Source organism: Cupressus sempervirens, chromosome 5, assembly GCF_028749045.1.
Source record: "Cupressus sempervirens isolate cs-2001-9-10 chromosome 5, ASM2874904v1, whole genome shotgun sequence".
Classification (NCBI taxonomy): Eukaryota; Viridiplantae; Streptophyta; class Pinopsida; order Cupressales; family Cupressaceae; genus Cupressus; species Cupressus sempervirens.
The window spans coordinates 323659347-323947704 of NC_143122.1; the positions used below are offsets into that span (position 1 = coordinate 323659347).

The 288358-nt window shown below is 35.0% G+C and overlaps 1 protein-coding gene across 2 annotated transcripts; it reads right to left on the reverse strand.

Moving 5' to 3' along the window:
• Window positions 1-57665: 57665 nt before the first annotated feature.
• On the reverse strand, window positions 57666-175707 carry LOC149555970 (diphthamide synthesis DPH2 family protein). 2 transcript variants are annotated; one of them, XM_089830095.1, is made up of 10 exons: window positions 175573-175707; window positions 152139-152380; window positions 124049-124157; window positions 119506-119926; window positions 105865-105934; window positions 105577-105644; window positions 77385-77500; window positions 77147-77253; window positions 74846-74985; window positions 57666-58320 (listed from the first exon to the last, which is right to left on the reverse strand). In XM_089830095.1, the coding sequence occupies exons 1-10, from the start codon at window positions 175663-175665 to the stop codon at window positions 58079-58081; spliced, it is 1608 nt and encodes a 535-aa protein (XP_089686221.1). In that variant the 5' UTR covers window positions 175666-175707; the 3' UTR covers window positions 57666-58078. The 2 variants fall into 2 exon arrangements, with proteins under 2 accessions (XP_089686221.1, XP_089686222.1); XM_089830096.1 differs by lacking the exon at window positions 175573-175707 and adding an exon at window positions 126075-126198 and having other exon boundaries at window positions 152139-152313.
• Between the last annotated feature and the right edge of the window lie 112651 nt (window positions 175708-288358).

The following is a 288358-nucleotide window of genomic DNA, read 5'->3' on the forward strand; positions in this document are numbered from 1 at the left end:
AATGCAACCAAAAGAAAATGAGTGCACCCACCTTCATGCCCAAAAATAGGAAGTTTTTTTTACCATTTGTTGTTACATTATGGCATTGAGTTGTAAATAATGAAAGAAAATGGTTGGCATTCATCATAACCCTGCATTGTAAAAGAAAAAGAAAAGTTAGCAATAATGAGAAGAAGAAAAAAAAGATAGATGCAATAAAAAAAATATATGAAATAAATAATAATAATAAATCTACATAAGATACATAAGAGATCTTTATGATCATTCTACCTACAAACACATTAATGAAAAGCAATCTCTCCATTGCATGTTAAAAAAAAAAGAGAAAAGAAATACAATGGGAGAGTATGAAAATGAGACCCTAGGGAAGCAATAGAGAAAGGAAATGAAATAGGAGAGATCAAAAAGTTTATCCTCTTGTAAAGATAGTGAAGCCCTAATTAGGGCATGTTGTGAAATGAGGAGGGAAAAGATTTTTTGGCTTATTTTGAATTAAGCATTGTCATTTTATTTTATTTGAATTTTTAATGTCTTTACCACTTTAAAAAATCTTGTAATGTTAGAAAGTTTTGATTTGTTTCTTTTATTGTTTTGTTAAGTTTTTGTAAGAACTGAAAATAAGAAGCATTACCACATACGCAAACAACCCCAAAATGTGAAATTTGAAATTTGAAAAGTCAAATGTCGACTACATAGGCACTTATTTCCATTTCATAAAAGTTGAATATAATTTTACAGTGACATTCAAATGATTTTCATCATAAATATCATAACTTGAACATAATTAATGTAGTTTAAATCCAATACAAAGTCGATCACATGTTAGTACTAGAACGCATAAGAAGCTGAAATATACACATAATCATGTTTATCTTAAGTCACAACTATGTCGACCTACATGCCAAAAATAAGCATAGCATCATTACATCATATGATATAAAATGTATATATAATAATATAAACACAAAATTAACATGCCATTGGACTTGAGAGTCCATCTACACATTGTCCTATCTCCAAGCCATCGGATCACTATCCATCCACTATCATGAGATGCAAGAGTGGTCCTAGCACTTTTACCATCCAACCATGGAGTGGTTAGCTCCTGAGGTTCTCCCATTAAGAACTACCCAAACCTGGTATGAGTAGGTTAGCAACTCGGCATAGTTGGATCAAAAAGATCATGTGCAACCAAGTGATCAAATCTAATTAAAACCTATGTCTAGTAGATGCATTCACAAGGATATGGAAGAGGGAAAACAAAATAAAATAACCTTTTCATTTCAATCGTATGAATAAATATTTTATAGAGCTTGGCCAAGCATCATGAACCAATTAAAATGTAAAAGACTGGTAAGTAATATATACAAAACACTAACACAAGTTTCCAATAATTACCCTCCTCTTCAATCCCACATTCAGAACCCTTCCCAAAATCAAAAATATTACTTCCAAATACAAAATATAAGAAAATAAGTAAATAAGTATACAAAATGGTTGAGAAAGAGAGTTTAAGAATTTACTATTTTAAAAATTTTGAACTACTGTACTCTTTAAATGATAAAATTAACTTTTGTTACACAAGCACTAAATAACACTTTGATGCAAGTGATCCTTATTCATCCATCCTATACAAATTTTAAATAGTTTCTACATTAAATTTTCTATGATACTCAAATTAGAAGCAGCTTTTCATACTTGACAATAAAAAAATAGAACAAAGAGTTTCTTTAATTTAATTTATACTACGTTATTGTTAATGTGGCTCTACTTCTAGTCATCACTTTCATTGTCTATATTTAGAGCTATGTAAGCTGGAGTATGGGGTTTGGTAACTATACTCTATTTATGCTTATATCAACAAGTTGTCTTTGTTGCTAGAGCCACCTTGCCAGAACATTCCACAAGGTCATCCATTCACTAGATTTACACAAAGTTATAGTAGAAAATTCAGGAAATGGAATTTATCTCTATCTTCAGATGCTACAAAACTTATCATGGTCAAGGTCGCTCCAAGCCTTCTCTCATTGACCAAATTTGGTAATTTACTAAGACAATTTTTCCTCCTTTATTCAAAGAATATAATACATTTATTTAGATACTTTTCTTATCAATAGCCAAAATGAAGAAATGAAAAATGTCTTCTTTTTCCTAAAAATTTTAGCCAATCGGTTTCACTAGAAAAGAAAACAATTGCATAGAAAATTGTCCATGAACTGATGGAGAAATAATCATATAAGAAAAATATCAAAAGTATAGTAAAAAAAGTAAAGATTTCACCTACAAATTTATGTCAAAATTCTACTGGCATGCACAGCCTTAAAGAAAACAATAATATGGATGAAATTATCACTCTAAATATATTTCCTAATGTTAATCTTTTCTTCTAAAACTGGTAGGTGTGTTGAATACTGTGAATGGAGAAAATAAACAAAACAAAACAAAAAAACATAAACCATCTAACATAATTCTCAAGTTCATTTATGAGGAATACGTTGGTTTCTAGAGCCTCCCTTCAACAATTGACTTCTCTCACAAGCCACTACCTCCTCCTTCTCTCAAATCACTCTCCCTTACAACACGTCTCTCCTCACTCCATAAACCACTACCAGCCCCCCTTTCTTCCTTGCAATTTTTAGAAGGAATTAAATATTTCTATCTTTCCTCCCCTTTCCCTGCTGCTCTTGTTTTTTTTTAAAGAAATCTTTCCTTCCCCCACAACAGCACATCTTCTCCCCCCTTTCACAACAACACAACTCCCTCTCCTTTAATTAATAAATCTTCCTTAATTTAATGTAGATTTGTGCCTCATTCAACTTCCACATCCATGTCCCCTACATTAACTGTCATTCCTTTTCTTCAGCCAAAACATAATGAACATTAATTTAACTTGTTAGTTTTTAGATTCCATTCCCACCAATCTTGGAAAATAACTCCAGTTATGCACGTGGATGAAAAATTCACTTTTAGTTCTATTTATTTACACTAAATTCCTCAACATTCAAATTATTATTTTGAACTGGAGCATAACAATTACTAATGTAGAAATTAGAAGCCTAGTATTTATTTTAAAATCTAATTTATAATATTTCAAAAACAATAGACAAATCTATGGAATTTGTAAATAAACAATCTACAAATTCTTTTTATTTCAAAATTGAATTAACTAAAAAAATTAAGATAATAGATTTAATATGAATAAAAATATCTATGTGTGTGTGTGCATACACCATGAATATTCAAGGCCAACCCTACAGAGGAGCTAAACTCCTCTACCTCAACCACTCTTCTGCCTTCAATACCTGCACACTCACATACTCAACATCACGCATTGAGTCAGTAACAACATCACCAAGATAAATAAATAACATCTTAAATACAAATTTTGTAAACATTCATCTTACATCATCAAATATAAACATATAAAAACAACGATAATTTTATCAATCATATCAAAATCTCATATGATCAATCATATAAAAAAATCACTATATCAATAGCTATTGAAATTTATCCATCTAATATCATCATCTAATAAAGTCTAAACAAAAATATAAAAGTATTCGACTCAAGTCAATTCATACATAGTCTTAGTCAAAAAGTCAATCAACGTAATAAGTCTGAATAAAAAGCATGTCAAAATTTGAGTCATGACATCCCTACGCACTAGGAAGAGACATTGACATGATGTCCATCAATATCCAATGATCAACATATCATAAAAGAAACTATAGTAGCAATAAAAATCATTGATGTAAGTAAAAAGATGTGGAAAAGACTGATGCATATCATCAGCATCCTCCCATGTAGCACTGTCAATAGAGAACTAGTCCCATTGGACCTTATACTACAAGATGTCTATGTCATGTACTATAATAGTGTGCTTATCCATGAGGCAGGTAGGTAACACCTGCACCACCCCTAGATCCTGAACCTACAAGGCACACCAATCAAGAATATGAGACACATCAAAATGATATGGCTTCAACAATGAAACATGAAAAACATTATGGACACGGGCTAGAGATGGTGGTAGAGCAAGTTAATAAGCCACATGATTTATGACCTCCAAAACATCAAAAGGTCCAACATATCTCGGTGCTTTCTTAGAAGACTTGTTGAAAGAGATTGAACTCTTATGTGGATTCACACATAGGAAAACTTTGTCCCCAACCTGAAACTATCTAAAAGTATGCTTCTTATTCGCATAGCTCTTCCATCGATCTACAACTTCCTTTAAGTGAGCACGAATCATAACCATCTATTCTTCCATTTCCCTAAGCATCTCAGGACCAATCACAATTTGATCCTCCACTTTATCCCAATTGATAGGTGTGTGACATTTATGTGCATAAAGTGCCTCAAAAGGAGTCATTCCCAGAGATACATGATAAGAATTATTATATGTGAACTCAACCAAAGGTAAGTATTCTTCCCACTTATACTGATGATCCATGCAATACATATGAAGTAAATCCTCTACAACCTAATTCATCCTCTCTGTCTAACCATCAATCTATAGATGATAAGTAGTGTTGAAATTTAACTAAATCCCCAATGCAGTATTCAAGGTCATCCAGAACCTTGGCATCATTCTTGTGTCCCTATCAGAGATTATAGTCTTAGGTACACCATGTAACCTAAATACCTCTTGTACAAACTTATTGGCCAATGCTAATGATCCATCCTTCAAACTCCCTAGTATAAAATGTACAACCTTGGTCAACTTATCAACCACAACTAATATAACATCATGCCTCTACCTAGTCATAGGTAAACCTTGTATAAAATCCATAGAAATCACTTGCCATTTGTACTCTAGTATGTCATGAGGATACAACAATCTTGCTAGATGAATATGCTCAGCCTTAACTTGTTGGCATTCTAAACACTAAGCAAAAAAAGTGGCCACATCATGCTTTAACCCAGGCCAAAAGTAAAGTGGCCTCATATCTACAACCATCTTAGTCACTCTAAGGTGACCCAAATAAGGAATACTATGCATTTCCTCTATCATAATTTTCCTCAACCCTACACAATTGGGAATATACAAATGACCCTACTATCTCAAAAGACCCTCTATGTCAAAACTGTATCCATCAAAACTATGATCAAATGGATCAGTGTGCAATGTGGTTTTAACCATCTCATAATGGTCATCACCTATGAGGTTTTCAACAACATGCTCTTTTAGTCATGTTCTAGTAGTAGATATAGCAGATATATGCCTTCTCCTACTAAGAGCATCAACCACCCTATTCTCTTTACCCTTAATGTACTCAATATCAAAATCATACTCATTGAGGAATTTGAGCCAACGCCTCTATCTAGCATTCAAAATTTGGTTGAGTAAAGATGTATCTCAAACCCATGAAGCTCTGAATAACTGGCCATTCAAGAATAGCCCTAATCTTGGAAGGATCCACTAAAACTCCATCAGTAGTGATGATGTGTCCAAGGTAGTGAATTTTTTCTAATAAAAAGTGCACTTGGTAAGCTTTGCATACAACTTCCTATCATGAAGGCACTACAAGACAATACGCAAGTGTTCCTCATGCTCCTTCATAGTTTTTGAATAAACTAGAACGTCATCAATGAAGATTTCAATAAACTTATCTAGACAATCTTGGAACACACTATTCATTAGATTCATGAATGTTGCAGGTGCATTTGTAAGACCAAAAGGTAAAACTACAAATTCATTGTGCTTATACTATGTCCTAAAAGTTGTCTTAGTTATGTCTTCATCCTTAATCCAAAGTTGATGATACCCAAACCATAGATCTATCTTTGAAAATACTTTAGCTTCCTTCTTCTGATCAAAAAGCTGATCTATCTGTGGAAGTAGATATATGTTCTTTATGGTAACCTTGTTTAACATCCTATAATCAATGCATAGACGCAAGGTTCCCTCCTTTTTCTTTACAAAAATCAACAATGCTCCCCATGGTGACACGCTTGGATGAATAAACCCTTTGTTCAACAATTTTTGCAACTGAACCTTGACTTCGTACATCTCAGTGGTGGTCATCCTATAAGGCATCTTGGATTGTGCCTCAACTCTTGGCTTAATATCAATGGAGAAATCAAACTTTCTCTTAGGAGGTAACTTGGGTAAATCTTCAGGAAAGACATCCCAAAACTCTTGCAACATTGGGTAATTGTCTATGGAAGGTATAGGATCTTCAAGATTTTTCACATGTGCAACAAAAAGATGACAACCCTTCCTCTTAGCCTTCTTCATCCACATAGCTGAAATATGCCTAAGCACTATTGGCCTCTTAATCCTGTTCACTATTACTGGATTTCCAAAGTCATCGAAGTATTCAACTAGCTTATCTTCACAATTTACTATTGCCTTATGCTTAGTAAGCCAATTTATACCAAGTATGGCATCATATGACCCAAGTGGAGCTACCTATAAATATACTTGTGTGTGAAAAGTTGGAAGTCCTAACTCACTATAGGATAGACATTGCTCTATCAATGTTCTGTCTGAGTTCCATACTCAACTAACCAAAGTTCATCCATATAACCAGCTTTAATTAGAAGTTTAGCTACTACACTAGGATCTACGAAAGAGTCTATAGCACCAATATCAATCAAAATAGAGACTTTGCAATCGTAGAGCTTACCAATCAATTGCAAAGGAGCTGCATGAAACTCTGTCTGCCTATGGTCCACACATCTGCATGAATTTGGTGTTGAACCTTTGGTCCATTCCTAGGTGTACTCCTCTGAGGACATCTAGCTACATAATGATTACCTCCAGGTAGTGCCTACCCCTAGTTTACTTTTTTTGCTATCATTACTGAACTCTTTTAGGCCATTTTATGCTTGATGATTAGTAGCATTGTTTTGAGATTATCATATATTGTTTCAGATTCAATTGATTATGATGAGATTACTTGGTACTCTATACTTCATGTATGCATGATGATTGTTATAGTATTTTCAATTATTGATGATGATTAGTTAGATGGATTATTATATGTTTTTTATTATGGATACTTACCCTATACTACATGTGTATGGTGTGTGTGTGTGTGTGTGTGTGTGTGTGTGTGTGTGTGTGTGTGTGTGTGTGTATGTTTTCTTTATGTATGGTGTTTCTGATGTGGTTAAGGGAGTCGTAGTCACTTGCTAGTTGAGATCTACATGATGCACCACTTCTGTCATTGTTTGTTTAGCTTAGAATATATGTGTTTGTACATGTATGAATTTTATGCAAATTGTAGGTACTGGGTATTAACTTCCCTAAATTGCCAGGATGAGTGTATCCTATTGCATTATCTCAATGGTAAGAGAGGGGAGATAAATTCTTAAGTCCAAATCCTAAACCTTTAAGCTATTTGTCATAGAAAATTAGGAAAAGTATCTGAGTTGATTACCTTTCGAATGCATTGTATGATGTCAATTTATGATTATAACCCTTTAGTTTGATCTTGTATGTGTTTTCCTATGATGGGTTTTCGTATTTTGTTTTATAAGTCTTTGGTGATTTTTCTATTAATTAAGTTAAATTAAATTATTAAATTAATGAATTAATTTAATGGAAATTTATTATGGTATTTTTAATATTTAATTATATTTAATTAATTGGGAAATCAATTAAATAAAAAAGATTAAATTTAAAAATAAATTATAAGTTTAATTTTAAAACATGATAATATATATTTAATTTAATAATAATATGTTTAGAGTTCATTTTTAAATAAACACTAAATACTATTATTATTTAAGTTAATAAATATTTTATCAATTAACATTTCAAAAATAAATTAAAAAGTGAAAAAATATATTAATTTATTAAAAGTTTTAAGATTGCATCAAGTTTGCATGAGATTAAAATTTAGTAAATTAATTAAAAAGAGAAGTCAAGTGAAATTAAATAAAGTTATTTTATAATTCAATAAACGTGCATGAAAAAGATAAAGTTATAGTTCTAATTTTGGTATTTTATATTTATTTAATTTAATAATAATTTATTTAGGAGTTTTATTTTAATTAATAAACTCTAAATAATATTGTTAGTTGAATTAATAAATATATTATTAAAGAATCTCATGATTTAATAAGAGAGAGAAAACATAACTTAATAAAGTTTATTTGAACTAGTATAGATATCTTAAACAAATCTATCTAAAGTAATGCCAATAGATATCCACTACAAAATAATTATAATTTAATTTACTACATCTAAAATTATTAATATTTCCTTTATCTCCATTTGTAGATTTTTTTATTAACTTAGTTTTTTTATTTTAATCTCTGAAAAATGATATTTTCAAATATTATAATTTAAATAAATATTTTATGTGGTATTTATTAATTTATTTTTAAAATTATATTATGTTTATAATAAGATATAAACTTTTGACATGTAGATGGTTGTCAAATTTAACCTAAAAGAATAAAAGTTAACATTAGCATGCTCACACCATCCCATTTCATCCATTCTGTCATTGTAGAATGTCTATCGGCATTAATTAAATTGCATAAAGCTTATGCATGAAATTAAAATATAATAAATTAATAAAAGAGAGAGTAGGCAATTATTTAATAAAGTTTGTTTTAATTAAATTGCATAAAGCATATGTATGAAATTAAAATATAATAAACTAAATTAAGGAGAGAAAGCTAATTAATTTAATAAAGATATTTTAATTAAATATCTAAAAGTTTGTGCATGAAAAGGTAAAAGATAACAAGTAATAAACAATAATTGATCAGTGAGTTCCCTCGCATGACTACACAATTAGAGTCCCAAATTAAGGGAGAACTCTTTATCAAAGATTGTGTGATTGCATAATCAGAGCCCCAAATTAAGGGAGAACTCTTTATCAGAGATCTATAGCTCATTATGCAATTACATAGGTTTTGGAGGAGCAATTTTGAAGAGGAAAGTTTTCAAAGAAAGGGGATTGTTTTGCGTGCTTCATGTGATTGTTGTTTTAACATCAGATCCAAGTAGGATCTCGTGGTTTATTTGTACAGTGGTTTTTCGTCCTTTGAATTCCTGTCTTCTCTATTTCTATTTTGTTTTAGATTTTAGAATTATTCTGAGTTGAGACCCTTGTTTTGCATATTTATTGTTCTTCATTTTCAAGAACTTCTGTAAGCAATTTAATGATTGAAAACCTTGTGTGTGGATTTGGTCATTCATCATTCTCAGGAAACATCTGTATACAAATTGGAAACTACAAAACCCTCGTGTCAAGATTTATTGTTCTCTCTTCTTGAATACATCTATGAAAGAGTTAAATTGAAACCCTTATTGTTAAATTGAGGTTTTGTATATGGAATTGTTAAATCGGGTTTTGGGTTCTGAAAAGAAAACAAATTTCATTTTATAGAATTTGACTAGTTGGTTCAGATTTCTATATCAAGTCTATTTTGGAAAGTTTATGTTTTTAGTAGGTTTCTATTTTTAGAAAATCTCTATTTTTAGCAAGTTTCTATTTTTAGTAAGTTTTTATTTTTAGAAAGTCTCTATTTTAGCAAGTTTCTATTTTTAGGAAGTTTCTATTTTTAAAAAGTCTCTATTTTAGTAGGTTTCTATTTCAAGAAAGTTTATATTTTTAGCAGGTTTCTATTTTTGGAAAGTTTATGTTTTTAGTAGGTTTCCATTTTGGAAAGTTTATATTCTTAGTAGGTTTCTATTTTTAGAAAATTTCTTTTTTGAAAATTTTTTTCCTAAATTTAATTAAATTAAAATTATTATGGTAATAATTGATAATAATTGTTATTAATAATTTTAATAAGTATTTTTAAAATTTGAAATTTAATTATTTAAAAATTTGATTTATTACTTTATTATTTAAATATAATTCTAAAGTAAATTAAAAATCAAAGAAATTAATTGGGAGAATTATTGTTTTCTTTTATAAACTTGGATGTGTTTATATGGTTCAGATATATGAAAATGGTTTGTAATACTAGGAAAATTTTATTATTCGAAAACATTAGTAATTATAATACTTTGAGAAAATGATAACTGAAACCTTACTATTAACTCAACAATGTGTTTTCAAATCAAACCAAATTATGAAACCTACACTTTGTTATCTATATGTTGTCTATGTTTTGGGTTTGGTTTGACTAGAGTGTTGACTAGTCTTACGATGTTAACAAAGGCTTGGGAGTTCTGCATTTGTGAAGTTATGATGATTTGATTTCAATCTTTTATACTCAACCATAGTAATGTGTCTGGTATGCTCTATGATGTGTATTGATCTATTGATTGTAATTGCTTTCTAGTGTTCTATTGTGAAACTGAGGTGAAAGGTGTGACCTATCTGATATAATCATTTTGAGTCTTCAATCAGTTGTATTTGGATTGCTTTCTAGTCGCTTTTATAGGACTAAGGTGTTTGGTATGATTTGTTCTTGGTGATGTCGTGCTATGACATATTTGACTTAACCATTTTGATTCTTCGATCTGTATTTTTGGGGATGCTTTCCAATTGCTCGTAGAGAACTGATGTGTTATTGTGAATTATCTTTTGATGATTTCCAGTCACTTGTATAGGACTAAGGTGAATTTTATATGATTATTTGATTTATACTTTTATGAGCTTCGGGTAGGTTATCTATATGTATGTCGAGAAGTGTCTTGCAATGGACCCTAAGTGGTTGCTAAGGTAACCCATTGTAAATTGTTTAAGAAGTGAATATACTACACTAAATGAGAGTAAAATGAACCTAATAAGAGTCTTTGTATGTTCTTGCCCATGCCTCGAGTGCTAGTACAAACTAGGATGGGAGTAGAGAGAATGCTTGGTTGTGACCTTGCATCATTACTATGCCTTGTCAGTACAAGAGGACACTAGTACCACATATGGATCACTAGGGGGCTAGGGTCCTAAGAGACTACCAGAGTAAGTCTAACATTGATTTGTGCGATGACACTTGCCCACTTACATAGTAGATTTCCTATGTGTCTTTGTGTGCCTCTAGGTCTAGATGTCTATTTATCTTGGAACCTTTGAGATAGATTACTTTTAGAATTTCCTAGACTTGGAGAGTACTTTTGATATTTGGATTATTATCCTATTTGAGATTTGAGACTATCTCCTTAATGCAGTGGAAGTGGGCCTTTTTAGGTTACCACATGGTCAGGTGGTAGTGCTTTTTACTCTTACCATTGAGATCTGTCTGTTGATACTGTGGCTGGAGTTTCCTTGTCTGCATTTCCTTTTTGCCTATCTCTGTCTCTTTATGATGGATAGTTATATCTTTATGATGGATGGTTTCATTTACTATATTGCACTTTGTTCATGGATACGAAAATGATAATGTAATCTATTTTTATAAATGTATATTCTTTTAGCCTTTCATACCTTGTGACATGTATAGTAGATGATTGAGCATTCCAAATTTAATTGTAAATAAATTTAAATGTGACTCAATGTCTTGGGATCCTTAAGGAATGTAATTTGTTATGTTTGCTTCTATATGATTGTATGTTATTGCTTCCGTTACTTTATGTTTGATGTGATTGTTATTCTTTCTTGTTAAAAAAAAATGTTTGGCAAACTTATTAAAACTTTAGGTTAATTCTTTTAGATCCTTTGGTGGGGTGTTACAGTCCACATACAAAGAAACCATCATGAGGTCCTATTTGAGTTGTTGATTTATCATTCTTGTTCCAATTCCTATTATTGTTACCATTGTTGTTACCTCTTCTACCCTTGTTTTGACCTTGAAAATTCATGTTATTTCCCTTTTGTGATTCTTCTTGTCCTTTTCCTTTCATGTTATTCACCTTCTATTGACCACCCTATTGCTTATTATTATCCTAAAATTTTCTCTTGAAAGATTAGTTATTGTAGGCTTTGGCTGGAGTTGAATCTTTAAATCATTGTTCTTGTTTTAGTGCCTTTCTCAATGCATAGTCAATGGAATCTGGCTCTTGCATCTCCACTTCATTAAAAATCTTTGGACATAGACTCATGATGAACTTGCGAGTCCTAAACAAGTCATCATTTTGGTATTGAGGAATGTATTTAACCAAACGGCAAAATTGTTCATGATACCGTGTGATTGACATGACTCCCTGAATCAACTTATAGAACTCTTATGCCTTCTTATCATAAAATAGATGAGGCAACCATCACTTTTGGAAATGCTACAAGAATTCTTCCCATGATATTTGATCATTTTGTAGCTTCTTCTCAGCCATAACATTTTCCCACTATGTTGTCGCTTCACCAACCAACTAAAAGGTAGCCCATACTGCTCTGGACTTTCCGATGAAATTAAAAACATGAAAATACTTTTCCATGGTGGCTATCCAAACTTCTGCCTCTTCACCTATAGTCTTACCATTAAAGGTAGGAGGTGTTACCTTGTTGAGGTCCTTGCTGAAATATTCTATGATTTGGACCCTATCATGAACTAATCCAACCATCCTTTAGTTAACTTCTTCCTTCTGTTGCTCCTCAAATATTTGATCTTCCTCCTATTTCCTTTGAGCCTCAAGCATTTGGTCCTCCTCTCTTCTCTTATGTGCTTCTTCCTGCTAATGCAAAGCTTCCCTGCACTCATCTTCCTTAGCCTATCGTCCTCTTATGGAATCTTCCATGTCATCCATGTGCTATCCCTACTAAGTGAGGAGTGCCACAATATGGTCAAGCCTTTGGTTTCTAGGCTCATCCTAAGGACCATTGTTGCTTCTACCCCTATTGTCTCTATGAGAATACATGACGATATATTACTCTAGTTCCAAGAATAAACTATGCAACATTAGCATTAGTAAGACTTGAGGTCCTAGTGTTTAACATTTTCTCTGATACCACATGTAAGAATTGAAAATTAGAAGCATTGCCACATACGCAAACAACCCCAAAATGTGGAATTTAAAATTTTAAAAGTCAAATGTCAACTGCATATATAGGGGCACTTATTTCCATTTCATCAAATTTGAATATAATTTTATAGCGACATTCAAACAATTTTCATCATAAATATCATAACTTGAACATAATTAATGTAGTTTAAATCCAATACAAAGCTGATCACATGTAGGTACTACAATGCATAAGAAGATGAAATATACACATAATCATGTCAATCTTAAGTCACAACTATGTCGACCTGCATGCCGAACATAAGCAAAGCATCAGTACATCATATGATATAAAACATATATATAATAATATCAAACAAAATTTAACATGCCATCAAACCTAAGAGTCCATCTACACGTTATCTTGTCTCCACGCCATCATATCGCTATCCATCTGCTATCATGAGACAGAAGAGTGATCCAAGCACTTTTACCACCCAACCATGGAGTGGTTAGCTCCTGAGTTTCTCTGGTACCCTGGCACGAGCAAGTTAGCAACTTGGCACAGTTGGATTAGAAAGATCGGGTGCAACCAAGTGATCAAATCTACTTGCACCTATGTCTAATAGATGCATTCACAAGGATATGGTAGAGGGAAAACAAAATTAAATAACCTTTGCATTTCAATCATATGCATAAATATTTTACAAAGCTTGGCCAAGCATCATGAACCAATTAAAATGTAAAAGACTGGTAGGTAATATATATGAAACACTAACACAAGCTTCTAATAATTACCCTCCTCTTTGATCCCACATTCAATACCCTTCTCAAAATCAAAAATATTACTTTTGAATACAAACTATAAGAAAATAAGTGAATAAGTATACAAAATGGTTGAGAAAGAGAGTTTAAGAGTTTACTATTTTAATAATTATGGACTTCTATACTCTTTAAATGTTAAAATTCACTTTTGTTACACAAGCACTAAATAACACTTTGATGCAAGTGATCCTTAGTCATTCATCCATCCTATACAAATTTTAAACAGTTTCTATGATACTCAAATTAGAATTAGCTTTTCATATTTGAAAATAAAAAAAATAGAACAAAGAGTTTCTTTAATTTGTACTACATTATTGTTAGTGTGGCTCTACTTCTAGTTGTCACTATCACTATCTATATTCAGAGTTATGTAAGCTAGAGTGTGGGGTTTGGTAACTACACTCTGCTTATGCTTATATCAACAAGTTGTCTTTTTTCTTGAAGCTCCCCTACCATGATAGTCCATAAGGTCATCCATTCACTAGATTTATACAGGGTCAGTGGAAAATTCAGGAAATACAATTTATCTCTATCTTCATAATTGGAATTTATCTCTATGTTCGGATGCTACAAAACTTATCATGGTCAAGGTTGCTCCAAGCCTCCTCTCACAAATAGACTTTGGTAATTTACTCAGACAAATTTCCTCCTTTATTCAAAGAATATAATACATTTATTTGGATACTTTTCTTATCAACAACCAAAATGAAGAAATGAAAAACTTCTTTTGTTTTCTAAAAATTATAGCCAATCGGTTTCACTAGAAAAGAAAATAATTGCAGAGAAAACTATCCATAAAATGATGGAGAAATAATCATATAAGAAAAACATACAAAGTATAGTAAAAATAAATAAAGATTTCACCCTACAAATTTACGTCAAACTTCTACTAGCATGCACAACCTTAAAAAAAACTATAATATGGATGAAAATTGTCACTCTAAATATATTTCCTAACGTTATTATTTTCTTCTAGAATTGGCAGGTGTGTTGAATATTGTGTACAAAGAAAATGAACAAAGCAAAATAGTAAAACATAAAACGTCTAACATAATTCTCAAGTTTATTTCACTTTAATTTATTCTACAAAACTCCAAAGATATCAAAACTTAGCGATAAGTGTATAAGGAACCTGGGATGTTTTTCTTTCTGGGGAATACGCTAGTTTCTGGAGCCTCCCTTCAATAATTGACTTCTCCCACAAGCTGCTGCCTCCTCCTTCTCTCAAATTACTCTCCCTTACAACACATCTCCCCTCACTCCATAAATCTCTACCTTCCTCCCTTTCTTCCCTGTGGTTTTTAGAAGGAATTAAATATTTCTATCTTTCCTCCCCTTTCCCTACCCCTCTTGTTTTTTTTCAAGAAATCTTTCCTTCCCCCACAATAGTGCATCTTCTCCCCCCTTCTGCAACAACACAACTCCCTCTCCTTTAATTAAGAAATCTTTCTTAATTTAATGATGATTTGTGACCCAATCAACTTCCATGTCCCCATCCCCTAAATTAGCTATCGTTCCTTTTCTTCAGCCAAAACATAATGAACATTAATTTAACTTGTTAGTTTTTAGAATTCCATTCCCATTGATCTTGGAAAATAACTCTAGTTACACACATGGATGAAAAATTCACTTTCAGTTCTATTTATTTACACTAAATTCCTCAGCATTCAAATTTTTATTTTGAATTGTAGCATAATAATTACTAATGTAGAAATTAGAAGCCTACTATTTATTTTAAAATCTAATTTATAATATTTCAAAAACAATAGACAAATCTACAAAATTTGTAAATAAACAATCTACACATTTTTATTTATTTATTTCAAAATCAAACTAACTAAAAAAATAAAGATAATAGATTTAATATGAATAAAAATGTGTGTGTGTGTGTGTGTGTGTGTGTGTGTGTGTGTGTGTGTGTGTGTGTGTGCGTGTGCGCGCGAGCACACACATACACCATGAAAATACAAGTGCAACCCTACCGAGGAGCTAAACTCCTCTACCTCAACCACTCTTCTACCTTCAATACTTGCACACTCACAAACTCAACATCATCCATTGAGTCAGTAACAACATCACCAAGATAAATAAATAACATCTTAAATATGAATTTTTTAAACATTCATCATACATAATCAAATATAAACATATAAAAACAATGATAATTTTATCCATCATATCAAAATCTCATATGATCAATCATATATCAAAATCACTATATCGATAGCAAGTAAAATTTATCCATCTAATATCATCGACTAATAAAGTCTAAACAAAAATATAAAGCTATTCGACTCAAGTTGAGTCATACATAGTCTTAGTCAAAAAGTCAACCAACATAATAAGTCTAAATAAAAAGCATGTCAAAATTTGAGTCATGACAGTTTTATAGCTTTTATGTGGATGTCAAATTTTAGATGTTTTATGACAAGTAATTTAAGTATAATATTATTTTGAGTTTTAAGTTTTCATTACTTTTATTGAAAAAAGTTATTTAAAAGGGATTTGTTTTTTTCTTTAACTTTTATTTCAAGTTAAAGTTTTGACTTTTATTTTATTTTATTAGTTTTATTAACTTATCCATAGAAAAAATATTAATAGAGTAGTTTAAGTTTATTTTATTATAAATCCTTAAGTTTTAATTTATTTATTGGATGGTAATTTCAAATGTTGTTAAATTAATAAACTCTAGTCTTGGATGGATTTATTAATATTAAGCTAAAAAGAGTGTGTTAGTGAACAAATTGTCCTTTGAAGAAATGCATGCAAATCTGACTCTGAGTGCCCAAGTGAAAGGACAAACTAACACCAATAGTTGGATAAGTTATCATGGGATTGATAACCTTCCTCTGAATTTTTATCAGGTACAGCTCTCCGTGTGAGATATTCAATGAATTTAAATATCCTGCACTTTTACCTGAAAGTACGAAAGGATCTCTCACAGATTTTTAGATCATGAGGTATAGATTATTTCTAACAACAAAGAGGTGTTTTAACTAATCTACAAAAATGAATAATAACACTAATCTGCAGTAAGGATAGTAACCATATATGTAGAACTGATAAATCAAGATTCACAATGTAATACTAACTTAACATGCTTGAACACAAGTTTTCTAAGCCATATTCAAGAAGATACATATATAGACATCAAATCTCTGTATGCACAAAGTCATGCAAAAACTCAAACACCCATATCATATCTACCAATTACTGTCATTACAATATCTGCCTATCTAAAACTCTAACCATTCTACCCTCCCCTTTGCAGCAACATAAAATCCCTTGTAAGGAAAAACCAGAACTCTCTGCCCAAACTCTCCTATACTGTAGCACCAAAGTCTCTCCTACAGAAAAAAAGTGGAACCCCTTTGTCTTGTTTTTGCTGCCCCTTTTATCTTTTTTTTTGCTGTCGGTTCTTGTTCATCTTCCGGTAACTGATTCTTGAAAATCTTTATAATCATTCCTTTGGAAACTTTTTAATTTTTCTACCTTTCTTTAGGTGTTTATATCATTATAAAAATAGTCTTATATCTTTGCAAATTTTTGGCCCCTATGGTATACTCATGCTAACAAGTGGCATTTGCTAGTGATGAGGTTCTGCTATGACTTTATAACTGTCGTTGACAGTTTTGATAGTGTTCTACTCAGTCGGTTGTAACTCGTGAACCAAGATTAATTTTGAAGGTTTCTCTAGTTAGAAAATGCATAACTTTCCTCTTAAAAACATATCCAAAATTGATCCAAATCCAACAGTGCAATTGGAAGTTATGCCCTCCGCATTGAGACCCAATCTAGTTGTCTGCATTCTGTAATTGTTAATTGCTGAGCCGATAGAGGTGTGAAAAGAAACCCATAACTCTTGATCAATAATTAATATTATAAAAATATTTGGATAAGATTTATATAACTAGGTTTTCCAAAAAATATCTTAAATGCAGCATGATCCAACAGTTGGATTGAGAGATATGGCCCTTGAAATATGACTATTTTCTACCATCTGCAATTTATGACTGTTATTTCTGATCCTATAGTGGTGCAGTCAAGAACCTGTAACTTTTGATCCATATGAAATATGAAAAAATGCTTTGGTGAAGATTTAGAGAACTAGGTTTTCCAAGAAATATCTAAAATTCAACTAGATCCAACAGACATATTGGGATTTATGACCTCAAAAATATGACTACTTGTTTGTCATCATAGAATCTGTGTTTGCATGTTGTATTCTTGCATGGTGTTTCAGGCTTGTTGTCCTGGGAGCACCGAAACTTGTCTTTATTAATGCTTGTAGACATAGGCTCTATTGCACATTCTATCAAATAGTTTTCTACCATTTCCATTGATTATAGAAGCTAGCGCATTGAGAAGAATTGGTTATCGAGTTCTTCACACAGGGAAGGATGTGCTGAATAGCATGTTGAGGATCTAAACTTCTACAAAACTTTGTCACCTTTCTTGCAGCCACAATACGCACTTCTGCTTCATCATCCATGAATCATTCACCAGTAGCGAGCCTCTTCATAGGTGGAATAAACCAATCGATCAAATCACCCTCCTTCATCTGAGAACTAATTTGGAATAGTGGTTCAACATTTTGCTTTTTGACACTAATTCCATCCTCCAGTTGGTGGTCGATAATCTAGACCAGTAGAAAGAAAGAGTGGCCAAATGATATATATAAATAGAACTCACAAAATAGTTATCTAGTTCTCTAGTGAAGTTTTATTCAAATGACCATGACTCAAGTCTTGTGGAGAATATATAGTCAACAACAGAAATTTACTGAACCCAGCTGCAAACCCTAATGTAGAATTATTGTCAATGAAATTAAAACTACCATTGAACCATACATGTGAGCTTCTCAAAATAGATCATCGAACCTCTAAATTACTCCACTGAATCATTGAACTTGACAATTTTGAGCCAAGACTTGAATCTGCAAGATGAACCAGTGAACCACCTTGTGCTTCTGAACCATTGAACTACTTTGAACTACTTCAAATTTTAATTCGAAGTGGTTCAAAAATCCTAAACTTGAAGTTTTACTTTGATTGTATTGAACCTGCAGGATGGGTTATTTGGACCACTAAACCATTCTGAATTACTTTGAACTACTTCAAACTTTAGTTCGAAGTGGTTCAAAGAGGTTCAACATCTGAAACTGAAAGCTTTAAAACTGTGACCGTATCGGGTACTAACAGGGGCTCTAACTATGGGACCAATTTTGATGCAAAATCAGAGAACTCCAGCAATCTTTGGGAAAGAATAGTGCCTTATCCATTGGGAAAATAGAGTCAGCAAGAGAGCTTCTTGTAGAGAGGGCAGAGGGGAGCAGGGAAACACCAACAAACCAAAACTGACAAAAAACACCTAAACTACCAGCAAGCACAAGGCTTGCACATTATTCCAACTACCACTACACACAAAAAAAAAAGCTTATTTACAATATTTACAAGGGTAGGAAAGAACCTACCATAAAGACTGGAAGAAAGAAGAAGTTAAGTGAATCCATTTACCGGTTGGGAGAAATAGGAGCCTTTCTGAATCAGTAGGGCATACCTCAATGGAACAGCTCCAAACCATTGCTTGATGATGGCTCTTTCAACACCAAACCTTAGACCAACTATGTGCATGCATACGTTGACCCAACATTCTTTTTCGAACAACCACAATTCATCATAGTAATCACCTTCATTTAAGAATTGATCCTTCACACTATCAGTGTTATACTCTGCTTCAAACTGAAAAATATGAAATGAAAAATCCTCAACAAATGATGATGTGTAACCCTCAGAAATATTGTCGTGTAAATTCAACTCTTGTGCATAGTCATGATCAGTTTGTAGCCATGATGATGCCTTCTTTAGCATAGGATCAAACCTCGGATAGATGTCTTCTTCATTTCTTTCAAGGAACTAATTGGCATCAAATATACCATAAATTCCATCCCCTTCTCTTCTTAGAATGTCATCACACTTTTCAGCATTTCTTCCACAATCCCAATCGGTAACACTATGCATAGATGGATGAAGAGGAAAAATATCAAGAGATGCTTCATTCTGAAATTGATATAAATAGGTACTTCATTCTGAAATTGATATAAATAGGTACTTGAGATATTATTGAAGAAGTCTCCTGGATTGAGTGATGACAGAAATGTGTTTATGACTTCCTCTCCTTCATTAAGAATTTCATTCTAAAGCATATCAATTGATTCACTATTTGACCGAGGGTCAGCTTCATATTTCTTTGTCTCAACTAGGAATTCAGCAGGGGTGTCTTTTTCTAGAGGCATCTTTCTCTCATCTCCAAGAAGAATTGAATCACCATAAGAAGGACTTGTTTGAGAGACATCTTCAGGCTGAAAACATAGCAAAAATTCAGCAACGACCCTTTCTTGTTGATCAAATGATATTTGTTTCCATGCTTCAACTAGGCAGTTTACAGGCTAAATGCTGATTTCAGCACTTTCAGAATGAAAAAAGAAACTCTTCTTAATGCACTTTCACCTTGTCATAGTTGCAGATTTCATCATCAAATTCAGACAATCTTTGCATGTGCTGATTATTAGTTTGCAAGCATAAGGAATCATCTTCTTTCTTCATAGAAATAAGAAGTTTAGTCTCAGGCTACATACTATCCTGAATTTTTTCATCAAGAAGGTTTTCCAAAGAAAAATGATCAACATCAAAAGTGAAAGATTGAAAATCTAGAGGCAAGTTGTCAACTTTCTCATTAATAGGGACTTTTGAAATAGGGAGATTATCAACATATTTGAAACTGAAACTCTTAGGATGCAAAGAAAAAAATTTGAATACACCTTCATTAAAAATTGTATCACCTACAAGGTTTGCTGTTGTAAAATCTTCGAAATAGAAAGATTCAAGAATAGGATCTCTTTGAACATTCTCTTTCAAAGGATTAATACCTTCACATTCTTTTGTGGCATTTAAGGACTTATCTTTAGAAAGTATCTCAATAGAAACTTCAAGAAAAGAATAATCACCCTAACCTCCTACTGTAAAAATTTCTGCATGAGACAAAGAAAGATCTTGAGGCAAGATTTCACCATTATTACTTACCCTTACTCCGATGTTGTCATGGGTATTCTCTTTTTGTAAAACTAGATCAGCATGACGCTAGAGTAACTCTGGTTGGATTTCTTCTTCACTAAAGACTAAATAATTGCATGATATAAAATGAGATGAAATCACTGGGGCTTCCTTGTTGCTAACATCCAATTCTTCTTCAAGCTGCCGGACTTTTCTCTTGTGTATTTCCAAATCTTTCAATTTATGATACCTAGCACAGAGGTTTTTCCATAGCAACCAAGGTAGGTCATCATCTTCAATGGGTATATTGTTCCGGACACCCCGAGAAATACTTTTTTTGAAGTTGTCCACAAACTCACGCAATACTTTATCATCCATTTGATAAAGTTCTGGGAGAGAAGGGTTTGGCCTTAATCTCCTCATGACTTTTATGGTCGACATGGTCTTGCAATAGAGTTGTCAATCTCCTACACATAGAGATAATCAAAAAATTGAGGAAACAAATGTTAATACTAATCTTTGCTTTCGATCCCCAGTAGACTTGCCAAAAATCTGTTAGTGAACAAATTGTCCTTTGAAGAAATGCATGCAAATCTGACTCTGAGTACCCAAGTGGAAGGACAAACTAACACCAATAGTTGGATAAGTTATCATGGGATTGATAACCTTCCTCTGAATTTTTATCAGGTACAGCTCTCCATGTGAGATATTCAATGAATTTAAATATCCTGCACTTTTACTTGAAAGTATGAAAGGATCTCTCACAGATTCTTAGATCGTAAGGTATAGATTATTTCTAACAACAAAGAGGTGTATTAACCAATCTATAAAAATGAATAATAACACTAATTTGCAGTAAGGAAAGTAACCAGATATCTAGAACTGATAAATCAAGATTCACAATGTAATACTGACTTAACATGCCTGAACACAAGGTTTCTAAGCCATATTCAAGAAGATACATATATAGACATCAAATCTCTGTATGCACAAAGTCATGCAAAAACTAAAACATCCATATCATATCTACCAATTACTGTCATTACAATATCTGCCTATCTAAAACTCTAACCATTCTACCCTCCCCTTTGCAGCAGCATAAAATCCCCTGTAAGGAAAAAGCAGAACTCTCAGCCCAAACTCTCCTGTACTATAGCACCAAAGTCTCTCCTACAGAAAAGAAGTGGAACCCCTTTGTCTTGTTTTCGCTACCCCTTTTATCTTTTTTTTGTTGTCAGTTCTTGTTCAGCTTCCGGTAACTGATTCTTGAAAATCTTTATAATCATTCCCTTGGAAACTTTTTAATTTTTCCCCCTTTCTTTAGGTGTTTATGTCATTATAAAAATAGTCTTATATCTTTTCAAATTCATGGCCCCTATGGTATACTCATGCTGACAGGTGGCATTTGCTGGTGATGAGGCTCTATTATGACTTTGTAACTGTCGTTGACAGTTTTGATAGTGCTCTACTCAGTCAGCTGTAACTCGTGAACTAGGATTAATTTTGAAGGTCACTCTAGTTAGACCATGCATAACTTTCCTCTTAAAAACATATCCAAAATTGAGCCAAATCCAACGATGCAATTGGAAGTTATGCCCCCCGCATTGAGACCCAATCTAGTTGTCTGCATTCTGTAATTGTTAATTGTTGAGCCGATAGAGGTGTGAACAAAAACCCATAACTCTTGATCCATAATTAATCTCATAAAAATATTTGGAGAAGATTTATATAACTAGGTTTTCCAAAAAATATCTTAAATGTAGCATGATCCAAATTTTGGATTGAGAGATATGGCCCTCGAAATATGACTATTTTATGCCATCTGCAATTTATGACTGTTATTTCTGATCCTATAGTGGTGCAGTCAAGAACCTGTAACTTTTGATCCATATGAAATATGAAAAAAATATTTGGTGAAGATTTATAGAACTAGGTTTTACAACAAATATAAAAAATCCAACTAGATTCAATAGACAGATTGGGATTTATGACCTCTGAAATATGACTATTTTTTTGTCATCTGAGAATCTGTGTTTGCATGTTGTATTCTTGCATGGTGTTTCAAGCTTGCTGTCATGGGAGCACCGAAACTTGTCTTTATTAATGTTTGTATACATAGGCTCTATGGCACATTATATCAAATAGTTTTCTACCATTTCCATTGATTATAGAAGCTAGCACATTGAGAAGAATTGGCTATCGAGTTCTTCACATAGGGAAGGATGTGTTGAATAGCATGTTGAGGATCTGAACTTCTACAAAACTTTGTCACCTTTCTTGCAGCCACAATACGCACTTCTACTTCATCATCCATGAATCATTCACTAGTAGCAAGCCTCTTCATAGGTGGAATAAACCAATCGATCAAATCACTCTCCTTCATCTGAGAACTAATTTGGCATAGTAGTTCAACATTTTGCTTTTTGACACTGATTCCATCCTCCAGTTGGTGGTCGATAATCCAGACTAGCAGAAAGAAAGAGTGGCCAGATGATATATAAATAGGACTCACAAAATAGTTATCTAGTTCTCCAGTGAAGTTTTATTCAAATGACCATAACTCAAATTCTGTGGAGAATATATAGTCAACAACAGAAATTTACTGAACCCAACTGTGAACCCTGATGTAGAATTGTTGTCAATGAAAGTAAAACTACCATTGTACCATACATGTGATCTTCTCAAAATAGATCATCAAACCTCTAAATTATTGTATTGAATCATTAAACTTGATAATTTTGAGCCAGGACTTGAATCTGCAAGATGAACCAGTGAACCACCTTGTGCTTCTAAACTCTAAACTTGAAGTTTTACTTCGATTGTATTGAACTTGTAGGATGGATTATTTGGACCACTAAACCATTCTGAACTACTTTGAACTACTTCAAAATTTAGTTTGAAGTGGTTCAAAGAGGTTCAACATCTGAAACTGAAAGCTTTAAAGCTGTGACCATATCAGGTACTAACAGAGTGTTAGCAAGTAAAGTTTATATTAGATTTCAAATTAATTTTATATATCCAACTAAATGTAATATTTGAATAATTTAATTATAACTTTAAAAAAGGTGATAACAATTATCAAAGTTTGACCCGTGTTTCTATTAGCTAACCTTAGAAGGAGGTTTTGACATGTCAAGTGGTTTATTAATAATAATAATAATTGCACTTTATTGAATTAGATTACAAAATGTAATAAAGGATTTATTTTAATAAATTTGTTTAAGATGACTTGTGATTAGGATAATTAATTTAGTGATATGATTGTTAACGTGTAAGGTAAGACTGGATTAACTCCTCCAACCTAGATATTACATTAGCCGTCAATATGGAATAATATTTAAGAAATAATAGGATACATTCTTGGCATTAAGTAAATCAAATATTGGAGTCAAATGCCTATCTAGATTAACCTTTAAAATTATAAGATTAAAAGGGTTAGGTCAAACTCTTGAAGAAGGTTGACTAACTCAATTGTGATGTTTAGACAACCATGTCATTGATGTTGAGTCAATGTGCCCCTCATATATAAATTATAACTATCATATTTCACTATTGTAATTCACAAACAACATAGCTTAGAAACTTGCTGACAATCCTAAGGAGCTGAATGCCCTAAAAAAAAATGATATGTTTTATGATCTGGAGTCTATAATGAAGATTTGGAGGTATGTTTTGTGCGTTGTCATTGAGTACATTACTCTTGACCCTAGGTTTGATCATGTTTGCACCCACCATTTTGTTCTTTTGAATCATTTTTGTCATGATAACAAAGTTTCTTTCCCTTTCTATTTGTTGAATTCTATGAGCAAGGTAGTGTCAAGCTTCAAAAAGAAGCCCTCTGCTAACCCTGCTCTGCATGAGGGGTGGTTATTGCTCATCTATGAGCACTTCAAGGCTCAGACGATTAGTAACATCCCGTCGCAAGCTGGGAATGAGGAAATCGATAGCTCTAGCTATTCCTCTGACTCAGATGATATTAAGAGCATTAGTTCTGAGGAAGGAGGGCTTACCTTTGTGGGTAAAAAGCTTTGCCAAATGTTAAGAAGTCTCCCTCCCCCATCATCCCTAGAAGAATTAGCCCTAGAGATCATGGTCAGAAGAAGACTGAGAAGGAGGAATAGGACACCTGTGATGAAGAGGAGGTGATGGAGTCTAAAGATGAGGAAAAGGAAAGGAAGGAGGAAAAAATGGATTCACAAGGTGGGAAGAAATGCAAGAGGGTGGGCATGGAGGATGAGAGGTTGCAGTAGGACCTGGATTCTTCCCCGATCCCTCTCTCCCCTGTCCATCCCTAGGCCCATCCGGAGGAGCAGACTCAGGATAGTTTTGGTGTTGAGTGTGGGGAGGTGTTGGCCAAAGATAGGAGGAAAGCATGGAGAAATTTTAATGTGAGGACCTCAAAAATGGGTATTTTCAGGGAAGTGATGAACCCCCAGATCCTGATGGACAATCAAGAGGAACCGCGTCTTGAAGAGATCATTAACCCTACAATAGTGGCTATCTCTGATAATGCCTAAGAATCTGGGATGAACCTCTTGAACAATGCCCGCAACAGCATGGTTGGTAATTTCAGGTCAATCAAGTGGCTTTTTCACGAGCTACAGGAGGTTAAGGAGAAGGTGGTTCAAATGGAAGGAGCTAGGAATCTTAAGGGCCTGGAGAAAGGGACAGATTATGATGATAGGCATAGCCTGGCGAAAAGGAGATCCACAATCTGGAAAATTATAATCACAATCCGTCCAGCTAGATGATCTCACTGCTCAACTCGATCAATAACAACATTTTATCTTTAACTAAGTGGCTTAAAGATAGAGGCATGCAGGGGGATGTGGAAGGAAAAGACAGGGATAAAGCCAGATCCGATGAAGACAATACCACTCGTATCACCTTTTCTACTCTAGACCAGGAAGATCTCAAGACTCACCAGCAGGAGGCCGAGGAGAACAAGATGGCACAAGAGGCTGCACAGGTCATGCAGGAGCTGGAAAGAAAGATCAAGGAGTAGTTCCTATTTTTTTCCTTTTTGGCTGGCTTTTCATTCTAGCTTTTGGCTATTTCATTTTGTCTTTTTGGTTTGGCCTTTGTTTATTTGGCTGGGCCTTGTGCTACTTTAGCCTTTAGACTTGTTTCTTTTGTGGCTGGGCTTCTAATGCTTATTTTTAGCCTGATTTGTATTAACTCTCAGGTTTTAGGATCCCTGTAAAACCTATTTATCTAATCAAAAACTTTCAACTATTGATATAGTAAACATTAAAGTAAAAAAAATTATGTTGGTGTGTTGTGCCCTAATTTTTGGGCATGACAAGTAATTGATTGCTTCATTTCCATAAATCATTTTTCATATTTCTACTAGCACAACCAATTCTGGATACGCATTCAAAGCTTGATCTATAAAATAGCATTCCTCCTAGAAATTGATTCTCTTGTCATCATGCAAAACCCATTCCATACATTGACCAAAAATATATTTATCTATCTAAATGTTGCTCCACATCTATGATCCACTTATAATTTGGTTATTCAAATTCAATTATATATATACGTGTATATATGTATACGTGTGTGTGTGTGTATATATATATATATATACATGTATCTATGTGTGTCTATATCTATACATTTATATGTATGTACATATGTGTGTGTAGATATATATGTATGTGTGTGTGTATATATATACATATATGTGTGTGTGTATACATCTGTATATGTGTGTGTGTGTGTGTGTAGAGAGAGAGAGAGAGAGAGAGAGAGAGAAATTAAAATTTGGAGGGATGAGTTTGTGGACCCTCTAATACCTCTTAGTAGAGTATTGATCATCATTGGTATTAGACCACCTATCCCGATTGGTGCTATCATACTACCTTACCCCTCCAATGTAGGCCCCTCGTTAGGTGGTACAACCTCGAGCTTTCCCTTTGGGGTTGTTAAAACATTTGTTTAACTTCAAATTTCTAATGCAAAAATTATATCAAATCCATTTTAGGTTTTCTTTAGGTCTTCCTATTTGTGCAACACTACTAGCTTATTGTCGATGAACCATGCAAGGCGGTGCCACCATTAAAAGGTCATCAGTGTGTTGCCTTTACTTTCTCCTTATATCAAAATATAGCCAAACACTTATTTTTCAAATTCAATTATAGATCTTGGAAAAGTGATTTTGAGTAGTACATAATGGTATGATTTATTTCTCTAAGTCACTAGAGGTTAGTTTGTTTTATTCTTCAACAATTCATTACGTTTGTACATAGAGGAGGATTTTGGTCTTCTCATAGAAGAAAAAAAGCTTGTTCCTAGCACTAACTATTATGAAAAGATCTATGTTTTGTTATTATCGAAGTAGTAAATGGATTCTCAATACCATGGTGATTTACATGAGCTTGTAGAAATCTAATGTTGGTGATTTAGTGTTTGAATCATTGTATATACATTTGAGCATCTTATATTACTTTCATTTGACGTTATTATATGTATATTGTTGGAATTTTAGGTTAGATTATTGGGTTTATGGTGCATAGTGGTGTAGGTGGTTTGTACTTGTAGGTTTTAGTTATGACTTAGATGTAGTTCTATATACCCATAGACCATTTAGTGTTGATACAAGTTTATATTAGTGACCTAGCTTTGTCACTTGAGTTTGGTAGTTTGTTTATCATGTCAAATAGAATTGGTGATACCAAATATAATCATAATCTAGATCTATATTATTGAATATGTATGATATTGACATGTGACAGAATCAAACTTTGGTGTTGATATAGTTGTTGTTGACCAGGGTATGATGGATGTTCCTTGTGCTTTAGGAATTTGACATGATGTGATTGTTTATGCATGTGCATTATTGGTGGTGTTAGATTAATTCCTAATCAATGATAGGATTGTGTCCTTTTGTTTAAGGATCACAATTTCACTTGTCATTTTGGAAGCTCGTGTTGAGCCACTTAAGCTCTTTGAATGCATGAGGGCCTTTTGTTGATCTTTATTTAGGATCTTATTGTCATGATGTATTAGATAGAGATTACACACTTAAAGGGAAGCTTATGACAACAATTTGTAGTGGTGTCATACCTTCTTAATTTGGCTCTTCCCTTTGGGAATCCTTAGTGATGAGCTATTAGATCATGTTGGGGTCATCGATGATCTTCAATGAGACAATGATTGTCATGATGTCACAAAAACCTTATGATAACAATTCAATGGGAAATTATGGTAGTTATACTGGACTAACCATTTTGGTCATGAATGATCCCTTATAGTGACAATTGGTGTCATGGATGGACTAAGTGATTTAAAGATACTGACATATTGGGGATGTATTGGTAAATGAATTTGTCACGGAAAAATAATCTTTAAAATTGACTAGCTTCTCCTTGTGAATAGTGACAATTGTGTCAATAATTAGAGAGACTACAACTAATCACTATCAATCTTCAATCTTCCTATGCATTTAAGAGGGGTAGCTACCTCGTATGATTGGGGTGGTATTTTCATGCACTTTTTACTTGAAATTTCAAAAAGGATGGAAACGAAAACTAAAAGGAATTGATCGATGAAATGCTAAAATTAGACATATAAATATCATACAAGAATCCCAATGGATAGCCAGTTATAAAGGGGATTAAGTACAAGATATGATGGATATGTGAAATCAATGACAAGAAGAAACATATTTTTACATATGAGGAAACAAATAACTTCACATTTTCTAACCAATATACCAAGGTGTGAATATGCTTCATCTTTTACATATACCCAAAGTACTCAAAGGAATTATCAATTTAACATATGAGAAACTGATAACAATGACTACAAAATACATCTGACATTAATTAAATGCATTCATGGTTATTCTTTTGAAAATATAAAAGTACAAAACCTTCAAGTACAAAATATGATTATCAACTCCCTTGTATGATTGGGGTATTTAGTATTTTCATGTATGTTTCGCTTGAAAGTACAAAAAGGATGCAAAGAAAAACTAAAAGAAATTGATGGAAGAAACTCCAAAAGTAGATATACAAAGAGCATATGAGGTTCCCAATGGATAACCACTTACAAAGGGGATATGATGGATACCTGAAATCAATGACAAGAAGAAAACATATTTCTACATACAAGGAAACAAATAGATTCAACATTTTCTAACCAAGATATTGAGGTATGAACATGATACCCAAAGTACTAAAAGGAATTATCAATTTAACATACAAGAAATCATTAACAATAACTGCAAAATTCATCTTATACATATGAATTAAATGTGTTCATGGTTATTCTTTTGAAAATATATCCCCTCCCTTTGCCTCCTTCTTCCATACCTCCCACCCTCCCCTTTTACATTACAAGTGACCTTGCACTAATAGGATAACTACTATAAGTAATTAGTTAAAATAACTCTCTTGTTGAAAATAAGTTAGGATTCATCTAACTTTTACAATATAGATCTTAAAAATTAGCTTTTTAATTACAAAAATACATGGTCACATTTACAAAAGGATAATATGAAACTTGTTCCTGGCCAAATAATTTAAAATATAGATGTTGGTGGAGTTGGAATTCAGTACTTCCTTGATTCAAAAACCATTTATTCATCATAAATCACCTTGAAGAAATTGTTATTTGTTTGAATTGTGTAACAACTCTTTTCTCCTTTAAAGGTACAATACATTCTTCAATTAAGATGATTATATAATAAATGATTATTTCTTTGACATTCATCTTCATTTCCATTTTGAATATCTAGATAACCATCTTTGGAAGAATACTCACTATTGCAAAAATATTGCACCATTGTATGTGCTTTCCCTAAAGAAATTGGTGGTACTCATATATAGTAATTGATGATTCCTCCCCAAGTGATGGATTCATCAAGTTAATGATGTTTATGTTACTTATGAAAAATGTCAAACACAAATCTCTACAATTCAATACTTTTGAGAGAAAGCTCTTGAATCGGGACCAAGCATATGTTGACTTGATAGTTAGCACCTCCTTCAGGTTCTGCGACATGGCTTAACCGCCTCTCATGGATCTGGGTAAGTTTGGTGTTTGTGATGTTCATTGATAGCTCAAGCTTTTGGTGCAATGCCAAGCATACCAAAAATTGTTATGAGAGCCTTGGGTCATGGGTTCGAATCTCGGGAGGTCTCCTTCATTCCGTTAGTGCAGAACCCTCAGTTAGTGTTGAGGGGGAGATTGTTGACTTGGTAGTCAGCACCTCCTTCGGGGTTCACGACATGGCTTAACCGCCTCTCGTGGATCTCGGTAAGTCTGGTATTTGTGACATTCGTTGATAGCTCGAGCTTTTGGTGCAACATCAAACATACCAACAACATTTACACTGAATGTTTCAGCACCACCATTTTAATGAATCTTCTTAAATGCTATTGAATTCCATGAGACAACATGTCTTTTAGTCACTCCATTTAACAATTCAAGTTCATTCCCCAAGATTCCACAATTTTCAAATAAAAATGGTCATCCTTAAACATCATACATTAAGCAAGAAATTAAGCTTGAAAAAATAAGTCAATTTTGACTATTTAACACTTCTAGTCTAAGAAATGATATTTAAACTTTTAATTCAATAAAGAAAAACCAATCATGTGTAGAATCATATTTACACTCGGTCAGCTGCATTTGTTGAGAGTTTCTAAAGCCATTTTAACAAATCCATTTTGAGTAAATTTTGTAGTCGTCGCATGCCATGAGATATTACCGCTTTGAGTGATTCTAGGAAACAAATTGCTTGCTATGGCTATTGGATGCAAAGTTTGTAATGTCAGATTAAAGTATTTTAGTGTCATAACTGCCAACTACGTCTCCTGAAAAAGTTCTAAAATTTCATTGGGAAGTCCATCCTCAGCATACATGTTATAAATATATTTCAGTGGATACATGAAATTCCAATCCGCTTTTTATTGTGCTTAAATGCACCCAGAGTCGTCACACGCGGCAAGCACACTCACTCAATGCAATAAATAACAATATAAGTTTCCTAAGCTTTCCTTGATCTTCAAATTTTAATTATTTGGTTAACAAGATGGTTAAGTTATTTGGAGATGTTGACATTTTTTATTTCAATTTGACATGTTACTCTTGTTTGGTAGGACATTTGCAACCGTGTCATGGTATACTCTTGTTTAACAATATAGAATTGACATAAAATAGGTGCTTAATATGTTTATTAAGGCATATGATCTTTTAGGAAATTTGAAGTCATGATATCATGATGCGCTCCTAGTTTTGCAATTGTCATTTAAACATGATCTTCTTTGGCTCTTTGTATTGAGTACAGGATCATTTTCTTGAGAGCTTCATGATGGTGATTTGATTGAATTGATTGGTTATAGGTGTTTACATGTATAATTGGAGACTTGGTTAGAAACGTGTTAAGGTGATTATTCTTGGTGATATTTTAAGTATGAAGTCTTAAGGAATATATGCCTTATATGTAAGCTCAATGGAAACATATTAGGAGATTGTTCTTTGATGAGTCATTAGTGCTTAGATATCTTGGAGCACTCTCATTCCTCACTTATGGTCTATTTAGTCATTTATTATTTTCTAGAAGGTTCATTTAAGGAGTCCAAGGCATATCTATCTCCATACTAAGTTTGAAGATGGTATTGGACTCGCTCTCTTAGATTGTGAGGCCTACATATATGTTGGTTACATGGTATATGCTTTATTTGATCTAGGAGATTGGATGGATGTGTTGTTAGTATTATTATATTTGGCCAATTGTGAAGATCTTTCATGTTGTAGCTTAATATTTAGAGGTGTGTAAGTTTTAGTTTACAAGTTATCTTTGGTCTTTGTTATCTTCTTTGGATGTCACATATGGTGCAAGGGTACAAAGCAAATATCAGGCATATTTGAGTTTAAAATCTGAAATTTGAAGTGAGTGTGTGTGTGTGTGTGTGTGTTTAGAGTTTTAGAGTTTTATGTTTTAAAATAAAAGTCATTTTTTTCATGTGGTGGAAATATTTCGGTGCCATTCTTATAAGCCTACCCAACATTATCCATGTAGGACTTAGTATGCGTTTATTGTGTGTTAAAAGTCTTTAATTTTTGAAAATGTTTTATAGGAAAAATCAAAATGATGAATATTCCTAAAGCATCCGTGTTGGCTCAAAATATAATTGCCATTAGAAAATTATGATGGCTTCTCAAGGAGATACATTAGAAAGATTTTTCAAAAGGGGAAAGGAGATATATTGTAAAGGGAGATTTTTGGGAGAAAGTGAATAGAATGAAGTCCTTGAGTTTTTCTGTGATTTTCTAGAGTTTTCTGTGTTATATGGTTGTGATTGTGTAGTATTCTATACACATTTTTCTATTTGTATTCAGATCTTTCTTTTGGAAGAAATCGGAAAATCAAATCTCAATATCTTAGCATTCTTTTTTCTTTTCTCATTTCCTATCAGTCTGAATTCTCTGTTGTTTTGAGGGTGGTCTTTGCATAAAGGTTTTCTAAAGATCCTCCAACGGTCTATGTCAGCCATTGGAGGATCCTCTTTAGTTTTATGCATTTCTTTGTTTCTATATTATTTTCCCATATTATGTTGCAGGAAAGCCAAGTTGTAATGCAGATTTGAATAGGCAACATCTTCATGTGTTGACCCTCATTTCATTAAATTTATATGCATTTGTTGAAATCTGCATACAAGCATGTGCAGCCTGAAGTTGTATATTGATATTCTAAAGATTTTAAAATCCCTCTGCATCATTTTTGGTATCAGAGGGAAGGAAGTAGATCCTTGGAATAGTTGTATAAAAGAATAAGAATGGTCTGAACTCTTGTTGTGTAAAGAAAGAAACCACACGCATGCATGCCAACATTCCACAGAATTTGAAACTTTTAATCACTATTTCTAATTTTCGGCATCATATGTAAAGGGTTTTTTGTTTTTTGTTGCAAGGGGTTAGAAAGAATGTAGTGGAAAGAGATCTGTCAAAAATATTGAGAGAAGAGGGAGAAGAAAAGCCTCCATTCGGCCATACAATAAAATGGGAAGAGGTGAATTCTTTTTTGGCACACTCAATCCACATTGTTGACTGCCCCCATTAAATGACTTGAGAAAGATTTGATATAAGATATAGAAGGGGGATAGAAAGTCATTGCATGCAAGTATTTTGGTTGGCAGATTCGACCAAGATTATGTAACGCATTTACCTATTAACCTTCAATCGCAGCAAGATCGGCTCCTCGATTAGTAGAAGTGTATGTTGTATGGAGTTTTTGGAACACTCTGAAGTTAATTATTGCCTGCATAATGCCACACAAAAGAAGGAAGTTTTTGTGTGAAACCAGCTCATTTGTGTGATCTTTGGCGGTGAAATTGGATTGTTTCCCATATGAGGGCCCCTGTACAACTCAGTTGTGGTACATTTTGTGTTAGAGTCTATTCATTTGAGATTAGTTGCAACCGATTTTAGATTGCTTCCTTAGTTTGAAGATTCTACAAGCTAACTAAGTGTTTGGGTCTTTTGGACCGAATATTGGAGGCATTAAGGAATTTAAGAGTTGTTTATAACTTCGTAATCGAGGGAAAAATATTTTGTGGCTGTGAGAATCTATTTAATAAGCTATATAGAAACTAACGTACAACTTTCCTTGAGTTTTCTGATACAGTTAATGTTCAAGAATTTAATTTGTGGGGCCGAGGATTAAAAGAATAAAGGGATCTAAGTCTGGTTATAGTTTTTAAATCCAGGGTGAAGAACGAAATTGCAGAATTGGGAGAAAAATCTTGGCCCTCTGTTAATGTTTTTGTAACATTTCATGTTCCTGTAGGGAAACACAAGATGGATAGAAGAGTTTGGAAGTCTCCAAATTGACGAGTGTGCTCCTGTAGCAGAATAAACACAGAAAACAAAAGGTCAAGATTGCAATTTTAAATAAGAATATTTGTTTGTTGTTCCTGAAGCATTATATCCTCCTGTAGTAGAGTTTGAAGTGGGAATTATAACAGAACTTATGTTTATGTCATATGTTCCTGTAGCAGAGCATGTACCTATAGCAAAATACAATATGTATATTGTGAAGGTTTTCAGATTGATGAGTGTGAGCCTTTGAAGCAACCCTCCTAGTTGAGTATATCCACGAAAGGTTTCTAAAATGTAGCTCTGCATCATTATGGAAGAAGAAGAAGCATAAAGACAAAGACATTCTATATTCCGAACAAAGAACAAGGTATGTAAAATTGTAGTTGACAGTGGTTCCTTTGAAAATATAATCTCAATAGAAATGGTTGAGAAACTGAATCTTCCAAGAGTACCTCATGATTTATCTTATAGAGCATATGGGTTAGGAGATGAATGGTGGATTGATGTCTTTAAAAATTCACATGTTTCTTTTAATATTGGACCATATTTTGATACTTGAATGTGATATAATGCCTTTAAAAGATTGTCACTTGATTTTGGGAAGAGCATGGCAATATTTAGGTCAACCATGTATGATTGTAGAGAGAACACATGTACCATCAACAAGGATGGAAAGAAGACAGTGTTGTTTCCATTGAAAGATGATGCAACATGGAAGGACTCAAGAAGTCTAGAAATCTGATGAGTATGTTGTATAGTGTTGATGTTTGGTGTACGATAGTCACAGATGACCTCTGATTGTCCATACAGTAGGGATACAATGGGGGCAAGGTCATACGGCAATAAGTCTTGAGAATGTAGGTCATACGGTGAAGGCCAAGGATGTCGAAGGGTGATATTAGAGGTCATATGGGGAAGGCCAGGGAAGTTGTACAGTGATATCAAGAAACTATATGGTGAAGGTCAAGGAGGTCGTACGAGAATTCCAAGTGTTTGTACGATGTCGGGATTGTGTACAAGGGAGTCCTAAACAGCAAAGGGAGTGAGTTGGAGGGGTTGTATGGTAGAAAAGATGAAGTGTACAATGGAAATGAGAGTAATACAAGCAGTTGTATTGTGGTCGTAGAAATGAAGAGTGTAGCGAAGAGGAATAAAGATGTGCAAGCTATGCAAAGAGTGAAATAACAATAAGTACTAACCAATAATGATAATGTCAATCATGCAATTAACACTAAATGAAAAATTAATACTTGCATATACCAAATAGATGTTGTTCTAACCACAAAATATAATTGCATACATATATGGTGCTCCAGATGTGTCAGATCCGAAGAAAAGTAATACACAGACAAAATAGGGTGAGGTTTAAATCCCACTGAAACCGAAGAAAGCCAAGTAGGGAAGATCTTTCACTTCCAAAATGGCGAACAAAGAAATAATCCAAATCACATAACAACCACTACATACATGTCCTGCTTAAATACCCTTTGGAGGAACTCCCGAGGGTTTACAAAGATAGCCAACAACACCTGTGGAAATAATTAAAATTAAAATGGGTTCAAAATATACTAAATCAATCGGAACCTCAAATAAAAATATTATTAACTTGGGCCCCATACTAATTAATTAAAGTAACTAATTAAAAGTCATTTTATTATATTATTTAAATTCAAGGACCAATCAATTAATTAATTTAATTTAATCATTACATTAAAATTTGGGGACATGACAAATCATTGTTGCCCAAAGATTGCTTGCCCTCAAGCAATCCGTCATTAGACAAAACACCAACAGCTCCAAGGTCCCAAATCAAAGGCGCAAGTGAGACAAGTGAAATGACATCAATCCTTCGCAATAGCACATTGTCATCAAACTTCCATTGCACCACTCTGATATAAATATTGTCGTAGCCTTCAGTGGGATCCCAATGACACAAATTGATGAAATATTTCACATCATTATGTTCAAAAGTCTCTTTGGTTATGATTATGCACATAGACATCGATGCTGGCACAAACTTAGCCACTGAGACAAACACGACCACTATTATATTCTTGACAGATGAAACCTTGGCGAAGAGAGCTTCAATGGTGAGAATTTCGATGAAGGGGGGCTTGGTCGTTAGTACCTCGGCGATAGGAGCTTCGACGAAGGGTGTCGCAATGATGGGAGCCTCAACAAAGAGTACTATTGTCACTTAGCTTTGCACCCTTGTCCAAAGCCTATGCATGAGGACAACCTAGTGAAACATGGAAACAACCTCCAAGCTGTGGGACTTGAATAGTAAGGTTGAGTCTTCGGAGAAGGCCGGCTTCCTCTTACTATCAAAATGCACCTAACTACTCTTGGAGAGGAAAAGGGAGAAGGAAAGCATGGAAGAAAATCTACCTAATCTAATCTAAAGAGGTGATGCACCAAAATAGAGTGTTCAAACCAAACTTTACCCATATATGCACTATTGAACCAGAATGAAACTAAGGATATACACATTCAAACTTGCTTTAATCTAATAATCACATGCAGATCAGAAGACCAAGATGAATGACATAAGGAAAGAGAGATTCACTTATATTATCATTTATAGGCCAAGGAGATACAGTCATGTAGATCATAGATCTCTACAAAACACCAGTAAGAGGCAAAGGGTTCTTGCACTTGCATACCAATGGTTGAAAGAGATAAGGCAGAAAATCATGTAGTTCAGAGGCACAAGGGAATTTATACTAAGAATTTGCAGAGCAATAACAGAGAAAATAGAGAAAGGTCGACCCTACAAAATTCATAAAATTTTGCCTTTATAGCTCAAGCATAATTGGGGCATCCTCCAACTACAATTACTTCGCAACAACCTTCCATTAAGTCCTACAGAGAACAATCATGGAGAAAATCTGATCTGAATATAGCTTTTTGGTACCATGAAATCTGATTTTTAACTAAAATAGGGCCTCGAAAAGATAGAGGCGGCGCTATAATTGTGCTCTGACCAAATAGATAGATTAGATCGGGGTGGTAGAATGTCTTTGCATGCTTCACATTCACTTCTGGTGGTTGGAATCGATCATAAGATTGAATGCATGCAAAACCTCGATTTCTTATCACTTTTGGTGCATGAATCAGTAGAGTTAGCGAGTCAGTCAAACACTGTAAGCGAAATAGGCCACATGGACCAATCAGTTCATTTCTCTTTGTCACCCAAAAGGTCTTCCCGAGGTTGACCAATCTTTCTTTACTAAATGTGCCACCTTACAACCTTGACCACGATAGTCACATTAATTGTCGGTCGCTAACCGTAACTACTTCCATCGGACCCACTGGGACATGTGTCACTGAGGTGCTATGTCGCTATGCATATCCTCCGAGAAATTTCCCATAGCGAGATAGCGCCTACCGTCGATGTCCTTAGATCTACGGTGATCAACAAAATTGTACAACTACACACTGAGTTGGTTGAATGGACCAATGAAATATCACCACTGTACTATGACCCACCTGACAACTGCCACCGAGGATGAGCCATAATATTATTTTGGAGAAGGGTGGGCCCATTACGTCATCTGTGCCATGCATCGCCAAGGCGCTATGTCACTATGGATAATATCCTCGCAGTTTTCCATAGCGAGATAGCGCCCACCATTGATTTTTGAGATCTGGCGGCGAGCAAGATGGCTCTGACCTATCAGTATACCAACCAATAGAAATTGGCCACGTGCCAACCTGTCTGAAAAATCCTCGTTTGTGGCCCGCCAAGTGAAGCAAGACCCACATTCTACACAGTTATACTTTAACCAATGAAAAAAATTGACCAACTGCCAACATGTCTGAAAAATTTTATCACTGATATTCGACGAGGCATACTTGGGACCCACCTTCCTTCTGATGTCACCGCAGTATTAATTTCCGTCTGGGTGCTATGTTGCTAACGGCGAGGAACACAGATTTTTCGATAGCACCATAGTGCCCACCGTTGATTTAGAAAAACCTGACGCCAGAGAAATAACAAGGAAAAGGAGGACCCACTTGACATGCGGCCAAAAGGCGCTATGTCGCTAAGGTAAAATAACGTGCAACTTCCCATAGTGAGATAGCGCCAACCATTGATCATTCTCGATCCAACAATGGGGACTTGCGGGCCCGCGGAAACAAAAAAAATGCACAGGGAAAGAAATATATGAGGTTAGCATAAAGTATTTCGTGCCCTTTTGAATATTTGAATATTTAAAACTTGTGAACGTTACTACATTGAATTCAATTGCGATGATTCTGGCGGGAAGGCAAAAATGACCAACAAATTTGGCGACTCAAAGGGGATGCAAGCCAGCTATGCATAGACCAGTGACATCATGCATCCATTGGGCTACAGAGTCAAAAAGATGTGGATCCTATGTATACTGTGAAACCCTAACCCTACCTCTGAGAGGGAAACCCTGAAACTCCTGTCTCTGCAACTAGAACCAGAGACCAAAACCACCTTCTGTAATCTTCAAAATTTCAAAACTTTTTGTCTCATGGAGACAATCCTATGCTCGTGCAATTCTTGAAAAAGTGGGGAACAAACTAGAAATGAAACTAAGCTAACTATGTACATGGAATCTCAAACCCTCAGAAACATGGCTTGAGATAGATCCCATTGACTGGGATAGGCAGAATCTCACCACCAGGCTTACTTAATTGGAAAGCATTGGCCTACTTGCAACTGACAATCAGATAGGGACCACTCCATAATGCATCAAACTTTGAGTGTCTTCCTGATTTTGCCCTATCTGCATCCCATTTCAAAACCAAATCTCCCTCTCAAAAGATTTTGACCCTAGCCTTCCTGTCAAAACTCTTTTTAACTTGTTGTTGGTGTGTCTCTAGGGTCTGCATGGCTTTACTTCTCTTCTCTTCCAGCTCCATCAACTCTGCCATTCTTACTGTCATGGCATCATCTTCAATCAACTCCAACTTATGAGCTAGCTCTAGGGATGGCAACTCCAATGAAATTGGAAGCCTTACTTATCTACCATAAACTAACACAAATGGTGAATTCCTTGTTGACCTTTTAGGAATTATTCTATCAACCCACAGTGCAGTCTTCAATTTTTTATGCCAACACCTCTAGTTATCTTCTATTGTCCTTTTCATGATCCTGATCAGGTTCTTGTTGGAGGACTCAGCCAAACCATTACCCTGAGGATAGTAATTTGAGGATGTGCTCAAATAGATATTATGATCCACTGCCCATGCACAGATCTGAGCTCCAACAAAAGACTTTGCATTATTTGAAATAATGGTTGAAGGGGCACCAAACCTGGTCATAATTCCATCAAGGAACTCAACAACTGAAGATTCAGTGGCATCCTTCAATGCAATTGTCTCTGTCCATCTAGTGAAGTAATCTGTAGTAGCAAAAATCCATTTGTGACCTGAATTAGAAGGAGGACTGATAGGGCCTATGAAATCCAATCCCCACTGAACAAAAGGTTGATCCACCTGGACAAGATGAATGGGAAGAGCTGCGAGTCTTTGTTTGTTAGAGAAGAAGGCACATTTTTTACACTTCCTTACATACCTATGAGAGTCATGGAACAAAGATGGCCAAAAGTAACCAGCCCTCATGATCTTCATTACAGTTGTTCTAGCTGAGAAGTGACCACCATCAGGACCATCATGAACTTCTTTGATCATTCTTTCAGCCTGGTTTGTATCAAGGCATCTTAATAGGGCTCCATTAAAATCTTTTCTAAAGAGGACACCGTCAACTATGACATAAGGAATTCACTGTAATCTATACTGTCTCCTTTTAGTTCTATCTAATCCTTGAGGGTATCCATTGCCTAATAAGAAATTCATCATATCATCCATCCAACTCCTTGGGTCGCTATTTCTTACCTCTTGTTGCTCTGTCAGTATCATAGCAGCTTCCTCATCAGGTTCTTGAGATAATAACATCTGTTTACACAACCCCCTCCCTCTTACCAGCTTCTCAATCTGAATGTCAATATCATATTCCATCGCTTTAGTAATCCAACTAGCTCTTTTCTCACTAATATCTTTGCTCAAAAGGAAATCCTTCACAGTGGCATGGGGTACTAACAAATGAATCTTATTATGAGATAGGAAGTGTCTAAATTTTTTTAAAGCTCTGATGACTACAAGGGCTTGCTTCTCTACATAGATGTATTTATCTTCATATTCTTTAAGCCCTTCACTAAAGAAATCTATGGGCTGCTCATCACCTTTATCATTCCTTTGAGTCAGGATAGCAGAAATGCTTGACTCACCACCTAGGGTATAAAGGATGAAATTTTTCTCAAAATTTGGATTCATGAGAGTAGGGGCTGAGGCTATGGCTGTCTTGATCTCTTCAAAACTTTCCTTCCCTTCCTTGGTCCATGCGAAGACCATACCTTTCTTGAGCATAGCTGTAAGAGGTTTCACCATGGTAGCAAGATTAGGGATAAATATTCTCACAAAATTTATCCTACCTAAGAAACTATGCATCCCTTTCTTGTGTTTAGGAAGAGGAAGGGAAAGTATTGTTTTTGTTCTCTCTGGATCAATGGTTAAGCCATCCTCAGATACAATATGTCCTAATAATTTTCCTTGGTTAGTAGCAAAGACACACTTGCTTGGGTTAAGGGAAACCCCAAACTCTCTACATCTTAGATTATCAAAATGATCCTCTGCATTCTTAGAATACACTGTGATATCATCAAGGTAAACTAAGACAAACTTGTCAATCAATCTTTTGAAGGTCATCTCTATTGCCTTCTGAAATGTAGCACTTGCATTGGTTAGTCCAAATGGCATTTTACAATAAGCATAGGTACCCCATTTAGTGGTAAATGCAATCTTGTACCTATCTGACTCTTTAACTAGCACTTGATTGTAGCCAGAAAATCCATCAAGAAATGAAAACCTCTTTGATCCACTGACTTTGGACAAAATCTGCTCCATAGAAGGGAGAGGATGGTGATCTTTAAGGGAAGCTTGGTTAAGGTCCCTAAAGTCCACACACAATCTAATTTCTCTGTTCTTCTTCCTAATAGGGACAAGGTTTGCTACCCATGATGAGTGTTTGATGGGAAAAATTATATTGGCCTCAATCAACTTGGATAGCTCCTTTCTCATTAAGGGTTCAATCTTGGGATTCACTGGTCTCTATTTTTGTCTTACTGGTTTTACATCATTAATTAAATCTATGGTATGCTGAAACAACCTTGGGTCAAAGCCCTTTAAGTCATCATATGTCCAAGAAAATACATCATTAAATTCTTGACATAGATGAATAAAATTTTCTTGTTCAATTTCAGAACATACCTTCCCCATGTTTAAGGACTTTCTATCAGCAATCATGACTAGGGTGTAGTCACCTTCATCAGCAGCTAGGTTCATGGCCTTGCCTCTTGCTTGGTCATCAGGATTAAAAACACTCTCTAGAGTAATGAGACCTTTAGGAAGCTTGTTGGAGCTGAGGTTAATGATTTGGTCACCATACTGATCCTGCAATCTTGACTAATTTCTCTCTAAAAATTCTACCTCATTCTACAAGAAGCTCACAATTTGCTCATCAGACTCAAACACTTGCCAATGGATGTTGTTATCAGGGATAGCAGGTCTTCCTACCACTCTGATTTGTTGCTTCTCCTCCTCCTCAAGATTCCTTGGCACATCATAAGATGCACCTATTGCTGCAAGTCTATCAGCATGTTTGTTTTTTTTTCTAGGGATGCTTTGAATATTAAATGCATTGAAACCTTCAAGAAAATTCAATACCCTACTTTTATAAGACTTGAGCAAACCATTCTTGGTGGTATTCTGATTTCTCACTTGATTAACCAGCAACTCACTGTCTCCATACACCCTTAAGGCTTGGATTCCTCTTTTTTGAGCAAGTAGGAGACCTTGAATCAAGGATTCATACTTGGCTACATTATTAGTGCAACTGAATTGGAGCCTAAAGGAGAAGTAGTACCTTACTTGTGTAGGAGAAATCAACATCACACCAGCCCCTGATCCATTCTTATTCCTTGAGCCATCAAAGTACATACTCCATATCACACTCATATCTTCTTTAGTCTCCACAAGATTGGGAACTAGAGCATCTTTCTCCAATATACAATATGTACTAAGACCTGTCTCAAGGGTTTTTGACATAGGATCAAATTGATATGCATCAGCCCACTCATCCAAGAAAAAATCAGGTATCTCTGCTAGGGAAGTAGTGGGCTCATTCACTATGTCATTCTCATCCATCTCTAGGATAGGGCAATTCATGTTGATGGAATTAGGGGTGTAAGATTCAGTATGATGGAGGGCTTGAGGCTCTGCTCTAATTGAAGAATTAGCTCCATATCTTGTTTTAAAATACATTTATGACCAATCAGAAGATATGAAACCACCTATTTGGGCAGTAAAGTCTCTTGACAGACAGATGGCAAAATATGGCTTGACCTCAGCAACAGAGATATCTTGGGTTACAGTATAACTAGGGCATGCATGTAAGGTCATCTCCAAATTCCTAAGGATCCCTACAGTCTTGACAGTACTACCATCCAACTGTAATACATCCCTAACAATGGGCTCATATTTAATTCTCAAAGCATCAGCAACACACCTAGGCATCACTGAACTGCTAGCCCCTAAATCAATCATGCAATTATGGACTGGTTTGCCCCCTATAATTAGAGAAACATAGAATGGAGGAGGTCTAACCTTTTTATTTGTTTCTACCTCCCTTGATGATTGTACTAGGCTTGTGGCACTTTCCATGCTGAGTGTCTGATCCTTTGGTTCAATTCTTTCCAATTCTTGCTGCAACAACCTCTTTTGCATAGGTATAGTAGCAACAGTATCCCACATGGAGATATTCACATTTGTCTTCTTCATTTTCTCTACCACACTGAATGGCATGGCAGGTGTTTTGGTAGAAGCCTTGGGAGCTACAATTGTATGAGATTGAGATGGAATAACCAGAGGATCACTTGCATCCTTTCTGCCATGATTTTGCCTTTACTGTTGAAAGGTACTTGATTGATTATTTGTTGCTTGCTCATGAGGTATCGCATTTGAAGTTGAGGCTTGATTGGGAGGAGGGGGGACAACATCTTCCATAGCTCTTCTTTTGCTTCTAGTGTTATGAGCAATGGAATCTTGGTTTACATTACAATGCTCCTCCATCTGATGATTTATAAAAGAGCAATCGCTCTGTCTTTGCATATCTGAGGCATCTTTAAATTGGTTCTCCTTGTATGATTTTTTTGCTGCAGGTTCTTGGACTGTCAAAGCCATAAAATATTCAGCCTTCTGACACATACAATAGGCATAGGAGTAGTTATAGGAGGGACAAAAATCTTGATCTTGAGCCATATTGTTTTGAGAGACTATGGCCCTACTTTGGTTTACATTTGAGGTTGAAGCATGGCCGCCCTGCCTACTCTTATCAAAAGAATTGTTCCAATGATTAGGATTTGGAGGTCTACCACTGCTTGGAGTTTGATAATGCAATTGATGAGGCTTACTACCTTGAGCTTGTTGTCTTTCTAAAGTCACCACCTTGTTGTTCACTTTCTGCATCATAGAGAAATTATCCTCCAGCCTCTTCCCTTGATCTTCTAACTTCTTCCCTTGATCTTGCAATATTTTATCAAGGCTCTTCTCTCTCTTGTCCATGTTCTGCATCAGAGATTGCATCATCTCTTTGATTTCATCTATCCCATTTGGAGATGTGGAAGCTCGAGGGACTGGGCCAAGCGATTGTGATGTAGAAGTTGTGGGAAGGGGAGCCATTGTTGGTTGATGATTTGGAACATCAGGGAAGAAAGGCATAGGAGGCCTTGGAGCTAGCTTACCTCCTTGTATTAGGATGTTCTCTGATTTTATTGCTATGTCATAAGCATTAGGCAAGTTATCTCCTCCCATAGTTTGGATTGTAGTGGCAATATCACTATTAAAAGCTCTAAGGTAATGCAAGAAGGCATTACCAGGGGTAGGCTTCACTGAAGTAGGTATTCTATCCCATGTCTTTTGAAATCTATAGTTGAAATCAGTCATACATTCATGGGGGGCTCTTTTTATAGTAGTCAACTACTCTAAAAGTGACAAATAGTCACTTTTATCCTCAAAATGTTTGCACAATCCTGCTCCTAATCCATCCCAATCTGTTATAGAACCATGAGCTAAACCTCTATACCATTCTAGTGCTTTTCCTTTCAAGGATGAGGCTAGGAGCCTAACTGCAACATCACCCTCTGTAATAACATGGATATTGCAGACATTTGCAACCTCTTGAATGTGTTATGAGGGAGAGATAGAAGTTTCACCAATAAACTCTGGTATACTTTTGAGTGCAGCTACTGGTATGTCATGTCTTTGGGTAAGAGAGGGCTTCCACCATTAAAGGTGGCGAAAGAATGAGCTCTAGGCAACGCCATATAGACAAGTGATCTATTGATTTGTATTGATGGCAGTCTAGGTTGAGATCTAACAGCAGGAGGAGTAGAGATAGATCATGTAGGTGTATTTGTTACTATTGCACTCCTGACTAGTGATAAAGATATTCTAGTCTTTCGTCTTCTAGGGTTTGAAAATGAAAGCTCTTGATACTGAAACATGGAAACTGAAAGTTGTTCACTTAGGTTTGCACCCTTGTCCAAAGCTTATGCATGAGGACAACCTAGTGAAACATGGAAACAACCTCCAAGCTGTGGGACTTGAACTGTGAGGTTGAGTCTTCGGAGAAGGCCGGCTTCCTCTTACTATCAGGATGCACCTAACTACTCTTGGAGAGGAAAAGGGAGAAGGAGAGCATGGAAGAAAATCTACCTAATCTAATCTAAAGAGGTGATGCACCAAAATAGAGTGTTCGGACCAAACTCTGTCCATATATTCACTATTGAACCAGAATGAAACTAAGGATATACACATTCAGACTTGCTTTAATCTAATAATCACATACAGATTAGAAGACCAAGATGAATGACACAAGGAAAGAGAGATTCACTTATATTATCATTCATAGGCCAAGGAGATATAGTTATGCAGATCATAGATCTCTACAAAACACTAGTAAGAGGCAAAGGGTTCTTGCACTTTCATACCAATGGCTGAAAGAGATAAGGCAGAAAATCATGTAGTTCAGAGGCACAGGGGAATTTACACTGAGAATCTGCAGAGCGATAATAGAGAAAATAGAGAAAGGTCGACCTTACAAAATTCATAAAATTTTGCCTTTATAGCTCAGGCATAACTGGGGTGTCCTCCAACTGTAATTACTTCGCAACAACCTGACATTAAGTCCTGCAGAGAACAATCATGGAGAAAATCTAATCAAAATATAGCTTTTTGGTATCATGAAATCTGATTTTTAACTAAAATAGGGCCTCGAAAAGACATAGGTAGTGCTATAATTATGATCTGACCAAATAGATAGATTAGATTAGGGTGGTAGAGTGTCTTTTCATGCTTCACATTCACTTCTGGTGGTTGGAATCGATCATAAGATCGGATGCGTGTAAAACCTCGATTTCTTATCACTTTTGGTGCATGAATCAACAAAGTCAGCGAGTCAACCGAACATTGTAAGTGAAACAGGCCACGTGGACCAATCAGTTCATTTGTCTTTGCCACCCACAAGGTCTTCCCGAGGTTGACCAATCTTTCCTTACTAACTGTGCCACCTTACAACCTTGACCGCGATAGTCACATTAACTATCGGCCGCTAAACGTTACTGCCTCCACCGGACCCATTGGGACACGTGTCACTGAGGTGTTATGTCACTATGCGTATCCTTCGAGCAATTTCCCATAGCGAGATAGTGCCTACTGTCGATGTCCTTAGATCTACGGTGATCAACAAAATTGTACAACTGCACACTGAGTTGGCTGAATGGACCAATGAAATATCACCACTGTACTATGACCCACCTGACAATTGCCATCGAGGACGAGCCGTAATATTACTTTGGAGAAGGGCAGGCCCATTACGTCATCTATGCCATGCATCACTGAGGTGCTATGTCACTATGGATAATATCCTTGCAATTTCCCATAGCAAGATAGCACCCACCATTGATTTTCGAGATCTGGCGGCGAACCAAGATGGATCTAACCTATCAGTATACCAACCAATAAAAACTGGCCAAGTGCCAACCTGTCTGACAAATCCTCATTTGTGGCCCGCCAAGTGAAGCAGGACCCACATTCTACACAGTTATACTTTAGCCAATGAAAAAAATTGTCCAATTGCCAATGAGTCTGACAAATTTCATCATTGATATCCGACGGGGCATACTTGGGACCCACCTTCCTTCTGATGTCGTTGCAGTATTACTTTTCTTCTGGGCACTATATCGCTAATGGCGAGGAACACAGATTTTTTGATAGTGCCATAGTGCCCACCGTTGATTTAGCAAAACCTGGCACCGGAGAAATAACAAGGAAAAGGAGGACCCACCTGACACGTGGCCAAAAGGCATTATGTCGCTATGGTAAAATAATGTGCAACTTCCCATAGCGAGATAGCACCAACAATTGATCATTCTCGATCCAACGATGGGGACTTGCGGGCCCGCGAAAACAAAAAAAATGCACAGGGAAAGAAATATATGAGGTTAGCATAAAGTATTTCGTGCCCTTTTGAATATTTGAACATTTGAAACTTGTGAACGTTACTACGTTGAATTCAATTGTTGTGATTCTGGCGGGAAGGAAAAAATGACCAACAAGTACCTTAGTGAAGGGAACCTTGATAAAGAGTCACTCAACGAAGGGAACCCCGACCATGAGTACCTCAACAAAGGGAGCCTTAGCAGAGAAAGCCTCAACAGAGAGTATCTCAGCGGCAAACAAAATTTTTTCTGTAGATAAAACCTCGGTGGCACATAGAACCCCGACTAAAGCCTTGATGATGGATAGAGTGTCGACAATGAGCAACATCTCAATGGCGGAAAATGTAACTACTGCAAAGGATGCAACCACAATGACGAACACACAATGATGACAAACACAACCATGGCAACGTCGACTAACACAACTATGGCGACAAATACAAACTTGACGATGAACACATACTTGATGCCGATGATGGACACAACACTCAAACACAACATCGATGATGGACATGATGATGGACTCGGCAAAAAACATGAAAACAGTGACGAAAATGGACATAATGAAGATGACAGGCATGGAGATGATGAAGGTGACGAACATGACAATGGACTTAGCAATGGACACAATGGTGATGATAAACATGGTGATGGTGAGAACAACGAACACAATGACAGTGGAAGACATGGAAACAGGCACAATGATGATAACGAAAACAAACACAACTACGATGATAGACATGGCGACGGACATGGTTATGGTGACGAAAATAAACACGTATATGGTGATGAGCACAGTGATGATGACAACAACCACAGTGACTGACATACAACCTTGGCGAAGGACATGACCACGCTGATGCAAATAGCTTCGGTGATAAACACACATCCTCGACAACAAACACGACCTTGGGGACAAACACAACCTCAATAATAGATTTAGCCTTAGTAATAGACACAACTTTTATGATGGACAGGACCTCAACAACTAATAGAATCTCCACAACAAATAGTGCCTCGGCAACGGACACAACTTCGGTGATGGGCACAACATGATCTACCCATGTCTTCAAAATATCCATGCAAGTAACATCTTCAATTTTTAGGTGTTCTACCCATGTTGGTGTAGTAGAAAGATTTAGGAAATCCTCCTAGAGAAGTCCTGTAATCATGCCTTTAGTCTCCTCGTGTAATGCATCTCCCTTATCGTTGTCATCCATTTTATCCCACTTATGCAAATGAGATATTAGTTGTTCTTCACAAAGATTGAAAACATTACTAACCAATGCATATGCTTCTATAGAGGGGATACATTCTAGATTACGAACAACCCATAACATAGATGTGATGGGTTGGGATGATTCATCCATCTCTTCAGTGCACAAGACTCTAGAAGCTATCAACTATCAAATGCAATATCTCTATCATAGTGGTATCATCATATGGTGCTTTAAGAGCCAAAATTCTCAAGACCTCACTGAAACATGCTACAACCGCTAACCTTTTTTCCCTTGTCATGGTGTCTCAAAAGCCTGGGTTGACTTAAGGCATCCTTAATCGGTGAGAGGATTCTCTATATAAATCTTGAAGGTAATTGGTTAACTTTACACAAACATACTTCCAATATATCTAATAGAAGATCAACACCCTCATCAAGATCTTTGCAAATCTTTTGTAGTGCCTTCAACCACCACTCTCTATCATTATTCAATGTCATAGTGTGATCCAAATACCAAAATCTCTCAATCATCCAAGCAGATTGGCAAGATTACCATCTCTTATACCGATGTAATGTTCTGAAGGAAAACTTGACCTAAAGGCAATCTCAATCCAAAGGAAATATTGACCTAGATGGGATTTCGTCCTAAAGGGGATCTTTGTCTGTGGGAAATCTTGACCCAAAGGGAATCTCTATCCAGAGGCAATCTTGATCTTAAGGCAATCTAAGATTGAAAGGGATCTCGACCCAAAGGGGATCTCAAACTAAACACAATGACTCCCCGAAGGGGATCTCAACCTAAAGGAAAAGACTTCCAAAAGGGGATCTCGACCTGAAGGCAATGACTTCTTGAAGAAGATCTCAACCCGAAGGGGATCTCAAGCCGAAAGGGATCTCAACCTAAAGGCAATGTCTTCCCGAAGGGGATATCGACCCAAAGGCAATTGCTCTAATACCATTGTAATGTTACAAAGGCAAACTTGACTTGAAGGTGATCTCAACCCAAAGGAAATATCAACCTGAAGGGGATCTCTGTCCGGAGACAATCTTGACCTAAAAGGAATCTTTTTCTGGAGGTAATCTCGATCTGAAGGCACTCTCAACCCGAAGGGGATCTCAAATTAGCGGCAATGACTTTCTGAAGGGGATCTTGGCCCGAAGGCAAAGACTTCCCAAAGGGGATCTCAACCCGAAGGCAATGACTTCCCAAAGGGGATTTTGACCTAAAATGGATCTCACCCCGAAGGGGATCTCAATGCAAAGGGGATCTCGACCTAAAGGCAATGACTTCTTGAAGGGGATCTTGAGCCAAAGGATATCACTCTAATACCACTGTAATGTTCCGCTTCTGGAGGGCACTCTGTTGGCATACGATCTGATATGAGTATGTCATATAGTGTTGATGTTTGGCACATGGTAGTCGCAAATGACCTCTGATTGTTTGTATTGGAGGGATACAATGGGGGGCAAGGTTGTACGACGATAAGTCTAGAGAATGCAGGAAGTCATTCGATGGTTTCAAGAGGTCATGCAGTGAAGATCAAGGAAGTTGTACCATGATACCAGGAGGTCATACAGTGAAGGTCAAGGAATTCGTATGATAATATCAAGATACCATACGATGAAGGTCAAGGAGGTCGTATGGGATTTCCAAGTGTCTGTACAATGTCAGGATGGTGTATGAGGGAGTTTTAAACAAAGGGAGAGAGTTGGAGGGGTTGTACAGTAGCAGAGATTAAGTGTACGGTGGAAATGAGAGTGATAGGAGCAGTTGTATGGTGGTTATGGCAATGAAGAGCGTAGCAAAGAGAAATGGAGATGTGTAGGTTACGCAAAGAGTGAAATAACAATAAGTACTAACCAATAATGATAACACTAATCATGCAATTAATACTAAATGAAAAATTAATACTCACATATACCAAATAGTTGTCGTTCCAATCATGAAATATAATTGCATACAAAGATGGTCCTCTAGATGTGCCAAATTCGAAGCAAAGTAATACACAAATGGAATAGGGTGAGGGTTGAGTCCCACCGAAACCAGAGAAATCCAAGTAGGGAAGATCTTTCATTTTCGAAATGGAAAACTTGACTTGAAGGCGATCTTGACCCAAAGGAAATATCAACCCAAAGGGGATTTTGTCCCGAAGGAAATCTCTATCTGGAGGCAATCTCGACCCAAAGGTAATCTCTGTTTGGAGCAATCTTGATCTAAAGGCAATCTCGGTCTGAAGGGGATCTCAAACCGAAGGCAATGACTTCTCAAAGGGGATCTCATCCTAAAGGAAAAGACTTCCCAAAGGGGATCTCAACATGAAGGCAATGACTTCCCGAAGTGGATCTCGACCCAAAGGGGATCTCAAACCGAAGGCAATGACTTCTCGAAAGGGATCTCAGCCCGAAGGAAAAGACTTCCCAAGGGGATCTCAACATGAAGGCAATGACTTCCCAAAGTGGATCTCGACCCGAAAGGGATCTCGACCTAAAGGCAATGACTTCGCAAAGGGGATCTTAACTCAAAGGCAATCACTTTGATAGTATTGTAATGTTCTGAAGGTGAACTCAACCTGAAGGCAATCTCAACCCAAAGGAAATCTCAGCCCAAAGGAGATCTCTGTCCGGAGGCAATCTTGATCCAAAGGGAATCTCTATTCGGAGGCAATCTCGATCTGAAGGCAATCTTGGTCCAAAGGCAATCTCGATCTAAAGGCAATCTTGGCCTGAAGGGGATCTCAAATCGAAGGAAATAACTTCCCGAAGGGGATCTCAACCCGAAGGCAAAGCTTCCCGAAGGGGATCTTGACTCAAAGGCAATGACTTCCCAAAGGGGATCTCGACCCGAAGGGGATCTTGACCTAAAGGTTATGGCTTCTCAAAGGGGATCTCGACCTAAAGGTTATGACTTCCCGAAGGGGATCTCAACCCGAAGGCAATCGCTCTGATACCACTGTAATGTTCCACTTCTAGAGGGCACTATGTTGGTTTACGATCCGATGAGTATGTCGTATAGTGTCGATGTTTGGCACACAATAGTCGCAGATGACCATCGCAAGTCTGGAAAATGAAGGAAGTTGTACAATGGTTTCAAGAGGTTGTACTGTGAAATCCAAGAAAGTTGTATGATGATATCAAGAGCTCATAAGGTGAAGGCCAAGGAAACTGTAATGTGATATCAAGAGACCATACGATGAAGGTCAAAGAAGGTCATACAGGATTTTCAACTATTTGTACAGTGTAGGTGTCATGCCCAAAATCTAGGGCAAAACACACAAATTTTATTTATTTTTTAATTATTATTTTTTAACTTAAATTCACTAAGTTGATAGGTTCATAATCAATTAAAGACGAAGTTACATTGCAAGACGGATACCAAAACCTCTTATCAAACTTTTAAGACTACAACTCAGTTTTGAAACATCTTGTAGTATTCGGTTGTTTTAAACTTAGACATTCATTGTTAAATCAAGTAGTTAAAATAATTAAAACTAAATTCAGTTAATTAGTAGCACTTAATTATCTTTAATTAGTCTTAAAATAATACTTTATTGAAACAATAATACAAGCTTAGAAATTAACATATTTTACCATTAATTTAAATCACATTAATTAATAAAAAACCATTAAGCAAAATATTAATTGATGATATAACTGATTTATTTGAGTATTTATTTAATTAACATAGATCTAATTATTTCAAACATTTGAGATGAAAAGAATTACAAATTAATATAACATTACATTGTGATTGAACTTCAATGCTAATTACAAATTTTACTTGAATCTGTAATTCACTAATTAACCTTAATTTATACTAAAAATTTGACTTAACTAACACTAGTTTTCTATCATCATGATATTTAAAACTATCTCCTTAACAAATCAAATTAAACAACTAACCTTTTAGCAACGTATTAAAACTGATAATAGAACTACCTTTTCTAACCACTTAAAATAACTCTCAATATTTACTTGCACTCATATTCACCTTGATGAACGCTAACTCTAACTACCATTGGAATTTAACTAGCTAATTATTAACTGCCATTATAAAAGAACACAACTATAATACATTACTAAAATTCGACATGTATAACTTAATTTCTAAATAACATAACTACAAAACTATCTTAATTTTAAAGAAACTTTGATAGCAAAATAAATAAATTAACAATCTAAAATAATTTAAAACTTACTTACATTAACACTAACTTAAATTAAACTATCTTAATTCCATTAATTAAAATATACTAACATTACTAAATCTAACATTTAATTATCACTAATTTAAAATTAAACTTCAACTAAACTAACCTAACTCACCAAGCTAAGGCCTACCAACTAACCTACCTTACTAACCTAAGGCCTAACCCTCACCCCCCTCCCACTTGGCCACCCTGTGCCATAATCCAAATGAGCTTGGGCGGACCCCAAGGCATCCTAGCGCAGTCCCCCAAGTCTGCACTGCACAGTACTTGTCCCCCACCAAAACGTGAAAGCCACGCCTTCCCAAACATGAGCGATAGGATGGAGGAGGTTGGTGCTTAAAGGTTGAGCAATAAAGTTTTTGTTAAATGATTGCATGGGAGTTGATTGCCATCTTTTCGCTCCCAACGACATCTCCAACTAGGCACTCCATTGGAGGATAATAAATGTGACAGCGGGTTGCGTACATACCATGCACTAGGGTCATGGGATGGGTGTAAGGGGAGTAAGGTGGGATTTTGGAGAAGGGGGAGAGTAGTAAAATCTAAAAGTTTATTAGGTGAATTTTAGGATAGAGATATCTATTTTTATTTTTATTTGCATTATTTATTTGTTTTGAACAAAACCTTCTTTTTCTTTATATACTTAAAGAATTTTGTAATAAAATTTTAAAGAATCAAATGAGAATATTCTTTGTTGCTCCAATGAATTAAATTTTCCTTCTCATACAAATTCCAGAGAGTAATTTTGCTCCTGGGGGTGTATTTTTTTGTCAAGCCATTTTTTTTTCTGAGTGTCAACTTTTGTTTTGCAAACTAATTTTATAACAAGAGGTCTATATTTTTTTCTTATCAATTTGGATTTACCATTTGCATAGTTTAACAAGATGGTTGAACAATTCGTTTTATCAACAATGAGAGATTTATTGTATCTCCTAATACATATGAAATTGGATTGAAATTTCAACATAACAAAATTTCTCTTCCTTAACATAATTGAAACTAGAAGATTGCATAATTTCGAAAACCTCATCATTTAATCTAATTTTCCACACACATATACATGAATCGAAATAACATAAGATACAATACAAGGAGGTTTTCTCAATCTTTTCTCTCTATTAATCAACATGGTTCAAGGCTCCATCGGGAAAGAACCAGTAAGAAAACTCGACATCCTTGCCAAATACATCAAAATTTAAATACATTTTTACATAATGTTACAAGTCAAATAAATCCCCTTCTATGTCTTTCACAATAGATCCTTTCGAATATCTTCAATGCATCAAGGGAAACATGGGAAAGACAAGAACTGACCCCGAGGTAAAACAACATAATATGATGAACAATTCAAGCATGCATCCCCAACCCGATTTCGCACAATAGGTTCAACATTGAACCAGGCTAGGGGGAGGTGAATTTTCTCAATAGGAGACGTCAATCACCATACCATAACATAGCCCTTCCGAGGCTAAAATTCAAGAACTTTCATTCTTCTACAAATGCCCTTTCAGGGCCAATACAACAAGGATTTTCATTCCTTCCCTTCTTCAACAATTCAAATTTTCAACATGGTATGTGATGACAAGTAGGGGCCCATACACCCTACCCTCCTTCCCTCTTCTCACCATGAGAGGAGACTCTACACTATTGAGATCCAACTAAGGTCCTTCCCCCGTACATGGCTACTTCTTTCCTATCCAAGGGTGAGTAATGCCAAAACAATCCCTATGAAATCCCCTCAAAATTTTCAAAGCAAAGCATAAGAATGACATCCAAAAATAAGTTAAGATCCCTCCCCAAACAACCTCAACACACATACAAGCAATACAAAAACAACACAATGCCTTATGCATGAATCAAAGTATGAACAATATGAAAAACATGATCAAAAGAGTGAAGAGCCCTACCTTCACAAAAAAAGTTATGGTAAAATGACAAGTTGAGAAGAGCTTATCTTTCATTTCCTTCAATTTTCAAACTTCTCTCAAAACTAAAGATTGGGTAACAACCCCAAAACTTCTCCAAAATGTCTCTAAATATGATCATAACTCAACTAGACTTTAGGTAACCCCAAGGTGGAGTTGAGTCACCAACTCATGAAGGAGACAAATCAATTTTCGCAATCAACCAAAAGTAAGGTTTTTGAGTGACCCTAAAAGTCAACCCAAGAGGCTAAAGGGGTGGAAAGTACTCCCAACCCATATTCTTACCCCTAGGGTACTTAAATTTAATATTTTTAGGCCTTAAAGACTTAATGGAACCCAAACAAAAGCTAGAAAAATAGTAAGACCCAATAACAACCTTCAAGGAAGACAATGCAAAATAGCACAAATTAGCAAGGGGTTCAATTCTGTCTTTCCATTAGATTTTTCGACTAAATATTCTGCACACTCATTGCACACATCAGTAGCTCAAGAAATGACATGCATATATGTAAATTACGTATTAGGTAAATTGTGTAAATTAAAAACATCCATTTTTCTAGTAATCAATTGTTCATCTCATTCTACTCATATTTTGACCATTTTAAAAAAATTGCATAATCAGAGTGTTAGTTCTGCATTCATTTACTTCATCATTATACATGTTCATAAAGCATTAAATGACGAAATAAAATATCTGAAAGTAAAGCATCACACATCATAAAATAGCATAAGAATGTTTAGTGCATCAAATAGTGTCCTGACATATCGAGTCATGAGTATCAAAATAATAATGTATCAACTATGCTACGATGGGTCAGGGCGAGGCCTCACATCCTCCCCCACTAAACATGAACTTCCTCTTGGAGTTCATCAAAAAGATATGGGTACTGAGATCGCATATGTGTCGCATCCTCCCATGAAGCCGTAACCTCATCATAGCAATCCCACTAGACCCTAACCTGATCCAGCTCTCGACCTCGAAGTGCTAGGGTCCGTCGAGCAATAATACGGATAGGCTCCAGCGCTAACTAGTCGTTTGACTCCACCTGCAAAGCATCCCAATCTATAATATGAGACTCATCATAAATGTATCCTCTAAGTACTGAAATGTGAAACACATCGTGGACGCGTGACAGGCTAGGTGGCAAGGCTAAACAATAGGCAACTGGTCCTATCCTCTCTAGGATCTCAAACGGTCCAACGAACCGAGGTGCCAACTTAGAGCCCTTCCCGAAATGAATCGAACTCTTGTGCGGTCGCACCCTCAAGAAAACTCTATCTCCAACCTGATACTCTCAATCTATCCTCTTCGCATCAACATACTTCTTTTGTCGATCATGTGCCTCTCTCAAGCGTTGTCTAATAAGGGTCACCTGCTGCTCCATCTCCTTAACTAACTAAGAACCAATAGATGCTCGATCCTCGATCCTGTCCCAACTCAAGGGTGTCCTACAAAGTCTTCCATACAAGGCCTCATAAGGCGGCATACCTATGGAGGAATGGTGTCCATTGTTATAGGCAAACTCGACAAGATGTAGGTATTCCTCCCACTTGACCTAATTGTCCATTACATACATACGTAACATGTCCTCCAAAACTTAATTCACTTGCTTAGTCTGAGGATGGTATGTTGTACTGAAATTGAGCCTAGTGCCCAATGTTGCCTGCAACTCTCTCCAAAAAGATGAAGTGAACAAGGAGTCCCTACCAGAGATGATGTTACAGGGAATGCCATGAAGTCGAACAATATCCTGCAGAAACACCTGAGCTATGTTCTGTGTTGTGAATGTAGTACGCACGAGAGAGAAATGGGCAACCTTGGTCAACGTATCAACTGTCACCAAAATGGCATCATGGCGACGAGACGACAAAGGGAGACCAACAATAAGAAGTACTAACCAATAATGATAACGCCAATCATGCAATTAACACTAAATGAAAAATTAATACTCGCATATACCAAATAGTTGTCGTTCCAATCATGAAATATAATTGCATACAAAGATTGTGCTCCAGATGTGCCAAATCCGAAGCAAAGTAATACAGAGACATAATAGGCTGAGGGTTGAATCCCACCGAAACCAAAGAAAGCCAAGTAGAAAAAATCTCACTTCTGAAATGGCGAACAATACTGAACTTCAACTGAAATTCACAATACAAAAAAATAATTCAAATCGCATGACAACTACTACCTACAAGATGTGCTTAAATACCCTTCGGAGCAACTCCTGAGAGTTTACAAAGATAGTCGACAACAACACCTACAGAAACAATTAAAATAAAAATAGATCCGAGATATACTAAATCAATCATAACCACAAATACAAATATTATTAACCTGGGCCCCGTATAAATTAATTAAAGTAACTAATTAAAGGTTTTTTATTATATTATTTAAATTTTATGATCAATTAATTAATTAATTTAATTTAATCGTCATATTAAAATTTGGGAACATGACATCATATTATGAGACAGTGATTACCTTAATTCCTGATCTAGATACTTGATGGAGCATATGTAGCATTTTGATTCCTTACTAGTATGTGTCTATAACATTTGTCCCCTTTATTCATGTATGGATGTAAATTTTATCTTTTCAATTTTAAAATAGCTTGTTCAAACAAAAATAATATATGTACCTTGTAAACCTAAAGTTTGACCCAATAGAATTTTGAAATAAATTAACTAATAATTTCCAAAATGATAGTAATGCATTCCTTAAATCTTGGGATACTCCCAACTTTGAATCCACCTTTTGACCATTGTTTGTTCCCCAATTAAATAATCGCATGCAAACCCCAAATATAGCTCACCCATACCAACTTGAAACATCATTGAACTTTGTATAGAAAGCAATTGTTCTTTCGAATTCGATGTTTAAATTACGTTGATCAATCTTCTTAAATGTAGCTGTCTTCAATCCCTTCATTTATGGTTGATTTTCAGAGGACCGTTGCAAATGTAATAGCATTGTCATAATGTGTTGGTATGTGCTTTCCAAATGGCAGCCATCTCTCTTTATATTGTGGATGGTATATGGATAGACATGTCCCATCATGTCCCATCATGGGACGTCTGTCCATTAACATTAAATTAATATAACAAATTTATAATTTAACACCACACACACACACACACACACACATAACTTCATTTTAGTCTCTTGAATTTATCCTACTGGAGCTACCAAACATTACATTCTGGTTGATGGAGGATAAACTCCACGGGCACGAGATGCGTGGCATCCATAAATTAAAATACCATGATAATTGGCCAGCTCCATTGGTGCCATTTCATGATAATTGGCCAGCTCCATTGGTACCATTTCATTCACTTTTAGGCCAAACTTGATGATCTCTTGAAGTTCCATTGAGCTTAACTAAATCTATGCATATCCATATAAACATTGAGGTAACTACTATTTACTTTACCATGTAGTGGAAGCACATTTTCCCCAACCTATTTCCAACTATTTTCAGCCAATTCTCGTCTTTCTAAGACGAACCATGCAAAATCTCCTTATTTAATAATTTTAGTGTCCAAAATGTGGAATAGTAACTAATGTATTTATTTTGTTTAACGTCTATTTGTTAAACCTTCTTGCTGACCTTTCGGAAATGGAACGAAATCAATGACTCCTGTGAAAAGAGGCAAATTTCAATGATAAACAAATCTCACCCAAACAAACATCAACTTGGAAACCATACAACTAAGAGTAAGCATGAAAATATATAATGACAAATGCAATTGTCTCTCCTCAATTAACAAAACAGCATCAGCTGAAACTATGTAGACCTGCTACCTATACTAGTTTTTAAAAACTATAGCATGCGCTTCTGCCGTGTGTATTCATTCACCATAATGCATCTTATGTTTTATTATATTATAATCTACACTTTCATTAGACAGAAAAAAAAAAAAAAAAACATTCACTGGATGCTAAATTCATAATCCACTTTGAGGCTCATTGCAATTTTTATATAGATATATTTGTTAAAAGAACTTGTTTCAAGACACATGGTACTCTTCTTGATGTTGATTAATTGGTATAAAGTGAACCTTACATTTAATTGTGGAGATGTAGATAACTCATTAACTCAATCCTTTATTTTAACGAGCAATGCTTTAGTTTGACTAACAACTACATAGTTGAATCCCGATAGCAATATCACAATTTGACATGCTGTATGTAGAATCCCGATAGCAATATCACAATTTGACATGCTGTAAAAACTAACTCTTTATCAACGCTTTAGTTTACAAGAATTTTTTGTCAACATAGACTAGGTCCTTTTGGCAGATAAAATATACTGTAGTGTTTGTTAGAAATATGTGAAGAATATGGACTGCATCCCTGCAAAGGGAGCACGAATTTTGATCTAAAATAATTAAGACACCTACCATGTAAAAAAGAATACAATAACCCACCTTCATGGCAAGTTGCATGAGCACATAAAAGTAACACTTATATAAACTCCAACAGGAAAATCATTTGCATGCATCTCAGGACCATTTTCTTATATATAATACAGATGTCCATCCTGCAAATCATTGCAGATGAACAAAGTTTTATATTACAGCTGTTCATCCTACTACAAATCATTGTGGATGAACAGAGTTGTCAAAAATTGGCATTCATTTATTTGTTTCTTCTTCATACTCCCATGCTCTTCCACTCCTGCCTTTTATATAGGAATAGGACAGTTCTCTCTCTCCACGCATTTCCAATCCTTGATAGCTTCTCAAGGAAAGAAATTCAGCTCCAGATTTTGCACTATTTTTCATCACAAGAGAATTTGCAGAGTTTTCATGGAATTGAAGAGCTTTTTCCGTAGCATTTGCAAGAATAATGGCTCTGTCCTCTTTCTCAACATCATCTGCATTGAATAAATAATGAGAATAAGCAATGACATTTCAGATAATTAAAAATTCTAAAAGTTAAACGCAATAACATTTTGATTTAAAAAGTTGTAACTGCTTGAAAGAAAATAAAATGAGTGCAAATAATGCTAAACCAAAATAGTAAATATTAAAAAAATTAAATAAAACACCCTTTCCTGAATATCCATGACATGCCAGGATATATTGCATTAGTTGACTATCAGACTAAAGATCGCTCTAATGTACGCTGGACCATTTTGACCTAAACGAGGATTGAGAAGACACTCCAAAGAAGCAATACAATTAACATGCAACAAAAGGATATCAATATCCAATGCCTATATTGACATTTATAAGAAATGCAGACTGTACTCTGGAGATGTTCGTTGTCCCATGTAAACATGGACATCTCAAGAGCTTCAAGACAGAAAAAATCATTGCCACAAAAATATTCAGGGAAAAATTTTGGTGCACCGAAAGTTAAGGCTTCAGTCTAAAAACCAAGATAGTCTTGTCTCCAAAAAAGTAGAAAAATGCAAAGTACCTTAGTTATGAATACCCAAATTTTTCCCTAGATCACATTTTTTAATCAAAACAAGTAGGTATTAGAGATACCTTTCACTTTGATTGAGACTCTGCAAGCAAGTTAAGAATCATTTATAATCATAATTCATAAAATAGATCTCTTTTAGTTGGAAATTAGCATATATTGGAAGTGTGTATCTAATCACTCGATTGCTTACAATTTAAAAAGAATCAACCATGGAAGATATAAGATATGGTGACTTGAGAGGGTGCCCTAAAGACCCTCTAACCTAGGCCCAAAAACAGATATACCATACCTCTTGACCTCATGTGGCCCATGTGCATATGAGGGGTACCTAGTGAGGTGTCTTTAACCATTCCCCTCAACCTTGCCACTTCTATCCTACTTCCAATTATTGAACATCCTTAATGCATTCATTTGCCATGATAGAGGGTACGAGTATTCAAAATAGCATTCCCAGAAAGTCCATTCTTTCTAAGCCCAAAGACTTGTACCCCTTTGGCCCCATTAACTCCCCGTTCATATACCATGAGGTGGCATGCTTAGAAGGTGACCCCATCACCGTTCCCTTATTTGTAATCCCGCATTTCCCCTATTATGGCTGATTACAGCAATCAGAGAATATAACTATACATAACATCTTACACACATTTCCAAAATTAAACCATTCATGAATCAGCAATATATCTATGATACTAGGCAGATAATCATAAAATGCGATTTTAATTCAAGGTTGCAAGTGTACACAGAATTATCCTATTATCTTTGGAAACCATACCACAATATATAGCTCATACTTTATGTCTGCCTTTCTTGTGATGCAATTCTCTTACCTCCTTCCATGCCTTCCACCAAAGGAACTTCTACCTTATATAGCCATTGGGATGAATGTCAATGAGTTGCAACCCAAGAGGGGTATCGTCTCAAACTCACCGTTGCCTCCCCAAACTAATTTTGTGCCTCTTCATCAGTATCATGGCTAATGCTTAATGATTGGTTAAGGACTTGAGATACTTTATAGAAAAGGATTATTGTGGAAGATGAATAATTTAATCGGCTTCATGATTAAAAAAAATTAACTTTTAGTAATATATATCTCCTTTTACCTTATCAAATCTGCCGGCTATCTCAAATACTCACTTCCTTCATTGGTGAGACTGATCATACAGATTGTGAGAAATGGCAGAAGCTTTATTTTGCAATGGTTACTTCAATCACCATCCGATTGTTGACGTGGATGTGAACGCATGTTTTATTATGGTATAAATTGTGAAGTTGCACTGTCATGAGGCAATTTCTAATCAAAATAAGGCCAGGGTTGTGACATTTAATATATAATTATCTAGTATTCCAATTTGATGATCAATTGATTGATTGCTGAATTCAATCCTTTGATATGATGATTTAAGGTATTGGTGACTGATGATTAGGTGGTTGCTGATTTAATAAATTGATGCTTGACTGCAGAATTGTTTGCTTCCTTGATCCCAAGGTGAAGTGATGGTTGATATGGCTTTAATGATTGTTCGGTTGATCTTGCTGATTGGTTGATATCACAAGGGATTAGTGATTGCTGGATCAATAAAGGGATTGTCTTGATGGATTCCTGAGTGATGATTGCTAGGTGGTCCTTTCATGCTTAAAATGAGTTCTCCCTTATACTTTCTACATGGAAGAGTCACAACCTTCCATAAAGTTTGAGAAACCACTTTTCGTCATTGTTTTTAAGAACAGATAATTTTCCATATTCATCTCTGTTGGATGTCCTCAAAAGAATCCTTCTCCCTTTTATATCTTCCAATGAGAAGGAGAGTTGCACCTCTTCACCATGCCTGCCCTTTGCAATGGTCACACCCTTCTTCATTCCCACCTTCAAAAGAGTCACAACCTTTCTTAATTACCATTTTTTGAAAGAATCAGAACCTTTCATACACTCTCCATATTCCAATATTCTTCCATTATCCCTTAGTTCCTGTTGATTAAGTAGGATTGTTTTTCTTTCTACAAATGTAATAACACTGCCATTATATTGTTGTGTTCCAATTGCAGATTTGAATGATATATAAATATCCATAGAAGAGACCTATCATGTGAGGAGACATGTCTCTTTGATAATTTATAAATTAATCACTAATTAAACAATATATATAAGTAGATATTTATTAGTGCTTCTCTAGTTTATGATTAACCAACAACCATAGAAAGATTATCACTTGGTCAAGTCAATCAAACAAAAGCTACAACCTTAACAGTCCTTCTTAGCTAGGGAGGATTGCTATAGAACACATATGCTCTCAAGCATATAGGAATATCATCTCAACATGATATTCTTGAATGACATATTTAAGGATATCAGCATATATTCATCAAAACAGATGTTATCTTTCAATATCCTCTGAAATATAATTCAACAAAGAATACAAACCATATGATATTTGTCAATCTCATATTCTTGTGGTAAGTGTACTAGCATCAAATCCGTGATGCCTACCAAGAGAATATGTTATATCTAGTAGGATATGAGTTATCTTATTTCCGGCACTCCAAGACAAGTTAATGTAGTCTATCAGATAATAAGTAATCAGGGTGTCATGATCACTATCATGACAAGTATCATGGCTTCTGGCACAATCTAATATAGCAACTTAGTGTAGTCTGTCATGATACATTCATTATCATGATTTCCGGCACTCTGGGACAACAACTTAATGTAGTCTATCATGATAACAGGCCAAACTATTGGTAAGATCATCACTTTACAATCGCGACATCACACATCCATCAATGAAAGATCATTACCTTTCATGACATAATCCACATGCAAAATAGTAACTCACATGATATCCACCACGAACCATGTCAGAGGGTGGATCCACCATAGCTACTCCTAGAGGGTAGAACAAGGCTTTTCACCTCAAACTTTTCTCTTATAGAAAAGAATGCAATACAAAGAATTTTACCAAGAACTTTTCATGGAGAAGAACTCGTTAACAAGGAATTGTACCTCCAAACTCTCCCTGTTAACAAAAGATCCTGGGAAGTCAAGTCCTCTAGTTGCTCCCTTAGAAGCTCTCTTCGTTTAAGGATGCATGTTATAACCTATTAGACTCCCTCTGATTCTGATATCAATCTTCTGACTTTCTGGTGACAAGTCGTTACTTCCTTATGATGTACACAGGGGTAGGCCCATCAGAATCATGCAATCACGCATGTATTTTTAGACTCCCTTTGAGTATCAACTTTTGCACTCCTTGTTCAAAGTTACCTCTGATGAAGTGCTAGATGTCAAACTCCCTCAGGTTAACTAAAACATATCCTCTATATGCTCCCTCTTGATATAGAACGATACTCATAATCTTAATCATCAAAGATATTCGCTTCAAGAGCCTCACTTCATCCAACATGATCATCAAATGACTAATGAATTCTAGATAAAAACTTCTTTGGTGTTATTGTCACAAGATTGAGTTTTGCATAATATTTGGTAGCATGTGTAAAGTACCAACCTCCTTTTCCTGCAAGAACAAACTTAGAAACAAAGGAAAAGATCAAGGCAAATGGCTCTTTATCGTACATATAAAAATACAATTAACAGAGAGAATAAAGTGAAAAAATAAATGTAATACTTAGAGATAAGAAATACTTATCTACACATGAACGGAACATCTCACTGTTAAGGATGGTTCAAGTGGGAGTGAAACATTGTTTATCATCCCCCACCCCCCTGCCCCCACCAATAATGTGAACTCTTATATTGTCGGACAATTTTTGCATCATTTTCAAATATGAAAAACTTCTTAGTTGTTTTGTCAATGCCAATAGATCACTCCAAGCTACAGTCATAATTTACTGCTAATAGGATATGATTACTCTTTTTAATCACTCTTGCCTTGAATGATGACATATGGCGAATGAACTATTCATTATCATCAAAGACTGCTTCAATTGTAGATATCCATAGCTACTAATAATTCCTTAGGGACATCAGATATTAAACACAAGTCTTTAATCTTCCATCCAATGCTAGAGGTCAATGCTTCACTATGCTTCACTATAGAGTATTTCCAATTCCTTAAGTTGACTAGCATCAGACTTTTCCTATGGTTTCTATTCTTGAATATTAAAATTACATTTAATTATTCTTATCTTCAAGATATTGATGAGGTGGCAATATATTTATTTGTAATTTAAAGGGAACTTACACGGCCAGCTTTGTGCTATGATCTTCCAAATATTTGAACATTAATATTCAGTGGTTCCCAATGAAAATGTTCCGCAAATATATTGAATTGATCCCCTTTATAATGTTACTACTGGTCCATAATAGGGCAGGTTTCTCAATGGTCAAGTATATTTTATCTTCCTATTCAGAAACTATAACTAATGATGGAATTCCTACGTCAAGAAGCATAGTGGAAGTAATGATTTTCCCCTTCCAGGATAAGCAATGTAAACATCAATAAGACCGGAGGAAGTTGCAAGTTATGTGATTGTAATCCTGGGCATTTTGAAGATTTCAGAATCAAGTGATTGATTGGACTGTATTTCTCACTCTCAGCTTATCCCTTGCCTAGAATAATACTTATCCCTTGCCTAGAATAATATCTAAACTCCACCAATCATCAACATATTTTCACTAAGTTTCACATAATGATTGGCAGTGTCAGTTGTTGGAAATGCTTCAATCGAGCTACTATCTCTCATTTGTACAGACTTGTCCCATTCTATTTATATGCAATGGATTTAGAAAAACATCTGTCATGATGTTACCTTTTGCAGTTGAAAGTTAAGCTGACTCAACATCACGAAGTTCTGAAAATGATGGAAGTGATGAACAAGAACAGAAAGCGATAGCTCATATTTAATGACTAGACACATGGAAGAACACGTAGAATTGCTTCTCATAGCCACGTAACTAGAATCAGTGTCTACCCCAACTCAAATGGTTTGGGACAACCTGTCTCTGATGTGAATTTCCCCAACAATACAAAGGCCTGGGTTGCAGTTGAATTCAATGGTGATGCACACAGAATAATCCTTCAGGATGCAGGCTGTTTTATCTTCCATACACACTGCTTGATAGTCAAACTTCAGTGGCTGGTTGCGGTCAATTGCTTGAGCACATGCTATCAGTGGATGGTTAATCCATATCTCAAATTTTGTATATGTATGTCTCCATCGTTATTTTTCCCAGTTCATGGCTCGCTGACCATATAGTCCATTTCCCATGTTATAGCTTGATATGGAGAGTCCATGTCTAACATCCCTGGTTATTTAGTTGTACTCACCCTGATCTCTATTTGAGGTAAGTAATCATGACATCTCTCAACGCGATCATGCAACTCAGCATGATCCTTTCTATCTATTTATTGCTCTCTCTTACATTTGCAGTCCAAAATTAATCTCCATATTCATCTTCAACAACCATATCAATCAACCCTGTTTATGGTGTAAGTTTTTGATTTGTTGTCTGTGTTACAGGATTCATGTTAACTGAGGAATCTTGATTTAATTTGCTTTTGTGCACTGACTGTAATTATGCAGTGCTTCTCTTGTTATTTCGAGTCATCTCCTATTACCTTTTTCGCCACCACATAACTGTCATTTATAGAACGTCACCACAGTTCTGTAATAAGTTTTCAATTTATCGTTATTATGACATTCCAGTTGAAAATAGATTTGATTGACAAATCTTGGTCAATAGATTGAAAGGGTGTATCTCTGAATATGCATCCTTGTAATAAGTCATAGTGATTATTTAACCTTTAGGTAACTTCATCAGCAAGTACGATTACATCTTAGTATTTTATAATAATAATATCTATTATAAATGAAAGACTGTCATATAACTTGAACCATTAATTGCATTTGCTCGGATGCTTGAACAGTTGATCCCTAATCTCACTAGGATACTGTCACTGCTTTAGATGATGTCTTGAGTTTCTTTCAAGGCTGATAGGTTGTTCCCCAATCCTCCGCCAATGCTCTTAATCTCATTCTTTGTATCCTTAGCGCTGATCATGTTTTGCGTCTGAAATATTAATACTGGTGATTTAGTAAAATCTCCCGGTATGAATAGAGTTCCCACACCTTGTTTGCCTTCCAAGTATTAATATTGTTTTCTGACTTGGCAACGAATTCAACTATCCGCAGTGTATACATTGATGTGCTCACAGATTATTGTAGTTCATCTCCAGAACACCTGTAGCTATATACTTTGCCCCTCTATTTTTTTTATCAGTGTTATGCCTTTGGTCGTTACAATATCAATTTTAATTAGTGTTCATGCTTAAAATCATCTCCTTGTCTGTCAATTGATCCTTTCTGGCTTGCCCCAACACATCTAAATCCTCCACAATGACATCAATGTCATCTGGCAATGCCAAAATCACAATCCTTGATGAAATAATTTACTGTGGTTCTCAATTTTTAATATTTGGATGCTAAAATCACCATAACTAATATTAATTTGGAAGCTTTAGTCATAATATCTATAGTTTGAAAGGGATAATTTTAATTCATAGCCAGCCACCATTAGAATAAATTAGGTGATGTCAAAATACACCAGATTACAATGATATTTCAATAAAGATTGTCTATGATGGCAGATCATGAATCTGGCTCTGATACCACATTGATTTTGTAGGATTGTTTTTTCTTTTTGCAAATGTAATAACACTGCCATTATAATGGTGTGTTCCAATTGCAGATTTGAATAATATATAAATATCCATAGAAAAGACATGTCTAATGAAGAGACAAGTCTCTTTGATAATTTATAAATTAATCATTAATTAAACAATAATATAATCTTTATATATATTTGTGCTTGTCTAATTTATGATTAACCAATGACCATAGAGGGATTATCTCTAGGTCAATTCAATCTGACAGAAGCTACAACCTTAACAGTTCCCATGCTCCCTTCTTTTCTGTCTCCTTTCAAATGAACTCTCCTCCCTTTTATATCTTATGTTATTGCAGTAACTAGAGGATTCGTGAACAAATAGCAATATCTTATTTTCTGTATATTATTGCTATTTATTTATTAAATTTATTAAAAATTAAATAACATAATCATTTTATAATTAAATTTAAATAGCAATAAGGTAAGAACTCTCCTTTATAATGTTATTGCTATTTATTTATTAAATGTATTAATTATTAAATAGCGTAATAATTTAAATTTTCATGCTGTAACTTGAGGATTCATGAATAAAGCAGGGTTGATGATAAGCAGAGAGATATCAGGAAGCGGGAGCAAGTAAAGGTTTGCACAAGATATCCAATAAAGGTTGGTAAGGTGATTACCAAAGACACTGACGAGCAAGAAATGCAAAGAACAATCAGGACTTGTGGAGAATCGTGGAAAAAAAAGGCAAGGAAGAGAACTGTGATCCGTAAAATACCAGTTAAACATGAGATTCTGGACGTCAAAAAAGAGATCCTGACCATAAATATTTAAATAATAATTTGAATCTGGCCGTAGAGGGGTTGAAATGGAGGTTGATCACAGCTAAGTTTATCAGAATCTGGCCTACAAAGAACCTAATTAAACCTGAATGTGACAACATTGACCAGATTGGCCCTCTCCATTGATCAATTTTCTTGCATTGAAAATTTTGCAAATAACCTTACAGACCAAATAAGATATGACAAAGAATTGAGGGGAAGGCTGTGTTTTATTGGAAACCCGGGCTTGTACCTGCATGCGTAGTCCCTAGGCTTTGATCTAGCTGGGGAATCTATGCAAGACGCACCACTGCAGCTCAAGATGTAAAAGCTTCCAAATGAACTTCCATCACAAGAAAATTTCAAAGTTATTGGTAACTCACTAGGGGAATAAGTTTGTAGTTCTGCTAGAGAGTAAGAGATTGGAGGAACCTTGTACTAGAATTTCCATGAAAGTGAATATGGGTAGGCCAATACATCTGCAATTAATCGCAATTCTTCAACAGGTTCATGGCTGCAAGAGTTGGACCATGAATGCTTGCTAATTCAGTGTTTTAAGAGTTGGAAAATTCTTTGTGTAGTGACAGGGTATGAAGGAAAGGTCAAGTGGAGAGCTCAAAAGAAAATTCAAAAAGATCGGAGGGCACAGCCTCAGCAGTGTAATAGAAATCAGAAAGTGAATTTTGGCAAGGTTGATGAAAGAAAGAAGCGACAAGCCACAGAGAAGGCTGAGAGGACAAACCAAAGTTAGTATACTCAACAAAAACTTCTTGGCGATGTTGATGGGTGTTTCATGACACTTCTAAACTGACAGTAAACCTCAAATGACAAACAATAAGACAATGTGTGCAAAGCAACCACAAAGTTTACATTATGAACCCACAATTTTGTTGGATACAACAAAACTGAATTTGATGTGATAGTGCTGGCAATCACAAAAGGGACTTATGCTATTCTTTTTGGACTAAATCTACTATTTTCCCTCAAAATAATTGTAACTTATATTCAAAACTGACTTAAACTTCAAATTAAAAGCAAAAAGAAAAAGATAAGGCTTAGATAATCTATGTTATTTCCAACAGCGAAGGGCAATGATCAATGAATGCTGCTCAGATAAATGCATTCCCTGGACCTAGCTTTGCTTCGCCATAAGGAAACTACTATACAAAGCTTGGTGCAATTTCCACGGTAACAAAGGGTTTTCATATTGTAAACGTTCATCAAAACACCCATTACTAGTACAATCCAAATGAAAACCCACAATCAAACTAATGCTTAAAAGGATTCAAACTAACAATACACTGTAATTTGCAATCAATAAACTACAAATGGTATAAACCAAGGAATTCAACATATATTTCTGCATTTCTCCATTAAGATCAATGTCCTTCAACTAAAACTTTGAGAGGTATAAACCACGCAAAATGCTGAAACCACACGCAAAGATCCATCATATCTTCAATCAAAACTGTACATTAACTTCAGCATAAACTTGCAACAATTTTTTATCTCCTACTACCTAAGATATGGATTCGTCCCCAAATCAGGTGGATTTGGAGGTGGATACATTCAGATTCTGGATGCATCTGAATTCCCTGTGGATTCTGGGCGGAAGTCAGCCACAGGCCTCCGGATGCATCTGGAAGCGAGATACTGGCCAACCATAGGCCTCCAGATGCGTCTGGAAGCCAGATACTGTCCAGCCACAGGCCTCCGGATGTGTCTGGAAGCCAGATACTGACCAGCCACAGGCACCGGATGTGACTGGCTTCTGGCCAGAATCCACAGGGAATCCAGACGCATCCGGAGGAATCTGCGGGCCAATGCCCAAAAAACTAATAAAAAATGACCAAATTTGAGTTATTTTTATTTGCATGTGCTCCAATGATCTTTCAGCAGTTGGAGATGATGATGAGAATGTGGATTTTCTTGTGAATCCTTATGATTCAAACTCTAATGCATATTAGTTGATTGGATCTTCCATCATGAACTAAGTTTTTATTTTGTTGAAAACTTGAACATGACCATTGAACTTATTGTCTAAGACTAAACTCTAATGTTGAACACATATTGATATATCATATGGATTTTGAACTATCTTCAATTTTGATAAAGGTGAAGTATCATAGTTATACTATCAAATGATTTGTTTTTGTATACACACACACACACACACACATATACATACATACACACACACACATATATATATACACACGCTTCCATATCTGCATCCAACAACAAAAAATTCCCCACATCCCGTATCCGCATCCAAATCACTAACATAGTCTACTACTACTATTGTTACTTTCTTTGATCCTATTCTACGACTACTTCTAATGTTCTAATTCAAATACAAATGAGAAGGCCAAGCTTTTTACAGATTTCCCAGTTACAAGTGAAGCCCCCACAGATTGATTCTTAATCAACAGTCAAGATAATATCATAATTCCAAGCAAACTCTAATTAGAACATATTAGACAATGAGGATAAAATCAAGAAGTAGCTTTCATGATTTTTTATTTCCATTCACTCAGTTCCTTTGCATGTTGAAGGATAGGCAGCTCGACAGATCAATATAATAAAACAGTCATAGTTCAGACTCCAGAGTACAGATCCAAAAGAGTCAAAGTATGCATCCTAGCCATTATCTCATTCCACACCTTAATATAGTTTTTCCCAAAACAACATAAAATATTTAATCTTCCTTGTTCTGACATCACTCATTTAATTCCTGTCCAAGCAGGGACCCTCCGAAGAAAGCTAATTTTCTCTGCACAGGATAGTGTATTAGAGTACTGATTTCAATTCGCAATGCACTCAGACAAAAAGAAGTGTTTCGATTCTGTTTGAAACAAAATGAGGTTCTCATTTGTAATGCACACTGAGGTTATGTTTATGGTTTTTTGAAGAATTAAGAAAGTTGTTTGGGGTGATTCAGAGTTCAGGAAGTCAACAAAATTTAGGGACAAAAATTCTGAACTCTGATCAATTCTACCCTGATTCACGCTTTAATGAAGTTTTGGACCTGAGACTAGCCCAATTTTGACTATATAAGTAACATAGTATTATAATTACAATATTTTACTTGCTTCTCTGGTGTAAAAGGTTATTTAGGCATGTAGCAGATGTGAGTTTTTTCTAGGTGACTTCAACAACATACACTCAAGATCAATTGTGATTTTTTCAAATGTTTTCTTCCGTGGATGAAATATCCCAACCCCATTCCCGTGTGAAAGCAGAAAACATGGATGTTCCTAAGACATCTCCGATTTGGGGAACATTTATGTCAACAACTCGTCACTATGGAATGCCAAAGTGATGCCCTAAAATTTCCAGGGAAATAAGGACCTCCCTAATGGCCTAAAATTTTAAAACAGACAAAAAGGAAATGAGAAACACTTCTACCAAGAATTATGACTACTCGCAAGGTCTACTATCTTGCAAACAAGGTTAGGATTTTCTATAAACCTAAATTAAGAATTCCACAACCATCTGTTGAGTCTATGATTAAATAAAAATTTCAAAAAAGGTATGGTCGTCTAGCATGATGGAAAGTGGAAGGAGATTTATTCAGGGCTTGAGGACAAGGTCCAGAAAGGTGAGTAGCACAACTGGTGTTTCATTCTGCCAATGCTTATTATTAAGCACATTTCATTTCATAGACATTTTAATTTGTTACTTAATTCTTCAAAACAAGTATGGACTATGGCACCACTGATGAAGATGTGCATAGATATTTATTTTTTTGGGACTTAACTCTTCAAAATTACATATATATATTCCTATATATATCTTATATTAAATCAGTATAATCAATATATGTGTGTGTGTGTGTGTGTAATCAGATTAATATACTGAGTTAATATAAGATATATATAAGAATATTTATTTATATTAAATTTAATTTATATCGTTTTGCATTGAGGTGTGGTTACATAGGTTCACAACCCTACGTAAACACATCTCAATGCACATATATATATATATATATATATATATATATATATATATATATATATATATATATATATATATATATATATCTGTGAATTCTGAAAATATATCAATAGCAAGGCATTACATTCTCAGGCACATTCAGATCTACACACACACATGCTTAAATAAATCAGAACTTACATATTCAAGAAGATCTGAAATCTTCACATAAGATTCATTATTTCAATACAAGTCTCCACCAATAAACGATCTTAAAACTTTACATGGTATCAGAGCCAAGTTGGTAGAGAGACCTTCAAATTTAAAATCTTGAAACAAAACTACACAATATGTCGAACAATGTGAGAGTAGAGGACAGACTTGAAGGAGCGGCAAACTTCTTCTCATGAAAAATACGAATTATTACAATTCTCGAAGAATTAGAACTAGAATCTTTCATTGAATCAGATATCTCAATGGCTGAAGATGAGACGGAAAAAGCCACTTGTAAAAGAAAGCATTCAAAGTTTTCAAGACAATTAAGGATACATATGAAATCAACAATTCAAGCAGATTGATTACATTAAAAAATCAACTAATGAATACTAAAATGATTAAAGGAGAATCAATTTCATCCTACTTTGGAAAAATCTCCGAGATAAAAAATCATCTTCTATTGGAAGCAAAGTAGAAGACCAAGAACTATCTATAAGAGCACTGAAAGGATTACCCAAGTCTTGGTGTTAAAGCATGTAGCTTCGGTCTGACAATAACTGTGATCATCATATATATATATATATATATATATATATATATATATATATAATCTAAGATTTCATTTTAGACATGATTGAAACTTATTTTGTTTCCTTTGATTTAAGATCACTATTGATCTATATTATATCGGGTTGTAGTTCATAATGATTGGTAATACATGATTAAGACTTGTGTTACGTCTATAACAAATCGGGCATGATTAATCAACACCAAACCGGTGTGATGGTGAATGTTCATGTCTCCATTCGGAGACAAGCCCATTCACCCTCGCACCCCTCTGTGTGATATGTATACTTGATCCACCCAATATAACAAGGCATTGAAATCAATTAATGCAAGCACATCAAAGGATCGTGAGCATCTCAAGTTCAAGAACATCTTTGTTATCTCTGTTATTTCTGTACTAACATATACAGATTTTGGAGCAAATCAAATTCATTGATGTCAAAGTTCAAACCTGCAATCAAAGTTGTGAATCAGTCAGCCTCTTAATGAAATCTGGTAAGAAACTTTATATGGTATTAGAGCCTTGTTAAGTAGAGATCTCGTTAAGTTTAAGAGATCAGATTTCACATTAAGTTGCAGTCACTTATTATTCTTCAAAGATGACAAACATGTTAAGATTCAAACACCACCTTACAAGTTCGATGGATATGTGAATAGACTAAGAAAACCAGATGCTATATGATATAGATGAAAGTTTGGTTTGTCTGGAAGTACATTTCTTGTGATCAGCTACATCAAAGAAAGGTGTTCATTCTGAATTATACTGCTTTGGACTATGAAGAAAGTCAACTATTTTTATTTATACTGTATTAGATTTGGAATTATTCTCAACTATCAAACATATCAGAATTTCAATTCTTTGATATCTGCATATAGTTTGGACCCTTTATATTCCAATGGACTGTCAACAGTACATATTGTATGCTGCCTACAAATGTGAAGATATTAAACCCATGAAGATGTGGTGGCAATGTATTTGTGGGAAAATATGTAGATGTGATGTCATGGATACTCAATAATCAAGAAATATAATCAACACTAAAAGATATGAGTTCAACCTGTCATTCAAAATCAGAAATTTTCAAATTACCTTGCAATAAATCATTGATAGCTATCTATACACAGAGAATTGTACTTTATCAGCAATTGAATATAAAGACCGAGTCTAAAATCACTGTAGAAGTTTACAGCTATATCGAATAATTTTTATTTGCAATGATGAGAAGTGATATATATTTAGTGCATAGTTGGGAACATAGGTTATTCACCAATCTATGATTGGAAGATTATCATAGTTGATTGTCATGCTACTAGTGCATAGAAGTTCCTGTTTTTAAGTATATTCAAGGGATAGTTAAGAGACATTCATCCTACGTTTGAATATATCTTTTGGCAGTACTTCCAAATTCATGTGGCAAGAATCTAGGAAGAGATCATATAGCTGATAGAAGTTGCTATCACGTGCTCTGTATTATGGTTGTGTTGACATTTACCGAGGACCATCATGACGTGTTGTCAAGTTCTACAACCATTTTTTCTTTTGCCTTCTACTGTGCACAGAATAGAGGAATAACTAATTATCCAGTCGAAGTTGGATAGAATGGGATTTCAGGAATTACAATATTGATTGGAATTTCAAGAAATGCCATAATAGTTGCCTATATATTGGCCTGTATGCATATATCAGAGATGGTAAGATTCATCTTAACTTTTGTGGAAAATTGAAGCTACATCCTAAAGAGTCTAACCATTATAAAGTGTGACTACTTTGTGTTGAAGTTGAACATTACCAAAAGATATGAGTTTCCTGTAAGGCTCTGGTGAATTTCCAAACATATGATACTGTTGAACACATCTTCCACTCATTGCATGATATTCATAATTTGGAAGGTCGAATTGACCCTTATATTAGTATGTGCCAAATACAACAGAATAATGTATAATCTATGGAAGTTAGTGAATCAAAGGATTGGCACCTAAATGATGCTTTTGGGACAAAATGTCTAAGGTTACAGATTCACATGAAACTTTGGACATTAATCATGATGCCGAGGTGAGAGACACTCTTTGTACTAGTAGTAGAGAATGATGGTTCATCCATCATGAATCTTTGGACAAAATTCAGACCCAATTGAATTCTTGGAGCAAGATATGCTTCCGTAAGAGAAGGGGCAGCTAGAGGACCTGCTTCAATGACTTCTGAGGAACTTGGTACTACTGGCTCAAAGGGAGTGGACCATGTTGCTACCACCTAAGACATGATAGATGCGTACTCTCTAAGCTTGAGATTCCTCTTATTATGGATGGGTGAAGCACCAGGACTTCCCGGGAGGTCACCCATCCCAGTACATGATAGATGCGTACTCCTGAGTAGATGCGCTCAGGCTGGAGTAGTACTGGGATGGGTGACCTCCCGGGAAGTCCCCGTGCTTCACCCCTGTGAGCATCACCTAGATCCAATGAGTGCTAAGTGTTCCATTTATTCTCATGAGAGATGTATTCATGTTGAATCACTACTCATGAAACATGGATCAATGAGTTTGACTCGAAAATCACACAGTTAAATCCTGATAGCAATATCACAATTTGATTTGCTGTGGAAATTATCTCCTACTTATCAAATGACAATCCATTGTTATGATTCTTCGGGCCAGACTTTGCTGGACACCATAATTTTGATTAGACCATTTCAAAAGGTGGTACATAACCTCGTATTATATTTTTCAATTTCCCTCATTGCTAAAGAGGGAGTGTTAAGAAGATTAGCTTCAAAGAAATTGAAGCAAAATTATGTATATATATTCTTATATATATCTTATGATAAATCAGTATATTAATCTGATTATACATATATATGTACAGGTTTATTTATATTAATTTATATTGTTTTGTATTGAGGTGTGGTTACATAGGGTCACAACCCTACATAAACACATCTCAATATATGTGTGTGTGTGTGTATATATATTTGTGAATTCTGAAAATATATCAATAACAAGTCATTACATTCTCAGGCACATTCAGATCTGCATACACACACATATATATATGCTTAAATAAATCAGAACTTACATATTCAAGAAGATCTGAAATCTTCACATAAGATTCATTATTTCAATACAAGTCTCCACCAATAAATGATCTTAAAACTTTACAAAATTGAATTTCATTGCAGAATGGCTGTTGGTAACGGTCAAGGAAAATGAACTCAAAAAAGAATGTGATATAGCTGACAGCATATGCAGCTGAATGGTGGAGTGAGATTGACACAAAATCCCAAGGTGCTGAATGACTGAATCAAGAACTTGTAACCAAAATCTGGATAACAAAAGATCAAGACAAAAATTTAATAAATCCACAAAGCATGAACTAAACAAGATAGATCATAAGACAGTAAAGAAAAATCACAGAAACATTTTCAGAGTAATGCCACATAAGAACAATCATAGAAACATTTTCAGAGTAATGCTACAAATGGAGAAGATCAAAAGATAGAATAGACAATGTCTTTACTTTGTTTTCATCATCTGGCCAATATGTGCTCCCGACCATGCACTACTTGCATTATCAAAAGGCAAGATTGTTGGTATTCTAATTTTTATGTAATGAGTTGCCAGATTTTGAAATTAGTGCATTTAGTTCAAGCTAAAAAGTTATACAAGAAACAAGTAATGCTGATCTATAAACCCCAGTAGTACCCTTTTACAATAGAGCATTCTATGCACAGATGAAGAGAGTTTTTAAAGCATGAGCAAATATATGTAGATGTTCACATTTGGCTTTACTTTTGATGAGTTTACCTGGGCATGCATCATCACCAACATATCCACCTTTAATAAATGAAAAGTGCGTTTCTTCGGATCTATCTGTGGCCATTACTGCAGGAAGCTCAACTAATTTTTTAAAGTCGAGGAAGTATGAGCCTGTCCATTGGCTTCCCCTATGCAGAAAAGGTTTTGCAGATTAGTTTTTGTCAAAAAAATTAAAAATGTTACAAATTTTTTACTGTTAAACACAATACAAGCTTATCAAATAAGCCATTTTTTAAAGCAAGAGATTCCTATTAGATGGAAGAAGTCTCACTGATATACTCCTTCATACATACTAATCCTATATATCTAAAAATAGCATATAAATGGTTAGTGAAGCAAATTAAAGCCACGTATTGATAAATCAAGGTTTCAAGTGCTCACAATGGAGATGGCTTGTCTGCATAAAACTATATATAATCGAAGCACTTTTTTTTAATTGGAATTGGAAAATGAGTATTCACAATTATGATTTCAAGCAAAATACAATATCCATTTCCTATGGGTAAAATGATCGTAGTCTCAAAGAAAATTGCTTTAGGAGTTTGTTTTAAGTCTATCCTGACCATTTTGTTCCTTCTGATGAGGGTAACTTAGCAGTATATTTCAGGATATGCTGCTATAAAGTGAGCATCAATTAGTTTTTGAAAAACCCAAACATGTAAGTTAATGTAATTTCATCAAACAGTAATTTTCTTCAAGTTTCTTTCCTTTAACTTGTGTTGACTTTGCGGACCAGACTAAGTCGACTTAGAGGCCGACTGCGCGTCTGATGTCAGAGATCACATCAACTAGACAAAGCTATATAACCATAACTGATCTGACCTCTTGACTATTCTCTGCTGTGTTGACCAAAAGACATGCTTTTACAGATTTAAGCTGCATTGACTGTTTTAACTGCTGCATTCATTAGACAAACATTTTTTTGCTACTGAGCAGTGATGTTGGCATTTGATCATTATATCACAATGTGATTTGTATTATCAATTTATTTGACAAGTGGTTCATACTGATGACAGAATCTAGTGTAATCAAGGAGTTTCTATACCATAAATACTGTCATAGTAGTCAACGCATGAATAACACAAATTTGTATCCTAAGACAGAACCAGACCATGGTGAATTTCATCAAATATAAGGCCTCGTTACCATGTTTTTTTTCTTTTTCTTTTTGGGTCTTGTGATCAAGCCAGTTCTGGTAATTTGCTCAACTCCTTGAGATAGGACACAAGTTGCTAAATATTAAAGCTAAGTCCTGTCCTTGATGAACTAAGACCTCTCTTGGCTCCAACTGCACTACAAGGTCAAAAACAATATGATAAAAAATCACTACATTTAATTCAATTTAGGAAGGGAGAACAATTTAAGTCCTAAGCTAGTGATGCCTCATTGCAAGAGCTGTCTGTCTGCAAGCATGTTTTGCTGGCAATATTTATCCAAACTAGACCCATTAGATTGCATGATCTTCCTCAGAGTTAGACCTGCTATTGGAAATTTAGAATTTACAACAGTTTAATTTTCTCCAAACCATTGACCATGGCATATAGGAAAACAAGTGAGAATTGCATAAAGAAGAGATCAATCAGTAGATGATAAGTTTTGTGAACTCAGTGAAGTCAAGATAATACAGTTCCTGCCACAGTTTTGCATCTCAAGGATCAAAGTCAAAGAAGGAATTTATACCCACAACTTTATAGGACCGGTCAAAATCTAAGAATGTAATGAACAAGAAATTTTATAGACTTGGAGCTTGAAACAATAGACAGCATCATAATATTATTAAAAAACAATGGACAATGAAAAAGTGAATTCCCTTAAGAGACTCCACAGTCATGTAGCCCTTAAAAAGGTAGCAGAAGCCAACGCATTTACTCTTGAAATAGATAAATCCTAAACAATTATAAACAAAACCGTCCTAACTGTAACTGATGCCCATTATTACATATCTTACTGCTTGTACTTTGGGAGTTTAATATGCAGCTTTAATGTTAACTTTTGACAACATCATGACTGTCATATTAATTTATTCTAAATCTCTCTTAGACAGACAAAACTGACTGAAAAAAATGAAGTGCTCAATGTCTAACAGATTAAATTAACAAATGAATGATATGAAACAATAAAATGTCAAACAAAGTAAAAAAAAAATTGATGTTTATTTTATTAAACTCAAGAGTCAAAAACAAGTTAACAATGCCTGAATGGAAAGATAAGATAGCCCTTACATTATTCTCTGAATGCTACTCCATTAGGAAGAACAAAGAACAAAAACAGTATTTTGGAATGAATTACCTTTGAAAAGCAAGTACAGCTTCAAATGGTGTAATAAGAGGTGCCAAAAACTCTTTGTTGTCTAATAATGCTGTTTGTGCACAGGCCACATAAACAAAAATATTGCACTGCCAAAAATATAATATCAAATGCTTAGATGACACTCATGCAGTAACTTCTACAAAAAGAAAAGTTATATAAAAAATAGTATGCATCTTAAATCTGGGTATTCTGATCCCATGACAGTATGCTAAGATACCTCAGGAAAATTTGCAAGCTTGGCTGGATTTGGTCGTCCCATTACAAAAGTGTAAGATTTCTTTCCTGCTCCCTTAATTAGTTTCTTCAGCTGACAAATAGCTTCTCGATAGCCAGCTGCAATGACATGTTCAATAAGTGTAATTATGAACAGATAGTATAATATAATTAGTCAAGCCATTTCCAACAAGTTACCAATTGAATTATGCAGAAGCGAATACAAATAAGTACTGGAAACCTTGGCGCAAGTATAAAAGAAACAAATATTGAATTGTACCACACAGCTTCATGGCCGTGCATGGTGTTAAATTTAAACCCTCCACTTAAGGGTGAAAAACCAAGAAGCAATCCTTTACTGAATAATAACAGGGTCTAAATACAAAGCTCGCAAACTCTTAAGTCAGCACACACTTAAAGATTACACAGTGCTCTCTTTACAATAATAGTGAACCTGCAACTGGAAGACCTGCACACAAAATGAACTCTGCGTAGAGTATAATAATGTCACCTCACATACTTGGACACAATTAGAAATGTCTGAGACAGAATAGACATAGACAATAGCTCTGCAAGCAATCGGTCATCACAATAACATGCAGTTCACTGAGAACAAAAATTTCATACGATATCTTCACCGATCGATCAACCAAATGAGCTTTCAATACATCTGGAAATAACCTGACGAAGAAGCATAAAGAGGACAATTCTTCATTGCCCAAGACAATGAAGAGTCTTCTGTAATTCATGAATGGCAAGCAGCTGAAAAGCCAATGTTACACATCGCCACCTCAGCAGAAGCCACCAGCGACACCCCTTCAGTAGATGCCAACAAGGCTTTGGTAATGGCTCATTAAACCTCACTGCATGATAAGAGGAATCTGAATAACAGCCTTGAATAACCAATAAAGGATAAGCCAATCAGCACACATACGTTGACCCTGTAATATGAATAGCATAAGAAAATTAAGTGATGCCACTGCAGGAAGGAAAGCTTCCCCAACACTACAAAACAGCATACTTTAATCTGAGATAAAACATCAACACATAGAACCTGTTTTGCTGATCCACAGGGGTATGCAGCTGGATGCAGGTCCAGTTCAAACCAGGTTCGTGGTTTGGGCAAGGAACAAGGAAAATACTGTGGGGTTTTCCTAGGCAGATTAAACAACCAAAGAAAACGTGTGGCAAAAGTGCCTTTTTAATTGTGTGTTTTTAATTTTTTATGTTTTTTTTATTTCTTAACATGGACTTAGAGTATGAGATACTAAAAACAGATCTCTAACCCTAAAAATGCCAGCTCTTGAGACACTACAACAAACTCATCTAGCCTCATTTTGATTCCAAAAGACATACATCATCCTCTTTGTTGAACTTTCATGTTTGCTCATTATTACACAAAAAGAGCTGAAGATGGACTATTGAAGGTTCCAAAGAGGTTGCATTGCTATTTCTATGCATGTGAGGTGTCCATTAGCTACCAAGATCATAAAATGACATTTTTGGAAAATGAAGATTTTTTAATTCCCGTGTCAATATATTTATTAATATAAATATATTTTGATATATATAATATATATTTATTTAATAAACAATTATAATATAAATACTATATATTATCATATATTATCAAATATCTTATCATATATTATACTAACACAAATATTTGATATACTCTTATAAATAATAATATAAATACAAAGTTATATATATTAAGATACATTATAATCCAAAAATATAAATCGCAAAGATAAAAGTTCTGATTCACGTAAATGTGACTCAGTCAGAGGTCACAATCTGAAAGAAAAGGTGTTTCCTTTTAGTACCCTTCAAAGGTATAAGTGCGAGAAAGGAGGGACCAATGAAAGGATTGTGGGTTGATACAAGAAAATGTACAGCCAAGCATCACATGAGTGTATAGGACAAGGAGTTGTTTGAATACTCACAGAGAATTTAACATTATCACCTCAAAAGATTGAACATAAAACAACACAAGATAGGAGAAACCAAACAGAGAATATATTTTATTTTAATCAGCAACAATAGTGACAACCAGACAATATACAGGTGGAGGCATCTATTCAGTGATTTAACAGCAGGTATCGAACAAAAGGGAAAAGGCATTCAAAATCTCATTCAGCATTTACCACCAATAAATATATACAATCAACGATTATTGATTACTGATATGGGAGATAAGCATCCCTCAGGGATAAAAAGACAATACCTGCAAATCATTTATTCTTCCATCATTACACATGTTGCAGCATCAAGTTAAAACATTCCACACTTGGTGACACAAGAATGCTCATACATAAAGAATTCAATCAGAGACAGGGTATAAGGATACACTGTATAAGCAAGATATATCAGTCTGAAATAGTGGTAACCCTACCGATTACAGATTCAAAAGAAAGTAACTATTACAGCAATTAGGAACTAATCACTCCCTTGAACCATAAGAGATTGTCATTAAATCAGATTCCATGCATAATTAAGAAGTATATTTGGGGTGGTAATAATCAAGATTATCAATTGGATCATTGAATACACTATTAGACATAATTTGAGAGCAAAATTCACAGTAATCCTTTGATTCCTATTGGATCATAGATCTCCAGGATCGATACTTATGTCCTGATCAGTATGCTTAGATTGATGTAAATTATACAATCTTGATCAATATCAGATTGATATTTACCTTAACAATTATTGAAAGATCTTTAATCATCTCCAAATTAGCATGACGCATACAATCTCATCTTATTCAACTAAGACTTATGTCTCCAACTGCATTTTCACTCTTTTTTTCATTTTTGGATTTGTGAACTTGGGACAAAGAATAAGGTGATCCCAAAGGGAGACATTACATTATGATAAACTTCAAGAAGGATGCTCATAATTGGCGGTTCTTCGTTGGCCAACAAGTCCAATACCTAACACCTTTTCCAATCAAAAAAAACCAGAAGTTCATTCAATAACTTTACTCTCTTTTTTTTAATTCTTAAGCCCCATTTATAAGTTTTAAAAAATTTAATTTTGATTACGTACAACTCTCTCTATACTTTGTCTTCATAGCTTGCAAATTTATCTACATTTCAGAGACATTGGAGCACATAATCCTTCCACCCAATAAAGTACAACTAATTGACTCGAAAAGGGTAGAGAACTTAGTATATGCATATTCCAACTAGCACCTCCTTTTGCATAAACAACATGGCTATAACAAAGGGGGGACAAAGTTGTGGGACTGGGGCATTGTAGGATATGGAACCCAAATAGACCAACTTAGCTACTTCCAATTTCCAACAAGCTACATTTTAAAAGCCGAATAGTGAACAAACTTTTAGTGTGAGTAGCAATAACTCTATTTGTGGTTCTTCAGATGCTCTATACCATTTTATAATTTTAGCCATTATATCTAATATCTCTTGTACTGTTTAATGCATATTTTGACAATGTGCAAAGTCTTATTTGTTCTAGATTTTCATACTTACGCAATTTTGAATTATGATTTTCTGTCGGATAAATATATTGTACCATTAAGTTATTTTAGAAATATATTGTACGTAAGTAATAGTAAAATTACATATTATAAGGTCCATATCCCTCACATCCACCATCAAAATTGAAACATGGTCCTTATCTCTTATTATCTGGAAATGCTCTCTTAAGGCACCTCAAGTAACATCCTAAAATGACTTTCGTAGTCCTGAAAATTGATTTTCAAATACTCAAAAAAAAAATGATAAGAATCTACAAGTGCACATAATAACTATTGTTTAATGCATATATTCACAATGTGTAAAATTTTAATTGTTCTAGAAATTCATACATTTGAAATTTTGAATTATAATTTTCTGTAGCATAAATATATTGTACCATTAAGTTATTTTAGAAATATATTGTATCAAAGTAATCGTAAAATTACATATTGCAAGGTCTAAATTGTTAACTAACATGAATCGTTTTCTACAAATGTACTAACATTGTCAATGTTATTGATGATTTCCAAATGCAGATTTGGATCTCATATAAATATGAGAGGAGACATGTCTCTACAATTGATCATCACTAGTTAACATATTCAAAAGTAATATAAATAACCATATATGTAATATATTATAATAATATAATGATATTATATATTATATAATACATATATAATATTTATTTTAATGATGATTTACCATCAACAACGTATCTCATGATAAAATCAATCCGAAAGAAGCTACAACCTTAACACTCCCTCTTAGCTAGGGAGGATTTCTAGAACACATTACGCTCTCAAGAATATGATGACATATCATCTCAGTATGATATTCAGTTCACTAGGAGGCTAAATTTCTCACCTTCCATAACACACAATTTAAGCAATTTCCATAACTTTAATATAAGCTTAAACACCACCTTAAGTATTAAGATAATATCTTATACTTTCTATAATAGTCAACTACTTGTCTATAGTCCGTCTTTCAGGTCTAGATAGGAATGTTTCCTATCCCGTCTCTTTTTTCTTCAGTCCAGATAGGAATGTTTCCTATCCTGTCTCTAGTTTTGTTTCTAATTCCGTCTTCAATCTATGTTGTTTCTTTTAGAAACAATGTCCTTGTAATTCTTTATAAGGAACACATTTGTTCCTCTATTGATCAATGAATCATCCGAAAATCCGTTAATCTGCCAACTCTTCTTGAATCTTGTAACATGGTATCAGAGCTATTACTTAAATTTTTTCGAAAAAATTTATAATTTCTTCGTGAAATTATTTGTTTAAATTTTTTCAAAATTATTTCTGATGAATTTCTCTAAAACCCGCTTAGGGTTTTCGGCCTAGAGAAATTCCCGAACTCGGGTTTGCCTGTGTTTGTTCAGCACACTCTAGCCCCATTCATCCATGCACATCGATCCTTGAAGAAAAATTTGCCATTTTTATCAAGAAATCTGAAATTTTTTCAAGCTTTTTTAAGCTAGGGCCGTTTTTTTTCGAAACCCTAATTTTTGGGGTCAAAAAAATATTTTGTTTGCAGATTCTTGGTGGGTTTTAAGAGAGCTCAACTGGGTTGTCGTCCGTTTTTTCTGAGTGCCTCGATTTTTGTGTCTCAATTTTTGAGCCAGCGGATTCAGAAAACGACAGCAGATTCCTTCTGAGTTTTTCGAGCTCTCTTCTGGGTCATTCTTTGATTCTTCTGGGTCTTTCGAATTTTTGCCTCGAAGAACGTGCCTTCACAGATTTTCACAATTTTTCATTGAAAAACGTGCCATGGCATCTCTGACAAATATTCTGCTCGAACATAATTCCAAATTCAATGGTCGCAATTATGGAACCTGGAAGCAGCGCATCATCGCAATCTTCGAATATCGAAACACCGATCAACTTGTTCTGGGTGTTACGCAGTGTCCGACTTCTCCGGGTCCTGATCAAGGCGAAGCTGCATTTTTCGCCTTCTGAATTTGTTTCTGAGATTTTGGGTTTGTTGATTTTCTCCTAAAAAATCATTTCAAGTTGTCTGTAATACACAAGGTTTCGTGAGATTCTGGGTTTGTTGATTTTCTCCTCAAAAATCATTTCAAGTTGTCTGTAATACGCAAGGTTGCGTGAGATTCTGGGTTTGTTGATTTTTTCCTCAAAAATCATTTCAAGTTGTGTGTAATACGCAAGGTTGTGTGAGATTCTGGGTTTTACCGTTTTTTCCACAAAAACGAAGTTTTGTAAATGCAACTTATTTTGAGTCATAGCACTCTTCTGGCAAAGCTTCTTGGTTTCAGCATTCTGTAGATCCAAGGAGGGTCTCAGTTATCACAGAATGTTCCGACATCCGTATGTTGACCATTAAGGGAGGGTATTAAGATAATATCTTATACTTTCTATAATAGTCAACTACTTGTCTGTAGTCCGTCTTTCAGTCTAGATAGGAATGTTTCCTATCCCGTCTCTTTTTTCTTCAGTCCAGATAGGAATGTTTCCTATCCTGTCTCTAGTTTTGTTTCTAATTCCGTCTTCAGTCTACGTTGCTTCTTTTAGAAACAACGTCCTTGTAATTCTTTATAAGGAACACATTTGTTCCTCTGTTGATCAATGAATCATCCGGAAATCCGTTAATCTGCCAACTCTTCTTGAATCTTGTAACATTAAGTGTGGTCTATAATAGAAATTGTGTTATAGTGTCACACAAGATTCAGCCCAAAGAACCATAACAAGTTGGTTATCATGGTGTCAGGCAAAATCCGGCCCAAAGAACCATGATGAGTTGGTTATCATAGTGTCCGGCAAAATCCAACCCAAAGAACCATTATCACAAGTCTACCATTTATAAGATCACCACCTTACAATGGTTACCTTCTATCTATTCGTTATCATGACTTCTAGCACTCTGGGACAACAATTTAATGAAATCTGTCATGATAACAAGTCTACCATTTATAAGATCATCATCTTATAATGGTTAACTTCTATTTATATATGTCAATGAAAGATCGTCACCTTTCATTACATATTATATGTGAAATAATAACCACCATGAACCAAGTTAGAGGGTGGCGCAAAGGCTTTCACCTCAATTCTCTCTCATAGAGAAGAATGCATTTCAAGGAATTTCACTTAGAACTTCTTCTCATAGAGAAGATATCATTCACAAAGGATTGCATCTCAAAATTTCTCTCTCTAAACATCGCTTCTGAGAAGTCAAGTCCTCTAGTTACTTCCTTAGAAATTCTCTTCACCCAAGGATGCCTGTTGAACTCACTCTAAATCAATTGTCTAAATTTCGGGTGATAAATCATCACTTCCTCATGATATACATAGGAGTAGGCTCATCACATCATGCAATCACCCACATGTATTTCTAGACTCCCTCTTGAGTATCAATCTTCTAAGCTCTCGTGTTGCCTTAGAAAAAGTGTCATACTCCCTCTTAATTTAGAAGAATCTCATAATCTCAATCATCAAAGATGTTTGCTTCAACAGCCTCACTTTATCCATCTTGTTCATCAAGGTCTTTGGAGCTATTATCATTAGATTGAGTCTACACAATATTGGTAGCATATGTAAAGTACCAACCTTCTTTTCTTGTAAGAATATCCTCAAACACAAAGGAAAAGATCGAGGCAAATAACCCTTATAGTATGTATAGAATTACAAATAAGAGAGAGACTACAATAAGCAAGTAAATATAATAATAAATACTTATCTGCACAATAATGTTCTTGATACAAGTTGCTCCAATAAAGGTCCATATGCAATAAATCAAAATATCATCTCCATATAAGCATTTTTTAAATAGTGGGAATGAAACATTGGTTATAATTCCCCCCACAATGTAAAATTCCCACTTACTCCATTTTATAGGGTTTTCAATCACTCTTTAGTCCCATGACTACACACATCAAATTCTTTCTTCCTTGATTGCAATCTTTTAAACTTCTTCGTTTGTCATATTATATTCATGCTTAATCTCCACAATGTTATAATGAAACTTCTAATAACATCATCTAAATGTTCCTAGTATTATCCCATACAAAAGGTTTTATATATATTTGTGTGGATCCTTAAGATAATTAGTGCTTGGTGATATTTTGATTACCCTGATGTCATACGACTGATGTGTTTGGGTTCAACAACAATATTTGATTTGTTAAGTTTTAACCTCAGCTTGTCATATCCCACTTGTGTGTTTATTGTACGGAGTTGTCATCTTCCCATTTTGACTTGTCTTCTCTTTGTAATCCTTAAGTTTTGTGTCAATATGAAAAATACTAGTGTCAGCCACTACCCACCCGATATCATAGTCGAATAAGTTGACTATGATCAAAGATCTTTCGACAATTTGAAGTATTGCTTTCCATGTTGAACCAATTAAGAATCTCCTCTTTATACTCCCTTTATGTTGGACTAGACTCTGATACCATGTTAAGTAACATGAATCGTTTTCTGCAAATGTACTAACATTGCAAATGTTATTGATGATTTCCAAATGCAGATTTGGCTCTCACATAAATATGAGAGGAAACATGTCTCTTCATGAGACATGTCTCTACGATTCATCACTAGTTAACATATTTAATAGTAATATAAATAACCATTTATGTAATATATTATTATATTATTATATAATAATATAATGATATATAATATATATTATATTACATATATATAATATATATTTTATATATAAGATATTTATCTTAACGATGATTTACCATCAACAAGGTCTCTCATGATAAAATCAATCCGACAGAAGCTACAACCTTAACACACATCCCTCACATATGTTAAAGTTAGTAGCTGCGATAGAGATGATCTCTAATTTTATGAGATTGAAATATGCTTGTTATGACAGTTATGGTCTTCTTCAGCTGAAAGAGATATTTGTGATTATATTTAACGTTATACAAAAAGACGTGTCATAGGTTATGCAAAGAGGCATGTGTATAGAAATGTGAAGTGTTAAATATGTGGAAATATGAATGGTCTTATTTTTGGACTCAAAGAGAGCTTCATGTGAAAGATGAAGGGTCTTATGCCGTCCATTTATATGATTGCTCAGTATATTGTAAGTCAGTCAAGTGAAAGCATTGTATTCAAATATTTATTATTAATAAAAGAGATATTTTTCTGGTATGGCTGGGTTTTTTCCCTTCAAGTGGACGGGTTTTCCCAGCATAAGTGTTTGGAGTCTTTTGTGTATTATTTATGCTTTTCTCTATTGTTGTTTATCATTATTTATGGGCTAAAAAATTAACATGGTATCAAAGCAAGGTTATAACAGCAATTTAAAAAATCCTCTTTTTGAGTAGAACAATATTTTGTTCGTTTAATATTACTCTTTCCCCCTTATTCGGGCAATACTATTTATTTGTTTATCTCATCTATCTTAGATTTAAGTTTCTGAACAGAGTAATGGCATTCAATGCTTGAGTTATATTGTATATTCGTTGTTCAATATATATTCTCAAATAGTTTGGTTGACTCTACTCTATCTCAGTTTGGTGGACCCTGTGTTGTTATCCATGATAGATTTTGCATGGCCCCTAGTCTCATTTTTTATAAGGGTCCACTTGGTAACAAAAAAGGTTGGTCAATGAGGTCAAGGTTCTTCTCTGAAATCTTGAAATCTCCATCTTGTTTTTCAGATCATCATGTTAGTTTTAGCATTCGCTTATACCATTGCAAAGAGCATCGAGTAGTTATAGTATACACGATCTGCTCTCTTCCTTAAGTCCTCAGTTATGGTATGCTATCGATATTCATCTTCAGAAGCAACTGGTGAGAGTTGCTTTGAAACAGCTCTGAGTAAGCAATTTGCATGATGGCTGAAAATACACATGTAATAGTATGTAATGGTTATGTTCTCCTCGTGTGATTGCTTTCCTTTGCCTTGTTGTATCATCCTGTATACTTTGGGCCCCAGAGCTCTGCCCCCCTCAATTAGTTCGAAGGCCATGGAGATTGTGGCAGTAGTTTTTGGACATAGCCCAGTCCACTTTGCAGTTGTGTGCAGAGATCATGCTGCTTTGAGAAGGATTATAGCGTCTCTCCCGAGGTTGCATAAGGCAGGAAATGTTCAATTAGAAGATGAATCACTGGCTAAAGATCAGAGCAGAAGCCATAGCAGCAATGATCGATTGAAGAGACGTGGCAAAGAGGGGAAACACCCTTGCTTTTGGCTATGTGAATTGGGAATGCAAAAATTCTTCTCCCCCCTATCTCCACCATGGGGTACGAAAAGGCCATCTAGTACCACTCACTCTAGATCGGTCAAACACTGGACCAGTCTTTCCAAGCAGCGACACTCCTCCAACAATTCTTGGCGACGACCTAAGACTCTGGATCGTCCACGGTTATACCCTTCTATGACTGATTTCTTTGTACCCTTTGTCGTTACCTTGGTTTGTCTGGTTTCATGTCTTATTTTGTTTCTTCTCAGTCACCGTTTGGTGCTCCTGCTTTGGTTGTCTCTTTTGTTTGTATGCTCAGTCCCATAAACCCTTTCTATGGTTTTTTTGTTGGACATTAATATTATTATCTTATCTTATCTTATCTTATCTCCGCACGATCGCGAATATTTTGAGCGTCAATGATGGAGTTCTCACCACCAAGCTCATAGGTATTAGCCAGTCTTGGCAATTTTCTTCAAAAGGTTGCTTGAGATCATTTTTGCAGAGCCCACACTATTTGGTGCCCAACGACCTTCAATGATCACTCTGATAAAACATGAGGAGCTAACTAGTCTCCATGCCGGATACTGTCATCTCGAACATTCACTCATGAAGTTTTTTGAATCTCAAGGAAGCAAAGAAGATGATTCTATTGTTCTTTGGTTGACCAGAGGTCCTAGATGAAGCAACAATCTAGTTGTGTTTTTCAAGATTACAAACATTTTGACTATGGATGGGGCAACATGCATTCTCCTTACCACGTTAGAATTGATATGCAACTATTTGAAATCTTTGTTAAGGTAGATGGATGCTTCTTTTTAAACATGTTAGGTTATGTTATCGGGTGGTAAATTAGTGGAACCAGACTTGCAGAGGATTGTGGAGAATATAACGAATATGGAGCAGAAAGTATTGTTATTCAAAATAAAGGCAAACTTCAATGCAAGTTCTCGATGGAGTTCTTCATATCCTTTCGGTTGTTTATCCTCATCACCAATTTCCTTCTTGATTGCCATCATCTCCTCTTCCATTCATCTGTTTTCTTGTTTATTGCAGAGTGCATTTACTCATTTTTGGCTTCATGTAGTATTCAATTCAGGACTATTCATGTTGATAAGTAGGAGATAATTTCATGTTGCCCTGATTGACATGAGATAGTTTTAGAGTCGAATATGTCAAAGTGATGGTCACGAGGATTTTGAAGGTGAATTTGATCTTATTTTGATTGCCATAGTAACTTGGCATCTACAGATTTGATAGAAAACGTCTACAGGTTTGATAGAAGTCTCCTTAAGGTTCTGTTTTTTTTAATAATTATGTGTTCAGCATATACAAAATTCCTTCAGTCTGTTCATTCTAGTAATTTCTTGGCTTCATTATATTATTTATTGTATTTTGTCAAAGCACATCTGGTGAAAGCAAATGAATTTTGGGCTTGAACGTTTTGTGTTGCTTGTGCATCTACAACTGCAGGTCGATATATGTAGACTTTGGGTAATTCTTTCTCTGACAGTTTATATTTGAAGCTCTTCAGTTTCTTTATGCATCTTCGGTTCTTGCATTATTGGCATCGTCCAGCATGAGTCACCATTCATATTTGACTCGAATTAATGAGACTGTTCATGTTTATTTTCTTTATACTGAAGCGCTCAAGTTGAGTAATTGTTGAGATTCATTGCAGTTTATGGTTTGTTGAAACAGATCATTAAAAGATGTGTTTGTATTGGTTTTGCGTTGAGCATTTGAGATTCGATGTGTACGCACACAGAGGAAGTGGATTTGCTATCGTGTGCCCAGAAAAAGGGCACAAGAACAAGAAGACTCCTTGGTCAATAACAATGGTAGACGTGGGCATTTTACAAGGGCACATCAAGATGAAATGAGGTAATGAGAGATTGTTGTAGTCATGGGACTAAATCTTCATTAAAAGAGAAAGATCTTATACAAGAAATGAATTCCTGAGCAAGGCTACTCGACCGAGGGAGATGTCTTTGAAAGCCCATATGGAAACGAAATTTCTTTTGTTGATTAAATTATGATGAAATATGTCATGTTGAGATTAGAGCACAAAGAGATAAGTATTTATGATTATATCTCTTGAATATTGTTTTTTTTAATAGTAATTTCTGTTAGCATTGATTGTCATGAGTTATTATTATCTCTCGTGGTTGCAGGATGCAATGGATTGGTGAGAGATAATGCAATGTTATTTGCAAAGTTCTGGCACTTTATTAAAAGAAGAAGATCGTATTTAGAGAGAGACTATTCCTATTCAAAGGTAGACTATTCAGCTTCAAAGGGAGATTACATGAACAAATGGAGATGTCCAACCCTTTGCAAGTTTATTCAATCGTTAGTCATCTTATTGTGGTGATTAAAGTTGTCTCTGTTGAGAGACAGTCTCTATTCTTAAAGTTGTCACTGCTGAGAGGGAGTCTTTGTTAAGAGAAAATCTCATTTATTAATGAATTCTTCTCTTGGAGAGGTTTGAGGTGATATCCCTTGTTCCACCCTCTGCGAGTAGGTATGGAAGACCACCCTCTACGAGTAAGCATGGTGGAAATGTATTCTTCTCTAGGAGAGGTCTGAGGTGAAAGCTCTCGTGCCACTCTGTGCGAGTAGGTATGGTGGACCACCCTCTACGAGTAGGCGTGGTGGAAATGTATCCTTGTATAGAAAAGGTTTTCAAATAAAAGTCCTTGTTATACGCTCTACAAGCAAGCATGGTGAAAGTCATGTGTGTGACTTCATTCTATGTGCTTATGAAGTAACTATGGTGGATTATATTATGTTGAGATAGCATATGTTATGTGAACTTATCATCTTTGGTTGCAGTTACATGGGCATGCCTGACTAAAGATCTCTCTCTCTCTTGCTAAGAGAGAGTGTTGGGATAGAGATGTTCATCTCTGATTTTATGATATTGAAATATGTTTGTTATGACCATTATGGTCATCTTCAGCTGAAAGATATATTTGTAATTATATTTAAGTTAACATTATACAAAACGACGTATCAAACGTCATGCGAAACGGCATGTGTATAGAAATGTGAAGTGTTAAATATGTGGAAATATGAAGGGGCTTACTTTTGGGACAGTGTTAAATATGTGGAAATATGAAGGGGCTTACTTTTGGGACTCAAAGAGACCATTGTGTGAAAGTTGATGAGCCTTATACAATATATGTATATAATTCCTTGGCATATTGTAAATCAATCAATTGAAAACTTTGTACTCAAATATTTTATCATCAATAAAAGACAGATTTTTCCTACGGGGCTGGGTTTTTCCCTTCAAGTGGAAGGATGTTCCCAAGATCAATGTTTTGAGTCTTTTGTGTATTATTTAAGTTTTTCTTCATTGTCATTATCGTTATTTCTAGGCTAACAACTTAACAACATCCACCATCAAAATTGAAACATGGTCCTTATCTCTTATTGTTTGGAAATGCTCTCTAAAGGCACCTCAACTAACATGCCAAAAAGCCTTCCATAGTCCTGAAAGTTGATTTTCAAATGCTCGGACATTAAAAAGCTCAATAAAATGCTAAGAATCTACAAGGGGACATAATAACTATTCAACAAAAACAAGATAACTCAGCATGGCATGCCCAACAAGTACAAAACAAAATTATTAAAACCCAACAGATATTTTTTTGATGAAAAAATATTAAAAGCCTCCCCATAAGGGAGTCATACCCAGATCGGCTCCTATTCTGGGAATAGGAAACTTTAGAAAACATAATGAAATTGCATTAACAATATACAAATATAGAGAGTTTATAGACATTATAAAAATTGTTTAAAAAGCAGAGTTGTCTAGGTATGGTAATTCTATCAATTACCTAATAACAGACTGTACATGTCTTGTGGTCATTAAAACTTTAGAACATTTTGTTGTTGTTGACACCCTCCCTAGTATCTTGCGGTCTACTTTAGGATGCCCTACTCATCTCCAACAATTTGTAGGGTTTGTCGATTTTTCCTCAAAATCATTGCAATTGTTCCCAATGTGTTTGAAATGCTTGAAAATGTTGAAACACATAGTCCAACTATAACTTGAAAAATGAAAAAAAAACTGTCAAAGAAAAATATGAAAAACCCTAAACAGGTTTACGGGTGGAACCCTAATTCCAAAAAATGATAAGAAACCTAATTGCTGAAATCAATTTTTGGATTAGGGTTTCATTGATAAATCTGGAAAAAATGGCAAACAATAAAATAGAAGCTACGTAGGTTTGAAAGATTTGTGATGCAAAAAATGTCATTTTTGACATGAAGAAAGTTGTGCAATTCCTAAATGCTCAACTTTGCAAACAAATAGATGCCTTTGATTTTGTAGTAGACTTTAAATGGATTTGAACCAAATTACAAATGAAAAATATATTTCAAATTTCGTCATAGAAAAATTTGCCCAAATAATTAATTGCTTCTAGATTAGGTTTGGAGCATACTACAAATGCAAGGCATCTATTTGTTTGCATAAGTTCAAGGTTTAAGAATTGCACACCATTGTTTGTGCCAAAAAAACATGTTTTTTGTAATATGATTTTCTACATGTTTTTAGCATTTGTTCCTCAACCTGCGAGACAAGTTCTTTGCTTGCATTATTTGTCAATAAACCCCAACTTTTGTTTTACAACCAACAACCCACATGTCATTTTCTAACCTACTATTGGGAGTATTCTGGTGGCTTGTGTCAAACAGAGTCGTACAAAACAGTGATGGTATTTTCTACACCAGTGCCCCAATATTTGTGGCAATTTTGACATTTAAAAATTGTTGTTTATTGCCTCCTCACAATTTTTATGACACGATTTTTCCAAATATTTTGTGCCAATTATCTGTTGGATTTTAATAATTTTATTTTGTACCAATTATCTATTGTGTATTTTTTTTTAATTATCTAGGAGTCAGATCAAGATAAATGGGATTATTATAATTGGGAGGTTATCATGTTTATCAAACTCTTTGTTGCAGATGATTAACGCTATCTTGAAGGATCTTTATGAGACGTCTGAGAAGAGTTTACCCAGATCCACGAGAGGTAGTTAAGCCATGTCGCAAACCCCGAAGGAGGTGCTGACCACCAAGTCAACAATCTCCCCCTCAGCACCGATTGAGGGTTCCACACCGACGAAAATGAAAGAGACCTCCTGAGATTCGAACCCGTGACCCAAGGCTCTAATACCAATTGTTGGTATGTTTGTCATTGAACCAAAAGCTTGAGCTGTCAATGAATGTCACAAACATTAGACTTACCCAAATCCACAAGAGGCGGTTAAGCCATGTAGTGAACCCCGAAGGAGGTGCTGACCACCAAGTCAACATATATATCGCATCAAGTGGTAGGCATTTGTACACTTGAACTTTTATTATCAATAAAATGATCTTTTGTTGTGTGGCTGGGTCTTTCCCTTCATTCTAGAAGGGTTTTCCCAGGATATCTTCTGGTGTTGATTTTCTCTCTTATGATTTTTTTATTGTTGTATTCCATCTTTAGTTTCTTAGCTCTAGTTTTAACACGGTATCGGAGCTACAACTCTCAAGCCCAATTGGCTCAGACTCCTCGTTTTGATGTTATTCTGAATAGCTTGAATTGATGCGCATAGAGGAAAGGAAGGGATTCAAACCCTTGACTATGCCATATCTATATAGCATTGAGTTAGATCTTCTAATCACCTTCTCTGTTCTACTCTTCAAGATTAGCTTCTTGTGTTCTCCATTCTTTAGCGTGAGCTCATATTCAGCATGTACGCACATTCAGCATGAGCATTTACATATTTCATTTTTTTAGTATTGTGCGTTTGACCTCACATTTTTTTGTCTTGTTCTGGCTGACATGGTCATTGAAATTTCAAATTTTTGGATGGTCGGATAATGGAAAAGATTATTATGCATATTCTCAACTTGTCTACTTCTGTAATTTATTGTGTGTATCTCATACAAATTAGTATGGGGTCAAAGACTCTTGCAAGGTACATCAGTTTTCTTCAAGTGTCTTTCTTTCATCGGAGGTGTTATTACTTTGGCGTACGCCATGTTTTCTTCAAGTCTTGCTTGGCTATCGAGAGATCTCGGCAATAGACAATATTTCAATGATTCAATACAAGCTTCCCTTTTGTATTGAATCTCTAAATTATTCTATTTTCTTGGTACCTAGCATATTGTTGTAGGTTATCAATTGTTACGTGTCCTTTCTAAAATATGAGGTGTCTTCGCATTGTGAGCTTGGAGGGTACGATTGCCAGAAGGTCAATCGTGGATGTTGGAGTTTGCATGTGACTCTCTTTACTTGGTGCAAGAGAGATTCGAAATAACTTCAGACTTCATAGTTTACCATGACATTTGTTAGTTCTTGGCAATGAGATTTTCTTGTCCTGAGTCTTTCGGGTGGTGCTTTGCAAGAGCAAATTTGAACAATATACTTCTCTTATTCGCCTCCTCTACAAAATGTGAAGATAAGTTTTAATTGCTATGCTTTTTGTTTGTTCTTGGCATTATTAGTATATCTCATGCCACCTCCATCTATCTTTATCTTTGTTACCTTCGGTTTCTCATTCTCTCCTTAACGTCAGGGTTTTTTAATCCGTTATCTTTCTTGGGTAACGTCAAGTCATTCGTCGATTCTCACCTTTTGATGCATTTATTTGTATTCTAGCGATCGTTCTTTAAATTGATTATGGTTTCCCTCGTATTGGCTCCTTCATTTTATTGCAGGATCTTTTCAATTTTTTTATTGAATCTCGTATTCTTTACTCATCTTTCTACACGTGTGATTCGAAAGGGCAGGAGATAATATTATCAAAACTCGTAGTAGCAAAAAAAGAACAATATGCCAAGTAGGAATACCTATCACGTTCTCCAACCAAATCTGCAAAACCACGCAGGTGATGAAGGAACCAAATCAGATCAAATATAGCCGCAAGACTGTAGGGATGAGCACCAAACTCAACAAGAATGATACTATGAGGAGTGAACCTGTGGCATCTGATGATGTGTCATAAAAGCAATGTTTGAACCCATTCGATTGAGGCCCAATCAAAACCAAAGAAAGAAGGCCCCCAAACCACTAAGCCATAAAGAACAGTCAACCGAACAAGGGAGTCCAAGAGGGAAGACTTAGACGAGGTATCCTGGAAATGGTGTCTAAAACATTGTTTCTCAAGCATAGCAAGAGAACCCATACCCTTACCAACTCTAGACTGAATCACCAATCTCATACAAAAGCGGGGCCTAGAAAACTTCACTCCCAGATACATATAAGAAAAAGTGATCTCAATCTCCTATCCCTGAAAAAAGAAGTGAAGGTGAGAATTCTTTAAGCAATTAAAGACCATAAACCGAGCCTTACTCAAATTAACCGCAAGCTGTCTCTGAACACAAAAGGAAGCCAAACCATCCAGAAGCCTCTGTAAACTCTCTCAAGAAGAAGCAAGAAGAACCACATCATCCACGAAAAGAAGAATGGAGATCAAAACCTAGTGTAAGTAGCAACCGTCACCTAGGAGCGAAGACTTCAAAAGGAAATCCTTAAGCTCATCAATATACAAACCAAACAAAGTGGGCGAGAGAGGACATCCTTGTATATGGTTGCATGCATTATCAAGATGATTATTCTTTAGTAAGATAAGTATTTTGACTTTTATATTTGGAAAGTATGTTTAATTTTTTTTTTGCAGGATGCATCAAGATATGAATTATAGCTCGAGGGGAGATGATGAGCTTTAGAGGGAAATTTAAGCTTCAGAGGGAAGCTTCATAATTAAGAGGGAGTGGTTATGGAATCCCCATCATTTTCATGCTTGTGGTATTTGTAAAATTTGAGACTTAAATGGAACTAAATCTTATTTTGTTATGCCTATTTCTATTCTTGTGTGAATAAATAAGATTGTAAGATCAGCTATGATAACTCTTTCACTATGCGATAGTGAACATCATGTTGAGAGAGTCCATGATGTCATCACGTTGAGAGAGTCCATGAACATTATGTTGAAAAAGTCCATGATGTCATCATGTTGAAAGATTTCGTAATGGGAGTTGGATGTCATGTTGAGAGATTCCATTACAATTCACATTGAGAGAGCCTGTGATTAAAGGCTTCACTGTGAATCTTACAAATCCGTCATGTTGAGTGATTCCATGATTATTAACAATAAGTAATTGTTACAGGTTTTCATGTTTGAGTGATTCCATGAATATGAGTAATTGTTACAAGTTTTCATGTTGAGTGAGTCCATGAATTTTATAGGATCTATATGATGAGATTTTATCATTAACATTGTGGTTGTAGTCTTGTGTGATTGTTCAGCTAAAGATCTCTATGTGGCTAAGAGGGAGTGTTGAAGATTGTAACTGCAATAGAGATCTTTATCTCTGAAAATATGGACATTATTACCGTTATTGTCACCTTCGGCTGAAAAGGACACTTATGTTGAATTATAATATTAAATATAATGACGTGTGTGTTGAGGCATGGAAATTCAAAGAGTTGTAATTATAATTGTTATAAAGAGTCGTTTTGGGAAATTGGAAAGACCTTCGGTTGGAATGTGAAGAGTCTCTCCTTAAGTTATATATATCGCATCAAGCGATAGGTATTTGTACACTTGAACTTTTATTATCAATCAATAAAATGATCTTTCGTTGTGTGGTTGGGTTTTTCCCTTCATCTAGAAGGGTTTTCCCAACATATATCCTGGTGTTGATTTTCTCTCTAATGATTTCTTTATTGTTGTATTTCATCTTTAATTTCTGGGCTCTAGTTTTAACATGTGCAAGGGCACCCTGAGGCCCAAGTTTTAGGGAGAGATCCAAGCCACCTTCATTTGCATTATATGCATAAGCATGCACACTCGCTTCGCCATAGTAATGACAATGGTATGAGAGAAGAGCAAGATGAAGGCGGTGGTGATAATGATGGCATGAATGCTAATATCCGGCCACAGGCCACTAATCTGCTCGCTCTTTCATATCAAGGAGAAGTATATGTATTTGATAGTGTGCCATCAAGAAGCTTCAATCGGTGCTTTTGCTCCTAGTGAGTGGTGAACTATCTCCTAGCATATCAAGCTATTTACACTCATCAACATCAAAAAGTTCTGGCAGATATTCCACAGCATTTGAGCCAGCCACAAAGATTCGCATTACTTACTAGATTTAGAGAACAAAATAAAAACAAGGAGCATTGTTTCATAAGAAGATTTGTCTCACTGCATGTAAAAAAAATTGATGTTAGGGGGTGCATAGGTTCTGATTTTGAAAGTAATGGTGGAGAATGCACCATCAGTCTTTAATATACATGTAGCTAAATTTGTTGAAGTTGTGTAGGTTGCACTTCGAGATCCAACATTGGTTGTTCATGAATGGATTGTTGATGCCTTGCACGCTTGTCTTTGTGTTATTGAAAAGAGAAAGACATGTTGACGGGTTCAATGGAGGTGCATGGGTTGGAGGCTCTCTGCTATGCTCTGATGTGATGAGGCGTCAGGATGATGAGATCTAATCCTTCAACTTTCACAAGGACTCTCCTTGGATCATAACACTCTGTCGGAATGGAGTCATTTGCATAACTGGTGATGTGAGTAAAAAATAAGATGTTGGGTAAGCTCTACAAAGAACAGACTGTATTTTTCAATCTTGTTCTGCATGTCAGGTAAAAAAATGCTTCCAGCAGGGCGGACTATTCAGGTTAATATAATCAAAACTTAACATGTGTTGAAGGCTCGTTATAAGCATGGTGTGAGGAGACTTGTTTATACAAGTACATTAAACATTGTGTATGGGTTTCCATTTCCGGCAGAATTTGTTCTTTCACTTATTCACTCTTATTTTCTTGGCATTAAAACAATCTTGTTAACTGCCATGGGCGCCAATACTTTCATCCATTTGTGTCATATATGTCTTCAGGTTTGAGTCTTTTCATAACTGGTGATGTGAGTAGAACAAGGATGTTGGGTAGGCTCTACAAAGAGCAGACTGTATTTTTTTTATCTTGTTCTGCATGTCAGGTAAAGAAACACTTTGAGCAAGGCGGAATATTAAGGTGAATATAATAAGAACTTAACATGTGTTGAAGGCTTGCTATAAGCATGGTGTGAGGAGACTTGTTATACGAATACATAAAACATAGTGTATGTGCTCCTATTTCCGGCAGAATTTGTTCTTTCATTTATTCGCTCTTATTCTCTTGGCATTAAAACAATCTTATGACTGCCATGGGTGTTGATATTTTTATCTGTCTGTGTCATATATGTCTTCAAGTTTATAGTTTGAAGGTTTTTGTTGTTTCCTCTCCATTATGTCCATGTCAAAGGGGATATGGAAAGAAAAGTAAAGGGAAAAGCGTGGAGTCTTTCATGGCAGAAGCTCTAGTTCTACACGGCAAAATGGAGGAGCCAGAAATTCTATTTTCAGGGCTCTGCAATTTTATTATATGGAATACCATGCACAGGCCTGCAGGTGATATTGTAGCAATTTTTTTCGCCATTGTGCCCATATGATTCTTTGTCTCTAGCAGAGATCTCTTATCTTCAGCATCTGTCTCTAGCAGAGATCTCTTATCTTCAGCGTTTGTCTCTAGCAGAGGTCTTATCATCAGCGACAATTGTCTTAATGAAAGGGAATCATGCATATTTATCTCCCTTGACAATTCTTTCTTGGCATTTATTTCATTGTAACGGCACCTGTGACAGCAGTTTTATTCAAGAGCCTCGGTCTTCTTCAGAGGCTCCGTTCATACTGTCTCGGAGGCACCTAGATCTGAAAATGAGTATTTTGCTAGAAGGTTGGGTATAAATAATTGGGTCACATTGAATCACAAAGGTGTTGCTAATATTGTGAAGAAGATAATTGCAGACTTGTTCATTTCAATATTCCATCCAAAACTCTTGTAGCAGCTGGTGGTCATTCTTGTGGCATAGAACTCAAGGTGCTTTAGCCAGTAGGAGTGAACGAAAAATTTCAAATTGAATGGAATTATTGGGTGGAATAATTTTTTAAGAACATTGTACTGCAAAGAGATAAGTATTTTACTTTGAGTATTTGATCATGAGTCTAATTATACTAGTGATTTCTATTAAAGTTGATCTTATAAGCTTTTAATATCTCTCTTGCTTGCAGGATGCAACAAGAATTAATGAGATGAGGATGTTGCTTATAATTGAATTAATAATATATTTTTGCATATGGGATTCAAAGGGAGCTTCTAATTTAGAGAGAGATGTTCAGCTTCAGAGGGTGTTGTTCTTAGTTGAAAGGGAGTTTTTATAATATCCCTACCTTTCTTATACATGCTTTTGGTTTTGTTTGACACTGAAACTCCTGTTGGAAAAGAGTTTTTAGTTGTGATTTCCCTTCTTGTTAGATTTTGAGATTCTTGTTGGAAAAGAGTTTTTAGCAGTGACTTCCCTTCTTGATAGATTTTGAGACTCTTGTTGGAAAAGAGTTTTCAGCTATGATTTCCTTTATTGTGAATTTTGAGACTCTTGCTGGAAAAGAGTTTCAACTGTGATTTTATGAGTTGTTACTCATGAGAAATTGAAGATATAAGGTCAACCTGATAACTCTATCACTAATGAGAGATTCATAGTGAGCATCACATAGAAAGAGTCCATGGTGTCATCATGTTGAGAGATTTCATGATGGAAGTTGGAAGTCATGTTGAAGAAGTCCAAAACTGTACCATGTTGAGAGAATCCGTGATAAAATGTTGGTTGTAAACCTTACTAACTTGTCATGTTGAGAGATTCCATGAAAATCTCATGTTGAGCAGGTCCGAGATTAAAATTGATTGTGATTCTTGCAGGTTTTTCTGGATGAGAGATTCCATGACAGCATCACGTTGAGTGATTTAGTGATGAAAGTTGATTGTGAGTTTTGCAGGTTTTTCATGTTGAGACATTCCATGACAGCATCATGTTGAGTGAGACCGTGATGAAAAGTTGAATGTGATTTTTGCAGGTTTTTCATGTTGAGTGATTCCATGAACCATGTTTTGGATCTATGTGATCACAATTTATCGACATTTTCGGTTGCAACCTTGTGTGAATGATAAGCTAAAGATTTCTCTCTCGCTAAGAGGGAGAGTTTGTAATGGCCCTTGTGGACTAGCTTGTAATATTGGAATGATGTTCTCAAAACTTTAATTTACAAGAGACTTCTTCCCAAAAAAAATTTCAAATATATAAATTTAGTTCTCTCAAAACTATGAGATGTTTTTCTTATTCAGCAATTCTTATAGAGATAATATTGTCTATTTAACTTAAAACATCTTAATTTGGGCATTAATATGTTTATGGAATGTATTGTAGTGGAATGTTGATATATATAATGGGCCTGCTTATTCTGATATGTAATGAACCCAATGTGTGTGTAGTATTTATATACTAATGTAGTTATTTGTTGTACTTAATGTCTTAGAATTGATTGCTAATTATATTTCTTTGATATATGCTGTTGACTGCAATTTCTGATATTGCTTCTCCAGAAATGATTAGAGGTGTAATGTATCAAATGTATGTTGTTGGCAAACTTCCCAAGTGTGATGCTACTGCTTACAGTACTGTATAATCTACTAACTTATATCCTCTTATTTCTCCTTGATACTTGTGCAATGTCAGTATACTGGTCTGTGATTAGGATTATCATTTCTTTCCTATATTCTCTCCTTATTAATTTCGTGCTCTGTCTTCCTCTATCTGCCTTCACCTCTGAGTCCACATCTAGTTATCTGATGTAGTACTGGTACTGGCGATGATCTGGTTTTTTGGGAAATCGTTGATGCTTATGTGCTGTTAGATCCTTCTCTTCAAATATTCATTGAGATGCTTGAAAGATAATATTCACGTGTGTTTCTCCAAATGATAACCATTATTCATACCCTGGTATATTGATGGATAATCTCTTTGATTAAGCTCTGAGTCTGCAATTATATAATTCAATGTTTATACTAAAAACTGGATAATGCTTCCGAATGCATAGATCACATCGACCAATAGCAAGGAATCACCTAGGATCCGCATACAAGATATCTATTGTATATCTTCTAGCACTCGAGACTTAGAGAATTGTTCTGGTGAATAGATATATCTTATATACTGAATTATTCCACAGTTTGTGTAATGGCCCTGCCAACTGGACTACCAATTGGTTCAACAGACTATGATAAGGGAATCACAAATATTCCTCCTTACATCCACGTAGCTATAATGGTAATCATATATATCTCCTTCATCGTATCCTTTTCTATCTCTATTTCTTGCAATGAATTCCTCTATCTCTGTTGCCTTGATTCATGTCCACGCTCTAAATTCTCAGCTTCTGTGCGTATGACTAGCTTCCTGAAAAAATGGGTTATTGGAGACTCTTTTATGCTCTGATTTATTAATCTTGATGGTATTCTTTGCTCCCTTCATAGCTCTCTCCTTTGTGCGTATGAATAAGATAACTCCTATATTCTCTTGAGCTGTCACTTTCTACCCTTTTCCTAATCGATGTCATTGATGGAGATCTTTGTGCCGTTATTATGGTTTGCTAGCTGCTTCTGATGAATCTAGGATGATATCGTTGTTTTTAACTAATTCTTCCTGTATGTGATTTTTATCCTAACTCCCCCTTTCTGTGATTGCCGTAAGTCCTTTATACTTGTGCTGGATGGAAGAGAGAGGCGCAACTCTTCAGAGGTTGTCATCCATCAAAATTAAATTGCATTTTAACTATAGGATTACTTATATTTATCATTTAGATATTATTATATATCGTTGTTGATATATATTATAATATATTTATATTGTAGATCTTCAAATTATATTAATATTTAATTAATGATATTTATTATAATAGTGATGGTATTTGAAATATTATTTAATGTTATATATTATTTATTCTTTAATTATATAATTCTTTTGTTATTATTATAATAATAATTTAATCAAGTATATTGTATTTAGTATTAATTTTATATATATATATATATATATATTCTTTAATCTTATATTTAATTATTATTATTAAATTTTGTGCGGAAAAGGGGACATTACAGAGCTTGAGATTGTAGCTATGCTGGAGATCTTTATCTCTAGAAACATGGACATTATTATCATTATGGTCACCTTCACCTGAAAAGGACATTTATGATAAATTGTAATATTAAATATGTAAGACGTGTCATACAACATGTGCTGAGGCATGGAAATACAAAGAGTTGTATTTGAAAATAAAGAGTCACATTTTGGGAAATTGAAGACCTGGTTATAATGTGAAGAGTCTCTATATGTAATATATATTGTATCAAGCAAAAGGCAATGTACACATGAACATTTTATGATCAATAAAGTGATATTTTGTTGTGTGGTTGGATTTTTCCCTTCAATTTTGGAAGGGTTTTCCCAAGGTAATTTTTGAGTCTCTTGTTTCAATTTTGGTTATTCCTTATTGTTGTTTATCATTGCTTTCTGGGTTAAAATCCTAACAAGCCTTAGTTCTCCTAGTAGAAAGGATCAAGTGAACCTCCAACATCTTCAAAGAAGTGTTCAATGCAATTATTGTCACAAATTTGGTCACATGAAAAAAGATTACAAGAAATGATTGGCAGCCATGTAATCTTCATAGGAAGCATTTCAGCAGAAGGCCCTAGTTGCTCCTCATCCTGATGAGGTTGCCTCCTATGCATTTTGATCAGAAAATATTATGGGAGGGATTTAATAATTTTTCTTCAAAATTATGTGATGGGTTTTTATAAGTTTTTCTTTAAAAGAATTGTGAGATTTTGCCATTTTTCCTCAAAAACGGAGTTTCATATTCTCTGATTCTGTTCCAAGTTTTGATCGATTTTTCACCTCAAAAGTCATGTTTTGGTTGATATTTCACCTCAAAATTGTGTTTGGTTTTGGTCAATTTTCCTACTCAAAAATAATTTATAGCTTTTTTAATTTGCGACGTTTATGTAGGATTTTCAATCAAGGATTTTTGTTTTAAGGTTTTGACCTTTTTCCAAAAAAAAAAAAAATTGTAACTTCAAATCAGGCATCTTGCAACCTATTTTGGGGCATTTGGCAAATCTGGAACAATTTGGAAGGTTTGTAGATTTTTTCTCAAAATCGTAGTTGTCGCTCTCATATATATCTTTCTTTACAAGGAACGACAATTATGTTATCTAACATCAAGTTGGACATTTTCTAGGTGATTTCTAGTCAGAGGTTTTGCACATTTTGGGAAGGTTAGTGGCAGACTCATCTTAGTGGTAGAGTCAATGGCAAGCTCTTGTCTCTTGTCGCAAACCATTTTGAAGGAGAAAAACTTCTCTTCTTTCCAAGATACTATTGGTCATTGCAATTCTACAAATTCAAATTTGGGGACTGCGAAAGAATTCATTTTCTTCATTTAAAAAAAAGTTTTCTAGGTTTTCATAATTTCAAAAAATTATTTGGGAGTTAGATCAAGATAAATGGGATGAGCATAATCATTACCCATAAACTGACGAATCTGACTAAACATTTATGTAGGATAATTACCTTTTGCGTACCTTAAAACACCTAAAAGTGACAATTTAGATGACAAAATCCGTTGCTCACTCCATAAAGCTAGGGTTCACTACAAAATTCATAACAATTAATTTTTTGGGCAATTTTTTTGTGGAAAAATTGAAAATTTAATTTCCACCATTTTTTTGTAATATGGTTCAAAGTTCAAGCCTATATAGGGTTTACTGCAAATATTAGGCATTTATTTGGTTGCAAAAATAGGCGTCTATTTGGATGCAAAAATTTGAGATTTAAGAATGGTGGAGCTTTGTTTGTGCCAAAAATAAAAAGTATTTTCTGCAAGTTTTTAGCACTTGTTCCCCAATCTCGTGTGGCATGTCCTCTGCCTACGTTATTTGTCATCAATCCCTAACTTTTGTTTTGCAACCAGCAATTCACATATTGTTTTACCTACGATTGGGAATCTTTTGGCAGCCCAAGCTAGACAAAGTCAAACAAAAACACAAGATTTCCTGCACCAATAATTATTTTTTATTTTTGTGTGATTTACACATTTTAAAATCATTGTTTTTAACCTCCATCCACTATTTTTATGAGATTCAAAATTTTCAAACATTTTTGCCACAATTTCCAAGAGTTTTCGACCAGTATTTAGATCTACTTTGTACATTTGTGGCCATAGTTACACCGCCCTAGGGGACAAAGGGATAGGGGAACAAGGTTTCCGGGAGGGGGGGACGGCTGAGGGACGGCGGCAAGGGACTGCGGGGGTTATATATACTGTACATATGGTACTTACCATGCTAGTTATGAAAAGATTCATTGCAATATAAGATATAAAGACGTAAAAGAGTAAATACTTTTACATTGCAATGAATTGGAACATCAAACAATGCACATAAATAGTCAAATCAGCAAATAGCTAACACCAGGACATCCCCCCTTCCTCAGCAGAGGTGGTGGAATCGAGTGGCACCACTGGGGACAGGGGAACGGAATCCCTGAGTCCCTGGTGCATCTCCATCCTCAGTGAGTGGGGCAAAAGGGGGGGACGCATCCCCATGTTACTATGCTTGTGGCTATTCAGGTAGTATGGATTTTTGCCTCAAAAAATATAGTTGGGGTTTATAATTTTCACTTAAAAACTATTTTTCTGATTTTATGAGTTTTTTCCCGTTATAACATTATTGTGTGGGGTTTTCATAATTTTTTGTCCTTTAAAAAGTTATGGGGTTTTCATAGTGTTTTTCCTTAAAAGATTCTAGCAGGGTTTTCTTCCTCAAAAATTAAGGTTTGCTCCTATATGATCTAGTCAATGTTCCCACCATTTGAGAGGGTTCTCTGGTTTTGGAAAGGTTTTACCGCTTTTTCCTTAAAAGCAATGTTCTGTATGCTAATTTGTGTGTCAGATTTTATGCCAGCAATCTCTTTGGGTTTTTAATTCTATTTTCAAAAATAGTTTTGGAGTTCTCCAATACACAAAGTTGTGTGGGATTCCTTTCTACAGTTTTATTCATTTGAAAAACCAATGCTTTGTAAACTTCACTTTCAGGGTTTTGTCGATTTTTTTCAGACATCGTGGCTTTTTGCAGTATGGTTTTTAGTCCTAGTGTTCATCTACAAAAAGTACTTAGCTAATCATGGTATCTTGCAATCTTTTGGGGCGCATCGTTCTCATCTACAAAATTTTGTAAGGTTTGGTATTTTTACTCGAAATCGTGGCAATTGTTCTTAGTGTCTTAATAAGGAAGGACAATAATGTTATCCAACATCAGGTTGTACATTTTGTGATGATTTATGGTCAAAAATTTTGCAAATTCTAGGAGGGTTAGTCGCAGAATCATCTCAGTGGCAGAGTTTGTGGCAAGTGCTTGTCTCTTGTTGTGGAGCATTCTAAAGAAGGGGGCAACCTTCTATGTTCTTTTCTAGATGAATTTTGGCTACTCTTGGTCATTGGTGTTCCATTGATTTGGGGAGGGTCTCAATAGCATCAAAATGTTCTGAAGAATTTATGACCACAAGATATGTACAATCTTTTGCAAGGTAGTTGATGGAATGATCATTAAGGGAGGGTATTAGAATATTTTTAGTCTCCTAGGTTCTCACTATGTTTAGCTTGTTATTCTAGAATCTTAATTAATGTTCATTTAGGCTTTATTATTAGTTGTCTTGATCTGATCTATTTCTAGACGTCTTTATTTAGACAACTTTTCTTTTTAGTAATGCTCTTTAATAATGTCTATAAACTCTATATATTTGAGTATTGTCAATACAATTTTAGTCTGTTTTTTAAAGTTCCAGTCCTGCCATACTTGTGAGCCAAGGGGCCAAATGAATCTGAGGTTCATTCCATACCCTTGGGCGTAGATGGGAAAGACAATCTCCCAAAGTCCTATTCAACTTTTCCATTGGATACCTAATATGGTTTACTATGGGAACAACTACAGGCCATGAAATGAATATGAATACTTTAAGGTTACTTTGATTTTAATAAAGATTATTTGTATACGGTCGCAGAGATGTTAATTAATATTGTTTACGGGACCTAACATAGGATTTTCTCTTAGTTGGCATTACAATCATGTAAATTTGTTATAGAACTATATTTGTTAATAAATTGCATTTGTTGGAATTGTTATTTTTACAAAAAATCAGGTAATATCCCAAAAGGGAACAATACACAACAACAGACAGAAAATATAATAGATTTATAATTTTCCATTAAGCAAAAACATTTAAGCTTTTCTAATTCAACAAAATATATCAGTACAGACACAACACTGCACACCTTCCCGTATAAAAGTAATAAAGTATAATATGTAATGATGTCCATCTGATAAAGTTTACCACTTAGTTGAATGACAACACCAAGTACATTAAACAGACAAGCCTGTGGTGCTTAAAGAAAGTAAAACTGAATTGAAGTCTTGAGCATATTTGTGGAAATTTTGCAGAAAACATGCCAATACGAAGTGTACCAACAGCCAACTAGTGCTTAAAGAAAGCAAAAACTGAATTAAAAAATTTAGTATAGTTATGGAAATTTCATTGAAAACATACCAATACCAAGTGTACCAACAACAATACCAATAATATCTGCATCTTTTGCTCGCTCTACAAGATAATACCTGAATCATTACCAGAACATAATGGTAACATAAGCTTATGTACATGCTTGTCATAAATAATGACATAACCAATATCAGTACAACTAATTATCTTGAATTGCTAACCAAGGAAGACAGATTTTGAAAATGCAGCATCATTAGATAGAAGACTCGGCAAAACTCCATATCTACAAAGAATACCAAAAGAATCAAATACTTTCATATAAGCTGATCTACATACCTGCGTTTTAAGGTCTTATTCTGGCTTGGAATTTCTTTCAACAAAATTTTGGACACAGGATCATATCTAGCTGCAAAAAAGTCATGAAATTCATATTAAATAATGCTCCATTTACAGTATAGCACAGGCAAATATTTAATGCTCTGAATTATTGAGATCATTACACAGGTCAAGGGGACTCAAAAGCAATCAAATTGAGAATTACAAGTATAGGAATACCAAAGGATCTCCAAGAATTGAACATGTATATCACAATACGACGACAAAAGAAACTGGAGTCTGAAGCAGGGTGCCCAAGATAAGTTTGAAAAATGATGCCATTTAATAATAGTAAACATATCTGTGTAAATAGATATTCTCAAGAAAAGTACACAAAGGAGCCCATTGAAGCTGAGGAGATCAGGTGTTGCTCTATTATATATAAAACTACCCAATGGAAGCAGTTTTCAGATCCACAATTAAACACCTCCTAGATTTCTAAAGACTAATACATGCCCAAAAGCTTCAGTTTTTTACAGCAAAACCTGACTAGTGGACATAAACTCAAACCTAATAGATTTGGAAAAAAAAGTTGGCATAATGATGATGCGCAACAAGGATATAAGTGTCAGATTGATTGGATCTGTTAAGTTAGATTAGAATTATTGTTGATTAGTAATACTGATATTTTTTAATTTTATTATCTCTAGAATAATGCTCTTACTAATTTATAATTCTTTGCAGGTTGCTGCCATAATAATGAGGCAATGATATTTCACAAGAAATGTAGATAATTCTGATATTGATAATACTTCAATTATTTCTGAAATTGAATCACAATTTGTGAGTATAAGGAGAGATCGAACTCCAAATGACTTGCACTAATATTTTTGTACTTGTCATTCATCAATCTCATTTGATATATATATATCTTGATGAGACATGTCGATGTATAGACATGTCCATATTGTTATCTCAACCGATTGTTATCGGTAACGTAACAAACATAATTAGATACAAATCTGATATATAATCAATGAAATTTATGTTTATCAAAACATCATATTGACAGCAGTAATCATGTTCAATATTGATTAACTCGATACTCATTTAGATGTCAATGATAATCATATTCAATATCGACTTAATGCAGATCAATGAATACAGATTTATATTTGGAAACTAACAGTAATGATAATTATTCATTAGGTTGATTGTCATGAATGGTAATTTAATTCTCAAATAATCGATATAATGATTTATGATTTAATATTTATTTATGTATGTATGTATATCAATATACTCGATGTATATTGATATACATGCATACATAGAAACATAGATCATTCTATTGATAATTATCATTCATGTTTATCTGACCAAAGCTATCATTATTAACAAGATCATCATACTAGCATTGTCATTGCTGCCAACAATATGATCTACAGGTCATAGATCAGCTATATCGATGGACAGTTTGAACAAAAAGACAGAATTGTAAATGTTAGTGTACCGGGTAAAACACAGTCAGATGTAGTAAACTAGATGCGCGGTAAATGGGTGATGAGCTATGATGTGTGGTTGATAGAATATGTCTATCAGAGGCATGTGAATGGGTTTGTGAAAGAATATCTACCGGAAATTCAGTTGAGGTGAAGATTTGATTAAATCTATAGGTCATAATATAAAGAACAAGTAACCAGCAAAATATACTTCTCTAGATCCAGTAATACAGTAAAGACTATGTTGTTATTTGAAAAGTAAAGTGGTTAGTTGAGATTGTGCCAACATCAAGGTACAAAATTCAAGGATATAGTGCTTGCTCATGAAATTTGAATTGCTTTTGGGAATACGGATAACATGTTCAGGGTTTTTCCACCACCTTAAGAACAGTATAAAGATCAATGTACGGTTATGCAAGATATGCTTAGTTACCAATTCGCAGCATCCTGGCTTAGAATCGGAAGCAGATTCCTTCTGATGCGGATGCACACGCTGGTGCCCTATGGATGGGTGCAGGAAGCGCATCTTGGGCATTTGTGTGCATCCACAGGCCCAACATCAAAAGTGACGCACTTTTTTGATTAAAAAACAACTTATTAGTATTATGTGATATACTTCTTTTTACAATGTACAGTCTGATGACCTAAGCTGCTGAAACTTGTCAACCTTGATTACTCAATGTAGCAACTGCTTGTATTCAGACTAGCCTGACGTAAACTCGCCGCTTATTTTCTGAATCTTGTCAATTTTCTTGCTCAACTTGGCAACTGTTTACATGTAGACAAGGCTGGTCTAAACTACTAGAATGAGTACAATATGTCTTCTATTTTTAAGCTGTTCTAGATAATTAAAAATATGTTGTTTACTTAAGTTCTTCTAGGTAAGATCAAATTCTAGAAAACCAAAAACAAAAGCAAATAGTCCTAGAAAAATTGAATTTACCTTTTGCAATTGAAATTGCACTCCACAAAGTAGGCTTTTGCAACATTCTTAATTGCACATCATTCTTGTATTGTCTTCACAATGCCTGAGCCATGGCTTTCAGCTTGATCACTTTTGGCTAGACCGTTTCTATTATGCAATTTGTCAATCTTACAAGTAAATAAACTTTTGCAATGAAAAATCTGATGACATGAGTTGTTGAAACTTTCCAATTTTAATTACTCATCTAGAAATTTCTTCTATGCAGACCAGCATATGTAAACAGCTGCTTAGTTACTCGAAGTTGCCAACTTTATTGATTAACTTGTCAATTGTTTATGTGTAGACAAGACCGATATAAACAACTGTCAGATTGAGCACAATATTCCTTCTACTTAACCTGTTCTAGACAAGTAGAACTGTTCAAAACAGCTTAACTACAGTATTGTACTTAAGCTGTTCTAGAGAACTGGGTACAAATGTTGAAGTATCATACTATCAAATGATTTAATTTTGTATATTTCTTGCATTTCTTTATATGTGTGTGTGTGTGTGTGTGTGTGTGTTTGTGTGTGCATGTTTATGTGTGTGTGTGTGTGTAACCCCCGAAAACAATGTGTGCATCTATGCACGTGCATCAACATTTGCACCCAAATCGACAACTTAGAAGATATGTTCTTGGTCCTATCCCAACCATGGTTAGAATTTATAGTAATAAGATCTCCATTCAGAATATTTCTGAAGTACTTTCTTGGAGACAATCCAATATATATGCTTTCCTCTATTGATATTCCTAGACATTGTGCCATATGGGACAAAATGTAGGAGAAAAAAAATCCCAAAACATAATCATTGGAATTTCCAGAATGATAGATTTACCTCTTTATGTCGTATTTATTGGTTAAATGATAAACTTCTCTAATATAATCCATCACTTTGAGGTTATCCAACTATCCTAGAGATAGCAGGGTCCTAAGAAAAACAATTATTGGAAGATCCAAGAAGAGAATCTCCCAAAGTTCCCCAATATTACTATTGAAGCTTTTTCTAGCATCTCTTCTTTGTTGCATTGTTTCAAGCTGGTTAGGGATAACCATCTTTTGCATAGCTTCACCTTGGGAGTGGCATCTATTGAGTGATGAAGGGATACTACAATGTGGTGAAGTTCATGAATGGTAATGTGTCAAGTTCCTCCTAGCACTAAATATAGACATCCAAAGCTTGGCCTAGCTAAATTCCTTTTGTCATTGATATGTCATGCTAAGATTCTCACCAAGGAAACAATCAAAAGGAAAGCTACTCTAGTCTTAGTAAATGTCCCTTTGTCTAGTCAAGGTATAAGAAAGTAATCACTTAAATTATATTTGCAATTATATCAGGTACTCCAAACAACTTATTGGATAACCCAAGACTGAAATGACTAACTGGGAATTTCTTCAAAAATCATTTTGAGTACTTAAGCACCCAATCAAACTCAATATTCTTAAAGGTTTTAGCGATTGGTGTCAAGTATGAGTGGGTTGAAGATTTGATTGGAAAGTCAATGAAATAATAGAACCTTTAATAGCAAGGAAAATTAATGGACTAGTTACAATAAGAGGTGGTCATGACATGTCCCTATAGTCGCACATTCAAATGATGCAAAAATCTAAAGAAGCCAACCCACTAGAAGTGTCCACTTCTAGAAACTAAATAGAGTTAAAAACTGCTATGATACAACACCCCCTAAAGAAGGAAGAAATAAAGCATCTAACCCTTGAAATCCCCTCCAATGGGATATATTAAATTAAATTTGTAGTAAACTGCTTAAGGGAAACCTCAAACTTTATGATAGAGAGCTCCTCCCAAGTATCACGATGAAGAAGTGCTAGCACTTGACACCTATTCAACCAACAACAACAACGACATTTTGGAAGTTAAAGGAAAGGAATGGATCTTGAACTACGAGTTCAAATTTAAGTTTGTAATTTGATAGTTAAAAGAGATTTTAGAGTTATTGGTATCTTGAAATGTCAGAAATAATACCCATTAGAGGCTCTAAATATTTTCCAAGAGGTTAGGTTTCTTCTTAGACTTAAGGAATATTATGATAATAGAAAGCTTCTATTATTATCTAATGGTTTTCTATTTGTAATCTATTGTAAATATTAGAATGTTTCTAATATTTAGTTAGTTGTTAGTTACCTGATAGCTAGAATAAAATGTTACTATTCTTTACGATTGTTTCCTAAGGAAACATTGTTTATTGATTTGTATATACTATATATTGATCTATTGATCCCTATTAATAACAAGCTAATATTTTTACCAATTACTTTGTTATAAGGTATTAGAGCAAATACTCAAAAAATCTTTCATTTTTTTGAAAAAATTCGAATGAAGTTTTTTCTGTTTCTGTGAAAAAAAAAAAAAAAATTCAGTGCATCCTTTTCAGGGGTGTGATTTGAAAACAACAAATAAGGTTTTTTTTTTCTAGGCATCATTCTCTTCATTGTTGGACCACGATTTATAGTTTTTTGGGTACCTATCTGCTAAACCCATTTTTTCAAATACATGGCTCTTTTTTTCCTGATTTTTCAACCCTCTTCATGGTTGTTTTTTGGTCTATTACAGAAGTCTAGGATTTTTTACCAACCTCTATTCTTAATACACGTCTAGCAACTGTAATATTTTCCTACAAATTCTGCCATTTTTTAAGCTTTTTTCAGCCCAGGCCAGTTTTTTCAAAACCTTAGTTTTCTATACCAGATGTGGATTTATCGACAACTCAACTGGGTTGTCGTTCATTTTCCTAGCTGCCTCGATTTTTGTACCTTGATTTTCAAGCCACCATATCCAAAATCAAACAACGTATTATTTTGGGGTTTTTTGAGCTCTCTCCTAATTACCTCTTCATTTTTGGGGGTCTTCTAAAACTTTTCCTCGAAGTACGTGCCTTATAGATTTTCATAATTTTTACAGAAAAATGTGCTATGGCATCTTTGACTAATATTCTGCTTGAAGGAAATCAGAAATTCAATGGTCGGAATTATCGCACATGGAAGCAATGGATGCTAACGATCTTTGAATCTCAAAATACTAATCAGATTGTTGTGGATGTTAGACAACGTCCGGCTATAACTAGTACTGATCAAGATACATGGAATTAGGATAATCAAGAGATGGTAATGCTTCTCAAATTATTAGTAGTTGATGATCAGATTCCTCAAATTCCATCCAACAAGACAACTATCGAGCTATGGGAACATCTCAAGAAACTCCATGACTTCAGACAAAAGCAAGGCCTTCTCAAGAACTCTTTGTTTTCTATTGTCATGGATGAGCAAAAATCGCTCCAGGAACACTTGAATAAGATTTGGGATATCTGTGATCAGTTGCTTGTCGTTGGACATAAGATGGAGAAAGAGGACATTGTGGTAATAACCCTCAAAAGTTTACCCAAGTCCTACAAGCATTTTATCGAAACTCTCAACATCACTTCTACTGGTGTTGATCTAAAGTTCATGAATCTTTGCACACTTTTGCTTCAGCAAGATCGGTGGAAACAACAATTCAATAGCAGTTCCAGCTCCACCTCCACAGAGCAAGCGTTTGTTGTTAAATCCTTTCAAAAGGATAAGGGCAAATCTCATTGATAGCAATCTTCTCAGCAGAAGTCATCTGCTACAGCATCAGAAGGCTCCAAGAAGAAAAACATTCAATGCAACTACTACCACAAGTATGGTCACATAAAGGTTGAATGTCGGAAACGCTTACCTGCCCAAGCTACGCAATCTAGTTCGCAACCCAAAGCGAACAACACAGAACACACTGAGCAGATAGAATTTTCCTTTTATGCCTTCATGGCTAAAAGACCTATAAATCATGTGAAGTTGTCGGCCTAGTACGTTGATTCGAGTACCTCTCATCATTTCACCCACCACAAACACTAGTTTACTAACTAGCAGCCTTTCAGAGATTCAATTATTTTTTGTGGAGGGGAAGAGTACACTATTGTCGACAAAGGCAACATTCAAATTCACTCTGCTGGGAGGAATCTTATTTTCCTCAATGTGTACTATCTTCCAGGGATGGAACTCAATCTACTCTCAGTCAGTCAAATGTCGTGACACTCTCCATGGTTGGATATCACCTTCAATTCACATCAATGCACCATCGCTGATAGCGATAATTAGTCTGTTGTTGCAGTTGGCCTTGAGGATTATGGTCTTTTCAGACTTGTTGATTCTAGTGATTCTCAGGACCCAACTATGGTTGTTCGATGGTCTTCTATCAGCTCACTTTTGCATCAGCGGTATAGGCACTTAAATGTGCATTATCTCTCTCAACTTGCTCAAGAAGTGCTTGTCTTTGGTTTGACCGAGATTCAAACTCACCTTGGAGTTTGAGATGCATTTCAAGCTGGGAATCAAAACATGGAACACCTTTTCCTATTGGTGATTCATTGCGCGCTTCTCATATAGTTCAGCTTGTTCATGATGATATCTACAGCCCTAGGGCTACACGTTTTCTTGGGTCCAAGTATTTTTTGTTGTTTGTTGATGATTTCAATAGAAAGATGTGGGCATATTTTCCTAAAAGGAAATCAGATATGTTTACAATATTTCAAAAGTTTAAACCTTATTTACCGAATTCGCATATCGAATTCCGGATCCAGATCTGGATCCGCAAGTGGATCCATCAAGATCCACAAGTAGGATTACGGATCCTACCCGAATCCTCGAGGATCCATCGCAGATCCATGCCAAAGGAGGCAAGAAAAGTTGTAAACAGTGGGTCATCAATTTGTTTTAAGTTTTTTTTTGTGCCTAAACCCTAAAAACGACCCTCTAAGTCATAATGCAAGTTCATTTACTCTCTATTTTGCTCTCTCATACTTGCTAGTTTGAAGTAAAGTGCTTGGATTCGAAGGAGATCGGTTGTGGAGCTCCAAATACCTTGCAAGAAGTGTTTAAAGTATGCATTTCAACCATATTCTTGAGTTCTTTCATAGATTAATGATTTATTTTTTATTTTCCAAATTTTCAAATTTTTGTGCAAGTATGAAGCATGGTTTTCTTTCATTTTTTTCTAGATTGCAAGAATAGAACAATGAGTAGTCAAGGCTCAGTGGGTGGAGGTGGGGTTGCCTCCCCAAGCTTCAAAATTGTTAAGGGGTCTCCTTTATGGAGACACACAATGTCCTAGGTGTGGGGCATACAGATGGAAATGTAATTATTGCAATATACAACATAGAAGCTCCTATTCCCGAGTGAAACTACATTTTTTGGGCCTTGCGGGCGAAGGAATTAACATATGTCAGGGTAGTGATAAGAAGGGATTACCAGCTACACAAACAGCAGTGTTAGCAAAAGAGCAAGATGATGCTGAGCTGTTGCAAAAGCAAAACGTGGTGCTTCCAAAAGAGCAAATACACCAACATCATCATCCAATCAAACAAGCACAAGAACACATCCTTTTTTGCCTATGCCAACTACAAATGATGAAGATAAAGACCCATCTCCACTCACCCGCAAGAGAGGCCTACTAGATAGGGCATTCCAAAATGAAAAGAGAGACATTGTTGATCACAAAATTGTTGTTTAATTACAAATGGCATTTCATTTTATTTTTTAGATAACCTTATTTTAGGGAGACAATGGAAGCAATAAATGAAGCACCCCATGGTTACAAACTGCCTGGTTATGAGAAGTTGTGCACTACCATATTACATGATGAGAGGAAATCTGTAGAGGTTGAACTTCAACCAATAAGAGATTTTTGGGTTCAATCGGGTGTGTCTATTATTTCGGATGGGTGGAAAGATTGTAGAAACAGTCCATTGATCAATGTTATTGTTGTATGCCCTGAGGGGGCAATGTTCTTGACGGCAATTGATTGTGAACGGCAAGTGAAAAATTCAGAATTTATTTCACCCATTCTCATTAATGCCATAGAGTCAATGGGTCCTGATAATGTTGTCCAAGTGGTCACGGACAATGCAAAAGTTTGCAGTGCTACATGAATAATTGTAGAGTCTAGATATGACCATATCTTTTGGACACCATGCACCGTCCACTCTCTCAATTTGGTGATGAAAGCAATTGGCACCAAAATAGATTGGGTGAAAAAGATATATGAGGACGCTGAAGAGATTCAAATGTTTGTGACAAATCCCCACATGTCACAACCAATTTTTAGGAGTTTTTCGGACTTAAAATTATTGAAGGTAAATTTGTATATTTAATATATAATTGAATATTATTGGATTCCATAATTTTTTTTGTTGTTTACATTAACATGTTCTAATTTTTAAATGTATTACTAACGTGAGTTTAACATGTGCTTAGGTTGCTGAAACCCACTTTGCCTCTGACACAATCGTCTTGAGACGACTTGTGAAGGTAAAAGAAGCATTGAAACAAAACAAATGGTCATTAGCCCCCAATGGGGCATTTGGAAGAATTCCAATATAGCACGGGCCTTAAATGTGAGAAGAATGATACTAGATGAGGATTGGTGGGGTCTTGTGACTTATGTGTTGGAAGTCACCAATCCAATAATGGCAATGCTTCACTTTACAAACAGTGATGAGCCATGCCTTGGGGATATTTATGATTCCATGGACACTATGCTAGAAAAAATTAAAATGGTAAGTTCTACGCTATTTTACAACAATTTTTTATTTGAGAGATATCTAGATTCTAAAGTTTAAATTGACATATTCACTAATTATAATTATTATTCATATCTCATATCCTAGGTCATATAGAGGAGGGAGAATGATCATGAGGATACCCTACAAGAAGGTGGAAAAAATTGCTCATCATCGATGGAACAAGATGACCAACCTTTGCACCTCCTTACATATGCTCTATACTTGAGGTACTGTAGTTCTTATCAAATGCTTGTGCTTATTTTATCCAATGTTTGTGCTATCGATATTTGATAGTGTTCAATTGTCTTTTGTTATCCCCAGGTACTACAATGCAGATGTACTTCACCTTCCAGGTAGAGTATCACCATTTAGAGATGCAGAGGTTGCAAATGGGTATAAGAGGGCACTAGCTAAAATTTTCCAACATCCAGAAATTGGGGCAATTGTGAGGAGTGAATTTTCTGCCTTCATCTCAAGTGAGAATTTCCACCCTATTGCCATAGCAAACCAAAGCAAGATGGATGCCATCAAATGGTGGTACCTTCATGGGCAAGCCTTCATGTACCTCCAACCTCTTGCCATAAAGGTCCTATCCCAAGTAACTTTGTAAAATTTATCACCTAAAGTTGATTTATTAAGCTTAAGGTCAACACTCTCAATTCCTTGAATTTATTATTTTATTTATTTATCTTGGTTGTTGTATTGATAATTTTTAATTTCTCTTTAGGTTGCCAGCTCTTCTGCAGCTGAGCGGAATTGGAGTACTTATTCATTTATCCACTCAGTCAAACGCAACCGGTTGGCTCCAAGAAAAGCAGAAGACCTTGTGTTCATTCACAACAATTTGCAATTGTTGTCACAGAAGGATCCAATATACAAGAAGGGGCTTGGAAAGCTTTGTGATGTAGCACCTGAGACTCCTGATTTAGATGACCATCCCAGATCTTGCTAGATCCACTTTGATTGATGTGGATGATGAGAAGGATTATGAGTTCACAATACCCTCTACTACTAGTGGTTTGGGTTCCTCTACTGATATAGATGCAGCACTTGCAGCTCATCAGTACAAAGAGTCAAAAACTCATAATAGTTGAATAAAATAGTCTTCACAAAGCCCATCAGTTGATCAACACTGAGATATCTTGTCTCATGTACAGTACAATCCCGATGTACTCTTTGTTGAGAAGCGAGGACCATTCATACATGTTTCTCCTATTCCTAATCCAGTAGATCAGCCTATGAAGGCTCATGATTTGGGAATTCCGCTTCCATTAGGTCCACTTGATGGGAGGTCACTAGCAGGACCGACCACTTTGTTTCTTGATAACGAAGGTGTTATCAAATTAGCACGGAATCCAATCTTCCATGAATGAACCAAGCACGTGGATGTTCACTGTCACTACATACAATAGCTGGTTAAAGACGGGACAATAGACTTGCAGTATGTTCCTACAACAGATCAAACTGCAAACATTGTCACCAAGCCTTTTGGTCCTATTAAGTTTGTCAATTCTGAGGGCAGCTTGGTGGCATAGATAGATTAACCATTAAGGGAGAGTATTACGATAATAGATAGCTTCTATTATTATCTAATACTTCTATTTGTAATCCATTGTAAATGTTAGAAGGTTTCTAATATTTAGTTAGTTGTTAGTAAATTGGTCGCTAGAATAAAATGTTTCTATTCTTTACGATTGTTTCCTAAGGAAACGATCGTTTATTCATTTGTATATATTGATCTATTGATCACTGTTTATAACAAGTTAGTATTTTTACCAATTGCTTTGTAATAAGGAACACTTTCATGCTGTGTTACTTAATGGCAATGGCAATACTTCGCAAGGCAGCCTGTAGTGAATGGAAAGGAAACTTTTTTATCCCTTTTAAATCCTTTCAATTTAGCTCTTTTGGGTGTTGATTTTTATCCACTTTCAATCAATTTTCAATTTTTAGCGATCTGAGAAAGCAGATTTTCTCTTTCTTTCCAACTTAGGAAATCAATCAATGAAAAAAGGCAAATTGCACTCCCACCTGCCTTGTCATTAAAGCATGTGATTTGGCTATGAAAATACCTCAACTGAGAGAGAAAATCAAATCAGATGCCACTAAAACTGGCCCCACACCCATGACTGAAACAAGGAACTTAAATTCTTCAGAAAAACAACTCGTCCCCCTTTTATTAATTCATTGGCTCCATGTTGGGGACATTACATTTCTTTCCACCCCAAGATTGTTTGCCCCACCCAAGCAATCACCAAAGTCAAATTTGATTAGGATGAAGTACATCATTTAATTCTCAGAACTCAAAAAGTCTTCGTACATTGTAATGTCCCCTATTCCGAAGGGAATTAAATAAATACATAATAACATTAAAATATGATACTGAATAACAATTATTATATAAGTGATAAATAACAAATAATAATTAAATAAACTGATCCAAAAAATTATTATTATTTTAAATATTAGACCAAATATGATTAACATGTACAATTAGGTAAGTTTAAATTATCTATTGACAAACATAATTAGTTAAAGAATGAGTATAATATAACCTGCTGCTAATTTTAATAATATAATAATATAAATTATAATAATAATGAATCTTAAAATTATATGTATAAATCTTGTAAAACTAAGATATAAAACAGTTATATTAATCAAGCATATTGTATAAAATTAAATACACTAAAGTCACATTTGATAAGAGACGTAACTCTTTGTAATTTCTAGCATTTAGACAGAAAAAAACAATAATGGTAGTGAGATGATAAAAGCTATGGGAGATATTCCAGAAAGTCAAATCATAAGCCTGTTGCAAAACTGGTGCAAGACTGAACAGCAACCCCAGCGAAACAGAAACCCGGTCAACAATTAAAATAATTCAACCCAAACGGCAAACCATTATTCATGGATACCTGGAATGGAATAGGAGGAAATGGATCAGGAAGTTCATTCAACAATGTATCAACCGGTATGAAGATGAAAATTACAAATAGGAAACATCAATGCCAAGAGTCTATCCCATCACATGGGAATTACAAACAAGCGCAGTGACTATCTAAATAAGACAGCAACTTCAAATTATAGGTGGGACAGCAATTGTCATCATATATGGAGCAGTGCTGATTTTTAAGTTCGGCAATAGATAATTTACCTTATACAGAGTCTCAAGTTCATCTTTGTGGGTGGATCCTCTTAGGATGGAATAAGAGTATGTAAATATGAAGTCTGTAAGTATGTAAGTATGTAAAGATGTAAAGTATGTATGAAATATGTAAGCATGTAAAGATGGATAAGGTGGATAAGAAATTGGAAGAAGTTGTGAGAATTATTAATTCGTATATTAATTTCTGGATGAGAGAACTTTGGTGAAGGAAGTTGGAGAAGTTTAGAGCAAACAATGGATCAGCAATGTTGGACAAATGTCACCATAGGTCCAGAATGATGCTGAATGAAGTGGAAGAAAAAGTATAGAGAGGATAAATTTCTGATCCATGACCACAGTGCAGGAGCATCAACAAATCAGATTAAATGCAGGAAGGCATTTCAATCATTTAGCAACGAGGTGCTGTTCCAAGGTCTATGCACAAACGAATTTGTGGAGTTGACTAACAAAGCCATTAAGCAACTATCATTAGAAAATGATATGTAAGACTTAAAAAACATTCCCAGCAGCCACATAGGCTAGGTAGTTTTGAGAACCAATTGTAATGGTTTATTCTGGAAACCATAAAACAGAAAGATCACACACAAAGGTTGATAAAAAAGAATGGGATAAAGGAAAAAAGAAGAAGATGATGGAAAGAGAGGAAGAAAAATCAGGAGAAACAGTCATTTCTTTAGCAGGGAAAAGAGAAAAAGTCTGGAGAGTCGGCAACAAAGGAAGAGATGTGGAACTGGGCATTGCCCAACGGAGAAGAGGATGCTTTGATTAGAGTTAGAAGATTAGGAGGGCAGCAGAATGAGCAGAGCAGTATTAAAATTAAGAAGGCCTGCAAAAAGATCTAAGTGAAAAATAGCAGAGAAAGTGTTCAGAGATATGAACAAAGCACAAGGACATTGAAGAGTTGCAGAGACATGGTGGAATGCAGAGGAGGCTGGCCAAACTGTGTATGGCCAACATATTTTAATGAAGACATTTGTCATTGAATGTAATCATCATTATATGAGTTGCAGTAATAAAGTTTATGTTTGGGTATGCATTATTTGTATTGATGATTGATAATGTTGTTTCCTAGCTTTTCTTGTAATGTAGTGCTTTTTAATCAGTTCAGTTGTTCTTAGTTCCTGTCACCAATATGTTTTGTTATAGAAACTCGTTTTCTGTTCAGGTTACTGTCATTATCGTAATACAAAACTTGTTAAGTCTGTTGTTGTTTGAAGTCAAAGTAAATGTAGGTAGGTGTAAGCCATCAGTCGGTTTCAGAGATTAGAGATGTAAGGATTGTTGACATCAGATTTCAATGCAGATAAGAATCAGTTTCATAGATAACTTAAGCAAGCCCCATAGTATAAGACAAATTCTACACTGTTGAGACAGATTTCCAAATGAATAAATGATAAAACCAAAGGAATATAAAAGTGGCAGTAAAGGCTACCTACACCACATGCATTGTATGTAAGCATCACATTTGCAAGAGCTGGACCTTCCTGCCCAATCCAAGCAAGGTGATAGTCCTCCATTTTCTGATCTTTGGGTAGCTCCCAATTCAAGCCACCAAGATGATAATCAGAGGCATGCTTCAATCTTCCAATTTGATTCAGATCGGCCAGCTCATTGGGAAACCCTATTTCACTGCCACCTGAAGGATGATCGCTATCAACTGCCGCATTGCTTGAACTTTTGCTTCCATCTTCCCCTACAATACTATCAGCATCGGGTAATGAAGGATTCATCTCTGAGCATGAAGCTTCTCCAATTTTGATCTCTGGAATTGATCTATTTCTGGTAAGTAAAATTGTACGTATTTCCTCTTTCAGCCTTCCCATTGCATAGGCATACTCCAACCCAAAGAGAACCTGTTTAACAGAAGAAAGAGGAGAATAAAAATAAAAATATAGAATAAGCTTCTGAGTGTTTTCTCAATACTTATTGCAAATTTCACACTGTTTCGGGATTAAAAATGAATGCATTTGAATGTGAAAATTTATCAAGTTATGGGCATCTCAAATATGAGACACAAATTGTTTATCAAATCAAATTGACCAAAGACTTATGCAGGGTACCAGTTGTTTGAAAACTAAATCCGATATCTTAAGTACAGATGGTTGTTAAATACCAAGACATCAACCATGCTATTGAGACTGGATCTTCGAAGACTTCATGATTCCTGAATGAAGCAGAGGGCTGTGAGTTTAGCCACCTCCATTCAGCAGACAAACTAGGTAGTATCTTGTATTTTATATTTGAAACTATCAGGTATCTGATGCATGTATAAAAAGTGTTAGATAACCATGCATTGTTTTTTTAAATAAAAGCTAATATTCTGTGCCAACTTTCCTTCCATTATAAGTCAGATCTGATATTGTTAATGTCGTAGCCTCAGTTGGATTGAATTGACCTAGAGATAATCCCTATGCTTATCGGTTAATCATCAATTAAACAAACCATCATATATCTATGTACATATTTATTATATATATTATCTATTATTATATATGCAATATATATATATATATGTGTGTGTGTGTGTGTGTGTGTGTGTGTTAATATCTAATTGATGATTAATTATAAATAACCATAGAGACATGTCTCTTCTATACATATTTATATAACATTCAATCTGCATTTGGAACACACAGAAAAATGATAGTATTATTACAATTGCAGCAATCCTATACTTCAACATCATATCAGAGTCAGGTTGCAAATGTAAGAAAGAAAAGAAAACAGCAAACAGATTGAAAGGATGTTGCAATGTTGGAGATTTCAATGATTGAGTGTGCATAGTCACAAGTAGTCTGATTGAATACTACAAAGATTCAAGTCAACTACAAAGTGATTGAGATTTTCCTTTACCCTTGTGAAAGGATTTGACTGTGAAAGCTTCTCCTGAGGAAGATGAAGTAACACTACTACGAAACTATTGTTTCCAACAATCTTGCTACAAAAGTTTTGTGCACAAATATAGTATCTTTAAGTCAACATTCATTGCAATAATGTTGAGTGTTTTGATGAAGTGCTCATAGGATTTAGGTGGACTCTTTATGGTTATCACTACCAAATCCTCTTCCTGCATTTTCTAACCAATGGCCTCTAGCCTATCATGTCCTTAATCTTCGTCAGATGTTGTTGCAAGGACATACACATATTTGCTATGATAGAAAATAGTTGGTTCTTAAAGAAAAACGCACGACTTGTATCTAATGTCATGGGAATCCTTCAAAATAGTCCAAATCTATGTAGTTGTCAAATGGCAATTATGGCAGCTGATCAGCAATAACTTAAAGTTTGATAAGCATGACTGCCTCTTTGTTGCACTTGTCAAACTTATCCTAATCATGTCCAGTAGGACGAGACTGTTTACCCTACATAAGCTCATTGAGATGACAATATCCAGAGATAGTCATCATTCATTGCTACCATGTGTTGTAATTTTTGTTATTGGATCGTTGATTGCCTTCCAACATTATGTTGGTCAAAGATGCCATCTGCACATTTTGCAAGGCATGAAAAAAGAGAAATTCTAAAAAGGCAAAAAAATAGATTATGGAACCCAAGGCATGGATTGTAATGCTCAGTGGCAGATTCAAGTACAAACTTCAAGAAATATGAAATACAGGTGACACAAAACCAAAAGTACAAGTTTTTGGTAGACCCAGAAAAATTGACGAATACCCAAAAATCATTGTGAAAAACCCACAAAGAATGTGTAAGTTAAATATTATCCCAACCAAAGAATTATAGATTTTTGAAAAAATCCTAGTCAGCTGAAGAGGTCTGCAGAACACTTGAAAAATGACGAAATCTTGAAAATCTGCCATGGATTTTTGAAGAAACTTTTGTGTTGAGCCACGAGCTATTCAAACCAAGTTGTGTTTTGAAATCGTGAGCTGAGAGCAGAGAATGTCTCCCACAGAAAACCCCAGACATTCTAAGATGCGGATGCAGATGAAGAACAAGATTGCTTCATAAGCCAAGAAAATGCCGTCGTGTAAGCCGAAATACTGAAAAATTGTCCTGGATTTGACAAAAAAAACACAATTTAAATTGCCAAAAAAAAAGAATGATGACCACAAGTAAGAAGCAAAACACAAAAACAGTGTTTTACTAGGTCAAGTGTGCTGGAGAAATCACTGTTTTCACAAGTGTTAATGAAAATGCATACAGAAAAGCATTAGAAAAAAGGCCTTCAAAATACAAACAAACACTGCAAAAGAATTTGAAAACATCCTAGGCACCTGAAAAAATTTTGAAAAATTGAAGCCCAAATCATTTCAAAAAGCAATTTTAAATACTGTTCTAGTAGTAAAATTAACAATGAATGATCACACAATCATTTAGAGTTTACAAAAGACAATGTTTCTATAAAGAAACAAATGTGAATTAGAAAGTATTTAATATTTATGTACTGACCATTAAATAAGAAATAATAAAGATACTATTCTAGTAGCATCGAGGTCTGCGAAACATTTGAAAAAATGACAAAAACTTGAAAATCTGCAACAGATTTTTGAAGAAGATTTTGTTTTTAAGCCACGAGCTATTGAAGAAAATCGAGTTCTGAAATCGCAAGCTGAGCCGCAAAGAATGTCTGTCGCAGAAAAGCCTAGTCGTCATTGCAGATGCAAATCTAGTCGTCATTGCAGATGCAAATGAAGAACGAGGATGCTTCACAAGCCAAAAAATTGCCATTACAAAAGCTGGATTACTGAAAAATCACCATGGATTTGACAAGAAAAACACATTTTTAAAGAACACAAGCTTAGAAATTGCCATAAAAATAAAATGACAGCCACAAATCAGAAGAAAAACAGGAAGATTGTCTTTTACTAGGTCGAGTTTACTGGAGAAATCACTGTCTTCATAGGTGTCAACGAAAATGCGTCCAAAAAATGCTACAAAAAGGCCTTTCAATATACAAATGAACTCTGCAAAAGAATTTCATAAAATCCTAGGCACCTGAAAAATTTTGAAAAATTGAAGCCCGAATAATTTCAAAAAGAAATTATAAATTTTTCAAAAAAAAACTTTAATAATACTTTGATACCATGTTGGTAAAATAAAATATGAATTAAATGAATGATTAAACGATCATTTATAGAGTTACAAAAGACGATGTTTGTAATAAAAAAACAATTGTAAATTAATACATAACTTACAATAGTGACCACTAAATAAGAAATAATAAAGATATTATTCTAAAAACATTGAGGATATCATCATATTGGGTTCTTGAGAGCCATTTCATCAGTTTGATCTCTATTCTTGCCTTATCTTCAACTGCTTTATGGTCTTGTGATTTACACTCACGTAGGGGCATGACCCTTACATGGCTTTTGCCACGTAGGGTCATGACCCTATGTGGTGATTATTATTAGTTAATACTTTAACCACCGCCCGATCATACAACAAACAATTTCATTATGTTTACAAATCGCCAATGTGGGAGAAACTCATGGTGAGTGTTGTGCTCGAGCAAGACGGTCAATATGGATACTAATACACAGTATTGCAGATAAATATTATCAATGTATAGTTCTCAAACCCGGTCACTGCGTGAAAATAAGATGGTTGATCTTGCTTCAAGCAGATAAGAATGTTAACTCATTGATTGATTCATATCATGAAGCCCGATCTGGGCATGATCAGAAATAGATAAAAGTACATAGAGGAAGTTAATTACATGTGTGTGTGCACGTGCGTGCGCAGGCACACGTGCAGTGTGTGTGCGCACATGGATTTATATCAGATCCAACCAAAGCTATTACTTCAACATAGAGATCCCTTTTCCTTGCTCACAATTAAGTTTACCATATCCTAAAATATGCATTCACTATGTTTACCATATCCTAAGAGAATGAGATAACTTCTCATTTCTAGGTAGAACATAAAATAACTGTAAGGTTAAACATAAGAATGGTGAAATCATTATATGTTACTGATTAAACATATACTTAGAAAGAAAAATGTAAACATACCAACAATGGCTTTTCAATTGAAGATGAAAGTTCCAATAAGCGATCTGCACAATCCCTAACATCAAGCGATGCTTTTCCAAAAACAAACCAAACCGGCAACCTAGATGTCCTGTAAATAGAAAACCATATTATAACTATGCATGAAGAAAAACATAGAGATGACATTGGATTAAACATTGGTTGAAATCCCAAATGCTTACACAATGGAAAAACTGGATCATTTTTTTGTCAATTCTTTATGAGTAGGTTTACCGTTTAACCAATCTGTGAGCTTGTATGAAGAAACAAATTTTCAATTAAATATGTAGATTTGCATGTGTCATAGTTTTGACATAAGGAAGAACAATATAAATCTAATGCATAAATCCATAAATACTATACAATTACAGAAAAAAGGATCAGAGATGAAAGGAAATGTGATTGAATGTATCTAGTATATGTAAGAAATACATATAATGGCTGAAGAGTTCAGTAAAAGTTTACATGTAAGCTTACAGACAAATAGTGTACATTGAGTATCTCATCGATAACAATAGAAATTACCCATAAGTTTACATGTAAGCTTACAGACAAATAGTGTACATTGAGTATCTCATCGATAACAATAGAAATTACCCATATACACTGAACATCTCCACTAAGGATTTGAACTCCAACCAAGAAAATGAAAATCAAACATATTCACATGGCTTGTCACATATATTGTTCAAATTTAATGTGATCTGAATGATCAGTTTCAAACACGAAATTGGAACATAATTTTGACAGTTGATAGTAGATACAATAGTTGAGTTTCAAGAGTCATTAGCTGGCAGCCACATGGAATGAATATAATCCCATAAACAGTGAGATAATCCTATGTCTTAACCCATTTTTTATCCAATTATAAGATCTCCTTACCATTAGCATATTCTATCTGCTTAGTATTATTATAAAATGACTCACTTATTCACTGTGTGTTCACTCAGCACACTCAGGAAACATACTGGATAGATTACTAATGCAAGAGTCAGAGCAATGATTAAAGGTTTGCCAACTTGATAGGTTTTAAGTATTTGGTAAGGCTTGAGAAATATTCCATAGGCAAATCTTATTCTTAAAGAAGACATAATTACAACAAAAAGAGAATGAACTCACTTTTGTGTTTCTTTGACAGATTACTTTTGTGTAGGAAACTTGGGACAGGAGCCTAACGAAGTAACGTTCAAAAAGTGTCAACGAGTTTGTCAAAAACAACTAGCAGATAATACTACATTTCCGGATATAACAATATTGGGGCATCGAACATGCATCCTACCGATGAAATCAATGGAAATCAATGTCAATTATACAATATGAGTAAACGATACGTTGACTTTGAACCATTAGTCAAGCCATCTTCTTTTGTATCTTCCATGTATAATACTGCCTTCCAACTTAATTGCTAGCTCATGAGCTGCTTCTAATTCAACAATCCAACTGGGTTTAACCAGTATTAATAAAACAACTCAAGAGGATCCTTGGAGAAGGCTTCCAAGTAACACTTATTATGTTGACAAGCAATTGAATCATGTGATGCACTCTCCCATGTTCACATTATTCTCTTTCCTTGCATTCGATATTTGTTCAAGCAAGATGTGAGCATATTCAACTCACTTGAAACATTAGAAAAACTTAGTTTTCAAACCTGCAACAAGATGTTGGAAGTTGGAACCATTTGTTGTTGCTCCAACCAAGGTCTGAACAAAAATTCTAACTACATAAGGTCCATGTGTCACCTACTAATACAAGTGTTAAACGCTGCAACGATGTGGTCATCAAGGTAGTGAGTGTAGTCACCATAAAAAATTGTGAAAAAACTCATTGATCCATGTTTAAACAAAACATCATTTGAACAAACTCAAGGACAAACATGATCTCCCCACAATAGATGAAGCAGAGGAGTATCATTGTTGTTGTATGGGTTATCACCAATTGTTAAAAGAGGCTTTTTATCTTATGCTGTAAACATTTTAACAAATTTTAAGGACAGTCAATGAAGAACTACCTCCACTTCCATGTGCTTGATTGAGTGTCTAAAACACGATTGAAAGCCTTGCCTTCCTTCATGATCTGATGTAGACCTTATCCGCCAGAATGAAAAAGCTTCAAAAGAAGGATGCAAGGATAACCTTAAGTGGCAAGATAAAATGTTCAGTCACTCATGTGCCACGTGAGTACCAAAAATTTGTTTACTATAAAAATACAAAAAATAGAACAATATGCAAGGATAAACTTCTCTTCAAAACCAGACTAACCTAGACTTGGAGCTATAAACAAACTATGAACTTGTCCACACTATACGACTTTCGTAAGTGGATTTACATATGGGAAATAATAAAAATGAAATTATTTCCAATCTTTTTCCATCTTGAGGAATGAACACAAGAGATGTAAGGTTATTTTCTTGCAAGAGAGAATTCTTTTATATTTCAAAATACTTGCAACTAGATGAAACAATGATTTGAACTAGAAGCAACAAATAATACTATCCGAAACCAGAAACCAGGAGCCCACACACACAAGTAAATAAGTAAACTGTTTATAGCACATCCACAATGTAAGATTCCAGGAACATGAATCATTTAAAAGCTCACAGAATTAACAAAAAAGTGAATCATAGTGTTAATATAAAGCCTAATGCTGCTCTTTAACTTTCATTTCATCGATGAATTTAACAAACTAGTTACTTCATGACAATTTCTAGAGCATAAGCATGATTTCAACTATCAGAGACCATCTTTATGTTGAAAACACTTATTTATAGGTTACAAAGAATGCGTAATTTTTGGAATTTAATGATAATAACTATTAGTCCCATAATCATTGTATTGAAACAACCGCTAAAAGCTACCAAAAATGTAAGAAAGAAAGATGCTTTATAACAGAACATTTTAAACTAATAAACAGAACTTTTCACTAACACTTAAGAAGGCCAATCACTCTTTGCCCAAAAATAGAACATACAAAAAACAACCACCACTGAAAATAGCAATCTAACACATAAACAACTCCAAAATCAGTCTTCACTCTAAAACTAATCACTCTTCTAAAGAAGTAAAAACCCCAATGTCTTCTAAAGAAATTCTAGAAAACCTTAAATATTTGCTTAGATAAACTAAAAATGATTAACATTGTCTTACACTTTGTCAAGGTTGAAAATTTAAATGAATACATTATAGCTAGTGAATCTCGAACCCTTGCATTTAAAACAATGTACTCAAAATTATATCAGAACGAGTTACCAGTTTCAAAATGGGTACCTGTTTCATATTAAAATCAATACCCGTATGTATGTATGATATATTCCTACCTTTTTTATTAAATAGGTATACATTTAATAAAATGTGGAATCTGAACTTTGTGGTTTTGCTTTTAATTCGTGTTTGGAAACCCAACCCTTAGCCATAGGGCATCGTACGGAATACAATCAGCACACTAGCAGACACAAAAGAAGATGGAAGAAAGCAATGCATAAATATAACTATAATCAGACCAAATATATGATGACTTATGACGAAGCATCAGAAAGTTACTTTCACAGAGCATAGCAGAGGGACTAGAATTGGGATTGCTCTTTTAAAGCTGCTTTTCTCCATTCGATAATCAATTCCCTCCACCTGTGGATACTGATTCACAAAAAACCATGCCTTATGCTTCTCAATATTGCCATCAGGAGCACTTCATGAACACCCAATTAAAACCAATAAATTTGCATTCTTTCGGAAGGTACCAGATCTCATGGGTTACTTTCCTTTAAAGTTGACATCTTGCAAACACTGAAAATTCACCATGGCTTCACACCACCTAGTCACATGTCATGAAACCTACCTCAAATCAGTTCCACCACTTAAAGAAGGTTGGTGCAACTCAATGTACCACTCTTTTCCAGCTTTTCCTCTCAAATCAGCCTTTTCTCCCTTCTTTCTTCTCTCGAAATTTACAATTCTAAAATTTGTAGATCAACAATTGAATGGCAAAAGTCCTCTTCTCTCCAAATTTAAAAACTTTTAGATTATCAAATTGTCCATCTCTCATTCTGAAGATGCCACTTGTCACCCTCATAATTGATCTCCTAGATATCCTAAGTTCTAACCATCTAATTCACACATATGTGAGCAACCCAGGAGAACATTGTTTCCTCAAGTTAAATTGGAATAAATATGATTAGACTTGTATAATTCGCATTTATATTAGGGTTACGTAGAAATGTGAATTAAATTTGTATGGTGCACTTGAGTACATGTGCATTAGGGTTCCATGTTATTTATTTGATTGATTCAAATGATATGTACATGAAGAAAATTCATATGAAAGTTGTAATTTCTGCATGTTGTGCTTATGTCAATGTCCCTAATCCATCAAAATTGTGGTACTCAATTGCATAGTAGCATCAAAATACTAGCTAAAAGATTTATGTCAAACACTTCACAAAATATGAAAAAATGCCAAGATATTCTCAAGTTTGCAAACTAAGATTACAAATTCATCTAATAAAATTACCAATCCTAGAAAATGGTAGCTTTATTGAGAAATATGCATTGTAAATCTAGGTGGACTTTTAAACATTGTTTCAGCTGTATCCTCTTGGTCATGTTATTAGTAGGAAATATGCCAACAACAAAACATAGGCAAATATCTTAACACAAATCACAGTGAGGAGTTTATGGAGCTTCTAGCCAAAACGGCATCCCTTATAGACAAGTCATACATTGTAAAGGTCATGTCCTATATATATATAATGAAGATTAATATGAAATAGAATAGTAGTAGAAGAGTAAGACTGTGCATGAGATATTAAAGTAAAATAATAATATTCAGTATAATAGTCATGATAGCAACTTTCTTTTCAGTCAGTCAATCAGATTTTAGTAAATGTCAATTCATTAAGTTTAGAGTTAGATTTTGCTCTGTCTTTAGTTCTTGATTGTTTCCATTATGGAAAGACTCGTATAATTCCTTCTTAAGAGAATATTCCTCCTTTGTTTAACATTGAATATCTCAAAGATTATCATTTCATGGTATCAAAGCCAAAATTGAGTTTTGGTGAAGACAAGAGCCTACAACACAGCAGTAAATTGTGAGCCTCTTATGTGGGAGATCTTGTGTTTGAATCTACGCGAGCTTAATAAATAATAATAATTAATCACAACACATAATAATAATCTAAGTTGCCAGTTTGGATTCTGGTTCGTATGCGGGTTCGACATTCTAGTTCAAAAATCACTCAATTTATTTTTGGGTCAGGTTCAGGTTTGTTTTGGGTTCATCCGTACAAGTTTTTATTTTTATTTTTTAGAGTTTATATATATATATAAATTGTCCATAATTGTTTCTACATGTGAATATTATGCATTAAGTAATTAAAGATTAATTATATTCTTGTTAATTGTGGAGTAGCATCAGTGGTCGACAAGAGCAACAATCCCATTTTGAGAAGTCCATTTGGGAATTCTACAGGAACGTTTGATTATGGATCAGGGCACACTGATCCAGTGGCAGCATTAAACCCAGGGCTCTTTTATGACAACAATGTGAAAGACATGATAAACTTCCTGTGCAACAATGGAGCCATACCTGCTCAGCTTAAAAACTTGATGGGATATGCCACAAGATGTGTTCTAAACCCACTCTTGCACATAACTTGAACTACCCATCCATAGGAGTGGCAAACTTCAATGGAAAAGTAATAGTTATCAGGACTCTCACAAGCCGTACAGCAGAATACCTTATTTACGAAGCAGTTACAGTTGTGTGAGCAAAAATGCTATGGCGGGGAGCAAAAACGCTGATGGTTGTAAGGAAAATCGTATGCACAAAAACATCTAAATCGCCTGCACAACATCGTTGATGAGCTGCACAAAAACATTGATGTTGATGAGATGTGAGAAGAAAACGTTGTGTTTGTGTGAGCGGAAGAAGAGCCCCTGTGAGTAGAAGGAAAATGTTGCATGTGTACGAGCTTAAGAAAAACCCGCATAAAGTTAAACCGTTAAAATAAAAAAAATTTAAACATTATAATAAAACTTATTAATGAAAAATCATTCACGAAATTCCTTTGAAATTCGCCAAAATCCATTTTGGGCGCATGTTGACTTGTCCATATTCACTGCAGAAGATTACAAATTCAAACAGGGACCCTTTGGCTGAACTTGTTAGGAAAAATGTGATTAGGAGTCGACTTCGAACCGAATACGAATCTCTGGCTAATCGATTTGCGATTTCGATGTTAGAAGGCCAAATATGGTAACTTAGTTAATAATTGATCTTGGCTTCAGCTTCTTACCGATCAAAACAAAAATTCATTTTTGGTATCTAGAATTTTTTGCCCAAACATTTTAAAACAAAAGCCATGGGGTATTTTTTTGGTGGATTTTTTTAAGAACAAAATTTGTGGGTTTTTCTAAACATTTCGTAAGCAAACTTTCATAAGATTTTTTGCTCTATTTTTTTATCAATAAATAAATAGCTGGCCATTTTTCTCAATATTCTTAAACAAGTTTGAGGGTTTTCGGTTTTTGGTGATTTTTTTAAACAAAGATTTCTTTAATATTTTCTCACTAAAAAACAAAATTTTTCTTATCTGTATGAGTTTTTTTGTTATTGTGACTGAGGCTTGCTAGGCTTTTTTATCTCAGAGGGTTTTGCACTTTTTTCCCAAATATCATGATTTCGCTAATGTACAACTAAAAGGGAATTGTTTAGTTTTTTCAAAAGAAATTCTTCTTTCTTGCAGATTTTTTTGCTTTGCACCTGGGGTTGTGTCGATGTCAGTTTTGTAACACTACATAACATATAGCAATTGAATACTTGATATTGAATACCAAACACTCAACCCTCTCTTGAAAAGTAAATACTCATGAAGAACATGAGAAAACTCCAAGGTTCCTTAACTTGTGGATGCTAACTCATTTATATTAATGTGATTTGTTGGTTAATCACATAGGCCGACTTATGTTGTTCTTTCAAGGATGTTGAACTTTTGCTGTGATGGTGATGAAATCTAGCTTTGCAACGTTTATTGACTTGACTTTCTCAATTTACTTTTCCAATTTATTTCACTTCAAGCTTTGCTCTTCAAAACTCCAACTACTAAACTGCTTGTTGCTTTACTTCTACTCCTATGAATGGAAAGATTAGCAAATGGACAGGGATCAAATCTGATGAAGGCTTACCAATGGCGCTACCTCCATAGATGCAATGACGCTACCTCCATAGATGCAATGATTCAAGGGAAAAAGACTAGATTACCATGCAAGGCTTCCTAACAAGCCGCTAGGATGCTAGTGGCCTAGTTTATTGATCCCTATCAAACATCTACTAATATCACCATGCAACTATCCATCTATTCTTACTCTTGCTTAACAACTTTCTTGAAATAAAACCTACTTTAACAACTTCAACATAATTTAACCTTAACTATTGGAAGTAGAAACCATGCAATAACACCAAGTGTTCTTTAATCACCATGCAAGACAGAACAATGATAAGAGAAGCAATTTTGGTACTATCTAAGCAACAATTTTCTTCAACCACTGGAAGTAGAAACCATGCAATAACACCAAGTGTTCTTTAATCACCATGCAAGACACAACAATGATAAGAGAAGCAATTTTGGTATTATCTAGGCAACAATTTTCTTGAACCCTTTACAAATGAGGCAAAATGGCCTTATATAGGGGCCAAAAATACAACCAACAGTAGAGATTACGAGGCAAAATCAACAATCCAGATCAAATCCCAAAAACCCTAACTAGGGTTGCCACCCCATCAGCCAATGAGAAGACGCCACCTCATCAATGGACCAATGAAAAAAAAGAAAAAGTGGCAACCAATGAGAAGGCTCCAAAATGGTAGCCAATCAGAATCAGACACCTATCCTACCCAAGAATAAAGGAGAATTTTCCACTTGGGCTTACATCAAATGATCTTCTAATATAATTCTACCCTTTTCTTTCATCTTCTTAGCCAAAGCAATGAACTTGGCTAGCCTGTCGTTGACTTCCTTCATGGGAGGGCAAGGCGTGTGCTTCATCTTGAGCTCAGCTAAATTCATCATGTTGTTTGTTGCCTACAGTGTCTTCTCATGATCCTTCTCATATTCTTTCGCATATCCGATAAAGGCATTGAGGGAGGCAAGGGTGCCCAAATGCTTCTTCCTAATGACAACCTTTCCCAATTCATCCAATCTCGATCCAAACTCTGTCTCATTGACGTTCTCCTCTTTGAAATCTTCAAAATCAAGTGCAACCCCAACATCGCTCATCATGGTTGAAATGGAAGTGTCAACGTCTAGGCTGTGCTGTGCAATATCATTCTGTATCTCTTCAAGTATCCTCAATCTGATGGTCAATGCAACATACCAAGACTCCACCGTACTCATTCCTCCCTCATCCACCAACTTGGCTCTCTCCAAATATCTCTCCGGTAGCCCAATAACTGCCCGTTGCCTAGGAATGGCTAAGTCCTTGACTGGAAGGAAATCCTTCCACTCCCCTTCAAATGTTTTGAATTTGTCTCTAATAGCCACCAATGACCTGAATGTCGAGATAAAAAAGGCAAGGAATCTGGCCCATCTTGAATTATATCACTGATCCAATCTTTGATTTTGTGCGGCTGAGCCGATATTTCTTCTATGTTGCTCTCGTTGTCTTGCGAAAGGGCTGCCTGATGCAATTGTTGGATAGGTTGGAAATCTCTCCAATACTTGTTTTTGGCCTCCAACTTTACAATCCTCTCGTTTGCCTTCCTCAACCTTTCTCTAATTGAAACCATGCCTTCCTAGATCTCCTCACACTCCATGTCATCTATGGTTCTTCCCAAGTCATGCTCTACTATCTCATACTCTTGGGTTACAATCTCATCAACTACCTTGCTATCCTTTGGTATAGCAATCTAAACTTTTCGGTGACCCTCATCATCACTCCTGATTACCTTTGCCACGGTTTCTACAATTTGTGTCTATTTCTCACTATCTTCCTTTTCCACTAACCCTTGAATATCTTTAACTGTTCGGATAGTCACCACGTTGCCTCTTGGCATAAGCATTTGCCTTAACCACAGTGGTGCAGTGCATCTCCCCAAAGTTGGATTCGGTTCAACTACCAAAGCATCGCCAAGAGCCTCCAGATCCTGGCTTACTTCCTCAATATCAACTGGCCTATCCTCTTCTTCACTAGTGACTGTCATATCATCTCCATGTTGGTTCTCCGAGAGAGGAGAGTATTCGGTACTATCACTGTAACCACTTGATTTCGAATCAGAGCTCACCTCTAACGCGACCCCTTGTCCACTTGTATTAACCTCTTGACTCCTAGCCTCAATTATGCTCTCCCTTAACGTTGTCGCATTCTGTCTCTTTGTTGGAGGCTCCTAATGTTCTTTATTTTTCTCCACCTCCAAATTTCTCTTCTTGCTCTTAACTGCTCTTTGTTGTTGGCTACTGCCCCCACCTTTCTCTCTGACTAACTTTGCTAGACCTTCTTTCTCCGATTTCATCTTCTCATAAGGTGTACCTTCCAACTTTGTAGTTGCCTTAACTTCTCATTGTACCATGACTCAAGGTGTAGATCAATTGTCCTTGTGACTACCTCTAAGGAAGGATCCTGATGATCATCCCAATCCACTAGACCCAATTCTACTCCATCCATTGTATCATAATCTTCCCTTAGCACATTTTCATCATCTTCCATCTGATCAAGAATATTAAGGCCTCTCCATCTGATTACCCTCATCATGCCCACTAACAACCTTGAGAAAGCTAGCTTCCTCACATGAAAGTCATCTTGTGCATTGGCCCAAAAATCTTCTATAGTAGGAATATGTTTGAATGTGTTTTCGTGAGATGCTTTGGTAAGACCATTAGGATCGAATCCCTGTCTTGCTCTATACCATCCTAGATGATACCGCTCCAACTCCTCCTCCGCAACTGCAAAGGCGATAGGATTGGGGCAAGTATCATTGCCTATTCCAAATGAGAAGGTAATCCCTGTCTCACCTTTAAGTTTCATCATCTTGTCATAATGCTCAAGTTGCCTGGCCAACTCCATCAAAACTATTATGTCGGGTGGGTACCATGGAAGTCTCTTGGGACAAATTGTACTTCCTGCTACTCTAATATATGTGAATTGTGGAAATTGGATGAGCCAACTCCCATACTTCTTAACTTTTGCTTCCGCTTCTAATGAAAGCCTCCTAGCAAGTGTCCCTTGCAATATTCTTCGCATCTTCATAGCAAAGGCATCATAAAACATCATATAATCTTTGGTGTTGTGCAAATGAAGCTGTGGCTAGCACTCATGAACCAAACATTTCCCCAGCCCATTGCCAATTACTCCTAAGGCCTTAAGTCCAAGATTTTCATATAGTCTCGCAATCAGATAGAAAAGGTAGGACCCTATGTAGAATTGATTTTGAATTTGTATTGTCCTTAGTTGCAACTCTAAATTTTCACTTATAATTCTAGCCCAATCAAATTTTCTCTTTCCATTTTCAATTTCATCAATAAAATAATACATCCAGTTCTCGAATTGCATACCTTGAGCCACGTCCATGATTCGGTTGAGAAGTACAATAAGATCGCCATACTCTAATTTGAAATTTGACCTGGTGAGCTTTGACGACTTGGTAACTCCCTTCTTGCCTTCGTGTAACCAATTCTGTTTTGGATGAATGAATTAGGCATCATGATTACCCTGAAAGAACTTGGTTGTTTGATCCATCATTACCACTATCATGCCTTTATGTTGGGGAATATTGAATACTTCTTCGACCACTTGTCCAATGATGTTAGCCAACACTCTCTTCCCTTCATCAAAAACAATGGGCTTGGTTACAATATCAAACTAGGATGCACACTCCATTACCAATTCCAGACAAGGCAAGGCACGAGGGAAAGTTGCCGCGTGTACAATTCCTCTCTTGTAGATCTTCTTCGCCATAGAGGATTGTCCTTCCTTCAATCTATCCTTCAACCGTACCATGTTCACTGTGCCGATATTAGTGTCAATTATTCGCTTCACTTTCAAGAAGAAGGTAGTCTTAGGCATCATGTCTTCCTTGTCTTTTTTGCTATTCGTTCCCTTTGGGTTCTTGCTTGTACTAACATCCACCATCCTAAACACTTATTTCTGCCTCTTCGTTCTAAATGATATGGACTACACTTATAAATCTTCCAACTTCTTTCTATCGATGGAATCTAACTTATTTTTGCCTCTCCAAATCCTATCTCTACACTTATAATCGCCTCTCCGGCCTAGGGGTGGGACTACCACTTATTTTTGCCTCTCTGTTACCTTAGGATGGACTACACTTATATCTCCCAACTTCTTTCCTATGGTGGTCTAGCTTATTTCTACCTCTCCAAATGTCCTATCATGAAATCTACACTATCTCCCAACTTCAGCCTATCAATGGAGATGACGAAGTGGTGAGTGAATAATGCATGAAGAAGATAAGGGAAACGAACCAAGCGAGAACAAGAAATAAAATCCGCCTTTAAAACCAGTCTTCACCTCTAAAGATGAGCGAAATCCTTACCTTAAATCTGCCCTCTAAAAATAATCGGGCCTCTTCAAATTTAATCCTCCTCCAAAATGTGATGCCCTAGCAAAAGGATTACTTGCAAAAATTTGCTCCTTTCACCAAATTTCGACCTCCTTGCCAAAATTGCCCAACTAGAAGGAAAATTGCTGCCCTAGGGCAGAAAAGTCTGCTCAAAATCACAATTTTCTCCGTCTAAATTTGCCCATACTTGCAAAAAAATCTGACCTCAAATCACCTTGTCTCTCCACCAAACAAAACCGCCTAACTGAAGGAAAAAAATCGCTGCCCTAGGGCAGAAAATCAGACCTCCAAAAATCATCCAATCTTGCCTAAAATCGGATCTTTACCCACAAATTTTCCTTAGGGCAGAAATTGCGCAGCCTCTAGGAAGAAATTTGCTGCCCAAAAATGGAGATCCTCAAGCCAAAATCGCTGCTCAAGGAGAAATTCGCCCAGCTGGAGGAAAATCGCTCAACACCAAACAAAAGGAGTGGAAATGAATGAGGAAATAAGAGGGGAGAAGCCCCTTCTTATATCCTCCTGTTGACCTCCTGAGTGGGCTGACCTGCCTAGAGGGAAACAAAACTTTAGTTAGACCCCCCAAAATGGCCCAGTTTTAAATAAAACACAAAAATAACTAAGCCCCCCTAGCGAAATTGACCCCTTTAATTGCCAATTTGATCCAAAATTGCAAAATAGAAATAAAGTAAGCTTAGGAGATGTCAAAATTTCATTTAACAACATTTTGGCAATTAAAATATCTTTAAAATTGAATCTAGCAAGCCAAAATCAATTTTCAATTCCAAATTGCCATACATTTCTAAAATCCTCTAAGCAAAATTTCAACCAAATTAATGAGACTTTGCAATTTAATCCAATTTCAATTTTGCAATATAATTTCAATTTTTTAACAAAATAAATCCTTTTCCTGGCAATCAAAATTCAAGCTCTAAATTCAATTTTACTATCAAAATTTCTTTTCACCCAAAATTTTCAAGACTTTCCAAAACGACTAAATCTAAAATTCATTTTGAAAATGTTCAAGCTTGTTCAATTAAATCAAATTTTCAAATTCCGTCTGAGTCCAAAATTTGCAAATTTATCCTACCAAATATCATTTTAGCCATCGAAAAAATGTTGTTGAAACCTATTAGGCCTAGGGACGAAATTTCATGTTCCGGAAAATCTAGTTTCGCACCATGTGAAAACAAACCAAATCCCTCCTGGCCGGAAAGCGTCCAAAGTGTAAAATTGCCAATCCAAAAACCTCAAGACAACTCCAAATTTTGCTAAGGCAACTGAAAAATTCTCAATACCCACGAAAATTGCCAAGGCTTGCTCGAAAAAGGGGGTCCCCAAAAATTTTGGGACGATGGTGTGAAAACCTCACAACAGGTTGCTAGGGTGAACATTGTTCTTGCAAATGTACAAGAGTTATTTTTGTTATTGACAATTTTTTTCAAAAAATTGTGCATGATCTCAACATTGCATCAAGGGCTTGATCGATTTTCCACAAAATCTTGGTGTTGATTTCTAGCAACATCATGGTTCGAAAAAAATTGTCAATTTTTTATCAACAAAATTCAAAGTTTTGAGAAGTTGATCACATCAGGTCGAAAGTGTTAAGAAGATTAGCTTCAAGGAAATTGAAGCCAAAGTATGTATATGTATTCTTATACATATCTGATGATAAATCAGTATATTAATCTGATTATACATATATATATGTACAGATTTATTTATATTAATTTATATTGGTTTGTATTGAGGTGTGGTTACATAGGGTCACAACCCTACATAAACACATCTCAATGCATATATATATATATATATATATATATATATATATATATATATATATATATATATATATATATATATATGCATTTGTGAATTCTGAAAATATATCAATAACAAGGCATTACATTCTCAGGAACATTCAGATCTGCACGCACGCACACATATATGCTTAAATAAATCAGAACTTACATATTCAAGAAGATCTGAAATCTTCACATAAGATTCATTATTTCAATACAAGTCTCCACCAGTAAACGATCTTAAAACGTTTTTTTGTTCTTGGTCATATGAGGAATTTTTTAGAAAGCGGTTGGCCGATCAGAAATCCAGCAAAGGAGGTTCTCAGCAGGAAGCTCACGTCACAGAGTGTTCTAAAGAGCAGAAGTCAGCCTTCTATGTAGTGACTAAATGACCTGTCAAGCCTTTTGTAGAGGAGATGGTAGAATGATCATTATAAGAGGACATTAAAGTAGTATTGTAATATTTAGTATAATGGCAATGTTAAAAATTCCATTTAAGTCAATCATTTAGTTTGTCGCAACTTTTTGTTCTTTTAAGTTGTTTAGTTGGTTTAGCAACTTTCTATTTTGTTTTGAGTTCTCAATTTTTTCAATTTTGGGAGATCTTGTGATTGCTTATTAAAAGAGTATAAGCCTTTGTTTAATATTGAATATCTCAATCAATTACCATTTCATGAGAACTATAAGTAAGAAGTAAGACATAAAGAGCTTAAAAGAAAATTAATATAATAGAAAGGAGAATTGTGCAAAGATGATGTATATGATATACATATGAATACATGTAAATTGTTTATTATGTCTTATGATATGAGGGTACTTTCATTTTTGTCTATGTCAATACTCCCTAAGGATGCAACCCTTTGTTTTTAGCCTCCTCCCCATCCTATAACATTTCAGGGAACTTGAGGATGCCTTAAAAGCGTCCCATGCCCAATGCCAATTGTGAAGTCCCTACTTTTTTAAATAGGATTTAATAATAAAATAAATGAACAAACTAAAATAATAAGATATAACGGATTATTAATATAACAATAATATTAACATAATATATAATAATACAACTATTATATAATTAGATCATGTGATGTCCCTTGTTCAGGGTTTGGGACTGATTCCTTTTAAGTCAACTACACAAGGCTTCTTTTATCTTTTGATTTATACTTAGCCTTTAGTTTGCCACCAATTGTAAGAATCCTCAGTAATTCTGATTCTAGTTGTCATTACCAAACATTAACCATCATGATAGACTTTTGAACAAACACATGATGGCCACAACATTCAAGAAATAATGACTAATTTATTAGAGGCGTTATATCAAATGTTTTGCATACTGAGCCGCATTCTTTCCACAATTTCATTCAATAGACATTTGGTCAAGCATTTCGGTCGATATTGTTGGTTCCCAAAACCACAGATTGGAATGCTATGAGCCTTGCCAACTCAATATTGGGATTCCAATGGGTTGAAGGACAATTGACAGGACTGATCGATTCGATCCAGGTCCTCTGCACTTATGGCTCCACAAAACCAAGGCGAGCACACCTACTCATGGACCAATCACTAAAGTCCAAGAATGCTTATAGCAGAAAATCTGATTTAAATGCACTGAAAGTCGTCCAAATGGCAGGATATTTGGAGAACTTTTAACTCGTACTATTAAGTATATAGGTGAAATATTCTGAAAGTACTATGACTTCACCAAGACCTTTAGAATGTAAATGGTTCAAATAGAATTCGTTAAAACTTCAATATTCTGGAACTATAACAAACATGAATGAAATTATTTAAAACTAGAAGTAAAGATGCTTGAAATTAGAATGTTTATTTTAATTATAAGAAATGAATAAACCAATTCTCTGGAAAGATTGGATAAAAAACAATCTCCAAATTTCCAATTATGAATCAAACAAACACAACATAAGAAGGTAAGAACCAGTGCCTTATTTTACAAGGGCAAAAGAGTCAATGATGTATAGGTTTATTACGTAGAACTTTATAAAATAGTATAGATTTATTTCTATCAACAATTTAATTATTGAAAAGTGAAAGATCAATCAGATATGCAATCTTAAAATAGTTCAGATTGAACTTTAACTCCTTTGGTGGGGAGACAAACTGAACTAAGATATTGAAACAATTTTAATGCTTCTCTATATCTCTGAAATTACTAATTCAAGATGCTGTAATTAATCTTTACTCCAAATCAGATAATTGAATTGCTCACAAGTTTATGAATGATTATAAAGGACAAAACCTACTAACACTCCAACCTCTGTGCCTCATAAAAAAGAGTAATAGGTTCTTACAAGTTATGTTGAAGCTATTTCATCCACTAACATGCCTGTATTTGAGATTCATTCCAGAACCTTCCTTCAAAAGCTGTTTACATTTAATGATATTTTAAAAATATTATCTTCAGGATTGCCTATATCTTTTGAGAATTCAGAAATACTTGTTGGTTATATTATAAAAATCTCTGTCTCCTCTCTATGACATGCACTCCTCTATTTATAAACAGATGGAGTGACATTTCCTCATCCATAGCACCCTTTCAAATTTATCTAATCACAACTGAACACAATTACAACCGCATTAGTTATAAAACATTTTCAATTGTTTTAAAATATATAACAACTCTGCGGGATTATACAAGGAATTAATTTATTTTACCGGGTGGATGGAAGCTCTCTCAAAATTGCCGCAAATAAACTCATCTAATATTATTGACACCTTCTGAAGTTCTGATTTGCAACATCCTACCTGACCCTCGACAAATCCATACTTTATAAAGACTCTTGTGGCATCACTGAATGGAGCGCAAATATAAGTAGACTCCGTATAAGTTGTTCACTTCCATTCCTTTATTTGCAATTTTCTTGAATCAGGTCTTGCTGATTGTATGATCATTGTCGAGTTACATGAGAGACATTGCTCCTGGCCCATTCAAATCTTAGATTATGTTTATCTGCAAACAAAGAAAAAGCATGGTGTCTCCAAATAATCAAGTACATTCCTTCTGCTCCTGCGTGCATCTCTAGAACTGCAAAGAACATACTGGCCCATTCAAATCTTAGATTATGTTTATCTGCAAACAAAGAAAAAGCATGGTGTCTCCAAATAATCAAGTACATCCCTTCTGCTCCTGCATGCATCTCTAGAACTGCAAAGAACATAAAACATCATTAGATAGTTATTTTAAAATAAATTTAAGTCAATATTAATCATCATAGGACTTGAATCTCCTGCAGTTTATATTGAATGCTGAGTAGTGTTCGCAAGTGTCTGAACACGACAAATTATAAGGGTGGCTTGGCTTTACCATACAAGGAATTTTCAACGAGGGGATACCAAAGGTCGAGCACTAGGACATAGTTCCCGATTCAAAAGATCGCTTGCTCATTCTTGAGTATCTCTATCTTTATTTCCAGATAAGATTGAACACCACTTTGAGTGGACAAATAGAATAAGACTCCTCTTGAAAATTTTGATGTTGACCATCCTCCATCATGTTTTGAGTGGACAAGTAGAATTACAAACATTTCCTGTGATTGACAATGTAGCCTCCGATTTGAATGGCACTAACAACCACCCATGGCATACTTTGACTCTCACCATTCCAAATGTAGCAATCAGACATATTCTTTGAGCACTTTGAGCACTATAGATGTCCACTTTATCCTTGTAAGAATCTGCCACAAGCTCTTATATCATGTAAGAATTAGCCTAAAACAAGAATGAAATGCCAAGATCTAGAAGCTCAATAGATAACACAAGAAAGATAGGCAAAATGATGATCAATTGATTCAATCAATAATGATCAACAATTCAATGTAGATGCCCAATTGTTGATATTGAACACATCATAGAAGTGCCTTGTATATAAAGGCAATCAAGATGACTACGAGTCATGCAAGTGATAAGCATCACAACTAAGCACATGGCCACCAAAGGTGGATTATCCTCCATTGTGCACGAAAGTGCATGCAATAATGAGAGGATAAAAATACAAAGGTGTATCTCATAAAGAGATGTAGTAGACAACATTTGCTCAAGTGGAGTGCAAACTACTGTGTTGTCTACATGTCAACTCATATGAATATGAAAAACTCTCAAGTGTCTACATGACAACTAATATAGATATGAATAAACCTAAGTAAACTTAAGTAAATTGTAAATAATAAATACTTATTTACACCAACACCTCACCTTAAGTGCAACTTAGGGGAATGCACTTAGCTCACAAAAGCTAGATAATAATGCATGATGTGTCTCGGCTATTAGGCCATCTTAGGTACCCATGTACAATTTGCATGTGGAAAATAAATGCAATGTAATCTCTCATAAAGTGGAGAAAGAGAGAAAACCAGATGGGAAAAACCCTCCCCCAAAAAGAGAGATGAAAAGGAGAACAAGATGCGTGCATGAATGGAGTAATCAAGACCCCCCTATTATGAAATACATCATGCATATACAATAAAGAAATCCACCATAGGAAGGAAATAAGAAGAAATGAAAATCCCCCCATAGTAAATGATCTCCTACAAGTATGGCAAGTGCTTGAAGACAAAAGATGATCCAATGTCTACAAACAACATTTCTCCCCTTGGGAAGAAGATACAACAAATACAAATGAGAGAAGGCTTCCCACTATGGATAGGAAGATGGAAGGGGAATCCATATGAAGTATGTTGTCTCTGAAGTCTGCCAATATGTCTCCATGTCCTTGAATGATGAAGATGCCACGAACCAATCATGATTAAGCCCAAAAGAAGGTGACAAACAAGGAACAAATGTTGACTGCTCCATGTAGGAATCTGGTTCAAACTCCAAAGACCAAGATATCTCTGCAAAAAAAGAAGAAAAAAAAGAAGCCCCCCCTCAATGTAGAATTTACACCCATGATAGATGCTCCTAAATTAATGTAGAAGTTGCACCATGAAAACTGAAAGATGTTCCTCCCATTAGAAAGAAATGGTGTCATAGGTGTACCAAAGAATCCCCCCAATTAGTAGGAAGAACCATCAAGAGGTATGTTGTCTTAGGAAACTAACTAGGAATCTCCAACACATGAGTATGATCAACCATGCAATATGATACCTCAAGTGAAGTTTGAGACTTATGAACATCAATCTCCAAAGACTCAATTGTCTTCTCTAAAGTGAAAGAGACAGCCTTCAACTATTGTAACAAAGGATCCACAATCATTTCAAACTTGAAAGAATGATCAAGTGGAGAATGACAAGGATTAAAGTGTTCCTCCACAACTGAAGAAGGATCATCCTCAACAAAGAGAAGATGAATGTTATTAATGATGTCTCCCAAATCCTCAATGTAGGACTCCACAAACAAACCTGCAATGTCTGTCAAGAAGTCATCCCAAGGAGCTATAATTGGAAGACAAGGAATGTCATGTTGGACTAAATCACCTAAATCCATGGCAATGTGAAGACAAGCATCATCATGAACAATAGTAGATGTAGTGATCTCAACTGGAGAAGGAACTCGAGGCTTTGGATCATCAAGACTCTATTTTTGCAAGATCTATGATGAAATCTAAAGTTTCATCATCATAGGGAAAATTATTTGCATCATCACGTGGAACGAGACAATTTGCAACATGGTCAATTGGTACTGGAGGAGTCTCTAGATCTCCAAAATGTTCCCAAATAAGATTCCAAGCTAGGAGAGGGTGTTCATTATTCAGGGTCATATGTTAGACTGCATGATATCTCCAAGAAGTGAGACTCTCACAAATGGTACCTCTAATATGTTGATTTTTAGAATGCCATGCTGTTCTCTTCCAATATGTCTTTGGCTCAAGAATGAGTCCATAAAGATGAGGCAATATATTAAGCCATCTACAATGTGTGATGATGTTGTTTGCCCACAATGCATAATTATCCCTAGTTAACTTTATAACAGCAAGATGTGGTTCCCCCATGATTACATCAATAATGTAACTCCAAAAAGCAATGAAATATAGAAACCCTTCATAAATAGATGAATTTGGTACTTTATATTTAGTGTGTGTACAATCATACAATTTTGTCACTTGTCAAAATGGAACAAAGTGGATTTTTTAGTTTGATGGTTACAATAGAAAATATGAAGCTATAGCAGACTCAAGTACATAAGACACAAGATCTATCAAGGATCTAAACAATTACAACTGCCAAAATAGGCCAAAAATGGCCAAATGTTGCAAGTACTACGTCCACTCAAAATTACTCCAAACTAATACCAGATCTGGAAAGTAGACAAAAATATGCAATTCCAAAAAATAGCACCTGAAAATGTGTTCGTATGAGCTTTGTACGAAGCCTCTGAAGTTGTAAAAATTGGGATTTGCGATTTTTAGAAAAATTCAGAAACAGAGATCACAAACAACCTGCACCAATGCGTAGATCACAAAATTCTACCCCAAAACCAAAAAAATGCTAAATAAAAGGAGATCAAATGAGGGCGATATCGTTGTTTTCAAATCACCTCTATAATTATTTTTTTCTGAATCACCTTCGTCGCACCTTCAAAATTCAAATGACTCTAGATTTCACCTCAAATATCTAATTTGTATGAAACAAAAGCCGATTTAGGGATTTTTGGACCTTCTCAATGTGATACCAACATCTTATTTGCACCAACAAGCTCTAATCTTGACCTACAACAAAAGAAAATATCCAATCGCTATCCAATTAACACTCTTTTGCCTTTGATACCATGTAAGAATCTACCTCAAGCTCATATATCATGTAAGAATTAGCCTAAGACAAGAATGAAATGCCAAGATCTAGACGCTCAATAGATAGCACAAGAGAGATAGGCAAAATGATAATCAATTGATTCAGTCAATAATGATCAACAATACAATGTAGATGCCCAATTCTTGAGATTGAATACATCATAGAAGTGTCTTATATATAAAGACAACCAAGATGACTAAGAGTCATGCAAATGATAAGCATCACAACCAAGAACATGTCCACTAAAGGTGAATTATCCTCCATTGTGCATGAAAATACGTGCAACAATGAGAGGATAAGAATACAAAGGTGTATCTCATAAAGAGATGTTGCAGACGTGCTCAATTGGAGTGCAAACTATTGTGTTGTCTACATGTCAACTCATACGAATATGAAAACTCCTAGATGTCTACATAACTAATATAAATTTGTGTTAGCCTAGTAAACTTAAGTGTAAATAGTAAATACTTATTTACACCAACAATCCTCATCACCTTCTGATATGGACGATCTTCTTGCAAGGTGAAACATTAGCTACTTGCTCCTCAAACATCTGGAAACGCCACCATGTGGCCATACCAAGGCAGTGTTGCTATGTAGAACTTACTGTGTGATCTACCTCTATCATAATTGCTTCTGTGTTGGCATATTCTCATTTTTCCAAAATTATATGTATATGATTATCTAGATCTTTTAAAACCTTTTCTCATGATAGATGCCAATAGTCACTCCCGAATGTTTCTGCTATATTTGTAACTTTGTTATATATTACATATTTCAAGACTAGGTAGGATTAGAGTCCACAATTATTTTTTGTGCAGTTGAATTCATCATAGCACCTTCAAGATGGCATTTTGTTTCCAATTAGGCTGTGTGATATGGAGTATTAGCAACATTTTTCTGTATAATTAAGATAACACATTTATGAAATATTTTAAAATACATTAGAAACTTCGATACTCACCACATAGGTTAGTGACAATACAAAATCTTTTGAATCATGAATCAGAAATTTAGGAATGAAGTAAATTGGGATTGACTATGTGTTTAAGAACATCATATCCTATGAAAACCATATAATTCATAGAAGATAAAATAAAGAATATTTATAAAAAAAAAAGTTAAGGAGAATGTTGAAAATGGAGGTGACTCCATCAGATACAATGATCAAAACTTATCATTTATTCCTTCAGAGTATTTTTGTCAAACACTTGGCAGACTTTCTTCAGATTTCAGAGAAATCTCTATTTCCTCGTTCGAATCAAATAGACTGCTGTTTAAAGTTAAAGGGATGTGAATAGCAGAGAATTCTTCCAGTTATCACCAGCAATACATTCAGATTGCAGACTTGTTGCAGACTTGCACCAAATCAGATTGGCATCGATGAATCCCTTATAAACTTGTCATCAAATAACAGCAGCAAAGAAACCAAATGTTACAACAGATACACAATTGTTCGAGTTATAGCTGCTCAAGCACGTCTGATAATATTCTTTCCTTCAGTTGAATTGGGAAGGTCACTGATGTGGACCGGCTGGGTTTTGTAGATTTTGTAACCAAAGTTCCTTGACGGTGGTTTACTATCTCCCACAACAATCTCAGATTTTTGGTCCTTAGTGTTTGTTGGTAAATAGATTTGTCACTTTCAAAGTTTAAGTATCTTGGCCCAGTGGAGTAATTATGACAAATCAATTTACAACTGTTGGATAGTTCACAAAAAGTATGACCTTTCTCTGCGTGTGGGGGGAAGCTCCCTTGTATGATTTATTTATTTATTTTTGGACTAAACACTTATTAAATACAAAAAAAATATTACAAAGATTCTCGATAATGGATATACAAACAACTATAAAGAATTCAAACTAAGGACTTCTCAAAATCCATCATTGACACTGATAGACTACGCAAGTAGATATTCAACAGTGTTACACCAAGGCGGGGTTGCAGCAGCGCGGGGGGACGTTGGGACGAGTTTTTGGGTGCGGAAAAAACAAAGGACCTCAAGTAGGGGGCGGCAGGGGTGTGGCGGTGGGGTTTTGGAAGGGGGCGGGGGAGGTTGCATAGTATACATATTTGACTAAAAATGCTAATTATAAAATGATATTCAATATAACATACCAAATATAGTTGAATATAGAAAATTGAAATGTGATTAACGAACCATAAGTTCAAACTTGAAACTTGAACCTTCATAACCATTACCAATGACCACTGAACTTAGTAAAAGTATAAATACTAAAACTTTTAAACATAATAATGATAATGATAAATGAAAAATATAAACCCTACATGGTATGTAAGTCAACTGTTAACTATCATTTATCAAATGACAAAGATGAAAGATTCAAAATTCATTGTTCAAATATGAATATCATATATCATGAAGATTCTCATGATGACAATGAGCTAAGTAGCCTGAACCAGTGAAATGGAATATTTATCATGGCCATATCAAAGTGAATACAATCAACAAAATGACAAATACAATAAAAAAACACCCACACCCAATTAGGGTTTCCATGCTTTACAAAACAATAAAAAACAAAAGCAAAAAGGTTTTTTTTTTTTTGACTTTTCATGCAACACGTCGACCGCACCTATGTCCCTGTGCCCCACTCGGGTGCACCGATCGGTGCGGCCGTGTTTTGGCCACGCTAGGGGTACTTGAGTGCGTAACGTACCCGCACCAAGGACGTACACACACCCAGTGCGTGGAGTTTTTGACCCGAGTGCGCACACTCATGTTACACTAATATTCAATGATAAAAATCTGATTTACTATCACCAATGCTTTTCCAAGGTACCAAAGAAAGATGTTTGTTTTACAAATCAGATTTTAATGACAATTTGCCATCATGAGATGCAAAACTATAAAATGATAAGCACTATATTCTCGTACGATGAGTATAGACAAATAACATATGAACGCACAACAATAATTGAAAGCATCTCCAAAAATCACTTGGTATTCATTAAGAGAAGCTATACTACTTAATCATATGGCTGCTCCAAAATTCATAAAGTCCAAAAAGTCTTTTTTACAGTGCCATTACTTATATAGAGTTGAGGTTCTATTAACTACCTCACTTGAGGTTAATAACTTTAATGTCCCCTCTTTCTAGGTTAAAGAATGAATGCTAGAACCTGCAACAAATTGTCAGTACAACATAGGGAACTGTATATCAAAATCAAAAGCATGCTAAAAAAAGTTAAACAAGCTAAGTACTAATCTAAATACTATCCCTTACTAACCCCTCTTAATCCCTCGAAATGACTCTTCTCAAATAACCTAACCTTTAATGAGAATTACTTTTCAATTAGGCAATTGTCATATCAAGAGTGCCCTTCCTTAGGCCTCTTGGGATCTTTGATTATGCTCTTTTACAACACTACTTGGTAGAGATCCCACCTCTAACCAAGTCTATTATCTGTAACATATGCATATGATTGACCACTACAATATATATTGTCTCTAAGAAATTCTCTATAAATCTCTCTCTGTGTTCCTCTTTGGAATCCCCAACATTCAACCAAGAATGCCCTTTGTTCCCCAAGTTCTCTTTTTGGAGAAACTCGACATTCAAATGAATTCCCTCTACCAAGTTTTTACTTGGTCTTAATACTCTAATATATCCTTATCCACTGATAAGAACTCTCAGTGTTATCTTATGCTGTTAAATTTCAGCTTTATCACCTTACTTGATCTTATTTATTATATGGTTTGTTTCTGTTGCTGTGTTCTTTGTTGACCATACGAGACAGACTATCGCATCTGAAAACTAATGCTCTCTTGTTGGAATCGACATTCAAACTGCCCAGACAATGAATCCTCCCTGAGCATACTAATTCAGTCCACCAAAAATAAAGTTTCAAACTCAGTAACGTTTAATTCCATACACCCAATCTTGATAGCGAAGATGAAAGTAAAGTCCTAGAATGTTTGAATTTATTTCAATTGCCACATTATAAGCCTAAATAATTAATCGGGCAAGCTTCCAATACAACAATTTTAAACTAGCCACTCATTATAAAGCTTGCCTCATAATTGCCCATACCAAATATTTGGAGGCATGTTCACAACATAATTGCACCAAAGTGTCACTTAATGATCTCCAAACTATTTCTCTAATTCCCATGGAAAAACATTAGAATTCATTTCGGTATTTTGATATTTCACATATGAAGCACCTCCCGACAATAGCTAGCAGGATATCAACAAAAGACACAATCAAATCACCAATCTTTTAGAAAACTTAATTTTTCTTTTCTAGGACATTTGCCTTAATAATTGCCACCAGAAATAAAGCTTACGCTTGCCCAATATAACAATTATATTAGTCTCCACGGACACCACTATTTAATATTGTTGGGCAAAACCATATGGAGACAACTAATTATAATATCCCCAAAATACTTCAGAAATTTTAATCAACTACCCACCAATGTTGGGATCATGAAAGCCTATTGATCGGTGGAATGACTCTTCGGAAACAAAATATCTCTCCCTCGCATAATAGATTTCTTTTATCTTTTTTTCAACTTTAATTTTCTTCCACAATAGCCACAAATTGCTAATATTTTGTGTCTGTAAATTTGACCCTTTAGGATGGTAAGTTACACTACTCTGATACCAATTGTAGTGTCCTTTGTTTGGACCTTACATAAATTGTCTCAAAAATTTTGATTGAACTTAGCAAACTAATGTCATATCTTCCATGGTATGTCTTACTGGTGTACAATGTCCCTTTATATACTTTGTTAAGAGAAAAGGTGTCTTTTCATTAATTAATATTTATTAATAATAATATTATGATTATGTTATTAATATTCATTAATATTAAAATGTAATTATGTATACTTCAAATTGATTAAAAATATTATTTTATTATCTTATATAATACAATTAATTATTATTTAATTTATTTTCATTCATTATCGTTATTATTATAATATAATATATTGTATATGAAATAATAATATTATAATTATATCATTATTTATATGAATCGTCCACTTACATTTTATTTATATAAATCTCACTTCAGCAAGAATATCGCACAATCTCTAGCATCAATGATATGGTCATTTGAACATTCACTATCTTCAACAGCCTATTCAGGAAGATTTAGTACATGGCCTACCTGAAATTCAAACTCAGAATCAACGAGTTTGTGGAGCTTGTCAGGCTGGGGGGCAGCACAGCATACCTTCAAGGATGTGACTCATGGCAAGCCTCTAAGGTACTACAGTTGGTCCACGTTGATGTTATGGTCCAATGAATACTCCTTTTGTTACTGGGTGGGGGTATTTCTTACTTTTTATTGATGATTTCAGACATAAAATGTCAGTGTACTTTCTTTGATTTGTCTACTGTATTTCAGAAACTTAAGGCCTTCGTAGAAAAAGAGTCTGGTTGTTCTATTTTATCTCTTAGGTCTGACAAGGTAAAGCAATTCATGGTAGACCTGGGTGAAGACATTAATATATATTGCAAAAGACTTGAGAGAAACCTGGGAGAACAACGCTAATAAATGCTCCTTACAATATCAGCTTAGCAAATGGATCAGGTATGCAAACTATGGGCATGCATTAAGGAATGTAGAGGAAAATATACAAGGTGTCAAGCTAACAGTTAATTTTGAAATGATTGACATCAGTTAATTTTGAAATGATTGACATGAAAGAGCCCTTCAATACATTTCAAGCTTTGTGAGCGTTATCAAGGTTTGTGCATGCAAATGTAGTGGTAGACTCTAGGAAGAACTATCTTTTGCAGATGATATCACAGTTGTTCACATTCCTCTAAGATGTGATGAAGATAATTCCTATAAAGAGGAGATTGCTCAAGAAGAGGATGAAAAAGATAACATAAAATTGATATATTCAATCTCTAAACTACCTAACACAAACATAATAAAGGAACCTAATAGTAAAGAGAAATTCTCAAGTCCTATTATTTGGCAAAACTGTGGGTGTACTAATAACATGCTTGGCCAAAACAAGATTATCATTCATGATGGAGACCCCACCCTATAATTATAGACTAATTGTATTCGCACCATCATTCAAAAAAGGTGGGAGAATTTGAACACCCCCCTACACATTGATTGCATATGCTTTGTATACAAAATCATAAATGGTATAGGAAAAGACCTAGCAAACGCCTTCCCATTAATGACCGTAGGGTAAGGAAAGGTCAAATTAGGTCCTCAAAATAATATACTCCTTAGAAGCTTAAATGAATAGAATTCAGTAAATAAGTTTACAAAACTAGATACTTCGACAAAAATTGATACGCACACTTTAGCATAGGCCAAGCAAATTGATTGTGGGGAATCTATGGACTCCATGATTAGCGTGCACATTTCCCATTCGTCTTCTCATAGATTTATAGTTCTCTATTGATGAGAAGAAATAGTACACATATATGGGATTGGATGGCATTGGAAGCACCTTGTAAGATAAGAGTGCAATTCCTTCAAAAACTTCTGCTGACAAGGGCTGGTTTCTTAGATATATAGTTGAGTTTTGAGAACTGGATTATTTTTGGCTATCTCATTTTAATGCTTGTCATTTGTAGACTCTAGTTGGTACTTAACTTTCAGTTCATTTGTAATGGGTTGCAAGTTTTCAGCTACTATGATCATTGACATTCAAATCCATAGTTGCATGAGTACTCGTACCTATACCCCTGGGATGCGTAACAGGTACTGATACAGTGCCTAAGCACTGGGTACACATACCCAAGTTCCAGGTACTCAGTGGGTACTTACAGGAGAGCGTCATAATTAAGGACCTTAACTAATATTTCTGATTTTTTTTTCAGTTTTTTGTTTGCATAGCATCTTGTTGTTTATCAAGCTCAATTCAATATGCAATCAGTTCAAAGTGTTAAAACAATACTGATTAACTGTAAACTTGATTACTCTTTGAGTCAGAAGTTTTCTTTTTCCAATATCATTATTATATGATTTATGATCTTCTTGTTCATGTTTAAAAAATTTCTTCTCTGTTATGCATCTAAAAATTCAGCATATACTATTATTATTATTACAAACATATTCCAAATCTGAAACTGAAAACAATACATTACATCTGCATACTTTATCACTGTTATTGTTTCAAAAACTCATTGTCATGAATCATATTTTCAGATTTTCTGTAATATATTAAATTATATTAATAAAAAAATTGATGTGCTCAAGTGCCCCTGTCCCCATTTTTGAAAAGTAGTTGTACCCATACCGGAAATACCCAAGTACCCCTGTCCCCATACAACCTTGTTCAAATCATTACTTTTTTATGTATGGTTCATCAATTGGCATTGTTAAATTATTATGACTTAACTTATAGTTGTCATTAATTGATTATTGTATTGTGCCCTTAATTATGTATATACTATTTGCTTTTGATATTTTGTGTAGATTGTTGTGTATGTATGAGTGTATCTGTTGCCCTACTATCACTGAGAATTTTCAATTTTACCATGTCCCAAAACGTGTCTCTGCATCAATGCATCCCCTATTATGGAAACTTGAAGAGACAAAAGGTTACCATGTCAATGTTAAAATGTGGTCAATAGCTCTAAAGACATTTGCAGTTCAAAAAGATCTATATTTAGTCCAATTTCAAGAATAAGAGCACAAAACTTAAAGATAAAATTGAAGGAGACCCAAAACAATATGCTAGCATAAACACAAACATGTAGTCATCATGCTGTGAAACTTTGCCCCATTTGAAGTGAAATTGTTTTGCTTTGAAATCATTTAACATGAAAAAATTATGGTCAACTTCTCAAGGAGAGAAAAATAGGTCAGTTTAGCTAGAGGGTAAAATAGTATCTAAATTTTAACATACAGCTTGTATATAAGGTCACAAAAGACTAAATCTGTTTCTGACATTGTTAAATAATCAATTCATTATTATGACAAAATAATTTCAAAGAAAAGACTAGTCAGCATAACTTACGGACTGAAACAAGCAGGACCATAATGGACCACACAATCTGCATTCACATGAGCAGCTCCAACTTCATCAACACAGCAGCTACTGTATGTGGTATCTGCCATAACATAAATTTGAACAGCGCCATGATTTAATCCCTTTTCTGCCCCTTTCAAACAACCTTGTGAATTTACTTCTGGAGACTGAAGCTCCTTTTTCAGTCCAGTTACAACCTTAACAGAATGTTTCAGGTGCTCATCAGGGAACTGCAAAAAGGCATTTTTTTGTTAGTAAAGCTTAAATTCTAAATGAGATTATTTCAAAACCCTCTAGATCTGTTAATAGAGTGAATTGAACTCATATAAATTCCTCAAAAAGAGGTCTCAGCAAAAGGTGACAACAAAAAAATGTTGCATGTCAAAATTTAACAAGACAACTAAAAGTAGAACCATAATTGACAATTCCATCATCCAAAGTCAAACACTAAAACTTGAAAATACTAAAATAGATATAAATAGCCACATGACACAGCAAACATATGATCCAAAATAGAAAAATCACTTCTGTAAACCCTTCCTAATGAACTAAACTTAAGCTGACACATTTCCTCAATGATCAAACACTGTCCTCCAAGATGTGCAGAAGTGGAAAAGAAATACAGAAGCCACTTGGCTGATCCAGATACGCAAGGAAGCAGTTAAAATCATTTTTCTTGGATTTCCTACTCGTAGATTACTGATTCAACCCTCAAACTGAAATTTCCTCTTTTGAATTTGCTCTCAATCTCTTCCCGTGTGTGTGTGTGTGTGTGTGTGTATACATGTGTTACATCCCAATTTTTGACCTAACTTGAAATATAGCTGTTGAGGTTCGGATGAAGTCAATCGGCAGTTTAATTTGTTATAATCTGGCGAAACGGTAAGATAGTTAGTCGTTATGATTTCAAGTAAAGATGACATGTTAGTTGATCGTTAATCACAAACTCATGGAATTGAGAAGATGGTTAACCATTATGATTAATTAAGATTAAATAATTCATTATGATAACATAATTTAACTGCGGGGAATTTTCTTGTAGGAAACATGTCGATGGGGGTGGAAGCATTGTCAGAAAAGAATTAGGTAGGAGCATTACCATCACTCGACAGAAGGGTAGAGGATCTAGCGACTTGAAACAGGATACATCTGCGGGACCCGCATGAGTTATTTAATAAATAATTTAATTAAAATAATTGAGTTAAAATATAAAACGTACCTTAAAGGATTTTAATTTATCTTTCGTCATATTATTTTTGATAATTATTTATATACGTGCATTTAAATATAAAAATGATTTGGCATCTTTATATTTTAATAATTTAATAAAGTGATGCTTTCATGTACATATAAGATTATAATAATATTCGAATTATAATAACAATTGAATTATTATAATTTTCGAATTATAATCTTCCAACTCTCTTTCCATGCTTTTTATTTTTGGCATGATTAATTGATTTTATTTTTGGCAATTCAAGTTGTCTTAAGCTTTCCAACTTCTCTTCCAACCCTTTTATTTCTCTTATCTTTAGATTTGAATTTATGATCTATTTGAATGGTCATCTTGGGAATTCAAATGGCTTTCTTTATAACCGAAGGAAGCCGTAGAGTCAAGCTCTTCTCTATTTTATTAAGTCTCATAATCGTATCAACACACACACCTTTCTTTCTTCCTCATTGCTATCGGTGATTGAGATTTATTTCCAGCTGAGAACTACTACACCTCCGCTTTTCTCATCACGTTCCTTGCCTGCGGAATTCAGAATCGATATTGAAGTCTGCTATTCCGACCTCAAAGTATTCAAAGATATGTCCGTGGAGTCAAAGATGGAAATGAAATCATGTAACCGAACACAGAGGAAATTCACCAGCAATGATGCATTTTAGGGTGAAGAGGTGTAAAGCAAAAGCCATGAATATGAACTTGTGAGCACCTGAGAATCACCGACATGATAGCCTGAAATGGTGAGGAGGTGTAGAGAGTCTGCACAAACAATTCATGTGATTCTTGCTAAGTCCAATCTGATGCTTGTTTAATCTTTCTTTACTCTCTTTTCTCATTGTTCTACCAAAAGTTAGTGCTCTGCTTTGTACGTTTACCTTTAATGATAGTTCATGACAGTACAATGCTATTTTTATTGTCCCATGTCTTTTACATATGAGTGCATCAGTTTTTGTTAATGTCATGCTATGTAGGATTGTCTAGACGATTTCCAACACCAGGTAAAGTATTGTAATTCTTGATTTGTTTTTCACTAAGTATAATATCTATCTTTAATCAGTACATAATGATAGGTAAGAGAATGAATCAAATTTGTTCCAACTCTTTTCTTTTCTAATTGGATATCCGTCCCTAGCTGGCTAGGCATAATAGTTGATATCAATATATATATATATATATACTAGTTGTTTTCCTAATGTGCATAAGGGATCAATCTTCAAGTATCCTTGAGAACACATCATTTATGAATTCAAATAGTACTATTTAAAAACTTGATTGTTTAAGTGAATCAACTTCAATACACGTGCTATCACAATTTTTCGAACAAATTCAGAATACTATTAACACTAAGGAATTCACCAGCAAAGAAGCCATGAAATGGTGAAGAGGTGGAGTTAATCCGCAAGAAAGCAGAAGAGAAATCAGTTATGATTAAATTAATTAATTAAACATTCAATTTTGAAATCTTTAAAGAGCATAATGATGTAATCACAGATTGTGAAATGCTAAATGCATGTATAATTTGATAGAATTGGTTGTTCTGAGAATTCCTAACACCTGGGACTCACCTGGCTATGTAGCCAAGAAAAAGGGTGGTGAGGTGAAAGAGAGGAATCTGTAATAATATGAAACAGTATCAGATATGACATAACAACGTTTATCATTTTTAATATTAATTAATTAATAGCTCATGCATATTCCTGTTATTGTGATCTCCTGCTGCCAAGTCGTATGGTGAGTTAAATACCAGGATGCCTAGTAGATGGCAAGATGGCCCCTGTCTGTTCCGGGTAGGGAGGGCCTTCTCGTTAGAGATCGTGTGGGGATAAGTTGTGGTCCGAGGTTGGGTGGTTAAGCCCCTAGCAATGTTTCACCTCTCCCCAAGATGTCAATCGTGCGTCAAACAGAGATAAGCTATGCATTCAATTGTTTGTAGGAAACAGGTATTATCACTTTTATGATTAATATGCAAGAAAGCAAGATTAATTAAGTTTATTTCATCATTACACCTAGATGCAATAGATAGATTTATGGGTTGTTTTTCATTTATATGAATATCGGATATAAGAATATTTCTAATCTTGAATTCCTGCAGCAGTCAAGTATTTAGATGGAAAGGAATCGAAAGCCCTAATTGATTGAGCAATAGATGGAACCCTAAATGATATAGCGATATCGGAAGCCCTAACTGAATCCATGGAATGAGAAGCCCTACTTGAATTAGTGGTATCGAAAGTCCTATTTGAATCAGTGGTATCAGAAGCCCTATTTGAATCAATGGTAGCGGAAGCCCTAAGTGATATAGCGGTATCAAAAGCCCAAAATGATCCGATGGTAAACAATGGCCTAATTGATACAGTGGTATGTGATGCCCTAATTTTAAATATAGTGGTATTTAATTGTAATCATCATTTAATTTTGAGATAGCAGTTTTTAGATGATAGTCATCATGTGAAATTGTTATAGTGTATTTGTGAACTAACTCGGGTGGTTGCAGAAGCATCCCTAGTTTGATTTCGATCTCAATTTTCTGAGATATGTTGTTTTCAATTTCTATAGTAATTTCATTTAATGGTATTTCAAATTTTTAGTTAAGAAATTTTGTCTAACTGATTTTAACAGTAAATCTTATTCATAGGAACATGAATGATATAACCGTCTTCCTATGAAATGAAGTAATAACTATATTCTTTGAGTATGTTAGATGTTAATTTAGACCCGGGAAAACCAGATGTTACAACGTGTGTGTGTGTGTGTATGTATGTATGTATGTATGTATGTATATGTATATGTATATGTATGTATGTATGTATATATGTATATGTATATGTATATGTATATGTATATGTATATGTATATGTATATGTATGTATATATACATACATACATATACATATACATATACATATATATATAAAACTACGCAAACCTTCTTATTTTACAATAAACTAATTACCCTCACATACACATTGCTTTATTTACAACTAACTCACGCACTTCAGTAAACCTATACATTTCTTTGCTTTACATGCACAATTACCCTCACATACACATTGCTTTATTTACAAGTAACTCACACACTTCAGTAAACCTATACATTTCTTTGCTTTGTAGTTAAAACTGACCACAACCTCCTTCAGTACTTTCTTGATCAAAAAGACTTGAATGAAAGATGGGAAAAGCCTTGGCAAGATGAAAAGACTTGAATGAAAGACAAGAAAAATCTTAGCAAGATGTGACTACATGATTTTGATATTGGATATGTGAAGGATAGGAATAATATAGTTGTTGATGTGTTATCTCAAAGACTCGCTCTATGTTCTATTTCTGATGTCTCTGTCAATTGAGTCACCACCATTAAACCTGAATATGCAAAGACTGATTTAACTACATGGCTACCTGGAGACCCGTCTCCAACCCCGAGACACAACTTGCAGACAGAGACGCATCTCCAGTATCAGTCATGTCTTTGGAAACCTACTGATGTGAAGTTTTCTTTTGGCTGCGTCCATGCAAAGTTATAGTTATCAAATCTACTAACAATGTAGATTTTTTAAGAGGGGTATTAACAGTTATATAACTGATTTCCTACCATTGTAATGGTCTAAAGAGAAATTTCCTTTACTATTTATTGTCCTCGTATAATTGATTTACTATTCTTGTTTCAATTCTATGTCATTATATTTTCTCAAAATTATTAAACTTAGTTAGAAAAGGTATCTCCAAGTGCCCAAGTCTCCTATTTTCGAAAACTAGTTATAATGTTATTGGTATTAATGTCAATCTCCAACATCTCCAAATACACCTAACTCCTTCTAACTATATTTTACTAATAAGTTGCTTGATGGAAGAGTAAAAGATGACAAGTTCAAAATGGCAAGAGACCTAATTCTATAGAAAGAGGGGATTTATTTGATTTTAAAGTCAAAAGCGGAGGGAAAAATATTGACGGTCGTGCACTATACTCCATTGGCTAGGCATCCAATGTATTTTATAAAATACAAGCATATCAAAGTGGTGCTCCTTTAAAGGAATGAAAAGGGATGTTCTCAAGCATGTTAAGGAATGTTCCTCTTGCCAATAGGACAAGGTAGAACATGTCTATTCTACAAGCTTGCTTCAACAATTACCCACTCCTGAGCAAAAATGGGAATGTACATTTATAGGTTTTTATAATTGGTTACCGAAGATAAATAGCATTAGATTGCATCTAATTAACATTATCAGATTTCCACAATCCATATGTAAAATAAATTGTTTTCTGGATTCGATTGTGTGTGCTTTTTAGATTACATGGGTAACCTAAAGCATTGTTAATTAAAGGAACAGGATGCATTTGTGTCAATTTCGGCAAATAATGTTTTGTTTGGCAAGAACAGAACTCACTCCAACATGAGGTATCATCATCAGATAAATTGACAAACTGGAATTCAAATCGACCCAGGCATACTAAAGAGATTACATTCTTGGGTAACAAATAGCATGGCTCAAGTGATTACATTAGGAAGAACATTTTTACTAACACCTTCTACCATATGTCCATATATGTGAGACCTTTCATGGCTATGTCCGAATATAATGCTCTAACCTTGTCAACCTTGCAGACATAGAAAATAAGGTGCACAATTGCAACAAATATGATCAAGCAAAGTTTGAAGGTATTGAAATCTATCAAAGACCATCTTCAACATGGCCAAAAACAACAAAATCTCAATCTTAAACTATGGCCTTTTGAAAGAGTTTTTGAGGTTCAAAATATGGTTTACCTAAGGATGCAACCTTACAAGAATATTCATTGAAGAATAAAGTGTTCTTATTTCGAGACTAATCAAACTAGGAGTTAATTTTTCCCCAATTCTATCGGTACAGTTAGGCCCAATATTTGTTTGAAGCTATTAAAATCCCTCAAAGACCATCTTCAACATGTCCAAAAACAACAAAAGCTCTATCTTAAACTATGGCATATTGAAAGTGTTTTTGAGGTTAGAGATTTGGTTTACCTTACAATGCAACCTTACAAGAAATATTCATTGAGTAAGTAAATGTTGTTATTCCGAACCTAATCAGACTTGGAGGTAAATCTTTCCCCATTTTTATTATTGCAGTTCCCCTATATTTTAAAAGGTGATTTGGGGGCAATGTCCCTGTTGGCGAACAGATTTGTCTTCCTACTTTTTACTTCAAAATAGACTCTATACCCACATTAGGAAAACAAATATCAATCGGCACAGTTGGAAAGATTCAAGAAACTATCTTTCCTCTGAATTATTATTAGGTACAGCTCCCTACAAGATTTAAAATATCTTTCAAATTTCAACATATGATTTGTTTTTAAACCTGAAAACAAAGTAAATGCAACACAACTTCTTCTTTGACAAGCGGTTTACAACAGGCTAGGTTTTCAAGTAAATAACAGTGAATCAAACCAGCACATAGATTCCTTTGCCACTGGATGAGTATAAATTTAATGAAGAATAACAACACGCCTGAAATCAATAAATTGTTTAAAGATGAACAAAGCTGATTGTATGAATCCTTCTAAAATATTTGCACAGAAGTACTTCAAGTTTCAATTTACAATTCAAATACTTTAATTCAACTTGATAAATCACCCTAATATGCAATAATTCATAGATCAAAATGCAAACTGGATATAATATTAAATATTGTTCGATTTCATTTATGCTATTTCAAAAAGATAATATTCAGTTTTTATACTAACACAGAGTCAAAAACTTGTATATTTCTTCCTAAATCCTTCCTCTCTATCATTGTTTTGATATGTCCTCTAAAATACTAAATGTCAAAGGGGATCTCCCTGAAAACCCAACCACCCTCGACAGTTAACAAAAACAGTTATAAAAACAGAAAGTTCAACGAGGACAGGCATGTCCATAATCCAAAGACAATGGAGATTAGAAAGAAACTATCTACACTGGTAAACCATGACTTTTGTTAGCATTCCCTGTTTGCTCTCCATTACCCCCTGAATCCCGGGTTAGTTTCCAGCTGCAATAGACACCCACAAATTCTTGAAGTGCGCTTGAATTAGTGGCTCTCAGGTTCTGAATTCGTGCTTTCTACATGTCACAATCCCATCTCATTATATCAAGCTGATCAGTATATTCTGGCAAATGATCCATGCAAAGGGAAAATACAGAGTCGAATTGTGCCACTTTAATGAGTTTTGATGATGTGAAAGCATCCATCCCGTTGATCTCTTTAAGATAAAATTCAAATGGCTCGAAGAGAGAACCAATATCAGAGCTAGCAGCATCAAATTGAACCACATTACCTGAGCTTGTAGCTTCCATGTCTTTAGTGAATCCTGTGTACATGCGTTTAATCTCAGCTTCAATGTTATGTGAATTGGTTATCGCAGCTCGGAAAATTAAGCATCTCCATGTCAGGTTTCCTTTGATCGCGTATAGCACACCAATATCTATTGTTTTAAAGCAGTTCTCGGCAAAGAAGTTCTTTAGCCCATATCCTTCAGCATCTGAAATTTGGGTAACAATTGCTGCTCATTTGCTTTCCTCTGTTTCCCAAGCAGGTACCTGAGCTTTCAATTCATTCAACAACGCGTCACTTTCATTGAAAATTGCCATATGCTTTTGGAAGAATTCTTTACCCTTTTGAATCACTTCATCTATCGATTCTTCCAGTGCAGATATCATGGTTCTCCCACGGTGCACTTGGTTCAGCAGCTTTTTACTATCAAAAGAAGAAAGGTCGAAACCTTGAGTGGTTTGAACCAAAGGCAATACTCCTGAGCCATCAAGTGTATTGATATATCCAGCCATAGAATTGATCACTTGTTTCATCTCTCTCTTATCCCTAGCATCTTTCTGAGACTGAATCAACATATGTTGAGTGGATTCATTCAGCCAGTGTTCTTTAGGCTCTCTATTCTCTCTATTCAACACTACTAGACTCAGCTTGGATATTTCGAAATCGCCAACATCCAGATCAGCAAAAGCATCTTTAGGTTTATATAAGGCAACCTCAACTGTCACCTCTCCAATTTTAGTACCTGTTATTAACCGAGCAGAATTTTTCATCCTTTTTTGGTTTTGGGGTCTTGGCTACATATTTCTTTGCTATGTCTATAGCAAGGACTATAACTGGAATAAGACTTCTTTTTCTGTTCACCGGACCAAATAACCAATTTGGTACAGCCTGAGAATGCTCCGCACTTGCTAGTCCCTTTTCAGGTAAGTTTAATGAGTCCAAAACATGCAATACACTATCAAGGTTGTCTTGAACCTGTTGATCCTCACCAGTTGAATCTTCTCCTTGTACCTAGTCCAAATCTATCCTAGTTTGCTGAGAGGCTGACATGATGTTTTGTTTGTTAAGTCTGGTCTTGGACCTGGTTCTTTGATTAATGGTTTTAGCAAGGGCTGGTTCTGGAGTTACACTTTTTGAATCCTTCTTTCGACTTGCAGAACCAGTAGAACAGATTAGATTAGCACTTGAGGAAGAGGGGGACGCTTGACTCATGCTCTCAATTTGAGACTGGAAGGATTTCTTTTTCTTTTGTTTGAGCCATGCTTTCATATACTAGAGAATTTTGTTGTGATCTCTCCATTATGTCATCCATTTCTGGCTCGGACCAGTTTATAGCAGACAAGGGATGATCTGGCAGATTCAAATAATCAAGTTCAACAAGGTTTGAACCATCTTCTTGAACTCTATCCACATTCAAGTTCAAGCTTAAAGTTGAGAATTGTGACACCGTTAAGTCTTGAATGACTTTTCCTCTGAACTCCACGTTCACTTGAACAGTCCTCCCAATAATCTTCTAGGTGAGGTATACATGAGCACTATTTTTCCATCTCCAATACTCTATCTGCAAATCCTTTACTATCAAATCCATGTCTTGGCAAATGGAACTTAAAATCAAAGGCACACAGGTCTGTACCAATATTCAGAGCATCATTTAAAGACAAACATGATAGATTGTTCAATTTTACTACGAACAAGCTTTCACATTTTTCTTCAGGCAAGAATTTCATGGTCACCACGGCTAACTGGCGGCAAAGTTCAGCCAGAATTAAACAATCGAAGGCATATCCTGGCAGCCTCAAGGGTTCCTCATCAAAACCTCCTAGTCTCAGGCAGGTGAACTTAGGAAATTGGGTTAATAAACTACTATATGTCTGAACCAATTGTAAGGCTTCTTGTGAAACTCTTTGCTTCATTCTGCCTGCTAGCTCAAAACACAACCTGCCTAGGAAGACGTCATATATCTTCCTGTAATCGTCGAGGGCTTAATTCTTTTGCAGAGATGGGCAATAATTGTATATGAAAATCTCATCAATCCAAGGTTCATGCAGCGATTGAGAAAGGTTTTGGGTACGAGCTAGGCAGTAGATGAGGTATGAGGACATAAAGAAATCCATTCTTATGGTTTGTGTTAGTTTCAATTGGTTCCTCAATGAACTTGCTATGACTTCAGCCCAATCAAGATACTGTTTCCCTTCCAAGATAATTTGAAAGTCTTCAAAAAGGTGTGTTTTAGCTGAACCTCTGATTCTATGCAGCAAGACCACTAGATCATGAATATGAGGTTTCATATGATCTTTATTTAGGGGTTTAGGAAGTCTTGAACCTCCTTTGTAGAACTTTTCAGTCCAATGTCGGGCTATCACTAAGCGATTATTTTCTGAGTTCTCATTGAACTTGACAAGGGAATGAGTTGGAGTGAAATCGGCAAAGGTTTCATGGGGAATTTTACAAACAGAGGTAATAGTGTCTCAATCTACGGAAAGCAGTCTGATTCCATCATTCCATCTAATGCAGCGGGACCTTATGTCGTAATGTTTGGCACATTCCTGAACTAGTTCAGGGTTTGTCACAGCTTGGGGAAAAGCAATGGCTTGTAGAATCTCACTATCTAAAATTTCACTCATGAATTCAAGTTCTACATTTGATTGGACTTTATCATAAATTTCATCAACGCTAACTCCCATTAGGTCAATATCAGCTACCACAGGACCCTTACAATCCATGCTCAAACAATTCCCGAAGAAATAAAAAGATTATTTCATTTCTAAACTCACGTAAAAAATGCCAAAAACTCAGACCCAAAAGGAAATCCTGTTGGACACTCGAATTTAGAAAAATGTGAGAGATACCTTTTGCTTGTAGTTGTGACTTACTGAACTTTTGGCCTCAATGTTTCTTCACAGCGAGTTTCAGCAAACGGCAATAGATTCACAATTTTTAACAGACTGAAACCTTAGAGGGGTTCAAGAATGATTAACAAGAGTGCTAATATATAAGCCAGATTATTTATATCACAAACAGGTATGGTAAAGATTACAACAGTAAATGTCATAAATGAGTTTCTTTTCACCTATTCGCCATTTACTTTATCATGATTATCTTGACATGTGAGTGACTTGTTTGATTTAGTGGGCCTCAATTTGTGGAAGCTTACCATTTAATGATTTCAAAATGTACAGTCAACCAGCAATAATCACCTTTTTTCCTTTTTTGAGGGTTCAGTCGTCGCTTTCACTTACCCCTTACATCAGCAAAATATTCTCGGGCCTACCTCTTTTTAACCAAACTGAACTTTCAAAGCACTGAACACATCTGAACCAGTTTGAACTTGGTTTGAAACGGTTCAAGAGGTTCAAAGGTTCAGTGAGTTCTTTGGTTCGAAGATATTATTTTAACGGCAGGACAGACTGGTTCCAAACATAGGGACTGACAAAGCCAATGGCTCAAAAGAAAAAGAGAACCAAAGAAAAAGGTGACTCTTCAAATAAAACACGAACTAACAGTCCCCAAGACAAGGCCAAGGGGCTATGCTCCTTGTAGGGTCCAGGGGCAGTGCAAATGACTTTTATTACTGTACAAAGGCGTCTAGAGATATTTTTATGTTTACTGACATATTCCCACTCTATTTTCATAACTGACATAAGTCTGGTTAATATGGCTTAGGGTTAGGGCTTTTTACATGAGAATTTGCTAGCTTCTTGCAACAGTATTGAGTTGCAAGGGATTGCAAATTATAATCAGTTTGATTTACTCCATAATAATATTGGACTCTCTGTTTGGTGGATGTCACATGGAAAACTTGTCGAGTTTTTACAAAAAAACTCGTTGAGTAATAGGCGAGTGCAGCAGACTGGCAACTGATAAAGGGGAAAACGGCATCTTTTATGCTAATTTGCTTTTGTAGCGATCTGAGGTTTGGGTAGAGGAGAAAAAGAGGCTTCCAAACCTTTGTTAGTTGATTGCAAGCTATTAAAGGCGAGTGGATTTCAAGCAGACTTCAACCAATTTTGGAAGAAAAATCCCATTCCCAGGTAGGTCTGTTGAGTTTGTTTCTATACTTTTAAAAACATTCTATTGTTTTTTGTTGCATGTAAATGAATTCAAATTTATTCATAAGTAGTTAGAAATGATTTTGAATCATTTGAAAACATTTCAACACTATTTTTGACAATAAAAAATTAATCTATTGTAGTTGTTTTTTAAATTATTCTAATTTCTAAGCATTGAAGGGAATAACTGATTAAACCATATTAACCATCTAACATTTCTTCAACTTGAGATTACAACTATAAAAGTAAAATACCCGTTACCAGAAGACATTTGAACGCAGATCGTATCTCTATCTTGTGCAAGCCTTGGCATCTGGTGGAGAGGAAAAGCATTGTCAGGGGCTTAACCTCCCAACCGCAAACCCTTAAATATCCCCACACAATCTCAATCGAGAAAGACTCTCCCTATCTGGGATTAGGCTTAGGACCACCACTATCCAGCCACTAAGCAACCTGGTATTAGAGTATCAACCCACCGCTCGACTAGACAACAAGACCTTTACAATGAACTTCCATGATCTGACTCAGCTTAACTCTCTTTTATTACTTGCTTAACGGTTAGTGATTGATCTTTCTCTTATCATACAGGGGATATTTCACAATTCGATAATTACCATTCTCACCCTTCACCTCAACCATGGTGGACCTTCTGGATGAATTCCTAGGTGGATTCAAAGCAAAACGGATTATTGATTATTAGTCATTCACTCTACCCAATTTGACCTATGGCAATACAGATAAGGGTTATAATTTTTTTTCAGATTATTCTCAATATCATACAGGTATTGCAACATATCGTAGGAGCTATCTTAAAGATACCTTTGTACAAGGTTGCAATCTTGGATAGAAATTCATTCAATTACACATTCATGTTTTAAAATGTCAGCATGTGAATGGCCATTTTTGGAACACATTGGCACTTGTCGAATAGAGAAGAAGAAAAGTAAAAGAGACATACAAGTTGTAGTTCATGCCAATAATGATCTAGTTGCCTTCTTAATGTTAGGCTGGAATAATATGAATCTTTCATTCAAACCCAAAAAGCATGAATCGCAAAATATGGAACTTGATCTAGTTATCAGCTATATGGCTCGACTTGAGCACTAATGGGAACAATCAAGGCGGAAATAATAATGTCCACCACTCTTGTACAATATGGTATAATGGCTCCAGCTTGCAGCTTGACGCTAGGTGTCCAATCAATAGAATCATTCACACTTGTGCGACTAATAGCAAATAAAAGGCATGTAATTTCTAGAAGTAACAACGTAATGTGAGCAGAGTGGAGCAATGGAAAACTGCAGTCCGAAATGGAAGAAAAAGCATGATTTCCAGTCTCGATAGGTGAGTGTAAATACAAGAAGGTTCACCGAATGCATGAAGAGGACCACAGAATGCATGCCCAGTTACACAAGAAAAAGTTGAGGTGGCAGGGAACTACAGCGAGGCCATCGATTCATGTGGCAATAATATTTAAAAAGGCCATCTCATAAAATAATGTGTGATGGAAAAATAATATAGAAGTGAGAACACTCAAGGCAAAAATATTAATACATAGCCAAGGAGGAAAATAAAAATAAATATGTCTTTACATTAACATCATAGTATTTATCAATACCTATATATGTATGTACACATATACATGTACATGCGTAAACCCCAATCGTATATTTCTTATGTATACGTAAAATATCAAGTATGCATATATGTTCTTATATTTTTTAATTGGTTTACACATATACATATAAGCATGCATGTTCATTTTTAAGGTATAATGGTGTCGATATGTTAGGACATGCTTTAACACTAGGAGGCTCTAACACAAATAACACATTTATAAAGTACCAACTTGTTCATCGCTCAATTTATGCTTACTGATTTCTTTTATTATTAAGATATATATAATTTAACTAGTTAGCTCATGGTCCTCCAACATACACTCTTGCTTGTCTAGCCATTTTCCCTTAGCCATAGGGGTTCACAACTCACACCTATTTGCCCACTAATGGTGGTGCCCCTCGAGCCCAACTCCTTTCCGTCAATGCTTCCCCCCCTCCTCGACGTGCTCCTGCATCATATTCCTTGATATAATCACAGTTATTATAACAAGTTATTATTCATAAACCATCATAACAGCTAAACACCATTTCACTTCCCATGAATCTATAATGAATAACCAACCTTCCAAGTTTTCAATATAATAACTTCATAATGATTAATTCACATGTCACCTTCACATGAATCGTAACTAGTTTTACCTATCAACTGACTTAACATGAAACTTCTAACGATTATATGAACATTTTTAAATTGGGCCGAAAATTGGTATGTAACAAATTTGGTAATCACAATGACAGTTTTGGGAAAAGGCTAAAAGGTGTCCCTTTACGCAAGGATTTGAGTGGAAGGTTAGTAAAAAATCGAAATCCATTTGAGTTTATTTTTATATTTTGATTGTTATTTTGTAGTTGTTAAATCAAAATTGTGTACTAAGACTTTATTCCACTTTGATTTTGTAGGTTGCTTGTCAATGTAGTTTGATAGGACAAGAGCAGCGGTGGAGGAACAAAATGAAGAGTGGAAGAAATGTGGCTGCACCATTCTATCTGATGTGTGGACAGATGGGAAGAATAAAACCATTATGAATTTTTTGGTTTCTTGCAAAGATGATGCAGTATTTTGGAAATCTATTGATGCCTCCAATAAGGTCAAAAATGCACACACATTGGCATTAATATTGGAGAATGTAGTGTAAATCATCACGGGTAATGCAGCAGCATATGTGGGAGCAGGTTATTTTAATTTTTTATGTTGCATATAAATAATGAATCTAATTCTATGGTATTATTTAATTCAGCTTTGATTTAAAATATGGAAAGTTGGAAACTAATTATTGAATTTTACTAATATGCCAAGTAGAATCCTCCACGAGGGGCACCCCACTCTTTTTTGGTCACCTTGTGCAGCACATCCTTGACCTTCTTTTGGAGGGAATAGGCTTTTTTTGGAGGGCATAGGAAAACTTAATTGGGTGACTCCAGATGTGGAAGATGCAAAGTGAATCACCAAGTTTATCTATAATCACCTTTGGGTTCTAAATATGTGGGTGGGAGCTGGTTATTTTAATTTTTAATGTTGCATATAAATAATGAATCTAATTCTATGGTATTATTTAATTCAGCTTTGATGTAAAATATGGAAAGTTGGAAACTAATTATTGAATTTTACTAATATGCCAAGTAGAATCCTCCAAGAGGAGCACCCCACTCTTTTTTGGTCACCTTGTGCAGCACATCCTTGAGCTTCTTTTGGAGGGAATAGGCTTTTTTTGGAGGGCATAGGAAAACTAAATTGGGTGACTCCAGATGTGGAAGATGCAAAGTGAATCACCAAGTTTATCTATAATCACCTTTGGGTTCTAAATTTGATGAGATTCTACACTATACAGAAAGATTAGGTGAGACTCGTTGTCACAAGGTTTGCAACAGTTTTCATGACATTGCAAAGTATTATCAAAACAATTTTGCCTTTGAAACAAATGTTTGTGAGTTCAGATTGGCTTCAGTCACCTTACTCAAAGAAGTTTGAAGAAGAGGATGTGACACGCACAGTCTCTGACCAAAAAAAATCGAACAAGGCTACTAAGATTGTGAAGGTAACTTCAAAATGCTGATTTTTTAAATATTCTTGATTTATGTCTCATTATCAATGAGTAACTTACTATGTTATAAAACTTGATTTAATTGATTATTTTGTAAACTAATTTGTATTTTTCAAATTTCAATTTTAGATGTTTGTGCCCCTAGTTCATGTTTTGCGCTTAGCTGATGGGCAACAAACCCCAATGGAACGTCTTTATGAGGCCATGGATAGGGCCAAAGAGTCTATTAGAAATTACTACATGGAGGAAAGACTCAAATTTAATCCCATTTGGGAAATAATTGATAGGAGGTGGAAAAATATGCTCCACCAACCCATTCATGCAGCATGCTACTTCCTCAACCTCTGTTTTAGGTACTATGATTCTTCAAATTTTACTAAGACTTCATTTTACTTTATTTTTTAGGTTGCGTACTAAGACTTGATTTCACTTTCTATTTGTTTTAGGCCATGAAGAGCCTCTGTGTATGTATTGAGAGCATGATATCTGATATTGCGTAGAGAGACCTTGTTGTGACTGAACAACAAATCGATATGGAATCAAAGAGTAATTTGTTCTCTTCTGAGCTAGCAAAGAGAGCAAGAGGCACTCAAACTCCAGGTAAACCGGAAAAGTTTAAAACATTTGCAAATTTGCCATTTGATAAGTTATGTTCTCCTTTTTCATCACTTTATAGCTTGCTCACATTTTATTTTACAAATGTCTAGTGGCAAACATGGGGTGGTGATACCCCAAATCTAAAGTAATTTGCTCTCGCAGTATTGTGCTAGCCTTGTAGCTCATCCCATTGTGAGCGCAATTACAACTTATTTGAGTCCATCCACACAAATAAGAGAAACAATTTGACTCAAAAAATGTCTCAATGACCTTGTTTATGCTCAATATAATCTTAAGTTGTGTTTTAAAAAAGCACAACTTACAATACATGGTCCACTTGATTTGGACGATATAGATGCTTATTTTCATTAGACAACAAAGAACCCGAATCCATTGTTTTTAGAGGATGGCATCACTGATTTGGAGAGGCAAGGCATAGAGGATGAGGAAGGTGGATTGGATTTCACATTGGATGACAAAAAGGAGGGATGATGAGGAGTCATTACCAGTGCTAGAGGTAGGAGGAGATACATCCAGGACACAGAGTGAGTCAATAGGGATATGTTGGTAAACAGATTGTCCTTTTAAATAAACTCTCAAAATGCCCAAATCTGAAAGAACAACTAGATGCCAACAGTTGGATAATCTATCATGAAATTGATAGATTTCCTCTGAATTGGAAGGTACAACTCCCTTATGAAATGATATGCAATGAATTTGTTTATTTCCTAAACTAACTGGGTGCGTTCTTAACCCGAGAACGAAAGAGGAAAACCAAGTCAATCTAGGCAAGATTAACTCAGGCAAAATTTAGATCCTAAACCTAGCCAACTTCGAGAACTCACACATCTTATGACTCCTCGGCATTGGTGATGCAATATGAATTCAATAAATGCAAATACAAATGCAATGTAAATGAAATTAGAACAGAAAGTCATCTATTTTGGTTCCTGTAATAGAAATGGCTGCAAACACTTCTTATCCACAACACATTTGTTATCCAATTCTAAGGTGTAAGATAATGCCCAAAATCGATTAATGCAACTCTCTGATTGCGAATAATTAGAAAAACCCCTTTTAAACTCTCTGATTTAACAAAAGATCTCTCTTTATTATGAACATAGCAAATAATGATGCTCTGATCATTATTACTTACAACTCAGTATCAAATCTATTACAAAAATGGAATAGAAAACCCCCCAAATGCAAGAAACGAAAATTACAGAAATTAAATGCTCCTCTCCCTCCTTCAGCTCTCTCACTATATCTGGAAAAGAAAAACCCCCTTTTGTAAATGAAAAGGATTACAATAAATAATGGCATCCCATGACTGTTCTGATTCTTCTATGACCATTCGGTTCTTCTACCTCTTTGGTTCTATAACCATTCAGTTTGTAACTGATTCTTGGTCTATTCACATGGCTTGTATCTTTTGAGCAGAAAGTTAGTTGTTTCACATAGATGTAGCCTTGAGATTTCCGAGGAAAAAAATTATTAGCATTAAACTCAGTGATTGATCCATTCAGAAGGATGCATATATAAGATATATCGCCATCTTGTTGACTTGAAGCACTCCTTGTGGTGGCAATATGAAATGGTACCATTAAGCCATTTATTGGTAATAAAACATCCTCATTCTTGTGATCAATTTGAATCATCAATTCCTTTGATGAAGGAATTTCATCTATATTGTTATAGGCATCCAAGTCACATGGAGATTTGCAATTACCCTGAGAATCACTTGAATCAAAACTCCCTGCAGGGAACGTTCTTGCATTCTCATCACTCTTTTGTCGAGGTACTTTGGCCTGATGTCATCTTTGTACATCCTCTTCGGTAGCCTCCTGTTTATCAGAACTTGGAATTGCTTTTACTTTTAGGTTTGAAATATTAGACTCTGTCCCGTTTGCATCAACTTTGGGGCTTGGTCTCATTTCAGATTCTTCTTCATCATCATCATTAAAGGAGTAGAGAACATCTAAAACAGATTTAGAGCAAGTAGCAGTTGCAACTTCTGGCCCTTTATGTAACAATCATCTTCAGAAAAGAAACCGATAACTTCATTTATTTAGCAACTTCATGCTATACGTCTGCAAATATTTGATGTTCTAATCACCTTTTGGCTTTTGCGTAGCATAAAAGATAGTAGAATTGCCTCTCAAGTTCCTTACTCCATTAGCATTTGTGACATTCTTGGCAGCTCACAGACATTTCTAATCTATGTGAATCATGTAGAAGTGACAGTTATCCACTGTAACAGATCCAATTAGTGAGAAACGTGAAAGGCTCAGCCTCGCATTATATTTATCACCAAATTCATCTGCTTGCAGTTCAATGCATCTTCATTGTTGATATCCATACCACCACTTATAATGAGTTACTAATTTATATTTTAATGTATGGTCTTTCCATCAAATAGTTTGTGACCATCCTATATAAAGCTACAAAACCCCTTCATTTGGAATCTGCGTTCATGACAATGCTCGCATTTCACCGAACGATTGGAAGACAAAATCTTCACCCCGCCATCAGGTACCCATCATGTGAAGTTCATTCCATGATCTCTATTTCTATGTTGCAAACATTCCAACACCATTCGAGCTAGTTTGTACCCTGCGCCAATGAGCATGTGTCGGGTTTTCATATGTATACTTTTTGAATTTGTGCAGGTGGCCGGTGTGTGTAAGATAGTCCTATCATCAAATTTTGAACTATTTTGAAGCTCTTGTATCTCCATTGAGCTAACCACCTGATGTGGACTATCGACATTTGGTCAAACATTTGATCATATTCCTCATGTCGCAATTTGTTTATCCTTTACTCCCCAAATAGAGCTCTGCAAATATTCTTTCTCATTCACATTATGTAGGATAAGTTGGGCTCTGCATGGACTACTGAAAGCTCGGGCCTCTCTATCCAAACAAAACTGCGCATCTCCTTAGGCCTCCACCACAATTTTATATACTCCTTTCTACTCTCCCAAAACCTTGCAGTGGATGCAATGCCAAAGACTATATGCTTTAAATCGGTCCCATTACTCGATTCTCTTCTTACAAGTTTGGCAGAAATTACCTGAATTGCTTTCCTGTGAGAAGCGTAGCTCGTGTTCTTAACATCACCAATATCACCATTCTCGTTCTTTGTAGCATTAAGACTTTGCATTGCCAGAGGCTCGGTAGTGTTGCTGCTGCCGCTACATCTTGCATAGACTCCAAAGCCTTGGCTAGCGGATAACTGATATCAAATCCACCTCCTCCATAAGCCATGCTATATGAAAAAAGATATTCTACAGATGGGATTCCGATAAGCTTCCAATATAGTAAAACTTGCGGTGGTCATATTTAGAAAGAACCCTGACCAGATTATCGTCCCCCATGACAAACCAATGTGCGTCAGGAAAACCCATCATAAATGTCTGAGACACAATGCGAGATATCCTGATGGCAGATCTGTGGCCCTGCTTACTACAGTAATAGGAGAAACCTGTGGGATAATCAATAATGAAGTCATGACTTCAAATCACATCACCCTTGCATACTAGGAGAGTATCCTTGAGTTGTCCTTTCTCATTATTAACACCTGGACATATAATGTGACTGTTGAGCTGCTAGCATTATCGTCCCTTCTTAAAGTGATTACTTCAATCAAAGAGCCTTCAGAGAATTGCATCCATAGTCTTGTATTAATAAAGAGACTTCTTTCCAAAGTTCTATTGTTTGGACCTTGCTCAAAACTATAAACAATCTAAGATGTGATTCAATCTATGACTGTCTATACTCTGTTGTTGAAAGCCACGTTGGCACATATGCATTCATTTAGTATAAGAAAGGTTTCAACAACTGAATGCACAAGGAATAAAATATGAAACTTCCAAAACCAATTCTGTCAATGTGTTATCCATATGTAAACTTTCTGAATGCTTGAAAATCATAATCTCCAACCATTCTTCTGCTGAAAAGATCATTACTTGAAAGATCATAATCTTTGCCAGATTAGGGGCTACAACCTACCCAATTAATGAGACCTTGAAAACGTCCCACCCGGCTTAAAACAAGATGGCAAATGAAGGGAAACCTGACAAAGATTACCTACCTATAAAGACTTAGACCTAGACACCAGACTAACTTGATGACTATATGACTCACTATTGCCAAAAAAATGGGTAACTTAAAGTCAGGCAACAGGATACTAAGCGAGGAGGCAGAGCCACAGATTTCACAGTCACACCTAGTGTAGGGTTTCTCTTCTAGGACTAGACCCTCTCCCTTTTATGCTAATAGAGCTAGGAAGAGGTAGATGTGATTGCAATGATGTACTTACTTCTAATTTGACACAACCTATTTAATATTTTGCTTCTTGGCATCAACATTCCACATGAGAATGCAATTTCATATACACTTTGCATTTTTATATATGTAAACTCTGCTTTTTCTTTTGTGTCCTCTCATTAAATTTTGCAAAAAAAATGTATTTTTGATCAAATCTAAGTTATTTTTTAAGTTCCTAAGTTTTTCCCCAAGTTTTTTTAAATACTGGACGAATTTTTCCGGAGTTTTTTTTGGCTTGGCTAGTTTTTGACGAGTGAGAGTTTTCCATCTATGGGGTGAACCACATTGAATCTTTGTCTTCTTCTATTTTTATGTGTTTTATTCCTCTACTTTAATAGTTAAATTTGGAAAGGAGCAAAGAAGTTAAAAGTTTAAAACCCAAATTATATGGTCCCTCCAACATTATAAGAAATCTAGGAGTAGTCTATGAACTAGAACTACTTGGGAATGACAAAATCCTCAAAATCTTTCATGTTTCTTGCCTTAAGAAGGCATTTCAGACAGCACATTAGACCATTAAAAAACTTGCCACCATTGGATGATGGACAACTCATTTTACAATCAAAAGCTATTATGGACGCTTGAAAAAGAAAGCTAAGGCATAGAACTTTCAGCAAGAATTCGCTGAGATGAAAAGATCTATCAACTAAAAATGCTACATGGGTGAGAGTCAACATCATGAAGCATCCAAACTTGAATTGCTTGAGGGTTAGCAAGCTTAGGAGGGAGGATTGTTATGTCCTCTTTTCCAATTAGATCATTGGACATTCCTAAACCCTACTTTCCATTTCCTATTAGGCTTGGGAATATAAATCAGGAAAATGACATTGTAATAATTTGTTTGTTTTATTGTTTGTGCACCACAATTATAGAGCCCTTGAGGTATATTGTAATCACACATTATACATCTAGTGTTAACAAATAAGGATGTGTGTGAGAGGCTCCTTAAAGAGATAAACAAGATTTGAATATTGTATTTTTAAGGAAAAAATCAAGCTCAATGACCTCTTCGAACCTATGAGAAATCATCATCCACTCTTTATAATATTGTTTCTCAAACAAATTAGAAATCTTGTTCATTTCTCATTGGAGGCTGGACGATAAAATTTGCTAGTTCCCATAGCTGATAAATGGATGTCAATCCAGCATTAAGCAATTCTACTTCAGGGTTGTCTATCTGCTTCATTGGTTTTTGTTTGCGTAGATTCTATTAGTGCCTATTTATCTATGTTAGGTGGCTCTCTCTTCTCAAATAGGAATTGTAGATCAGTGGTACCTTCTATAGCACCCCCTTTTTCTTGTGAATTTGGTATAGTTCTGATTATTATATTGATGTTATTGCTTTAGCAACTAAATTAACTATATGGGTGATCTTCTATTGTAACAAGAAGAATAAACAACTATTGTATATCATATTTCATCTACAAGAATTTAGATTTCACTTCTAAGTATTCTAAAGAGCTTAATATCTATAGACTATAAGGATAGATTTGATTGAAATAGGATCTAACATTGGTATCCATGAAGCAATGTTCAATTGAAATACAAAACATCCCTAGGGGATATCACACATTATAAGTGACAAAAATTGAGATCATAGAGAAAATTTCTTCAAATGAGTAGTGCTCAAACAAAATGACCAACCTACATCTTCTTAGATTTGCATTGACTCAAAAATATTGTAGATCTAGGTGCCTTTCCTTGTCGAGCCAAGATACAAAGATATGGACGCCAAAGAAGGGAACAAGATAGCATTTGTTAAGCCTCTCCTCTAATACTTATATCAAGGATGTAGTTATGAATCAATCTTTGAATTTGCCTTGAGAAATTGCCAATTTGTTTTCATCTAAGAAAAATTATATATACTCCTTAATCCACTCAATAAAGAATAATAAACCAGCATCAAAAAAGGAAAAGGAGTTAGTTGGAAGATAATTTGTAGAGAACAATGGCAATCTACTATATAAATAATGCAAGGAACTCAAGTGAATTTTGGGGAAACAAACTTATGTGGGCTTCTGTGTGGACCTTCAACCAGCTTTCAATTGTTGTGTAAGCCTTCTCTTCACCCTATCTTTTCTTTCATTTCTTGCACTCTATCCCTGTGTTAGTTTGTGGATTTCTTTTTTTGTAGCAATTGGCTTTTAATATTTAGACAACTGCTGCCTCTAATCTCTCATGTGAAGTACAATGGAGTGCTCTTGCCCATCTTGAACTCGGACTCAAGACATGGTGAAACAATGGCTCCACAACATAATGTTGCAAAAACTTATGCCAAAGCTCTCCGGGGGATAGAACCAAGATTTATACATCTGCTAACTTATGCATCCTTTATCATGGACAAAGCATGAACAAGGCTAAGTTTATAAGGTAGTTCCTATTTTTGCCTTTAGTTCATCATTGTTTCTTTTGAAACATCATCTTTCTAGATATATATAGTGCCTCAAGAACCACCTTGTTTCACTGAAACTCGCAACCCTTCTTAGATAGACTGTTTTATTCTTACGTGTTTTTTTTTCCATAGGTGACGGTAGCGTGAACCTCTAGGCCTTGTGGACATTACTGAATTTATAACATTTAAACTCGTTACCCTTCTTCAATAGAATATTATACTGTTATAAATTTTTCAAGTAAGTGGTGGCATGGACCTCTAGTCCTGGTGGCAATTATTGAAAATACTTCATTGAAAGCCACCGCCCTTCTTCAGTAGAATGACATATTTGCTTAGGTTGTGTTTTTTCTGCTGACATATTTGCTTAGATGGTGCAAGGGACCTCGTAGCCTTGTGGATATTACTAAAAATATTTGTTTTAAATTCCCAATCATAGGTAGAATGTAATATTAGTACATATTAAATTACATTTTGCACCTAAGTGGTTGCATTGATCTCTTTGAAAAAATTTGACCTCTAAACTTTCTCCAATACTTAAATCGAATCGTTTATTGCTATATACTTGTTTCAGACCTAAACTTATAGGCTACCTTTAGAGGCTCCCATGTTATTTGTACCGTGTTATTCATAGAGTTAGTCTGTTCGAACCCCATCTGACCTAAATTGATCACCCTTAACATCGATACAATCTCTTGATATTTAATCCTACAGCATGTGATCCGATGTCAAAATTCATTACAGAGAATCTTACAATGAGAGGTTTCCTGTATGAGTGATTTGTTCACCTTAGTTTAAAGAAAGAGTTAGCGTTAATATGCCCTAATCTGTAAACAGTTCGAAAAAGAAAAAGAAAATTGCAGATTACGTCAATTAGGTTACCTGTAAAGCAACACGATCGAAACCGCGGCTGCGAATGAAAGCAGCTGTAGCTTGAATATCGTAATAGGAATAAATGTCGACTGATTCCTCCATATTTTGTTTTCCTGATACGCAAGTTTCGTTGATACTGGGCGCAAACATTTTTGTTGAATAGGCGGGCTTTTAAATCTTTCGGTCGGTGGACTGCCTCGGTGTAAAGTCAGTTGATTTTATAATTAAATTGGTTTTCTATGTATAACAAGGACGCAAAGCGTCTAGTTCCTGCTGTCATGTATTTTGAATTGGAGGCTGTAGTGTTCAGGTGAAATAACTTGTTCATTTTGCTAGTTATTATTGTTTGATTTTCTTGTATTTGTTTTATTTGACTAAGTGAATGAGGCAATAAGACTGCAGAATTAACTTTTCCTACTACAAAATACAATAGTTGATTTGTCATATTTTTAGAATCAAATTTGCCGAGAACAATTTTGAATGTCTTAATTGTATGATGATTAATTTTTATTTTCAATCACATTATTTACATTGAGACAATGATAACAACATTTTCTAAAGTTAAGAAAGAAGCATTTGCATTATATTCATTCATATGCATGACAACACTAAAATTTATGTTCACATATGACATATGACGGTAGGAAGTAGTTGTTCCACTTTTTTAATTTACTTCATGGCATATAAAGTAATTTTATAGCTTCGATGCTATAGAGGGTGACAAAGAAGTGAAAGCTGACTAACAATTTAGAAATGTCTGAAAATAAGGTACATAGTTGTAGACATATTTGGTTTAGTATTCAACCTAAGCTATTGATAGAATATTGTCTGTAAGCATATGTACAACATAGCATTTTCGTTTATGATGGCTCAATGGACTTTGTAGCAAAGGTTCTTGTAATAAAGTATTCTGTAGTTTTTTTATTCCTCTTTTGCCTGCAATGTCAACAAAAGAATTACGTTAGATATTTGTTATTGATACATGAAACATTTGTGCAATAATTCATGTTTTTAGTGTTTTTTTAAAAGTATTTATAAGCTCACCTTTTCACTTGTTTGAGTGGTTTGAAGCAAGTTGACATGTGTGATTGCATTGGCTTGGGTCAGTGTGAAAGTTGCTTGAATGCAAAGGTCTCTTAGCATGAATACAACTTTGGATTTTTGCTGCATATATTCATGATACTTGATGTTGCGGAGTGCTGGGATTAATTGGTCAACCATCATGTTGTCAATGAAGCACTGGATTGGTTGTTTATTTTCACTAAAAAGCAATGTCTTGAGGTGTAACTTGTGCACATAGTTGACATCTTGCTTGCATCCAATACAGTGTGCAGTTTCTTCTTCGAAGATTCCATATCCTTCAAATTTGTGCTAGCAGTGTGGACAAAATGCTCCAAATGGATTGGAGAATGGATTTGCAATCTTCAATTTCCCATTGACCTGTTTCAAAGTACAGTTTCTAAGTGTCAATTACATGTTATAGCAACAATTGTTTACATTTGAACAATGATTTTCTTTTACCTCTCTAGTTTTCTGCATTATGTCATGTAACATTTGCAATGTCATTTTGTCATTTAGCTTGCAAATAAATGTGGATAGGCCTGTTCGAAGTGTTTGTTTTCGGTCTATCCTTCTTACAATGTTTCTAAAAAGCCATGTTGGTGTTTCATTTCGAGCAAGATGTTCTTCTGCTGAGATGTAGTGCTGAATAAAATTTGGATGGATTTCCAACTACGTAGAATATACAGATAGACTTTAAAATATTGAATTGAATATTTCCATAATAAATAGTGTGCTAATTTGAAAAAGTACAATTGGAGAAGTAATTTGTATTAATTGTTACCTGTGCCCTGTCTTCCTCAGAATGACCATCCTTTATTTCTAGAATGTTGAGGTTGCCTTGCTTTTGTGCTGCAACGACCAATGCACCTACTGTTCCAATAGGGTAGTTGCTTGTGCTATTTAACAGGTTCCTTATTGTAGTGTTGGGGATGAAATTGTAGTCATTGCATATGCGATTGATTGTTTCAACAATGCTTGTTTCATTTAGTACAAGAATGCAATCACAATCACCTCTATCATAGTCTGATTTTGATTGAATTTCAAATCCAGTTATAGAGACACCCATGCCTGGGATTATTTTGTCCTCATATTGGTGGATTAAGTTTTCAGTAACAGTCACTGTTATTGTCATCTCTGCTTTAGGATCTGTTAGGTCTGCCCGTAGCACTTCTCGTGTTTTGTTGACTTTGTCAAGGTTGACTTTGTAGACAACCAAGACATCTCCTTCAAATGTGTTGCCTCCTTTTCTTGTATTCAAGTCTTCTATAGAAATGCAGCCAGGTGTTTTCAGTTTTGTCCTGCATTGGTACGTATGTTAGTGTATTTTTCGTCTGAATATGAAACTAAAAAATTGTTAAAAGAAAATATAAGTTACCTTTTTGTAGATTGTTCTTGTCTAATTTGTGTAGCCTTTCCTGCTCTTTTGTTTGCATCCATTGATTTGTCTGCATAAATTGTGGGTAGAAAAAATTTGTTTAGTGCATCAAATTCTTTGTTATTATGTAGATATTTTGTAATTTGTATAATGTGGTTATTGAATCTGAAAGTTTCATGTTAATACAGTAATTACTAAACTACTTTGTCTTAAATTGTTTACCATGGAATATTCTAACTTGTTTTCGTTTTAAACATTGTAATATTGCATATTTTGTTTGTTGTACTACATTGTTTTTTTGGCAACAAGAAATGAGAAAAGGAATTGTTATGTTGTCTAGTTATGTGAGTTTGATGTGATTATGTGGAGTAGATAGTTGTTGGTGATAAATGTATTTGGAGAAATGTAGGATGTTGTTGGGTGAATTTTCAGTAATTCTGGTCATGTTGGGAAAAGTTGTCATTTGTCGGATGGATTTTTAATATTGTTGATAGGTGATCAGTCCAGTATGCTTCTGATTTGTAAATATTGCATATATTTGTAGTTATGTTGGACCAAATATGATCAATAAGTGGAGTGTTCATATTGTCTGTATCTTGTAAGAGAAATTTAAGTTTGTGGTGTTGCATGTAATTGTTAAGAGTTTTAGCTCGGTTGTTTGTTGTTTGCATATTTATATTGAAATCTCCTAATATGTACAATATGTTATTTTGCTCTATGTTGTTTAGTACATAATTTAGAGCTCTTTGTATCTCATCTATATCGGAGTTTGGCCTTGCGTATAAGTTGATTATATTGATTTTATTCTTGAAGCTTGTTATTATTATTCTTTGTATTTCTACATTTTCTGTAATGTGTTCACTGATCTTGGTTGCTAATAATCCTTTTCTTGTCAAAGTTAGTAAACCATGGATACCATGAATAGAAAAGTAGTTGTATGTGTCAATAAAAGGTTTTGAGGCATCAATTTTGCTATTGGCTTCCTGTAGGCATAAGATGTCAGAAGAGACGATGTCATAGTCAGTTGAGAGGTCAAGTAAATGTGCATGGTATCCACGAGTGTTTAGTGAGCAAATGGTCAAATGCTGTAATGATTCCAAGCATATGTCATGATTTTGAAGTTTCCACTGTGCAATTGTATTTAGCCTTTCCATTTCTCTAATTATTTTTTGCTTGACTTTGAAATTTTTGCTTGTAAGAGGCTTCACGAAGTATAAGTGATCAATTGTTCTTGTTCGTGAAAGTGCTGTATATGTGAGCCCGTGATTTTTCACTCCTGTTGGGTCAAAAGCAAGCGCGTCCATTGTTAGTCCTTGAGATCGATGGATAGTACGAGCACATGCGAGTTGAATTGGAAATTGTTTTCGTATGGTTATTTTTTTATTTGCAGTTGTTTTAAGGATTGGTCTTGCAATGCGTAGAATTGGTACCCAATCTTGTTCAATTTCATCATTGTAGTATGTAATATACTTTGTTTTTTGTTGGTGGCCTATGTTTGCATCGTTAAATTTGATCCATACAATGTCGTGCTCGTTATTTCTAGTGTATAATTTGAAAATTCCATCAGAGCCATTGACAATACCATCTTGTGTGTTGTAGTTTCCTGAATAAATTTCTATGAGCACTCCTTCCTTCACATTTATTTCAGTAGGAAGGCATGTTGTATGAGCATAAAGTCGTAATGCATTGTAGTTTTCCTCAAAATCATCAATTGCTCTTAGTGTAATTGTATTTCCAGGCATACTTGATAACATATTCTTGTTGTGTTTATCCACATCCGATCTCCTAAAGTATAGGAAAGGAAGAGTGGGGTCAGTTGGTATGGGTTTTATGCAGTGGTCATTAAGGTATTCTATGTCTTCTATTGTTTGTTCACCTATACGGATTCTGTTTAGAATGTGAACAAATGTGGTGTCTTTTTGACACATTGTATTTCTCAAAGAGAAACACTTTATATTGTCGTTCCAGAAATTGTAAGGCATCAAGTCTTTGCCTGTTGGTTTGCTTTCAAAGACATTTGAATCTAGAACTGGTAATGCCTGGTATAGGTCACCACAGAAGATTGTGTCTAATCCTCCAAAATAAATAGTAGGTTTTTGCATGATGTCACGCAAACGTAAGTCAATGTATCTCAAGAAACAGGATCCCACTAAGGATATCTCATCTATGAGTAGGATTCGAAGCTGACAATAATGCTTAGACATTTTGTCAAGTGTATCACTATTTAGAGGGATAAATTCGGACTTATTGAATGGTATGTGTAATGCAGAATGTATTGTAACACCGCCAATGTTGTAGGCAGCTTTTCCTGTATATGCAGCTATCAATCCCTTTGGTTTGTCAGGGTTGTCATTGATGTAATTACTATATAGACGTAGCAGTGCATGGTAAATAGCTTTAGCTGTAAATGTTTTGCCAGTGCCAGCACCACCTGTGAGGAAAAGGTGTATTGGTGTGACCCTATCTTTTTGTTTCTTGGTTATGATGTCTTTAACTATCATTTGTTGCTCAATATTGAGTGTTCGACGCAAATTGAAGTAGTCAATGTTATTCATTATCTGTGGGTGTTTGGCTATGTCAAATCCAACATTTGATGATGTATACAAGTTTTTATATGAATTTGTTGGAATGTCTGTTGATATGTCATAAGCTTCATGTATTATGTCATTTTTTCCTTTTTCCTTGTTTTGTTTACTGGAGTCTTTGAGCTGTAGTTCATTTTCCTCTTCTTCAATGTTTCCCCATTTGCTATTCATATTATAACAAAATTTTGCACGATTTCTTATAATTGTTTCTTCATGGTATGCATATGCTAATTGCGAAGAGCTGAAATTTTCAAAGATTGTTTGAATACTTATTATAAATGGAACATATAATAGGACTTGTTCTCTATAGTAGTTTTCTGGATCAATGTGGATGTTGTAATTTATAAAACGTATTATAGAAAGTTTTTTTTTCTTTCTAGTAAAATGTTTAGTTCCATTATATTCTGAAACAAATTCGGCAAAGCATATGTAGTTTAGAGTTTCTGAACGGTTAACATAGTAATGTAGTGAAGATTTTGCCATTATATTCTCAGATTCATCTGGCTCTTCTCTCAACTCTTTTGAAGATTTAAGAACAAAAATATGCTCATCATCAGGTCTTGTGTCAATGAATATACATCTTCGGGAACTTTGATTGAGTGGCATTGAGAGGACTAAATGTGCAGCTTGTTGTGTTGACATCTGTTGCAAGTTTAGTAAAGCATTTCCTAGTTTTTTTATCATGTGAAGTGCATCTATATTATTTCTTTGGTGGTCTTTTCGAATCTGTTTGAATGCATTTGTCATTGATCTGTCTACTTTTGCCATATATGAGCTGCAATACATAGCCGCGGCATATGCATTTAGTACAAATCGTGCATCTGTATTTGCTCTCCATAACAATGGCATTTTCTTTAAGAAACTGTTATTCCATATTTGACAAGGTTTTCGTTTGAGAAATAGAGTAGGCATATCTAATGTTGACCTAATTGAGTTGACATGGTCGTACTCTATCAATTGCAGTTCATCTAGAAACATATCATATGTGAATGAACTATCATAGTTTGCTTTTTCTAGTGTTGAGAATATGTTTGCTGCATTTATTGATGTTGTATTAGAGCTTTCTGCTAAAGGTTCATGTATCATTGTTTTTGGAAAAGGAGGGATGGGAAAGTTGTATCGGCATGTTCTTCTTCATGATCTTTTACATCATTTTGTATGGTTATGTATTTGCAGTTTTGCTAAAGATTGTTGTAAGTGCTCTGTACTACAAGTTATGTAGTTATTGACAAAATTAACTATGTCCATGTTGCTTTCTCTCCCATAGATTGGGGCATTATGTACCCAAATCAGAAGATGGTCATGTTCATTACCTCTATTTTGAAATTCTGTTACAGAGAAAAAGTCAGAAACCTTACCAAAGAAGGAGACATCAGTCATTATTAATTTTTGGATAGCTTTTGTTCGATGGCGATAATAACATGCACATGTAACTGGGTCTTTGCGAATGAGGGTGTTTATGTCAGTATTTTTCAGAAGTTATTTCATTGTTCTCTGGTTTTGATTCATTCATTTTGTGCAAAGAGTGTAAAGTTTTTGTTAATGGTTCCCAATTTTGTTCTACACTTGTAAAAGTAAGGAAAAAAGTTGGTGGTCCCAATTGACGTATCATAGCAAAGGCATTTTTTTTGAGTTGTTGGCAGTAGTCTGGAGATATTCGTATCCTTTTGAAGTCAACATAGCCAATGTCTGATTTCAATATCTTCTCTAAGTTTGGCTTGTTTTTTACGTCTTTTGCAATGAGTTTCCTTCCTTTAAGTTGACCTTTTCTTATTCTGACCCACATTGTTGACAATACTTGATGTATTAGTATCTTGATTGCTTTGAAGAAAATATTTGTTGTATGCAGTGCAAAATTACGGTGACTGTTTAAGACTTCCCATTGTGCTACTTTTTGATAACTTAATTTTTCTAAAACATGATTTTTTCGTGGTTCTCCAAAAAATAGTGTAGGAAAATTCATTTCCTCTGCATGTTTATCTTTGAATATTCCTATTGGATAAGATTCTTCAGCAGGTGCTATTTCAATAATTTTGTCATGCATGTTTTGTATGCTTCTTGAATCTGTAAATCCATGTATCAGTGTTTCTAATGGGTTAGCATTGTCACTATTACTTTCTGAATAAGAATCAGATGACATAGATTGACATAATATTTTATCTTGTTTCTCTTCCTCTAGTAATTGCAACCATGCATCATTGATTTGAACATTTTCTAATTTGTATAATGTTGTGTCTGCCAATTCATGAAGAGCTTGCATAATAAGATTAGGCCTTACCATTCCTTTTTGAAAGGCACTTTTATATTCAAGTCATCGCTTAAGAGAGACTGCAACAGTTGATGTGTTATTGAATGATAGGGGCAAAGCGTTTTGGACAATGTTCAAATTGACAGGCACATTTATGATAGAACCGGTTAGACCAATTTGTGATCTTCTATGTCCTAGTTCCCATATTTGAGCAAAAGCAATTCTCAAGGACACTAGTCTTTCCTCTAGTTGACTTAGACATTTTACATGTTGTAACGGATTATTTGTTCCAATGTTTTCTGGTGTTGCAAATTTTGGAAGCTTTGATTGTTTAAGTGATTTGTTACATATTTTGCATATGTTTGCATTATCATTTGGGTAATTACGTTGGGTCAACATTTTGTATATATCTTTTTCCTTTGCTCTTACATGTTTGATATTTTTTTTGAAATGCAAAGTCTGACAAATCGGGCAGGTATATTTCAGAGTGTCTTGTATTTCAAATTCATATATTTGTACTGGTGTCTTCTTTGATCTTGTTTGCTTTCTTTTTAAGCTATTAGTTGTTGGTGATATAGTTTTTGGTGATATAGGTACAACATTAATATTGAATTGTTGTTTATGACTATTCAAACTAGGTTTATTGCAGAGTAGACTACTTTCATTGCTTATCATTTTAGATCTAATGAATTTTTTTGTGTTTCTGAGAGATTGCGAAATAATTTCCTTAGCAGAATGCATATTCTGTTGCTCTTTATTGTTTTTAGGACCTTTTTGCATTTTTTGTTCTCTAATATTGCGATTTTTTAACATGTCCATATTCTGATCAAGCAATTCTTTAAACTTATGAAAATTGATTGTATGGTTTATGTGTTGGACTGGTTGCAATTGCAACAAAGGTTCAAAATGGCCACTTTGAGGATTCGTATCATGAAATAGTATACGATATGGTTCTGTGTTCAATGTTTTATTGAAGTCTAGGTATTGTTTTCCTGTTTTCAGTGAAAAGACACAAATACGAATATTTAACCACTTGGAAAGCCAGTGAATGCAAAATATGTCTCCCCATAAACCAGTTTCATTACTATTGTTTACTTCTTTTGCAAATAGACGCATTCATCGCAAGTAAGTGTTCTGGTCGTTTACATTATGGAGGTCTTTGATCAAAAGAGGATGCAACTCATGATTGTATGCATGTAATGCTTCTGGATCTGCTTTTGCAAGGCACATTGAAAAATAGTCTATTGTACCATTTCGTAGCTCTTTGACAGTTTTTGTAAACTGAAGTAAGTATTCAATAGAGTCAAACAAGCAGTCGCCAACATTGTATTTGAATTTTTGTAGTCTACAAAGTCCTTGGTTTGCCAACTCTATATCAATGTTGCATGATTGATCTTTATTAGTCATGTTGACAATGTGAATATTTGATGATCAAAAGTTGCAATTGATGAGTATTTGTTGGCAATGCACACTTGTACTTAATGCATTTAAGACATAGTAACTTCTAACATATGATAATGATCTTCATAGGAAGTGGGTGGAATGCACTGTATGAAACTAGTCAACTTCTCTATGAATTTTGGATTCCTTGGTTAATTGTTAGCTATCGTGTCTTAGCCTGCGCATGCAAGACAGATACTTTGTTAGTTTTGTTTAATTACACTTTTCAACTTTGTGATGAATAATTTTGTTTAGACTCTTCCAACATATAGACACGAATATGTACATGATCATGTTGCAAGAGACATTAGACGAATTTGGAAGAAAATATTTCTTACTAATTAACAATACTTAGTAATTTATGTTTGCCACATTTGAATATGTACTATTCATAATCTATCCTAGTATACAAGAAAAGAACGATTGTCTTAGAACAAATCATAGATACTATACTGTTTATAATCACCAAGATATAAATATATATGCGCAAGCATTACAATATAGCTGTAAAAACTGACTATAGAGAATTCAATGAAATGTTTCAAGATTTTTGCTTATGTGTGCAAGAATCTTCAACATTAATCTCTAAGTGCAAAAACTTTTTTATATTCACAAAGATCTTATTGTGGATGCACAGATGCAGGTATATGTTTGAGGAGTGTGCTTTCCATATTATTTATCACATCCACAATTTTAGATAACTTGCTTTTTAGAATACCAATCTCCAAAATTATCTTGTCATTAATTGACAAAACTTTCTTATCAACATTATTTGTCAAGAGAAGAGTTCCATATGCTCTGCAACCTGTATTATGTTCTGCTGCATCCACAAAATTGCTTTTGTAGTCCACTGTTTCATTCATACTATAGAGACTCATATCATAGGTGCTTGAATCTAGTTCTTTAGGTCCACTTTTTGTGTTCCATGGGAGCATTGGTTTAAGCTTGTGGTTGTTCATGTTCTCGTACCCTACAATTTCTCAAAAAATATAATTAGATATCTTTCATGTTCAAATGTATTTGATTCACGTTTATTTGTGCAAATGATTCTAATTACTTGGCTACACTATCTAATATTTTTCATTGACTATGATTAGAAAATGCATCAAAAACGGTAAAAGGAAATACCATTTTGTTGTTGTACTCCTTTATATTGAAAGTGCTCAGATTTCAAAATTTCAATAGCATTTTGCAATAAATCTGAACTTGCAACATTGGAATCGTAGGTTGACGATGGTTTTCCTTGAAAGCTTGAATGCATGTTCGAAGTATTGTCCAATTTGTATGCATCGTTGATGCTATCATTTCCAACACAGTTATGGGCAACTATGTTTCTTAGTAATCCCGATGATGTATGTGTATATGGTGGGAGATAACTAGTTTGATATTGATTAGGAAAAATTGTTGATGATTGACAATCTTTAGTTTGTTTGACTGCATCAAAATTGTAATTTGTAGGTGTCATTACACAATGGACATTAGGTACTACTGTGCTATCAAATGGGATGTCATCTAAGGATGGTCTTTGTGATAGTGTACCATCATGTATATTAGACAATGGTGCACAGTGAATCTTTATGTTTTCCTCTTGATGGGTTGTGGTCTGGTAGATCGGATTTTCTGTTATTAATGGGTTAATATGCACTAATGTATCATTGGTTTCTATTGCACTTTTCTTATAGCATTCTGCACAGTCTATCACTCCTCTCATAGAAAGTGTTGCTTCATCATATGCATTTGCAGCTTCTTCTAGCGATTCAAATGTTCCAAGCCATTGGCGTCGCTTAGTTTCTGGATCCTTTATCTCTGTAGCATATCGACCCCAAGGACGTCTCATGATACCCTTGTATTTCCTATGCTTTGGACTTTTTTTGGACCTGGAAGACAAGTTTTTGCTTTCTTTAAAGGTGGACGTGTCTTCATTCTCCAAATCTATAATTCTTTTTGCCTTGAAACAAGTCATCTATATTCTTGGTTCTGTAAAGATGGTGCACAATTTAGACAAAGTAGACCAATTGAATAGATGAAAGAAACAAAGATATCGATATAGTATCTTTTTACTAAAATGCTATGTAGAACAATTCAAAATGTTTACCATGATTTTGTTATTTTGAATATAGTAATTTAGATCTCATTAGAAGTGATGAGATCTAATTATCTAATTTTTTCAATTTGCAATCCTTTATTATTATTTTACCAAACAATAAGAGTAGACAATGTTTAAATTCTAATAGTTCTTTTGACAGATTAATGTACATCATGTAAGGGTCCAGATCCAGTATAAAAATAAACTTACATAAGAATTCAGAAAATGGATGCAACAAAAGAAACAGGTAACATGAGTTGATCCTGTGAATCAGTAAGACTAGATGATGTTTAAGGTCTAACACTTCTTTAGATAAATCAATGCAGATCATGTAAGGGTCCAGATCCATTATGAAATAAAAGTTGCATAAGAATTCAAAAAGTGGGTCCAAGAAAACAAAGAGCTAACATGACTTGATGTTATGTTCTTGGTGCAGCAAGTATTTTGTAGCCAGACACTTCCTTTAAATTATATATGTTCACATTGATTAAATTACATGATTCTCAAAAATTGACTCTCCAAATGTATACTTGTCTCTATGTTATGTCCTTCGAGCTCCTAAAAACTACATATATTTCTCCATTATGTACAAAGTGACATAAAAAACTATTACGTCAAATGCTAATAGGAATATGAACAAAGGTGTTTCCTTGACAGTAAAATATAGCATTAAGAGAATGCATATGTTAAGTACCGTGAACAATTCAGGTAAAGGCATGGTGCCTTTAGGAATCACCACAACAATTTGCTTTGGGGAACTTGTTTGTATGTGGAACCTTGAACTTTATATACCACAATTATGTCTTCAAAGCTTGTCTACCCTGTCATATGAATATTGAAACCTTTTGTTACATGCCTATTGCTATCTGTCTAGTAGACCATGTAATTATAAATCATTTAACATTATCTTCAAATAGTATTATAATTAATAAATTGAAAGGCCTATTGATTGACATTGCTATTTTTTGTCTCCGATTAAAAGTCACATAAATTTGTCGCACAGTTTCATGTGGAGTGCAATATTCGAAATTTGGTTTTTTCTTAGTGGAGACCCATGAATGTCCTTAGTTCTAATGTCTTTTTAATATGCAATGCTAATTCTAGCATTTTCTCAAAAAATTGTGTCAATGTTCTAATGCCAAATATTGAATAATATGACAACTTAAAATAATAAATACTAACTGTTTCTACTAACTAATGGATGGTTGGGTCTTCTATCATTATGCTATGTTCGTCCTCCAATGCAACTACATCTATAGCTATTAGTGGAAAACTGTAAAAAATTACATTGAAGTGACATTGTAGTGTAAAAAATTAGGTATTACGTACAGATGTCGTTGATGCTTTCGCAGATCGAAAAGCTATAATTGTCGTAATGAATTTTCAATTTCCATAAATTTTTCATGAAGGAATTGTAGTAATTATAGTTGAAGTATCCTATGATGCTTGAAAGCAAGCATAACAAATCATATGCAAATTTGATGTGCTTTGCAAACTTGGAATTTCAACAACAAAGAGACATGAATACAACTTTTTTCTCATGGAATCAAAATATTACATGAAATTGATTCTTTTATCATTGGTTGCCATTGTACAAATTATCGAATAATCTATTTCTATAGCACAATGGAGCATATACTTATACATTATAAGTATTTACTTTTGGCAACAACCATGTTGTAAAAATTAATTCATCCATAGAGGATGCGCCATCTTCCAATATCTGCTACAAGATGAATGCCAGGTGGCATCTCGTTATTTGGAAATACAAACAAATAATGGTATGAGTAGTGGTGCTTTATGCTTTTAGTAGCTATAGCACCTGTAGTACCATCATACCATTCTCCTAGAAGTTGTATACTGTCATATGTTATAATCCATTCAAGCGAGAGAGTTGGATATGATATGAGAAGGTTTATTATGCATACAAGTGTATCACTTTCAACAGGGGTTTTAAATGGTGATAGCTGACAGAATAGTGTTTTGCATGCTGGATTAAAAACATTTATGAATTGTTCTATACTATGATTCTCATAAGGAAAATGGATTAGAATATCTTGACAGTGAACTATGATATGAGCTTCAGTATATACTCGCACAAGATATTTCAAGTAAATCAATTCTCCATTTGTCATGAATGGAGATAAGACATGAATTTGATTGGTCTCTGGTATTGACTGAATGTTTCCCCATCCATTGTATTGAAACATTGCATCATGGTTTTCATAAAAATATTTTTCCAATATATTCCTTTGACATTCACTTGGAAGTAGTTGGATTCTTTCAAGGACCTCAGATTCTGGATTTTCATGATCTGATGGGTAGTTTATTGTATTTGATGCATTTAGAGTGTTCATATTCATGCAATAGAAGTATAGGAAACCTGTCAACAATGGCCAATAATTCTTAGATTTTGCTAAGCGTCAATGAATTCTAACACATAGCTTAACTTCATTACATAGTACAAAATGATAATGAATTGATTTCTTCAAATAATTGAATATTTGTTTATCTAAAATTTCAATATCTCTAACCAGTTTATAATCTATGATTTTTTTTTGGTTTTAGTTAGTTTTCAGTTCATTTATCCTTTATTAGAAGCTATTTTGTATCTTAAATATATATCGAATCTAAGTAAATAAACATTGTTTTATGGGTAGGATTTATATACATAATTTTTTTGACTACACACGATAGAAAATATGTTCAAACTATGTTTCATGGTATCTAAACAATGTGAATTTGAAAAACTATGTTTCATGGTATCTAAACCATGTGAATTTGAAACATCAATTCTTTTCTCTAAGTGACAATTGATACAAACATCCCTCAATCAATAATTTAGAAGAGAATATGGAAAACCAAGTAGATAAATTTCCCAAAATATCAGTACTAATGAAATATTAGTGTTCTATAAATTATTGTCATAATTACGACTACTTGATGATTACAATTACAAATAAAATTTGGACTTTTAGTTTGAAAACTTTGAATTGAAACATACCGATTACTTGTAGCTGGCAATGTCAACTGTCTGAACAAATTCCAAAACTCCTAGCACAGTTCAAACATCTGCGAAATCTACAAAATTCAAAAGTCACCAATATAAGACATATAATCCATAAATAATTTTTTTTCACCTTATCAGAATACATCTTTTACAATGAAGTATGACAATATGCAAAGGAAAACATAATTTATTAGGCAATTAGGCATTATTTATCATGCTACATACCCATTTTTTAATTGGTGTAATGATTTTCAATCTATGTTCAAATTTCTCCATTTCTACTAATACATGTAATACTTAATGTACAAACTACTTCAGTGCAACAAGTCTTCGTAAAAAAAATCACACTTTGCAATATGGAAAACAAAAAGACATATTACTAACTATGGATACAACATTTACCACACAAGAAACATGTCAATTAATTTATCGACATCAAATGTTCAGAATTTAAAGAGCATTTTCAATACTATTCTTAATCAAATAATAATTTCCTATCTAATGTATATGCATTAAATTTGATCATCATTGGTTTTGATTTAAAAGATCACATAGTTAAAGACTAGTCCAAAATATAACAGTTTACTATTTATAGCATTGATTTTACAAAGCAGTAGAATTCATTTTTCTAGCAAGGTTAGAGGTGTGTACAAATTATTGTATACAAATTACATATGCTATGGAATATGTACATAGAATCATGACATGTTATCTATGATAACAAGTCATGTATTCAAATTTTGGCAAGCTAAGAAGTAGTCATTTCTGCCAAGGAGCAATTGTTTTGTGCATAAGTTCTGATTGGAGGAGGAGACATATGCATTTGGAGGAATATGAGTGCATTGCATACGGCTGAGATTCTCAAAGCACTCTGCTGTGAAAAATGCGAACAATGAGCATGCAAGGCATGATCAACAATTGCCTTATATTTACTACTAATCGCAATTTTTAGGGAATTGTACACACAAGTTGTGACAGCAGATGAACTTAAAGATTCTAGTGAAAATAGTCCACCTATAAGGTCATTACTCATCTCTATAACATATGCAGCAATGTATGGATCATAGTCTTCTTCAGTCTTGAAGTAATGCTTCACATACGCATTTGCTAATTGCTTCACAATTTGTATATCTTCTAAAAGGTCCATGCAATTGGTCAAGAATTTAGAAACAATGTCTGCATAATGTGTTGAACTAGATTTATTCTGCAAGAATTCTTCACTGAGCACTATGCGCAAAGATTTCTCAACATTTGGGCATTCAATAATAAACACAGTCTCCAAATGTCTTGAGTCAATTGCACCAATAATTGGAGAAGTCCATTGTGCACTTGGGCATGGAATAAAAATTCGGTCACACATTCTGAAAGTCCAAATCTGCGAGAAGTGACTACGAAATTAGATTAAAAAAAAAGAGTTATAGATAATAATTAATATGTTTTTAGACATGGAATAATGTATTCTTATTTGACCTATTTGCAATGCAAATGATACTGTAATTTTGTTTGATTAGTATATTGGCCTTGTTGAAATGGATTTGACTACTCACCCTTGAAAATGTTGTTTGTGTCTTCTATGATTGCTAAATTATTTCTTCACTTTCATGAACTTGAAGTTGAGAAATTTGTCTCTGGTATCCAATACTCTGACTCATTATTTGTGAAATTATTAAAATCATTTGCTAGTTTTCTCACATGGAGGCAAATATAGAGAGAATAAGGTGATGTTGTGCTTTGCTTGAACATTAATCAAATGGGTATTTCGAATGCCAAGGAGAAAGAACTGATTAAATGCCAAATATGGGAAAACATGCATTGATTTACCAGATCTTTGACCCTAATGTGAAGCTATATGCAGAAAGTATAAGTTGACAGATTCTAGTCAAACAATTTCATTGTGCCCATGAGAAGGCTCATAAGATTTCAATATTCAACACTGTCAAAGTTTCAAATACTAGCCCCAAACACTTTTGGTAGCCTTTGATAAACAAGCAATTAAAATAAAATGGCAAGCTATTTGTGGGAGTTTGAAACTTTTTCAGTAGACAATGGTAATATGATCCCTTAGACTTTGAAAGCATTGATCTTTGACTATAACTAGCTTTTGTTCATCATTACAAACAAACTAAACCATTTTTCAACTTACAACATAAGCTATACTGAGCGTATTCTTTATTTCAAAAAACTACGAATAGTATCATGACTTTTGAAACTACATTTTGGGAAAACCGATACTAGTTTCATGAATACTGGCACATTAGACCCATACAAATTTCAAAAGAATTACTACTAAAACATGTCAGTAAATAAATCAATGAAAGTTGAATATTCAATTTCATAGAAAATTTAAATCATTTACGTGTAATTTTTTTGTTTTCTTTGTTCAGATTTCATCATTTTAACATAAATAGTTATTAAAATTGTTTAAAAATATTACTCGTTGAAATAATTTGTACCAAAATATACTGACAATTATTTACAATAATAAAACAATAAAATCAATATATTTCATTTTTTAATTGAAACAAATATAGTTATTTCATATATTTATTAAACTATTCTTATAATCGATGATATTTATAACTAATGTTTCGAGGTAGAAAAATGCCTAGTTGTTATCAACTTATGTTAAATATGTTAATGATATGTGTTTTCCTGCAAACAAATTCTGAGAACTTTAACTAGACTATAATCTTAATATTAACTAGCTTCAATTATGTTTCCTGATTTCTATTATAAACAAATATAGAATCTCTTCAAACCTACTCATAACAAAAAGTTAATTAAAATAAAATTAAGTATATAGGTATAAGGTATAAATCACAATAAAAGAAGAGTTGGTAGTGGTCCAATAATAGGCATAGTAGTTGGGCATACTTAGTCCTTTATTGGAGCACAAAAAGTGTCACATGAATACTTATTCCCAAAAAGAAATGACAAATCTAAAAAAACAATTATGTGATTCCATATTACTGTACCAATAAGCACAATGACTTAGTGCACAACTATGATCTTGCATTTTTAAAACCATGTTGGATGCCTTAGACAAAAAAAAATGATGATGTGCCATTATATATGATAGGTGAGACTTGAAGCCATTTTTTTCAAAATGAGACTTTCCAAGTAACGAGTTGTACAAGATTAAGAATGATACGAAATGTGCACATAGAATTTTGGATGTTCTACTATAAGACTCTCTCAACTAAACAAGGTTTTCATACAACCATGCATGAGGCTATATTAACACAAGACAACAAATTATAATGTTTCATTAGGATATGAGAATAGATATAAATCATTACTACAAATACCCATAAACTAGGTTTTATACAACCAATAATGTGATTCCACATTAATGTACCAATAAGCACAACTGTGATCTTAGGATTTTTAGACCATTTTGGATGCCTTAGCAAAACAAAATGTTGATGTGTCATTACATATGATCATGGGGTTCGAAACCAATTGTTTTGATAGAAGACTTGACAAGTAAGTAGATGTATAAGATTGAGAATGATATGAAATATCACATAAAATTTTGTGTGTTCCACTATAAGACCCTCTCTCCACTAAGTTAGGTTCTCATAGAACTGCAAACGATGCCATATTAAGGCAGGACAACCAATTAAACTATTTCCTTGTAAGAAGAGAACATATATAAGTTATTACTACACATGCCCACAAACTAAGTTTTTATAAAACTATAAAATGAGAAATAACTATCTAACTAGCAAGATGCACCATGACATCAATTAGTCGATGTTGCATAACTAAAATTTCCTACTTACTATGATCATCATTGATAAGAAGTCAAAACTTCCATACAACATTCAACCATCGATACTATAGTATATCCTAATGACTAAATAGTATAAAACAATTTAAAGAAATGTTTAAAATATTTCCTAGACTTTACCTTTTATTTTTCCTTAAAACACATAATTAACTATTTAAAGAAATGTCAACCAATTTAAAATATTTCCTAGACTTGACCTTTTAGTTTCCCTTAAAACACATAATTAACTATCTAAAGAAATGTGAGCGAAATGTTTCCTAGAAGACTTGGCCTTTTAATTCTCCAACACATACAAATTACATGTGACATGCGTGTCTGAGCAAAAATTTGAATGGAGGGGGGAAAAAGATAAGATTTAAGTTCCTGGTCATGTTAGAGATGGGCAAGATTTATCCTGGCATTAAATCCAAAGATTTTAGTTCCAAACTCTGCTCGCCCTTGGTTTCAAACTGACGCCCATAAACATTCCAAACACCCTGCACGTGGTTCGAGGATGAAGCAGGAGGATACGCTAAAACAAAGTGGGGTGTGCAGGTTTGTCTGCATAAAATACAGAGACTTTAGTGTTTCCCCACGTCACGCCTGCATTCGACAGGTTGAGGTACGTTTGCGGTGAAAAAGAATGGGAGTAACGTTTTTAAAAAATATATATATTAATTACATTGCCTTTCATTTTATATATATATATTTTTGTTTTCTAAACTTTATGAAGTTTTGTGGAAAGGTGGCCAATCCCATTTCAAGCGAAAACTTTTATGGCAATCTAAAATGTATGGGGATACGTAAATGAGTGAGTGGAGGTCGTTGAGAGAAAGGTGGAAAAGTGGGTGCGTCCTCCAAGACACCCTCCACCATAAAGACCTTCTTATCTCTTTTGAATGTGCTCACTGCCCAAGGAGGAAGGTCTTTTAGCATAGTCAACCGCATTAAATTAGGCAAGTGCCCTTCTTACATTCTCCCAAGATGATGGCGGCAAGAACTGATTGCTAAATCCTCTGACATCGTGTCAGGAACCATCATTCCTTTTAGGCGCTTGGCAGAGGGATTATATTTTTACTTTGTCTAAACTTGACGGTTCAACCACTCTGCCAATGTGGAGACCAATGAATTAAAGGAGAACAAAAATTATCTCAGCCTAATTTAACTTGCAGATGCTTTTGGATGAAAAGATTTATGCGACCTGCTACTTCACTAATAATAGTCTGACCAGCAATCAATATAGGTGCAGAAACTCTAGTACGCACTTTAAAAAGCTATTAAACCAAGACCCCCATCGAAGCAAGATTTGAAAAGATGCGTGCACCTTTGGGAAAAGAGCAAGAGGGCTGAAAATATTCACTATTTTTCAGTCTTAACAGAATTCACTGTTTTTCAGTCTTAAATACCTTTTGTAAGCGCTTACTCACAGTCGCGCTCAAACATAATTTCTTTCTATTCTACAAAGAGTCATCCAAGCGCATGAAGCAATATTCGAGCTTATTCTACCACCAAAATTTGGATTCAATTATAAGAGAGAAAGAAATAGGTTTGTTGTTTCCGGAACAGTCCATTAAGCGCTCAAATTCCATAGGACCTGATCGGAAGCATATTGGGGTGATAACTGCTTTCCATAACAGTTTGTTGATTACTTGGAGGCATGGGCTTTTTACTTTTAAATGTGATTTGGTAAGTGTCTGAGAAAAGAGCTCATGACATTTTTGGGTTCTTTGTGGGTATGCTCGAGTTTGATAAAAATGGCCAAAATGAGCTAACAATAAACTAAAGCTGTCATATTCTATGAAAAAATGCATCCTTTACCAAAATCATAGCAAGTGCAGTGTCAGAAGCAAATTGTGCAGATCTGTACAGCTACAGCCAGATGTATATGAACAAGAACAGCTAGAACGAGAGAAGGACGACAACAAAGAAGAACAATTTGAAAATAGACATCATGTATGGCAAGGAGTATAAACAAGAACCCATTTTCGCCTGTACCCATCCTACTGCAATTAAATATACATGTAGATATATAACAGGTTTCAACTATAACACGCTGTGTAAACAAAGACAGCTCAAACACAAAGCAAAAAGAAAAACACAGAATCGAATGGAAAATGCAAAGCATGCTTACCTGAGAAGGAACAAGCACTGTCTAATCTTTCCTCTCTGGTTTTCATGACCCCAGAATCTGCTCATCTCTCTATTTGTAACTCACGCACACCGACATCCACAGAGACCAATAAAAAAAATCAACCGTGGATTCAGGGATATTGAAGATTCAGAAATTTAATAATGTCACTGTTTACTCAGAAGAATGAGCAAGGGTGGAAGGACAATGAAAGATTTAAAAATAATGATGATAGAGAATTGTAGGCAAATATTCAACACTGTCAATTCTCAGTGTAAGACCAAATGCATCGTGTCCTCATTTTATCCTAAAATGTGCTATCATATGCCAACACAACAGTTCATGATTTGTACTTAGGCCACAAAGGAAGAGATTTTGGTTAGATTTTCTGCACCCTCCCTGACACAGCCATTAAAACTGACAAGACAAAACAAAATCATGAAATTAAAGACTGCAAAATACCCATCAACGAGATGAAATGTTACCATTTCATCACAAGATGGTGGAAACCCTACTGTTTGCAGTACTCACCAATTAGAATGTGACAACAAAGCACTCGTGAAAAATAATTTAACTCTGAAAAAAAGCAAAACATAGCAAAATAGGTCGTGGGGAAAAAATAAAGTTCTCCCATTGATCAACATTAGTGGACAAATAACAACAACCCGGTTGCTATAGTATCCTGCCATACGGCAGGAACTAAAAATAATTCAAAAGTAATTTTTAAAAATAAAAATTTTAAAATTATATTATTAATATGAATGAATTTTTATTGGGCTATTCAAGGGCATATTGGGGTTAATTCAATTTCAAATAGGGAGAAGTCGTTCTGGATACCTTCAAAGGAGGGATGGGTCAAAATTAATTTCGATGGGGCGACAAGGGGAAACCCAAGTGTATCAAGGTGTGGATGTGTGGCAAGAGATCAAAAAGGCAACATTCTTGCATTTACAGCCAAACGCTTGCAGGATGGTACAAATAATATTGCAGAATGTTTTGCTGCCAAGGAAGCTTTGGGGTTAGGAGCAAAAATTGGATGTAAACGTATTCATTTGGAAGGAGACTCGGAAATCATTGTCAATGGCATTAAGAGAGGAAAGATGGAGGCATGACATCTTGATCAGAGTATCCGGCAAATCAAGAAGTTGCTTCTGGACTTCGAGGATTTTAAAGTCTCACATTGCTTCACTGAAGCGAATAGAGTGGTGGATCAGATAGCCAATTTAGGTGCCAATTCAGCATTGGGTCCTCAATATGAAATTTTTGAGGACTTTCGTCACCTTGGAGATTGAATAAAGAGAGTAAATGTGTATGGCCATTAGATTTAATAGTTCGCTCATGGTATCTCAACTGGGAGTTTGAAAGGAACTCATGATTTCGACTCATGAGGACATTAATCATCCCAGGTTAAGTTGAGATCTCCATGTATCCCTCGCACATGGCAAAGGAGTGTATGGTTTGCTTTGGTATGTTTTTCCAAAAAATTTTGAGGAATTTAAATGCAGGTGGAAGGAAGGGAAAGTTCATTGTTTTTGCTCCGAGACATAATTGGAGGCAAATTTTGCTCTTGGTTCAAATTCTCAGATATAGACCTACCAAGGTTCAATATCCACATGATGCCTGAAACACATCTTTTTTATTGATGACCTGAGGTTTATGAAAGGAGTTCAATAATTATTAGGGCTAGAATACCTAGAAGCTCACTGGAAGAGGAGGTCAATTTTGGATGTGGCATGGATGTTTGTGGCGCTTACGTTGATGGTGGGGGATCGAAAGAAGAGGTTCATCGAGTTGTGGCTACAAGCGTGGACAAACAATGGCTCCTAGGACTGGAGGACATTATAGAGCGAGTTGTGTTGGGCATGGGAATTGAGATGGGTGTCGAACCCTAGCAACTGATTGGTGGTGATGACTCCTCCATTCAACCACTTGTAGTATGGCCTTCTTCAAATATGCAAGGCGACCATATACCCAAAGCAATAAAGGGTTGGAAAATGATCATGGAATACCTACTTGAGAACATTTGCGTGACAAAGGAGGGGGAGCGAGGCTTTATGAAGGCCACGCCAAAGAAGAGCACACTAGCCCCAGGACAATAGCTTCACCATCAGATTGCAAAGAAACCTCATCTACATGAGGGCGTGACCACTACAGAGGAAATGTGGGTCAATGCCTCTTTGCTTTTTGAGGAGGGGAAAGGTTGTGGAAAGCATTGCAGGATGAGTCAAGGATTCTTAGTGAAGGATGACCACTTGACCCCAACCTTCACTCGAGAGGAAGCAACAAATTGGTTGAAGTAGTAGTTGACTTCGGAGATGGTGGTGCTCCTTTTTACTTTAAGATCAGTTTAATGTATGGGTGGGTGCTTGTACTATCAGAGTGTTAATACTCTGTTGTTTTTGTTTTTGTTTATCTAATGGTTCATGTAAGGGCAAGGGTAGTTTACAGTGTAAGGCTCTCAGCCATTTTACCACAATGTACTCTCTTTATCTTTATCAATACAAACAAATATTACCTATAAAAAAAAAAATTAATGAATTTTTATTTTTAGTTTTTATTTATTTTTTAGTTTTTTTAAGCAAGCTCTATCTAGGGGGCAGTTTCCTTTTTATTATCAAAATAAAACTTACATATGGAGTTGGAGATCACTTCTCCACTTACATGATAGAAACCAAAACTACCAGCTTCTCGCTTTAATGAACCAAGTAGCCAATATCTTTGTCAATATATACCATCCTTTTTGTAACTTCTACTAGGAAAATATTTCCATTTGTTTGGTAAAATGACTCAAATTTACTCATGTCATTCTCCTTCATCATGTGTGACTTGAAAATAGACTAGGCTTTCTTCATAACCTTCTTCTTTCCTTCAGCATCCAAACAAAATAAGTCCAGTAAATCCCCTTCGAATATACTAGTGTTAATTAGGTCCATTGCATTCATCACCTCCAAATACATCTCCTCATTAACAATCCTACGAATCATACCATAGGTTGTCAACGGGTGACCTGAGACTTGAATAATTGGTTGAAACAGATCATGAACCAACTTTCCATCATGAATGTGACTGCTTCCCTAGTAATCAATTCCCAACAACATGATGATTGTCTCCTTCTCACAGTCATTTTCTTGATTGAAGATTCTATTGATTGCACCTCTAAAGACTCCACCCACTCCTCCACCTATGAGCACTTATAATGGACGCCCAATATATCCGCTGTTGTGACTATAACTTTTAGGCAAAATGATTTAAGGCATTGAATTTATATCAAAAAATAGGACATGCTCCAAATCTTAAAAAATCTTAGCCACAGATACTAAGGACCACTACAGAGATATAGTGGACCAAAATAATGTACGCCAACCTCCACCTCGTTGTTGTCAAGCCATATGTTTCTAACAACTTCAATCAATCTTGGCCCTAGGGAGAGAAGTTGCATCTATTGAAATGACATCGCACAGACCCATAGGGATTTCCACATCGTGAACAAACTCCAGATCTATCAGAGAATCTACCCCCATATTTGTCAAAAAATCTACAACCTTATTCCCCTCTCAAAAAACATGTTGAAGACGAAAGTCCTGCAAGGATTTGATAGCCACTTTTATCCTAGGCAGCAATCTAGCTAGTTTCCACTTGCAAAATTCAACTCTAATGACTCTGTTGATGATTATTTCTGAGTCTCCTTCAATGACAACCTTATTAATGCCTTTGTTAGTACACCAACTCAGCCCTGCTTCCAGAGTTCAGATCTCTATCTGATTATTAGTAGTAATACCAACACTTCGTGCAATGCCACACACCATTTTTCCATGTTCATCTTTGATTATAGCTCCCAATCCACTTCTACCTAGATTCCCTCTACTAGCTTCATCAAAATTCAACTTCATCCAATTTGACGGAGGAGCCTGCCATACCGTATTACTCTTTTGGCCCTTCTATTTTAATCTCATTTGAATATTGTACAAATTGAACTGCCATGTCATAGTCCCAACTTGACTGGTGCTAATATTGTACTCCTTGTGATTCAGAGACAAAAACTTCCTCAATTGATGCATGTATCCTGAGTTTTAACTCATTCACTGACAGTCATTCCTCTTTGAAAATCCTATCCATATGTGTCATACCAACATAGACGAGTTTACTAGCCATAGAAGACCCCATTTAGATTTAGCTTTATCTATAGGCCACAAAGCAAGAAATTCTAGCAAAGAGCTATTTTTGAGTAGATACCACTGCAATCTACCTAACAACCAATCACAACATTCGCTGGTAAAAGGACACCAAAAAAGTAAATGATCGTGTGTCTCTTCTACTTGCTTGCAAAGAATGAATCACTAGGGACCTGCAATACTTATCATCTTTAGTCTATTACCCATCAAAATCCTATCGTGTAGTGCAACCCATAAAAAGGCCTCCACCTTTGGTAAAGGCCCTTTACCCCAACAGAGTTTGGATGGCCAAAATTTATTAAATTGCCTTTGTCTAAGAAGTTTGTAACCAAGATTAACTTTACATGTCCCTAATTTGGATGCAGACTAGATTAAAGAATCTGTTGAGGAAGATCTAATCATTGTTTTGTTCAATAGTATAGTTTGTAACAAAGAGGATTGTTGTGACGAGGCCTCACCAATAATCCTCCATCTAGCCCTCAATGAAGCTGGAGACTCAAAATACATTTAATCTGCAACCCAAATGCCTTTTGAAGCTTCCATTAAGTTAACCCAATCTTTATCCATAAAAAAAAGAATTGGTACGAGGATCCCCATTCCAAGAGTCCCTTCAAAATCTCGCTCTCCTCCCATTTCCAATCTGCCACATTAAGTGCTATGTGATTAACTCATGACTGTCCCATATATGTTTCCAAAAATGAGAACCACCAAGTGCATTTGCAATTGTCAGAATCCTATATGATTCCCAAGAATCAAGATACTTAGCAGGCATAATACGACACCACGGTTTCTCCAGAGACTTTTACACCTTCTAGACCAACTTAGCACCCAATGCCTAAGTTTGTAGAGACATCTTACGAAGCCCTGCTCTCCCACCTCTTTCACAAAGCAAGTTGTGTCCCAACTGATAAGAGGAATCTTCCTCTCATCCTTTGAGCCCTCCCAAAGAAACTTCTTAAATATGTTTTCTAGACCACTTGCCACTCTACTAGGGAATTTATATACAGACACATAGCATATCGGTATAGCTAATAAAATAGATTTGATCATTAAGATCTTCCCGACCCGAGAAAGCCACCTATTCTTTCAAGATGAAACTTTCCCTCGACACTTGTTGATTATGTCCTCCCAAAAACTTTTATCCACCTAACCCACAAATATAGGTACCCCTAAGTAGATAACTAGGAATGTACCTTGCTCAAATCCCAATGTCAGAGAAATGAGATTCCTCCTGTGACTTGAAGTATTGAGGAAATAAATCTTTGATTTGTGGATGTTCATACATTGACTCGATTTCCTTGCATATATATCCAACACCTCTTTGATAATCTCTGCCTCTTAAATGGTAGCCTCCCCAAACAAAATGGCATCATCTACAAATTGGGAATGAGAAAAAGGCTCTAGCTCATTATGAATAGAGATGCCTCTCCATCTTCCAAGAAAAGTTTGTTTCTTAATAAGTATACCTAGAATCTCTGCCATCAATACAAAGAGAAAAGGTGATAGGGGATCACCTTGTCGCAACCCATTAGTCGCTTGAAAAAACCCACATACCAATCAATTAATAAATATGGAGAAATGAACAGATGACATGCAAAATGATATGCACTTTATCCACTTTTGTGGAAAAAAAAATCCAGAAAGAACTTGCCATAAAAATGGCTAGCAAACTTTATCATAAACTTTGCTGACATCAAGCTTGACAACCATACTTGGTTTCTTCAAGGAATATAAACTATGAATTAACTCGCCTTCCAGAAGAATGTTAACCACAATTTCTCTACCTGGTACAAATCTATGTTGCTTTGGTATAAATAAAATGAATGAATTGTTTTATTTATTTCATATAATAATTTTTATTTTTTTAAAATGATTTAGTAGTTTTTTTTTTATCAGTAAGAGGTCGAAGCCAAGATTCATTAGATTTATTATGTGTTGTGATTAATTATTATTATTTATTAAGCTCGAGTAGATTCAAACCCAAGACCTCCCTTATAAGAGGCACACAATTTACCGTTGTGTTGTAGGCTTTTGCCTTAAATTGATTTAGTAGTTAATACCTTGCCATCATGTATAAAAAATTAGTGAAAAATGAAAGGTTATCTCATATATTATTTAAATTTGTTGAAATTTATTTTTATATAATTAATATGAATGATTTACATTTATTTATTTCATATAATTAAATTAGTTTGTTTATTTAATATGTTTTAAAATTTATCTATTTTTCCCATGGTGAGGGATTTGCAGTTGGGAGAATCCAAACCTAGAGTTAGATTTGTCATAAAGGGCTTGGTTTCAACACATTTGAGCCAGGGCATGGAGTAAATTGTGTATTTTTCAACTCCAAAGGTGGGTGTGTGGCTTAGAGACAAGGACACGAATATTTAAAAAGTAGAAGGGACAATGCTAACTCATTTTGTATGGATATTTCCTAAGCACCAACACCATGAGGGGTTTAAACAAGCTTGAGTTTGTTGGTATTTACTCAAATTATTTATTTTGGTGCATGTTTATTATTAAGGAATGTGAGATCAGTGGTAGAAGCTTACCTTATAAATAATCGTCAGACAATGCCAGATATGATTGCTTTTAACTTGATATCGATCACAGGAGTGACCCAGAATAAATGCTTTGTCTGAATTTCTAATATCTTACTTCTTTCAATGATCAATGTTGATGTAGTATTTTTAATTCATGAGTGAGCATATATATAAAGATGTAGATCAGAGGTAATAAAATATGATGTGTGATGTGTTTCCAAATGATCATGTCACTTGATATATATAAGGAATAAATGGTTGTGTCTCATGTAGAGACATGACTCTATGTGTGCTTTGTGCAGGTAGGGTCATGCCTCCACATCAGACTCCTCTTAACCATCAATTGTTATCCTCAATCATATTCGGTGATTATATGTTTCAAAGAGCCCGACCATTATTGGTGTCTGATATTTCATAATACCCAAACTTAGTTGGTGATATGGCACAATGATAACAATAAATAATCAAATCATATTCATAGTATGATCGTTGCTTTGTAATAGGGATTCAAATTAGATCGAATCAATTTGAATAGTCAATTAAGATACATCTATATGTATATATAATTATGGAAATCTCATATACAACAACTTCTCTGTTCAAAGGGTTTGTGGTCTTGTTTAGATACAGTGCAACCAATATTTTAGAGTCAATATTAGACTTTGCAACATAGGAATATGATTGATGAAGCCATGGGTTTGATTTATTTGAGTTTGTTAGATGACTTACAGTTTCATCTTGATGATTGTTCCACTCCTCAAGAAATGTGGGACAAGTTCAATGACTTGTTTGGTACCATCAACAAATTCAAATCACTTTAGATTGAGGCAAAGCTTGCTTCTCTTGTACCAAATGATTTTCCTACTACTGAGGACTTTCTTATGAGATTCAAACAATAGAGAACTTTGTTACAGGGATGCAGGAAAGAGAAGACAGATAAGGAGTGTATCTATCTAATTATATCCAAGCTTCGAGGAAACTTTCAAATTTTCTCTTCTACCTTCCATTCCACTATGGATGCCTTGGGTCCTAGATTTATCATGCCCACTTTTGAGGTCTTTTGTGATCGATTCACTGGAGAGAAGTCCAAGATTACACAATTGGCTACTATCACCAGTTTAAAGACATAGGCATTGGTTGCTCATAAATCTACAGGGAAGCTAAAGAAGAAACTGAAGCCCAAGATAGATTCAGCAGGCAGTGAGAGTTCCTCCAAGCCTACTCCTAAATCAAATGCTTGAAAATCCTCTCTAAAGGGTAAATCTTCTAAGTCTGTTGAGTCATCCTCCAAGACTAAGAAGTACACAGGTGATACTTACAGTTTTGTGGCAAGGAAGGACATCCAGTTTCCATGTGTTGAAAATGTCTTGAGGCTTTATAGGAGGCCATGTAATAGCACAAGATTACTTCTCTGAAGCCACCACCTCCTCCTTCAGGGAAAGGACATGCTCTTTCTGCACAAGCATTGTCTTCTATAGCTACTTGGATTCTTGATTGAGGTTACCTCACTTGCTTAGAGTGTTACTACACATATTATAGTTAGTGATTCTACATAGCTTTCAGTCACAGGTTGAGGAACAATCTCTTTAAAGGTTGGTTCACTGCAGGATGTTCTCTTGGTTCTGGCCATTTCTATGAACCTCTTATCTATCTTTCAGATTTTTCATTGTGGCTCAATTAAGGCATTTGAGTTATCACCACATGATGTGGTTATTCAAGACCTACATGATCCTAACTCAGTTGTTGCTAATGGTAGTGTTGATCTTTAGTCTCGCTTATATCATTTTGATGGCTTTGAGAGCTCTATTTTTTTTCCATGTCAACTATAGATATCTATGATAGATGAGTACATAGGAGCTAGTAATTGGGCTACCTCAAATCTCTTATAGTAACAATGTTTGTCAAGGTTGTGCACTTTGCAAACATCACAGAGATCCATTTCCGACAGGTAGATCCACATGTGTTAAGGCACCATCAGAATTAATACACAGTGATCTTATGTCATTCCCCACTCCATCTTTTTTAGGTGCTTGATATGTGCTTACCTTCATAAATGACTTCTCTAGACACATGCGGGTGTACTTTTTGAAGTACAAGTATGATGTCCTTAATTCATTTCAAATCTTTAAGACATTTGTGGAGAAGCAGTCTGGTCTTTCTGTCAGGTGCATATGCACTGACAATGGGGGGAATATGTGAATTAGTCTTTCATATATTTTTGCACTGAGCATGGTTTACAACATCAATTCACAGTTCCCCATACCCCTCGGCAGAATGGGGTTGGAGAGAGAAAGAACATGACATTATGGGAGATGGCCAATTGTATGATATAGTCTTGAGCTATGAGTTCTTAATTTTGGGCTAAGGTTATTAGTTGTTCCAATTATATTTAGAACTGGATGCCTTACAAGGCATTGTGACACATGACTCCTAAGGAGGTTTGAACTCATGCTAAGCTAGAATTTCTACTTTTTGCATTTTTGGTAGTAAGGCTTGGCTATTTATTCCAAATGCTTAGTAGAAAGCCATCGAGAGGAAGAGTTGACCACTCATCTTTATTGGTTACTGTGAGGATGTGAAGGTGTACAGGTTGTTTGATCCTGATTCTAGATATGTCTCTTTTTGGTGAGATGTTCATTTTGATGAGCGTTATCATCAGATGGAGCCACCATCACTAACTTCTCCCTCACTACCCAGTACTTCCTCTAATCCACTTTATTTTGCATCCTCCGAGGAAGACCTTGATATTGATCCCCCTTCACCACCTCCACCAGTTGTTCAGCGAGTGCTCAAGTGGGCTTGTCCTATTGTTGATGCAACAAAACCTATGTTAGGTGACTCTATAGATTCTCGTTGCACTCATGCTCAGAATTTTGGTACTAGACTCTTGAGTCATGTCATTTCATATGATCCACAAAGTTTTTCACAAGTGACAGGACACTTAGACTGGGATAGGGCTATGGATGAGGAGTACTCTTCTTTGATGAAGAACCACGCATGGGATCTTTGTCCTCTTCTGAAAGGAAGAAAGTTGGTTCAATGTCGATGGGTGTATTGTACCAAGTATGTTGCAGATACTTCTATTGACAATTACAAGGCACATCTTGTTGTAAAGGGATTTTCACAATTTATGGGTATTGATTACTTTGAGACCTTTTCTCCTGTTGCGAAGATGATTTCTATTCACCTTATACTCTCTCTTGCAACTTCACAGGGATGGATAGTTTTTCAAATGGACGTGAAGAGTGCCTTTTTGCATGGAGACCTTCGTGAGGAGATCTATATGGAGTAGTCTCACAGTTTTGTGTAGGACTCTTCAATGGTATGCAAGATTCAGAGGTCTTTACATGGTCTCAAATAGGGCCCTCTAGCTTGGTATGAGAAGATGGATTCCTTCTTGCTTGCTTCACAATTTACTCGGTGTCATTCTTATCCTATAGTTTAAATTTAATGTCATGGGGTTGACTTATTGATACTTGTGCTTTATGTAGATGGTCTCATCATTATAGGTAGCTTCTCCTCCATGATATAGAATGTTCAACAAGCCTTGAGAGAGTAGTTTGAGATGACAAAGCTTGGACTTCTACACTATTTTTTGGGCCTATAGGTTGTTTAGTCTTTAGATGAGATAGCCATACTCTAGCAGAAGTATGCTCTTGATATGCTCCAGAGATTCAACATGCTTGATTGCAAGACTTCTCCCACAACTTTTTAGTCAGGTGTTATTTTATCTACCACTTGGACCACTCCTACAATGGGATCCACTTTATATAAACAACTAGTGGGTAGTTTGTAGTACTTGACACACACACGTCCTATTTTTTCCTTCCCAGTTGGACTTGTCTCTCGATTTTCACATGTCCACATGAGAGTCATTGGCAAGCTTCCAAACATGTCTTGAGGTACATTTGGTGTACTGCATGTTATGGAATTCACTACACATTAGGAGATCCTCACATTGTTGGTTACACAAACTCGGATTGCGCTGGTGATATTGATGATCGCAAATCTACTTATGGGATTTTCTTATGTCTTGGTTCTATTCCTATCACATGGACTTGCAAGAAGCAACATGCTCACACATTCTCATCTACAAAGGCAAATTACAAGGAAGTTGTGTTATCTAGTCAGGCGGTTTTGTGGCTTCGACAATTGATGACAGAGTTTGGATTTCCTCTTGATAGTCCCACCTTTCTGTGGTGTGATAATTAGAGTGTTATACACATTTCCCACAACCCAATTGAGCATCAGTGGACCAAGCATATTGAGCTTCACATGCACTTCATCATACATCTAATTTAGGATGTCACTCTGAGCTTGGAGTATATTCCCACTACTAAGAAAGTTGTAAACATCCTCACTAAACTTTTTGCATCCCCGCAATATCTTCAGTTGTTTTATGTGCTTTGGGTGAAGGAACTTGTTCTTAGGGGTTCTCAGTGATGAGTCCTTCCTTTTTTTTTTGCTATCTCTTTGTGGAGTAGGGTTTTTCCCATGTGGATTTCCCTATTTCTCCATTTCATATAGATTTGGTTGTGATTGGGTACATCATCAGGCCTTGTTGTTGAGACCCAAGCTTGCTTTCATCATTGCATTTTAGTTTCCTTGCTTTTTTTGCATTATTTGTAGTTGCATTGTTTCTCATCTTAAGGGGGTGTTACAATAAAGCATTAATTTAATTTGATTTATTAAATTACCTTTACTCCCATCTTAAGATTTCACTTTATGCACTTTGTGTTTCCATTTAATAATTAATTAGTAATTATTAAATGTCATTTAACTCTTAGGGTTTTCCTTTTAGGTTTTCGATCTCCTTCTATAAGGATTTATCTTTTGTAATTATCTCTCATTCTTTCAATCTGATAATATAACTTACATATTTTTAGAGCAAAACCCTTGTCTCTTCTTTGTGACAAGTTCTTGCATCCAGGTGTTCTTTGGATTTTGTGGATTTGTATTGCTCAAATCCTTCATTCTTACTTAGTATTTTCCTCATGGTACCAATCCCACAAGTACTTCTACTAAGCAAAGACAAGTGTTCAAGGCTTTGGCCTTTGTCAAGGGGTTTGTGATTATAGTAGGTCGGGTTAGTTGGATTTTGCTCATTCCCACTTTGGGTTGTTCCTATTGGTAATAATTCCACCAATAGTAAGCCCTCTAAAGGTAATATCTCTCTATAAGATATCAACAAAATGGATCCATTGTTGGAGGTCAAGATTTTTTATTCACCCCATGGGTGAAGAGCATACTCTCCTATTCCAATTACTTCCCCCAAACACACCAAGAAAGTTAGTTTAAAATGCTAAAAATAGGAGTATACCACTCACTTTCAAGATCTAAGGGTGGGTCGAGGTTTCTAAATCTTCTCAAGGGTGAAGAACATATTTTCCTACCACCAAAAGATCCTACTCACAAGTTTTATGTGCCTACGGAAAATAAACAACCTACATATTGCCACATATGAAATGAAATAAACACAAGCACACTTGGTTGTTTTTTTCTTCTTTGGGTAACCCTACAAACAAGAATTAGTAACCCTTTTAGCACAAGGTCTTTGACATGTGTTCTTCTATAGCAATTTGTAAGCAATTTTTAGGCAACCCTATAAAACAAAATAGATTAGTCCATCAAGGGGTTATCCAAAAATATTAATAAACCTGCAAAAGACCTTTATTAGACAATGAACAACTCTAAGAAATCTATAAAAAAAATGCCAGAGACTCAAAATCTTTTCAAATACTCCAAACATTGAGCAATTTTAGACAAGGCAATACTTTTTGCTGATAAAGTATTGTATGATACTTTTTAGTATACATAGGTGATATTTTTCCTCTATGCGATACTCTGCATAACACTCATGCGACAAAGTTTACTACTATAGTGTGATAGTATGTAAATGGTGGTGCAATAGTTTAACTGATAGAGTATCACATGCTAATAGGATAAACTATTGAATGATATTCATAAAGTATCGCATGATAATTTTGTTTGAAAATAATAAAAAATAAAGAAGTACATAACAACGAGTTAAAATACATACTAAATGTAGCTAGAGAGGCAAAACAAAAGTGTTTTGCCCCACAGTGGGTGCCAAAAATGTACACTAAGAAAGTACACTCCTCTAAACCCTTCTATCCAAGGTTTCCATATATTGGAAAGCTTGAATTGTGGCTTAGAGCTCCCTATTCATGAAGTGTAAATGCATACAAACAAGCATAAAGATAGCTCTCAGCCGAGCCTTAGAAATGCAACTCTTGCTAGTAAACCATGAAATGAAACATTCTTTAGACAAAAGCAAGAGTGCTAGTGTAAAAAAACTCTCAAATGATGCAATGTGAATGCTACTATACTAGAATGAGGTACAAGAATGCAACTAAGCTAAGAATACGAGGGTTTTACAAGCATGCAAATTAAGATAAGTGAGCTGTGTTTTTGCAAGAAGGAAAACTAAGCTAGTGCAAATGAGCTAAACTAGTACGAGTATGCAAGAATGAGATGAGAGATAATATAAGTTCTCCACAAAATGCTCCAAGAAAACTCATAAGTAAACCAATAACATAACAATAGCTCAAAATCATAATCCTTAGAGAAGAAGAGAGCTCTCCTTTTTAAAGGTGTACAGACGATTGAGATCAAGATCAAGAGATGAGTGATCAAGGGTGGGGCTTGGCTTTTGGCATGATCCATGTGCACACTCATCTCCTCCAATAGAAATGAGTTGAGTTTTCATGCGAGACAAAGTCTCTTCTTTTAATTTGTAAATAGGAAAATGACTTTATGTGTGTACATTAGAGTGGGTTGGAAGAATGGGGTCTTTCATTTAATTAAAAGGGGAGATGTTCTTTTAATCAAATATGGCCTTAGGATATTATAGTCAAACTATAGTTTAAATCAAATAAATTGATTTTTAGAGAATTGATGTAGGAAAATATTTAAATAATTTAGCCAAAATGGTGAGACGGGGGTTAATAGTCTAAGTGACCATTTTTAGGTGATTACAAGAGGTGCCTTCCAATCTATCCTCAACTCTGATATTGTTTACCATGATTGATATGGTGAATAAAGATAATTTTAGTGATCTTGAATTAGTTACAGTTAGTTTTAATGCTTGTTCTACCAACTTGGCTCTGATACCATGTTAAGGAATGTGAGATCAGTGGTAGAAGCTTACTTTATAAATAATTTCTAGACAATTATAGATATGATTGCTTTTAACTTGATATTAATCACAACAAGGATCTAGAATAAATGCTTTGTATGAATTTTTGATATCTTACTTCTTTGAATGATCAATATTGATGTAGTCTTTTCAATTTATAGGTGAACATATATATAAAGATTCAGATCACAGGTAATAACATATGATATGTTTGATGTGTTTCCAAACAATTATGTCACTTAATATATATAAGGAACAAATGGTTGTGTCTCATTTAGAGACATAACTCTATGTGCCCTTTGGACACACAGGGTAATGTCTCTACATGAGAGTACTTTTAACCATTAGTTGTTATCCTTGATCATATTCAATGATAATAGGTTTCAAAGAGCCTAACCATTATTGGTGTTTGATGTTTCACAATACCCAAACCTAGTCGGTGATATGGCACAATGACAACAGTAAATAATCAAATCATATTCATAGTATGATCATTACTTTATAATAGGGATTTGAATCAGACCAAATAAGTTTGAACAGTCAATTAAGATACATCTATATGTATATATAATTATGTACATCTATATAAGTAATAATCAAATACAGTATATCCGAATGATGCTAAAAATTCAACATTTATATGTGGACATCAACAAAATGAAAGCATTGGCAAATTGGGGCCCAGATGATGAAGTTGATTTGGTAAGAGAAGGAATGACTAGAATAGAGGATTAATGCTATTATGGATGAGCACATTTATGGCATCATGTCAAGGGCCCTTAAACCAGAAAGGTAAAAGTGGACACTTGCTCGGATCTCTGGTGATTAAAGATGATTTTGATCTTAGTTTTGTGAATTAATTGAATTTGAATTTGAATGAATGAGTAATACTTTTTGGGTTTTTCATTCTACTCTACATGTTTTTGGATCAAGGAAAAAAACTACTGTTGAAAAATATCTAGTGTAGTGATGAACCTATCTCGCATTTTGAACAAGGGCAAATTAGGGAGTGGATTTGATGTTTCAAGTTGTTATGATGATGGGTTTGGTTTAGGTTCGATGTGGTGCCTTGTGAAAGATGACTCTCGTGTGGGGTTGGGGATTTTTGGCTGGTGTTTTGTGGTGTCTTTTGTTCAGGTGGAATACATTGTCAACATGCTCATTTTTTTTGAGTAGTGGGGATGACCTTATGTCAAATTGTTGTTTGTAAAAGGCAAATTATACCTCAAGAAATTAAATCTGAAGTGATGAAATGTAACCTCACTTTGTAAATTTAACAAAATACAAAGTTATTACTGAAAAAAAATTATTTTAAAATAAATATAAAAATATTTTTAGTAATTATCATAGTAATATAAATACATTCATTTATGCTCAATTAATTTATAGTTTTATAGTTAAAGAAAAAATGCATATTTTAAATAGTTTTGTTTACATATTATTTCTAATTGTAAATAAAGTGATTTTTCATACAAATATATAATTCTTAATAATTTTACTTTTCAAAATATAGGTAATAAAATCAATTAGCTATTTTATGTAGATTTGATTCTCACTATTTAAATAAAATTAAATAGAAAATTATGGGGATTTTGGGGGCTACAAATGGCATTGCAAAGCATTTTTAAATTATTAGATACTAGGTTTAGGGTTTTAAACCACCACCCTTGTGTTGTGATGCGGATCTGAATCAGACTCAAAGGTTTATTAGGTGCGGCTTCCCCCCAGATTATTTCTACGGGTGTTTGGGGGCAGTGCCCCAAGTGCAAATGATCGTATTATTGTAAAAGATGTCGATTGTTATTTTTTCTATTGGACAACTTATTTTAGCTCTAATTTTGTAATAGGAAAAATATTGTATAAAATGGCATAGGGTTAGGGATTTTATAATGTATGGTGATATTGTAGCTTCTTACAATGATATTGAGCTGTAAGGGATTGAAGATTGTATTCACTAGATAATAATAATATTGGACTTGTTGTTGGTGAACATAGCCCAAGGATTAGGTGAACCATGTTAAATCTTTGTGTCTTGTGTTCTCTTCTCTGTGATCTATTATTTTATGACATTCGTTATATTTGCATGTAACTATTATTTATGTATGTGGTTAATCCTAACAAGTGGTATTAGAGCTAGACTGTTATCATTTTATTTTAGCTATTCTCTTTAGGAAAGTCTCACAATTAAGGGGAAGTCTCACAGTTGAGTGGGAGAAATGGTAGACGAGGGTAAGTTGAAGGTTAAAAAGTTTAATGGGTAGAAATTTCAATTATGGAAAATACAAATGGAAGACTATCTTTCTCAGAAGGATTTATGGAAGCCATTGGAAGGAAAAGCCAAGAAACATGGAACTATGACAGATGAGGACAGTGAGATTTTAGACAAAAAGGCACTTATTTGATTATGCTTGGCACCATTAATGACATTTAACATTGCAAAAGTGAAGAATATGGAAGAGTTGATGTAAACCCTAGCCAAACTATATAAAAAGCCCTCTACTTCAAACAAGATAATTCTCATGAAGCATTTATTTAATATGAATATGGCAAAAGGTGGATCTATTGTAGATCATTCAAACAAGTTTAATACTATTACTAGTCAGTTATCTTTTGTGAATGTCAATTTTGATGAAGAAATTAGGGCTCTCTTGATTTTTTTTTCTTTTCATGAAAGATGGAATGGATTAGTAATGGTTGTGAGTAATTTTGTTTATGGATATAATACCCTAGAATTTGATGATGTGATTGGTGTTATTCTAAGTGAGGAAACTCATATGAAAACCGTAGTTGGAGATACACCAGGAAGTTCTTTGAATGTACAAAGTAGAGGAAGAACAACTAAGAGAGGAAAAAATTCTGGATATCATGGGAAATCAAAAGGAAAATCAAAGGGGAAGAGGTCTCAATCCAGAGGACCAAGAGATTGTTGGTACCATGGAAAACTAGGGCATAAGAAGAAAGATTGTTGGACATGAAAGAAAAATGAAGGAGATAAAACATAAGGGAAAAAAGAGGCAAATGTGGTAAATAACAAATTTGAAGAGGATGCTTTGCTTCTTTCTTTAGAAAGTGTTGATGATTCTTGGGTTTTAGATTTTGGGGCTTCATTTCATACTACACCCCATAGAGGTTTTTTTTATTGATTATGTTCAAGGGGATTTTGGGCTTATTTATTTGGGGGATAATGAACCCTGTCAAATTGTTGGAAAGAGAAAATTTAAGATTAAGTTGTAGAATGAGAATCATTGGCTACTACATGAGGTAAGACATGTTCCAAGGCTGAGTAGGAATTTAATTTTGGTAGGGCAACTTGATGATGAGGGTTGTGTAGTTAGTTTTAATGATAAAAATTGGAGGTTTCAAAAGGTTCCCTTGTAGTAGAAAAAGGTGTGGAAGTAGGAACCTTGTATCTTTGTACAAGTCATACTATTCCTTCTACTTTAATTATTTCAAAGAAAAATGAATGTTTAGAAACATTTGTTGTAGTTGAGTAGGGAGAACAAACAACTGTTGTTGATTCTGATACAAGGCTATAACACTATAGACTTGGGCACGTGAGTGAGAAAGGTATGAAATTACTCCATTCAAAGAAAGTTTTACCAGGTCTAAAATGTGTTTTCTATGAAAGTTGTGTGTATGGAAAATAAAAGAGAGTTGGTTTTGTGAAGAGTAGGAAGGAAAAGAAAAATGAGAAATTAGAGCTTGTGTATGCAGATGTATGGGTACCAACTTAGGTATCTTCCATTGGTGGCTCTCATTATTATGCTACATTCATTGATGATGTAACTAGAAAAGTACAGGTTTATTTTCTTAGACATAAATCTGATGTATTTGTAAGTTTTAAGAAATGAAAATGCTTGGTTGAGAATGAGATTGGTAAAAAGCTAAAATGTCTCAGATTTGATAATGGTGGTGAGTATTGCAGCAAATAGTTTGAAGATTATTTTTCCACTAATGGTATTCGCAAACAAAAAATTATTCCAAGAACTCCATAGGAAAATAGAGTGGCTAAACACATGAATATGACAATAATGGAGTGTGCAAGGAGCATGTGGTTGTGTGCTAGGCTACCCTTAAATATGTGCGCAGAGGTTGTTAATGCTACTGTATATTTAATTTATAGAGGTACCTCTACTCCTTTTGGTCTTTTAGTTGTGGTATTCTAGAGGAAGCATGAAGTGGTAAGAAGGCGAGTTATTCTTTTCCTAGAACCTTTGGTTGTGAAGCATTTGCACATATAGATTTTGAAAATAGAACCATGATGGAAGCTAAGTCAAAGAAATATGTATTTTTTGGATATGGAATTGATGAATTTTTTTATAAGCTTTGGGATTTTGAAAATCATAAAATTGTAAGAAGCAGGGATGTCATATTCAATGCGAAAGTGTTGTACAAAGATATGTTGCAGCAACATGAGAAGAAATAAATAAATTATGTAGTATTGGATGATACTCTAAAAGATGATGTTCCAATAGTTCCTCATGCTTTGCAACAACCACAACAATAAATACCACACACCCCAGTGACTATTAGATAGTCAACAAGGCTAAGTAGACCTCCATAAATATTTTCTCCCTCTTTGAACTCTATTTTACTAACTGATGCTGAGGACCTGAATGTTATGATGAAGTTGTTAGCAATGAATGTTGATGATATTCTTTGCTAATTATCTAAGGTAGTTGATGAGATTTTATGTTTCATTCATGACTATGTTTGTTATTGATGTCAACATAGTACTATTTCTGTGAAGGCTAGCAAAACAATAGGCTGAGATTGAGCTAGTATAGGCATTTGGTATCAGTTGGAGAATTGTGTAGTTACATACACATTCTACAGTGAGTCTTAAGTACTTAGTAAAGTGCACAAGAAAAGTTATGAAGACAGAAACGACTTATGCGATGTTTGGTGAAGACTGTTCCAGAATAGAGCAAGTAAGAAGTGGTTATTGAGCTTCATGTTATATCTTTTAATAAGGATATAATCATGACATGCAAAGTTAGCTACAGGATGAAAATAGTTACTTGGTAATGTGATGAAGTGCATGAGGTTCATATTGCACGTGTGAAATAATTGTTGATTACTAATAGCCGATAGTAATATGTGATTATCAAAATAAGTATTTATCTTATTGAGGTCCTATTTAATTAATTGGGAAAAGCACACAACTAACTCAAGTAATTATTTTGAGGACACGATATAAAGCAAGAACATTTTCCTTGTTTGACATGGTGAAGTGTGGATTATGTTACAAGTGCGATCAAGCAAAGAAGAGTAGAGTATTTGTAAAATGTGAGTAAGCGATCCAAGGGATTATTGGATTCAAGATTGGTGATCTAATCAAGATAAAAGATTGGTCTAATTGATACGAAAAAGAAAGAGGAGAATACAAGTATAATTCATTCTATTATTCTGTAAGGAATAATATAGAGATCATTTGGATAGTGGGTTCATTGGTCTTGCCCCTAAAGCTAGTTAGATTGTGGGTCCATCTGCCTTCTACAACTCCTAACAGGGTTGGAATCTCCTAACAGGGATTCAAGGTCTCCTAACAGGGACTGATATGTACTGAATCTATTTCACAGATTCCTGATAGGGTCTATACTCTTACAAGGAACTTTTATATTAGTACATCATTTTGTGGGTACCATCCCCACCAGGGTTTTCCCTCTGATTAAGGGTTTCCCTAGTTAACATATCTAGTGTTATTGTGTATGTGTATCTTCTTATGGTTTTTGATTACATTGCTCACATGGATAAAGATTATTAAGGTTGATAAATGTTTTAATAGTTGGATAATTGATTCACCCCCCCTAATTATCTTGGTGGACTTTATATTTCTAATAGAAGCTATGTAGGTGGATACAAAGATTCAATGAGAGTCTGCAATTAAAGAAGAAATGGACTCTTTGCTGAAAAATAAGACTTGGAATTTATGCAAGTTGCCTGCAAATAAAAGAGCTTTATAGAATAAATGGGTTTACAGGTTGAAAGAAGACAATGGAGGTAAGAAAAAATTTAAAGCCAACTAGTTGTAAAAGATTTGCACAAAAAAATGTCATTTGCTTTGATGAGATATTTTCTCTTGTTGTTAAAATGACTTCTATTCATATTGTTTTAAGTACTGTGGCTACTGAAGATTTGCATTTGGAGCATCTTGATGTTAAAACAACATTTCTTCATGGTGATTTGGATGAAGATACACACACACACACACACACACACACACACACAAAAAAAAAAAAAAACACAACCATATGGATTCAAGGTCAAAAGTAAGGAGAACTTAGTGTGCAAATTGAAGAAAATTTTATATGGCTTGAAGAAAGCACCTTAGAAATGGTATATTAAATTTGACATTTTTATGCATGAGCATGGTTACATTTGGTGTCATTTTAACCATTATGTTTATTTTAAGAGGTTAGATGATGACAACCACATTATTTTATGTTTATACATTGATGATATGCTTGTAGTTGGGTCTAACATGGATCACATTAAGTTGTTAAAAGAATAGTTAGCACATTCACCCCCCCTAATTATCTTAATGGACTTTATATTTCTAACAAAAGCTATGCAGGTGGATACAAAGATTCAATGGGAGTTTACAATCAAAGAAGAAATGGACTCTTTGCTGAAAAATAAGACTTGGGATTTATGCAAGTTTCCTGCAAGTAAAACAACTTTATAGAATAAATGGGTTTATAGGTTGAAAGAAGAGGATGGAGGTAAGAGAAAATTTAAAGCCAATTAGTTGTAAAAGGATTTGCACAAAAAAATGTCATTTGTTTTGATGAGATATTTTCTCTTGTTATTAAAATGACTTATATTCATATTGTTTTAAGTATTGTGGCTATTGAAGATTTTCATTTGGAGCATCTTGATGTTAAAACAAGCTTTCTTCACAGTGATTTGGATGAAGACACACACACACACACACACACACACACACACACACACACACAATCATATGGATTCTAAGTCAAAGGTAAGGAGAACTTAGTGTGCAAATTGAAGAAAAGTTTATATGGCTGGAAGAAAGCACCTCAGAAATGGTATATTAAATTTAACAGTTTTATGCATGAGCATGGTTACATTTGGTGTCATTCTGACCATTATGTTTATTTTAAGAGGTTAGATGATGACAACCACATTATTTTATGTTTATATGTTGATGATATGCTTGTAGTTGGGTCTAACATGGATCACATTAAGGGGTTAAAAGAATAGTTAGCACATTCATTTGCTATGAAGGATTTGGGGGTAGCAAAACAAATCCTTGGCATGAAGATTTGCAGAGATAGAAAGAGGAGAAAATTGACATTGTCTCAGGTTGATTATATTGAGAAGGTGTTGCAACACTTCTTTGTGGAGAATGCTAAAGTTGTCAACACACCTTTACCTAGTCATTTAAAATTGACTAAGGAGATGTGTCCAAAGACACAAGAAGAGTAGGATAAGATGTCCAAGGTACCTTATGCTTAAGCTATAGGAAGCTTAATGTATGCTATGGTATGTTCTAGGCCAAATATTGCACGTGCAATGGGAGTTGTTACCAGGTATATGAGAGATCCAGGGATTGAGCATTGGAATGCAATCAAATAGATTTTCAAATATTTGAGAGGAACATCTAATAAGTGTTTACATTTTGGTGTCTCTACTACTAATTTACAAGGCTATGTTGACCTGATTTGGTAGGAGATATTGATACCATGCAAAGTACTACAGGTTATGTATTTACTGTTTATGGGACAATAGTGAGCTAGATTTCTTGGTTGTAGAAGGTTAATGCTTTATCCACTACGAAGGTAAAGTATGATGCTACTACAAAGACAACCAAGGAGATGATGTGCTTCAGTTCTTCATGGAAGAATTGGGACACCCACAGAAGGATAATTATTTGTTTACATATAGTCAAAGTATCATTCATCTTGTAAATAAATTTTCTCTACACTTAAAGACAAAACACATACAATTGCAACACCATTTCATTCAGTCAGTTTTGGATGATGGATAGTTAGAGTTGGAGAAGATACATATAAATGATAATCCAACATATATGTTTACCAAGGCAGTAATAAGGGAGAAGTTGAACTACTCTTCAACTTTAGTTGGTCTTCTAGACTAAACAAAATAAAAGAACAACATATTCCAAGGTGGTTTGATATTCCAGTGGGAGCGACAAGTTTAGCAGTGTTATGATCAGTCTCCAAGTGGGAGGTTATTATTGTGGAATTTGATTAGTCTCCAAGTGGGAGATTGTTGTGATATGAAGCCTAATAAAACTTGGAGGTTTATTTGACACGATTTCCCTCCAAATTATTTCTACGGACATTTGGAGGCAGCAGCCCAGGTGCGCTCCTTGTCGTAGTACAGGGTGGGGTCGAGGGGCAACACCCCTATGGAGGTTTTTGTGCATAGCGTCCCTAAAGCCAAAAATGACCCTATTATTGTAAAAGGCATCAACTTCTATTTTTTTCTTCTATTGGATGACTTATTCTAGCCCTAATTTTGCAAGTAGAAAAATCTTGTATAAAATAGCTTAGGATTAGGGATTTCATAATGTATGGTGATATTGTAGCTTCTTGTGGTGGTATTGAATTGTAAGGGATTGCAGATTGTAATCATTGGATAATAATAATATTAGACTTTTTGTTGGTGGGCGTAGCCTAGGGATTGGGTGAACCATGTTAAATCTTTGTGTCTTCTGTTCTCTTTTGTGCAATCTATTATTTTTTGATATTGGTTAAATTTGCATGTAACTGTTATTTATGTTTGTGGTTAATCCTAACACCTTGTAACATTGCAAAATGATTGTGTTTCTCTCCTTGGAATTAATGACCTTCTACTAGCCATCCCTAGCTCCACATGACAAAGGCAAATGATAGTGATCAAGTGTTTTCAAAGGTGAGAATAGTGATGACTTACAAGGTCAGTCATGGTTGTGGATTGATTGCTTCATGTGGTTTCTGTTAATCTCATTATGGTTTTGACAAAATAGTGACAAAACAATTAGTCATTATTTAGCATAGTTGGTTGGTCATCAATACAAAAAAGCCACTACTTAGGGCAAGTGCATAAATCATGGTAAGCATAAGTGTCTAGACAATACATGTCAAGTGATTTGATAGTTAGTGCCAAGCACTAGTAGGTGTTGAGCAGTCAGTGTGTGTCAAGTCACTAAGGTGCTCAGCAAAAAGAAGGTTTTGAGAAAATAATGTGTGCCGAGTGATTTAGGTATCAAGTCATTTAAAAGTTGAGTAACAACAAACATAGTTCAATTAAGGCCAATCATCAGAGGTCTATTGATGTTGAGTGTTCAATCAATGACATAGATGTTTGTAATGACACACACTTCTATGTAAACCATTTTTGGTCAAAATGAACATTATTTTTTAATATGAAGAGATAAGGGTCCAGTCATATTACACATCCCTATGAAATATATGTAGCCAATCAAATAGAAGGAAGCATTAGGCAACAATAGCAATCAACCAGAGTTGTTGATTGTGACCTAATATTGTTCTCCAGATGCCTATTTGAAGAATAAACGCTAAGGGGGAGTTATCATGATGTGAAGAGAAGTATCACATGCGAAGGTGAGAAGGCATTCATGATGGAACAAAATGCTTTAGCATTGTAGAACTAGTTGATCAGAACAAGTCAATTGAGAATTCAAGTAGTGAGAGGTCAGAGAAGATATATTGGATCAGGAGGATCAATATACAAACTGTAAAGAGGAGATATGTTTTCTAGTAGAGAAGTGCTAACCAAAGGATTAGGTAGTGAATCATTTTGACAGGTGATATAGGTTAAATCTCTTAGCAGAGTAGTCTTAATAGACTTCTGTAAATCTCCTAACAGAATGCTTACTTAGTTGTGAGTTTAAATCCTTTAGTTAAGGCGAGACCTAATAGTCTTGTAAGCCTTTAACAGTGCATACTTTTGATAGGGTAGATCATATCTTATGGTCAAACATTGTAACCTTAACTGGTTAACTTTATTATTGCAATAGTGAAGATTTATGGGTGTCATCCCCACGCCAATTTTACCTTTGAGTTGGAGGGTTTCTAGATAACCAAATTTTTTTGTGTTAAGTGTTGATTTACATTATGCTATGATGTGATGCATGCTTGCATATCTTAGTTTACATGTTAAGTTATGAGATGGATGAATGGTGAAATGTTTTTTTGGTAAACATTTTAAGTATTGATTCACCCCCCTCTGAAAACTTAGTTTCCCATTTATATTTCCAACAATTGGTATCAGAGCTTTGTTCTCTAGAAAGGAAAGTTTGACAACTTTGGAGGTAAGATCTTGAAGATGGAAGTCTACAAATTGGGAAAGACTATTGAGAGCCAAAAGATTGAAATACAACCTGCCTTACATTAACTTAAGGAGGCAAGAGATGAACTACAACATTCATTAAAAAGAAGAAAGGAATTGGCCATTCAACAAAATGACACACAATATCGAGAAGAAGACACTACAGGATTATTTGAGGATAGGAACTCAGAAGAGTTTGATGCAGCAATTGTAGATCTAATGGAAAAGAACAATCCCTAAATGAAGAAGTCGGGAATCTAAAAAAGGAGCAAGAATCTCAATCAATAATGTTGCATGGGATATCTAAAATGAAAAAGAAAGTTGAAGAAGATAAAGTCATGATTGAAGAAGAAAAGAGATAATCGGAAAACAAAATTGAGAAGAAGTCATCAGATGTGCAAAAGATTACAAACACACAACATGATTTGATGAATCACCTTGTGCTTGCAAATCAAGAATTTGAATAAAAAAGACATTGAGATTGCAACTTTGAAATCATAGAATGACCTACTACAAAATGAATTGAAAACAAAAAAGGAATGCATTAAAAGATTCAATATGCCTAGTGAAGCCATAAAGTACTTTGAAAAGTTGATGAGTACACCAAGAACAAATGATGATACTACTGGATTGGGATATTCTACCACTCAGAAAGGAGAATCATCTAAAAGTGGTGAACAAACGAGTGACAAGGGAAAGAACAAAAAACCTACTTGTCATCATTATGGCAGAATAGGTCACATAATAAATGTCTATAGGAGTAACACTAGAAATCAAAACCCTAAGCAGAAATATGAGGGAGACTACCATAATTGCAAGAAGCAAGGACATCAAGCACATGAATGCAGGACAAAGACCATCAACACTCAAAGATTTGAAGGATGCTTTTATAACTATCAAAAGTATGGACACAAAGCATATGAATGTAGATCCAAACCTAAGTGGATATCAAACAAGCAAACAAAGGTATGTCATCATGGAAACTCTTACAAATAGGATTACAATACAAGATATAGTTGTCACTGTCATGGAGAATACAATTACAACAAATGGTTGAATGAGATTGTATGTTTTAGTTGTCTCAAAACTAGTCATGTAAGCAAAAACTACCCAACTCAGCCACCTGCACTGAGCAGTGAATTCAACAAAGGTAAAGGAAAGGTAGATGTTGAAAAAGTAAAGATGTGGATGAACAAGACATGGAGAAAGAAGGAATATTGTAGCACATCAAGTCCAGATGAGGTCACTTTATCTAATGGATCGGTGATCACATCACCCCCAACTAGGCAATCAAAGGTAACTGACATCTGAAATGATATTTTTTTTTATCAATTCCAAGCATTGAATTAATGAAAAATATTTATCAACATGTATTATGATGCAATGAAGTGATTAGGAGATAGAGATAATCCATCATTATGTTGTTTTCTATATTGTTGCTAAGTATTGGAAGGATTGCAATAACTGTTGAGTAGATATCGTAGTGATTGTCAAGTTAGCTATGATGATCGAGCATATTAAAAATCTTATAGTGACCAAGCTCACAATTGTATATGCACCAAGCATTAAATGCAAGGTTTTAAGGCTATATACTCAATTTTTTTTGAGTCATTTGCATTTACCAGAAGATCAAAGAGAAAAAAGGAAATTTGAGAAAGAGATTCCAATGACTGCATGCTAGATTCAACTGGTACACGAGGTTTTACATCAAATTGAAGGGTATTTCACTTGTGTCGAGTTACATTGTGTTGCATTTTGCAAACCTTGGCAAGTGAAAATGGGAGTGAGTTCATCCACAAGAGTTAAGAAAGAAGGTAAAGAGATTACTAATATTCAATTGATTAGTAATGATGTTCAACAGCCTCCATTTTGTTCTATTCTTGATATTGCATACAAAGGAGATCCATCTGGTGCATTGTCAACGATTCTGTCAAAGGTTTTAATGATTCATGATATTAGATGTTGCTATATGTGCAAGATGAGAGAAACCTATCAAAGGTTGTGTGAAAATGAAGTTTTGAAGGAAGAATACAAAGTCGTAGAATAGAAATTGTCAACGTGTGCTCTAGACTTTCCGCAGGTATTCAAGATAAAGTGGATCAAGATTCTATTGAGCAGAATTCATGACAATTAGCTATGGTTAGAGAATGGACCTATCAGAATATTAAAGAGAATCATTCATAGGGTAACATGGTATATCCTACTCTTGACAGACCCAAGACATTGAGGCATGATGCAAAGGAAATAATTGAGAATAATACTGGAGCCTTATGGAACAAGAGGGGAATATCAATTGATACAATTATAGACCCTATCATTGCATTTTCAATGTGTGTGATAAAATATAGATTTTACCAGTCAGGCTGATTCAACAGTGTTCCATGCATTGTCGTTGACCTAGGTTACAAATTTGTAAACAAAGATCATACATATGACCTAGCCAAGCTACATCTTCAACAACTGTCAGAAAACATAGAAGCTATCAAAAAATAAAATAAATATTTATGTAAGTTTGACTCACTCATTATTTATATATTCTTTTATGTACAAAACACATTTCCTACATTTTGCAAGGTGGTATGGAAGACCCGTCAGTCTATTACCCAATAGATAGGTGAATTCATTGAGCAAGTAAGAGAGAGTTTTGATTTAGTTATGGCTACTTATTTTAAATATTTTAAGAGATCTATGAAGCAAAGATCAAAAATTCATGTATTTCTAGTGGAGCAACATTATAATGATGTTTGTTTCCTAGTAGATGTTGACTATACATATGTTTAGGCAACTATTCCAAGGGTTAGATGGACGAGTCCATTACCTTGTGAGATAAATGTTGATGAGACATTTATAGCCATCACTGCACTATTGGCTGAAGAAATTAACAAGGATGCTACATCATTCGACAACTATGATGAAGCTAAGTCAAGGATTACTATAAACTTGCAAACTATCACCATCATCAAGAAGAAAACAAAATGGTGAAGAAACTAAAAGAGAAGTTTGGTGAAGGCAGATAAGAAGAAGAAGAAGTTGAAGAAGAAGGTCGAGGACCCCTACAAATTACACAAGGACAAGGTGAAGATTAATCTTTAGAGGATGAAGAGGAAGCCAAGCAAGAACCCAAATAAATGTTAGAAATAGATAATACTGAGACGGGGGTGGGGGATGGGGTGAATCAATATTATACAAACTTTTTCCCACAACTGAATATTGTTAATTACTTTATAACTTGCATATGAAAGTAAACAAACAATATTTAATAGTAAATATAACCATGCAAACATTGATCTTATAACACCATTATTTGTTAACTATGGAAACCTTGGCCAAGGGAAAACCTTGGTGGGGATGATACCCACTAGATGATTCACTAAACAATAGGATCCTGCTAAGGATATTGACCTTGTGATGCAGGAGCATCCAGAGGTATACGGGCAATCCTGTGTAACTCAAAAAAAAAAAAGTACTTAGACTTAGTTTCTGTTTCATGTGTTTTCATTTTTGGATACCCACTTGGGTTAAATAAAGGTTCCAACTCTGACAGTTCCACTACTAGTGTTCTGGGTTAGAATTTTTAATCACCTTGGGATACATGTAAATGCAAGAAAAATAGGAGTATGTAATTGAGCCATCATTTTGGTAAACTAGAGGGTGTAAATTGGCCAAATAAATGTAATTGTAATTTAGAGCATTCTAGAAAAAGATTCAGGTCAAAAGGCCCCACGGTTTGAAAGTTATCGCAATTTTTCGATTTCTGAAGACATCCTAAGAATGCTTTGAAGTCAGGTTAGGGGCATTAAATGACCTCAAACAGGGCCAAAAAATGAGGGATGAGAAAATCTGGTCCATAGGGCTATAGAGAGCTTTGAGAGCTTTCCAAAAATGTAAACAGTTCGTCAATCAGAGCTATAGTTCAAAAGTTATGCCTCCCGAAAGTTCGATTACCATTTCTGGATTCTTCTAATTTTGTGTCGACTTCTAATGCGACTTCTAGAGCCTTCTATTTGATCGGTGGATTCCTACTAGCACTTTCTAGAATGTATTTCTAATCCTTAACCCTCTGGGGTCTATTTAAAAACATTTATGGCATTGTAAAAGGCAGTTCGGAGTGGAGTTTGAGAGAAGGCACTGGGAGAAGAATTTATCTCCAGATTTATGCTATTGTAAGCCCATAGGGCATGTTTTGAAGTCCATTTTCTCTGTACTGAATGTATTAGCTTATTTACAAAGTTAATAAAATTTTCCCTTTCCTGCTGTGTCCATTCTGTGCTTGGGTTGTGTCCCCATCAAGTGGTATCAGAGCTGATTTTCCTGAGTGTGTAGATAGAGCGCTGACTGTGAGGCAGTTTGCACCAGGACTGTGTGGTTGTGGGTTTGAGTTAAAAAGATGCCTCTACCAAGAGAGCATGGTGGAAGGGCTGAAGCTATTAATCCTGAGGAGGTTAGAGCCCTCCAAAGGTAGGTACAAGCATTGCAAGAGGAGCTCTGTAGAGGAACAAATGTTACTGCAGGTGACGAAAGTGAGGACGATAATGAAGAAGAAGAAATTGGACCAGAAGGGGAATTTGACGGGGAAGTTTTGAATTAGGCAGAGGAAAGGCTTTTTAGGGCCATTAATCAGTTTGGTAAAAGACCTACAATTGATGTGGGTGTATTTTTAGGAAATTTGAAACTAGATGAGTTGATCGATTGGATCAATGAACTAGAAGAATACTTTGAGTATGAGGATATCAGAGATCCAGATAGGGTTAAGTTTGCAAAGGCCAAACTAAAAGGACATGCCAAAATCTGGTGGTAAGAGGTTCAATTGGAAAGAAATAGAAGAGGAAAGGATAAGATCACAAGGTGGGATCACATGGTGGACAAACTAAAGAAGTAGTTCATTCCTGTTGACTACGAGCTTGATTTGTTTAAGAAGATGCATGGGTTAAAGCAAGCAGAAAAATCAATCCAAGAATATATAGAGGAGTTTTACTGACTTCTGATTAGAGCAGGGCATGCAAAAGCAAATAAGGAGAAGGTTGCTCATTATATCAGTGGGTTGCGACCTAGCATCCAAGAGGAATTAAGTCTGGTAAGAATGACCAGTGTTGAAGAGGCATATCAGTTTGCCCTATGAGTTGAAGAGAAGCTAAATAAGAGGTTTGAAGGGAGACAAAGAGGGCGCAGTCAAGGAGGAAGGGGTAGTGGTGGGTCCTCTGGAGGCCGAAATGAAACCCAAAAGAAAAATGAAGATGTGGGTACTAGCAGGAACCAGAGGAACGAGGGTTTCAACTGCTCCCGTGACCAAGACTTTGGAAATCAAAGAGGAAGAGGTAGAGGACATGGAAAAGGAAGAGGAGGCTTCCATGGTACCTATTTCCATTGCAATGAAGAAGGTCATCGTGCCTTTGAATGCCCTCAACGATAGGGAAGGACAGATAGGAGAGCTGAGGGTCAAGCTAGGATTGCTCATGTGGATGCAGATGCACAATCATCACATTTAGAGGATGCAGAAAGAGGAGAGACTTTAGTAAATGAAAGGGTCCTACTAAGTGGTGAGATTGAACCCGAACAAAGGAGGAGTTTATTTTGTACCAGGTGCAAGTGTGAGGATAAATTTTGTGATGTGATCATTGATGGTGGTAGCACTGATAACTTGGTATCAGAGGAGATGGTCTCTAAACTAAAGCTCAAGAGGGAGAAACACCCCCAACCCTATCAGATTGCTTGGGTGAAAGATGATCATAAGGTCCTAGTAAGTGAACAATGTTTAGTGAAATTCAAAATTGGGAGTTACCATGATGAAGTTCTTTGTGATGTTATTCCAATGGATGTTTGCCATCTATTATTGGGTAGACCGTGGCAGTTTGATAGGCATGCAGTACATGATTGTCATGCAAAAACATACTCTCTAACAAAGGATGGAGTTCGCCACAAATTGAAGCCCATAAAAAGGGAAGCTAAAAAGATATGTAGTAGTGTTAGGATTTGTCTTGTTGATGGAAGGAAGTTTTTAGATGGCATGAAACATCAACGTATGTGCTATGCTTTGATTCGTAGGAAAGATAAAGAAGGTAGTAGTGAAATACCACTTGAAGTTTCAGATTTACTAGGTGAGTTTGGAGATATCATCTCTGATAATGTTCCAGAAGGATTTCCACCGGTAAGGCAAATCAGTCATCAGATAGATTTAATTCCAGGAGCTAGTTTGCCTAACAAAGCTGCTCACAGGATGACTCCTACTAAAACTGAGGAGCTAAATAGACAGGTTTAGGAACTATTGAGGAAGGGCTTGATTCGGGAGAGCCTGAGTCCATGTGCAGTACCTGCAGTACTAGCACCAAAGAAGGATGGAGAGTGGAGGATGTGTACAAAATCTTGAGCTATAAATAAGATAACCATCAAGTATCGATTTCCTTTGCCAAGAATGGATGATCTTATGGACTGCTTGAGTGGAGCTTAGTACTTCACAAAGATAGATCTCAAGAGTGGCTATCATCAGATACGGATTCGAGAAGGAGATGAGTGGAAAACAACCTTCAAGACCAAGGAGGGTCTTTATGAGTGGTTAGTCATGCCCTTTGGATTGACGAACTCCCCAAGCACCTTCATGCGGCTTATGAATGAGGTACTTAAAAAGTTCTTGGGAAAATTTGTTATTGTCTATTTGGATGATATTTTAATTTTCAGCAAGACTTTGGAAGAACATTTATTGCATATTCATAGTGTCCTTGAAAGGTTAAGGGAAGAGAAATTGTTAATTAATCTGAAGAAGTGTATCTTTGCAAAAAGGGAGTTAGTCTACTTGGGGTTTGTTATATCACCTGAAGGTCTCAAAATGGATCCAGAGAAGGTAAAAGCCATCTTGGAATGGCCTAATCCAAGGTCTGCTACTGAGGTAAGATCATTTCATGATCTGGTTAGTTTTTATAGGAAGTTCATTAAGAATTTCAGTGGCATATGTGCACCCCTGATGACACAGTAAGAGGGGATAGAAAAGAGTTCAATTGGACCGCAACAGCTGCGAGAAGGTTTGAATTGTTGAAGAAGGTGACAGAACAACCTGTGTTCACACTTCTAGATTTGAGAAAGGTGTTCCAGGTGGATTGTGATGCTAGTGGAAAGGCTATTGGGGTTGTATTAAGCCAAGAAGGTAAGCCTATTGCATATTTTAGTGAAAAATTGAATGATGCAAAAAAATTTTTTTTGTTTATGATCAAGAGTTCTATGCAATAGTTTGGGCCTTAAAGAAATGGAGGCATTATTTATTGCCAAAGGAATTTGTTTTGTATACTGATCATCAGGCATTACAGTACTTAAATAACCAAGGTAAATTGAATAAGAGGCATATAAAGTGGGTAGAGTTCTTGCAGAGCTATACATTTGTGTTGAAGCATAGAAGTGGAAAATCTAACAAGGTTGCAGATGCACTAAGTAGGAGACAGTTGTTGCTTACAGTAATGCAGGTTGGAGTAGTTGGGTTTGATGAACTCAAGAATTTGTACCCTAAGGATCCTGATTTTGCTTAAGCATGGAAAGCTTGTAAAGAACCTATTGTTGTAGATAGAACTAAGTGGTTAGACTATCTGATTCAGGATGGTATGTTATTCAAGGGCAGTCAATTATGCATTCCAAGGAGTTCCATGAGGGAAAATTTGATTAAGGAGAAACACAGTGGAGGGATGGCAGGACATTTTGGTTGAGATAAGACCATTGCCATTCTTAGAGAACATTATTTTTGGCCTCTGATTTCACAAGATGTGAAAAAGTTTGTATAGAGTTGTCAGATTTGTCAAGTTGCCAAGGGATTTAGTCACAATACTGGACTATACACTACTACATTTAACATCCTTTTTTGACCAAAAATTTCGACCATCAACTAAATAAATTTAGGGTGGTTGAAATGTAAAGGCAAAAATTTCATTTTTTTTACATATAAGACCCGTGTTGGTCGAAATTTCGACCAACACAGGGCTTATACATCTGCAAAGTTCAAAAAATATTTGCCCAATTACATTTTTCGCGCTTGATTTCATTTGACATTTTTGGAGCATTTTCGCATGGTTATCTCTGCATTTTTGCATGGTTTTCTCTGAGCCCAGTTTTGTTTCAGGTTTTCTCCACCCACTTGATTAATGACACCTGCTAGCGCTGGGAATAATATGAAAGGGGGCCCTGCATTTGCATCAATATAGGGGGGGCGGAATAGTAGTTCGAAACTCTCGATATTGTCTTTCTTTCATTCTTCTTGATGTGCTCGACTTCAAAAGCTGTTCCATTCACGACCTCCAATCACACCTGCATCTCCGGTGGTCAAGGAGAGGGATTTCTCTTCGAGCATATTTCCATAGGTACATGTGTTTTTTTGTTGTAGGTTTTTATGATAATATTGAAGATGGAAGTGAATACTATTACTATCATTATTATTTTTTATGCCAAAGTTCAACCATTGTTGTGTAATATAAATGGGAGAGTCTCTACTCAAGTGTTTTTTCTCAGTGATGTTTTGATGATAAGTGTTAAAAAGAGTCTAGTTGCAAAAAGAATGTAATGTATTTGTTGTTTCATTTTATTGAAAGTGTGTAGATGCAGATTTATCATTTGGAATGTTGGTCTATTGTAACAACTATTATACTTTTTGTTATAGTAATGAAAGAAAAGAAAGGAAATGTATATGCAGAAGCTGTAGTTGTAAAAGCTTAGAAGAAATAATAATGATAAATTTTTTGTTTTATAAATATAGTTGTGTTGGTATCATATTTTTCTTGTATTTTTGTTTTAATAATACATAATTATATTGTATCATTTAGACAACAGTTTCATATTAAAAAAAAGAACAAAAAGAAAAAAAAATTGAGTATGTTTCTCTCTTCAACTCTAGAACATTCAACTTAAACATCAACACATAAAGATAATAATTTGAAATCTGGTGTGTTTAGTGCTTGGAGTTGTACCCTCAATACCTAGGCCATGTGAGCTATAAAACATGATATTCATGTGATTCTATGTTAGATGATGATGATGATAATGAATAATCACCATCTACTACTAGCTCATGTAGTGATAAAAGGTCTTCAATGCACCTCTAACTACAATTATGCCATGGAAAACTTGCGATAGAGATAACTCCTCAAACTAATAGACTATCATGGAAATTTTTTGATGAAGATGACACTTAAAAATACTGGACTATCTTCAAAAACTTATGATGAAGATGGCACCTAAATTTACTAGACTATAATTGAATTGATGTACTTTGGATCCTTCACCGAAAGTCTTTGTCATTTTGTTAGAAGATGATTTATCTTCTAGTTCAACCAAAAGAATCTCTCTCCTATATTTCAACATTACGTTTAATTGTTGCATTGCAATTAGGTCTTCCTACAAGGGTTTCCATTTGGATGAATAACAAACTCGTTGGTGTTTTAAAACTACTAAGCAACAAAATGCTTAATACCAAGATGACAATACTCACACAGTCTAAAGACTAGCCAATTCTTATTATCAATTGTATGTGCACACCATTTGGGCCAAACTTCTACAAAACCAAGGGTGGTTTTCTACTCTTTTGGCTCTGCAAAACCAGGGTGGGTATACCCAGGGATGATACAAGACTGGGAAAACTGTATGAGAATTATCTTAGTTTCATTCTAATTCTCATCTAAAATTCTCCAATACATGTACAATTCTTGATACTTTAATAAACACATCCCATATAATAGATATGGCCAAAAATCTTCTATAGGTATGTAGATGTTCTCAGCAATAATGGCTAACTAAAGCTAAAACATTCCATGCAAACAAGTAGAGGCCAACTTTGAAGATCTACAGGAAATAAAAGTAAAGTTGATTATAGTTCTACATTTTGACAATCATGTGTGACACATTTCTCTTTCAGCTGGATTAAATTTGATCAGTGCCTAATCCATTGCGGTTCAGAGTCTACTACAAATCTCTAGATCTAATTTGTTGCCTTACAACAATTTTTATTAGCAATTCTTATAAAAAATTGTCATTCAAAATCCTTTCCACTACTGCAACAACCTTATCAAATTCATCAAAGCTTTTACTTAATCCATTGAATTAACAACCATGATAAACAGATATACAACCTAATTAAACTGCATTCAATTGCACAAGCCCTTACTTATACAACATCAAGATAACCAAGTAATCAAAAGGAGACAAAGTTTAGAAAGAATTGATATGGGGACAGTTCATAATTTGTATTCATTTTCCTTGAAAATTGTATACAATTTACAATAGACTCAGAATGACCTTCAGAAAGAAACACAAATAATTCTATATTCATGTATTCTCAAGATCTGACAGAGAAAATACATCACGAATTTTTTCTCAAAAATGGTGGACCAAAAACAAACTAAGTGTATCACTTAGCAAATAGAATTCAAACCTTTTCTCTTGCCCTGGAATTTCACTTATATAGTGTGAAATGCAACAAGCTTCAGGCTAAGAGAAACTGACAGGTGTCTTTTAAAAGGAATATCTACATACACCTATCACAAAATGACAAAACTATGGGTAACAGAGAATATTGAAATCAAATCATTCCTTTCGGTGGGTCAGCTTCTGTTACATGTTCTGATGTTGCTGAGTTGGCTATTGATCTGATTCATCTTCATATGTAACTACTAAATTAGCCAACGATGAAGCTTGTTCTGATGAGGGCACATTAACCTCCACCTGCAGGCTTCCACCACCTTCATTCTGCATGGTAAGGACAACTTCTACCTTTTCCTTTTCTTTAATTATATTGGAGTCTTGTGGTCCTGGTTCTGCAACTAAAAGTGACAGGTTTTTCTTGTCTTCTTCTGATTGGGTTTGAGTAGTGATGGTATCAATGATTTGGACTTCCTCACCCTGCACCTCATCACTGTCAATTTCATCTACATCAAACTATTCACTAGAAGGCATTTCTGCCATCCACCTGTCAAATAATGTGTCATCTGGCCAATTGAATTGCAAAATATCCTTCCGTTTCTTTATTATATAATCGGCCTCATTATCAATATCAACAAATTCCTATTTTAAAGAATCAAAGAATATTTTGGCTTTCACCATTTCTTCTGTTGTGGTGGCCCACCGTGCATGCCCTGTTTCAATTATGACTTGATTCATTCTTAAACAAAATAAATCATCAAGTTCCTTCACCCATTCCTCTTTTCTTTTCAAACTATTTTTCTTATCTAGGGCATGAGGAAATAATCTAATCAATCTAATCAATCTAATCACAAGAATTATTTATAACAGATAGACATAATAAGGTTATTGCTTTCTCCCTTCTCACCCATTTGTTCACAATAGGCTTTAGAGCCTCATCATCTGCTTTTAACTCCTCCCAGATGCTAATCACCCTAGCCAATTGATCATGGATTAGTGGCCATTCAACCTTGTCTCCTAGATATCTAAGAGCTGTTCTTAGTTTATCTTCATATTTAGATTCTAGCTCTACATGTAAAGCCCACAGTTTACTCTTTTCTTCTTCAAAATCCTCAGCAGTGTAATACTGTGGCCCTTGGGGTGTGTCTAGTATTTCAATGAGGGGGGTAGATTTGAAAGGTTCAACAGGGGGGCGAGGGTATGTTATTTTAGGCCTGGTGGATTTTCCCAGTAGCTTGTTCTCAAGCTCAACTCTCCTTTTTACCTCTTTATTGTAGGCATCCACAACTGCCTCATATTTACTTTGTAATTCAAACATTTCCTTTTCCTCCCTTTTAGGAGTAGCCAAGGCAAACTGAGAATAATCCACATTCATGTGGGCTGCCTGTACGTGTGAGGTATCAGCAACTCTCCTCACAATAATATTCCCTATCAGTCCTGAACCATCAGGCTGTGCTGATACAATCCTGGATCCTCTTCTTAATGACCACATAACAAGAGCAGCTTGATCATCACTAAAAGCAGTCCCTGCAAATTCCTTTTTATTTGGGTCTTATAACTCCAGTCTATTAGAAACAGAATTGAAAACCAATGCATCTGCAATATCCCAATTAGGCAACAATAGTACGTTAGAAGTTTTTACCATTTGCCTTCCCTCCTCAGGGGTAATGTTTTGGAATTCTTGCATCATTTTCTTCTTTATTTGGTTTTGGATGGAGGCTTCATCCATTTCTGGATGCTCTGTTTTCATGTGCTTACATCTTTCCTCAAAATTGTGGATGTTTGCCCTCCAAGCAAATTGATGGAAAGCCCTAGACCTTACAAAACTGTCATCTGACAAAAATTGCTGGCTGGCTTGTTCCAAAATAGGGTCCAATTCCCTTCCCTTAAAATTAGCTACAGTCAGCTCGAGGCTTGGCACAGGAGGTTCCTAGGGTTTCCCTTCATCGATCTCTGCTTGAGTGACAAAAACTCCCCCTTGTGATCCAATTTGTTCAATTTTCTCAATAGTGAGCTGCTCCTCCCCAGTTCTCAAAGGGATCTGTGAAGGTGAATACTCCTCAACATGAGAATCCTCTTCTCTGATTATTTTCCTCCTCTTAGGGGAGGGCTCAGTAGGCCTCTCTTCCAAAACCCTACTAGTGGACTCAATTATTTGTTTGCCTTTGTCCACTATATTCTTTTTATTTTGAACAATAGTATATCCCGACCTTTTTTGGATAGTTAATTGACCTGCCCTTATATTGGGAGTAAAACCCAATCTTCCCATTACTTCCCTGGCCTTATCCAAATAGAACCTAATAAAGAATTGCTTCTTTTCATTCATTGCCTCTATTATTTCAGGAAAATTATTCATAAGTTTTCTCATCTTATCTACATTTGTAACTACATCTTCCAAAGGACTATAATCTGCATCAAAACAATGAATGAAATCCAAAATTTTAGAAAAGACTTTTCACTTTTCTTTCCTAGTCTCTTGCTCCAGCAAGGAATACTCATTCCTTATTAAGTCTTAAGGAAAATAAAATTCATGCTCAATTTTATCAAGCTTAATTCTTTGCCTCAGAGCCAAATGATAAAATCCTTCAGAATCACAAAAACGAGGATGGGAAGTGGCCATCTTATAAGGATTCAAAATCTTGTGCAGAGAAAGCCAACCTCCTTTTGTGATTACAAAATGATGAGCCACTGTGCAAGTAGGAAAAATTGACCCCTTTTGTCTTTTCAATAGAAGGGCTTCCTCCACTCCTCCTAATTGCCACAATATCTCAGCAACTCCTACCTTCAAAGGCACTTGGTAGGGTAGTATGTGAGGGCTTCCTTTAAAACCATATATTCTAAATACAGTAGAAACAAAATATGGAATGCCATCTCCCCAATTATGTGAAACTTTCAAGCCACTTAGGTTGTTCATAGGCCTAATGAGATTCATTAATGCTTTGGGGATTCTGGGATTGTCCCTTAATAGGAGGCATCTCAGCTTTGAAGTGAAATACCTATCAAACCTGACAAAACTGGCATTCTCTGCATCCCAAGTCATATATGCACTCCACAATTAAACTGGTAATGCTTCCCCACTCTCTTCTCTGTCTAATTCCATTTCTTTACTAAAATATGTTACTCCCTTGAATAAGAACATGTGCATTAACAGAGAATAATGGCCAAAAGTTTTTTCCACCTTACCCTTAGCAATTCCAATCAGTCCAATGTGAATCTCCTCAGCTAAGTAAGAAGCAAAATCAAAAATTATATCCACACCAAAAGAGGAAATCTGAGTAATCATATACATAAAATCCATAGGCATGAACTCTTCTTCATCTCTCTCAAAAACTTTACACAAGGACCTATATATTTCTATAGCCCTAGAATTGAAGTATGCCCTTTTGAAAGGCTCGGTGGAGGATGCTGTTATTGCTGGTAGTGTTCCAATTCTACCTATGTGTGCGCTCAATGCTCCTTGCCTAACTGCATCTCTCTTAGACATATACTCATTTTCTAACCCTTTCAAATCAATGGACACATGATAATCAGTGACAGGCCCTAAATTGAAAACTTCCCTAATCTCCTCTGCACTGATTGTAATCAAGATTTCACCATCAGTTCTCCTCACTACCCTAAGGGCTTGGTCGTAATTATTAGCTACAGCTTCCAAAAGATCATAATCCATGAAAACACTGGGAACCATCATTTTCCCTAGACCAAAATTCTAGATGTTGGCATGTGGGGCAAAAAGGTTCCTCTTTGAAAACTATTTTTTGAATAAAACAAGACCAGTCTGTGAAGTTGTTGCATCCCTAACCCAGTTTCCTTTGTCATACAGCCCATCTGCTATTTTCAGCCTAGGGTTTAATGAAGTTAGCCTCTTAACTTCTATAGTTTCAACAGTGGAAGAAGGGAACAGTTCAAGCAAATCATCGTGGACATTCCTATCCAAATAGTTCTCTTGACCAGAAAATGCTTTCTGTTTTGGAGCCATTTTAATTAACTCTCGAAGGAATTGAAATAGCAGGAGGATTATAATGCAAGTACTTACTTTGAATTTTGCTCTAGTTCTTCTCAGTGTTATTGCAATCTTTCTGCGAACAAACTACTTCACAATCTTATCGAATCCAGCACGATCTTCTCAACAACTGTTTCTGCTTAGAAATGCTCTGAATCTTTGTTCGAGTACAGTGGAATTAAGAAAATCTTTTGTGTTATACTCTATTTTTCTTCACACATGAAGCTTTCATCTCTCATAAATGCACAGGGTGGCATCACCTTCTATATTCAAATTTACACCGTGGATTTTAAAAAAATCCTACTATCCAGGGATGCAAGCAAAGACGACTCATGTTCCTCTTGACAAGCTGGCAGTCAACCCAATAAAAATTTTCCATGTGTACCTTTCCTTCATTGTTGGCACCTCTGAACTGGACCCACAGAACTCTAAGGACACGTGTCACTTAGGCACTATCTCGCTATACATAAAGAGTGAGCACCTTGCCATAGCGAGATAGCACTCGTCATTGATCCTGATTTGATCACGCAGATGACATTTGATGCATTGCTCAAAAGAAATATGGTGGGCCCCTTCACCATGTCACTATTCGTAACCTTCGTGCAACTCGCCATAGCAAGATAGCGACGATCATGGATCTGAGATAGATTTGACGATTAGTCTTTCATATATTTTGTGAACAGGGTGTGGGTCCAATCATTGATGACGTGATGAAATCCTGGCTATATTACCTGCTGCTTGGGGCCCATATTTGTTTATTTCTCAGCCAGGCACTATGTTGCTAACGGCGAGAAGAACAAGTTCCTGATAGCGACATAGCGAATCTCGATGTCTTTGCTTTTCTCGACGTATACGTGTAGCCCATTAGACGCCAGCGTGTTCCAAAGCTTTATAATTGATATCTGATGGAGTACTATCTGGGACCCACTTACTTTGAAAAGTTGCCACAGTACTACTTTCCGTTGAGGCGCTATGTCGCTAACGGTGAGAGACACCAATTCTCCGATAGCGACATAGCGATTTTTGGTGACTCATCAAAATTTAGGGTCAGAAAGATAAAGGTGAGTGAAGTCATAACTACCCTCGTTAATGTATCTGACACATAATAAAACAACACGTGCACCACAGCCTGAAAAAACTTATGATCATCAAAAAATTTAAAAGTGACTGCCGACCATTATTTTTGGTGAAGGCGTCATGTTGCTAACGGCGAAGTGCCCAATTTCTCCGATAGAGACAAAGCGACTAATCGAAAAAGCTAAGATTTCTGTTGACGCCTTTTGTACCTCAATGTTGTAATTCCTTTTCAAGTTCTGACATGTCTGTTGTAAACGTGATGAAATATCTCTGAAACAATACAATCTCTGGTCATCGTATTTCCACTTGACGGTACCGCTTTTCAACTTAGCGGTGGTCGCTATGTCGCTAAGGGTAAAATACTTGTATCTTTTCATAGCGAGATAGCGATTACTGTAGATCTTTTAGGGATCGGGCGGTCAGAAACACAAAAGAAAAGATGTGACTCAGGGCGCGAAAAGTTTGAAAAGGATGGGAATCTTCGCATATTTTTAGTTTCGCGCCCAAAAAATTTAAAAGAAAACAATACCTAGGGTTTCGACAAAAAATTGCTTCAAAGACCTACAAAATATGACTTGGCTAGAAACCCTATTCACCATAGGTGGATCCCAATCTGAATTCTTCTATACCTTGGACAAAGGAATTCGATTATGCAAAAATTCAGACCAACAAAACTATCATGGAAAAATTGTGACAAAGATGCCACCTGCAACTATTAGACTATCATAGAAAAATTGTGATGAAGATGACATTAAAAACTATTGGACTATCATGTGTACAAGTCACAAAATGATTCCAACATATGAAATTAAGTGTACTACATAAGATAGTGATGACTAAATTTCCATGCCCTCTGAATTTGGTGGTTGTAAGATTTATACCAATTTCATTTGTGGGATACACACTCAATTCCTGAGTGCGGATGTTTCAATTCCTTAGTGTCAAAACTTGAATATATTTCATGCTTATCATTTCCTCTAGCAATTCTTACATAAAACATCATTAAAATAATTGTTCCCTTTGACAGCGTCAAAGAGTGTATATATACAATATTTTTGAAGTTGTTTTGTGCTAAATGAACCTTTTGTGATCAAGTCTTGTAAATATCTTGGTTGGCACAACTGCAGATTTCTTACTGGCTTTGTACTAGTACCCAAGATTAACATTGATGACATTAGTAGAATTCCAAGTTTTGCTCTTGCATTCCTATTAATTGTACTTGATTGTCGAATATGTTAAAGAAGAAACAAATGCCAGTTAATTTACAGACTATAACTGACCTGAATTGCTTGATGTATTTTTTAAATGTTGAGATGCATATACTAAGAATTTTTTGTTGCTTCAGGCCAAGCCACAGCTGACAGATAGATCAAAGCTTCCAACTATTATGGATCCTGTGATTAAAGAGTTGCTGAACTTGAAATATCTTCAGCAAGTAGTTGCATGCAAAATATTTCTTTTGAAGGGAAATGACATTATTTTTAAAAATACATTCAGTTTATACAATTTTACTCATGTTTTGGTGGATAAAAACTTAACATTCTTCCACATTTCTTGCCCATTTTATTGCATATTTGAAATAAGACATAATCTTGCCATTTTCCAATAGCTAAATGTCTTTAACTGCGATTGAAATTTGGCATAAAATGTATTTTTTAGGTTAGATTGTCAACTAGTTCTGGTTGATCGCCATTTGAAAATTAGAGGTGCTAATCCTTTCATTGAAGATAAAATTTATAGTGCACTACATATCATCACACTTACCCAAAGAAGTTGAGCCAAACATTTGATTATCTAGATTGAAAGTCATTGTCCACTTCATAATCTTAGCAAGAAGAACACCATAAGTGCTTGTGAACCAAGTATTTATGATGAAGCAAGAAGGAAAGAAAAATGAAAAAATGTATTGAGTCGAAAGATAGACATTAGAAAGAAAGCCATTGATTATAAAAGGTATTAAGATCAAGTTTAAAAATAATGTTTTAATTGACAAGCACAAAGCAAGATTAGTAGCTAAAGAGCAACAAATTTTCCTTGTACATCTGTGCACTATGTCCATGATTCCATGTTTGGTCCTTAGCCTCTTTGCAATAACCACATGATCGATGATTGCCAAATAGTGCCAACATACTATGTGGAAAGGCCTTTTCTAGATCATATTTCAATGCAACAATTTATCAAACGATGGCACTTTAAGGGGACAATGATCATCTTCAACTGCATGACTTTGGCTCATTGCTTCAAATTTGTTAGAGGATATAGAAACTTACTGACTGTAAACAACAGGTATGTTCTTCGAAAAAAAACCCATACTCATTGTAAACATCAGGTATGGACTTAATGCATATTTCATGAGTTGTGGTTCATAAAAACCCATACTCATCAGCTTGAATTGTTTGTTTAATACCCAATGCATTGAGGTGATGCTTACAATTTGAATTCATAACAACCATTTCTCATCAACTTAAATTGTTTGTTTAGTACCCATTGACACTTACAAGGTTGAAGTATTGCAACTTCCTAGAAGGTCTGCCTACTCAATTCCATGATGATCCAACTTTCCTTGATCCTTGGGAGAATGATGCAGGAGCATCAAGGTCAAGGTTGAAGGCATAAGAAGACATTAAGGTCTCAAGATAACCAACATGACCATGTTAGAACAGTTGATGTAATAAGACCCTGTGAAGGTTCTTTTTGATATGTTTGTAATCATTTTAGTTACATTTGAAAACATTAATTAACAAAAACCATATGTGTAGATATAAACATTAATCACAACATGTCCAATTTATTTGTAGGTATATTTTCCTGTAAAGAAAGACCACGCCTGACAATATGAATCTAGAAGAAAATAATGAGACAATGGCTGCATTGTGGGCTCAATTTCGAAGAAAACCTGATAAATGTTATTGTCCTTGCAAAAAGTGTAAGGGTTTAAAGAATCAAAGAATTCTAATCACAACAGCCCAGAGTCATTGTAGGCAATATGGTCATGTTGAAGGGGGCCACGATTTTTGTCCATTGCTGAATGTGGATTTCCTACTAGAGGAACATGGAGGTGTGAATATCCAAGTTGAGGATAACGCTCCCATGGAAGAAGATGATAATGTGCCAAAGAACATGATTGAAGAACATGGTATTGGGGCAAGTGATGAAGAGGCTCACAATGATGGTACTAGCGAATATGATAATAACGATGAAGATGGTCTTGATATACCTTTACTTGAGAAGGCACACGAGCCCTTATACCCAAGCTCCCAAACAACTCTACTGTCGGCTATAATGTTGTTGGTGAACTTAAAGGTTATGAATAGCATATCCAATGTAGCAATGTCACGTATGCTAAGGTATCTCATTTTTGTCATCTTCAAGGTTAGAATACAATTACTATTCATTATATTAATGATGCATATTTGTTGTTGTAGGTTGATTAGTGAGTTTTTGTTACCACCATCAAACATTTTGCCTCATTCATACTGAGAATTATCTAACATTATGGATCAGATTGGAATGAATTATCAGACAATACATGCATGTCCCAATGATCACATTCTATATCATAAACAACATGAATTTGCAACAGAATGTCCTGATTAGCATGTTAGTAGATATCGGTCAGATCAAATAACAAAAAAAGTGCCTCACAAGGTTCTTCGGTACATTTCCATTATTCCACATCTGGAACGGTTATTCAGGTGCGCTAGCTTGGCACAATTTATGGATTACCATGCATGCAATAGAAGTCAAGATGACATTATGTGAATGCCTGCTAATGGTTTTGCATTTAAAGAGATAGAAGAAACATGGTCACACTTTAAAGAAGAACCTCATAATCTGAAACTTTCATTGGTGGCAGATGGTGTTAATCCATATGGAGATATGAGATCTGTTTACTCAGTATGGCTTATTTTTGTTATTAACAATAACATTCCTCCTTGGATGTCCATAAAGAGGGAGCACATAATTTTGTCAATGATTGTGCCAGGTATGTTTTAAATTTTTATAGTTATCTAAATTAATTTATAAATAGTGCATGAAAATGGTTATAATAATTACGTAATGTTTATGTTCATTCAATTGCTAGGTAAATACCAAGTTAAAGATATGAACGTGTATATTGAGCCCCTAATTGATGAGTTGTTGAAGTTATGGAATGGCATCACTATGTATGACATCTCTAGACCGATAGGACATCGACAATTTCAATTCCATGCAATGCTTGTATGGACAATACATGATGCTCTTGGGCTAACTCATTTTTGCGGTATGTTATATTGTTAAGATCACATATTTTTGGTCTGTTATAGTGCTTACACATTACTATCAAATGCTTAAGTTGCGCATGATAATTGTACATGATCCAATTATACATGATCTTTTAGGTCTTCAGACAAAGAGAAAATTTGCATGTCCAGTTTGTGGTCCGAAGATGAAATGTCGTCATTTGAGAAGTTTAGGAAAGCAGGTGTTTGATGAGTTTAGACACTTTCTCCACAATAATCATAAGTTTCGAATTGTTGAAAAACATCTTTTCAATGGGAAATAAGAGACATCATCAAGGCCACGAAGAATGACACCTCATTTGTGGAAGTTGGAATACGATCAACTAAATCATCGAGGTAATGTCCAATTTGTCGTCCTAAGTTTACAATTTGTATTTTGATATTGTCTTATATTTACTAATGCTGTAACTGATGCTCGTGAAGGTCGTCAAGGCATCAATGACCATCTTCCTAGAGGAATGAAAAGTTATCCTACTCAATTTAGTAGGTTACCATACTACAAGGATCTCCCAATCGTGCATTTGTTTGATGTTATACATATTGGAAAGAATGTAATAGAGACACTATAGAAAATGTTGGATGGAAGGCGTGATAGAGAACAAATTGCTAAAATTTGTACTGACATTCATGAATCTAATCATGCACTAAAAGTTTTCATTGAATCAAATAGGAATGGAGATTGCATAAATACAAGTGCCCTTCCTTGGTTATTAACGGAGCAACAAAGTGATGCGTTAAAAGAAGTCATAAAAAAAACAAAATTTCCAATAGGATTTGCTGTAAATATAAGCACTCTTCTATCAAAGAAAGTTGTTTTGGGCCAGGGTTGAAGACACATGATTGGCATACCTTCCTCAAGGTAAGTCATGTTTTCTATTTACAGTATATTTGTAAGATTGAATGTAGTACCAGTTGCATTATTTAATAATATATTGAAATGATCATTTTTTAATGATTGCAATTCATCCTACCTCTATCCCTTCCACAACAGTTTGACAACAGTATTAAACAAGGTATATATGATCTTGGAAAATACATGAGGTTAGAAGAGTGTTTTTTCTTAGATTTGTAGCTTTTTATCTGAAATCTATTGTATAATTTTATTTGAAATCTCCTCTATGTGTTTTTGCATGTTGAATCTCATTTAGGTGGTTATCATCTAAAGAAATTGATAAAAAAGATATAAAATATTGGAAGAGAAAAATTCCATAGCTTATGTGTGAAATGCAAAAGTGTTTACCTCCAATGTTTTTCAATGCTCAAGAACACTACCTCATACATCAAATTGAGGAGATTGAATTGTGTGGACCTGTACAAGCTAGATCAATGTGGATGGTTGAGAGGCATTTGAAATTTATGAAGGGCTTAGTTCGACAAAGAGCACGTCCTGATGGTTCTATGATAGAGGGATATATGATATACCAGACCATGGTGTATATTAGTGAATATCTTCCAAAGTTTACAACAGGTATCCATCTAGATCACATTTGGGATCCCAACTGTAATGACAAATTCAAAGGGGAGTACCTGACAGGGAAAGGTAGATTGAGGAGGGTGAGAGGTAATTATATGTTTTTTTTTGTAATTTAAAAATTCTTATCCATCATTAATATATATAAGTTGTTTCTAACTGGTGTAATTGTCTTCTTTATAGTTGGTCGTGAGTGGGATGCACTACACTTGTATATTGCAAACAATCTTGATTGGATGGCAGTGTGGATTGAACAGTCTCAAGAAAATGGTCACTCATTAACATGGGATGGTGTTGCATTGTTGGTTAAAGAAGCTCATCGTGATCCCAATGTTACGCCAATGGTACTTGATCTAATATATGGATTAAGAGATACAAAGGTATGCATAAGATTACTAATCATGAGACATAAGTTTAATATCAATTCACAGATCAATGAGAAGATTCTTGACATGTTTGAATAATTGCAAGTCAAACAGCACAAAGCTATGTACTACCATGGCTATAAATTCCGCACAAAAAAGTTAGATGAAATGAAGAAAACATGTGATTTCGGGAAAAGTGTTGTCTTCGCGGTCACCAATATTTCATCTAGAACTGACATACATCCTCAACAATCTGAAAATCAATACTATGACATTTTGGATGATATACTTGAGTGTGACTTTAATTCATTCAAAATAGTTCTATTTGTCATCAAATGGTTTAGGTTACGACTAAATCGAAATGATCCCGATAGGACTGTTATTGAATACGACAGTGGATTTACTATGATTAATACAAGGTCATTTGAGCTAGTTGGAGATGAGCCCTATGTTCTTCCAAGTCAATGCGAGAAAGTGTTCTACTTTGGTGTTCTAGACAAACCAGGTTGGTCATTTTTTGTTAGACATGACCCAAGAGGAAGGCCGATAAAGTATAATGTGATCAAAGAAGAAGATATTGAAGAAGCACAAGAGGAAGTAAATGATTATCAGGAACAATAGTTACCTAGTGATGAAGAAGAAGAAGATGGTGATGATTTTGATCATGTTAACGATAATGGTGATAATGATGATGATGATGCTAATGATGATCATGATCATGGTGACGAAGATGGTGATGATCATGGCGATGATGGTCATGATGATGATAGTGATCAAGAGGATGATGATGGTGATGAAGATGGTGGTGGCGACGACGACAATCAAAGTGACAAGTACGATGATGGTGATGATGATGATGATGATGATGATGATGATGATGACATGGATGACGATCATGATGATCAATGAAATCTTTAGGTACAATCAATGTCAACTATGATGGGGTCTTGTATGACCAAATATTTCTTTCCAAACCATATGTGCACATATAAACATTAAGTAGAACATGCCAAATATTGTTTTAGATATAAACATTAGTTACGCTAAATTTTTAACTTAAGACAAATGATTTACATATACAATCTACTTTATTATTAATATTTTTTTTGGTAAGTCTATTACTTTAATTTCGTTGCTGATTTCTAAGACTTACTAATTTTTTTCATAGGGCGATATGGATGCACCATGTCAGACACCTTTAGTAGAGGTAAACATTAATTATTGTAAATTTTAATGTTAATACAGAAACAAATGTCCTATTATTATGTTCTTTTCTTTATGGCTTTGGAGTTATTTTGATGAAAGTATACGAATATTTGATGTCACAACTGATAGGAAAAAGCTACAATGATCGCTGATCAAATGCAATCTGAAATACAAGCGTAATATCTACATGACATTGGCCTTAGTACTGACCCTGTATTCATCACCCAACAAATTACACAAAGATACACTGATGAGCTTGTTCAAATTATCATCAAGGGTGACAGAAGTGAGGAGAAAGAGGCACTGAGAATAGAATTGGACCGTAGAATCCAATCTTTGAAAGTAAGCAGTAATTCGACTAAAGCAGTAATAGAAGTTCAATAGATATTAATATTTTATAGTATCTTATGGATCATGATCTCTGATTTTATGTGTTCTTGTATAGACATATGTGCCAGTTGCGACATCACATGCTGAACATGGTCATGGTTGTTTCATAGTACCTTCGTGTAAGTAACACTTTGTTTGTTTTGATAAACATTATAACACTTACCTTTTTTTTTGTCGACGTTTCTTGCTAGTATCCCATTTGATCTTTATCCATTGCAAATGTCTTTGCTAACAATATTCCATTCTTCAGCTCATGTTGAAGTGTGGACTCCTCCTTCGGTTGACGCTCCACTATTGTCTACTGCATTGTCGGCAACAAGGACCATGCAAACATTATCGTCTATGCCCAGTAGAACTGGTAAAACCTTGTTTTGCTATATTTTGTAATGTCTTTCTACAAGTTGATGAACAACGAAGTAGCACATTAGTGCTTAAATGATGTCTACAGAAGCTTGCATACACACAAACACATGCATAAACACACCATGCATACATACATACATACATACATACATACATACATATATATAGCCACACATAGAGAGACATGGACATAGGCAGGGAGGTAGACCAACAGAGAGCAGTACTAAAATTATCATTTAATTGTTATGATGTTTCAGTTGATATAGCAACAGACAGCAGTACTACTGAAGCTGATCCATTTCCTGGAGCAGTTCGTGTGATTAGTACTAGTTTTATGAAGGGGCATTGTTGCTGAATAAGAAAACTATGTTTCCATTAAAAGAACGAAAGCTTCCAGGTGCTTTAAAATTGATATTTTTTGAAGTGTAAATTTAGTTTACTTTTACATTACTCATTTTGGATTGATAAATCCTTTATTTTTTTGTAGGTAATAATGCTTTCTTTGAACATCTTTTTCATATGACATTGAGACTGTTTGGACCCACCATACGTAAAAGGTACGTAGTTTCATATCATTGCTACATAATTTTTATTTTCTTCTATTTATTGTAATATATTAAAGTTATTGATCTAACAATCTATTTGTTTTTAAAAAGGTGGAATTTACAAGCTGGGGAATTCAAAAATCAGCTGATTGCATCCATTGAGGAGAAATTTGAGAAAAACATTTTTGACACTGGCCTACTTCTGAAAAGAGCAGCAAAGCATATAAAGATTGTGAGGGATCAATACCCAAAGTACGACCATCCTCCTATGATTCCACCAATGGAGTGGAATGAAATAATAGAAGATGCAAAGGAGAAAAGGCTATGTGAAGATAGAGATAATGAAGCTGCACAAGGCAAAAAGAGGTATGTCATTATAGTATTAAGTACATTGTAATCATGCACTAATTATTGATATTTGTAAATATATAATCTAAGATGTTTGAAATTGTTCATAGATTGCAGGACACATCCGTGGCTACAAAAGCGAGAATAGAAAAGGTTGGCCAACACAAACTTGGCTCTGGTGGCTATATGAATCTGTAGTCTCGACTTGTAAGTAGAGCAATGAATTTTGTTTTTTTTTAAAAATATAATGTTGCAAACAGTTTTGTTTAACGAAACCATACATGAAAAACTAACGTTATCAAGCAAAAACCATAGGGCACAGATTTCAATGTGGAGGTCACAGATAAAGATAGAAAAATTGCCTTGAAGGAAGGCTATAAAGTTGTGGTTGCACGCCTACGTGAAGAATCTGTAAGCCTTGCCCAAGAATCCAGTGCACCAAATGATATCTCATAGGTAAATTGGTCAGATGAAAAGTAAATGAAATTAAATAGTTGAGAAGATTCTTTTTTGGTATTAGTTTTAAACGTAAATTGACTACATAACAATGTGCATAACATTTTACTGCAACCTTCATATCCTACCACAGAACCTGCTCCTGACGAAGGCCATGATGTGCATTATAGTGGTGGAGGTATTAATTTTCTATTGGAAATTAATTATGCAATTATGAATACAATTTAACATCTTCAATTGGAACTTGACGTGTATCCTTTTTTTGAATATTTCAGAGCATGTTGAACATCATGCTGAAGGACTAGACCATGTTCCAAGTGTTCAACATGTTGACGCGGTGGCAGATCAAAATGTTAATGTACATGATGTGGCATTGTCAGGTAAGAAAAATGCATTTTATGTTGTACTTGTACTTAATTACAAATTTGTAATAGTTAGAAAAAGAAAAAGAGTATGCCAATTTATCGCATTACTTGTTCTTGCAACAGAGCCCCCTTTAGTGCAGCAACCTCCTGCTCCTCCAAAGAGAAGGAGCGATCATAATTTGACATTACATGTGTGAGAAGAGGAGGAGAATGAAGCAGACATGGATGTCCCTATGAGCGCTTTTCTTAAGAGAGCTCAGAAAAACAAAAAAAAAGAAATGATGTTTTAAAAATCTTCTTTGATAAACCTTGTTGGATAATGAAAGAACTTTGTTTTAAGTAATTATGTATGAATGATGCGTATTAATACAGATTTTTATTTTATGTTAATGAATATTGTTATGTGTTAATGAAGTTTTGATTGGTATTGTGTATTAATGATTTTTGTATCATATTAATGAATATTATGTGATTGTATTGATTGAATGTTATAGTTTATAAATGGATGAATTAATGAATGAAGTATGTAATTAGATGATAATGGGTACTTTAGATTGATGTTAGGGGGAGGGAGGTGAGGCTAGATGAGCTTCCACCTTCACGTGGTTGGCCTTGTCAAGTAGAGAATATTATAGTATTCTTGAAACCAAGTGAAGCTCAAATTTCTTAAGTCTTCAAACACATCCCAATTCTCTTTAACGAGACTGAAGTTTTTTCACTTGTAATAGTCTCATTGCGGTCATCTTTTGGTTCCTTGAACATATAGTTCTTGCTTAGTTTAAATCCCAATTATTAGATATTTGTCCACATTGGAGTTAGTTTGGCATAGAAACCTTCATATTTTATTATATATATTTAGTCAACTAAAAGCAATGTATAAAGCATTCACATAGTTGATGTCTAACAAAAGAAGACAAGATGCATATACTATTTAGCATGGAAATCCTTGTAGGTGAATTGTGTGTGTATGTACACACACACACACATATATGTATGTATGTATATAACTTCAAACAAATGTGTAGACTCAATTAGCAAGAGACACCAACCTCAAATCCTACAATGCAGAAGGAACTGACCTTTGAAATGCAAAGTGTTTATAATGTAGGTAGATTTGCCTTAGATCTCCTTCGAGGTCTTCAACAAATCTGCCTTGTACTTATGAATAATCCACCAAGATTTGAAATATTATTTCTCAATAAATGCTCTAAACTTGGAATATACCTTCATAAAAATTTTGCCTTAGATATGCTCATCATATTCAAAATAAGCCTTCACATGTCTGTTCACTTAGGTCTGATTTAGGTCTTCCACAAATTTGGCTTATAATTATGCTCTTGAATCTCTTAAAATCTTCTTTGTATTCAAATGATATTTAATGAATTGATTGATACAAATTTCCTCATACTTGAATCCAAATATCATTGTCATTGTCAAACATAACATAGACATAAAATCATTTTGGTTATTCGCTTGTTATACAAGTTAGTCTTATCTTTTTGGTTTTCACAAGTCATGCACTTATGCATCTTTGGGATATCCACAAGCTATTAGAGATGTTTGAATGGTTCATGTCCTTATTTTTTTTGTGTTGTTTTTAGGGTTTTTGCCATGAAGTATAAGGACAGACATGTTGGATGTTTGTGATAGACATGTCCACCTATAAGAAAAGTATCAAATGTAGAAAAATGCAAAAAAAAGCTTGTAAGGGTTTTAGGTGTCTTTAGGCCTAGTACAGCTCGTAAGGGTTTTAGGTGTCTTTGGAAGGGTTAGTGAAGTTATAAAACCTTTGAAAAGGTTAGTGAAATATATTAAAGGCATATATGATTGTAAGTTGTCGAAGTTGACACTTTGTGTCAACTAGACAACAAATTTCAGTTTATAACTAACTGGTAATAGTCAGATAGTTAGACAACAGTGGTTGTTTACTGTTGTTTGCTCATTTAGAAGGGATTTGTTGAGTGTTTGGGGGAGAAGTAGAGTTGGGGTGGTGAGACAAGGCATTGTGAAAAAATTATAATCAATTAAATAATCTTGTTCTCTGCAATTCAGTCTTTGTCCCATGGAACAGTGAGTTTCTATGATATATCAAATGCATTTTGACTAATATTTAATGTGAGAACATTTTATTATTTTTGTTATCTTGTCCACGCATTCTTTTAATTTTCATTGCGGGTTGAGTAAGGAATAATAGACTAGTGCATTCAAACCAGTGATTGGTTAGGCACAGTCAACTGTACTTATTTTGAAGTTTCCAATGTAGATTCTCTCCTACCACCTATAGTCACTGTTATTGGTGGGAGACAATGAGGTTGTGATAATTTATTTGTACTATATTAACCAAATGCAGGAGAGTGGGAAAACTTGGAGCAAATGCAGTGTTGGATGGTAATTGCTAATGGAGGTTTAGCCTGGATTAGACACCAGTCTAATAGACAATGGATCATTTCATGTTTGAAGATGTTTGGGGGGTGAATCCTTCATGTTTGGGGGGTGTCTCTGTTACCAAAAATGAGATAGTAGAGCACTGCTAGTGTTATGGTGGGCAAAATATGTCTTTCATTGTGATAGACTATTTCTAAGTCATCTGTGTTGTTTCTTGCTATTGTCAAGCAATCTTTGTTTTCCTTGAGACCATGAACAAAATTATCTACCATTTTTGCTAATGATAAACTTTTGACTTGAACAATGATAAAGTTTATTAGTAATCATTATAGTGGAACAACTTTTGACTTGTTCAAAAATTTTAGTCGAAGGTGTTGGAATTGATAGTGAACCCCAAGCTCCTAGAAATCACCTGCAACCAAAATGCATGTTACATCTATGTCTGAGAGAGAATATGATCCAAAAAGCATGCCTACTTTGGTGATTTGGCTATTATTGCAGCACTACAAAGTGTCTTATAGTGTTTCTCATTTTCTTAAATAATAGGCAATTAGTTCATGATTTCATCATATCTTATAGTGGAACAACTCCAAGAACCTTGGGTAAATTTCTTGCTATAAGACTTTCTTGTATAAGACACTCAATAATGTCGGCTAAGTGGTGGGCACAAAGAGGAACAAGAAAGGTTCTTTACAATTGCACGGTGCAGTAGAATTCAAAAATGAAATTATCTTAGTTTCATTCTAATTCTCCTCTGTTACCCTCACATACATACACATCTCACTTCAATTCTTCAATTCTCTTAAACTTATACACATCCCTTATCAGCAGATCTGGTCATAATTCTCCTAAAATTTACAAATATTCCTAGAAATAGCAGCTACCTAAGACTCAGGAATTAGATATAAATGAGTTGAGACTAGCATTTATAATTCTTCAACAGGATTGAAAATAATTTTAATTTTGTAAGATGATTTGATATGCAGCAACAGAATTCATCCTTGTTTACTTCTAATTTATAGGACCAGTGCCTTATCCATTGGGCAAGAAATTGACTATTGGCGGGAGATCTAATTCAAATAACTTGTATAAGAATTAATCAATTGCAATCACCCATCTCCATTCTTATGCAATATCCCTTTTATGAACTCATAAACCCTATTGATTTACTGAAGCATTTATATAATTGCTTGAATTAAAAGGAACAATAAAACCAACATACAACCCATCCAGACTGCATTCAGCAAAATAAACCTTATTTAAATGACTTCAAAGTAAACAAACCCATAAACTGGAGACAGAAATTGATGATCCACAAATATAGTGTAAATACCCCTTTGTATTATCCTTTTCATATGACTAATACAATAACCAATAGAAAACCAATTGAATGCCCAGAATAGATTGCCATTTCTGTCATTTCAATTTGCTTATCAGAAAGTACAATGGAAGTAAACTCAAAACCTCTGCATACTATTGGACCGACTAAATATGTACTCTTCTTGAAAGAAACAAAAAATTGCACAAGTCTCAGACCATCACAATGCCTTGAAAACTCATTTATATAGCATGAGTTACAACAAGAAAAGGGCAATTGTGATCTGACAAGTGTCCAAGGAACAAAGCATCATACAAAAGACAAAAACAATCACAACAGAATGCCAAGCGTATCAAATATTCCTTCAGGTAGGCCCGTTCTAGTTTCTGTTGTGAATCATCAACTTCTGATTTGTCTCTCTTTATTTCGGCTCCTCAGAATACGTGGCTACCAAGCTGGCCAAAGAAGGATGATCTTGTGATACCTCCAAATCGGTTTTCTCCTACAGGTTCTCACTGCTTTCACCTTGAGCAGGCATTATTACCTTTTCCCCTTCTTTTTTCAGTTCTGGTGCAGAGGTGTCAATAACCTGCACCTCGCCTTCTAGTTTCTCATCATCATCTGAACTGTCCTCCTCAAACTGCTCGTCCAACAGAAGATCTGCCATCCAAGTGTCAAATTGTATATCATCCGGCTAGCTTAACTATAGGATATCATTTTGCTTTTTTAAAATATAACCAGCCTCCTTTTCAAAACCAACAAATTCTTGCTTCAAAGAATCAAAAAATAATTGGACTTTAACCAATTCCTCTATCGTGGTGGCCCACCAGGCATGCCCCTTTTCATTAATAACTTTATTTATCCTTGTGTAGAAAAGGTCATCCAATTCTTTACTCCACTCTTCCTTATTTTTCAATTTCTTCTTTCTATCCAAGGTACAAGGAAATAGATCAAAATTTTGATTCTTGTACTTATTCAAATAAGAAACAATTTTCAATTGCAGAGCAACTCTCCTATTATCAAAATCTGATAGGTCATTAGCAATATCATACAAATTTTCAACATGGTCATGGGAAGACTTTATAACTGAATAACATAGAAGGGTGATTTCCTTTTCCCTTCTTCCCCATTTATTAACAATAGGCTTCAGGGTATCATCATGAGTTTTCAATTCCTCCCATATATCTATTACTTTTACCAACTGATCAAAGAATAAGGGGCACTCAATTTTGTCCGCTAAATACATTAGAGCCTTTCTAAGCTTATCCTCATACTGTGTATTTAACTTTACATGTAAGGCCCATAGTTTGCTCTTCTCTTCTTCAAATTCCTCAGTTGTATAATATTCAGGCCTTTGAGGTGTCTTTGGTATCTCTACAAGGGGGGTGGATTTAAAAGGTTCCACTGGAGGACGGGGGTATGTTATTCTTGGCCTTGTGGATTTTCCCATTGCCTTGTTTTCAAGTTCAATTCTCCTTTTTAACTCCCTATTATAGGCCTCAAGAAGTGTTTCATATTTATTTTGTAACTCAGACATAACCTGTTCCTCCTTCTTAGCAGTGACCAACACAAACTTAGAAGAATCCACATTCCAATATGCTGCCTGTACATGTGAAGTGTCAGCAACCCTTCTTACAAGTATATTTCCCATCAACCTAGACTCATCTGATTGTGATGGTGTGGCTCTAGATCCCTTTCTCAACGACCAACTGACCAATGCAGCTTGATCTTCAATGAATGAAGTGCCTTGGAAGTCTCTTCTATTTGGGTCTTGCAACTCCAATTTACCTGAAACAGAATTGAAAATTAATGCATCTGCAATATCCCAATTGGGCAATAATAAAATGTTAGATGCCTTTATCATTTTCCTTCCCTCCTCAGGGCTTATATTCTACAATTCCTTCATCATTTCTTCTTTAATTTGGTTTTGCATGGAAGTTTCATCCATTTCTGGATGCTTTGTTTTCATCTTGTTACATTTCTCCTTGAAAACGTTCATGTTTATCCTCCATGCAAACTGTTGAAAAGCCCTTGATTTCACAAAACTGTCATCAGTCAAAAATTGACGACTTGCCTGCTCTAATACAGGGTCCAACTCCCTGCCTCTATAATCAGCTATTGTTAGATCCAAACTTGGGAGAGGAAGTTTTGGAGGGTTACCCTCATCTAATTCTGCTTGAGTAATAAAAATATCTCCCTGTGATCCCATTTGTTCAACCTGTTCATTAGTGAGTTGCTCTTCTCCAATCCTCAAAGGGAGCTGGGTGGGTGAATATTCCTCATCTTGAGGCCTTTCTTCTGTCATTACCTTTTGCCTCTTAGGACTAGGCTCTTCAGATCTCTCCTCTTGGGCTATACTGGTAGATCCTATTATTTGTTTGCCCTTGTCTATAGGAACCCTTTTATTCTAAATTATAGTATATCCAGGCCTCTTTTGTACAATTATTTTATCAGTTCTCACATTTGGAGTGAAAGCCAACCTCCTCATGACCTCTCTGGCCTTATCAGGATATGAATCAATAAAAAATTGTTTCTTTTCATTCATGACCTCCATTACTTCAGGGAAGGTATTCATGAGCTTACTTATTTTGTCAGCCTCTGTAATAGCATTATCCAAAGGATCATATTTATTATCAAAACAATGAATGAATTCTAAGACCCGGGAATAAACTCTCCATTTTTCCTTTTTAGTTTCCTGCTCCTGCAATGAGAATTCATTCCTTATAATATCCTCTGAATAATAAGAATCGTGCTTGACTGGTCCCAACTTGATTCTATGCCTCAACATCTGATTGAAAAATCCATCAGAATCACAAAAACGGGGATGAGAGACAGCCATCATATACTGCTCCAAAATTTTATGCAAAAAGATCCATCCCCCTTTTTGTAATCACAAACTGATGGGCCACTGTGCAGGTAGGGAAAATTGACCCTAATTGCCTTTTCAACAAAAACATTTCTTCCACTCCCCCTAACTACCATAAAAATTTAGCCATTCCCACCTTCAAAGGAACTTGGTAAGGCAAAACATGAGGGTTCCCATTGAAACCATAGATTCTAAAACCAGTAGAAACAGGGTAGGGGATGATATCTCCCCAATTATGTGAAACTTTCAAGTCATGGGGGTTATCCATAGGCCTGATGAGACTCATTAGTACCCTAGGGATTCTGGGATTGTCACTCAATATGAGGCATCTTAATTTAGCAGCAAAATATCTATCAAATCTGAAAAAATTAGCATTACTTGCATCCCAGGTCATATCTGCACTCCACAACTAGATTGGCAGTATTTCCCCATTCTCCTCTCTATTTAGTTCCATCTCATTACCAAAATATGTCACTCCTTTGAACAAAAACATATGCATTAATAGAGAGTAGTGACCAAAAGTTTTTTCCACCTTGCCCTTCGCAATCCCAACTAAACCAATGTGAATTTCTTCAGCCAAAAAGGAAGCAAAATCAAAAATAACATCTACACCGAAGGAAGCAATCTAAACCATCATGTACATGAAACCAATGGGCATAAATTCTTGCTCATCTTCATGAAAAACTTGGCATAAGGTCCTGTATATCTCTATAGCCCGAGAAGTGAAAAGACTCTTCTTAAAAGGCTCTCTAGAGGCTGCAGTAATTACTGGCAAAGTTCCTATTGTACCAATATGTGCCCTTAGTTCACCTCCCCTAATTACATCCTTCTTTGCTTTATATTCATTCTCTAATTCTAGCAGATTGATTTGCACATGGTAGTCTGATAATGGTTCCAGGTGAAAAACCTCTCTAATTTCTTCAGGAGTAATCGAGACCAGAGGCACACCATCCTTTCTTCTTACAGCCCTAATGGCTTGGTCATAATTCTTAGCAATGGCTTCAAGCAAATCATAATCCATGAAAACACTTGGGACTACTAACTTTCCCAAATCAAAATTCCAGACATTAGCATGCGGGGCAAACAACTTTCTTTCTGAAAACCACTTTTTAAACAAGATAAGGCCAGTTTGAGTAGTTGTTGCATCCCTAACCTAGTTCCCCTTGTCATATAGGCCATCACCAATTTTAAGCCTAGAGTTTAAGGAAATTAACTTTTTAACTTGTGCAGGCTGTACAGTAGATTCTGAGAGTAATTCTGATAAATCATCGTGGACATTCCTATCCATATAATTAATTTTCCCAGAGAATGGTTTCTTAGGAGGCATTTTGACAGTATTGAGAGAATTGGAATTCCACAGAGGTTATAATATGAGTACTTACTTGACTTGCTGAACTTGTTCTTCTCTAAACTTCTAAAATTTATCTCGAACGACAGAAGAATAGTTTCACGTCTTTACTAGGCTTAGCACGACACAATTAATCAGGCTCTTGTGCTCAAAAAATTTGCAATCTCTATTCGTGTGGGATTTGAATTAATGAAAATCTCTATGTTATTCTCTATTTCTCCCACATGTGAAGCTTTCACTTATCATAAATGCGCCGAACAAAAAAATAGAGTGGCGACGCACTTTCTTTTTTAAACTTGTGCTGTTGATCCTTGAAAAATCCTACAATTTGGGAATTACAACTAAGTTGACTCAGCTTTCTTCTTAACACATTGGTAGTCAAGCCAATAAAACACCTCCACCTCTACCTTTCCTTCAAGGCTGGTGCTTCAAACCAGGCCCATGCATGACTACGCACATGTGTCATCAACTTGCTAACTCGTTATACATAATTCTTGAGCACCTTTCCACAACGAGTGAGCGATGATCACTGATCTTACTTTAATCGTGTGGTAGACAATTGAAACAACTTTTAAAAACATGATGGTGGGTCCATTGCTCGTTAACTTGGTATACCTAATTTTCGCACATCTCTTTATAGCGAGTCAACAAGCGTTGTCGATCCAGACTTGATCTTGTGGACAACAATTTTACTTCAACAATAGTGGGCCACACTCGCTAACTCGCTATACTTAACTTCCGAGCACTTCTTCATAGCAAGTTAACACCACCCTTTGATCCCGGTTTGATCTCACAATAAAAAATCTTCGTACCTAGTACACAGGAAGTGGGTCCATGATATCATTTTCCATGATATGGGCCCTACAGATTTCTACCAAGCATTGGTCGAAAGTTTGACCAATGAATGGCAGAAAATGCGCTAACAACGCCAACATTTTTCGACCACTGTATTCGTTGAAGTTTCGACCAACCTACTGGATGGTTGAATTTTTGACCAAAATTTTTTCAACCAGTGCCATCTAGTTTTCCACCATGCATTGGTCAAAATTTTGACCAATGCCCCGCAGATTTCTACCAAGCATTGGTCAAAATTTTGACCAATGAATGGTGGAAAATGGCTCAACAACCTGGACATTTTTCGACCAACGTATTGGTCAAAATTTTGACCATCCAATATGTTCATCAAATTTTTGACCAATTCGTTGGTCGAATTTGGTCAAAAAATGGGTCAAAATTTCAACCAATAAAGGTCAAAAAATGAGCCCAAATGTACTAGTGATATCAGCCATTGCCTATTCCATTAAAGCCATGGGAGGACATCAGTATGGATTTTGTTCTTGGATTGCCAAGGACACAAAGGGGTAATGACTCAGTATTTGTGAAGGTTGATAGGTTCTCCAAAATGGCACATTTTATTCCATGCCACAAAACTCATGATGTTGTCCATATTGCAGACTTGTTTTTTAGAGAGGTGGTAAGACTACATGGTCTCCCAAGGAGTATAGTTTCTGACAGAGATACTAAATTTGTGGGGTATTTCTGGAGAACATTGTGGAAGAAGTTGAGAACAGACTTGAAATTCAGTTCCACACATCTCCCGCAGACTGACGGCCAAACAGAAGTCTGGGCAATTTGCTGAGATGTTTAGTTGGGGATAAGCCCAAGGGATGGGGTTTCATTCTACCACAAGCAGAGTTTGCTTACAATAACTCTGTAAATAAGAGTATAGGTAAATCACCATTCCAAATTGTATATGAAAGTAGCCCAAGGACTGCACCAGAATTGAGGAAGATAGAGCAAGGAGAGAGGACAAGTGCTGAAGCTGAAGAATTTGCTGAACATATCAAGCGTCTACATGAGGAGGTCTAGGTACACATTACCAAGATGAATCAAGAGTATAAAGCTAGGGCTGATCAAAGGAGAAGACATAAGGAGTTCCAAGTAGGGGATCTAGTCATGGTACACTTACGAAAATAAAGATTTCCAATTGGTACAACAAGCTGAAAATGAAGAAATTTGGCCCCTGCAAAATTCTGAAGAAACATGACTCAGGAAATGCATATGAGGTGGAGTTGCTAGATGGAATTCACATTTCTCCTATTTTCAACATTGCAGACTTAACAGAGTATAATGATGATGGTGCAGATGAGGAGCTGATGTTAGAGCCATGTCCAATTCCTGCTTCTAAGAAGGAGGAGATAGAAGACATTTTAGATCATCGTGTGGGCAAGAGTACCAAAAATAGGTAGTATGAAGAGTATTTGGTCAAGTGGAAAGGATGGCCGATAGAGGACTCAACTTGGATTTCAGCAGCTAAGGTTTCCCATTTGGGATTTCCTCTACCATTCATAAAGTGACAGGGTTACTTTTCAATCTACCCTGGGTGTCTGATGCAGGAGCATCCAGAGGTATAAGGGCAATCCTGTGTCACCCAAAAAAAAAAGTACTTAGACTTAGTTTATGTTTCATGTGTTTTCATTTCTGGATACCCATTTGGGTTAAATAAAAGTTCCAACTCTCACAGCTCCACTATTAGTGTTCTGGGTTAGAATTTTTAATCACCTTGGGATACATGTAAATGTCAAAAAAATAAGAGTATGTAATTGAGCCATCATTTTGGTAAATTAGAGGGTGTAAATTGGCTGGATGATTGTAATTTTAATTTAGAGCATTCCAGAAAAAGAATCAGGTCAAAAAGAATCAGGTCAAAAGGCCCCACGGTTTGAAAGTTATCGCAGTTTTTCAATTTTTGGAGACATCCTAAGAATGCTTCGAAGTTAGGTTAGGGGCATTAAATGACCTCAAACAGGGCCAAAAAAGGGAGACAAGAAAAGCTAGTCTATAGGCCTATAGAGAACTTTGAGAGCTTTTCAAAAATGTCAACGGTTCGTCAATCAGAGCTATGATTCAAAAGTTATGCCTCCCGGAAGTTCGGTTACCATTTTTGGATTCTTCTAATTTTGTTCCGACTTCTAATGCAACTTCTAGAGCCTTCTATTTGGTCGGTGGATGCCTACTAGCACTTTCTAGAATGTATTCCTAATCCTTAACCCTCCGGGGTCTATTTAAGAACATTTTTGGCATTGTAAAAGGCAGTTCGGAGTGGAGTTTGAGAGAAGGCACTGGGAGAAGAATTTATCTTCAGATTTATGCTATTGTAAGCCCATAGGGCATGTTTTGAAGTCTATTTTCTCTATACTGAATGTATTAGCTTATTTACAAAGTTAATAAAATTTTTCCTTTCCTGTTGTGTCTATTCTGTGCTTGGGTTGTGTCGTCATCACCTTGTTAGTGTAGACACCTAAATCCTTTAGAAAATAAAGTATTTTTATTTTTTGAAAAAATTCTTGATGACATCATCATTAATTAATTAATTAATTAATTTTTATGCCATTAAATTCTTTTATCTTAATTAAAAATATTTAATTAAGGAATCCCTCCCAAAAATGTTTAAATCTTATTTAAACATTATTTCCTTATTTATTAATTATTTAATTAGTAAATTGACCAAAAAACTCAAAATAAATAAATAAATTATTTTTTGCCCAAAATTTGGCCAATTTCCTTAAGACCACTAACCTCTTCCAAAATCTTCTAATCCTTATTTAATTTTGATTAAAGGCTAATCCCATCATTTCCTACCCCTAATCCCAACTCAAAATATTTAATTAAGATTAAATATTAATCCTCATGTTTATTAAATTTTTTTTAATAAATATCTCCTCAACCCAAACCCTTGAAATAAATAAAACTTTATTTATTTCCTAAAAATCTAATTTATCCTCATCCTAAGAAGTTCTAGACTCTTCTAGAAAGTCTTCATCCTCATCCTAGGAAGTTCTAGACTATTCTAGAAAGTCTTTATCCTCATCCAAAGTCTAGACTCTTCTAGAAGATGTCTTTAAACCTAATCCTAATCCCCTCCTAACCTTGTCACATTCCCTAAACATGGGTTAAGACTTACTAACCCAAGCCAAACTTAACAAATATCTCCTCCTTCACCCACCCTCATTAAATGCCATCCACTTGCCTATCCCTAAGCTAATCCTAAACCATCCTAATCCATCCTCTAATCATTTGCACAATCCTAAGCAAGCTTAAAACCTTCCTAATCAAGCCCAAGTCAAAATTCCTCTCATCTCCCTCAAAATATCCCAACCATAAAATTTTATGAAGCCCATTAGGCCATAAATGACTCTTCCAAGCTCTTTCATTGCTCTTACAAGCCATTATGAGGGTCTTTATGAAGATTTTATCCCTTGAGCCTCCTTTGTTGACTCATCCTTCCCCTTTCCTCCATCCTCTCACCCTGTAACATGTGTCACTCCTTGATTGGCTGTAAGGAAGCACAATCCATGTGCTCTCCTCTCATGCAATCTGAGCCCTCCATGAGCTTTTCCCCATCCTTGCATCTTAGCCCTCAATCCCTCAAGCCTCTTGCCTATAAATTGGATCTTTCCCCTTTGCAAAAGAACACAATCTAGAAAGTAAAGCCATAATGCCATTTTGAGAAGCCATTTTTACATCAAATCCATTCACCAAAATCTATCAAAAATCCTCCATTGAAGCCCATTTGAGCATTTGAGCATACATACATAATCAAGCCATCTTAGCTATTAGACACACCTCTACATCAAGTGATCATCCTCATTAAGAGAGCCTATCCATGGCTCATATTCTCATTTGAGAACTTCACTTTGTCTCTCATGAAGTTATGTTAAATTAGTATGCAAATGCTTTTGATTGTTTTAATTTAGTGTTTCTAACATACTAAAGTAGCATATACAGTTAGGAGTCTGTGAATTACATATAGTGTCTCGAGTCCCTATTAGGAGACTAGGCCTTATTAGAAGCCTCAACCCTATTAGGAGTTGGTAGAATAAATACAATGTATGCAAGAAGAGCCCACTGCCCTAACATGCAATAATGCAATTCAATTCTTTACAAGTATATATATACATACAATACTTTATGTTTATTGTACTTCACACTTGTTCTGATCATACATCAGAATTTGCATCACATAAAGCTTACATATCACTTTACATCTCCAATTACTGTGCAATATAAGATTTTTGCTTATACCTTGTACATTTATAAAACTCTGCTTAGTTGGCCTTCATGTGTTCACATGCTTGACATAATATAAAATAACTTGTAGAATAATACCCACATAGTCGGCTCAACATAACTCAGTAATTATTTCGTGACCAAAATAATTCTCAAGACCGTACATTCCAATTCTCTGCTATGCTCTATTTTGCACCGTTAAATACCTGCATTGGTATTTTGATCATAACACATGTCGTACTATCCGTACACATTTGCGCAGTGACACACATCATCATGACACTATCATGAAGCTTCCCTTAATTGTGCATGAGCTAACTCTTAATGAATCATCTGTGCACTTAACATATGTTCTCTGTGCTGCTGTAAACTATCTAACACTTAGACAATTTTCTAACTCTAAATGCATAAATGAAATGTTGAATGTATGTTGGCATAAATGACAACTAATAAGATATCTATCTGATCATATTGCCAAAAAGAAAAAGAAAAGAAGAGGAAGGCTCAGCAAAAGAAAGTGGAGAAGTGGAGAAACCAAAGAAGATAACAAAGAAGAAAGAACATAAGATAGTTACACCTTTGACAAGGTTAAACACAAGGGTTGTCATTGCACAAGCTATGGAAGTTCAATCTGCAAAAGGCAAAAGGAAGACTGATACAATAGAGTCAAGTGTGCCTACTAAGAAACTGAAGAGGAGTTTGAAACTACAAGATATATCAAATGATGAGAAGATTGAATCTGATGACATTAGTCATTCAAAGTGGTAAGCCACAATCCTTCATCTGATATTGAAAATCTATGTGAGAATGTAAAGAATAATGGGATATATCTAGATTTTCACATGTAGATTTTGATAAGTTAGATAATGGAGATAATAATAATGTTGAAGAAGCTATTTATGATATGATGGCCACTTTTAAGACTACTCCATTGGAAATTGCTAACTCTATACCTAAAAGCTTATACGAGAGAGTTGAGTGAAAATGGAAGTTCAATTTGGTAACTAAAAAACAAATTAGAAAGGCTACTTTAGCTCAAATTATGCTTGAATTTGATAAGAAAATGATTACAAAGGTTGTAGAGAAATACAAAGGGAGATTTTCTCCTAAATAAAGAGAATTTCATATTCTAAGGAACCGAGTTGAAGAGGTGGTGACCCAAAGTAAACTACTTTAGAAAATAATCTATGGGTTGACCACTAAAATAGTGGAAATAGTGGAAGAGAAGAAAGGAACAAAGGAAGAGAAGGATGAAATAGAATAGGATGAAACAACTTAGGATGACACCCAAGAGACTATGGATGTTAATGTACTAAGTAATAGTCCTCCACAAGGAGAGAAAGATAGTCAACATGACTCTGTGACTATTGAAGACATACCTAATAATTCTACACAGAATGTGAATCCACTAAGTGAAGAGGATATAAAGATGTTGCAAAAAGAATCCACCAATACAAAAAATTCCATGCTCAAATACTATATTGGTAAGGAATGATGAATCTCATAAGGCTAAGATTGCATCCATTGACGAGCAACAACAAGATACATTTGTTGTAACCCCACTTGTTGTTGAGTCAAAAGAGAAAGAATTAAATGATCAATCACAAGAAAATTTTTTAGAGAAGAAATATGAACTTACAAATGCATCATCTTCAATGCCTATAGTTTTCATTGAGATGAAAGAGAAAGAGGCAGATTCACCAACTACATATTTGCCTAATCTACACAATTTATGATTACTAGCTATTGTGGTAATTGACAAGGAAGGAAATAAAGAGCATAAGGGTAAGGAAGATAGTCCTACCCCTACTTCACCAAAACATATTGAAGATCAAAAGGAAAATAATCAAGTAGAAGAGGATAATATGACTATTGAGATAGAGGAGAAGGTAGCAATTCAAGCACTAGTTACTTTGTTAGTAACTTCATATCCTCTCAGCAACCAGACTATTTAGAATCCAAGTACTCAAGCAACTCCATTGCAGATATCAGTGTCGAGTACTAGCACACCCAAGAGTGTTAAAACTACATCACTAGAGGATGTTAGTTTGGATGAGGTGATTGTTTTACCACAATTTAATCCAACAACAATTACAGTAGAAGAAATGGAGATACTCTAGGAGACCCTACAAAGAAAATCTAGACAAGAGAAACTCAGGAGAGAGCACAAGCAAAAATATCTTTTGCATGAGATCAAAGGCATTTTTACTGACGCTTTTGACATTTCAGACTCATTATCTAATAAGCCTATCATAGTACAACTTGTACATATAGTTGATAGGATAACAGATGAAGATATAGATACCAACTTAAAGTTACTGGAATGGTTTGAGAAGAAGTTTCACACTAAGGTCATGGATAAGTGTGAGGCCTCGCCTCGATCCATCATATCACATCTGATACATTTTCATTTTGACACATTATGACTCAATATGTTGAGACATTATTTGATGGACTGGACATTATCTATTTTTTTTTAATGTCATGTGATGTTTGTACTTTAAAAATTCTTAATCACGTTAATTGATGTTTTATAAGCATGCATTATGATGGTGTATTTCAATAAATGATTCAAAATTATGAACATGTTAAATTATGCAATTAGTGATGATTAAATATGTGCGAAGAATTGAGAAAGATTATTTAAGTGAAATTTTTAATGTTTTGATCAATGTGATTATGCAAATTTAGTTGAAATATATGAATGTGATGTTATCGAACTACTGATGTTCAAATTGAGCATGCAAGATAATTAACCATGGAATTAATCAGAGAATTGGTAATTTACCTTATGTGCAAACTATAAGATTAAGGTTGAATCTAATAAAGTGATTCAAACTTCGTCATCAAGTGTTTAATTTGTATCATAATCTAAATGTGTGTGTATCATTCTGTATTTTGGGACATGTCAAATGTTATGTAAAAGTAAATCTTATGGTGTCATTTGACACTCGTTATATTCATATGTGTGCCAACATATCAAATTAGGGTTAGCAAAGTAACCCATTAATTTGAGACTGATTTGTTAGTAACCTAGATTAATATTTTTAATTGGGGTTTAGTGGAAAGGTTATATCCTTAATGTTTTGAAGATCAAATATTTCAAGCCACTTGTATAGGTCCTAAAATGATCCTAGAGGCCAAATTTAATGTAATTCAAGTACCCAAGTGATACGTGTATGAGTTAGGAACCTTTTCCACCCTTCTAGATCTTCCTAGCAACATTTATGACCCCTGAAATATCCCATTTCCCCTTTTGAGCGGAATTGGATCATCTCCATGAGGTTACCCAAGTTTCCACTCCTCTAAAAGGTTGTGTTTATGGAAAGGTCAAGTGGGAAGACCATAAGAGGCTTAAGTCAAGTTTAGAGTTATTGTTATTTTGGGTGGGTGAGTTTATAGGCTATTTAGAGTCCCTTGGAAGAGTTGGAAGGTGTGCATCCATTCTCTAAATTTAGAGAAGTCAAGTTTTCAGTTGAAATAAGGAGAGGATTTAGCTCATATCAAATTTTCATTTGCCATAACCTTTGTGAATGTAGGATCTCCATTTCCATGGTTATGTTCTTGTCCATTGCTTGTATGTGTTAAATTCTTGCATATTGTAGTAAGTGTGTGTTTGTATCATGTGAGGGATGAGTAATTATGGTTTTTATTTTCTTTCTTTCCATGTTTCTTTTCCTTGTTTTATTTGGGAAACTATGAAGGGAGTGTTGGCATTACTCACCCTCAGATAGGACAGAAGTGGCCATGTACGAGAGAAGGGCTTTAGTTGGACTATAGGTCAGTGCAGAGTCTTTTCTCATGTTGAGAAGAGAGAGAAAGTAAGTTGTTATGGGTCCTTCTTTTCCAATACAAACTGATTTTATTTTGGAGAAATAAGGAGAGAAATAAATGAAAATTTATGTGATTTGGTAGCCTTGGAAGAGACATATGATTTGTGTTCATGATTGACATCTCCTACTTGGAAAAATCCACCTTCTCCCTAGTCATAGGTTCATTATGAAATGTGTTGTGCATACCTTTGATGGGAATTATATGTTGAGTTGTGTCATTGTGAGTGTTCTCTGAATGTCACCCAGTTGATTATTGGTTCTCCTAGTTCGGGGTGTGGCCTCACATCAAGGCCTAGGTTGGGAGGTGAGCTTTCCATGGTTATTCTTTGTGTTTTTCAAATTGTCTGGATAGGTTCTCATGATGGAGCAACTTGGTTATCTTGAGGCACTAATGGTGTTCTTGGTGTTATGTCATTGGAATTTTCTCTGTTGTAATACCACTTGTTGTATTATATATTCATGATGGAAATGAATATGGAAGGAATGGATTAAATGTTGTAATTTCAATATTGATAAATCAAACATTTAGTTATTGTATGAAATAATCAAGTTATGTGATCAAGTGTTATTAAATTGTAATTCATACCTTACTTTCAATAAGATTGCTTCGCAAAAGTTTGAGTTGATAACTCTCTACCTTTCACCATGAAATATTCATTTTGAATCATTGTATTTGGAATATCTTATTATAGAATATGGTAAATGAGTTATTTAATTGATAGATTCCATAACTCATCCTTATAGTCTTGTGATAAAATCAATGTTTGAATTAGATACAATTATCTTACTTGCATTTTGAAACCTTAGTTCATATATATTTTGTTAAATCAATGGATGCTACCTTAGATTGCATTGTTTATAAACTACCTAAAATTACTCCTAATTTGAATACAAAATTTAACATCAATATTTTATCCACTATTCACTCAATAAAATGAACAATACAATAATGCACTATGTCACAATAAAACTTCCTAAGAGGAACCTAGTACTTTGAAGGAGTAAGGAAAAACTTACAAATTTCATCTATTTGAGAGAGAAAAAAAGTGCTCTCTAGAAAATATATGGGGGAGATTTTAATTTCATTTTGTGACAGAGAATATTCTTTCAATAGCTCCCCCCATTAGAGTATTTAACCTATCATATTGTATAGTTAGTGCAAACCCATATGCTAAGTAAGAAAAAGGAAGACTTAAAATTGTAGACACCTATTTCAATTAAAATAATTAAATAATTAAATAAAAAAAGTGAGTGAATGAAAAAGGGACACCTCGTGGGTCCCACTTCCCCTCACCACTTCACCCTTTAAATATCCTAAGTGAACACATGTGGCATCTTGCCTTCCTCTTTACCAAAGGGTAAAGACCCCATCTTGTAAATATCTCAACCTCAAACACAACCCACCTTAAATGTTTTTTTTTTGGAGCAGCTCTCCCATTGGGCTGCCCATCCTCCTTGGCTTGGGTATAGACTTGCTGACATCATCCCATCTTGCAAGAAGAGTACGCATGAATGGGATTGAAAAGGGCACAAGCCAAAAGATAATTAATGATAGAAATGTGGTTGGGAACACAAAACTCCTCGCACCTCCACGCCTTCAACATTAACTTCATCTTGGGAACATGTTAGCATGGGGAAGGGTGCTCATCATGGCCTATTGTACATACCTTGGGCTTCCCATTTCAAGTGGGACAATGAGATTGTTTGGGGAAAAAGGTTAGTGGCCACGTGGCCTTAGGTGTTAGAAGATGGTTAAGGGTTAGTTATGAGTTAGGATTAGTTAGTAGTTAGGAAATGTTTTAGATATGTTTAATATTAGTTTAGGTTAGTAGATCTAATTAGTAATTGTTTTTAAAAGTTAATAAAGGTAAATGATTAAAAAATAGTTATAATATAAAATAAATTTAGTTAGGTAAATAGTAGATTAATATTATAGTTTTTTGTTAAGTATTTATTTTATGGGACATTTGAAAGTTGAGATTCATATTTAGAATATATAAATGTTTAAAATAAAAATAAAAATAAAAATGTAAAATGATTATAGGATTTTAGTGCTTAGATAGGGTTAAATTGAGATATTGCTTGAATTATTAAGTTATGCTAATTGACCAAAGTCAAGGGTTGGTTTGATTTTAAATGTTGGAATAACATGTGAAACTATAGTATTTTATTAGAAAAGTATTTAAATAATGTGTTATAATGTTTATATATATATATTTACTTAGGGTCCATTTAATTCAAATTGCTAAGTTTATAAGATGGAAGGATTATTGAAAGGGGTCTTAGGTAGTCAACCCGATAGTGAAATAGGAAGATAGTAGAGATGAAATGAAAATCAAAAGTAATTAAATAATGAATAATAATGATTTAAATAGTTCAATTAAAATATGAATCTAAACGAGATCAAGTATTATGGTTTCGGGATCACTTCCTAAGAGATGTAGATTCAGTTCACCTAGGGAATTGAACCATCATAACAAAATGAATATATAGATTCATGTCAAAACGTAACATTTCATATGTAATAAGTCAAACATATTAATTTAACTTTGAGGAACCATGCAACCCTAATGCTTGCTTGAATATATGATGTCATAGTTTAACTGAAATGTTGACTTTGCATCTTTTGAATCACAACTGAAACTCACTTCTATCCCATTTAAGCTTTCCAAAACTTATTCAAATTTGTATGTGTTAATTATGGTGTTATTTAACTTTAAAAAAAAATTTGCGTGTGTTTTTTCCTCGATATTTTGGGCATGACATTTTGGTATGAGAGCGTCAGTTTCAACAATAGGAACCTAAACCCATTACATTTCAACTTATTTAAACTTTAATTTTTGTGAAGGATACCTCCCGTCACACGAAACACCCAATGAGGCAGAGGTCATAGAGTTGCAGGTGTTGGGGTAGAATAGGAGGATAGAACACCACCTCAACCACCACCAAAAAACCATAATCAAGATATTTTGGATGCACTTCAAACCCTGATTGGAGTAGTCCAAGGGGGGCTACCACCCATAGTACAACCCAAGTAGTAGATTCCTAAAAGGGAAGCATAGGTACTAGGAGAAGGCAGGGAAGATGATAGAGAGAGGAGTAGGAGTCCCCCATGAAGGCAGGTTGAGGGACAAGGCAATCACGAGAGTGAGTCAGTGCATCAGTTAGAGCTACCAACCAATAAACCTCCTAGACATGTAGAAGATGAGATCAGGGAGTTGATATGACTCTAGGCACCATTGTTTATGGGTTCCACAGATAAGGCAATAGCAAAGGCTTGGTTATAGTCTATAGAAGTGCTTTGGGTTATGTCCTTATTGGAGTAATCTAAAGGAACGACTTACAATCTATTTACTATCAGAGAATGCCTCCAACTGATGGCAACAAGAGGAATCTATAGGAGGAGTAAGGATTGATACCCTCACATGGGAGACATTTTTGGCTAGATTTTGAGAGAGGTATCTTTTTGAGCACTTTAAACAAAATCAAATAGAGGAGTTCCACTCTCTACAATAGAGAAGCCTCATAGTAGCCTAGTATGAGAGTCAATTTCTTGAGCTCCTTCCTAATGTTGAGTACATGAAGGATGAAAATCTATGGATCCACCATTTCATCATGGGCCTTAACTTCTCACTTTAGGGTAACATCCACTTGGCATCCCTTACTACTTTTAGATGGGTAGTTAAGATAGCACTAGTTGTTGAGGATACTCAAGGTAGATAGGAGTCTTAGGATCGGTCTCAGAATCGAAACTCCACCCAACAATCAGGGTAGCAAAACCCCCCTTGGAAAGGGATTCAAAACTACTCAATGGGATCCTCTAAGGACCAATAGTCCTAGCAGTATAAACCACAACAAGACTCTAGGAAGAAACCATCATAGGAGTATCAAGGCTCTAAGCTTAAGAAATGGTAGTCATAGGGTCCTAAACAGGACTAGAAGGCAAAGGCCCCACATTGACAGCTAGTGAGGACTCAACAATCCTCTAGGGGTGGTTACAATAGATCTAGTAGGTCTAGAGGTCCACAACAGTCTAGATCACATGGTGTATTGGTTTATACCTGGGGACCATGGTTCACTTGTGGTGGCATGGGTCACCTAGCTAGAGAGTGTCCGCAGGGATAGTCAGACAGTGGCAAGCGAGGGGCTACTTCAGAACCTACAATTGGTGATATGAGTAGATTACACAGAGTGTTTGCAACAGTTAATAACCACTAGGTTGAGCATCGGGCCATAATTATCAAGGCCACATGTATAATAAAAAGGTGGTATGGTTGCTATTTTATTTTATTTTGGAGCTACTGACTCCTTTGTATCTCCATTTATAGTAGAGCATTGTGGGCTAGTGGTAGTTAGATAGGATGTCAGTTGGGAAGTAGAGTTAGCCTTAGGAGCCAGGGTGCCAGTTAGTTCCATGGTACATAATTTTCAGCTTCATATTAGAGACATGACCACAATGTCTGATCTATGCATTACCCCTCTAGGTTCATATGATGTTGTCCTTGGCATGGACTAGCTTTATGCCCACAATGCCAAGATGGATTGTCGACAAAAGAGGGTAGTGTGTGTGGATGAATATGAGATTTCTAGAGTGATGGTCTCTTCATATGATTTCCGCTATGCAACTTAGATAGTGCATGCAAAAGGGATGTTAGTTGTTCGCTATCACCATTAGTGACAAAGAAGAGGATTTAGAGGGAAAGCCATCCCTTGATGATTTTTCTAGTTTACGAGTTTGCAAATTATTTCCTTCAGAGCTCCCTAGTATGCCTCCACCTAGAGTAGTATATTTTCACATAGATCTTATGCCAGGAGCTGAGCTAGTATCAGAGCACCTTATAGGATGACTACTCATGAGCTAGTGAGCTAAAAACCTAGTTGGAGGAAATCTTAGAGAAAGGGCATATTTGATCTAGTGTGTCACCTTGGGGTGCACTAGCAATCTTTGTGAAGAAGAAGGATGGATCAATTAGGTTGTGCATTGATTATAAAAAATTGAACAAAGTAACCATTTATAACTGATTCCCACTTCCTAGGATTGATGATCTCTTTGATCAATTACAGGGTGCCCAAGTAGTCTTGAAGATAGATCTAAAGTTAGGTTATCATTAGTTGAGGATTATAGAGAGTGATATCCACAAGATTGCATTCCGTACGAGGTATGATCACTATGCGTTTACTATGATGCCATTTGGCCTCACAAATTCTTCAATTGTATTCATGAGCCTCATGAATGGAGTATTCTATACCTTTTTGGGTAATTTGTAGTTGTATTCCTGGATGATAGTTTGATATATTCTTGTAATGGGAAGGAGAATGAGGAGCACCTAAGACAAGTGTTGTATAAGTTGAGAGAAAACCAGTTGTATGTTAGCTTGTTAAAGTGTGCATTCTACAGACCCAAGATACATTAGTTGGGTCATGTTATATCAAGTGATGGGGTCTTAGTGTAATGCCCCAAAATTGGCTCATTGCCATCTCAACCAATTCTGGTCTATTTCTAATCAATCCTAAAGTCCTATTCCATTAGGCAAATTCTTATTCGGCTACTTGCCACTTGACTTAATTGTCAGATGCAGAAAACCCTAATCTGCATTCATCATGCTTATTATTTAATTCCTATAGTATTTACTCATCTTAGTCACATTAAACCTATTGATTAAATATTTAATTTAATTACTAAGTATTTATACTTTATTAAATTTAATTATTTCCTAAGGCTAATGTACTATGGAATTAAATTTATTTAATTTAATAAATATGCCTATCTTGATTAATTAAATGTAATTATTTAATTAAATGGGAAAGGTATTTCTAATTAATTAAACAAGATTATTTAATTAAATGGAGTACTTACTTCTAATTAATTAAACAAAGTTATTTAATTAAATGGGAAGCCATTCCTAATTAATTAAATAAAGTTATTTAATTAAATAAGAAAAGTGTCTCTAATTAATTAAATAGAATTATTTAATTAAATGAAAAAGGTATTTATGAGAGCATATCTCATTTTATTAAATTAAATATCTCTCCAAAATCCTTCTTCAGTTCAGAAAAGGAGATTTCCAGTTCACTGTTGATCAAAAAGGAATTAAATCAGTTAACTCCTTATTTTACTCAAATTAAATCAGTTAACTCTCTTTAATTTGGGAATCTTCCTTTATGACTGAACTTTACCTTTAATCCTGACCATTAATTGAAATCGATCTCAACCGTTGATGGATTCCAGCAAAGTCTATTTAAGAGACCCTCATCTCTTCATTTTAGGGAGGTTGAATGAGAATTTGCATCGAATTGCTGCTGGATTGTGCATTCATTTAAGCTCCCTACTTTCATATTCATTTTCTAGTTTAATTCTCATATAGATTTAATATGCATACATTTAGCATAATTTCTTTTACATGTTCTTAGCTTAAACGTGCATACTCCATTCTAGATTAATCTGCATTCTCATATAGATTAGTCACATATTCTTTCAAATACTTTGTTCTTACAGGGTCTGGTTGCTTAAACACCTCGAATCTGAGGATATCTGACAAGCAATTCCCTTTAGATAGAAGGCAACAGGTCACTTTTCAGGCTGATTTTTGGATGAACAATCCAATGTTCATTTCAGGATAGATCCACATACAATGATCATGTTGAAGTGTGTGTGTTAGCATAGGCCACATATTCACGCATACATTTCTGGCGCCCATCTAAACTGGTCACATTGGCCTCATTCATCCATAAGTCCCAAGTCCTTTGGAAGCAATTTGGATGATCAACTCAAACACAAGTGCATGAATCCATCCTCAAAATTTCACACTGTCTCCTCTAATCGACATGTGAATGTCAAGAAGGAAAATACGCAAAAGAGACCGCAAAGGTCCACTATTCAAAGAGCTCAACCAAGGAAAGTGTGGGTTCTTAAATTTGTTATCGAAGAAATGCATTCCAAAGCATCTAATGAAAAATCAAAAGCTATATGGATTCCCAAGTCTCTTTTGAAGGACTTGAATATTGCAAACAAGTCAAAGTTGACATTTAAGCTTCCAAAGGCTTCCACTCCATCTTCTTCCCAAAATCTTCCTAAAAAGGTTTCAAAACCTTATACTCCACCTTCCTCCAAAATTATTCTACCACCTCATACATCTAAACCTCAATCTATTTCATCCATATTTCCTCCATCATTCCACTACCCTTCAAGGTCTGTGTCAATGTTGATCTTGCCCACTTTTTATTCTACACTTGCACATCCCTTTCAATACCCTATCCACTTCACCTTCTATCCTCCCCCTTTTATCCTTCCATCCCATTTATCTAATCCATAGCCTAAAACCTTATCCTCTCATTTTCCTATCTCCCCTCCATTACCCTATCAGCATCTTTTAGCATACCTTTCTATGGTCTTGGCTTTATCATAATTTATCCTTTCAATAGGAGCACTATTCAAATTGAAGAAGGCTTGAATTCTTTCCAAAAACTCTAAAAATCCAAAAAAAAAAATGAAAAAATGAAAAAAAGAAAAAAATAAAAAAAGTGCCTCGGTGAAAACTTGGAAATAAGCACCTTGGTAGCAAAAGTAAAGAAAAATAAATCTGTCCTATGGTGAAAACCACTTCTTGTGGCACCTTGGACAAGTACCATGATGAAAACCTGGTAAACATACATCATGCGTATTTCTTCCATCCATGACATCCTATCATGATCTTGCTTATCCTTCAAATGTCCTCGTCTCAAGTCACTCACTCATAACCTCCATAACAAACATTGCTATCCTATTTAGTTAACCCTCTGGTCTTGATCAATGAAAGAAAGAAGAAAACTCAATTCTTGGAAATCTCTTGACATGGTCACTTTCTTGGATTACTTACGTGACACCCTTCATTACACCATGAGCTCATGTTGTTATATCCTTTTCCCTAGCTTCGGTAATCTTGTGAAGACTTTCCTTGAAGGTAACATTCACTGCTTCATGCTCCTTGCCTTTCCATCTCTGCTTATCCACTCGCTTGCTACTACATCTCATCCTACACCTTGCTAGACACTGGAACAAAATCAAGGTGATCCTTCTTGAGTGCTGGTAACCTTTGAAAAATCTAAAAATCAGATAAAATCTCAAAAATTCAAAAAAAAAATAAAAAAAAGAAAAATACAAAAAATTGAAAAAACAAACTAAGTGCCATTGGTGAAAACCTAGAAACAGGCATCATGGTGGCAAAAAAAAAAGAATCTTGCCAAGAAGGTGAAAACCTGGTAAACAGGCGCCTCTTGTTCACAATGCTCCATCTTGCAGTGCATCTTCTGGCTATTTTGTATAGTCGCTTTCGTGTTTTCACTTTCCTACTTTTCCTACTCATGTATCCATGGATTGAGTCTTGTCATAGCTCGGGGGCATTCCCCCTTAAGTGTCACTATTTTTGAGATTCTCCTCATAGAATCTCTTTTGCAACAGTCACTAGTGGTTCTCACTGTGTCTGCCTATTGTCGCTAGTATCACTATTTTTGAGATTCTCCTCATAGAATCTCCTTTGCGACAGTCACCAGTGGTTCTCACTACGTCTGCCTACTATCGCTAGTGTCACTATTTTTGAGATTCACCTCATAGAATCTCCTTTGCGATAGTCACCAGTGGTTCTCACTGCGATTGCCTACTGTCACTAGTGTCACTATTTTTGAGATTCTCCTCATAGAATCTCCTTTACGACAGTCACCAGTAGTTCTCACTACGTCTGCCTACTGTCGCTAGTGTCACTATTTTTGAGATTCTCCTCATAGAATCTCCTTTGCGACAGTCACCAGTGGTTCTCACTGCGTCTGCCTACTGTCACTAGTGTCACTATTTGTGAGATTCTTCTCATAGAATCTCCTTCGCGACAGTCACCAGTGGTTCTTACTGCATCTGCCTACTATCACTAGTGTCACTATTTTTGAGATTCTCCTCATAGAATCTTCTTCGCGACAATCACCAGTGGTCCTCACTGCATCTGCCTACTGTCGCTAGTGTCACTCTCTTCAAGATTCTCCTCATAGAATCTCTTTCGCAACAGTCACCAGTTGTTTCAACTGTGTCTGCCTACTGTTGCTAAGTCATGTCTCCAGATTCCTTTATGGAAAATCTCTTGCGTCAATCACCAGTCGTCCTGGCTATGTCTGCCTACTATCACTCAGTCGTCCTGGCTGTGTCTGCCTACTGTCACTCAGTCCTTCTTAGGTTCTTCATAGTGAAGATTCCTCTGTGACCTCAGTCACTAGTTGTTCTGACTATGTCTGCCTACTCTTGTCACCCTACTGAAAAGTTTTCTTTTGAATGTATTCTAGACATTGGCACTTGACATCAATTCCAAAACATTAAACTCAAAAATGATATACTTGTTTGGATATGCTGAGCATTTTCTTTGTTTGCTTTATTTTTTGCTTTATCATATCTCCCCGAGCAACTTGATGATGTCATCTTCGACTAGAGAAGTAATGACTGGGGGCATGATCTTTTCTTTGCTTTCTGTTTGTGGTTTAGTTCCAATAAGTTGATCTATTCCTATAAGAGGGGTGTCCACTATAAGAGCCTCCATCTCGTATTGGATGGCCATGTGTACCTCGACTTTTTTTATATGAATATATCAATGACATTGGTTCTTCTCCTTGTTTGTTGGAGTGAATTCTTCATGCTATAGTACATACTGATACTTGTCTTACTAAGTGAACATACGAGTCACTGCAAATATATCTAGCACACTTCTGTCTCAAGTTACGAATGCAAGGGTCATTGCGGACATAATGAATACTGAGTACTTAGCATAAGAGAGATCTCTCGTGTGTTTGGTGTGCCTGTCATGCAAGCAACATTCAGGTCATCCTAGCGTCTATGCTTTGATACTTATGTTAACTTGTTACATTAAAAGGGACAAATGTTCTGGTCATTCTAGCTTCTTGTGCCTTGAATGCTTACATTTAATCCCGACAACCCAATAATGTATGTTATATTCATATTTTCATGATTGAAATTGTCAGTGGGAATTGTATAACATACGAGCTTTATTTTATATCCAGTGATGATAAATCGTTGAGGCTTGTTAACCAGACCTAGGGTTGCATTTAACATAGTCTTGCATTACATACTTCATTTGCATAACTGCGCAATTCGATGGTCATTTTTTTCATACTCCACATGCATCAGATTCCTCTACGGTTGCACAAGCATTTGGTTCGTCAATTCATGCTCCTCAATGGAATACCTATGACTATCAAACAAAAACATGCAACACTATGTGAGATTTCAGTTCATGCATATGCATTCTATCTAAGTACAACATACATCTCATGGACATCAAAGTAAAACAAAATAGACAATGACATGTACACAGGAATACTTGGCTCAAAATCTCGTATATATATATATATCAAAGAATGGGTTAGTACAAAAATGGGCGCTACCTGAGTGCAATCGATAAAAAATGATACATGTGGTGCTGGCACACCAATCGATACATAGCCAGGGATCAAAATCAAAAATCATATGCAGAGCATCTAACTCTGTCCCGAACCCTCGCCTCCAAGAGGAGCAGGAGGAGCAGGGGCAACTGGTGGTGGAGGCAGTGGTGGCATATCTAGCCTGATAGGAGGTCATGCACCTCTAGACTCTCGCGCGTACTGAGAGAATCGCTGAACCTGCAATGTCTCATCCGGTACCGCGCTGGTATATGCAGCATAATAATAAGCTACTCATGTTGACTAAAAGAAGATCTCATCCTGCACCAGCTCCAGCCTCTGCTCTGCAGTCTTCGCTCGCTCCCTCTGACAATCTGTCTCCCGTTGTCTCTCCACTAGCTGCGCATCCCAAACTGCAACTACAATTTGCAACTCTCCCAATTATCGGGAGGCTGCACAAACCCACTCCCGGTACCTCTGTACCGCATCCTACACCCTGCCTGCCAGCTAATCTGACATACCCTCATCTAACATCTCAGGTGCCTGCTACTGTGGTGGTGCTTGCGGCTGTGGTGGCACTTGCTGTTGTGAAGCCTCCTGCTGAGGGGCCTCCTCCTCTATCCTCTGCCTGCGACGTCGACTCTATCCACTCCCACAACCACCGGCACCTGGGTCTGATCTCATCTGACGTGGAGGAATCTACATCTGCTAAACCCAATGCCGGACTCGTGACTGCTGCTGTGGCTGAACTGGCAGCTGTGGCTGTGCCTGCTACTGCTGGGGTGCCTGTCTCTTTGTCTGCACTGCCTGCCCTGCCATCCCCACTGGGTCTGTAAAACATGGGAATGGATGGCTAATAAAAAATTCCTGATATGCAGGCATCATCCCTACATCTACTACCTCTGGCAGGTAGTCCCACTAAACTACAGCTAAACTGCAAATATCTATCATGGATCGCCCTGGATCCATCTGTGGTGGCCATCCCCGCTCAATATCCTTCTGCACCCTGGCATAGGCACAATACTCATGTGAAATGTCCTGGGGATGGCCATACTGCTGCCACACTCGCGAGATAACAAATCTCTCGATCACAGATGTCGTCCTTCTCACTAGAGGTCGAGAACTAAACATCCATGGCAGCTCTCTAGGGGCATCATCCCAATCCTCTGTCTCTCTCCAAGGTCGCCATACAACGAACACCAGGTTATCAAGATGTGTCCGCCAATGCTCAGTCTTACCCAGGTGGGCTTGGGTAATATGCCCTCGATATCTGCATATGTAGGGCTCCATAAGCTGCCGGGCATCCTCAAAAATCAGCCTACATATGGGAAGATGCTCCCAAGCCCAAATTTGCAGAACATAAACTCTCGCTGCCATGGTCTTCTTCTCATGGAAGACAACCTCATGCATCTCATGAAAAAGGTGAGCCAACATGCACTAACCCCACCCAAAGATCTCGGGTGCCTCAACCATCCTGCGAAGCATGGCACCCCACCCACACTCCAAACCATGCTATCCTCTGTCAGGACATAAGAAACAGCTTAGGAATATAGCTAGCACAGATGCCAGCCTGTGTGTCGGTCCATATGTGTGCATGAGCTCATCCCAGCTGATGGCCCTACCCCTCGGTAGCTCTCTCTCGAACACAACTGATAATGCTTTTGTCCCTGCTCGGGGCACTCTATCATAAATGACTCGGGCACCGTGAAAGAGAATCTGCAAGATCCTCCAGATGTCCTCCGCAGTGATGGTCATCTCGCCCATCGACAGATGGAATGTGTTCGTCTCTAAATGGAAATGCTCTACCAAGGTAGTGAGAAGGTCGTGATTCACTATCACGGCTGGAATCTGGCACAAAGAAGACAAACCCAATTGGGCAATGTGTGCCCGATCTACATCATCAAGACTCCGCAATAGCTCCTTGTATGGTGGGAAATGAGATCTGAATGCAACATCTCCAAAGACCTCCTGCACGCACAACAAAAAATGATAGACAAACGATTAGTATCGAGTCAAAATTAAGCATCAAAACGAACTAAAATGAAATTTTTGAGTGTGAAAATCAAACTTTTATACAAAACTGTCATAGAATTTCGTGCGAAAAAAGAGTTGCTCGTGCAAAGAAATCACTATCTGCGCGAGAAAAGAAGATTTTGCGAGAGAATCAAATCGCCTCGTGCGAAGAATCTCAATCTTTGTGCGAAATCTAATTCGTCCTGCGCGAAGATCCTTAGGCCGCGCGCGAAAAATAGTCTACCCTGTTTCTTCATGTGAAGAAAGAAGATCTTGGCATGAGAAGAGATTGGCTTTGCGCAAAAATCGAATTAAACATTCCTAAACATGCTAAAATGTGCAATAAATGACCTCAAAATGCGTGAAAACAAAAGTACGAAGATGGGAAATCGATGACTCACCGGTGGTCCATAGTCTACTGGCTGACTGTGTTGTCTGGAGCGCTCAAAATGATGATATCTCACATTCACTGCCATGTCTCTATCAGAGCTCAAAATCACTACAAGACAAAAGCACAAATGAATTGAAAATGACCCTTCGAGCCCTTATATAGCTGTTGACCCAAATTTTTCAAAGTGCTCGAATTTGCGCAAAAATCACACCCCTGGCTAATTGGACCGTTCTGGATCCGTTTTCGGGATCAAATTCAAAATCTGACACACCTAAGAGCCTCAAAAATGCATTTTAAAATTTTGGGGACCGACGCGATCGAACTAGTTCAAAAGAAGACTACATAGTAGAAATTTTTTTTGATTCTTGGAATCCTTTCAAATTTACATTCTCCATATTTTTAAAATTCATTTTGAAAATAGTCAACTCAAGTCAACTATGGCTAAATTTGGTCAACTTTTGGTCAACCTTGGTCTTTGCAAATCATTATTATTTCAAATCAACCCTGAATCTTCTTTAGATTGTTTTGATCTCTTCTAGAATTTGCTAAATCTCAGATTTCTTCTATATCTCATGATATACTACTTCAAATCATATTTCTGGTGTGTCATCTTTCGATTTCGCTCCCGAGGGGGTAGGATGATTACATCATTAAATACTTATTGCTCAGGGCATCTAGTTCCCATCTTATGTCCTTATCAATTGGGGCATCTCATCACTCGGGGCATTTTGTTCCCTTCTATTTGGCATCTTTGCCATCTATCTTATCTTTTCATCAATTGATCAACCTTATAACAACTCTTCTCAGAGTTCGATGGACAGGTATTGGGACAATCTAAACCCCGACTCCTAAGGATCAAGCCTCATTCTGGGGATGATTCTATGACTCATGATTGGACCTTGTTATCTTTTATCAATCTTAGGTATCTAGGTGTTCTATCTGGATCCTTGAAGGTTAAGCTCCGTTCTGGAGATAATCTTCTAAATGCTTTCAGTTTTAGGTATCTAGGTGTTCTATCTGGATCCTTGAAGATTATGCTTTGTTCTAGAGATAATCTTCTAAATGCTATCAATTTCAAGTATCTAGGTGTTCTATCTGGATCTTTGAAGATTATGCTTCGTTTTGGATATAATCTTCTAAATGCTATCAATTTCAAGTATCTAGACGTTCTGTCTGGATCCTTAAAGATTACGTTTCGTTCTGGAGATAGTCTTTTAAATGCTACCAATCTTAGGTATCTAGGTATTCTGCTTGGATTCCTTGGGATTAAGCTCTGTTCTAGAGATAGTCCTTAAAAGCTTATTAATTGGTCTCCGTGTAATCAACTTCGGAACCAATCTCATGTTCACATCATGCTTTTTGACTATCTTTGAATTGAACATGTTGCTCGCACATTCATTCAAAGAGGGGCAAAATGTAATACCCCAAAATTGGGTCATTGCCATCTCAACCAATTATGGTATCCTAAAGTCCTATTCCATTAGGCAAATTCTTATTCGGCTACTCGCTACTTGACTTAATTATCAGATGTAGAAAACCCTAATCTGCATTCATCATGCTTATTATTTAATTCCTATAGTATTTACTCATATTAGTCACATTAAACCTATTGATTAAATATTTAATTTAATTACTAAGTATTTATACTTTATTAAATTAAATTATTTCCTAAGGCTAATGTACTATGGAATTAAATTTATTTAATTTAATAAATACGCCTATCTTGATTAATTAAATGTAATTATTTAATTAAATGGGAAAGGTATTTCTAATTAATTAAATGAAATTATTTAATTAAATGGAGTACTTACTTCTGATTAATTAAAAAAAGTTATTTAATTAAATGGGAAGCCATTCCTAATTAATTAAATGAAGTTATTTAATTAAATAAGAAAAGTGTCTCTAATTAATTAAATAGAATTATTTAATTAAATGAAAAAGGTATTTATGAGAGCATATCTCATTTAATTAAATTAAATATCTCTCCAAAATCATTCTTCAGTTCAGAAAAGGAGATTTCTGGTTCACTGTTGATCAAAAAGGAATTAAATCAGTTAACTCCTTATTTTACTCAAATTAAATCAGTTAACTCCTTATTTTACTCAAATTAAATCAGTTAACTCTCTTTAATTTGGGAATCTTCCTTTATGACTGAACTTCACCTTTAATCCTGACCGTTGATTGAAATCGATCTCAACCGTTGATGGATTCCAAGAAAGTCTATTTAAGAGACCCTCATCTCTTCATTTTAGGGAGGTTGAATGAGAATTTGCATCGAATTGCTGCTGGATTGTGCATTCATTTAAGCTCCCTACTTTCATATTCATTTTCTAGTTTAATTCTCATATAGATTTAATATGCATACATTTAGCATAATTTCTTTTACATGTTCTTAGCTTAAACGTGCATACTCCATTCTAGATTAATCTGCATTCTCATATAGATTAGTCGCATTTTCTTTCAAATCCTTCGTTCTTACAGGGTCTGGTTGCTTAAACACCTCGAATCTGAGGATATCTGACAATCAATTCCCTTTAGATAGAAGGCAACAGGTCGCTTTGTCGGCTGATTTTCAAATGAACAATCCAATGTTCATTCCGGGATGGATCCGCATACAATGACCATGTTAAAGTGTGTGTGTTAGCATAGGCCACATATTCACGCATACACTTAGTAGATCCAACAAAGATTAGGACCATCATGGATTGGCCAACATCCAAAAGTGTCACATTTTTTGGTTGACTCTTTCTTTGAGGTTGTTGGGAATTATTTTGGGTATTTTTGTAGTAGATGAAGGATCTTAAAACCTTCTTCATTCTACCAATGTTTGGATTCTATTGAAATCAATTCCCTTTGCATCTTGAAATTGTTTGAAAATAGGTCATATAGTTCAAAAGAAGACTACATAGTAGAAAAAAGTTTTGAACCAACATTATACACTAGAGAAGAAGCATGAGAAGCAAAAGAGTTATTCTCAAGTTATAACTAAAGAAGTTCTACCCAGATCTTTAGAGGAATTTGTGATGTTGAAAATATGATTCATTATCACAAATATAGTAGGAAGGCCAAGAATCTCCCACAAGGGAGATCAAATTAGTACAAAGGGGCATACCAATGTGTGATCTTTGTGATATAAAGGCACCTTGGGCTTTATTCCTCCTTTTTCTAAGAGAAGGACATCTAGTGTCACAAAAAAAATCAATGAAATTAAGTTTAGTGAAATCAAAAAGAGGGAAATAAGTTAATAAATATTTAAACCTAAAAAATCAGTTGTCAAATTATAGAGTAACTAACCTGAGTTTGATATAGAGCTAGGAGATTGAAATCTACAAACCCTAAAAATCTAGAGATCCATGTAAGGGATAACTTGGAGGGTAAGGTATGACTTGGAGGGGCCTAGTAAGGGTCAAGGTTGACCTTAATCTAGGCTGTGCAAAAAAATTTGAAATCTAAAACTTTGACAAAATTGGTAACACTATATCAGCAATTCTGATCCAAAAACTTATAACATGTTTGTACACACAAGAAAGTGGATATTTTATTGGTAGGAAGGGGATTGCCCTTGCCAAGCCCCAATTGAGGAATAAACCTTGAATTGAAATAGATATAAATAAAGGAATGTTAAGATGTAGAAGTAAATCTAATAATGGAGAATAACATATCAATGTTGATCCAATTATGTTTAATGTGTTATCAAATGTGTTAATGCAATAGCTTTGACTCAACACCAAAACTAAAAGGAGATCATGTAACATAAAACCTAATGTGTGTGAATGATTAATTTTTTTCTTAATGATGAATTCAAAGACTTGAATATGTGAAGGTGAATATATTCCTTAATGAACAACTCCAATTAAGAAAGAAGCTAGATATAGGAGAAGGAATGGATAATAAAGATCTAGAATGCTCAAATGAATGCATTGATTGCTTGAAGACTCTTTGAACGCACTTGCTTGTATGCTTAATACTTGATGCTCATAAATTATTTTGGATTTTGTGTATGATGATGGATGTAGTGGATGATCAAATGAAGTGAGAAGGCCCAATTTTATACTAGTATTATGCATGAGAATTGATAGGGTTGACTGCATAAAGAAGGAAAATGTTAATATTTTGCATTAGGTTTGGGAACTAATAGAAATTGACCACTTGGGTAAAGGATGACCTCATCCCTTACCCCAGATAAAGGTCAACCTTGACCCTTACTTGGAGGTACAAACTTTCAGATAGAAGCCTTGGGTCCATCAACTATTGATTATCTAGGGAAATATGAAGAGCTATGTAGGAAAAATGTTCACAAATGCATTTAAATCATGAATTTTGTGATTGGAGGAATACACAAGAATTCATGCATAGAAATGAATGCCAAATTGGTATTTAGTGCAAGATTAGAAGAAAAGGGACCTTGATTTAAGTGATTAAATACAATAGGAGATCTTAATGTATCATGTAACACCTCGCTAGGGAACACAAGAGAAATTAACCTAAATATGTTACCAAGTTTATTGAACAATTTTTTTCTGAAAACTTTATGAAATTTTATTGATAATAATGTGAAATTGATACAATTGAAAATATGTTACACAAACATGAATGCATTCCAAAACCAATTACATTTCTCAAGCTTACTAGATGTAGAATTACATATGTGTTAATTTAATTAATTAGATTAATCATAAGTACAATATCTCACAACTATCATCCCAAATCATAAGTTAATTTAGTTAATTTAATGAAAATCAAACAAATCATCCCATAAATGACTACTTTAATTAAAATAATACCATAAAGTATACTCAAAGACATAACATCCACTATATGTGCATAGGGTATGTAATAATAGTCCAAATACAGATACAATATATCCCATAAGGATATCAAATGATATATGACACATAATATAAATAAAAATACCAAAATATAAGATAAAGTCTCCAAAAATGATGAACAACAAGGTACAATTGCTAAAGGAATATCCAACACTAGTACGAGTATGTTGAAACCTTAATGATTCTTGTAAAAAAATCAATGGTAATAGAATCACTACTACTCGATCACAAAGAATCAAAGGTCCCCTCCTACTATGTTGAGGATATTATATTAGATCCCACTTGAATAAAAAACTATAAAATCAACAACACAAATCCTAGGCAAGGAATCTTGAAAGCCCTCTATCTCAAGTGTTGGTACACATACAACAAAGGTGATCCCAGAAGCAACCGACACACATAGAAAACTTAATATGCATATGGGGAAATGCCATCATATGATTCAACTCTATGGTTATCATGATAATCTCTTTGGACCCTAATCCCCTAATGACTTTATGCAACATCAGTAACCTCTCATACATACAAGACTTACTAACTATGCAAGACCTTCATTAGGAATCTTCTCCCACTCTCATCCTAGTATGTACCATGTCCTAAAAATGTGTCACACTTCTATAAACCATTATTTTCAAGAATACCCATGGAAGAGAGCATCTCAAGAGGTGTCCTATAGCCCTCTATCTATTACGTGAAAAGGTGCAAAAAGTGAAATGGTGGCTCTCAAATGAACCAAGCTATGCAACCCTTGAAAGGTGCACCATAGAATGAGAGATTCAAATATTAGAGAAAACATGCTAGCATCCAAGAATTAAAATTTGCAAGATAACAAAGAGTTACAAGATCCTTCTAGTTAAGCTATGTAATCTAACCTATGAGCATAAAGAAATCTAAGCTAAGAGTGCCATAATGCAAGTAGAGTGAGAGCTAAGATAAAATTCCAAAATGCAAGAATGCTCCAAGTCTTCAAAGCTCCAAAGTCACTAAGAAAACCTATAACATAATGTTAGTATGAGAGTCTAAGATATGAGAATAAAGAGAGAGCCCTCTCTTTTAAAGAAAAATGGATGGTTGAGATCATAAGCCAACAGGGGCTTAGTCAAGGGTGGAGGATGCATCTTGAGTAATCCATGTGTACAACCATATCACCTAATCAAGATCAACGGTGGAGTTCATAGATGTGTGAAGGAGAATGAAGATTCCACCCACCTTGGAAAGTGTGTACCTTATGAGACAAAGAGCCTTTTCCTTTTATTTTTAAAATAGGAATAATGCTTTATGGGCGCATACTTAGGATAACTGGTAAGTGGAGATTATTATTTAATTAAAAGGGAGAAAGTTTTTTCAATTAAATAAAAGACTTAGGATAATGTGGTCAAACCATACATTATAAATGAATAAATAACAAAGTGATGATTTGATCAAAGATAAGCAATAGATAAATTAAGAAAAATTTCTAGAAAGGGGGCTTATAGTCTAGATGACCATTTTTGGGTGACAACATGTACTATGACTCAAGGTATGAGTGAGGAACACAATAATCTTATTAATACTTTATACCAATATCAAAGTTTATAAAGTTATCACTTATTAATTCAACTTACAATGAGTTACCCTAGTAACCACTTAGTGTCCTAATCCCCATTACAAGTCTCTTCCCCTCTGTACACATACATAACCCACCCCATGCTCCAATAAAAGAGAATCAAAGAAAATAAGAAACTAATTCCATAAAATATTCTCATAAAATATAATCATGGAAATAACTAAAGTAGTATAATGGAGCATAGGAAATACTATCACATTCCATACATGAATTCATTATCCATATCAATATAAAATTTTACTAGATCATTCGTCCCATAATGGGTATCCAATAATCATAATTATAATCCAAAAAATCTCATAACATGAGATGAATGATAATAATAAAGTTTAATATCCTTGCTATTAGTGTTAGTTTGGGACAAGTAATATATATGAAATAGATGTTAGAATTCAACAATAATAAGTTTTAACATACTATTCTACCCTCTAACTTAACCCAACCTTAAAGACATATCTAAATTGGGTTTCTTAACTATTAGTTACTCCACCATCTTGTCTGAAGTGTGCCCCTTCCGGATTTTCTTGGATGGGACATCCTTTATCCAAGGTCAATCACATATGCATCTGTTGACATCGTCAGAATATTCTTAGCCATAATGTCTTCTTCATCTAACCATTTATACAGGAGTTATTATGACCTTTCAAACTAACACTATTACCCACTTATGTGAAGGTTGTACTAACCTCTTGCATTGACACTATGAGGTATCATCCTTATCTAAATATTTATACGGGGATTGTGTTGGCCTCTTGCAATGACACTATTAGCCATTTATACAAAGGATATACAAATATCTCATACTGGCACTATGAGACTCCATTAATCCCAACTTATCCATTTATATAGAGATGATCCCAATTCCTACACTAACTCTTAGCCATTTATATAGAGTTCAACACAATCCCTACATTGGCACTATGATAGTTTAATCTATTGTTTCTTTATATTCATTTAATGTACATTGTTAAATTTATATTCATCCAATTATTATTCTTTTTAAATTGTTAATAATACACACACACATGCATGTGCACGCACGCGCGCACACACACACACACACACACACACACACACACACACACACACACACACACACACACACACACACACACACACACACACACACACACACACACACACACACACACACACACACATGTAAAGAAAATATTAAATATATAACATACCTTATATACATGACTTTATGATGTTTTTACCACTTTTTACAACTGCCTCTCTTCTCACATTAAAATTTATGCCAAGATGTATGTGATTATCTCTTCTATTACGTTATTGTATTTTCTCCTTTTGATACCATTTTTTTAGCCAATGCAATTTATAAATCTTATTTTATTTGAAATATATACCCTTCTGAAAAGTCACAACCTTTTGTAATCACAATCCTTTTAAAAAATTACAACCCTTCATAATTATAACCCTTTTAAAAAGTCACCTCCTTTCATCATTTATAAAGTCACTTCATTGTTTTTTCTCATTCATTTCCTTTTCCTCTAATCCTTCTTTAATTTGTATATTCTAGTCTTCTTCCTTTCCCTTTTAAAATAAACTCTCATTTCTTTTATATCTTAATTTGAAGGAATCACATCTTTTTACTATGCATATCTTGATTTTTTATTAGATTTAGTTAATTTATTATTATTATTATTTTATAGGTAAAGGTCGAAGCCATTTATATTATTAAGAAAATAAAAATATTACAAAAGTTGCATGCAAACATGCACTAGTAGGAAAAAATAGAGAAGAAAATCGTCAATCTCACCCAAGATAAAATTCCTATATAAGAGTACATAGATAAAAGGGGCATACCCCAATTTTTAGAATATTTTATGAAGGGTATGTTAGAAATTTGTTTTGCGCTCCCCTTGGGATTTGTGACAAGGTCTTAATCGCCTCCTATGTACTATAAGTTGAATGGTTGTATTGGGCATTAACAGATCGATCTTTTGGTGCAATGTCAACTCCACTCTAAGAAGTGGTATTAGATCTTGGTCACATGTTCAAATCCTCAGACCCTCGGGTAATGTTAAGAAAGAGATCATTACAAATATTTTAAATTCTCCCCTCGGGATTTGTGACAAGGGCTTAACTACCTCCTGTGTACTATAAATTGAGTGGTTGTATCGGCCATTAACAGATTAGTTTTTTAGTGCAAGAACAACTCCACTCTAACAATGTATACCCTTCTTTACAATTTGATCCATTATAAGCTTCTTTCCACCATCTATTATCTTTGTTAGGTTGAGTTTTGTATAAATTCCCATGTCACAATTTGGGTCCTCCATCCTTTATATCTTAGTTTTAACAAGTGAGAGATCCAATGAGAAGGATTTCCTGAGAGGACTATTAAATCTTTGTAGTGTTGCCACAAAATGATAGCTACTTTTACACTCCATTTTTTAGTTGATTAACTTGGAATGAATTTTTAAGTACCATTGTGAATCTATGCATCTTAATGAAGACTTCAAGCTTTAAAGACAACATTGGTTTTAAAAGCAACATAGTTTAGAAATAAATAGTCTTACCTTCTATATCTTCATAACTTTTTAGAAATATTTTGTTTTGATTCCTTTGTTAACAAGTTAAAACTTTATTTGGTATTATCGTTATCCATATGGGTAGATTTCTTATGCTTCTTATCCTTTTTTATTTTCTAGTTTGAATCTTAAAATTCATGTGGTTTAGAAAAGGCTAAATTCTTCTTGGATTTCTTTCATGATTCAATTTTGACTTTATTGTTGAAAGTGTGGCTAAGGCGGTAGAGTTTCATTAAATTACTAATAATGTTTTGGTGATGTTTAAGTGAACTTGAGAGTTTCTAAGAGGGCTAATTGGGGAGGAGAAAAAATTATTCTAAAGGAAACCTAGATTAAAATAATCAATATAAGTTTGAGATAATAAGAGTATATTTGTATTTTCCTTGTTTGGAGTACTATTAAATTATTGATAAAACTTTAATTTCATCATAATATAATCATTGCATTAGGGTATAATTAATACATTCTAAGTTAAAAATTGATTTGGTGCTTTGTGAGAGGATTACAAGATTAAACACAAAACATTCTTTATTGAATGATGAGGGGAATCTTATTAGAGATAATAGATTGACCTTTTGGTCTTCAAATTTATCTTCCCTAGTTTATATATATTTAGTTTTAGTTTTATAATCTAGTTGATAGCTATTGTAACTACTTGAAATTAAATATAAATATAAATTGGTAAAGAGTATGTTGGAGAAGAATGTGACTTAGTGAGAAAACATATGGAAGCAATATGTATATAATAAGTCTATTTGGATTCATGTTTAATTACGAAGGTTTGAGTTTTGCAATCTCCCATCTTGACATTATAACTTCATTCTTAGATCTTTATTGATGTTTATGGGTATGGAGGTTTGAAGATATATAAGTTTCAACTGGTCTTTCGTGTAATGCATTGATAGTGTAATGAAAAAGGGGGGTGTCTTTGATTATGATTAGGGATCCATGCTCAAGGTTTTAATTAATCAATTTGTGTTAATCAATCTATTGACATTTGGGTGGTAGAGAGTTATAATTAAATCTTTCCTTATGTCTAATTCTACAAATATATTTCTTATATAAATGATGGGTCGGGGATTGACCTGCTTTGAGGGAGGTCTTTTGAAGGTTGAAGTCCAATCATTGGGGGTTAGATCAAAGACATAGATGTATAATTAATATCCTATTGGCATGACTTTTCACTTCCTTATAAAGATCAAATTTTCCAAGCAATTGCAAATTTGTAAAGTGTGTAGAGCATGAATTTTTAACCCAACCCATTCATCGAAAAATAGGGCATGAAAGCAACCATAAAACAACTAGGTCTTGGTTTTATAATTTATTTCTATATGTATTTATATGATATGACTTTACATTATTTTTTTCATGATGAATTATCTATGAATATTACTAATAACAATTACATAGGTCAAGGCAAGGAGTTTTCCATGGAAGAAATATCTTCATAACTTGAATTTTAATTAAGAGAAAAGGGGAAATGGAGGGTTATCCTACTTAAAGAAGCTCAACTAAAATATGCCGAGCTACCCGAGACTCACTTACATATTTTAATCATTTTTTTATTACTATTATGATAGGGTCAATTTGGTATGCTATTAATGTTGTATAAGGTAGATAACAATAGATTTTTAGCCTTATTATCTAATAATAAGAGCTTACATGACAATAGATGATATATTGGTTGATTGTTTGGTTGCGATAGGGTCCTTTATTAATGTTTTGTGTAGCTCAATTTAAGTTTGTTTGTTCTTGTTAATTCATATAAGTGTTAATCTAAGCCTTACCTCCCTCGAGTGATAGATATTGAATTCCGTGTCTTAATGTTTAATTATTCTGGAGTGTAAAATTGAATTTGTCTCTTTGTAAGAGATTATAATGATGGGGTTGATCCTTAAGGAGGTGTTTATTGTGCAATCTTATTAAGGACAAACTTTGAGAGAGCCTCACAAGACTTTGAAACCTATCTAAACTACTAATTTGATTTTGTATAATCTATTTGATTACTATCACTTTCCTATAAATTTCTTCACCATTTGCTCCCTTGTTTGCTAAATGGTTCACCTCTTTGTTCCTTCTCGGTAGATGTGTTAAATTTTGGTTTTTCCAAATTTGTCAATGAGGGTTAGTGCATATTTGAGTTTGGAATTGATTTTCCAATTTGGGGTGCCTCTTTTTCTAATCGCATTTAGGATTATTTGTGAATCCCCTTTGATAATTTTTTTTTAATGCCAGCTTCTAGACCTAGCTTTAGACCTTCTATTAATGCTTCTAATTCTACAATGCTATTCAAAGTTTCTCCTAGATGTTTGGCTCGTTTAGCTATCCATTTTCCTTTGTCTGAGTGGATTATGCATCCTAATCCTAGCTTGCTCGAGTTTCCTTTGGATGCTCTATCGATTTTCAGATGTTCACATCCTATTATGTTATTCTATATTAAATTATTTTACTTATTTATTTTGTGTTTATGATCATTTATTATTAAATCATATTTAAAAGTCTAGCATACTTTCTATAATATTCTCTCTTGTATTTAATTCAATTTTTATTCATTTGTTTTTAACAATATTATTACTTAATTATTTTTAATCTTATACTATATATTATTTTATTAATAATAAATTATATATTTTTATCTATTATGTCTTATTCTTATATTTTACCTATTAATTTTGATATGATATATATTTTTATCTATTATCATTATTTAATTAATAATATTGTATTCATATTATTATTTTATCTTAAATTGGGGACATGCCATTAAGCATCAATTACATCCACCTTCAAACATGGAGTAACTTAATTTATCAAGATAATCTTCTAGAATGTAGAACAATTATATTAAATAGCATAAGTTGACCAAATAAACCAGGTCTAATAGAATAATGGTTGTCACTCTTTTTGGTTAAATGACATAATGATTGAGACAAGTGACATTACTCACAAATACACTCCAAAACACACACAGACTAATCGAGACACAAAAATGGTTATATCTTTCACATAGAAGTTAAATTCCCAAAGCTTCTAGTTCACACTCCTAAAGATAAACTAAAATCCTGAAATAGCCAACATAAAGTAACACAATATAACTACATATAAGGAACACAACTATAAAAAAAATTTGGTTTTTCAATAAAATCAATTTATATTCTAAAGTTGAGTTTGACTATAAAGGTATCTATTTAATGACAAGCATAAATACCTATAGGTAAATAAGTGTGAATAAGTTTTCTATGTGTATTAAATCACCATGTATTGAATAAGTTTAACAACTTCCCTTATATAAATAATATCTAGTAAAAAATATTAATCAATACAATAGTGATATTTATCATAATTATTAAGATAACTTAATATTCAACTTAAAAATTAACACTCAATTAAATACTAGTACTTGCACCTTTGAAGGGTGCAAGAATTAAGCTGATAGTATGTATACTTTTGATGATGTTCTTGAATAATTATTCATAAACTCTCCCTATCTACTTTCCTTCATCAATATTTACATATCTTTCTTACTCATGCACATAGACACTCCTTTCTCTCTCCCTATCTCCATCTTATCTCCCCCCTCTTTACCTTTTTCACCTATGTATCTATATCCTAATTCCTCTATTTCTATTTGATCTACTTTATCTATCTATCTATCTGTGAGGCCTCGCCCCAACCCATCGTAGCATAGTGATACATTACTATTATTTTGATATTCACAACTCGAGATGTCGAGACATTATCTGATGCTTAGAACATACTATACTATTTCATGTTGTGTGATGTTACATTCAGATATATTTTATGTTGTCATTTAATGTTTCATGTATATGTATGTTGATGAAATCAGTAATGTAGGATTGAGACTTTGATTTACAAGACTTTAAATGGTTAAGAATTATGTGGATTTCTGATACGTATACATATATGTACATGTGATTTTACGGGACTACTGATGTGTGCAATGAATGTGTAGATAATTAGCCGAGAAACCCTACGGAGGAATAGAACTGATCTCTTTGTGCTAATTTTGGAAACCTTATTGTTCGTAATTCATGTATTGTCTTGTGAGATTTATGTATGTATCTTCTTTGTTCAATGAATGTTAATGTTCGTAATTATGTTCTTTTAGTGTCGCTTGACACTCGTAAAGTGTTTATGTGCTTCAATGTGCTGTTTAGGGTTAGTTGTTTAATCTTTGGACCCAAGTTGGTTTAGTTGGTGTCGGTTTTCTAATTGGGTTCTTAATCGAGGTTAGTCATCCCTTAATTCGGATTAGTGTTTAATCTGCAATGTTAGAGTAGTTAGATGGTCCTATTTTATTCCTAGATTTTGTTTGGCTCTAAAACTCTTTCCTAAGGCTTAAAACATGATATTATTATACCCAAAGGGTATGGGTATGGGTTAGGAGTCTTTTCCAACCCCTAAGCCCCTTTTATTGACTTTTGAGGTCACTCAAAAAGTCTCTTTTTGTCTTTATGCGAAAATTGACCATGGTTATCTTGAGTTACCCCACCTCATCTCCACTTAGGGTTTAACCATAGTGTAGGTTGAGTTAGGAGTTTCTAGAATTGCAAGTGGGTGGGGTAGTTATTGAGCCCTTGGGTGGGTGAGTTGGAGGCCTATTTAGAGGCCCTTCTTGGACTTGTGGAGTTTGTTACCCAATCTCTACATTTAGAGAAGAGTTCTTGAAGATTGAAGGAAGGAAGTGGAAACTCTACTCAAATTGTTCATTGCCATTACCTCTTTGTGAAGGTAGGAAATTCTCATCTCCCTTATTCAGTTTTCATATTTGTTTCATGCTTATGCTACTTTGTTGTTGTTTCAATGTTTGTATGTTTATGGGTATGTTGGGAAGATTTGAAAACCATGTTATTGTGGATGTTTTCCTTTCATGTTTATGTTTGCAATTTTGAGAATTTTCTTGCATGGGTGTTTTGGTATTACTCACCCTTGGAGAGGGCAGAAGTGACCAATTTTGGGAAAGGTCTGTTTAGTTGGACTCCAACCAGTGTA

What these genes read in the sequence shown, in the direction of transcription:
- LOC149555970 (XM_089830095.1), bottom strand. Translation starts at nt 175,665, where the DNA reads ATGGAGGAATCAGTCGACATTTATTCCTATTACGATATTCAAGCTACA. An exon ending in TCGATCGTGTTGCTTTACAG is followed by an intron (nt 152,381 to 175,572) that starts GTAACCTAATTG and finishes GCCTTTTTGCAG; the next exon opens with TTCCCTGATGAGCACCTGAA. An exon ending in TGTTGGTACACTTGGTATTG is followed by an intron (nt 77,501 to 105,576) that starts GTATGTTTTCAA and finishes ATGTCATTGCAG; the next exon opens with CTGGCTATCGAGAAGCTATT.